This window comes from Pseudorca crassidens, chromosome 1 (assembly GCF_039906515.1).
Source record: "Pseudorca crassidens isolate mPseCra1 chromosome 1, mPseCra1.hap1, whole genome shotgun sequence".
NCBI classification, from domain to species: domain Eukaryota; kingdom Metazoa; phylum Chordata; class Mammalia; order Artiodactyla; family Delphinidae; genus Pseudorca; species Pseudorca crassidens.
Genome location: NC_090296.1, coordinates 34,798,357 through 35,058,842, shown reverse-complemented (window position 1 = coordinate 35,058,842; position 260,486 = coordinate 34,798,357). Strand labels below are relative to the sequence as shown.

General features: G+C 46.0%; 7 protein-coding genes and 1 long non-coding RNA gene across 23 annotated transcripts; 4 read left to right on the top strand and 4 right to left on the bottom strand.

The window, feature by feature from the left end:
* Window positions 1-25,808: 25,808 nt before the first annotated feature.
* Window positions 25,809-65,901, bottom strand: TMEM229B (transmembrane protein 229B). Of its 3 annotated transcripts, XM_067732800.1 has the most exons (4): window positions 65,680-65,901; window positions 62,927-63,064; window positions 40,585-40,766; window positions 25,809-29,454 (listed from the first exon to the last, which is right to left on the bottom strand). In XM_067732800.1, the coding sequence occupies exons 3-4, from the start codon at window positions 40,709-40,711 to the stop codon at window positions 28,937-28,939; spliced, it is 645 nt and encodes a 214-aa protein (XP_067588901.1). In that variant the 5' UTR covers window positions 40,712-40,766; window positions 62,927-63,064; window positions 65,680-65,901; the 3' UTR covers window positions 25,809-28,936. The 3 variants fall into 3 exon arrangements, with proteins under 3 accessions (XP_067588901.1, XP_067588898.1, XP_067588899.1); XM_067732797.1 differs by lacking the exons at window positions 62,927-63,064; window positions 65,680-65,901 and having other exon boundaries at window positions 25,809-29,458; window positions 40,585-40,723; XM_067732798.1 differs by lacking the exons at window positions 62,927-63,064; window positions 65,680-65,901 and having other exon boundaries at window positions 25,809-29,458; window positions 40,581-40,712.
* Window positions 65,902-65,997: 96 nt separating this feature from the next.
* Window positions 65,998-73,443, top strand: LOC137222076 (uncharacterized). 2 transcript variants are annotated; one of them, XR_010942297.1, is made up of 4 exons: window positions 66,002-66,731; window positions 70,635-70,772; window positions 71,593-72,444; window positions 72,537-73,443. It is a non-coding gene; the product is annotated as an uncharacterized lncRNA (long non-coding RNA). The 2 variants fall into 2 exon arrangements; XR_010942288.1 differs by having other exon boundaries at window positions 65,998-66,731; window positions 71,593-73,443.
* Window positions 73,444-83,485: 10,042 nt separating this feature from the next.
* Window positions 83,486-135,356, top strand: PLEKHH1 (pleckstrin homology, MyTH4 and FERM domain containing H1). Its single transcript, XM_067732634.1, has 29 exons — window positions 83,486-83,890; window positions 92,166-92,324; window positions 104,115-104,177; window positions 105,141-105,290; window positions 109,227-109,310; window positions 111,755-111,836; window positions 111,960-112,681; window positions 114,764-114,842; window positions 115,499-115,590; window positions 117,979-118,129; window positions 118,287-118,429; window positions 119,389-119,499; window positions 120,413-120,499; window positions 120,853-121,014; window positions 121,989-122,069; window positions 122,402-122,584; window positions 122,978-123,086; window positions 123,895-124,007; window positions 124,632-124,808; window positions 125,173-125,270; window positions 125,765-125,942; window positions 126,485-126,640; window positions 127,703-127,803; window positions 128,805-128,946; window positions 130,087-130,229; window positions 130,347-130,476; window positions 132,016-132,102; window positions 132,402-132,548; window positions 133,477-135,356. The coding sequence occupies exons 2-29, from the start codon at window positions 92,199-92,201 to the stop codon at window positions 133,636-133,638; spliced, it is 4,059 nt and encodes a 1,352-aa protein (XP_067588735.1). The 5' UTR covers window positions 83,486-83,890; window positions 92,166-92,198; the 3' UTR covers window positions 133,639-135,356.
* Window positions 130,797-143,603, bottom strand: PIGH (phosphatidylinositol glycan anchor biosynthesis class H). Of its 8 annotated transcripts, none has more exons than XM_067732763.1 (6): window positions 143,319-143,603; window positions 139,095-139,187; window positions 138,556-138,636; window positions 136,276-136,364; window positions 134,667-134,753; window positions 130,797-131,052 (listed from the first exon to the last, which is right to left on the bottom strand). In XM_067732763.1, the coding sequence occupies exons 1-6, from the start codon at window positions 143,496-143,498 to the stop codon at window positions 130,980-130,982; spliced, it is 603 nt and encodes a 200-aa protein (XP_067588864.1). In that variant the 5' UTR covers window positions 143,499-143,603; the 3' UTR covers window positions 130,797-130,979. The 8 variants fall into 8 exon arrangements, with proteins under 8 accessions (XP_067588864.1, XP_067588855.1, XP_067588835.1 ...); XM_067732754.1 differs by having other exon boundaries at window positions 138,556-138,639; window positions 143,319-143,595; XM_067732734.1 differs by having other exon boundaries at window positions 139,095-139,304; window positions 143,319-143,591.
* A 61-nt stretch (window positions 143,604-143,664) lies between these two features.
* Window positions 143,665-186,998, top strand: ARG2 (arginase 2). 4 transcript variants are annotated; one of them, XM_067732667.1, is made up of 10 exons: window positions 143,669-143,802; window positions 159,733-159,800; window positions 160,719-160,791; window positions 168,177-168,288; window positions 179,045-179,222; window positions 181,654-181,813; window positions 182,679-182,773; window positions 182,950-183,054; window positions 184,024-184,160; window positions 186,516-186,998. In XM_067732667.1, the coding sequence occupies exons 4-10, from the start codon at window positions 168,261-168,263 to the stop codon at window positions 186,719-186,721; spliced, it is 909 nt and encodes a 302-aa protein (XP_067588768.1). In that variant the 5' UTR covers window positions 143,669-143,802; window positions 159,733-159,800; window positions 160,719-160,791; window positions 168,177-168,260; the 3' UTR covers window positions 186,722-186,998. The 4 variants fall into 4 exon arrangements, with proteins under 4 accessions (XP_067588776.1, XP_067588768.1, XP_067588749.1 ...); XM_067732675.1 differs by lacking the exons at window positions 159,733-159,800; window positions 168,177-168,288 and having other exon boundaries at window positions 143,665-143,802; XM_067732648.1 differs by lacking the exons at window positions 143,669-143,802; window positions 168,177-168,288 and having other exon boundaries at window positions 159,566-159,800.
* VTI1B (vesicle transport through interaction with t-SNAREs 1B) lies at window positions 186,979-209,835 on the bottom strand. Its single transcript, XM_067732796.1, has 6 exons — window positions 209,576-209,835; window positions 195,227-195,285; window positions 192,880-193,071; window positions 190,504-190,677; window positions 188,865-188,926; window positions 186,979-187,282 (listed from the first exon to the last, which is right to left on the bottom strand). The coding sequence occupies exons 1-6, from the start codon at window positions 209,688-209,690 to the stop codon at window positions 187,186-187,188; spliced, it is 699 nt and encodes a 232-aa protein (XP_067588897.1). The 5' UTR covers window positions 209,691-209,835; the 3' UTR covers window positions 186,979-187,185.
* Window positions 209,836-212,493: 2,658 nt separating this feature from the next.
* On the bottom strand, window positions 212,494-236,274 carry RDH11 (retinol dehydrogenase 11). Of its 3 annotated transcripts, none has more exons than XM_067732699.1 (7): window positions 236,113-236,274; window positions 233,392-233,510; window positions 231,956-232,111; window positions 230,678-230,782; window positions 229,888-230,097; window positions 226,367-226,556; window positions 212,494-213,315 (listed from the first exon to the last, which is right to left on the bottom strand). In XM_067732699.1, exons 1-7 carry the CDS (start codon window positions 236,178-236,180, stop codon window positions 213,246-213,248), a joined length of 918 nt encoding a protein of 305 aa, XP_067588800.1. In that variant the 5' UTR covers window positions 236,181-236,274; the 3' UTR covers window positions 212,494-213,245. The 3 variants fall into 3 exon arrangements, with proteins under 3 accessions (XP_067588800.1, XP_067588809.1, XP_067588790.1); XM_067732708.1 differs by having other exon boundaries at window positions 212,494-213,295; window positions 229,978-230,097; XM_067732689.1 differs by having other exon boundaries at window positions 212,494-213,295; window positions 236,113-236,273.
* Window positions 236,275-238,401: 2,127 nt separating this feature from the next.
* RDH12 (retinol dehydrogenase 12) lies at window positions 238,402-260,082 on the top strand. The gene is made up of 9 exons (XM_067732620.1): window positions 238,402-238,673; window positions 248,310-248,355; window positions 249,996-250,291; window positions 251,730-251,848; window positions 252,327-252,482; window positions 253,522-253,626; window positions 254,460-254,669; window positions 256,332-256,521; window positions 259,271-260,082. The coding sequence occupies exons 3-9, from the start codon at window positions 250,224-250,226 to the stop codon at window positions 259,371-259,373; spliced, it is 951 nt and encodes a 316-aa protein (XP_067588721.1). The 5' UTR covers window positions 238,402-238,673; window positions 248,310-248,355; window positions 249,996-250,223; the 3' UTR covers window positions 259,374-260,082.
* Window positions 260,083-260,486: the final 404 nt, after the last annotated feature.

Below are 260,486 nucleotides of genomic sequence, written 5' to 3'. Positions count from 1 at the left end.
TTCGTTGCGGTGCATGAGCTTCTCACTGTGGTGGCTTCTCTTGTTGTGGAGCACAGGCTCTAGGCACACGGGCTCAGGAGCTGTGACTCGGGGGCTCTAGAGCGCAGGCTCAGTAGTTGTGGCGCATGGGCTTAGTTGCTCCACTGCATGTGGGATCTTCCCGGACCAGGGCTTGAACCCGTGTCCCTTGCATTAGCAGGCAGATTCTTAACCACTGCACCACCAGGGAAGCCCCTCAATGATATTTTTTCAAAGAAAATTTTAAAGTGGGAAGAGTAAAGGAAAACATGAATGAATGAAGAACTCTCCTCTTGATTATAAAGTCTAAATAAAGTTAAGATTACAAAAGAATATAACTTAAAAACACAATGAGATGGATCACAAGATTTAACAAATAAATTCTAAAACTCAGCTGGAATATGAATGGGCAAAATGTCAAAAAATGTTTTGGGGGAACTTAAAATAACCAGCCAGCCATTACTGTATTTTCTTGGAGTAAAGACAAGAGAATCTGCCCAGGGGAATAGAATAGACTCGACAGAAAGAGACTGAAGTTATTTAAGGACTTGATGTAAGATGAATGAGCATCAACACAAGGCTATAAGAAAGAGTCACTATTTAACAAATTTCATCTAAGTCGTGGTACATCATGGGGACTTCCCTGGTGGTCCAGTGGTTAAGACTCCATGCTTCCACTGCAGGGGGCACAGTTTCAATCCCTGGTCGGGGAACTAAGATCCCACGTGCCACACAGCGCGGCCAAGAAAGAAAATAAATTAATAAATAAATAAATTTTCAAAAAAATCATGGGACATCAGCATGGATCAGAATTAGCTTATATCCATATTTTTTCCCACCGTGCACTACAATACATTTCAAATGGGTCATAAAAAGCCAGAGAAGGAAATGGAAAAGCAAATGCGTTTCAACTGTGATGAGAAAACATTTTGACTACTGCTGAAAGAGATATCAGAGACAGGCCGGATGGACCCAAATGTGTTGTTAAAAGCCTTTTGTGCCACAGAATGTAATAAAGCCAATCCGAAAATGAAAGCCACAGAAGGGGGAGAAATATATGTGGCAAATAAAGCTTTCTATCCAAAATAGCTAAGGAATTGATACAACTATAAAAGGCCAGGATCCTGCTCCTTTTTTGAGAAGTAATCAGAGGAAATGAGCCGATAGTTCACACACAAAGCTTTATATAGAAAAATGACCAGCCCTATTATAAATGTTGAACTTGCAATATGGACAACTTTTATACTGTTATAAAAATCAATTTAAATGCTAAAACTTAATGTTCAATTATTCAAATTCCCTTGAGACTACTTTGGCAAACGCTACGAAACAATTCCAATCCTTTGATTCCGTAATCTTTATTTTAAGAAAATGTCTAAAGAAAATAAGGTAAAAGAAAAAATATCATGTCTACAACGTCTTCATGGCAGTATTATTTAAATAGAAAAAAATTGGAAAGCAATCAGTTGCACAGTGATTTCTTAGTACTTCTCAAAGTGGGGTCTTAGGATCCCCTACATCAGAGTCACCTGCGATGCTTGTAGAAATGCAGATTCTGGGGCCACACTTCTGACATAGTCAATGAGAATCTCTGAAGGGTGCCTGGGAATATTCATTTTATCAAGCAGGTCAGCTGACCCATAACAACACTGAAGTTTAAGAACCACTAACCTCTAAGCAAACTGCAGACCATGGGAACATTTAGAGGACTAGACAGCGTTTCAGGTGACAGACCCTGTGCCTGCATAGAACTGGACAGAAGGAATAGTGATGACTGCAGAGAACGCCAAAGCCCATGGGCAGCCCATGCCCCATGTGAGATGCCCACAGAGCAGTGGCCACAGCAGGGTAGAATCACTTAAGTCCTTGGAGCTTGTTATGTTGTATTTTGCTCTAGAGACTGTTTTAAAAATTCCTCATGGTCATACAAGTTTTCACTGATTTGTCAGAATCCCAGGAAGGGCACTTGAAAAGTTGACAGAACACTTACAAATAATCTCCAGGATCCCTGCCTCGAGCCAAACCTGCCTGGATGTCACCCCCTCCCCTTTCCCTCCATTGGACCCCCAGTCTCTAGGCGGTAACAGGCCCTTTCTGCCTTGGATTTGATCCAAGCCCTCGCATCCCTTTACGTGTCACCCCACCGCGTCCTTGGCCGTGTCTAGCGTTGGCGCCACTGTGTGGGATGTAGTCCTCTCATTAGGAGAGTTTACTGCCCACACATTTTTGCAATAAACTGGGGAGCAGGGAGAGCTTAGCAGGCAGCTTTCTGGAGACTGCTGAATATTTCCTTTTCAGGATGAGAAGGGGAGACAGGTCTGATAGGGTGTGTTGCTAACGCAGTTCTGAGCTTCTGTGGCTCCCAGAGGGCTTACTTCCTTGCGAGCCGATCCCTGAGGTACAGAAATGTCACCATAGCTCTGCTTCCCACAGAAGCCTCTTTCCTGGAACGTACAGATCCATTCTTGCCCAGAGCCTTGGGGCTGCTTGCCAGGATCTAGGGATGTCACAAGAAACTACTGTCCTGTCAAGGTTGGCCAACCTCCCTTAAGAAGGTTGGGCAAATGCCCAGGACTCCAGGTGCCTGTGTGGGATGGGAGAGCCCACCCGCTCTCTACATGGAGCAGCGGGGGGTTAGTGGGGGAGCCAGACCTTGCCCAGCGACATACCCAAGGTTTGAATCTTGATGTTCTGCAGCCCTGAGGGAGAGTACAAATGCTTCCTTTCAAACTACCACATCTGTTTCCTGGCCCTGAAATACCAGATCTCACCCACTCCTGGCTGTTTCACAGCTGCTCCCTCTAGGGGGTACCCAGTCTTCGGCATCCTTGTGTGGTCCAGCAGAGGGGCTTCTTTTCCACGAGGGAGACCAGGCTGGGGAAAGAATCTCCTCAGGACACCAGAGTGGGCGATTGGGAGTTATCACTCTGCTTCCAGCCCCCATCAACACCCTAGAACCTCACTGCCGCTTTCAGCCCTTTTGCAGGTTTTTCCCACGGGGTCAGAAACCAGCCCAGAGAGCAGATTCCTCACTTTCCCAGCCTCCTGTGCAGCGGGTCACCCCCTTGAGGAAGAGAGCAGAGGAGTAGAAGCAGGAGGGGCAGGTGAGACACTGGGCTGAGATCCTATTGTGACTTTTGGAATGGACTTTTAATCTTTCATCCAAAAGTATGTGAGTGCCAGTGCTGTGCTAGGGAGCTACGACCGTAAACAGACAGATCCCTGCCTTCAGGGAAATTACAGTCTGATGGAGGAGGCCAAAAATAAACAAGTAAGCAAAGCCATGAAATGACATGTTTATATTGTAGTGAGTGCTCAGAAGGAAATAAACGGGTACTGTGCTAGGATATAAGGTAGAATTCTGCTTCAGAAAAGATGGTCAGGGACGACCTCTCTGAGCTGAGCCTGGGTGATAGGAAGCTGTTGACCGGGAACAGCATTCGGCTGAGGGACCAGAAGGTGCCAAAGCCCTTTGGAGGAAGATGGATTCTAGGAACTGCAGGTTCATCGGGATTGGGGTTCACTGAGTGAGGGTGAGACCTGTGGCCTAAAACGGTTGGATGGGTGGGGGCCAGACCAGTCAGACCAATTCTAGGGATTTTGATTTGTGTCTGTGTAGAATGGGAGATCATCGAAGGCTTTTAAGCAAGTGACATGATCTGGTTTAAATTTTCATGCATCACTGTGGCTGTAGGTCTGGGAATAGGCTTTAGGGGAGGAGTGGGGGAAAGGAGAGCATTCAGGAACCCCTGCAGTGTCCAGGTGAGAGAGGACGCTGCTTGGACTCGGTGGTGGAGTGGAGGGGAAGGGGTGGAGCTTGAGACATATTTGGGAGGTTGGACCTGGAGGTTTGCTGATGGGCTGGAGTGAGAGACAGGGAGGAATCGAGGCTGAATCTCAGACTTGCAGCTTGAGAAGCCTGATGACGGACGGTGCCAGTTACCAAGGTGGGGAGGACTGGTGAGACAGAGGGGGACAGGGAGTGGGGGACGGGAGCAGAACAAGGTCTTCAGGCTTGTCCTCACTCCAAAATCAAGGAAGTCATTATCTCATGTTCCTTCCCAGCCTCTTGAGTAAGCCTTGTGAACCCCATTTTCCAGGCTGAGAAAACTAGGTTGAGCCCAGCAGGTCAAGAGACGGGGCTGAGAGATGACACCAGGGAACCAGTTTGCCATTTGGGAACTTCTGCACCCAGCCTGGTGCCCTCTTTCCCAGCCCAGCTATGAAACCCCCTCCCAAATACCTCGCCAAGGCCGCTTTGAGCCATGTTGGCAAGAGCTCCAAGGACAGCATGCTCTGGCCCCAAGATATTTTGTCCTGTCCCTAATCTCCCCTCGAGTCTCCTTCCTTTTCTAAAAATGCCTGTCCAGTGCCCTCTCCTGGTCAGCGTCTAGAAGGTGGGGTGCTCGTGGGCTTGGACAGGAACCTAGGAAGCATGGAGATTTAGGCCTGATGCTGGTTTCAGCTCCAACCTGGTCTGGGACCATTACTTCCCTTCTCTGAGCAGTTTATATTTCTAACTGCAAAATGGGACATAGTCTCCCCCTTTCTTTACAGGGTTAGGAATAGGGGCTTTAGAGTCAGGAAGACCTCAGTTCGAATCCCAGCCAGCTGTGTGACCTTGGCAGGTCGCCTCTGTAAGCTGCAGTTATGTCACCTTCAAAAGAGAAACAATAAACCCCTTTCCTATGGGAGTCTTGTGAGGATAAAGCGAGATCATGGAGGCCAAGGACCTCATCCAGAGCATGAAGGTAGCTGCAGTGATTGTGTTGTTGTTGAACCCTGACTGAAGGAGACCATCCAGACAGGGACAGGGACAGGGACAGGTACCAGTTTCTCTCTGGCAGGTGGGAAATTATAGGATCCGGGACAATGAGCTTTGGTCTACATGTCCCAAGGCTTACACACACACATACGTTTAATCTGACCTCTGCAGAGTCAGGAGAGTCCAAGGTCAACTGAATATTATTTTGTGACGTCATTATTTTGTCTGTGCCTTAATGTCCTTATCTGCAAAATGCAAATAATAATCATTTCTACCTCATGGGGTTGTTGTGAAACTTGAGTTCGCTTTTTAAACTCTGAATATGTACGGTGCTTATAACAGTGTCAGGAACAGGCTGTTGTTCGTATTTTAGTAGCTGTAGTAGCAGTAATGGTATTCATAGCAGTAATGGTAGTAATAGCAGCAGTAGTAACAGCAGTAGTAATAGCAGTAGCAGCAGTAGCAGTAATGGTAGTAGCCGTAGCAGTAGTAAGAGCAGTAGCAATAGCAGTAGCAGGGGCAGTAGCAGTAGTAATGGTAGGAGCAGTAGGTTTTCATCGGCATGGTTTGGGGGAAATGTCTCTTTACCATCGTAGATGTTTCCATTCTCTCATCTGCAGAAGGAGGAAAGGGCAGCTAAGGGCTGGGCTACTGACCGTTCACAGACTGATAATTCTGGACAAAGGTGCAGAACTGAAAGATTCATCCTACCACATTACAGCTTGAAGATGGACCTGGGAGTATGTGAAGTTTAATAGTCACGAAACTCCAGGCACCAGAGCAGTACATCTATGGTGCTCTTTTCTCCTGTCTAGGGCAATATTGGGGAAAAATACAAGCTAGTGGATTTTTCTTAAATCTAAATTTACCCCATTTTTCAACTTTGAGATTTTGTCCTTTGTACCTTGGGGGTTAAAATAGTCTTTCTTCCATAAAATGTTGGTGATCGTTGCTGGTGATGTGGCTACTTATGATGATTTAAACTGGTCCATGAAACCCAAAATCTGAAAACCACTGGTCTTTTGACAAATGGGGAAACTGAGAGCAGGGGAAGGAGTGACTTACCCAAGGTCACAGCCTGGTTTGTGACAGAGCCAGTGCTGGAACCTGGGTCTCCTGACTTTCAGTCCAGTGCTCTTTTTACTGGACTCTTCTATTGTTCACTTAGGGATCTTTCCACTGGCTTAAGCAAAAAGGAAATTCAAGAAGAATTTCAACTAGAAAAAAGGAGAAATAGATTCTTGGCAGGAAAAAAACTTCGAGTGCCCATGAAACCCCTGGAAATAGACCCCCATCTCTGGTTCAAAACCCATAACTAGACTTCCCCAGTCTCTCCCTCATCCTCCACCAGACCCTTTCCAACACACACACAGACACCCCATACACAAACACACACGCAACACATTCATTTCCCCCCAACACACGCACACACCGTACATACATACACATTCTCCTCATTCTGAGCAGCGGCTGAGGACCCATCCTTTGACTCACTCACCCTGACTCAAGCCTTCTCTCAGGATGCACAGGCCAGGAGTGTCTAATCCACCCCACATCCAACACATCTCATTTCTTCCTCAGGGACAGAGCTACCTCCCCAGCAAAGGTCATCAGAACACACTGTCCCCAGGAGCCTTTCATCCAGGATTTATTAGCTGGGTAATTATGGGAAGCATTTTTCTTTTCTGCATTTTCTTTACTGCGTTGGTGACGATCTGCACACGTCCAGAGAACTAAAAATAAATAGCAGGAGGTCTGACTTGTTTGAAGCTGGGTCAGTGTTTATTTCCTTAAAGATCAAACCTCCTTGATATGGAGGTAAAGCAACATGAAATGGGCCTTAGGTGCATAGACTGCGGTCTATGATTTGAATATGCAGGTGGGGAGGATTTGCCCTGAAAATCTTAGCTGTGAACTCTCTGTCTCTCTCGCCTTGCCCCTGCTCCTTGGTCAGGCCTGGGGCATGGGAGACACGCTCCATGGATCTCCCAGTTTGCCCTGGTGTTGCCATGATTCTATTTCACCACCTGCCTTGACACCCTGAGCAAATGGGTACTCTTCTCTAGGCCTTCTCTAGGCCATCCAGCTAATGGGCCAATGGAAGAGACGGCAGGGAATGATGGCAGAATATTGATCTTAACTGTTGTAGCGTCCTAAGGATAGAGATGGTTTGTGACGAAGGAAACATGAAAACCAGTCATCCGAGGCCTTGGCCCTCTTTCTTTCCCATTCCTCCCAACTAGAGATTAAAATGCCTGGGTCCCAGTCCGCAGGCCCAAGACCCTTGGCAGTGAGCCCAGGTAACCACTGTGTGCAAGAGCCATCTCTTCTGTGGGTCCCATTGACAAAGTGGTAACTCCAAGGAAAGGGCCACACTTAACCTACTCCCTGACGCTCAGGGCCAACTTCTCCAGGAGGCCCAGCAGACGAGGCGCCTGAGGTCCTGGCTTGGTTAATTTTCTGTGTCAGCTTGACTGGGCCATAAGATACCTAGAAATCCGGTTAAATATTACCCTGGGTGTGTTTGTGTCACATGAGAGTGACATTTGAATTGCTGGACCCGTAGGGCAGGTTGCCCTGCCCAGTGTGGGCGGGCCTCGTCCAATCTGTCAGAGGCCTAAATAGAACAAAAAAAGACAGAGCAAGGAAGCATTCAAGCTTTTGCCTGGCTGTCTTCAAGCTGGGACATTGATCTTCTGCCTTCAGACTCAGACAAGAACTTACACCATTGGCTTTCCTGGGTCTTCAGATTGTCAACTGCAGCCTGTGGGACTCCTTGGCCTCTGACGCCACATATGCCAATTCCTTACAGTAAATCTCTCTATATTTATATAACTATGTATCTATATCTATGTATCTCCTACTGGTTCTCTTTCTCTGGAGAGCCCAGTCTAATACAGGCCCACGATACTTGTAGGGGCCCATGAAAGTGTTTTAATTTTTAAAAATCAGAAGTAGAAGATGAATATAATAAAATATAATATAATAAAAATGAATATATAAAAAATGAGTCAAGGCTGAATTATATTTGTCTTTATGACAATGTAGTCATAAAGTATAACCTAAAATATATGTTTTTAGAGGAATGGGCTATGAGGGCACAAGTGCCTAAGGCCCATGAAATGCATAAGGTGGTCCCACTCCCCCTCCACAGTGCCCCATCCTTGAGGGTTGGGGGTCTTTTTATCTGAGAACCAGTGTCCACCTATTGGTTCAGCGGGTTGACCAGGATGGTGTTTCTATGGCCTCGCACTGACCTTGAAGAAGAGGTTATTTCTGAAGCTGCTGTCTTGAGTTGTATCTATTAATAGAAGCGTGTGTGTCTAGTGGGGGTGGATCTAGCAGTGCAGAAGGCAGAGTAAACCAGAACCAGACATTCAAGAGCAATAGCTTCTCCTTCCGAAGAGGATAGCTGTCAGGGAGCGCCCTCCCTACCCACACCACCAGTTTTCCTCTGTGTCCTGTCCTGGATCTTGTCTAATTAGGTTACCCTCTCTCTCCTATAGACCCGGACTCAGTATTTAGTGAGCCTTCATGATGTGTCAGATACTGCTCAGGGCAGAGATCAACGACCTGATGCTCACAGCCTTTGCAGGCAAACAGCCTGTTAACAATCTAATGGAGCAGAGTACAAAGTGCTATGGGAAGACCTGTTTTAATTCTGCCTGGATGAACCACGAAGGCTTCGTACGGGAGGGAGTGCTTGAACAGGGCTTGGGAGGATGGCTGTGATTTTGACCACAAATGTAGCCTCAGGGAAAAGGGGGGTGTGGGCGTGTGCCCTTGCATCTGCCCACAGGGAAGAATTTGTGATGATCGGAAATGTGATAGAACCAACAGCAGTGACGTGAAATGAGTGCTGTCAGTTGTGAGCCCCAAATTACATCTCTGTTCTGTGACAGTGTAAAATGATTTCTTCTAGCCAAAAAAACAAACGTACATTAAAAGTACCCTGTCATAGAAGACCTACCAACATCACAAAGCATTCTGTGCCCTACATTTTTGATCACCTGCAATCTGACAGGAAAAGAAGGGAAAGAAGTTCATTCCAAGCAGACGACATGGCACAGGCAAAGGGGAGGAGGGCCAGTGTCCTGGGAATGGCAGGAAGTCCTGTCCACTCAGAACTGGGGGCATAAGAATGACATGGCCCCAGTCGATCCCCTTACCCCAAATAGGGAAACAGGTACAAAGAAAGGGAGCATCGTTTTCTTTCATGGGAGGAGGGTGGCCTCTTAATGATGAGCATGATAAAGTGCATGTCCAGAGTGTGTTTTTAGGGCTCTAGCTATAAACATCCTAGCTGATTTAGGAACTCCATAGTATAGTGTAGTATAACAACAACAACAAAATTGGTCTTTGTCCTAGGTTCCTGGCACAGAGCTTCCTTGGAAATTCCTGATAGGAGTGTCTTTTGCTATTCATAGCAGGCCCTTTTGAACACATCAGAGTTTATGCTAATGAGGTGACTCAGGATGCGACCCCTAGAGATAGCTTCAGGATGGGAGCTGGTCACCCGAAAGACCAAACGTGGTAAGAGGGTGGGAATTTTCAGCCCCACCTCCCAACCTCTGAGGAGGGGAGGGGGGCTGGAGATTGAGTTATAAAAACTCTGGAACAGCAAGATTTGGAGAACGTCCGGGCTGGTGAACACATCGAGGTGCTTGGTGGGTGGTGTGCCCTGAGAGGGCATGGAAGCTTCACCCCTGCATACTTGGCCCTGTGTATCTCCTCCATTCAGCTCTTCCTGAGTTGTATCTTTTACAATAACGTGGTCATGTAAGTAGAGCACTTTCCTGAGTTCTGAGTCATTGCAGTGAATTATAGAACTTGAGGGGAATTGTGGAAACCCCCAGATTTGTGGTTGGTCAGGTAGAAGTGAGGGTCATCTGGGGATTCTACTTGCAGCTAGCATCTAAAGTGGGGGAAATCTTGTGGGACTGAGTTCTTTAACTGGTGGGATCTGATACTAACTCTAGGTAGGTAGTATCAGAATTGAATTGAATTATTGGAAACCTAGTTGGTGATAGGGAATTGGAGAATTGATATGGAAAAACAACATGTATTTGGTGTTGGAAATACGTGGAATATACGGAAAAAAACCCATGTGGCGTCAGAAAAATAACCCATGCGTACAGAAATGGTCATTCACAAGGAAACATCATCAATCTTGTTTAAAGGAGACAATTTGCAAAGCCGCTCATGCAGTTCACAGTTTGCTTATAGCTAACGCAAATTCCTTTTGGCTTTAGAGCCAAGCTTGTGAGAGACGTTCACAAAAAACAGGGCTTCTCAGGGAAAAACTAGATATTCTGTTCAATTTAATGGCAAAGTGGGAGGCCCAGATAGAAGAACTGCAATGCACAAGTTCCCGGGTCCGTGTCCTCTCTGTCACTGGACTGGTACAAGAGGAGGGCTGCTGGGCCTTCATGACCTGGAAGCTCACCTGAGGCAGTTCCTTCTGGAAGGATATGGAAAGAAGCAGAGGGACCTAGGGTTCCAGTCTGGCTCTTCCACAGATGCCCTGCATGCCTTGGGCAAGTTGCTCCCATCTCGGGCTTCAGATTTTTCATCCGTAAAATGAGGGATACTGGGCTTGATGAATGCCTAGGTTTATCCAGCCTGAAGAGTGGGATTCCAGGGAGGGTGCCCCAGAGATTGCTGGAGGACACAGCAAAAGAGCGGGCATGGGGGTTTATCACATTGAATAACAATGAGTGTTGAGTAAAGGAATTTTTCAGAGAAGCGAACAGCCTCCAGATGACTCCTGGCCCGTCCCTGAGCCAGAAAATCAGAGAAACAGAGAGAGACTGGGTGCCGGTCAGCAGAGGCTGTGTGATTAGAAGGCCGTCCGGTTAATCACCCTACCCTCGGCGGTCCTGACTTCTCCCTCGTGTGTCCTTTCCCAGGATGGGCAGCACGGCACCACCTACTGCATTTTCAAGGGCCTGCTGCTCTGATGAACCATGAAGACCCCGAAAGCTCATTCAATATGCACGTGACATAGAGCAGGGAGGGAGAGCTGCTGTGCTGGAAGGTAGAAACAGGATTTAAAACTATGCCCCCGGGGCTTCCCTGGTGGCGCAGTGGTTGAGAGTCCGCCTGCCGATGCAGGGGACGCGGATTCGTGTCCCGGTCCGGGAGGATCCCACATGCCGCGGAACGGCTGGGCCCGTGAGCCATGGCCGCTGAGCCTGCGCGCCCGGAGCCTGTGCTCCGCAACGGGAGACACCACAACAGTGAGAGGCCCGCGTACCGCAAAAAAAAAAAAAAAAAAAAAAAAAAAAAAAAACTATGCCCCTGGACTTGAAAGATGGGTTGAAGCTAATGAGATTATGTTTAATAAGGAGAAATGAGAAGACCAGGCTCGGATCCAAAAAAACCAAATAGATCAAGGGTTGGCAAACTACAGCCTGTGTGTGAAGTCCAGCCTGCAGCAGTTTTTGTAAAATTAGGTTGTATTGGAGCACAGTCACATTCATTTGTTCACATGCTTTCACACTACAATGGCAGAGTTGAGGAGTTGCTCCGGGATCTTATGGTCCACAAAGTCTAAACCATTTGCTATCTATCTGTCTGACTCCTGAACTAGACAAGAAAGTTGAGAGGGGGAGATTCGAATTTATAGCAGCTCAAATGAAAAAGAGAAAGAGAGAGAGAAAATTAGTGTGTGATTATTTAGTCTGCATTAATAGTGTTGTAATGTTAAGACAAGGAACGTATTAGACAGATAGGTCTCCTTTAGCTGTAAGCGACCAAAAGTAATACAAAATTAGCTCAGCACAGGAGGACTGTATTGGAGGGAAGCTGTCAGAGGACCCTGACAGGTCTGAGCTATCAACTTGGCCCTGGGCCTCTATGTCAAGGAGGCTGGGTTGGGTCCAGTTGCCCCTTTCCCTGGTTTCAGGTGTGTATGAGCCTGTCAGCCATTGCACCAACGGAGCCCCTGATGGATGGACCAGGAGAGCAGGGAGGGGCAGCACCAGGGAAAACATCCTGGCATCCAAGTGAGATGGGGCATCTGCCAGAGGCTCCAAGCCCTGCATGGGATGTTGCACAGGGACCACGCAGGTGTCCGGGATGCTGACTAGTTGAGTCCTTAACCACCTTCTCCTAGATTGAGCTGTTGCCTTCCTGCCCATCAGGGATGTATAAATAGATTTTACTTTTTCCCCCAAAAGTTGCTTATGGATTTAGCTGCTCCTAATTTCGTGCCAGGTCGAGATGGTGTTCCTGTCTCTGTAGTGGTGGGTTAGAGGCTCAGAGCTGGGATGGGAAACTGCGGAGTAGAGAAGGTGCTGCTGAGTCAGATACGTACACGGGGCACTGCATCTGCCAGGCCTTGGCTGGGGCTCCCACGCTGCAGAGGGAGTGGCCTACGACCCAGGTTAAGAGATCAGTTGAGAGCATCAGGGGGACATGGGAGACAGCAAGAGTGGCTGTAATCATAGATCCTGGCTCTGCCACTTACCAGCTGACTGGCCTTCTGCAAATTAACCTCTCTGAGCCTCAGTTTTCTGATCTGCAAAATGGGGAAGAATCATACCTCCCTCTCAGGAGGATCTTTAAAAAGATTCCAGGGCTTCCCTGGTGGTGCAGTTGTTGAGAATCCGCCTGCCAGTGCAGGGGACGTGGGTTTGATCCCTGGTCCGGGAAGATCCTGCATGCCGCAGAGCAACTGAGCCCGCGAGCCACAGCTACTGAGCCCACGTGCCACAACTACTGAAGCCCGTGGGCCTAGAGCCCGTGCTCTGCAACAAGAGAAGCCACCACGATGAGAAGCCCGCACACTGCAACGAAGAGTAGCCCCCGCTCGCCGCAACCAGAGAAAAGCCCGCGTGCAGCAAGGAAGACCCAATGCAGCCAGAAACAATAAATAAATAAAACAAAATAATAGAATAAATAAATTTATTTTTTTTTAAAAAGCCAATTCCTCAGTTATACCAGCAAAGAGCAAGGGTTGGCTTGAGGGCAGCACGGGGTGGGGATAAGAGCCTGGCTTCTGGGCCAGAGTGCTTGCGTTCAGAGCCTGGCTGCTTGGCCCTGAGAGATGTATTTAACATCTCTGCTCTTCAGGTACCGAATCTGTAAAATAGACCTAGTCACAGTTAAATGCTTCATGCAATTGTTATGAGGATTTAAATGTTAAATACCTGCAAAGAACTTAGAACAGTGCTTGGCACGTAATACATGAGAGTCTGCTAAATACCCAGCGGCCGTTCTTGCTCATCCGTTTAAACCCATGCAACTTTACCTGGCGAAATTCCTTTCGCATCTCATAAGAAAATCCTCCTTGACACTGTCATCCCTCCTTCCTTTTAAGGATGGCACTGTATATCCTTTTTTCCTTCATGTGGTACTAACTGCACAGTTATCTTCTGACCTTTCTTTTTTCCAGCCTTCTGGCTCCCTTCCCCTCCAGCACTCAGCAGAGACACCCCCATCCACACTCTTCTGTTAGCAACACAGGGCTTAGCTGGGGCTTCCTGAGTGTATAGAAATCCAAACACCTGTCCAGCACCACCATGACCTGAGGGCCCTCCATCCATTCATTTATCAAACGCTAAGGGGTCATCTATCACGTCCCTGGCTCTGTACTAGGCACTGGTGGCACAGGATGAATAGCCAAGGTCTCTGCCCTCAAGGACCTCACAAATCGAGAGGCCAAAAATAAGAAAACAGATCATTAAAGTAGACTTTTGTAAGTTAAATGATGAGAGGAAGCCCTGGCCTCTTGGGAGCACAAAGGAGGGGACTAACCTAGGCTGGCAGGTCAGGACCAGTGTCCTGGAGGAGGTGATGTCTCCTACAAAGGGCACCTGCCCTGGCCCAGGGCCCCTATTGAGCACATCTGGATGCTGCTGGCCATCTGCTCTGCTCAGGCCTCGCCAGGGGGGTGACCCAGTTTCATCCTGACCTCCTCACTCCCTGGCTGTCCTCAGTTTCTCCTTCTTGCATGCTCCCACCCACCCCCAGCCCTTTCACGCGGCCTCCACTCTTCCTGTATATCCTTCTGTCCCCACTCTGACTCCCAGTCAGTGACTTTCTTCTTTTAGCTCTTGGCTTCTATGCACCTTCCTCCAGCAATCTTCCCCTGACCTCCCCGACTAGGTTAAATCCCCCACCCCTGGCCCATCATAGATGCTTGTAGAAGTTGGTACCCGTATTTTGTACCCCGAAATACACGTTGTGTGACTGGATAATTCCAATCTCTCCTACAGATCAAATATTGGGTTGGCCAAAAAGTTCGTTCAGGTTTTTGCAAGCTGGTATGAACACCCGAACGAACTTTTTGGCCAAGCCAATATAAGGTTGAATGAATTAATGAATTAATTAAAATGAATAAGGCAGGACAATGTGTATGTTAATTTTGAGAGACTGAAAGTTACTACTTCCTTTAAAGTAATTTATTTTTTATTTTATTTACTTATTTATTTATTTATTTTTTGTGGTACGCGGGCCTCTCACTGTTGTGGCCTCTCCGGTTGTGGAGCACAGGCTCTGGACGTGCAGGCTCAACGGCCATGGCTCACGGGCCCAGCCGCTCCGCGGCATGTGGGATCTTCCCTGACCGGGGCACGAACCCGTGTCCCCTGCATCGGCAGGCGGACTCTCAACAACTGCACCACCAGGGAAGCCCTATTTTTTATTTTTTTTATTTTTGGCTGTGTTGGGTCTTGGTTGCTGTGCGCGGGCTTTCTCTAGTTGTGGCGAGCAGGGGCTACTCTTCGTTGCAGTGTGCAGGCTTCTCATTGTCATGGCTTCTCTTTTTGCATGCAGGCTTCAGTAGTTGTGGCACGTGGGCTCAGTAGTTGTGGCTCACAGGCTTAGTTGCTCCGCGACATGTGGGACCTTCCTGGACCAGGGCTCGAACCCCTGTCCCTTGCATTGGCAGGCAGATTCTCAACCACTGCGCCACCAGAGAAGCCCTAAAGTAATTTATAATAATTACTTATTTATACTAGTTATCACTTATCACATATAACAGACATTGCAAAAGAGTTCATTTGTTTGTTCATTCATTCATTCACAAATATTAATTCAGCACCTGCTTTGGGTCAGGCACGGTTCTCACACTGGGACGAGAAAGCAGTGAAAGGGTTAAACATGCGCCCTACCCTCTGGACCCTACATTTGGATGGAGAAGACAGAGAATAAAGAGACAAACACACAAAGAAACCAGACTTCGGAAAGTGACTGGTTGTCACAACCCCACAGCTGCAGACCTTCACAGCTTGTCCTGTCCTTGAGGATATCACAATGAGAAAGATGACATTGACTCAAGAAATACAGGAAACCTTGGGAAGGTCAACCAGTTGTCCAGACTCGAGCCTCTTTGAACTCCTTAGCACAGGCCAGCCAGGAGTTGTGGGTACCAAATGCCCCAGGAGCAGCAGGCGGGCTGGGCTAGGAGATGATGGAACACCTGAGGCCCTGGCTGGTGGTGCATCAGGCATGGCTGCTCTCTGGTGGTGTCCTTCTCAGCTGGCCAGAGAGCCACTGTTGGCTGCTGACTCCTGTGGCCCAACATTCCCTTGCCTCAGCAGACAGGAGCGGGAAATGAGGGCGAAGCTGGCCAGTCCCTTGTGACAGAGTGCTGCAGCCTGAAACCCGAGGAGATGGGCTGAGGTCAGTGCTGGCCTCTGCTCCCCAACCACAGGTGAACTTAAGGCTTTGAATCTTTGCTGCCCTGAATGAGGGACTCCTTATAGTGGATACAGGGTGACAGAATCAGGATGGGAACTGCTCTGGGGAGGATGGATGTGGGGTTGAAGGTGGAGTGGCGTGAGTCTCCTCCACAGGCTCAGAGTTGATGGAATGACGTGCGGTTCTCTGCCCTTTATGGACTCATGATTACACCTGCCAATTCCCTCATTCACTCAACAAATGTTTATTGAGCTCCTACTATGTTCCAGACCCACACTGTATAGGTGCTTGGGATGCGGCAGTGAGCGAGATGTGGTCCCCAGCCTCCCCCAGATCATTTGGGCAACATTTTGCTCTTTTTGACACATTTGTCAGGATCTCAAGTTGTCCTCGTTACAATCCTGAGTCCCATGAGAACATTATTGTCATTCCCATTTGATGGATGGGCAAACAGAGGCAGAGAGAGGTTAAGTAATTTGCTTAAGGAGAAGCTAGATAGAACCAGCAACCAGATCTTGCTTAATCCTTTTGCTGACCCCCCACCAAGGGGATTCAGGGAGGTGGTACTTTCGATTGATTTTTAATGATTTGTCCTGACCGTTAGAGTCTGAAAGTAAAACCTGGTAAATTAGGGAAGGTTTCATGGAATACCTGACCTTGTTTTCCTCATTCACTGTTTCATTTTTAGCACCTTCCTCTTGAATGGAACCAAAGCCCTTGACAGGCAAGGGAATACATCAGAGACCTATTTAAAGTTCTTGCTTTCATCACTCACATCACACCCTGGTGCCCATCTTTACCAGGCCTGCTTAGAAGGCCTCACTGGCTGGACTCAAACCCATCTCGGTTTGAAGTTGAAAGGCCTCCTGGGTTACACATCAGCCTCTTAAGGGTCAGAGACACAGCTTATGCTTCTGTGCCCCCTCCCAGCACCAAAGAGCTCCCTGTTCCCCATGTAGGCGTTCAATAAACCCTAATTGATTAGTTGATTGGGAACAACAAATATATGGTGGAAGTGCCTGGAAATACAATCTCCCAAAGGCTACCAGCCAGCCAGGGGCTCAAGGCACAGGTGTTTTCAGATCAATGTGCTTGCTCATCCCCAAGGCAAAGTTTAAAGTGAGTGACTGAGCATTATTTTAGAACAGTGCAAAACTGGAAACATGCAAATACCCTGTTATAGGGGAATAGCTAAGCTAACTGAGTTATATTAAGATTCTGGAAGACTGTATAGTTTTTAACAATGACACTACAACACAATACCATACAGAGAAATGTGTACCAAGCACCAAAATGGGAAAAGCGGAATATGTGAAGAGTGTAGAAATATACACACATCCACTTAGAAAGACGAGAAGAAAACTTGACTATTTAGTAGCTGCTTTTTTTTAAAGTTCACTAAGCAAAGGGGATGATTGTAGCAGGGTGGTGTCTCTCACAGTGTGTGGTGTGATGGGAAGAGTCCCTGAGCCAGGTGACCAGATGACCCAGGGATCCTGGTGCTGCCAATTATAGACTACGTGCTCTTGCACAGCCCACTATCCTGAACCTTAGTTTGTAATCTGTCAAGTGAGAATGTTAATACTTGCCCTGCCTGTCTCACAAGGTAAGAATTTATTTACCCCACTTAGTATGATATTCATAGGTTTCCTATAGAAATAATAATGTGTTTGACTATGGGGTGCTGACCCATACCTGGTTCAGGAGTCACAAAATATACATCATATAAATGTTATTTTCTGAAATCCAGAAAGTCTTGCAAAATCCCATGGGTTTGGGGTAAGGAATCATGGACCTGTACTAAGCATCTAGACATGTAATTTTATTTAACTTAACCTTCACAATAATCCTATAGAGTAGGTTTGATCATTCTCGCTTTACAAATGAGAAAACTAGTGTGTACAGAGGTTAATTTGCTTTCCTATTGATAATAAGTGGCCCAGTTCAGATTGGGAGCATTCAAAGCCCATGATTTTGGCCACCATGACCACATCAGCAGGAGTCCAGAGATGCTTGCTGGAGTGACATCTGCTTGCATTTTGACTTATGAGAGTAACAAAGGAGAATATTTCTCCTAATACCTGATATTGATTGCATGCCAAGCACTTGACAAGCATTGTCTCATCTGATCTCCTCAACTCTGGGAGGTGTGGACTAATATTAACCCCGTGTCCAGATGGGAGACTGAAGCTTAGACAGTTTCCATAACACGCCCAAGTGAGTCAGGGACCTGGGATTCAAACTCAAGTCTAATGACTCCAAAGCCTGGAATGTTGCATCTTCTGTTGAACAATCAAGAATTTGCCAGGGGAACACAGAGTGTAGATGGCCACATTCTGGAAAGACTGAGAAAGGGGCTGGTTACAAATAGCGTTATAAATGTGGAACAATCTGGTCCTTCCATTTCCTGGTTCTATGCCTTCACTTCCCCCTCCCTTACCCTCATCCTGCCTCCTCGTGTACAACAAGGTTAGCTGGCATCTCAAGGACGTGAAATATAAGCTAGAATTGGGTCCCGAGTGCCTTTAGCAGACTCACAGAAAGGAAAATATATGGATAACTAGAAGGAATGCACGGATATGTCAGTCAGAAGGAGAAGGTGAGTCGTTTCTTAGGATGTTCAAGGCCTACACACAGGCCAAAATGATGAGATATTCCCGCAAAAGGTGCCACCTGGTCCTGCTGGTCAGCAGGCCTGAGGCCCTGGGGGAACAGATAGAGTGAAAGTCAGCAAAATAACACCTAACATCATTTTGTTCTCATTTCTAAAGTGATTCAAGGAAGACACTTGTTCTTTGGTGTTGAAGAGGTCTAGACAAGGTTCTGCCTCCTGCTTTGACCCTTGGCTTTGGTTCAGCAGGACAGGTTGTCCCAGGGAGCAGCCCGTGGGCAAGCCAGGTAGGCAGTGGGCATTAGCTGTCCTTCACTGTCCACCCAGAGGTGGTTAGCAGACTGCCTGCTTCTAAAGGATTTAGAGAGCTTCAGTTTCCCCATCTGAAAATGGAGCTAATATTTGTTCAGAGTTCTATAGTTTTCCTGGAGACCCTACTGCAGAAAAGGACAGCTCCTAAATCAGATTACTTGGGAACTTCCCTGGTGACACAGTGGTTAAGGATCTGCCTGCCAATGAAGGGTACATGGGTTCGATCCCTGGTCCGGGAAGATCCCACATGCCACGGAGCAACTAAGCCAGTGCACCACAACTACTGAGGCAGTGCTCTAGAGCCCATGTGCTGCAACTACTGAGCCAGTGCTCTAGAGTTCGTGCGCCACAACTACTGGGCCAGTGATCTAGTGCCCGTGTGCTGCAACTACTGAGCCCACATGCTGCAACTACTGAAGCCCACGTGCCTAGAGCCCATGCTCCGCAATAAGAAAAGCCACTGCAATGAGAAGCCCACGCACCGCAATGAAGAGTAGCCCCCGCCTGCCACAACTAGAGAAAGCCCGCACACAGCAAGGAAGACCAAATGCAGCACACACACACACACACAAAAAATCAGATTACTCCCAATTGGATCAGGTCTGAATCCTGGAATATACACAAATTTTTTTAAAATAGTACCACATACACATTTACATATGCATGCATTTAAAAAAAAAATATTTATGGGCTTCCCTGGTGGCACAGTGGCTGAGAGTTCGCCTGCCGATGCAGGGGATGCGTGTTTGTGCCCCGATCTGGGAAGATCCCACATGCTGCGGAGCGGCTGGGCCTGTGAGCCGTGGCCGCTGGGCCTGCGCGTCCGGAGCCTGTGCTCCGCAGCAGGAGAGGCCACAGCAGTGAGAGGCCTGCGAACTGCAAAAAAAAAAACAAAAAAAAAACTTGCCAATCTTAAAATGTCACACAATTTTCCTTTACCATAAGAAACGTTCCAAAATTGTTGGTTTTCTGTGATGACAAGTGGTTATTGGCAAAGAAAAAAAAAATGTACTTATTTATTTGGCTGTGCCAGGTCTTAGTTACACCATGAGAGATCTTTTAGTTGTGGCCTGCATGCGGGATCTAGTTCCCTGATGAGGGATCAAACCCAGGCCCCCTGCATTGGGAGCACGGAGTCTTAACCACTGGACCACCAGGGAAGTCCCTATACACAAATTTTGAAAGGTCATGATTCGCACTTCTGGGTGCTTTACAGTTTATAAAGGAAGGGCCTAGTTTGGGGCATTCCCATGTTGGAGCTTCCTCAGCTTTCAACAGTCAACCTAAGGCTCCGCACAGGTGCAGGTGTGGCAAGCATAGACTGTAATGGGTGAGGTCTCCTAGAGGTGGGGTGCAGACTGGGTAGAGGGTATTAGCTCAAGGCATGAGCAACATCTCATGAATTAGGAAGGAGGAGCATGAGGGCTAAAGATACGATCACAAGTGATGGCTGGATGCTTAAAAGAAGTCAGATATGTAGCAGGGATCTGGAGTGTCAACACACAGAAGTGAAAACACTGCTGCGCGGAGAGTGGGAGAAGGGTCGGTTAGGTTACAAGCAACGGAATCAACTGACTAACACAAACTAAGAAGGAATTCATCGGAAAATTGTGAGGGGCACCTCAGGGTGTCTAAGGAAAGGCCAAAGAACACTCTGAGAAAACAACAGGAACCCAAAGTCCTGTGGGGATCCACGTGGCAGGAATGATTTATTGGACAGTCCCTTTCGGCTTCGTTTTGATACTCAAATGAAAGAAAAAAGGGTTGATTGTCCTTCCTTGTCCTTCCTTTGTCCTGGGAGAGGAGGACCCGCCAAGATCATGTCGAGGGGGAGAGGGGTCATTCTGCAAAGCAGGAACTGCATTGTATTGTATTTGGTAAGGATACTGTAAACGCCCACCAGCTAGGGTCACCAGTTTGCTCTGGTTTGCTAAGACTTTTCCCGTTTTGGCACAGTCCCTGAGTCCCAGGCAAGCTGGGAGGGCTGGTCTCCCTACAACCGGTGATGGGCCAGAGCTGGCCAGTTAAAACTCCCTGAGGGCAAGGCCCACAGACTTTTAATAATAGGGGTGGCAAATAGTCCACTGTAAGATGTTTGCTGTGCTGAACTGGACTGTAATGCCCCCTCTGGTTGCTCCAGACCTTCAGCGTGGTTACTTTTACACTCAGCTTTGCCAGGAAGGCTAGGATATGCTCCCAGTGAATCAAACTAAACTAAGTGTGAACTAAATCCACTGAGCTAAATCTCAAAGGGGCTCAGTGTCTTATCAGAAGTCATACAGAGAGTAAGTGGCAGAGCCAGAGTTAGGCCTAAAGTCTGTCTGATTCAGTACTTATGCTGTTCCCCACCCTTGCCCTGCTCTGGGCTGCCCCAATCTGCCAGGGCCCTGAGACCCCAAAGGTCTGTGGGTGGGATGGGGGTTGGCTCACAGGTAGCTTCAGGACAGCTCTGCAGGCCCATCTCATAAAGGTTGAAGCGTAAGAGGTGGGGTGAGATGAGGTGAGATGGGTTGGATGTGTGGTGGAGTAGACACCCCTGGCCTGTGCATCCTGAGAGAAGGCTTGAGTCAGGGTGAGTGAGTCAAAGGATGGGTCCTCAGAGGCTGCTCAGAACGAGGAGAATGTGTGTGTTGTGTATGTGGTGTGTGTGTGTGTGTGTGTGTGTGAGAGAGAGAGAGAGAAGTTTAGTTTGTTAAGCCCTGCTGGACCCAGCCTGGAATAATCTACCCCAGGGCAGGAGTGCTTATATAACAGGTAGAGAGAAGGGTTTGCAGAAACCAAACACACCCACGTCTCAGTTATGCTGACCCCAATCCATGACCCCACGTCTAGGAGGGCAGGACAGATGCTAGGGCATGCGGGACCCCAGGCTCTACCTGCAGTCTCCCCTGCCGGGCCCCACCCCCAGAAAGGGATCCCTGGCCGGGGTTGGGCCAGGCCCCATGAGTCTCCTTCCTTGAGATCTCTCGCCTCCGTTTCTCTTCCCCCCGACCCAGGCCTCCAGAGCCCCACACACTGTGACGCTCGCCTGCCTCTCTCACCTCCACACTGTCCTCCTCACCCCCTTTCTCAGCAAGCTCCAGCTGCACCAGCCTTTCATCTGTTCCTCAAGCTATCCAAACTCATTCTCACTTTTTGGCCTTTGCACCAGCTGTTTCTTCTGCTTGAAATACTCTTTCCCCATCTTCGCGTGGCTGGTCCTCCTCATTATCCGGATTCAACCTAAATATCACCTCTTCCCAAAGGCCTTTTAGGGCCACCCGATCTAAAGGTGCTCCCTATTCATTTGCACACCACTCTGTTAATGTATTACAGCCTGTTGTTTTCTTGTTTGTTTATATCTGTCTCTCCCTGACTTGGTTTACAAGACATTTCCTGATCTAGCCTGCCTTCCTGTGGACTCCATCCTTCACCCTGGGAGCTACTGCAGAACCACAGGGGCCCCTGCTCTTTCTCTGAGTTCCCAGTCTCTGCGTGTGCTGTCTTTTCTACCTGGAGTCCAGCACTTCACCCCCTCCTGGCTATCTGACACAGACATATTTCCTGACCCCTAAGTCTAGTTAATTCCTTTTCCCTAAATCAGCCCATCAGCGTTCTCTGCACCCCACAATTCAGGTGAAGCCATCAGGCAGGGAGGGCAAAGAGGAGTCTGCCTTGTTCACTGCTGTACACAGGCCCAGCACAGGACCTGGCGCTTAGTAGGATGAATGAACGAACGAAGGTCGGCTGCATGGACAGCACTGGAAGAACTTAGCTACTGCTGCTGGAAGCTGTCACGCTGAGAGTTTCCAGGGAGACAGCTTCCATCCTGAGTTTGCCTGAACTAAATCGAGAGCTGGGTCCAGAGAGAGCTCGAAGTAAACAGAGACCAACGATGCTGGCTATAATTGAGCTCATCCGTCTCTAGTTGGGCTAAGAGAAGGAGTAAGAGTGTTTCAGGAAGAGGAAAGGCCCAGAGGCAGTGAGCAGGGAGCTGCCAGGGAAACCACAAGTCATTCTCCCTGGATTGTGCAGGACTGAGGGGGAGGTGAAAAATGAAGCCAAACCACAAAGGGCTGTGTAAAGCCTTGCCGAGGTGGTGAACTTGATCTTAAAGTTGGTGGGAAATCACTAAAGAGTCTGGAGTAGGGAGTGAAGGAATCAGATCTGCATCTAAACAGAGAAACCATTGCAGCTACAGGACGTGTCTTGGGATGGAGAGCTCCAACCCCGACCTAAATCCTTGAGTTCTCTCCCAGGTTACCCCACACTGTACTTCTAGCTCTCGCTCTTAATGGAATCCCTAAATGGGTATAGGATGCAGGGCTTCAGAAGACATCTCCCTCCTTAACACCTGAGCGGCTCCCCAAAAGAGACAGCCACATCCAAATCCCTGGAACATGTGAATGTGACCTTATTTGGAAAAAGGGTCTTTGTAGATGTAATTAAGTCAAGGATCTTGAGATGAGATCAGCCTGGATTATCTAGATGGGCCCTAAATCCAATGATAAATGTCCTTAGATGAGGCAAAAGAGGAGAAGACACAGACAGAAGGGGAAGAGGCCACGTGACCATCGAGGCAAAAACTGGAGTGATGCCACCACAGGCCTAGGAAGCCAAGACATGCCAACAGCCACCAGAATCTGGAAGAAGCGAAGAATGATTGTCCCCTAGAACCGCCAGAAGAAAGCCCTGCTGTCACCTTGATTTCAGACTTATGACTTCCAGCACCGTGAGAGAATAAATTTCTGTTGTCTTAAGCCAGCTAGCTTGTGGTAATTTGTTACAGCAGCCACAGGAAACTAATACATCCCCATGCTGTAACTAGGAAGATTCAGCCTCAGGACCCTTCACCATCAGTGGACCCTTATGAACCAGAACCTTCCTTTCTGTTTAGAAGGTGTGACTGTAACAGAGGCAAGAAGCCAGGCTAGACCATCAGTGGATCCTTCTTCTTTGTACCGCTTGGCGTTGAAAGGACACCTTTGCCCACACCTAGAAAGCATATCACCAGAATGAAGCATTGGACAAATCAATGGAGCTGGGTCTTTGGCCAAGGTCCAAGGACTCTGAGAGTGAAGCTAGAATGCTGCCAGGGCTGTGTGGGGACTAATGGTTTGGGAAGAGCAGGGAGGGCGGTGAGTTGTTCTATGGTGGTGGGCACAGATATGGCAGGGAGGATTGTTGTTCAAACAGGATTCCTAACTCCAGTTTCCCAAAGGGGACTGTGGTGCTCTGGAACATTCAGCTTGGCTTTTAGGGTGGGCTTACTAGGGCTGACATACTGTGAGACTTCATTCACCAAGAGTTCCTTAAAGTACCCACTGTATGCTGGCTTTGTTCTGCACTCTACCCATCTAGGTATCTCCCAGAGCACAGTCAATGTCTACATTTCCAGACAGTGAGAAGCCAGCCCACCCCTGAAAGCATCAGTACTTGACCTTCAGGTTTGCACTACGTGTCTCTTCCCTGGGGAAGCCTTACGTATATCTGTGGATGAGTCAGTTTCCTCTGTTAGACTGAGGCTTCTCTTTTGGAGGCCTGATCAACATTGTACTGTACTGATATAACTATCTTCATGAAAGAACAGTCCACGCCTTTCTCCTGACTAGCTGTGAGCACCGCAGTAACCAGCCTGGTCCCTGGCTCACTGTAGGTGTCCAATAAGTAGTTGAAGAACTAACCAGATCAATTCTCAGGCCCATCTGAGTTTTCAAAAGGAGAACGATTTCACCTGGTAGTTTCAAACCCTCTGAGAGCACCAACAGCTAGGGGCCCAGGCTTAATCTCAAGAGAAGGAAATAGGATCAAAGGTGAAAGGCCCGGGGAATAAATAAAGCTGCATGTGGGAGGTAGAGAAGATATCACCTCCAAACCCAGGGTTGTCAGAGGCCAAAATTTCACAACCCTCCCTCCGTGAGGAGGGATCCTTGTGCCAACTGGTTTAAGTCTTGGCCAAGATGGCATCCCATACTTCCTTTTTTATAACCCCGTCTCTCCTCCCAAAAACCTCCCCCTCCTGAACATTAATTTCACGTTGTGAATAGCATTTGGAGGGACTGGACTCTAACAACATCCAGAGTCTCATCAAAGTACAAAAGGACACGTGACTCATCACAAGTTCTCCCCAAAGGGTCTTTGGCTTACGTTTTAACAAAAGAGTGACATGGTAAATCGGGACTGTAGACTGGTTGCCACCAGACCTCCTCTGTAAAATAGGGAAATAACGGTGCTCACCACGGATGGGAGAAAAGTTGCGAATGAGGGCGAGCAATCAGTGCAGTGCCTGGCCGCAGTCGCAGGACCAGCAGCAGCAGGGACCACAGTTGTTCTTCTAACCTGTGGTGTGATGAGTCAGAAGGTCTCTTTGAATCGGGTGAGGGTGGGGCAGAGGAGGGGAGGAAGGAAAGTATCAAGAAAGAAAGGCACCCATTTAGTAGAGTACAGAAGGAGCTGGCCAGTGAAGAAGGGTCTCAAGTCCCCTCGGCCTCCTTGTTCTGGGTCCTACCTCTCGCCTCTTGTCTGAAGCTCCATCAGGTAGACCCTGTTCCATTATGCGTGCCTCTTTCTTTTTATAAACACCTGCTCTAATGGACTAGCCTTATAGATTTGTTTATACTAACATGTAAATGACTGTTGGGGCTTTGCTCATTTGCATAAGGGGAAGGGCTTTCAGTTGAAATGAACACCGTCGAGTGAGTGGGGGAGGCAGAGGGCCTTCTCAATGATTCAGAAAGCACAATGCCTATTCCACCTGGAAAACCAGCAGGCATTCTACAGTCTGGCTGTGCCGGGGGGCCAGGCCATTTTGGTTTTGGTTAAACTGGCTGAGCAAATTCTGAACCCTCCCTCCTCTTCCTGGAAGTAGGAAAGTAGGCAGGACCATGGTGGGGGGAGAGGCGGACAAGGGATGCTAGACAGAACAGAGGTACACAGAGCAGGAAGGGATGACTCCCTCCAAATGTGCTTCTCGGGGAAAGCAGCACTGCCAGGGGGAGAGCAGAACTCTAAAAAGCATGACTTTCAAGGTAATGACAAGTAAGGGGTTCTAGCCTTCCAGCTCTTTGGGGTACCCTCAGACCCCTTCCATGGGCCCTCCCGCCCCACGAGACATTGCAGGTCATGGCTGGCATTTTCAAGAGAAGCCCATATCATGGGAAGATGCAGTAACCCACAGTCAACCTGGATACTGCCTGGGCCTCCCCATCTGCCCTGCAGCCTGGTCCCAAAGTTAGGACTGGACCAGATTATGATGGGGAGTCGGGGGTCGGCTGGAGAATTCAGGTTACCAGAGGTGGTCAGCACAGAGATCGTGGAAAGGACTAGTGGAGAATGCCACCTGCCCTCCCCACAGCATGGCCCCATCCAGCATGCTTCAGGACAGTGTGATGCCAGAGTGTGAAGGGCCTGGCCTCCAGCAGCTCCTAGGAAAGGGGCTCCAAAACAGAAGAAACAGAGATGGGTCAGAGCCAGTCCTGGAACACAAACACCGGTATATTTTGTGTGCATGAACGTGAAAAGAAAGAGACAAAGAGACCGATGGAGACAGAGCAGGCAGTGGGTGCACAAACCAGGCATGTATCCTTCCGAAGAGGTGTCATAGCTGGGAGACAGTCCCACCCGCCTCAAAGCCCCTTTTGTAGAGCAGGGACCTGCCGCTCCTCCAGGCCTGGGGTGGCCTCAGAGTGGAAGGTGCTTTCCCTGCCTTAGCCGTAAGCCCTCCAGGCCTGAGCCTCCCAATTTTCTGCATCCCCTGTGGTGGTGTCTGCATAGCCCAGAGCTCTATAAATACAGGTTCTCCTAACTGACCCACTCAGTGGCTGCCTCCCCAGGAGACCCATGCAGAAAGTGAGGGACCAGGACAAAAGGACTTCATGGGCACTCCCTAGGTATTATTGCTGTGAATAAGCATAGACCATTGTGACTCACTGGCATGGTGGGGGGGGGGGGGACACGGCACAAGGGACAGGATGCCTAGCAGATGTCAGAAGCGATTCAACCATGCAGGGCAGCACATGGCGATCTGTGACTCAGAGATGCTGCCATGTCCTGTGGAGAGAGGCCCAGGACACCAGAGGTTCATAAAAAGTGAGCAGATTCTCTGCTTTGCAGGGCTGGGATTACTCCAAACTTTGAGTCCTTGGGCACTATGGGATTGGGGCCCTGAAGACACACGGATCCTGTGGTCAAGCTCCAGGTCATCACCTCCCTTTGCTAGGGGCTCTGTCCCCTACGAGGGAGAATAGGAGCCTCAGGGCACCTGGATGAAGCAGAAGTACAGTGCTCTGCACGTTGCCAGGCAGGCAGGTTTACTCGGGGACCTCTCGCACTTGGGAGTTTTTGTAGGGCCCAGAGAGATAGTGCCAGGGAATAGACAGGGCAACCTCTGGAGCGGCCAGACCCAGTGGGCCACCCAAGGGCTTGCCCTGGCAGAGAATCATGGAGGCCTTGGGCTGGGAGACATCAACAAGCTGACCACCAGATTCTGTCGTGGAGGGGAGAGCAAAGGTGAGTAGTGTGGTCTAAGGGGCTTAGAGGGGTAGTGGGGTCCAGGAGACCGAGATAATGTGGATCAAGGGGAAAAGACCGAGGAAACAATTACTGACAGAACCGGGAACCAGACACTATTCTTCCTCTGGAATCCCCTCCACCTGTAGATGGAAAGCAATTGACCCCCACTGGAAGGCTGAACCCCTAGAAGCCCCAAAGCCCTGGAATTGGGGCCACAGTAAAATCAAAGGTAGGGTTAACCCCTGCAGAATGTAGGTTGTGCCTAGACTGGAGGAGCCTGCCCAGGACGTAGAGGCTGGGATCGCCCTTCAAACTGTCCTGGACAGGGTCACTGCAGAACACAACCCTGCCAAAGGCAGAGTCTCCCAGCCTTTCTCCCAATCCAGGACACCACCCCTGCCCACCCCCGCCCCCCGCATCCCCACCCTGGCCTGTGCCCTAGCTGGTGCTGTCTGCACAGTCTAGGTGGAGCAGTACAGCAAGAAGAGGAGATTCTCTCCACAGGTGGTATTATCACTTTTAATGTTCTATAAAAAGGGAAAGGCTGATTTCTACCTAAGAGTCATAGTGTGGTCAAGAAGAGACCATGTACCGTGGGAAAGGCTGTGTTCTGATGGACCCCTCCACTCAGGGAGGGGGCAGAGCTGGAAGTGGGCTGGAGTTAGGATTTCACCTGTCTACTGCCAGCAATGGACCTGTCACTGAGGAAGGCGGGGCAACCGAGATGACAATGCCCATGAGCACGGCAGGGTTAATACTGTTTAAGGAGCAAGCTCAGTGGGTCAGCCTTTCTGGGAGGGCTGAGGACGGGGTAGCCCTGAGGAGGTTTTGCTGCAGGGCTGGGGCTATGGCAGAACCAGTACTGACCCATTCCCACTAAGGATGCTTCGAAGACCCTCCCAAAGCTGAAAGGCTCTCTCTTTCTCCCTCCCTCAGTCTCCATGACTCTCCACCACTGCATACATGCTCCTCTACCACCTAGAAAGCTAGACTGCCCCGGCTGGTTTGAAAATAAACCAGTCAGGTACGTTTACTGCCCAACTTCCCCCCTTCACACTGATTTGTCTCTAGGTCCCCACTGTGGATCCATGGGGCCCATGATGGCCTGACTCTGCGTTGGGGGTATCATTCGTTTTTAGCCACTGCAAGGAGGTGAGCACCAGGGGCCCTGCCACAATCCCCCAGACTGGGGCAGGTGGGGAGGCATAAGGGGGGACTTCTCAGGAATCGGGCCATTGACAATAGTGGAGGGAAGGCTGCAAGAGGGTGGGAGGGGTCTGCTCAGGGCTCTATCTCTGGCAGCTGCTGTGTTGCCTAGGGAGTTGTGGGTGGGGCAGGTGGGGTGCTTACATGGATAAAGGGGCTGCTAGTGGTAAAGGCTTTGAAAATAAGAGAAAAGGGGGAAATGCTGCCGAACACACAGGGATTGAAACCTCCAAAAGCCCAAGGTTGGTGGGAATCCAGCACCAGGGGGGGAGCCCCCGAAGGCCAAGGGATCAGCGTGGGACCCTGGGGGAGGGGAAAGGAGCCAAGGGAAGACCTCCCAGCCCTTGCAGACCAGCACTCCTGCCCAGCAGCCTCCTGGCTGCCCAGTCTCTTCTTAGGCTGCAGCTCAGCAGGCCCCTGGGGGAGGTATTGGTTGCAAGCAAGCACCTGAATATTGCCTAATGGAACCAGCTGAAGCCCAACTAAACCAGGTGAGAGGGAGGCAGGTGGCCCCCGCAACAGCCCAAAGCCTCCTCAGGCTTTGCCTCCCACCTTCTGCTCCACTCTGTGTCCCTTAGTCAGGACAGGGCCTGCTGCTTCCAAAGTCACCCATGTAGTCCCGTCCCTGTGTAGCCACAGGCCTCCCACCCCTGAGCTGGGCTGAGATCCACAGACCCTACCCGAAGTGCCCCTGCCGCCTCCACACCCCGCCCCCAACGCCTGACCACGCCCCCAACGCCCGCCCACGGTGGCGGGGGGTGGGGCACGGGGGCTCCGTGTGCCCTACGGGGCAGGGCTTGTGCTGTACAGAGGGGGCAACCCTACCAGCTTGGTACCCTTGTCCACAGGATCCATGAGAGCCTCCCAGCCCACCCCCCTCCCCCAGCTCAGTCAGTCTTGACGTGGCCGTTGGCCAGGGCCAGGGGGCCGCTGGGCTCCCCGGGCTCGGCGTTCTTGTCAAAGCGGAGGCGGAGGGTGTTGCGGATGATGAACTGCTCCATGATGAGGGCCCCGCAGAACCAGGGCACGGCGTACTCCAGGGTGATGAGGCCCATGAAGTCAAAGTCGAACTGGGAGTAGTCCCAGGGGCAGGCGTTGAACTGGCGCAGGATGAAGCCGGTGGTGAACTCCCACAGGTAGGTCCAGAGCGTGTAGATGAGGCAGCGCACCAGCAGCGGGCAGCGGCCGCGCAGGCGCAGGTACATGCGCTCCACGATGAGGATGGACGTGCCGTAGATGAAGAGCGCCCACACGCTCGTGACCCCCGGGAACTTCCAGTTAAAGTTCACCACGAATTCCCAGGCCGCCGTGAACATCACCTCGCAGAAGTAGCCATGGATGGCGTACAGGTACCAGCGGGACAGCGCCGTCAGGGGCTCGGCGGAAGCCATGGCGCTGACTGGGGCTGGCTGTTAGGGAGGCAAAGGAGGCACAAGTGAGGGAGGAGGCCCACAGACTTGCCCGCCCCAAGTCTCTGGAGTGACCAGGCCGGAGGGGATGTCAAACCTGCCTGTACCTTTCTCTTTTAGTTACTCATCATACTCCTAACCCTATTCCATGTTCATTACTTTATTTCATATTCCTTACCTGAGCCAGGGAGGCATGAGAAATAAAAGGAGGAAAACAAACAGCCCCACTGGCTTCCTCTGAGAAACGCTGCTCAAGTGCTACTTGGAGAGAGGTGTCTACTACCCTCCCTATAATAACTTCTTAGGATGATTGGTAGTCAGTGGAAGAGTACCCCCATTTCCAGGCTACTTGCTAATTTTTCACTAGGCCCATCCACTGGGGTCCCCATCTCTTCCCCCACTTCTTCTCAAACTCAGGTGAGTTCCACATCACTCATGCTTCAAGTGAGCTCTTTCTAAGCAGCCCGTCACATGTGTCTTTTATGTGTGTGTATGTGAACCTATACATAACGTAAAAGTTACCATTTTAACTGTTTTAAAGTATACACTGAAGTGATATTAAGTACATTCTCATTGTTGTGCCGCCATCACCACCATCCATCTCCAAAATGTCTTCATCATCCCAAACTGAAACTCCGAACTCATGAAACACTGTCTATCTCCCCATCCCCTCTCCAGCCCGCGGCAACCACTATTCTACTTTGTCTCTATGAATTTGACAACTCTAGGTATCTCGTTTAAGTGGAGTCATGCAGTATTTGTCCTGTTGTGACCGGCTTATGTCACTGAGCCTAACGTCTGCATGGTTCATCCATGTTGTAGCATGTGTCAGAACTTTCTTCCCTTTTTAAGGCTAAATAATACTCTGTTGTGATCTACCTAGATATATTTTGTGTGTCAATTCATCCATTAATGGGTGTTTCCACCTTTTGGCTATTATGAATAATGCTGCTCTGAACATGGGTGTACAAATATCTGTTCGAGTCCCTGCTTTCAGTTCTTTTGGGTATTTACCCAGAAGTGGAATTGCTGGATCATATGGTAATTCTGTTTTTATTCTCTGAGGAGTGGCCTTGCTGTTTTCTACAGCAGCTGTACCATATTACATTCGCACCAGCAATGCACAAGGGTTCCAATTTCTCCATATCCTTGCCAGCACTTATTTTCTGGTTTCGTGACGATGGCCATTCTAATGGGTGTGAAGTGGTTGCGTATTGTGGTCGCATTTGTTTTTAACTGCTCCATTAAGTGGGGTTTTGGTGTTTAGTTTCGATACTGAGAGGAAACCAGTGGGCTGACAGAGGAGAGAGTCCTCTCCTTTACTTCTCATTCCCTTCCGATCCTCTCTTTTAAACACCACTGGCCTTCAAGGCCCCATCATGCTTCTCCGAAGACTGGCCTGGCCCTCCACCAGCGACTGTGTGGACCACTCATTTGACCCTTTACTCAATGCCACCCCTAGTTCCTATCCAACCAGCCTGTGTACTCCTTGATGGCAGCAGCTGTCTCCCGGTCCTCTGTTCTGTGGCCTTGGTACAGTCCTCCCCTGAGCAGGTGTTCTCTAAATGACACGTCATTTATGTGGAGGGTGGGATGGGAGAGTTCAGGGTTATATCAAGAACGGGCAGGCAGAGCAGGAGAACATGAACCCCAGCGGCCAGTGGACTCCAGGCTGACACCTCTGGCAGTCCTCTCTCCGAGGTGGTAGAAGGGACAGAGGTTAACAAGATGACATTTGCAGTCTGCCCACCTGTCTGGGAATCCCAGCCTTACGTTTCAGCTAAAGCAGACCTAGTCACAATAATGCCTACCCATGCACATTGCTTGCTGGTCTTCCAATCACGTTCATTCACATTTTGTCATTGGTTCTTACTAAATTAAGACTCGTGTGAAGGGCAGGTAGTTTGACTTCCATTTTTTAAGAGAGGTAGTTGAAGCTCAGAGAGAAGTCATTTGCCCCATATCCCAGGGCCACTGAATGGAAGACGTGAGACTAGAATCCGTATCTTTTGATTTCGACTTGAAAACTCATCATACTTCAGCCATCTCCTAGACATGCGTGCCTAATGTCACTCCCCTGCTCAAAAACATTCAATGGTTCCCCATTTGCTAGTGAAACACTGCAGTGTCGTTGGCCTGGCATTCAAGACTCTCCCTGATCTCACTCCAATCTACTTTTTCAGCCTAATTCTCACAGTCCAGCTCTCCGCATCTTACCATCATCCCATCTAATGTGTTTTATGTGCCTTTCTCCTCTTGCCTCCACAAGTACAGGCCCAGCTTACAGGTTACCTTCAGAACAAAATCTTTTTCATCCTCCCAACCACAAATCCTTTCTTCCTCCCCTGAATATCCACAGCATGTACTCTGTCTCCCTTTGGTACAGATGATTTTGTTTCACTGTTGATGACTTTCAGTCCCCAGCCAAACCGCTTTCCTGTGTTCTACACCTATTTACCCCACTCCTTCCCGAACACCTCCACCTAAGTGTCACATAGGCACCTCATATTCCTTTCCCAAATCAAACTCATTATCTTCCCTCCCAATATCTCCTATGACCCCCATTATTTGTTTTCTTTTTCTTTTGGAAATTAGAACACTTTGTGCAATGTTTTGGTCCACTCTTAGCTTCTTTTTTTCTTTTTACATTATGCAATTAAAGGAGCACACAGCACACAACTCAACACAGAGAGTGTGGGAGGACCGGCCAGTGATAGGAGCCCAGGCCTCTGGCCTCAGGCTCGAGCTCCCCTCGCTGCTCCGGCCATGGCACCAAACAGCAGCCCCTCAGGGCCCGGGAGGGTGAAGGGGGAAGGCAGTTCCAGCCCCAGCAGCTTTCCCGTCCCTACTGGTGCCCAACTGTCAGCGTGTCTTGTCCCACACCTGTGGCCGGGAGGGGACCGCTTGTCCTCTGTCCAGCAGAAGGGGTGGTCACCTTCCCTTGCTGCGAAGCGAGTACGGAGGGCCTCCCACCAGAGGTGCCGCCTCAGGCCAGGTCACCCAGGTCCACCTCAGGGATCGTATGACCCCCATCTTTTTTTTTTTTTTTTTTTAATGTTGCCTTCACAAAGGAGGTAAAGCCTGGGCTGTGTTTTGTTTTGTTTTTTAAAGAAGATGTTGGAGGTAGGAGCTTATTAATTAATTTATTTATTTTTGCTGTGTTGGGTCTTCGTTTCTGTGCAAGGGCTTTCTCTAGTTGTGGCAACTGGGGGCCACTCTTCATCGTGGTGCACGGGCCTCTCACTATCGCGTCCTCTCTTGTTGTGGAGCACAGGCTCCAGACGTGCAGGCTCAGTAGTTGTGGCTCACGGGCCTAGTTGCTCCGCAGCATGTGGGATCCTCCCAGACCAGGGCTCGAACCCGTGTCCCCTGCATTAGCAGGCAGATTCTCAACCACTGCACCACCAGGGAAGCCCTGACCCCCATCTTGATTAATGGTACCACCATGCACCCAGTTAGCAGAGAGAGGTCATTCTTGCTTCCTCTGCCACTTCCCCCCTTTAATCTGAACTCCCTGACAGTAAGGACTTTGATTCAGCACTGCATCCCCAGGTGCCTAGAATAGTGCCTCGCACACAGTAAGCATTCAGTTCAAGAGTGAAGACATTCTTGGGACTTCCCTGGTGGTCCAGTGGTTGAGTCAGTCTTACTGTGCAGGGGACACTGGTTCGATCCCTGGTCGGGCAACTAAGCCCATACGCGCAATGAAGAGCCCGTGCACTGCAACGAAAGATGCTGTGCGTGTCACAACTGAGACCTGACGCAGCCAATAAATAAATATATACATTAAAAAAAAAAAGAATGAAGACATTCCTATCACTCAGCAATTGCTACATAACAAATCATCCCCAAACTCAATGGCTTAAATAAACTCTCATTTATTATTACAACTCACGTGCCTATGGGTTGGCAGATCTTGGCTGGCCTCAGTCACAAGGCTGTGAGTCATCTGGGGGCTCTGTCCTATGCTTGGCTGGGATGGCTCTGCTCCACTTGCCTCTTGTCCTTCTTCTGGGCCTAGTGGACTAGCCCTGGCAAGGTCTTCTCATGGCAAGGGCGGAGGCCCAAGAGCGAGCAACCCCACTGCACCGGTGCTTTTCAATACTAGTTAAGTTGTTAAGTCACACCCACTAACATCTTGTTGGCCCAAGCAAGTCACATGGCAAAGCCACCAAGTCAGCCATTAACGCCTATCCTTTCTACCTCTTAAACATCTTTGAAATCCATCTCCTCCTCGTCATTCCTGTTTCTCATTCCTGCTCTAGTTCAAGCCCCATCATCTCTCACCTGGATGACTCCAATGGTCTCTTACTTAGCCAGTCTCCCAGCCTTGCATTGCTCCTTTCAATTTACTCATCACTACTGTGAAAGCGTGTATAGAAACAGCAGTCTTTCTAAAATGCACATCCAGTGTTTCTCCCCACTTAAAGCCCATTAGTGGATCTCTAACATCTACAGAGTAAGGCTCAACCCCTAGGCATGACTGGCAAAGCCCATCGTGATCCACTTCTGCTTCGGAGCCTGTCCTCCCGATCTCTCCATTGCTGTTTTTGCTACTTGGGGTGCCCTTCCCCCAACCATGGCCTGCGAAGCCATAATCCTTCTTCAAGATCCAGCTCTTCTGTGAAGACTTTCCTAAACACCTGCAACCCTGGAGCTGTCCACTGCCCTGTCCACCTCTGCACCCCGTTCACTTCTGTGATAACAGTTAGCGTTCAGCTTTGCCATGATTCTTCTGGAGGCCAGCACCAGTAGCCACCTGATGAATGTTTAATACAACATTAAGAGAAAAAAGCAGGATTCAGAGTGGAATGCTGAGTATGATTTTGAGTTTGCAAAGGCATACACACATGTAAATATACAAAAAATTTAGCCACAATCATCTCTAGATGGTGACATCATAAGTGATTTTTATTTCCATCTTTATACTTTTCTGTAGACTCTAAAATTTTTTTCTAACTAGTATGTATAACTTTTATAAAAATAATGGTATCTTAAAAACATTTGTTTTTTTTGTTTGTTTGTTTTATTTTCTTTTTTTGGCCATGCAGCATGTGGGATCTTAGTTCCCCAACCAGGGATCGAACCCGCACCCCCTGCAGTGGAAGCACGGGGTCTCAACCACTGGACCACCAGGGAGGTCCCTTAAAACTATTTGTTGAATGACTATATATCAATCATCTTAGCACCTTGTATATAGAAGATGCTCAGTAAATTTGCCAGACAAATGAACTTAAGGAAACCTGAAATTGTGTAAAATTAACACCCATTCTTCCCTCCTGAGCCATGCCCAACAACAAACCATGACTCACAGGTGTGAATGGTGTGTAGGGTTAAGTGCAGGGGCTCCAGATGCTAACTGCCTGGGTTTGTGTTGTGGACGATAATACCCCCCACCTGTGGGATCTAGGGCACATTACCTGACCTCTCTGTCTCAGATTCCTTATAAGTGAAGTGAGAATAAGAGTAACCACCTCTGAGGGTTACAGTGAGGATGAACGAGCCAGGAGATATCCACTACTAGGGATACAGCAAATGCTCAAGAAAAGATGGCTTTCATTTCTGGCACAGAGCCAGGATTCCTGGTCAGCTTCTCCCTCCCACCTGTGGCAGGGTCCTTCTGCCCCTGTCCTCACTAGCAGCCGGGCAGCCTTCTGTGCCAAGCAAGTCAGGTCTTCACCTCCACCCAGAGCACTAACCCGGCAGCCAAGCTACCCGTGAAAACAGTAATCACACATACAGCCCATGGAACAAAAACTCAGCTGAGGAGAATCGAAGTGAGCTTCCAGCTCCCGTGTGGCTGAGGAGGTGTGATGAAAGGGGAGGGGTCTCAGAACCAGCCCTGTGAGGGCCTGGCTTTAAAAGACGCATGAGTGAAAGGGCCAGCATTCCTGGCACAGTTTCTCAAGCTCTAGTTTTATGCTGAACTCCCAACAGGTTGCTAAGCTCTGCCCAGAACAGAGCTTGGGCTCCAGGGAAACACAGAGCAGCGAGGAGGGGTCCGCAGTCCGAGGTGGGTGGACAGTGGTGGCCTGGAGACCCCTCTGCCTCCTGCCCGACTCAGGGTCCTCTGAACGCAGGTCTGTCCACCTGACAGGCACACGTAGCCCTGGCCCCTCTGTCCCCCAGGATCCGGAGAAGGGACTTCTTCAGATGTGCACGTCAGCAGGCTCATGTAACTGGTGGAGTCATCACTCTGGTCAGTCCCCTCCTTGATGCTGATTTTAAAACCCTACTCTCCTTGCCTCTTGGTCTGATCTTTTGGGGGAGGCCAAGAATGGTTTCCCAGTAGGTTACAGATCAGAGGCTCCAGCCACGCCCACACCCCCGGAGCAGGTGACTTGGAAGAGTTGGACGCCCAAACCCTATGGAGCAGAAGCAAGATTAAAGGAGTGGCTGTCAAAGGGAGAGAGGGCAAGTGCCGAACAGAAGAGAGGGTGTGGGGAGAGAGAACAGGGCGAGCCTGAGGCCTGGATTCTGGTTTTAGAATCTCTGTGCCTGGAAGAACACGGGTAGGTGGAGGGGAAGCATACCTAGGTGAGGTCAGGTCGTGTCTGAGGAGACCTGGACTGGTCCACAGAAGATGAATGGGGAAGAGCTGGCGGGAGCCAGGAGGCGGGGGTGAGGACAGGGGCGGGGACGTGAGACAGTGTCGTCAGGTGGGATGGCAGCTCACACTGTGATGGGACAGATGCTAAAATTAAAGGCAGGCATTGGCCTGGGTGGATTTTCAGAACTCCACTCCCCAAACCCACTTCTAATAGTCACCGGAGCTGTGCCTGAACTTTGAGCTAGGACAGGCTCCCCTCCCTCTGCTGGGCCCAACAGCCTCCATCCCTGCCTGGCCTCCCCCAACCTGAGCCCGTTGCCCCAGACCCTTCCAGTACCTCCTTGTTCAGCCCTGGGATCGGAGCCCCGGGTCTACCTGCATCAAGGGGAACCAGCAGTTCACGGGATGTTGCTTCTTTCTCCTGGTGACAGACATAACCATCCTGAGGACCATGACACAAAGATGGGACAGCCCAGGAATGAAAACTCAGGGTGGAGTAGAGAGGAGAGCGTGGGCAAGACTGAAGGCAGAGAAAAGAATCTGCAGAGCAGTGGATGGCTTCTCAAGCGGGATTTTAGGGAACAACACTCAAGTACAAGAGCCCTCATGTGTGATGACAGAGCCAGGCACACGGAGTCCCAGCAAAGGGCCAGAGCCCAAGGCGAGTCATCAGGACACGGCACTGCCCCTCCAAGGAGACAGGTGGGGCAGGGGGAGGGCTGGCTTTCAGAGCCCTGCTCCCTAGGAGTAGCTCACCTGCTGCTCTTGGAACCCGCTGGGCTATTCCTTAGGGTGACAGAGAGCAGAGTGAGCAGTTGAGAGGAGCGAAGAGAATGCCCTCAAAGTCCAAGACAGGCTGGAGGCAAAACCGGATGGGATGATTGCTCTTGGTTTTGCCAAAACCCCCCATCTTGTAGCATCTTAACTTCCTGGAACAACACGACAACCCTGGGAATTTTTGTCCAGAGGAGCGTCTTGCTAGAAAATCAGGATTCCCCTTCCATGCAGACAGGCTGGGCAAGCCTTCCTCTTTCACCTCATTTACTTCCCAAATTTCACTTCCCATCCCCAGGCACCAAAACCATTACAGTTAATTAATACCACTGCACTGGGGAGATGCACAGGCCTTCCAGGGGTCTCTGAGGACAAGGCATTGGGGACACAGCTTGAGCAACCCGGAGTGCAGTCTCTTGGTGGGGTAGTGGAATTAATGAGGGGTGGGCGGTCGCCCTTACCTCTGGGTGCCAGATGCAAGTTCTGAAACAGTCCTGAGCCTCCCCTGTGGTCATCAGGTTGAGGGGGAGGAAAACATGGGCTTGCTTCAGGGCCAGAAGGGAAGCAAGTGGGAGAAGATACCGGTGGTCACTGGCTTGTCCAAATGCCATAGAGTTCCACCCTCTCTTGCTATGGGCGTCCCCCCAGGAAAGCTCCCTGGGCTGGTCCTCCTGCCACTTCCCAAGTCACAGTAATAATCAGGCACTCTTCTCAGTACTTCCCACGTACTAACGCAGATAATCTTCAAGCCCATTTCACAGATGGGGAATTCGAGGCAGAGAAAGGCTAGAAAATTAGCCTAAGTTCTTACAGCTCCACGAGGCAGAACTGGGATTCGAACCCAGCTCCAGAGCCTTCACTCCCAGTCAGCACATCGCACTGTTCTTGAGGCTGACTACAGGCTCCTTTGAGGGCACTACCGTTTTCTGAGTTTCTGCTTGTGGAAGGCTGAGATGGTATATGGGGAGACAACAGGAAGCAAGAAGGATGTGAGCTTCTCGGTAGGTCATCAGCGAAGCCCAGAACCGGTGTCAGAGCTCCTGAAGGCTCTCAGTCTATTCTGAGAGGCCAAGTTCTGTTCTGAAGCCACGTTCTGGCAGCGTCCACACGAAGATCCTCCAGGGTCACGGCTGACCCTCACAGGACAATGGCAGCAGCCACCCCTTTGGACCTTAAGGCACGTGCCATTCAAAGACCTCTCACCAGGACACACGTTACCCAGAGTCTCCCCTATGGCCAGCCTGCCCCAAAGCTGCCGGGAATCTCAGACGCCCCAGCCCTGCCACGGAAATGCCAGCCAAGAGCAGCGGCCAGCGTGCAGCCTGCCCAGAGAAGCCCTGTGCCTGCAGCAGCGACAGCAGCCGGAGTAGCAGAACCGTGCAGGGCAGCCGGCCGGGGAGGATTTCAGACAGCCTCAGATGCTGAGCAAATCCCAGCTGGCAGGTGCAGCGGGGGCAAGTGGGCTTGGGGAACGGAGTCAGCCTGGCACCGAGGCTCACCGGGGCTCAGGCAGCAAAGGGCAGCCTGCGGGTGGGGACTGCAGGACCCTTCCCAGACTTTACACGGCTGCCTCTCTGTTGTCATTCAGATCTCAGCTCAACCAACACCCCTCAGAGGAATCGCTGATCCAAAATAGCCTCCCCGTCACCCACATCATCCCATTTTAGTCTTAGCGCTTTCACTTTCCGATATTTCGCTACTTGTTCATTGTCTGTCTCCCCCAATTAGAGTGAAAGTTCCACAAGGGCAGGGCTCTGCCTTGTTCACTGCTGGGTAAACTAGTGCTTAGAACAGTGCCTGGCAGTAAGACCCACTGATACCTGTGAATGAATGGATTGATGAATGAATGAATGAATGGGCCCAAACAGGCGCAGGCCCTTAAACACTGATGAGAGCAGGTATAAAGAGTTAAAGAGCTCAGCCTTTCTCTTCTCCTCTTTCTTAGGAAATATAGCCTTTAAAATTTTTTTATATCTAGCATTTTAAAATGTCTTTCTTTTTCCTGATTACAAAAGTGACATTTGCTCACAGTTGAAATTTAAACACTGCAGAAAGGAATGATATAGAAAGCAAGTCCCCCATCATCCCACATCTTAGAGAAAATCACTTTTAGTGGTATGTGGTGTACTCATTGAGATTTAATTTAGTTTTAAAAGAAACAAATCCATGCATCATAGAAAGAAAAGGCATTCATAATTCCAGCAAACTAGCAGCCATTATCATTTCCCCTTTGCGATCTTTTCTCATGTGTTTATTTTACAAGTTACCATAATGTATTTATCCTGTAACCTGACACTTTCACTCATTACATCATAATCAATTTTTCCAAGTTGTCATATAGCCTATGTTCTCCTTATTATAATGGCTGTGTAATATTCCACCAAGTGGAAATCTATAATTTACTTAACCTAGGTGTTCAACAAAGGGAGAACAACTGTTTCCCATTTCTACTCTGACAATGACACCACAAGAACATCTTTCTTATGCCTGTAACAAGAGAATTCAGCGCTTTTCTTTGCTGGCACTATTTCCTAAAGAAAGATTTCTTAATGAACAATTCTACAAGTGGTATCACTGAACAAAAGGGTACAACTGTTTTAAGGCTGACGATGTAGGTTGTTCTGGGGAATTCTGTGTAATGCAGGGAATAGGTCTCCGTCTGAGTCACCGCGTTCCCACAGTGGCCTCCACGACCATCTCTCTACCCCCCACCCCACTCCCACAGTCCAGGCTCTCTCACACCACCCCGGCTATAAATCAACTCGGTAACACGCTTCCTGAAAGACCCTCCAATCACAAACTGATTTTGCAAGCCTCGGTTGACTGAAAAATAGATTCTAGCCTTGAGTTTTAAACTCTCAACTAGCAGTGGAGTCAAGATCTATCTAAAGCTGAGAAGTACCCGGTTACCCTTTCCCTCTCTGCAAACTCCTACATAGAAGCTAAGGGCTCTGGGCTCCCATGGACCAGGCCAACAGCTCCTAAAACTTGTCCGAGTACAAACCCACCAGCGCTCCCTGCCCTGGTTTCCAGGGGAGCTCTCTGCCTGCCGGCCCCCGGTCCCACAGTGGGACTGTCTGTCCTCTTCAGACAGAACAGCCTTTAGGCCGGACAGCCTCTGGGGCTTGGGAGAGCAGCCAACTGTCATTTTTTTAAAGCATCATCAAGGAAAAGCCAGAGGCCGAGGCTGGAAAGAAAGGCTGTGTGAGGACAGGTGAGACTCCCCAGCCAGGGGGCCCCTCGCCCTACATGCCGCTCCTCTGGACTGAGGAGGAGATATGGCTGAAACATGGCAGAAGCAGCAGAGAACTTGCTCCTCTTGACCCCCTGGTGGCCACGCTTATGGCAGCTAAGGCACCACAAAGCCTTCACCATCCAGTGCCCTGGATGCTCTACCCAAGGCCACACAAACCACTCATGGCTTCTGGGCAGAGTCTGGAAGCCTAGGTGAGATCTAGTTCCCACTGCACAGAGGTGAAGCCCAGGGCCCAAAGCACCCATGAGCATACAGATAAGAAAGAGAATTGGGGAAGATGCCATCTCCTAAGTGCTGGGTGTCTCACATCACTCATGTCAGCCCACCTGGGTCTGACCCAGTTCTTAGAGGCCATGTGGCTATACAATGGCTCTAGCATGTGACACGGCCTGAAACTGCTGGAAAACCCCCTCCCATTCCAGGACCATAGCCCTGTGACAGGCCCTTGGACCGGAAGCAGGCTCAGGACTGGAACCTTCAGGCCTGTGCCCATGCTGCTGAGGCAGGAAGGGCCAGGGATCCCCTGGGAGCCAGTAACGTACTCACTTATCACACCCTTGAGTGCGCGGCTCCGACCAGACATCAGGATCACTGTCCAGGAGTGTCCCGGGTTAACCTTTGTCCCGGTGCCTGGCTGGGCCTCGGTGCCATTCTCAACAGTGTGGGCAAGCATCAGCCCCAGGGCTCAGCTGATCCTCGGCTAGTGGATGGGTGGCTTCCATTTGTCCCTGGAATTAAAGAGGAGGAGTTCATTAGCTTAAACTATCCCCAGCTCCGAGCCACCAGGCCAGCCAGAGAGGCGGCCTCGAGGCGAACACCACAGCTCCGGGCTCCAGGCTCAGCGCCTGACACTCATCACACCCAGGCCATGGGGCCTCTCCTGGAGCCTGCCACCTCCTCTCTGCCATCCCGCTTGCCCAGGTCTGGTTAATCCGGAGATGAGAGCCTGGAATGGATCCCAGGCAGTTCACATGGGGGCTAGGACTCGGTGCTTCTTGTGCCATGAGTGAAGTGTGTGCACACTTGTAAATCTGAGCAGGGATATAATTTTAGAATCCAGCTCCATTCTCAATTTAGCTTCAAATTACACTCTCACCTTCCCCCTGTAGTGGGTACATCTGTTCTCAAGGGCGGTCAAGAACCTCACGGAAGACAGACGATGTAGAGCATTTGTTTGCATTTGGGGAGCCAAGCACAACTACACGTGCAAAAACAAGCACACCAACAAAACGTGTGCTAAAACCCTCTACCCGCAATCCCACTGCCCTCCTATTTATTTCATTTTATTATTTTATTATTGTTGTCGAGACCCTTCCTATTAACATCGGTAATTGACTATAAGCTGATATAAATCTGACTTTATAATGCCCCTTGCCACATACATATTTTTAATAGAGCCCTAAGACTTGACCATCTGATAGAGACTTCGACATTGTTTTTGCTTTAATATGAAGGTGCTGAAGCTTCCCTGAAAATCCCTTGGATAAACTGTACCTTCTGCACGAGCCCAGGGACAGAGATCAGATCCAGCCCAGCCCTACAGAGGGATGGACCGGCTGCTCAGAAGCTGAGAATAGTGTGTGACCGGCGGAGGGAATTGCCCGCATCCCCCAGTGGACGACCAAGCAGGGTGGGCCACAGAGGCACCACCCTGCGCTGATGCCCATGGCCACCCTCCTCCCTCCCCCAACCCCCCAGGCTCTCTGAGCAGGGGTGACTCGGGCCTTTGCTCCCGAAGGTGACAACTTGCGAGGCAGCAGGGGAGCCAAGAGAAGTGAAAGTGCAGGGCTTGGGGACCTGAAATTCACTGTGTGCACCTGTGCTTGCAGGCAGGGAGGGCATGCACCCCCGGGTCTCTCCCCTGGGCCTCTGCACTGAGAGAAGTGAAGGACAGAGTGGGTGAAGTGCTGCGGGCTGCTGTGCTCTCCTGGCCTCTGTCCCTCCCCAGCTCCTCCACAAACAGGAGCCCCCAACCCTGCCCCACCTGTCCCCACCCCTCCCTTCTCCCAGCCTGCCGGGCCATGGGCAGGGATCACCCTGGAACATACCTATCAGGGGCATGTCCAGCGCGCCCTCCATCTCCAGCACCACCGTGACCCTGTGCCTGGGGAGTTCGATCCCCCCACGGGCACTTCCCCTTCTCTGGGCCCTAAGCAGGCCGCATTAACAGCACTAGTCAAAACCCAACAGAAACAGAAACCAAAGCCCACATCCTGGCAGCACAGCCTGCTGGTCGCCACGGTTAGCCCTGGGAGCCCGAGGCTGGTTAGGCTGCCGCCCTGGCAGATGAAGCGTGGCAGTCAGAACAGGCTCCCTCCTGGGGCCAGCCTCATGCTGGACACCTCCTGCTTCCTGGTCTGCAGGCTCTTCCCCCAGGGGAAGAGCTGGACGAGGAGGTGATGGGGTCCCACCTCTGCCTCCAAGTGCACAAGCTGTCCCCAGACCCCTCTGACACCCTCGGGCCCCTTAGACCGGGTCCCACGGTGTAGAGGGCATGAGGCTCCCTTGAGGACAGCATGACCTGAACCAGAAGTTTTTGGAGTAGAGGAATGTGTGAAGAGCCCTTATACAACTAACATGTGGTAGTACTTGTACTTTTTCAAGTATATGACCTCTCATAATTCTCCCCAGACTCCTGCAGGGAAGGCAGGAATTATCCTACCTCCCCACCCCCACCCTGTCCCCAGCCCTGCTGCATTTTAAAGATGAAAACACTGAGCCTCAGGATATTAAGAGATTAGGCTAAATCCATACATTTGATTCAAGCCCTGGTCCTCGGGCTCCAGAGTCGCCCCTCTTGCCATATAGCATACCTTCAAAGTGCTTTCCATCCCAATCTCATTCTCAAGGCACACATCTGCATGCACTCATCCTTCATTCGGTGTAATCTACTTAGTCCATCCTGTAAGCAGCTTATTTGTAAACGTACAGCCAAGTCCGTCCAGCTTCTCCTTCAACATGTCCCAATGCCCCAGAAGCTTGAAGGGGCAGAGACTACCGTGCAATTTCAAGACCTCTCTAACTGCCCTCCTCTGCAGCCCACCATACCCACTCCTCCTTTGAGACCCTGCCCCCTCTTCATTCCTTTGTGATGCCATCCTCCCACAGCCCCCCAGGTGAATCACTGATGTTCCCACAGGACTCTGAACAGCCTCCTATTGAAACATATTGCCCCATCTTAAAATGATTATGTGTCTGTTTCCCCCTCCACATGATGAATTCCTTGAGACCATGAAACTTCTGTTGGATGGAGGGACAAGCAAGGTAGAGAAGGATCCAACTAAATTACTGGGTGATTGCAACATCCAGTGTTATTAACCAAACATAATGATGTCTGGTGTTCTCTAATTTTTAGGCCACCATCATGGAAGGGTTCTCTCCCACAAAGCACCATAAATGTTGGTTTACAATGGGCAGGGCTGTCTCCGGAGACCAGGGAAGAAAGGAGGGTCCTCGCTATCCTTTCTCCCACCTCCAAGAGCCATCACCCAGGCTGAGAGGTGAGGATAGATGGGGTGAGTGCCTTGGGTCTGGACAGTACAGAAGACATGTCACATGAGGAGGGATGGGGCAGGAACAGAGCGTCCAAGGCATCCCGGGAGACACCGCAGGCTTTCATATGGGCAAGGAGCCAAGCTCAGGCTCAGGTCAGAGAATAACAGTGCCTATTCTGTTATTTCTACAATGTGCTGGCACTCTCCAAAGAAGCGTCCAGTTTCCATATATGTAGGATTCATTTCCCAAAGAGGTTTAACCAGCAGCTGCTGGCAGGAAATTCCCTCTGCATCATTCTCTCTCCTCCCCTATAACTATTTAAGGTAAGCTGGGCTTGCAGGATTGCATCTCTGCTTCTCTGACCGGAACCTCAAAATCAAATCTACCCCCATCCACCACCCTTCTCCATGGCCTGGAACCTAAGAGTGAAGCCAGGAAGTGGCAGGCAAACACTATCCCTTTTTCTCTCCTATTCTCCTCTTCCCCAAATCACCCCACCCAGGTGCCCATAGAGTAAAGAGAAGATGCCCCAGAGACCCACTGGGGAGCCCTCTGGTTTTTCAAATCCTCCCCAGTTCCTCCCTTTTGACCCAGAACAACTGCTTTTACTTGTCCTGTAGTAAGACCAGCCCTGAACACAAGTGGATTGGCAACTTCCCAAACCAAGGAGTGACCGTGCTCAGCTACAGATGCAATTGGAATGCCAACCCCCCCCCCCCGACCAGGGGAAAGGCTGTATCTGGTCAGCTCCCCCTTGGGAGCAAGGAGACCCAGGCCCTGGGGCCTGGCTGGCATGCGGAAGAAAGGGTGTAGATAGGGGATGGACCCCCCCCTCCCCTCCACTTGGCCATGTCCTTCCATTCCATGCCCCTCACTCTGGGCTTGGAATCTGGGTTACCCTGCCTGCTGGACATCTCATCACCCTCTCTTCTGTCTCACCTGTAGGCTACCCTGTCCTGACAACCTCCTCTTCTTCCTTCCTCCTCCCCATGCAGCCCACTCCACCTGACACACCCCTCCCAATGTCCCCCCCGGAACCAACCCCGACCACCCACCCCCTACGCCTTAGAGGGTGGCCTCTGGCCCTGTGCTCCTTTCCTTTCCCTCCCATCCCACCCCCTGGCACTGTGTAGCTGCTGCTCACTGCCTGAAAGGCTGGACAGATGCTGGGCTCTCTAATTAGCTGCCTGGCTGCCATCCCAGAGCAAGGCATGTGTTACTGTAAAGAGCTGCCTCACCTCGCCTTCATCAATAATCCCCTGTGCAGATCCCATCAGGCGGCAGCTGAGGGGCCCTGGAATCCTCATCACGTGAGACCAGCAAGGCTCCTTCTGTCAGCTGGACAGGAACAGGCAGCGGACTCACAGCCTCACCCGCAAAGTGACCGGGAATTTATCTGCTTTCTCCCTATGACGGCCCACATCCTTCGGGTGTCCCACAGGTGAATCCACCGCACCTGCCCCTTCATTGCCTCCCCGGTGGAGGCAGAAAGAAGCCCAGTTGGTCTTTCGGAGGACAAATCTGGAGCATCTCAACAGCGCGACTCCCAATGCCCTACTTTTCACAGCTTGCTACAGCCAAGCCACCCCCAGAGATTTCTAAACAGCCAGGGGACCCGGTCCCAGAAGTCCTGTGGAGGCTGGTTTGTTTATACGAGGGGTTGTATTCCAGCAAAGATTGACTACCTGGTGAAGGCCAGGCACTGTACCCCGTGTGAACAAGACAAGGTTCCTGCCCCCTTGGTGCTCACAGTTCTGTGGGGAGACAGACCATAAGTAAGCCAGCCAGCACATACTGTAATGTCTGGTATCAGGCCACGAAGGAGGGCAAAGGCCTGGAAGGGGACAGAAAGAAATTAGATGCAGGAGGGCGAGTCTTAAACTTCTCTAAGGATCTAGCATCAGGGCCTACATCAGAAAGACACAAAGAAGCTTAGCAAAGAGCTTTGGGAAAAGCATTCCAGGCAGGGGGAACAGTAAGTGAAACAAGCTAAACAAGTTTGAGAAACAGCCAGGCCAGAGAAGCTAAAGTTTGTGTAATTAGGGGTCAGACATTCTCTGCCCCTTATCGCAAGGGTCATCTGGTGATCCCTACAGGGCCAACTAGGTCAGGGCAAAGTGCCCAACTGCCAAATAAATGTAGCTAGTCAACTGAAGACTCTTCTTGCAGGCAGGGGCTGGAAACCGTGAATTCCTCATCAGCTGTTGCTTGGCAATTTTATTAACACATGAAGGGAAGGTGAAATCCTTTAACTCATGGTCTGGAATTTCCATCTGTTTCTGATCAAAAGAATTTAAGTAACTTCACCAGGTCCTCTCTAGCCTGGGTGTTTCACCTTAACAAGAAGGTAAATATTCCTTTTTACTCCAGGTAGTTTGTTGGATTTTCTGTCACTTACAATCAAGAAAATTCTAACTAGCACAGATGGTTTCTCCTCACCTGGAACACACCTAGCTGGCACGAGAGTCACGTATCTGAGCACCACCTACCCATCTCTGCTGCTGTGAAAGCCAGTGGCTCTGCCCTTTGCAGACAGTAAGGGGCAGAATCTCAAATAAGAAAGTCGGATGCCTGGCGTGGTGGGTGAATCTCAGCGGGATGGCTATAGCTCTGGGGGCTCCAAATCACCCTCCTGGTCACTGATTTTGTCAGTTCCCCTTGACTTACCTGGTCCTTGCCAGCAACTAGCACACCTTGACTTCTGAAAACAGGACATGAGAAAACTAGTAGCCTAGAGATGAGGCCCAAGCCAAGATCAAGAAGTGCACAGAGAGATATTTTTCTGAAAACTGCAGAACTGCACTACCCAGTTTGAGAGCCACTAGCTACATGGGACTCTTTCAAATTTAACTTTAAAAATGAATAAGATAAAAAAAGTCAGTTCCTTCGTCTCACTAGCCACATTTAAAGTGCTCAATAGCTACATGTGGCAAGTGTCTACCATATTGGACAGTGCAGATGTAGAACATTTCCATCATCACAGAAAGTTCCACTGGACATTGCTCTAGAACTTACCAAGGGTGACGAGAAGGCTGCCAAACACGCAGACCTAAAGCTGAGCTGAGCTGAGCTTCCTTGCTCTTGGAAATCCTCTTTCTTTTCTGAACAGACACCACTGCCCTCATTCTCTCCCTCAAGCCTAGTTAACCAAGGCTGCCATTGTGAGATGGGGGAGGATGAACCCTTGTTCCAAGAAAGTCACTGTCTACTGTCTGAAGAGTGACTTTTATCCAAGAGGCCAGGAGAGGGCTCTGGCCATGGGTAAAATGAGGCCAGCCTCTGAGTCTCTGGCTATAACTCAGTGTAGGGGGTGCTGCTTGGACTATTTAAAAAACTCCAAACCATTTATTGAGTACCCTCTATGTGCCAGGCAGGTGTCACACAGGTCATCTCATGAGTCCCCTCCATGAGCCCATGAAGCAGGCATTAACTCTGATTGACAGGAGGCAAGGGAAGCTCAGAGGTTAACTGACAGCTAGAAAATGGGAGGGCCAAGGGTTTCATCAGCACTTTCCCCCTGCTACACCATTCATGGGAGGTGCAGATGTGCAGACAGGAATTAGGGGACTTAATTTACCTATGGCAGTGGGCCACCTAGAGCTGCCCTTTTTTCTCAGGGCAGACAATCTCATGTAAGCTGTCCCTTCCAGCCTACTCAAGCCCACCCAGGGGCTTGGGAGAGCTGCCTTCCAAGGGTCTACCCATGAAGTCCTGGTTATTGAAAGACACCACATCAGAACAAAAGGAAGGCCACCAAAGGAAGTACAGAAGATAAACCCTGGAAGGGGGCAGGGGTCAGACATGTAGCATTTCTCCTGGCCAAAGAGGAGAAGGGCATGATCAAATTTTTTGTTTTAGAAAGCCATCTGGACCACGAGTTCCTTACCTTTGCATCCTCATGTCCTGGATAAAATTTGACATACGGTAGGGACTCAAAATCCAAGTGTTGAATGGAGGGAAAGGCACGGGGGCAGGTCCTGCAAGAGCGAGGGGCCTGGCCAAGAGGAGCTTGAAGGGCAGGTGGGTTGGGGGGGAAGACCGAGAAATGAGTTGTTCTGGGGGTGCCGTGATGGGTGCTGTTTGCTCCATACATGACCCAATCTGACTGTCCCTTTTCTTTAAGTAATGGCCCAGAGGAAAGGCCAGCATACACCGGGCTGGGCACTGACTGCAGCAGGCCCCTCCACCGTGGGCCTTAAGCCCAGCAACCCTGGCCCCTCACTCAGCCTCTCGCCAGACAGCTGCATCTACTGTGGAAGTACCGAGCCCTGCAACACTCTCAAATATGGCTCCAAACGGCACTTAGGCAAGAGTAATTAAAGGGAATGTTATCTCAGTCAGGCTCTCATTAGGCACGTAATTAGACTGCTGAAAATAATTAACATTCCTTTTGACAAAGGAAGCAGAGGACCCATTACATTCACTAGGACGCCTCAGACCAGCCTGAGGAAGGCCGAGAAGAGAACTCATCACCTCCCAGGCCTGCACAGGACAGAGTCAGCATCCAGGAACCCAGACCAGGTGGCGAGTCCTGCCCTGGGCCAGGCTCCTGGGTGAGTGGACACAGATGGAAGCGGACGCCTTCATGTATGTATTACAGATAACAATAACACACTCATACAGGCTCACAGAGAAAGAACTTGAAGGAAATGTATGACTATATCAAGATGGCAGGCCAGGGGCAAATGCCTAAATCCCCCAAGTCCTAGAAAATGACAGAAAAGACATTTTCTAAGAAGAATAAATCCATTACAGCACCAGAAAGCGAGGGAATTATATGGGCTCCCTGAAGATGGAAGCAAATGAGAATAAACAGATACAGAAACCACAACCCCCAAAATAAAATCATGGAATAATAATAATAATGACACTCATACAGGACATATATGTGCCAGACGCTGTTCTAAGCACATATTATCTCATCTAACCTTCACAAAAATCCTTTGAAATACAGACTATTATTTTCCCTGCTTTACAGATAAGACCCAGAGTTACACAGCTTTCCCAAGGTCATAGTGCTAGTAAGTGCCAGGGCTAGGATTTGAACCCCAGCAGTGCGGCTGAGGATTCCACACTCAGTCAGAGGAGTGGCTCTGCAGGGTCCAAGTTTGGAGAGATTAGGGGCCCAGGAGACGCCCTGAGTGGTTGGTCATAGGATTTGGAGGAGCCAGGCAAGCGGGCTCCTGCCCCACCTCTCCACCCAGGCTCCTGCCGGGACGTTAGGGTAGGGAGGCAAGGGGACACGTAGACGGCTCCTGCATCCCCAGCAGGCACATCCCACCCTCCTGTCCACAACCAGGGGCAGCTGGCTCTAGAGCGCGGAATCAGGTTTCACACAGAGGTGACTAAAAAACCTGAAAATACAAAGGGAGAAGAAACACAACCAAGACTTAGCAAACATTTGACAAAAACCAAAGCAACCAAAGAAGCACCGAATTAGAGAACAGAAGTTCCAGCTGGAAAACAAAATCAATAAAGTCACCAGAACGAAATGTTTTCCAAAGTATGATTAATATCCTCTGAGGGATAACAGGGGCTACTGAGTCTATGAACCCAAACGAAGCTGTTGCCAGAAGGATGATGAAGATCTCAGAAATGACGGAAATACACCATGGTTAACCACTTATCTCTGGATGAAAGAATAGAGCGACTTCATTAAAGTGTTTCTTTATATAGAAAAACTAGTTTTCTAAACTTCCTATATCAAACATGTGTTACTTTCAGAATCGGGAAAGTTATTTTTTAAAATGCCTGGTGCGAGGTAGGTGCTCAGTGAGGGGGTAGATCCTGCCCCCTACACCAACCCTTGGCCCCATCCAGACTGGTACATAACTTGCTGTCCCCCAGTTTCTCCATCCATGCTCCTGTCTCCGGGTCTCTGTGCACACTGTTCCCCTCCTGGAATGCCCTTATCTATCGCTATTTACCCAGATTTGCCTGTCCTTTAAGGCCCAAAGATTACCCTTGTTAATGAAATGTCCCTTCATCGTACCTAACCCACTCTGATCCCTCCTCCCCCAAACTCCTAAGGGCACTTAATTCTCCAGGGTCATAGGACAGCTCTCACTGAGCTGTCCTGTGGGGTCACAGTACTGACAACTTACATGTCCTTTACCTTTCAGTGACCAAGTCTTGTCTCCCCAACTCAATGGTAGGCTCCTTAAAGACACCGAGAGGGAACTAGCTTTCGTCCCATACCCCAATGTGCCCAAATAAAGCTGAGAAACTTTCGTAAGAACATTCTTATGTGTCAGTTGAATGAACGATGAATTAGCTTCCGATCCTGGTGGGAGTAGAAAGAGGAAAACTATTGTGGAAATGTGGTTTCTCAGCAGGGCTGGGCACAGCACAGCAAGGTCCTCCCATGTGGGTGATGCCCTCGAAAGTGGGTCACCTGGTCGCAGATAACTTGACCTCCCATGCCTTGCCTGGGATCCAGAAATACCTGCAAACCCAGGGTGGATGACTGGTAAATCTCGGGGCAAAATGTGGATAAGGAGTAAGACATTTATATGGTCTTAGGTTGTCTCCCCACAGATTGCTTATTAGTAGCGAGGAAAAATCAGTAAATGCACAGTGAAGAGATCGGACACCTTGACGAAGTGATCCAACTTAACATCACACGTAAGGGGCGAATGGACATCCGGTGCCTCTGGATGTAATACAATGAAAAAGATACAACATCACTCATGTGTATGCTAGCCAGGAGGGTATAACTCAGTCTAAATGTGAGGCAACAGCAGAGAAATCCAAAAGGAAGAACATTCTATTTTTTTTAAAGGGGGAGGAGGAGGCGGCTATATTCTTAAAAATGTCAATGTCATGAAAGACAAAGAAAGGCTGAGGAACTGTTCTAGATGAAAAGACTAAAGAGACATAACAACTAAATGCAGTGCTGGATCCTGGACTGGAGAGGAAATAAATGCTGTAAAGGACGTTATTAAGTCAATCAACAAAACTGTAAGATAACCAGCAGATTAGATAAAAGTATCATATCAAAGTTCAATTTACTGAAGGTTCTGTGAAACAATATCCTTATTCTTAGTAATCCACACTGAAATATCCAGAGAGAAAGGGCCATGATGTAGGCAACTTACTCTAAAAAGGTTCAGGAAAGGACCTCCCTGGTGGTGCAGTGCTTGAGAATCCACCTGCCAGTGCAGGGGACATGGGTTCGAGCCCTGGTCCGGAAAGATCCCACATGCCATGGAGCAGCTAAGCCCGAGAGCCACAACTACTGAGCCTGCGCTCTAGAGTCCGAGAGCCACACTACTGAGCCTGAGTGCCACAACTACTGAGCCCACATGCCTAGAGCCCGTGCTCCACAACAAGAGAAGCCACCTCAATGAGAAGCCTGCGCTCCACAACGAAGAGTAGCCCCCACTCGCCGCAACTAGAGAAAGCCCATGCGCAGCAACGAAGACCCAACGCAGTCAAAAATAAATAAATTTAAAAAAAAAAAAGGTTCAGGAAAAAGAGGGTGAAAGAGGGAGAGAGAGAAAACATAAATGATAAAGCAAATGAGGCAAAATGTTAAAAAATACTGGATCTGGATAAAGAGTATATGCGTGTTCTGTACTATTCTGGCAACTTTTCTGTAAGTTTGAAATTACTTCCAAATAAAAAGTTTGGAGAGGGACTTCCCTGGCGGTCCAGTGGTTGGGACTTTTTGTCTTCCAATGCAGTGGGTGTGGTTTGATCCCTGGTTGGGGAGCTAAGATCTCACATGCCTCGTGGCCAAAAAAACAAAACATAAAACAGAAGTAATATTGTAACAAATTCAATAAGGACTTAAAACAAAAAGTTTGGAGAAAAAAACAACAACAAAGGGGTCCCTTCCATTAGACAGGGTGGGGTGGGGCGGAGCAGACATGGAGGGTGAATCCAGGGAGGACATTTGTCCTCACGTGTCTACACCAGCCCCCAAATTCCAGCCCTGTCACAATGTCCCTCACAGACACATTTCCTCTCCAATGGGGCCCTCCCCTTTTCTTACTTCTCCACCTATTTACTCCTTCCTCTACCCAAGATCAGCAATCTTCCAGGAGGCCGCCCTATCAGTACCACAGGACAGAACTGGTTAACCTTTTGGATCTATTCTTATATGTAGTTAATATTTTCTGGAGATGTTCTGACACCTGTTTTGTCCACAAGCCCATACTAACGAGTCAGGTTATATTTTTTAAGCCACAGCCTTCAAGGTGTTTCATGGTATTTCATTCCCCCCCGCCCCCCCCCGCAAATGTGTGGTCAGTCCTATTCATTCTGTCTGACTTTAGGCCTTTAGACCACGTTCATCCCTTCTGAGATCTCATGCAGGCTTTCTAGGGTAGATGCTCTGTTTCCCACACCCCACCACCATCACCACCACCTAACTCCAGAGTAAACCCCCTGCCCTCCCCTCCCCTCCCCTCCCCACACACAAGCACAGCCTCCCTCCCCAGGTACTATGAGGAGGGGTAGCCACTTTAAATAATGCACCTCTTTAAACAAGAGGCAGCTGATGGAGTCTCTTTAAGCAGCCTCACTGCAGGAAAGGGAATCGAGCAAACCATCTCATTGCACAACTTCATTTATTTATTAATTCAGAAATCCTTATATGCATCTTTTATGTACAGACTACTCAATGCTAAGTGGGTTGGAGTATGAAAGCTGAAGCACGACAGTGGAAATTCTACTGTAGCGTCAAATAGCAGAAGCCTACAAATAATAATAGCCTCCATTCTGACAGTGCCTTTTACTTAAATGAACCTACTTCAAGTTTATCTCATTATTCATGCATTCCTTCACACGCTCCTTAAACAATTACCCAGGATCTATGTCATGCCACCAGGTACACGCAAAGACCGAAGAGGCCAAGGGCCAAGCTCGGGCCACAGGTGGCTGACTTTCTAAGTGATCCTGGATTGGCCCACTAGCCACACACTGAGGGCACCAGCCACGACGGGACACCAGAGGAAGTTATTCTAAAGAAGAGAAAATGAGTGAGAATCAGAAAGAAGCTACTGTGGCTTCAGCGCACAAATAAATGTTGTTTCTAAGTACATGATTTTATATTATAATTTAGAATTATATTAACTTATTTTTAATTACCTAGGGGACCCTAAGCCTGTCAGCGCTGAGAGCCTCTGAAGATCTTAATCCAGACAAACAGTAAGTAGAGGTCGCAATCCTAAATGCCAACAAGGGTCAAGCAGCCACCGCGAATTAGCGAAGACTCCAGAGCTATTAAGAAAGCAGGACTGGGCTTCCCTGGTGGTGCAGTGGTTGAGAGTCCGCCTGCCGATGCAGGGGACGCGGGTTCGTGCCCCGGTCCGGGAAGATCCCACATGCCACGGAGCGGCTGGGCCCGTGAGCCATGGCCGCTGAGCCCGCGCGTCCGGAGCCTGTGCTCCGCAACGGGAGAGGCCACAACAGTGAGAGGCCCGTGTACCGCAAAAAAAAAAAAAAAAAAGAAAAGCAGGACTGACAGGAGAGATTTATTGTGGGTGGGGGAGGAGAGGGAGAGAGAGAGAGGGAGTAGGGGAGAGAGAGGGGGAGAGACAGAGAGAGAATGGCATCCATACTTCTGACTTGGGCAATAGCAGGCTCATTCCCTGAGAGAAGAGGATGCCGGCAAAGATGTGCATCGGAGGTGACCCACAATGAACTGCATTTCAGATGCTCTAAGTGTGAGATGCCCACAGGACTCTAGGCTGGAGGCAGGTCTGGGACCCCCGCTGGATGGAGCAGCAGAGGGGAGGACCCTCTGGGGAGAAGGTGCAAGGGGTGACATCTGGGGCCGGCAGAGGAGGAGGTACTGTGAAGGGGCCTGTGGAAAGGCCAGGGAGGGAGGAGGACACCAGGAAGGGGCCCCGCCAGGGAAGTGGGGGCAGGAGAGTGTCAGGGGTCACAGTCAACGGCAGAGGCAAGCCAGACAGGGACCGAGGAGGTTTAGCAGAAAGAGCTCCCTGGGGACCATTTAAGAAGGAGGTGTGACTGCAGAGGGAGGTGACTGAGACAGTGTGGACAGATGACTCTTTTGAGAAATTTACTCGTGAAGGAAAGGAGAGAGAAAATCTGCTGGAGATGTAGAGATGGGGGCAGGGGGAGGCATCCCTTCTCCCTTTCTCCTTCCTTCTTTCCCAGGTAAGAGAGACCTAAGGATGTTTCAAGGCCAAGAAAAAAATAAAAGACACACACAGCGACGGAGAGCTTGTGGCTGGGACATACATTGTGGGGCACACATGGCTGCTCTGGGCTGTCCTGAGGTCATGGGGAGAGCACAGCAAGCCACAATCCCAAAGGCCAAGGACACGTGTGTCATTATAATCCCTTTACAGGGGCTTCCCTGGTGGCGCAGTGGTTGAGAGTCCGCCTGCCGATGCAGGGGACGCGGGTTTGTGCCCCGGTCCGGGAGAATCCCACATGCCACGGAGCGGCTGGGCCCGTGAGCCATGGCCGCTGAGCCTGCGCGTCCGGAGCCTGTGCTCCTCAATGGGAGAGGCCACAACAGTGAGAGGCCCGCATACCGCAAATAAATAAATAAATAAATAAACAAAATAATAATAATAATCCCTTTACAGAGAGGAGACCCAGGTAGCCAGAGTTAAGGTCATACAAGTACTAAGGTGCTGTGGCCCAGACCCAGAACACAGATCTCCCAGTTCCTGGTCCTGGTCCTTCTTCCAGACCAGTTGTTCTCAATGGGGTCACCCCTGGGATGGCGGGGGTAAGGGCCTTCTGTCAGCACCATGGTGGGTGGGGAGTACCACAGGTACTTATCAGTGGGGACCTGGAATGCCAGACACCCTGCAGTTCCCACAACAACCCACAAAAGAACCCCCCCACACAGATAACTTTAGAACATTCCACTAGGCATTCACAGAGGTGAAAAGCCCATTCATAATTATCGGCATCTAGAACAAAACTCCCTTTCTGAAATAAACAGAGGATTTTTGCATGGTTTTAACATATACTGACTTGTCCAGGAATGCCACCGGAGTACAAGTCGAGGGGATACTGTACTGTGTGTTTGGAACTTTACCAAGAGTGGTCCACCAGCTGGGAAAAAGCCTCAGCGTCACCTCTCCTGGTATTTGAGTCACCCACACAACACACCTGTATCTTGTGGGCATTTGCAGCTGTTACATTCTCAGTGATTCTATGTACAGGTTCAAGCATCTGACTCCTTCCTTCTGTTTTCTGTTGTCGTGCCCAAACAATTACATACTGGAATATGTGATATTGTATTATAATTAACTTTTCCTTTATTTCTCTTAATACAGTTTAGGCATATGGATTTTTTTTTAATTTACGTATACAGGTATGTCATATTATCTATGAATTTTATTCGGGGTAATTAGGAGGCATTACAAATAATTGTTCTAATAAAAAGGGGCACCATCCCAGATTGTGGGATGCAAGGGAAACTGCAGTGCTGAGGGCAATGGAGGGGTGAGTAGAATCAGGGTGGCTTCACACGATCAATCCCACAGAGTAAATTCAATGATCTTTCACAGATATGGACATGAAGTTCCTGAACGATGGGTACACGACGTGGTCAACCCATGGGGCTTAAGACAACTATTCAGTTGGGGACCTTTGGGAAATTTCATCTCCACGATTAATTTAAATTATACTATACCTCAGCATTTTCCAGCACGTAATGACAATAGGTAGAAGACCACACGTCATCTGCAGGGCCCAGGGAAATGACAAATGCTTGACTATCTGGAGGCAGTGATGTGTTTAGAAGAAGTCAGAGAACTAGGTGCCAGGCTTGGTCTGGGGAATCTCTTCTTAATGCATGAGAAGATGAGTAAACAGTATGTAATAGGTTAAAAAGGCAGGCCAGAAATACTTAGGGCTCCGAATCTGAGAGGGGCTGGTTATTTAATGGGAGGGGAAAGGTGGCCTAAATTCCCATAGGCATGCCCGTCACTGCCAAATAGGGATGAAAGGTTAAAAAAAAACGTGTCCTTCAATCAAGATGGGATAGCTAACTGATTCATGTGTCCTCCCCATCTGAGGACACCTGGGGACTGGGAAAAAAGGAACAGCACAGCCTGCTGGCTTGGATGCTAATGGGAGACCTGGAAACAGGGCTTTCTGAGCCTGGCTCTTCCACTAACCCTCACAACTCTATTACCTCTCCTCTTGGTTTCCTCATCAAAAAAAAATGAAGAAAACACAATAGAACACTTTAGATTCCACCACTGTACATTCTTCTGTTGTTCTCATGTTCTTCCAGGAACACTTGTATGTGTGTGTGTGTGTGTGTGTGTGTCTTTTTTTTTTTCTGTTTTTAATTTTAAAATGTCAGGTTGAAGCAGCCGTAGGGATTAACAAGCAGATTGACTCTCAAATGAGTTACTGCATCCCTTCCCAGAAGGAAGTAGAGGAACCTGGCTCACTTGGGCTCTGAAGAAACACCCAGATGTAGGACATGCATCTAGGAACGAGTTTACAAGTCCCTCTGCAGAGCTGACTCAGCCAGGGGGCCAACAGGGCCCTTCCCCCCACCCCCAATCCCAGGATTAAAGTGACCGTACATACACCCAGCAGTCACTCCCACCCTGAGGACACATCAGTTCATCCCTGAGATGCCACAGCAGCAACAGGGAAGCCTTCTTGCTTTAGGAGTCAAGCAGGGCTGGGACTAGGGTGAGGGAGAAGTCACACTTGCCTCAGCACAAAACTTAAGGAGGTGCCAAGAAGACTTACTAATCAAGATAAATTATATCATAATGCAATATTTTAAAAAAACAGATTGGAAAACCAAGGCGTGGGCTATCATACTGGAACCAGGGCCAAGATTAGAGCAAGGCCAAGGAGGCGAGGTCACGTGAGGGTCTGTGATGTTAGCACAGTCCCGCATTCCAAGGACCTATCCACCACTTACTGCCAATAGCATCTCTGAAGAAATACCGCACAGAACCACAATCTCTGGTCCCAAACCCTTGGCATTCAGAATTGTTTAGATTTTTTTTTTTAAGGTAATGTAGAGCACATCCAGTAGATTACATAATCCCCACAGCAGGGTCTGGGGGCAGCACCCCCAAACACATGCACATTTCTGCAGCCAGATCTATGAATATTCACACTCTGCCTAGTAAAGAGACTGCCGGTGGCCTCATGTTCGTCCAGGTCAGGATTTGTCATCACACGAGTTAAAGAAAAGCCTTTTGGTTTTAGAATGTTTTGAATTTTGAAACTGCAGATAAAAAAGTGTGGGCCTGAATAGCATTACATTACGTCTCTTAAAGAAAAAAGGCGGCAGATTGGACCCAAAACTTTTGTTATAAACTTGTACAGAAAAGAGAGCTGCAACGGTCCTCAGCAGTGATCACCCAGAGGAAGGCGATTTCTAAAAGTCAGTCAAGCCCAGAGCAAACGTAAAGCATTTCCCACCAGCCAACCAACCAACCGACATTGTTAAATACTGTGTGTGTGTAAAAGCCTGTACAGAGTCCTGGGCTGTACTGAGACATACTAGACACGGGTCCAGCCCTCAAGAGCTGAAAGGTTAGAGGAGACTGGAAGGTGACCAAAAAGCATTGAATATTGGAATCTGAAAAGGGCTAATCCACACCCACACTTTAAAAATGATGAAACCGAAGTTCAGAGAGGGTGAAGGCCTTGCACGAGTTAGAAACAGGAAGTGAGTGGCACAGAGAGATCAGACTCAGGTGTGCTAAAACTGCTCTTCACTGCTCTCTGCATAAAAGCACATCATAATTGCCAGTTTAGTGAGGAAATGAAAAGAGTTGTAAAAGGTCCCAGCGGAAGTGGTTTTGGTCAAACACACCTTTGCAGCAAAGATGGGTTCCGACTTCTACAAGGACTGTAATTTGGGGAGGCAGCAAAGCAGGGGAGGGACCTCCTGGCAGGGAAATAATGAGGTATGGGGCGGGGCGGGCGGCTGCATGGCGGGTGAGTTGGGCATGTGGGTTAGGCTCTGGTGAAGGGCACAGAACGAGCAGTTAGAAAAGCAGGTAAAGAGCAGGTAAAGGTAGAGAGCTTAAATGCCAGAGTGAAGAACTTACAATTATGTCCTAAGGCCACATTTCCCAATCATTTGGGTTCTGCCTTCATGATTTATGGCTGCCCACAACCCTCTAGGAAGAGGCAGAGCATGGCTATTTAAATGAGCCCACTCTGGGGTCAGATTCTTTCCATCTGAATCCGGGCTCTGATGCCAACTGTGTGACCTTGGACAAGCTGCTTAATCTCTCTTTGCCTCAGTTTACTCATTTGTAAAACAGAAATAAAGAAGTACCTCCCTTGTAAGAGTTACATGAAAGAGTGTTTACTGTCCTGAAAACAGTACCTGGCATTCATTTTAAGTATTCAATAAATGTTAGTTGTTGTTAATTTAAGTTAAATTTGTAGTTATATAGGTACTGTAGCCTTATCCTAAGCTATAATATCCATGAAATCCTGGGCTTCTTGTGACAGCTGTGGTTTTGATGATACGTAACAAGAGGGTCCATCAAAAGTGTTAACTAAGGCAGTGAATACAACAGGTAGGACGCTCCCAAGCTGGTAAGAGGGCCTCCAAAAGAACCACCCAGGAAATCTGATATCTGACCTTGCAACTGAAAGGACAGGGTGGACTGGCATCTGACTATACCTGAGACACACAAGGTGTGAGACAAAAGCTGGCCATCTGCTGTGGGCGGAGCCAAGGGAGCCGGCTGAGCTGGGGGATGGGCCTGCATTCCCAGGTTCACTGCGCCAGAGGATGTGTGATTGTCTCCTTGGGCTAAAGTGGGCCACAAGCAAGTGAGGGCTGGCAAGAGATCAGAGCAGGTCTTGTCCAGGAGGGCCACTTGGACAGACAGAAGGACCTTAGCCGGAAGAGGCTGGAGGTGAATCGCGGATTTTAGGGGCTGAGGAGAGAACAGTGATCTAGAATAGTGGATAATTTGCTCTTTTCAAGACAACCAGGAGTAAATGGTCCCAGCAAATGTGGGGGAAGAGTGTCTGAGAAACCCATGAACGTGGCCACAAGAAGAGACTCAGCATTAAGTACCTGCCAAGCCCAGGAAGCTGGGAGCTGGCAGACAACAGTGCTGGCCAAGTAAGCCCTTTCCTGTCCCTCTCAGGCCAGTGACAAAGGACTGGATGTATTAAGTACTGAATTGAGACCGTTTGTGACTTAAAGTGACCACAGGACCTCCTACCGCCTAAGAATGACCCAGAAAGTGATGGGGCCTGATTGAGTTTTCCTCCCACGGCAGGGAAACAACTAATCCCACTGAATCAACATAAAGGTCCAGCAGGAGACACAATTAAGTCGTGTTAGTGAGTTAAGTCATCCCAATGAGTCATGTTTCTTTACATTCATTAGAAACATAGCTATTGAAATGAAATGTTTGTCCCTTTACCAACTAAAATCATCTCTCAATATTCCCAGTGGTATGGTAACCACCATTAGAAATCACTGCTATAGGGCAATAAGGAACTCAGGAATAAAGCAAGGCAGGTAGGGACAGAAAAGATGGGTTTGGTGGGTTCAATGGGAACTCATTTTCTCCCCAACCTTGAATACGATGAAATTAAAACAGAAGACGTACCGATGGAGAACAGAATCCTTGGACAAATGGCTTGCGCAAAGGGAAATCAAGGCGGCCCAATTTCACGAGTTCCTAGGCTGAGCTCATAGTATGATCTTGCTCTTTTAAGTGGAGCTAGGGCAGCAGGGGGAGATACGTTCTCATTGACTCTGAGTCAGTCGGAAGGCATCAGTCAAAGTCCTCCGGTCCCGGAGCCCTGGAGGATCCTGGACTGAACCAGGCCCTGGCATCAGCCACATGTAAGTGCAGACTCTAAGACATACACCAGGCACAACTTCCCTGCTGCCTTCACTTGGGGAAAGCGGAAGGACGGGGGCGGGGTAAAGTTGAAGTTTTAAGACAAGATACAAGGGGTGTACCTCATCATTTAGGAGATGGCGTGTATAAGGGTGAACAGACGCCACCTCTCGGCTGCCCCCTTTAAACAAACGAGGAATGATCCAACCTAGTCCCCCTTCCCAAGAAGGGACTTGCTCCAACTGTATCTTAGTCCCCTCACTTCCAATTTGGCTTCTTTCTCCTTCAACCCCACCTCTGCTCTCCCAGCTGTGACTTCCTCCAACTCCAGACCAGCTGAGTTATCGTTTGAGAAAAAACCAAATTATCCAGATTCTACTAGATGACCCAAGCATGATGGCTGCAGGAGGTGTTAGAGAATATCTCTTCCAACATTCTCATTCTACAGACAAGGAAACGAACTCATGTCACATGAGCTGAGACAAGAACCAAACAAAGTCCCCAGACCCCAGCACAACGCTCCATTATACACCGTCATGGTAACTCTCAAAGGAGGTCAGCTCCCCTCCCGCAGCCCACCACCTCAATCTTCATTCCTCTTCCACAAACACGTCACAGTGGTAGGAAAGCCCCAGAGTTAACTTGCCTAGAACAAACAAGGATAAAAGAGTTGAGGACCATCCCGATGAACTGGCCGGTCACCTTTGAATGGAGTAATCAGCGGCCACAAGTACTTCCTCAGAAGAACAGGATGGTCCAATGCTTACCGTACTTTGCAGAGTATACCTGGGACCAGGAGTCATAATCAGGGTCTCCACAGCTGGACCATAATGACGGGCAGGGGAAGGAAGGCCCAGAAACTAGGTTGGAGGACGAGGCCTGGAGTCAAGAATCTGCTAAGATGAACTACTATGACTAGTGGAAGGAGGGTGACAGAAGGCAAAATGCTGCCCAGACAGCCTATCAAGCAAGAGAAAAATCTGGCATCCAGATGAAATGGGGTTTATGAGACATATCCCTATGCCAAGCAGAAGTCTGGTCCTCTTACAGCAAATCCCAGGCCATCTGGTCTGCTTCCCCAGTGCAGGGTACCGACCCCTCTCTTCCCAAACATTCGTCAGGATATTGTTTTTCAAAGAAGAATCTCAATTTTCATCTCCTTTTAAGTAGCTGTGTTTAATCCACACCAGCTCTCCTTCCTATACTTTAACTAACACCACCTCCACTTTACTTCCTCCCCAGCGTTTGTTCCACCATGCTATCCAAGGCTACTGAACACAGTAGCATCAGACAGATCTCAGTTTAAATCCCAATTTGGACTCTTGCTAGCTGTGTGACATGGGCAGTGACTTTATTCTTTATCGAGTGCTTAGCCCAGTGCCTGGCATATAGTAAGTATTCAATAAACAGTGGCTGTCGTCATTATTATTGCTATGTTCACTGAAGCCAGCTGAAGTTCCTTGTGTGGAATTAAATCCCAGAGGGCTGACATGGGCTGTCCAAGGTCACACGAGTGAGTCAGGGAGGGATCCCGGATTTCCTAATTCTGGAAGCCTTCGCCAACCATCAGCTCCTGCACAAACAACAGCATTGCCCAACAGCCTAGAAATCTGGGTCTCTGATCATATCCAAGTACCACAGCTGATGATGTAATAGGTACTCGCCATGTGCTGGAAACTGGGCAGGCTATATGAAAGCTTTAAGGCATCTACAGATCAGCATAGGAAGGTCATCTCCTTGTTTGTGGCAGGCAAAAACACAATTACAAAATGAAAGTCTGGAGCCGTTGCTTCTGTTTCCCACTGGTGACAATATTTCTCGTCCATATTTGCTTTCAGAAGGTAGATGAAAGTAAGACCACCGACCTGGCTGCCTTATTCCTGGCTTTAGAAAGGCTTTTCTGATCGGGAATGAGGCGGGGTGTGGGTCCTAGGGACTGAAGACTAAATGGAGTCTGGCCAAGGATAGCTATGGAAAAGAAGATGGGGGCTGGCAGTGGTCCCCAACGTTGCTCCAAAGAACTCCAGAACTCCAGAAAAGAATCCTCTCTTTGTGGCCCTTTAATCTCCTTCTTGGCTGGCATCCCTAGCTCGGGGCTGGTGTCAAGGCCTTAGGAAAACTCAGGGTAAGTGACCTTTCTGATGAAAACGGACCATTCCAGAAACTCACGTGACAGGAGTGCCTCTTAAAAACTGAAAGGAGGGCTTCCCTGGTGGCGCAGTGGCTGAGAGTCCGCCTGCTGATGCAGGGGACACGGGTTCGTGCCCTGGTCCGGGAAGATCCCACATGCCGCGGAGTGGCTGGGCCCGTGAGCCATGGCCGCTGAGCCTACGTGTCCGGAGCCTGTGCTCCGCAATGGGAGAGGCCACAGCAGTGAGAGGCCCGCGTACCGCAAAAAAAAAAAAAAAAAAAATTGAAAGGAAACAACAAATGAATGAACCAGCTAGAAGGCCTTCGTCATTCAAGTCCAACTACGAAAGCAGTCAGAAATGGCTAATCCAGTGTGTCCTGAATGCAGGGCTTCTGACGTGGAAAGGAATGGCAGAAAGAGCCCTCTCCAATTACGCCCCCGATTTATTAGATCTCCCTATGGTAAGTTAGGATTTAACAATGCAGGTCTTACTTTGTTTTAACTGCCATGCTTCCAGAGTGAGCAGCAAAAAGGAGCGATCTGAGGACCCAAGTCCTGCCCATGTAGACTGTCTGCCCTAATTCCAAGGATGCTGTCCCTCTATAATACCAGCCACACTGAGAGCCAAGAGCCCTCAAAGGGTATCAAACTCCCTGTTGGGGAGCAAGCAGAGTAAAGAACAATGGGGAGCTGGATGTTCAGAAACAGGAATTGGCAATGACTTTGGTTACTCCTCGAGTTGCCAGACTTGATGGTGACCGACCCCAAAGGCAGAAGCACCAACATCCGGGGAGGGTGGAAAGTTACCTTTCAGAACCATCCTCTAAGGGACCAGGGGGCCAATGGCACTCACTCTGTGACCTCGACCCCACCAGATCTATACATAAAGGAACTGATGTTAAAATGAACATTGAGGATAGCCTTAGGGCGAAGCAGAGTGGGAGTTCACACCTGCAGGATGGATGTGAGCAAAGGGAAGGGAGCAGATTCTCTTTTTCATCTGGGAATGGGACAGAGAATGGGATAGATTCCTTATTCAGCCTCAGTTCTATCTATGGCTGTGAGTTGCAGGGGTGAAAACCCCTTCCTTTTCCTTGAATCACAGCAGCATGACACATCCCACAGCTCAAAGTCTGAGGCAAATGTACATTTGAAATCAAACACATAGGTACCTAAATTCTATCAGTGCATCTTTATCTCATGATGGAAAAGTGTAACCAGTGGATCTCCTCCGGTACTTAATGGTAAACATTCTTAAATCCCAGGAAAGGAAAACTTCCCCAACACAGACATTCACACACACCACAGCCAGTGTGCTAACTCTTAGTGTGACTCAGTTTCCCTCCATGGAAGCCACAGTCAAAAGTACCACCTCCCAGCCCTTCCCCAGAAATCAGCTTAGACTTTACTTTTCAAATACAAAGCCTCTGACTTCTGAGAGGTGGTGGTGGAGGAAGCAGAACACCTGGTCAGTAAGGCTGAGTTTCTTCTTGCTCAGAGCATCAGTATCCCTTCCGACATTCCCTCCTTAGCCAGGTGTTGCCACAAAGGGAGCTGAGAGTTTGACAAGTCAGAAATTATCCACACCTTAAAAGGAATGTTCCTGGAACAAAAAGTAAAAATAAAAAAATAACCCAAACCACCTTGTCTGTAAATTGGGGGTGGGGGAGGAATGCGGAGGAAAGTAAAGAGATACAAATTTGAAAACAGTCAGGCTGTGCCAGGGTTAGATTTCCCTTCCCTCAAGGACAGCCAGATCTGATACGGCTGCTGATAAGGTCAAGCGGCTTCACTTTACTGCCCTTACCCAGGTCTCAATTTATAACATCAGCGTCCCCAACATCATCAGAGACCCTTCTGAGAGCTTGGAGGGTGACTGTCACCGACATCCAGGCTGGACACCATCTACCAGAAAAAACCCTACTAGGAAGTAACCTGAAGGTATCCAGAGAGCAGAGGCAGACAGAAAAGCACTTGCTGCCCGCAAGCGCCTTTCTGATTAAAAACTTACACTTTTAAAACCAACACTGAGCTTTCCCTATCACAAATGCTGTAATGTAGCCCTTTCCTGCAAAATGACAGCTTTCCCTTTAGAAACAGTATGTGAATCTGATACAAGTGAAATTAAACACAGTATAAGGCTCCCTAACTCATTTAACATCTTTCATTCAAGAACCCAGGGCACTTAAGTCACTTTATAAATGTAAAAACTCATGCTTCATCACTTTAAAAGGGGGAGTCGGAGGGAGTATCATTTTCCCATCTATGGTCAGTACATTTGAGTAACAGTCCATGGAAAAGCCCCTCTCTCACCACTGGAGGTGGGGAGGTCAGGCCTCTATACCATTATCCTCAGCTCAGAATAGCTTGGGGATTAACCCAAAGGGGAACTGAGCCATAATCAACCCTGCCCATTTAGAGGGGAAAGGGCCCTAGAAGTGGGGCGGGTGGTGCTCTCCGGTCTAGCACCTGCATCTGACTTCAGCCACAAGGTCCAGGGCCATATAGAGCTATAGCTCAGGGGACTTCATTTTTTCCTGCTATCCTTTACTGCTCCCTCCCTCCTGTACCTTTAAGTGACCAAAGTCAACACTAAATCAGCTTGTAATTTCCCTCCAAGGATGAGATAAATAAGTTGGCCCACTCTCTACTGTCTCCCCAGTTACTCAACTCTGTCCCCAAATATAAAGCCTAGGGGAGAAAGGCCAAGCCTCATCTCAGCCCACCCCTCCATTCCTCTAGGGTGTCCTGGGAGGCCCACCTCTGGCCCAACCACTCACAGCATTAGTTCAGTCACAGGAGCAGACAGGAGAGTCACCCAGCAGTTCAAACCCCCCCCCCCACACACACAATCCAGTGCCTTCTGTCTCCACAGGCAAGCAGATGTAGCACTGCCTTGCAACCAGGGGGAAAATCCGACTCTCAGAGGGCTGTCTTTTCTAAGAGGAAGAAAGGCAATGGGCAGTCCTGCCACAGGATGGAAGCCGGTGGTCACATGCAAGCCAGATCAGAGCTGGAGGCACCTTGTTCTTGGAGACACAAGGTCGGGGACTGGGGACCTGGAAACTGGCCCATTTGTTTTCTAGAGAGAAAGACACTGTATCCCCCATCCCTGCCCCGGGAAGGCTCTTCAGCCCTCCCCTTGACCCCTCTTCCTGGTTACAGCAAAGAGAAAAACCCAGGCCCCCTGATGACCCAAGTCTGAAGGCCAGAATAACAGCTCCTTTGCTACTGGGTGCTGAGAACGCAGGAGAATTGGTGAGCTGAGCCCCCAAGGTTATGCTGGCACAGCTCCCCAGGGTCCTGCTCTTTTCCTCCTGGGAGGGCTCGAAGTGGCGTCAGAACAACCTGCCACCCTAAGCTCTGTACCTGAGGCAAACAAACAAACATACCCCCCAAGGAAACTGTGGAGAAAGAGGGAGACATAGTCCAGGGCAGGAAGGGAAGGGGATCAGTTTCTGACTGGGCACAGGAAGAGGGAAAGGAAGACACCTGGGAAAGAGGCCAGTATCGCCTTCCCCTTGCTGTAATGGTCCCCATCCCAGCCCCGCATCTCCCACAGAGGACCGGAATCAGGGTGGGCAGATGGAGAGCTGGCAGCCAGGGGGCTGGGAAGGGGAGGACGCCTAGGTGTGCAGTCCACCATCACCTAGTTTTTCTATGCACCCTGGAGAGAGGGTTCATCTTGGCACGGTTCCCTCCCCTTCAGAAAAGTCCTCAGCCTCAAACTCAGGAGGGTCCGTGGTTCCCACTCCCAAGCCTCTCTAGCTTCCACCCAGCCTGACGCCCCCTCCGCTCCCCTGAGGCGGCCTAGGGGATGCTCTCCGCCCGGAGGAAGAGGGGATGTCAACCTTCCGCTGCCGGAGATCCCCGGCTGACCCCTTCCCCTCGCATCTCCCCAAGCCCCCTTTGTTTCAGGCGGTGAAAGTTGCCAGCGTGCACCCCCTTCCCCAACACGCCCCCCTGTGCGCCCATCCCCCTCAGGGAATCCAAGCCTGGGCGCACCATCTAATTAGCGGCTCGCTCTCGAGCCGGGGCACCGCTTCGAAACCGAAAGCAAAGAGGAAGCGGGATCCGGCAGCGCCCCCAGCCCGGTCGCCTGGTCTTCCCCATCACCGCACCATCGCCCGCGCCCCCCCGCACTCGGCGCTGCCCGCCCCGCGCGGCCACCTCTCCCGGCGGCGGAAAGGCCTCTCTGCGGGCATCGGGGGCACCTACCGGTGCGGGGCCGGGGCCGGGGCCGCGAGCAGGGGCAGGGCAGGGCCGGCCGCCTGCCGGGCGCAGGTGCGGCCGGGAGCGCTGTCTCCCCTGCTCGCTCCCGCTCCTCCTCCCGCGCCGGTGCTCGGGGCGCTCTCCTGCGCCGCCTGCTCCCCGCCCCCAAGCCCGGCGCTCGGGCTCCCCCCGCGCCGAGTTGCCGGCCCTGCCTCCCCCACGCCGCCGGTCCTCCCGCGCGGCGCCTAGTCCCGCATTGTGTGTCGGCCGCCGCCGCGGCGGTGCGGAGGTCGGGGGGCTGTTGTCGCCGCTGCCCGGGCAGAACGGAGCCGCCGGCAGCGGCGGCGGCGGCGGCGGCGGCGGCGGCGGCGGCACTCACCCATAGTACGGATGCGGTGCAAACTGCACATGCTCGCGTCTGACAAGCGCTCTGCCTCCGGCCCCGCTTAACTCCTTGCTCGCCCGCTCCCCCGCTCCCCCGCCGGGTCCGCTGCCCGGCCGACCGCACCGCCTCGCGCCGCCGTGAGTCGGCGGCGCCCCGGGCTCCTGGAAGCGCGCCCTCGGTCCGGGCCGCGGCGCAGGTGGCTGCAGTGCAGAGCTCCTCGGCCCTCCCAGCTTCTGCCACCGCGCCTGCGTTTGAGGTGTCTGCAGGAGCCCCGAGGAGAGGACCAGCCGGGACCCCTCAGCTCCCAGCTTGTAGGAGTTGTGTGGACTGCGTGTACAATGTCCACTGTGGGTATCCTGTAGGTCCCAGCTACCTGAGGGCCACGGTCAACATGGTATTGCAGACCCACTATATGCCAGCATAATGTTCCGTGCCGTCCATTCATTGAAACGGGCCTGCAAGATGAGTTTTATTATCCCCATTTTCAAGATGGAAGAACTGAGCCCTGTGGAAGTTACGGAATCTACCTAAGGCAGAGCCTGAACGTCCAAGGCCCACAGTTTGGTTTATACCACAAAGATTAAACATAAGATTTTCCTTCTGAAGTCAATCTCGATTCTTCTATTGGAAGGTGGAAAATAATGGATGTCATCTAAAAAACCTGGAGATTTTGGTATGTGGAACTGTGGGAAATCAGTGGCAGAGGGCCCTGCCTTAAGACAGGCCCCTCAGGCGGGTCCTGGGTCCTGCAGAAAGGCTGCGCAGGGAGTAGGAAGGCAATGCAACCCCAATCCCTACACCAAGCCTGGGTTTGGCCCTGGGCTCTGCAGCCCAGAGGGAAGGACATTTTTACAACTTCTAATGCCCCCTGAAGGTATCTTTTTGTAAATAATCCGTCCAGGGGGGTGCTCTTTTCTAATTCTCACACAGACCATATGTGTGCCAAGGCCTGATCTGTGAGGTCTGATGGCTGCTTCCCTCCTAGCCCTCACCCCCTTTTTGTCACATGCCACAGTGACAGAGAGCTCTCAGAGGTCCAAGGCAGCACAGAGTCTTCTAAGAAAAGGAACCTGAGGTTCATCCAGCTGGCCTTGCCCCACTCTGGATGAGAAGCTGAGCTGCTGTCCTCCAGTCCGAACCTAATCTGATCCTAAGTCTTGGGTTTCTCAAACCCACAGAGGAAGTGCACAGCCATGCGGTGCCAGTGACAAGAGCTCTTGGCTTCTCTGAGTTAGTTTCCTCCTCTAAGATGGAGATAATCTCGCCTATTTCATAAGTATATTGTGATGACCCAATAGCAATGTATGTAGAGTCCTCAGTACAGTAGGCCTTCAATAACAGGAAAGTGTTTTCTGCTGGGGGTAAAGCAGGGATGGGGAGAAGCGACCAGAGCTACAGTGAAGCATGTGGGCTGTCCTAGAACACTGTCAGAGAGGCAGGAGACAGCCCCCTCCCAGAAACACCTTGGCAAGAAGAGGCTTCAGTAAGTCTGGCAGCAAAGCCCACCTGCTGCAGAGGGACCTCCCTGGCGCCCCCTTGCCTCGGAGGACCAGTTCTGCTCTGGTTCTCAATCTGTGGCTGGCCGCTGATCCTACTCCCTTCTGGCTGGGGGAGGCAGCATTGCTCAGAGGAAAGCACAGCGGTCTGTTAAGGCAGAAGATCTGAATTTGGGATGACTTATCCATTAGGTACTTTGCAGTGCCTAGCACCCACAATATTTTGGGGGCCAGCAAAAATGTTTGAATTTCTTTTGAAATCAGAGGCAAAAAATAAACTTTGAGGTCAAAGAAAATGTTTTCCTCTATAATTTTAGTATAGAAGCCATAGTATATAGAAGCCAAGGTGCCAGTTACAGAATCTGAAGAAGGAAGAGTTGGGAACTAAGGCACAAGAGTTGGCATCAGTCACTCTCTCCTGTAACCAGCTCTCCTATGGACTTAACTCCATCATCTGGGTCTTCCTCATTCCCAAATTAGGAATCATTTCTTCCTAATAAAAATTTATATAATGCCTTACAATGGACATATCTTCTCTCTTTGGGTAAGGCAGCTGTTTTTAATCCCCATTCTATAAACGAGGAAATCAAGGCTCAGAGAGATTATATATGGTCAAGGTTATATTGCTAGTAAAGGCAGAATGCAGTTCAAACTTAGGTCTTCTGGCACCCCATCCAAGGTCCTTTCCATCTGCACCTAGAAGATTTCAAATAAGATCAGGTGTGTACAGGACAGAGCTGTCTGTTGCAGAAGCAGACCTAAAAATAGCATCTGTAGCAGCAAGTGAGTCCCCTGGCTTTTCACCCAAAGAATGCTGAGACAAGCATGCGGTGTTCTGGGAATGGGTTGGGGCGGGGTGGCCCTGGGTGAAGGTAGGCACCATGATAGTGGTTCCAGTGATTCAAGTATAGATTCAAGGTGGAGGGCCATGGGGCAAAGCAAGCCCCACCGCACTAACACGCGCCAAAGGATGCCAGCCCTTTGACTTCTTGTCTTATCAGAGCAACTTGCATCTGAGTTCAGACCCCACATCCCAGCCAGATGTCTTAAGGCCGTTTATTTAAGCTTTCTGAGCCTATTTCCTCATCTGCAAAATGGAAATGGCGATAAAACTCAACCCCATGGCGGTTGCAAGCACAAACGAGATGATGCGTGTTAGGACCATAGCACAGTGCCAGGAACACACACGTAGTTTGAATTCCCTGCCACCACAGGCAACTAATGGTCTTTCTCTTCACCATCTTCTTTCTGTTCTACCACTAGGCAGGGAAAAAGACAGTCTTTCAAGTGTCTTTGTGTTTCTAAAGTGCCTTGAATATGTTAGGTTCTTAACCATATTTTCTGAAAGACAGGCAGAACTTTTCTGCCCTTCTACAAAGCAAACCTTCCATAAAAGCCGTAGCTCTTGTCCACCATAAGTAGTTTTCTCAATGACTTTCAAGGGGCACCAGAAAAACACTTCTGTATGCTCATTAGAGAGGACTGGTTCTTTGGGGGTTGCCCTCTGACTACAAGTCAGGAGAGATGTTGCTCCAGAGGGTGATTTCAGTGGAGGGACTGGGCCAGCAGCCAGAGCAGGAAGGACCAGGAAGGAGGGAGCTGGAGCATGGAAGTTGGAGGCCGAGAGAGAACTATGTATAGTCTGTCCCAGATGCTGTGATAAGAAAGAGAGGAGTGAGGTAGGGGCCGAGGAAGCATTGAAGTCAAAGGCGATCTTGAGCTTGGAATTATTTGGACTGGCTTATCAGGAAAATAAGTTGGGTGAGAAAGAACTGGGGGAACCCCCAGGGAACCAGTCCTCCAGAAGAGGCATACAGAAATATTTCTGTTCCCTTTGAAACAGAAAGAAAAGAAACTTTCCCTTGAAAGTCATCATGAAAATTACTTATGGTGGACAAGTGCTTCTGCTTTCTAGATGGTGTGCTTAGTGGAAGGGCAGAAAAGTTCTTGTCTTCCAGAAGATATGGTCTTGGCAGTAAGAGAGGAGGTCAAGGTAATCTGCTGGAGTTTGAAAATGGGTGGGTGTGGGGGGAAGGAATCTCTTTGTAAAAGCCTTTTCTTGAAATAGGAAGGAAAGAGGCATCAAGAGGCTGAGGAGTATGAACCTGCACCATTTAGGATTCTTTGGCTGCAAGCAACAGAAACTGACTTTAGCTATCTTAAGTCTAAAAGGAATTTATTGCCAGGCTATGACCAGGTGGCTCACAGATTTGGAGGGAATGCGGGCAGAACAGACTTGAAAAGGCTAGGACCAGGACAGCTTTGGGAGTCCAGGGAATGGGAAGTAACTGAGAGCCTCCTCAGGGCCTTGCTGCCGGAACAAAGGGACTTCAATCTTTTTATCACTTCTGCTCAAGTGTAAGAATCAAATTTGCCTAAGTTCAGTCATGCATCCACGTCTTGGCCAGGGAAGGGCCAGCAGGATACCCGGATGTAAGCTCTATCAGCACCCCACATCACAACTGAGAGGTAAGACAGAGAAATCAAAGTGCTGTTACCGTTACCCAAAGGAAAGGAGAGGTTGCTAGGCATCCCCGGAAAAGGGAATGTCCATGGTATGGGGGAAGCAAGGAGCACAGGAAATGTACACCTGACTCGGGGCCCCGTAAAGTTCTCAGCCATGAGAAAAGGTGAAGGGGGAAGCACAGAAGCCTTCAGAAAGTAACAGGAAGCTCTGAAAAGTACTGGGACAGGAAGGCCTAGACTGTTGACAAAAATCACTGCTCGTGCTGGGGTGAGTATAGAGCTAGAGACAGGCCAACGTTTTAGGGACTTTGCACAGCTGCGAGCTGTGCTCAGGGATGGATGAACCAGTGATAGGGAAGCAGGTGCAATAGGTTATTAAGGATGTCCTTGAATGTTTATTAAATGCCTCTGAGGAGTGGAAAGTGGTACCAGTGGAGGGGGAAGAGGCATCAGGCCCCAGGGAAATGGTCAAGTTGACTGCAGTTTTATCAGAAGGTTTGCTACCCAACATGTCCATGTGGGAAAGGGGTGCGTACTTGTCACAGAGCTCTCAAAATAATGTCTGTTCCTACTTTAGGGATATTTAAAAGTCATGTCCTCTCTCTTTTTTTCAGTCATCAAAAAGAAAATGCAGTGGATAAGAACTATGCAGTATTCATGAACGCCTCGAGCCTGAAAATGAGGAACTCACCATTCTGTGATAATATGAATTCACCCATAAAGCATTACGACATTAACATGTGTGCAGTAAGGTAGCCTGGAAAATGAGTGCAGGTTCATGAGACTAGCAGTAAATTAAGGGGGGGGGGGGAGGCCAATGCTAAAAGAAATCAAAGTGAAAATATGAACATACATTGGAACTACACTACTTCACAGCTGTAAGTGTGAGTTTAACTGTGAAGGTTGTAAATTTGGGGAGGGCTAGAGTTGATTATGAAACTTGGGAATCATGGGGAGAGCCAGCCCCATCCGCAGCTGCTCTCATTTCCCACTCAGCAGTCAGCCCAGGTGCTGGGCAAATTTGAAAGAATTTCTGCCCTGGAGATTAGAAACCAAACTCCAAGATAGTCACCTCCCCTCCGTGCCTCCCTTTGCCAGGATACAAGGAGCTTAGTCGTCTGAGGGGGGACAAAGGAGTATTGTTAAGGCGAGCCTGGTTATGAGAAGGCTTTGCAACTAAAAGCTTTTATGCTGCTATCTAAGCCCTTCTGCCTGGGGGACACTGGGTGCCTGTCCCAACTTCACTATATCAGTTCAAAGAGAAATTTCAGCCTGACGCAGTGATTGCAGAAGGATATCTTAGGACTCAGCAACATTAATAGGTTAAGAAATTCTATCACAACATCTCATCCAAGACCCAATTCCTGGCCCCACTAGGTCCTGAGCTGGGTTAGAGTGGGAGAATCTTGCTTTTTGTAGATCTGAGACAAAAGAGTTGTCCCATAGGAGCTGGCTGAGAAGCAGCCCAGCTTGGGAGGGGGGAATGGGGGTAGGTGGGGCGGTGGTATTGGGATTGTATCACCGAGGGTAGGATAAAATCTGTTTCAATTCTTTTTACCCCCTTTGTCCTAGCCCTTCTAGGAGAACTCTGCCACCTTTGGGAAAGGTTGTGTAAGCCTGAGGGGTTGATGATGTCAGGGACTCCATCTTGTCTGGGGAATTAGTTCAGGTGAGGTGTCCTATTAGTCTTAGATGCTAACTGATTAAGAAGTTATATATTTAATGTCTTCTCTTCTCTAGTCCTGTGCTGTTGTGAGGACTGGAATCCTGACTTCAAGGAAATTGTTATTCAATTTAACAACCTTAATGTACCATGCAGCATGCTAAGGATTAGGGTCATAGTGGTGAAAAGATTGAGACCTAAGCATATGGATATGGGAACAATACACAACAGTCTCTAACTCAATATTACCCGATGCTCCTAGTGACTTCAATTTTGTACCTCCCGTGGAAGGGCATGTGATTATTTGTGTTCTCAGATGGAGCTGTTTCCATGCCAAGCTTTATCTCTACCACACTTGATTTGTAAAGTAAACTCTCAGGCACTGGCTCAAAATTGACTAGTATTTACAAATTTATACACTTCTTTCTGTCAAGAGACTCTTTACCCTTCTTTCTTGTCCACGGCTTAGGTCAAGGGTTTGCTTTCTCTTGTGCCCTTCAGCAAGTACAGACTTGGGAAGGGGTATTGCCATCTTTAGTGGATTTTTCCATATCTGTGAGCAGTAATGTCAGGTATAGAGCTGTGATCTCCCCGGGGAATACAGCAGAGGAGTACAGAGACAGAGAAGGAACAATAGTGGGGTTCCCAACGGAAAAAGGAAGACCACAGAGGGGATAAGTGCTTTGTTCTGGACCTGCATGTCTGTTCAGAGTGCACAGGCTAAGAAGGGAACTGGTTGCTCGAGGCCTCATCTTGACCTGGTAAGTGCCCTTGTGGGCAGTTGTATGATGGGAGATTAACACTACACCATATCCTGGAGCTTTAACTATTTAAGTCCAAATTCATGTTGTAGGAAAACATTGGACCCGGTGGGTCCCACCCCCGTCCTAACTGAATGGAGCTGGATGATGGCCTGAAACTCTAAGAATGTCAAAGGAAGGTTCACGAGGGTCTCTGGTGCTGCAGTCCAGGATAAACGTGGTTGAGTGTGGAGGAGTGAGAAGGGGTACAGGGAAGGAACAGGGGCTCCAGACTTGCTCCCTAAAATCATCCGCCATGCTGCTCCCGCCCAGAATCTCACAAAGTCAAGCCTCTGGACTATACCCAGCTAGCTTCACATTCCTTCTTTCCTCAAGTGGAGACCACGGCTGAATACGACATTTCCCTTGCAAGATGTAAAAGGGGCTTGGATTAGAACTAGGCCTAACTTAACTCTGTCCCCAGACTTGTGTCTGTTCCTTCAAGACCTGGACAACTTCCAGACCACAAGAACATGGTGTATAATAGGAATCCAGTTGCTGTCGTGGTCATAGCTTAATTGCTGTGAAGAGGTAACAGGACCCAGGCAATATCAAAAGCGTGTGAGTCCCCTCTGATCTCGGCATTGGTCCTCAGCTCGCCCCCTTGCCAAATCCCTGCCCAGGATCTTCACCAGCTGGAGACCGTGAGTTGGCATTAAACTTGAAAGATGGGAAGTTATGAGGGCAAATTCTGGTTCTCCGAGTGGCAGATTGTGGCTTTATTGAGTTAGTTGTCAACTTCTCTGAATCTCAGTTTTCTACTTTACTGATGAGATCAATATTTTTAAAACATTTTAATAGCTTTATTAGAAAAATGATTCATATTCCTTATAAAACATTCACATAACATAAAAAGAACAAAGCAAAAACTAAAAACGTTACACCAAATTTCTACACCCAAAGATAATCATTGTTAATATTTGGCAGAAAAAGTCTTCTACCCATATTTACATATATATAGTTTTATACATATAGTTTTACATAAAGTCAATTATATTATACTTTTCTAGAAATTGTTTCACTTGACATTAAGTAATGAATATTTTTCCATGTCAATAAAAATAATTCTTCAACGTAAATTTTAATGGCTGCATAGTATTTTATTTTCTAGATGAATTTTAATAACTTATTTACTAGGTTCCAACTGATGGACATTTAGGTTATATCTTTTTGTCTTTACTTTGTTATTATTGCTGCTATAAATATTTGGGGCGACACGGTCTTTTCAAGCATCCTTCTCCTAACAAGAAAAATATTGAATGATGTAGCTCAAGGAACGACACAAGAATCATAAACCTCTGCCAGTGAGCACAGGAATTTGGAGGTCCTAGAAAATTTTTAGTGATCTTTACCTCCATAAATGGTTTCCAATCTTATGTACATTACTACATATGTACATTACTATTCCACTGGCTTGAGTGGCAAGTATATTTAGGGAAATTTCTCATTCCGGATATTCCAATGGATTTATTTCTTTTTCTAAAATTTAATTAATTAATTTGGTTGCACCGGGTCTTAGTTGCGGCAGACGGGCTCCTTAGTTGGGGCATGTGAACTCTTAGTTGCGGCATGCGCGTGGGATCTAGTTCCCTGACCAGGGATCGAACCTGGGCCCTCTGCACTGGGAGCACAGAGTCTCAACAACTGCACCACCAGGGAAGTCCCCACCAATGAATTTATTTCAACACTAAGATTTTGCTTCCCAAAAGAATCATTTTCTTCCCAAGAGTGTCTTTGTTCCAGAGATCCTGGGTCCACGTAGGCACAACCCCCTGTGCCCTGCAGGGAAATTCCTGCTTGCAGGTTCAGGCAATTCCAGATGCCATCTGAATGTTTATCCAGTGGCCAATGGGACAATGCATAGTGCTTGGAAGGAGCAGCAGTCACGTCTCACTCCCAGAGCAATGCCTGTTGGTTTCCCATCCTAGGAATCGGCGTGTTCTGCTCCATCGCTTACCTCCCTTTTTTTGTTTTTTTTTTGCGGTACGCGGGCCTCTCACTGTTGTGGCCTCTTCCGTTGCGGAGCACAGGCTCCGGATGCGCAGGCTCAGCGGCCATGGCTCACGGACCCAGCCGCTCCGCGGCATGTGGGATCTTCCCGGACCGGGGCACGAACCCGTGTCCCCTGCATCGGCAGGCAGATTCTCAACCACTGCACCACCAGGGAAGCCCACCTCCCTTCTTATGTACAAGACCTGTCTGTAGGCTCTACCTGATTCCTTTGGGTGGACCCAACTCTGTAAGAAGAAAAGGACTAGTGTTCCCTCTTCTGGACCTGAACCAGGAAATTGAGAACCTAGAAATGTGGATATTCCTTTTTGGAAAGGTGCACTGTCCACAGGACCTCTCTGAAAACTCCAAAGCTCACTTTTACATGAGGAAAGCTCCCAATAGGTGGATTCCCTCAGTGCTCTGAGTCAAGCAGTCTGGTTCTAGCTCCGTGTCCCATCACTTTATTTGTGGCGGAGTAAAGATGATTCTAAACGCTCAGCTTGGACTTTGTGCAGAAGAGACTCTTCCTGTGTCCTCCTCTTATGGTACAGTTGGGTGAGAGAGACCTGGAAAAAGTGCCAAGCTGATGATCTGTGCATGCTGGATCCAGGCAGCTGGGAAAAAGGAGAATGTTCTTTCCATCTATCCCTACTTCACCTTAGTCTTTTAATACCACTAAATTCTCCTATCCCCTTCCCTGAAACTATGTAAAATTGAACAAGGACAAAGTATACAGAGTTTAAAGTCTCCACTTTAGGCAGAGCTTAAAGCTTCGTTAATCACCACTTTTCAAAGTGACCAAAGCCTGCAGCGGTCCGAGGAGAAGGGAGCAGATCTAGCCCTAGGTGTGGCTGGGAGCAAGAACGCTGGGGCTCAGGGTCCTTTAGGAAAATAAGCCATGCCGACCACTAGATGGCGCTGAGCAATAGCCTCCGACGTCCTGGCGGGTCCTGGGTCACACCCAGGACTCTGAGACGGAAGACACGTTTGTCATCTGGACTAAACCCCTTCACAAAAAGGAGTTGGCAACAACAGCTTCCAGTAGGATATGAGCCCTGACGCTTCTGGTAAAAACCCCGAGCCTGAGCACAACGATCAGAAGCACAGGAAGCAAAGGTCTGATTGATCAAAGGAGACCTACTCTTTTCATCCCAAACCACCCAGGTGTGGGGCAAGGGCTGCAACGGCTATGCCTTCTCATTCATTCAGGTATTTCACATCTTCCCTTCTCTGTGAATGCTGGGGTGTTTGCTGGCCCAGTATTACAGCCACCCTGGAAGGCGCCCTGCAGGAGAGCGTGGTATCCCTGAAGCAGAGGGAACTCCAAGCCCTGCCCCACCCCGGTTCATAGGCCTCTTCCAGTCAGGAGAAGCAGCTGCTTAGAGGGGAAGCCAAGGGGCTCCCCAGGCTGCTATAGCACCTGCCACCTACTTGGAGCTGGTCTCTGCCCAGCCCGTCCTGCCCCCTGATGTGAGCTGCCATTGTTGTCATCTGTGATGAAAGCTAATGGAGAAATAAGACAGCTGGTTTCAAACCATGATGTTGCAAGTTCTAAAATGATCTAGAATCCCAGTTAGATGACTGGATTTACCAGGTTCTCATTCCCTGAGCTCCATCAGCTCCCAACTCAGCTTCCCTTTCTCCCTCCCTGCCATCTCCTTTCCCCCCTCTCGGCCCCTATCCTACCCAGCCCCCATCCGCCTGGCTCTCTCTTGCTTGGGGAGCCCACAGCTGCACTGGACAGATCATTTTGCACTGATATATGTTGTCATTACATCAGCTCTACCCTGTGTTCCCCTCTGGGGCTGTTGCTGCTCTCTGAGAAGATCACTGGAGTGTTGGAATATGATGTATGACAAACCAGTCAATACCAGGCACCCTACGGGTCCTAAGGAGCCGGGAAATACAGAGCCCTGAGTCTGAATGCATGTTTTTTTTGTTTTGTTTTTTTTGCGGTACACGGGCCTCTCACTGCTGTGGCCTCGTCCGTTGCGGAGCACAGGCTCCGGACATGCAGGCTCAGCGGCCATGGCTCACGGGCCCAGCCGCTTCACAGCATGTGGGATCTTCCCGGACCGGGGCACGAACCCGCATCCCCTGCATCGGCAGGAGGACTCTCAACCACTGCGCCATCAGGGAAGCCCTGAATGCATGTTTTTAATAAGTGTCCCCAGGATTTCGTGATGGGGAATCACCGCCTACCTTCTCACTGGAATCCTTCTCCTTCAGGCCCTCCTTCCACCTAATCCTCTTAGTAGTTAGTTTCCAGGTCCCTAGTCTTTGCACATCTTCCTAGTCTTTTACCCCTTTATACCTTCACATTCCCTCCTCATTGAACAACACTTACTAGGTGCCTATCATATGCCATGCACAGGGGCAGACCTTTATCTCCACCCCTCAGGGCAGATAAGAATCCTGCTCTCTGTTTTCCAAACGCAGAACCCCTCCACCCGCTTCCTCCGCCTGGCTCTCTTTGGCTCCAGAGCCCACAGCTGCACTGGACGGATCATTTGTGGGGATACAGATGGTAATTGCATCGGTTCTTCCCTGTGTTCCCCACTGGGAAGAGCCTGGATTCAATGGCAGGTATGTCTGCTTCTGAAGCCTGTGCCCTGCGTTCGTCCGTCACACTTGCCACAGTCTGTTTCCTCGCACAGTGCCTGGAAGATAGGAAATGCTCCATAAATACTTGTTAGTGAGTAGCTGGATGAATAAATGAAAGAGGGATCCACACTCAACGTTAGGATACACCCACCCAATACACACACACACACACACACACACACACACACACACACACACACAGAATTCTGCCTCTGGGCCTTCTCGTTTCCTTCCTACCCTGCACCTCTCTGCAAGTCCCATCACTGTCCTCCCAGCCTCACTTGGATGATAACTGAGCCTCTGTGACCCAGCCCATGGTTGCTCTGGCTGGTCCCACAGATTCAGCAGTAGAAATAGCCTCCCGAAAGCTACCAAGCTCTGCCCCTGCTCCTGAGGCATAAGGCTGGACCAGGACTGGCTCTAGGGCTCCTGAGAATCTGAGGCCCCTACCCCCTCTCCTCTTTGCTCTCCTTCTTTCCCTTTGCTCTCCTTCCAACAGCAACTGAGAACCAGGCCCTGAAGGCAGAAGAAGGGTTGCTTTGATTTGGGAGGGTTTCCATGAGGCAGGATGGATCTCTGGAGCCCAGAGCCCTGCTCAGAGAAAACAAGTGGGGTTAGGAAGTGAGGTCTCTAGAAGGCCCAGGACATGGGAAGGATGAACCGTCAAACATTTCACCAGCTCTCCTAGAGTTATTGCTGTCTCTCAAGCTATCTTGCTTAACTATTGCAATCCTGCAACAAAGAGAATTCTCTGGGAGCAGATACCACCTCTGGACCTAGTAGAGGAGATACCGAGAGAGGGACGTAGGAGAGTATCTGGTAAACATTAGACTTCCAGCAAATATCTGTTCAAAGAATGCATAAGAAAAGCTACCATTTATACAGCACTTGCTAAGTGTCAGACACGTACTATCTCACTGAACCCTCTCAACAAGCCTAAGATGCGAGAATTATTATCACCATTTTACAAACAAAAATTAACTCAGAAAGCTTAAGCAACCATCCCAAGTTTACATCAGCACATATGTGGGAAAGCTGGGACTTGAACTGTGGCCTGGCCAGTTCCAAGGTCCCCATTCCTTCCCACAGTGCTGTCCGGGGAACCAGGCACAGACTAGGATGCTGTGATATTGACTCTGGAGGAATTTCTTTTTTAACTATTTCAGTCTAAACGGTATGGTGTATGGATATAAATGGACTCTCCTCTCACTCCTAGAGTGGTTAGTTAGCCCCTGAAGTGCTCTAATCAGGAATCTGCACTCTAGAGGGTGGTTACATAAACACTTCAAACGCCATCAAAATGTACACTAGCGGGCTGGATGTGCTTGAAGGATGCTAGAAATAATCTTTCACTGGTGAAATGAGTGGCTTTCAAAATATGGAAGTAGCCAGAAAGATGATGATGAATGATGTGTGAGAACCAGACCAGGCCAACTCCCCAACTCCCTGGAAGCGGGTTGTGGGACTTTTGGGGCCGGGATGCTGATAAATGTTTGTACATTTGGCAGACTTTGGCCTTGGCCATGTTTAATGCCCCACCTGTAGGAGGTAATGGAAAGGGGACAAGAGGCCTCCACTCACCTCTCATTGCTAGTGGCTGGAAATATAAGAACCGACAATTGCCAAAGGGCCAAAGGAGTTCGGATCTGTTCACAACAGGTGCCTATCCAGGCCTGATGCTCTTCTCGGAAGAGTAAGAGGAGGCCCTCGGCTTCCGTGGCCCAACTGAGCCTTCGACTCCAGGCACATGATGACTTTCTCCCCTTCTCGGTGCTGTCAGCCCACTTGTAATAATAAGCTAACATCAGATAGAAACGAGCTTCAGGTGTTGTGGGTACCATCTCTCCGTGAATCCTTAGAGGGGTCTGGAGGCTCAGAGCCTTCCTCTCAGCTCCCACCCAGCCCTGCCTGCTCCCCTCCCTCTCCCACTACAGCACCCATCCAACATGGCTTTTTTTTTCTTTACCTCAGTTTTGCAAAGTTCCCCCTTTGCTGTGGTGACTCCCTCATAATCCTGCCTTTTCCTCCAACTCTCAGATATTATGACCTGAAGGGTAGCTGTGCCGAGGAAATAATTTCCCCACTTTACAACAGGACAAACTGAGGCAGGAAGCAAGGAGATGGTGTGTCCAAGCTTATAGTTGGGCAGCTAATAGAATCCCTGGAACAACTTGAAAGTCAGCTACCATGAATGAATGAATGAATGAATGAAATGGTGGGAGGGAGGGAAGAAGAGAGGGATATTGGCATCAGCAGATACTATCATCTGATTCGGCAGCGGCCATGGTTTGACTCTGTCTCAGTCCATGGAGGGCTGCATAGAAAGTGCTTTAAGGACTTCCCTTGTGGCGCAGTGGTTAAGAATCTGCCTGCCAATGCAGGGGACACGGGTTCGAGTCCTGGTGCAGGAAGATCCCACATGCCGTGGAGTAACTAAGCCCGTGCGCCACAACAATTAAGCCTGCGCTCTAGAGCCCGCGAGCCACAACTACTGAAGCCCATGTGCCTAGAGCCCGTGCTCCGCAACAAGAGAAGCCACCGCACCGCAACGAAGAGTAGCCCCCACTCGCCACAACTAGAGAAAGCCCGCGTGCGGCAACGAAGACCCAGCACAGCCAAAAATAAAAATAAATAAATAAATAAAATTTTAAAAACAAAGAAAGTGCTTTAAGACAAAAAGATTGTGGGGAAAAGACAGTGTCTCAGACATTCCAACCCTTGATCCCAGAGTTAAGTTAGGGGTAGGTCACCCTGAAGGTCCAAAAGAATTCATCCTGGGGGAGGCGTGGCATGGGAGCTGTGGTTGAGGGCACTGCTGGGGAGCCAGGCCTCACTGGAGCCTGAACAGCTGCCCCTGATGATTGGGGACCAATGAGAGGGCAGGTGGAGGAGACAGCAGAAACCCAACCAGAGCTCGGGGGAGGCAGGCAGGACCTTTCTGGGCTGCTAGCACTGGGTGGCTGGGGCAGGCAGAGGAGGCAACTGTAGCAAGGAAGGCTGGTGGGACAATCCCTAGCATTCGATGGGAAACTGCTCTGCCTGTGTGCATCCTTGCCAGCCTGCTTATTGATTACCTACAGCCCCCAAAGGATGCCAGGGTCTAGGGCTGTGGGAGTCACTTTCTCCCTGGAGTGGAGGAGGGGGCAGGCCCATCCTCCTCCAGGCATCCATTCTCCCTGGGGAGTACTAGGTAGGGACTTATAACAGTAAATAGGAGAGCTATAAAACTGAGCTCTAAAGGGCATTATTGGGACAACTGGGGAAATGTAACTATCGCCTGTACAGTCAGTGATAGTATTGTGTTAATGATAAATTTTGTAAGTGTGATGATATTAGGAAAACATGCTTGTTCTTAGGAGGAACATGCTGAAGTATCCATAGGCAAAAGGTCATGATGTGTACAACTAAGTCACAAATGGAAAAAATATATATATATATTCACACACACACACACACACACACACACACACACACATATACACATGGAGAGAAAAAAAGAATCAGGGAGAGAAAGTAAACGTAACAATGTGTTAACAATTGGTAAATCTAGGTGAAGAGTATATGGGTGTTTAATGCACAGTTTTTTGCAACTTCTATAGGTTTGAAAATTTCAAAATAAAAAGTTGGGGGGAGATTTGAGGGAAGAAGAATAGCTATCACTTATTGAACAATGATCAGGTCCCAATATTTATGTAACCCTATTATCTGATTTAATCCTGAAACCAGCTCCAGAGGGAGATATTGTGATTCTCCCATTAAAGATATGGAAACCGAGTACCAGAGATGCTAACGAACTCGCCCAAGTTTACAGAGCAGGGATTGAAACAGAGCCCAAAGCAAGGGGAGGGTCATGCAGAGGAGTGTCGGCTAACACTTTATTGAGACTTTCTGTGTGCCGGCAGTGTTTTAAAATCGTCCGTGTGTTTAACTCATTTCATCCTCCCTCTCTAAAAGCTTTGTGCTTTGTGATAAATCACTTCATCGTCGCCGCTGGGAGGGAACAAAGGGGTACTCAAACACACGGACAGAAGTGTAGGTTGGTGCAGTCTCCTTTGAGGGCAGCTGGGCAGCATCTAATGAAATTTAAAATTCACATTGTGTTTACACCCAACAATTCCACTTGTAAGTGTTAAACCATAAAGATAGTCATATATGTGGACCAAGAAGTATGTAAAGAGATACTCATTGCAGCAAGGTATACAATAGCCAAGGACTGGAAGCATCCTAAATATCCATCATTAGGAATGCTAGGTAACCATTTAAAAAAGTAAAGCAAATGAACAAACATAACAAGACAGAAACAGAGTTATAGGTACAGAGAACAAACAGGTGGTTGCCAGAGGGGAGGAGGGTGGGGGAAGGAAAGAAATAGGTGAGGAAGATTAAGAGGTACGAATTTCCAGTTGCAAAATAAATGACTCACGAGTATGAAATACACAGTGTGGGGAATATAGTCAATAACTATGGAATACCTTTTATGGTGATTTATCATAACTAGACTTATTATAGCGATCATTTTGAAACATATAGAAATATCGAATCACTATGTTGTATAACAGGAACTCACACAGTATTGTAGGTCAATTATACCTCAAACACAAAGTAATTCATAAACAAACTCCTAGAAAAAGAGGTCAGATTTGTGGTTATCAGAGGCAGGGTGGGGCGAGGGGGGGGGATTGGATGAAGGTGGTCAAAAGGTACAAACTCCCAGTTATAAGATAAATAAGTACTAGGGGTGTAATGGACAACATGATAAATACAATGAACGCTGCTGTGTGTTACTCATGAAAGTTGTTAAGAGAGTAACCCCTAAGAGTTCTCATCACAAGGAAAAAAATTTTATTTCTATTTCTTTAATTTTGTATCTGTATGAGATGAGGGATGTTCACTAAACTATTTGAGATGAAGGATGTTCACTAAACTTATTTCATGATGTACGTAAGTCAAGTAATGCTGCACACCTTAAACTTATACGGTGCCATATATCAATCGTATCTCAATAAAACTGGGGGAAAAAAGTAAGGCATCTCTAAGTGTGCTGACGTGTCACACTTAGAGCCCAGGAATGGTAAAGACAAGAGAAAAAAGCCTTCCTCAGTATTGAAAGGGATATATAAAAATATATATATGAATACACATGCATTTATGAAGACAGGAATACTTATGTATGTTTTATATCTTGAAGGAATACACACAAAAATTTACAACAGTAGCTGCTTTTGAGGGGGAGTGATCTAGGGGACAAGAGACAGGGCAGGAGGAAGGCTTACTATTCATTGTTAGCCCTTCTGTATTATTTGAAATTTATACTATGTGCATGATTACCTGTTCAAAATCAGTGAGTGCATGCATGCACGCATGCATGAATGAATGAATGAATGAACAAACGAGCCTCCCTTACAAACTCCACAGGACTTGCTTTGGGGCTTCCTTAGGCAACCACTTCCAGTGTTGAAGGGGACAGCAGAAGTTAGTGTCCCACAGTCTGGGGCTGTTCTCTTCCAATCCTCAGGAGCTATGAATCCATTTGCAAGCTCAGCCCCTGAAGTCCCACTGACCCAGTTGAATTTTCACCCTTGGCCTCCTGAACTACTGGGGTCAGCATTCCATAGAGTCTGGGCTCTCAAAATTGTGCATGAGAATTACCTGGAGAGTTTATTAGCTGGGCAAATTCCCAGCCTCATCTCCAGAGACTCAGATTCAAACCTGGGGTGCAGCCAGGGACTGCCTGTACCACTGCCAGGAGTGAGACTTCTAACGCCCCTTTGGAGAAACGGACCCTGGTGATGTCCGCCCCTGTTCAGGCTTATAATGAGAGCCCGCAGGATTGGGGAAGAAAGCTCTGTTTTGAAATGCGGATTCTTCCCTGCAATATTCTCCATATTCATCTTCTTTACCCCATATCCACCTAACCAAAAATTGAGTGTTCCACTCTCCTTTGGGTGTAGGATTATACCGGTGAACTGAGGGACTGCAAGGGTGCACAGCGAGCTGCCCGCAGGCGGTGGCCTGTTGGCCTTTCTGGCTCCTAGGCCGGCTCCTTTAAAATAAATGAGTGCATGCATATATACAGTCGGACAGACGCAAGCAAATTACCCTTTAGGCTGTGGCGAGTTTTGTTTTGTTTCAAATTACAAATCAGAAATTTGGTCTGCCAGTGGGACAGACTTCTGCTCCAAATATCCGGGCGTGACGGTTCCTGCAAGTCGCCCGACAAATGCTGGAACCTCCTTTTGGGGGGAGGGTCTGGTCTTGTGCCGCGTCCCGCGAGGGTCCCAGTTTGGTTGGGAGCTGAGCAGATGCCGGGGCTACCCGGCCGCCCCGGGCGGCAGCCGATTCGACCTCCACAGAGAGCTCGGGGCCGCAGTCCGGGAGACACGCCCCTCCTCCCCGCGGCCCACGGGACCCCGCCGCCGTCCCCGCCGCTCCAGGGACGAGCCCAGCGGTGCGGAGAGGTGGGAGGCTGGAGCCTGCTGAGGTCATTTCCTGTGCCTCTCCGCGAGCCGCCCCGGGAGCCGAGGCCGGCGCTCTGCCTTTAAGGAGCGGGCGGGGAGCGGACGAGGAGGGGGCGCGGCGGAGCGTTGAATGGGGCGCTGCGAGGTCGCCTCGGCTTTGTGCGGCCAGCCGGCGGGCACCCCTCCCGGGCCAGCCCGGCCCGCCCCGCCCACCCCGACCCCTGCTGCCGGGGAGCGGAGACCCGGCGGCCGCTGCGGACTCGGACGAGATCGACGCAAGGTCAGCGGCGGACGCGCGCGGGGGAGGACCGGGTGCCTGGTGCGCGGCAGGGACGCCAGCGAGCGGGCTGGAGGTGAGCGGCCCCGCGGGCAGAGGTGGGGTTGGTGCAGGGGGGTGGGTGGAGGGTTGGTTCGCGGGCCCGGGAGGGTGTTTGGTTGGGCGGAGAGGATCGGCTCCCTCTGGCCGGAGGGCGATTCCGGAGCAGGTGCCTCCCTACCTGGAAACGAGCTCCCAGCAGCCAGGAGCGCTGGGAGCGGCGGGTTAGGCTCTGGGAGCCCGCACTGAGAGGCGAGGAGTAGCCTTCCTGGAGAGGATCCGGAATTTGGGACCGGCTCGATCCAGTTGCTCCGGGAAGGGCCCTCGGAGCGAACTTGCAGGCTTTCCACCGCGTTGCCTGAGCTCTCGCTAGCTCTCACTCCTCCCGCTTTCCTTGAAGTCTCATCTCGGGTTGTCTCTTCTGTGATTTCTGCGTGGTTCTCTTAGGGGTCCTAGGCTAGACTCCTAGAGGCAGGTCAGCCAAACAGAAAAGAAACCCAGTTGGGTGCCGAATGACACCAGGAGCTCTGCGTCCTTAGGAGCTTTAGAGAGGAATCGATTACCGGGGCGCAGGGGGACCTTAATCGAGGTAGCAGACGCCATGAAGACCCTCATCTGGGAGTAGATCCGCTCTCTGTTGGATCTGGCCCTGCCAGGGGACGTCTTCTCCATAAGCTTTTACTATGAGTACACCTCATAAAACTCTTCCGGACAGAGCCTTAGTTCCAGCTGTAACTTCTGCTTGAAAGATCATTTTAATAGCAATTTCAATGGAAAAGACATTCGTTCCTTCATTAAACTTTTTGGGCTGTCTTCTATGCCGCAGACACTGTGTATGGTAACATCACTTAACACTTTATAGAACATGGGGCTTCCCTGGTGGCGCAGTGGTTGAGAGTCCGCCTGCCAATGCAGGGGACACGGGTTCGTGCCCCAGTCCGGGAAGATCCCAGATGCCGCGGAGCGGCTAGGCCCGTGAGCCATGGCCTCTGAGCCTGCGCGTCCGGAGCCTGTGCTCCGCGACGGGAGAGGCCGCAACAGTGAGAGGCCCGCGTACTGCAAAAACAAAAAACAAAAAACACTTTATAGAACATAACTTCTAGTCTTTCTGCTTGTTATCCCCATTTGATAAAGGAGGAAACTAGGACTCAGAAAAATTATGGTTTGCCCAAGGTCATATAGCAGAAAAGTGGAAGAGGCAAGACTCAAACGGATGCCTCCTAAAGTCCAAATGTGGGGTTTGCTTCACTGTCCACCCCCCTCCCTCTCCCATAGGCCTCTGAGGGGGTCTGCTCAGAGCTGGGTTATGGTGGGGTACACCCGGTGGTCCCAAACTCACTGAAACTAACAAGTAAGCTGAGAAAATGTGACTCCCCTTCACCAGTTACAGGCAAGGGGTGTTGTTCTTCCCACTGTGCTCCTGGGGGAGTGCTCTTTACTGTTCCCTCCTTCTCTCTGGGAGGCTGTGTAACTGTGTGGCTCTCTGTGCTCCCTATGGGTTGAAGAGTGCTTTCTACATGCTGACGCTGAGGTGTCAGGATTCCCTCACTCCCGGTCCAAGTGACTTCATGGCAGGCTGGCCGCTGAGCCACCATCCTGCATTCTCTGGCCAGCCCACCTGAACCGTCTCTCCCTTCTGTCAAAAACGAACTCAAAACTGATCAGCTCTGTGGGGAAACTGGCCCTTGTTGCTGGCTGGAGTATGAATTAGAATAACCTCAGGGGAGGGCAATTTGGACTATTTCGCCATTTAAAAATGTATATTACTTCATCCTACAATTCCATTTCTGGAACTTTATCCTTCAGATAAACTCTGATGTGTATGAAATGATGTCTATTCATTGAACATTCATTGCAGCATTGTTTATTTTAGCAAAAGGTTTAAAACAACCCAAATGCCTGTCAATTAGGGACTCAAATGAGATCATGTAATAGCCATACAGTAGAATACAATAAAGCCGTTAAAAAGCATGAAGGGAGGCTTCCCTGGTGGCGCAGTGGTTAAGAATTCGCCTGCCAGTGCAGGGGACACGGGTTCGAGCCCTGGTCGGGGAAGATCCCACATGCCGCGGAGCACCTAAGCCTGTGCGCCACAACTACTGAGCCTGCGCTCCAGAGCCCGTGAGCCACAACTGCTGAGCCCGCGTGCCACAACTACTGAAGCCCGCGCACCTAGAGCCCGTGCTCCGCAACAAGAGAAGCCACAGCAATAAGCCCATGCACCGCAACAAAGTGTAGCCCCCGCTCGCTGCAACTAGAGAAAGTCCGTGCACAGCAATGAAGACCCAACGCAGCCAAAAATAAAATAAATAATTTTAAAAAAAAAGCATGAAGGGAGAATGGGATAGATAGATGTAGGAAACTGAGTTATATCCACCATTTGTGTGTGTATATGTGTGTGCATCGTATATAAGAACACTCGTATATGCACTGAACAGCTTGTATTTGCACTGAAAGACACAAATCCCCATGACAGTAGTTGCCTCTGGGGAGAACTATGGCTGGAGTACAGGGGTGGGAAGAAGGCTTACTTTTCACCATATACTCTTTTGCCTAATATTCAAAAATAAAGAGATAAAATAATTTTTTAAAATCCCCTGACCTCCCCTCTGATCTGGTGGTGAGCACATCTGTGGGCTGCATCTCCTACTGTGCCCAGGGCACTGTGGGTTGGCCTTTTGTTTGTTGATAGTAACTGTCATTTATTGAATGCTTCCTGCGTGCCAGGCTTTTGTAATACCTCCTTCAATTCTCAAAAAAATCCGACACAGTGTGGTCTATGAAATTGCCATTTTCGAAGGTCAAAAAATGGTTAAATGTTGACAGTTTCATATGGTTCCACCTAATATTATGGGTCTCCTTTACAAATATTATTGCCCTCAATTTCAGATAGGCTCAGAGAAGTTAAGCAAATGGTCGAAGGTCACAGGATTAATTCGTGCTTGAGTCAGTATTCAAACCCAGGTCTTTTTGCTGCCAGAACTCAGGATCTTACGTACTACACTCTGCCGTTTCTCTTTACTGGTTTTGTCTTTGTGGTTCTCTTAGCCCCTTTTCGTATTCAGATCCCAGAAGGCTTGAACATGCTCACCTTTTCCTGTCTCTCCCAACATTGTGAAATGCGGTGCTTAGTACCCAAAAGAGGTTAAATGCATGTTGTTGGCTTGATCACCTGACAGTGAGAGATGGAGGGAGTTGTGCCCCTGTGTCCACTCACCCTCCCCCCCGGCTCCAACCCCAGAAAGGGGGCGCAGAGCTCTTACTTGCCCACCATTGGGCACGTGGTTAGCCTCATCTGCGGAGCCCTTTCCAAGTGGGAATGACAAAAGGTGCTCGCGCTCAGAGAGTGAGCCACAGTGAGGTGACAGAGGAGAGCCTAGTGGAAACTGTACCCAGAACAGAGTCCCTGTTACCTTCTGATGCCTCCTGCAGCGACCTCTGACCTCTTTCTTTTAGGCACTTGTGCTGATTGGCCCTCTTTGCAGGAAAGTCCCAGGATATTCAGACGGGAGACCTGAGCCCCACAAGCCACAGGATCTTTGCTCATCTTTATGTGCCCAACCTCACACGTAGGAATCACTTAACAAAAGGCGGTTAAATTAAATTAAATTTTAGCATTTTGTGGATTTCTGGTCAAATCCCTAAACTTGCCAGAGCTATCCCAGTTCAAGTTTGCGTTTTCTCTGAGACAGGCTAGAGTCTGAAGCTACCTAACAACGTCCTGTGCCCTCTCCTCACCACAGTCCTACACGCAGCCCCTGCCTCTTGAAGCATATCTCTGCTGACTTCTGTGGTGTGTCAGTCCAGGGCGCTGGAGGGCTTAGGGAGTTCCGAAGTAGGTGCCAAGGCCATGGCAACCGTTTGACTCTTGCCTGCCAAGCAGTTTAGCACGCTGGGCACTAGTGGGGATCAAGAGAACTGGCTTTCACGAGAGTGGCTGTGAGCTGGTGATCATTAGCTGGCTGGAGGGCACAGGGGCATTTATTGTACTGTTCTCCCTACGTATGTATGTTTGAAGTTTTCCAGAATAAAACGTGAAACAAACCATTGAGCTGGGGTTTGTCCCCAGTTCACATCCCGTATATCATTTCCTCATCTAACACAACACATTAATGCTATATGTGCATTAGGCTAGCCTGGTAGCATAAGACTGTACCACCACTACGGAAGCATCTTCATGGAAGGGGGACCGTTTTAGATGTTGGGAGTTCAGGTTGCTTGGCCCAGCTCTGATACTCCTTGGCTGTGTGTCTCTAAGCAAGCCACAGATGTGATGAGTTTTCTCATCTGTTTAGTGTGAATTATATCACTTGTCCTCCATCTCAGGGATATCCAGAGGGTAAGGAGAGAAATAACACCTGATAAAGCAATGCTTTGAAGAGTCAAGGACCATTCTGCAAGTTCTTTCTGCTTATCCTTGCACATCTTTATGGGAGGCACAAGTGCAAGGTGACTTAGCGGTTGAGGTTCATCTTACTGGTACCTTCCCTTAACATCCTGTGTTATATAGCCGCAGCTCTGGCCACCTGCTTCTGTCGGAAGAGCCTCTGGGCCTTGGCTTGGCAGCAGGCACCTTGCTCCAGATCCATTTAGAAACCTTTTAGCTCCCTTCACATGCCGAGACAAGCCTAACAAGAGTGCCGTCTCGCTTGCCAGCATCCGCATGGCAGGGAGAGGATTAAGCAGAGCACTTGATGGGTTCAAAACCTTGATGTCATGAGGATGCTGGATTGGGGAAAGTGCTCCCTACAGACTAGGTAGAATCTCAGGTGTCACAGCGAGGCAGAGACCAATGACATATCTTATTTCCAAAGTCCCTGGAGATTTTGATAATTTGGGTTTCCGCTCTCCCAGTGGAATCTGAGCTGCAGTTTTAACAATCAATAAGAGGGAATTAACATTCACCAAACTTTTTTTTAACAACACAAAAGGATTGAGTTTCCCCTGCCCTTCGGGTTTTACTTGGGTGCTTTTTCTGCTAATTCTTAGCCCAGGGCTAGGTTGCAAGACTCCAAGGTCCTACCTTGGGATCTGCCACTTTTTTTTTTTTTTTAATTATGCAGGGAAAGTAAAATCCCCTTAAAGGACAAAGAAAACCAAACATGAAGCCTCCAGGCCTTCTGTGGAGGCCCCACAAGGTTCTGTTGTGTCTTTTCAGCTGTGATCTTAGCTCAGAGAAGGTCATGTTTTGTTTTCATCTTTTGTCTTCCTGCCCGTTCCAGTTGGTCCCAGTCTTTTGAGGTGGGGATTGCTGGGAGGTCACAATGTCGGATTGTTTGGGATGACAGTTCCGGGAGAGCAGGGCTGACTGAGGTCATGTGTCCAGTGTTCTGAGCAGCCCAGAACCGAAAGACTCCATCACCTGACCCGTCAGTGGTTTAATTGTTGGGCCTTTCTCTACGGGTCTACTGACCCTGTTTTCTAAACAAAAAGTCAGGACACATGATAAATGTCTGTGCTTATGGAGGTTAAAGCGTCAGAATATTTGAGACCAGGGTACCCTGGGAAATCTGGGGTGTAGGTTCGCCTTAGTGCCAAGGATCCTGAGAGACCCTATAAAATATTTCATTCTTAACAGTCTACCCGACTCATTGTGAAATCAACATTGTTTGCAGTTTCTGGATGGGTAAGGAGCACAGTAGCTAAAAACAGGCATTTTGGAATGAGAATCCCAGCCCTACTACTTACCAGCTACAGAACTCTCTGTCCCTCTGTGTCCTCACCTGAGAGTATGGACTAGTGCCCACTCCTTGTCTCGTGGGTTCTCTTGAAAATTAAAGAGGCCACACGTGCCTGGCAATATAGTAAGGACTCAATAAATAATAGCTGTTTGTTGCGTATAATGGGAGAATGATATTGTAAAAGTCAGATGTGGGGTGAGAAGCAATATTGGTGGTTAACCTATCAAGGACAGGCTCACTGATGCTCCAGGGTAATTTCAGTGACATACAGGAGGTGGCTGGGTTTTCTGAAGCCATGTGGCTCCTGAAGAAGGGAAAGGAGATTTTTTTAAAATGACAATTTTTTTAACCTTTTTTTTTTTTATTTAAGTATAGTTGATTTACAGTGTTGTGCTGATTTCTTCTGTACAGCAAAGTGATTTAGTTATACATACATATACATTCTTTTTTTTTACATTCTTTTCCATTATGGTTTATCCCAGGATATTGGATATAGTTCCCTGTGCTATACAGGAGGACCTTGTTGTTTATCCATTGTAAATGTAATAGTTTGCCTCTACTAACCCTAAACTCCCAGTCCATCCCTCCCTCCCTCCCTCCCCACTGGCAGCCACAAGTCTGTTCTCTAATGACAAATTTTTATTATGGGAAACTCTAGGCATATACTCAAGTAGAGAGACCAGTACACACATCACTCAGCTTCAAAAATTATCAACATTTTCACAAATCTTACTGCATGTATCTCCCTCCACTCCAGCTCCTCGCCCCTACGGTGAAGTGTTTTAAAGCAAACCAGAGGCATTATATCATTTCACCTGTAAGCCATATGTATCTCTAACAGATGACATTAAAAAATACTATCAAGACTCCCTGCTTCCACTGCAGGGGGCACGGGTTTGATCCCTGGTCGGGAAACTAAGATCCCACATGCTGCACGGAGCAGCCAAAAAAATAAAAACTAAAAAAATTAAAAATAATAGGGCTTCCCTGGTGGTGCAGTGGTTGAGAATCTGCCTGCCAATGCCGGGGACACGGGTTCGAGCCCCGGTCCGGGAAGATCCCACATGCTGCGGAGCAACTAGGCCCGTGTGTCACAACTACTGAGCCTGCGTGTCTGGAGCCTGTGCTCCGCAACAAGAGAGGCCGCGACAGTGAGGCAGGCCCGCGCACCACGATGAAGAGTGGACCCCGCTCACCGCAACTAGAGAAAGCCCTCGCACAGAAACGAAGACCCAACACAGCCAAAAATAAATACATAAATTAATTTTTTAAAATACATAAATAAATAATAGGGACTTCCCTGGCAGTCCAGTGGTTAAGACTCTATGCTCCCAATGCAGGGGGCATGGGTTCGATCCCTGGTCAGGGAATTAAGATTCTGTATGCCCCATGGCGTGGGCAAAAAAAAATTTTTTAATAAATTATAAATAAATAAATAAATAAATAAATAATATATTATCAATCTAGAAAATTAACAATTATTCTTTAAAATCACCTGATAGTAGGGAGACCATATGTCATGGTTTGGGACAGACCAAATTTATGCTTGTTGCCAAACATAATTATTAATAGCACCCTGGCAGGGGGATTTAAAAAGTCCTGGTGGTGGATGTGTCTTCCGGCCCTTCTCTGCTTTGTGCCCCCTCTGCACCTTTGTCTCTCTTCTCATACACACTCATACATCCTTCATTTTCTCATCCCCGACCCAGGTTTTTTTCTCTGAAACATGTTCAGGAGACATCTGGGTAAATTCCCCTGCCTGGAAATATTATAGGTGTCTCCTTGGCTTGTTCTGAATTTGTCTAAAGTGTTTTCTAAAGACTTGTGGTTTTCTCCAGAGGCTACAGCAAAATATCTACCAATTTTCTGATTTGCATTTTATAACTTAAAGGAAAGAGTGAGAATCCGTTCCAAAACAGGATGATTTGATGACAATATATGAAATCCCAACTAAATAGAAAGTTGTCAAGGAAATTTGAAGCATTACATTTTCGTTCCATTTTTTCCCATCTAAAATCTGTATAGTTGTAAAGAATCAGTACTCACCTGGGAACCAGGGTTCCGCCTCCAGTTAGCCACGTGATCATGGATGAATCTGTTACCCACTTTAAGCCTTCCCTAAACACCCTCCCCCCAGCATAGTCCACTCCATATCTCTGCTTCCATTTATCTGCATATTGATTAGCAATTGCGACTACATTGTAATTTTGCAATTAGACTTTACTAAGAGTTCTTCAAAAAGACAAGGGGACCTCTCTCATTTCCCTTTGCATCTCCAGTGCCTAGAACAGTGTCTGGCACATAGATGTTTGTTGAATGAATAAATTTTTGTTAAATGGATAGTTGAATGAAAAACAAATGAGCCTTACTTTTCACTTCTGTAACAATGAGACTAGGTTCTCCTTGCGGTTTCTTGGGTTTTGTGATTTCCTGAGGTTGCGCAGCTACCTTCTGATGGAACGGGACATGCTGAGCTCAGAGAGCTGGCCATGGGACAGAGGGAGAGCCAGGCTCACTTACCTTCCCCCGCCCTGTTTCCTCTGTCCTCCTTTGGTCTCCTCCTCCTTTCCGCAGAGAACTCTTTCTCACACACTTACTTATCTTTTCCCCTCTCTGTGTGCTGGCCCTCAGGGCTCCCTGGAATCTCCAGAAGTTGCTTCCATCATGGCAGAACTCAAGGTGGAGACCAGGACCAGTGTGGACTGGCAGAAGCGCTGCCTGGCCCTGGAAAGCCAGCTATTCCGGTTCCGCCTGCAGGCCAGCAAGATAAGGGAGCTGTTGGCCGACAAGGTGAGTCCTGGAGAGCAGGCAGCCTCTAATGTCTCTGCAGAGGTCACTGTCAGAGAGGGAGAGTTGGGGAAAGCCAACTTTCTTTTTTCCTTTTTTTCCTGATTGGTTGATAGATTGAAATATATTTGACATATAACATTGTGTTTGATTGGTTGATAGATTGAAATATATTTGACATATAACATTGTGTAATTCAAGGTGAACATGTTAATTTGACCCATTTATATATTTTAATATGATTGCCATTGTAGCAGTAATTAGAACGTCTATCATATTCCATAATAATCATTTCTTTTTAGTGGTTGGAATAATTAAGTTCCAGTCTCTTAGCGAGTTTGATGACTATAGTACAATATTGTTGTCTGTATTCACTATACTGTGCATTAGATCTCCAGGGCTTATTTATTCTCTGTTGCAGGAAGGTGAACTTTTAATAAGGTGCTTTCCATTCTTGTAAAATGAAACCCAAGGTAGTTTGTTTTTTCAAAGACCAAATTCTAAGCAGTTGACTAATCTGTCATCTTGCATCCTTTCCTGCTCTGCTTCTCCACGTGACACACCAAAGAAACGATACAGGTCTTCACGGTCGTGCATCATCTCTTGAGTCACGTGTATGTACAGTGGAGGTTCTATTATTCCCCTAACATTTCTTCCTCAATGTGGGGAAGGACGATATTTTAGGAGAGAAGAATGGATATCCCCACCCTGCTGCTCACCCTCTATTAAGATTATGAGCTGTGGAAGGCAGGCTGGTTTCTGGTGACAATGATACAGACTTTGGAGCCAGACCTGCCTGGCTCTGCCACTTCCTAGCTACGTGACCGTGGGCAAGTCCCTTCACTTCTCAGGCAGGGACACACATGTCTGCCTTTCGGAATTATTTTGAGAATTGTATCAGATGACATATATAAAGGTTCTGGCATAGAATCGGTTTTAAATGGGAACAGTTATTATCTTTACAGGTTTGGGTGGGCTGGGCTGGGAAACTGACCATTATTCATAATGTTTCCATGGGAAGATACATTCTAAAGGGCTGTTTTCAGAGGCATTTTGGAGCATAACCCATCTAGAAAGTGGCAACCTACACTACATTATATATATCTTAATTGAATCAACCATTCTGTCTATAGTTTTGTTTACAGTAGCCATCTGCTAGTAAACCCTTCTTTCCTAGTACAAAAGTAAAATTCAGTCCACCTCTAAGTAATGCCAAAGTCTTGATGAATAAAGCCTGCATAAATGACCTGTTTTCTTGACAACCCCACAACCTGGAGTCCAAGAAGACCAGTCATTGACATCACCTCTGCCCTTCCACTGCTGAGGGGAGTGGCCCTAGACTAGCTTGGACTAGAATTCATGAACCTTGGGTGTGCTGGCATTGCTGTCTCCTAGTTCAGGCTTTGCAGACTGGAGACTGGCAGGGTTCCTTTGGGTGTGGTTCAGGTACTGCTAGTAGAATTCAGCCACCTCGGGGAAAGGGAAATAAACCTTAGACACTGGTGTGGTCCTGGGTCCCCCTATGCCAGAAAGCTAGAGTGCTGGTTAACCATGTATGTTCCTGGGCCCCACCCCAGTCCTCCTGATGCAAGTCTCGTGCTGCTAATTATCTGTATGTTTCAGAAGCGCCCAGAAGTTGGTCTTGTACGCTATCAAATTTGAGAACTTTGTCTTGTGTATGGAATTGGAGGTGTGCGAAGGGCAATAAGAAGGGATTGATTCAGCCAGCTGGTCTAAAGCACATCTCAGAGCCAGGAGACTTCTGTTTCTAGTAATAACCTAAAAATGACCACCATGAGACACCTACTCATACTAGATTAAATATTTAAAATATCCTTCTAAGTGCAGAGCTGTGTACTAAAAAATGAGAGGAATCCTCAGGGGGCAAAATGAAGAGGAAAAACCAGAGTGGAACTCAACACTGGCAGCTGAGTTGGGACGGGTGAGTGTGACCTCCCTTTAGTAACGCAACTGTCAAGGTTGAGTTTTAACATCTGCGGAGACAGAGATGAGGCCTGGCCAGTTGGAGGCTGGAGCTGAAACTGAAACTTCTCAGGTAAAGTCAGGACTATCAAAAGATTTTACACGAAATAAAAAGGTGCACAAGGAGAAGAAAATCACCCACCAGCACAGGGAGACGACAGAACAGCTTCTCATACTTAGCCAAGGCTCTGGGCAGAAAAAAGAAAAATAAAGAAAATGAAAATTGTTCCCCGAGAGCCTGATGACGTTAGTGGTTTAACATGAGAATTTATACTATCTGTGTGGATTAGGAACATGAAGTTCTGGGCCAGTGATAACCCCAGAGACCTTGTAGAAGCAGACACAGAACCTCTTCTGGAGGAACAAGACCTCAGCCCTGATTACACAGGATCCCCACAGAGAAAAATAACGTCCTTAGTGAAGATGAATATATGATCCACGATGACTAAATACTTGGGAGAATAACCCACAGTGAGTGAGAGTCCACGTATGCAACAAACAACTGGACTCGATCACCACAAGAATTTCTAATAATAGAACCGTTGGCAACACACTAAATCAATGCGTTCAGAACTATTGAAAGGAATTCCCTGGCGATCCAGCGGTTAGGACTCTGTGCTTTCACTGCCGAAGGCCTGGGTTCAATCCCTGTCGGGGAACTAAGATCCTGCAAGCTGCGTGGTATGCCCCACCCCACCAAAAAAAAACTATTGAAGACATAATAAAGTAATTGAAAATATAAGACAAGAACAAGACACCATCCAAAAAGGTGAGAAAAAGAACCAAATAGAACTGCCAGAAATGAAAAACGTTTGCAATGAAATTAATGTTCAGTGGATAAATTAGTGTTCAGTGGATAGATTAATGTCAGGTTAGGCACCACGTGAGACAGACTTCACGAACAGAAAGATAGACCTGAGGACAGCATAGAGAGATGAAGACACAGGCTGAGATGTGGTTGCCAGAATGACAGGATCCTTATAGAGATTCCAGAAGTGGAGAAGAAAGTGAAAGAGAGGCATGATTCAAGGAGATAATGGCTTTAAAGTTTCCAAACTGGGTGAAAGACTTAAAGCCTCAGACTTAGGAAGCAGGATAAGACCAAGCAGTATATATGTTTAAAAAATCCATTCCTTTTCATGTAACATTCCAGACATAAGCAATCTAGCTCTGGGGGGAGGTCTGCGACATGTTTGAAGGTGGTTCACCCTCATGTCCACATTCCAACTCCTTCCCTTTGATAGCACGGGCCAAAGGTTGCCTTCATTCCTTCTACTCACATCCCATTGGCCACTTATTCATGTGGTTATACCAGGCTGCAGGAAAGATTGGAAAGTGTAGTCTTTGTTCTGGATAACGATATGCTCTGTTAAAAGTCAGAGTTCGTATGAAAGAGCAGTGGAGAACAGAACGTGGGGAACAAATAGCAGTCTTTAAGTCTAGATTTTAAGTCTAGAATAATAGAGATAACAAATAGAAATAGAGCATATAACTTTCAAATCAGGAGAGCAGCTACCGGAAATGGAATAAAGTCTGTTAAATCCAGGTGAGGAAGAGAGAAAGGAGTATAGGAAAAAAGTAGGAAATACAAAGCACAAAATGCAACGGTAGCAATAAATCCAAACACAACATTTTAAACCAGCTATACTGCAATTTAAACAAAGCAAGAATCCAAATATATTGGTCATAAATAGACCTATACAAGAATGTCCTTTGCAGCAATGATGCATGAAAAATTGGAAATACTCTAAATGTCTATCAACGGGGGATGGATAACCATGTTGAGTGTATTTGTACGATGGAATAGTACATTGCAGTTAAAAATGAGTCAAGTAAAGCTACATGTATAAGGTCAATAAATCTCAAAAACCAACATTGAACAAAAGAGATCAGAAGGATATATATAGAGAACAATACAGTTTATATAAAGTTTTAAAACCTGCACAAAACAGTACTCTCTGTTGTTTAGGGGTGTATACAAATGAGGCAAAAATGTAAACACAGCCAAGCATAGGCTAAGTACACTTGGAAGGAGAGGGGTAACATTGGAGAGAGGTACACTGGAGGCTTCACATGTCTGTTGTGGTCCATTTCTTAGGAACAGCAGAAGCAGAGATGACAAAAATTAAGATTTGACCAAGATGAATGGTGGATACATGTTTTAAAAAAATATTCTCTGCATGTTTCTGTTGGCCTGAAATATTTCATGATAGAAAAATATTTTTAAATGCCTTCCTCCTCTATTCCCCAGGGGCCTCAAACACATTATAAACAAACACCCTCTTCTTCCACAGCCCCTTGGGTCTAGGTAGGTTGAACTTCTATAATATCAGCCCCTTCGTCTCTTCCAGACTGTATTTGCTCACCAGCAAAGTAACCAGAATGCCCTCCCATAACAATGTTGGGGGCTCAGAGCGTGACTTGGGTAAAGAAAGGAGAAGTGTATAGACACAGGGCAGAAGAGCCTGGCGGTGTGGGAGGGGAGAGAAAGAAATCTTGACTAGGAATCATGGGCTGGGAGACTTAAGTAGGGAAGAGGGCTGGGACATTAGCCTGACACTGGACCTCTTGGCAGGAAACCTTAAGGCCGTAAACACCATGTTGCTCAATGTGAGGGCTGTGCCTATCACCTGCTGTCATCCCCAAACCAGTAGGCCGGGTTCAACAATTCATTAGAGGTTTTCCCCAATACGTCAAGGTAACTTTCAGGTCAGAGGAAGAGATGACCCAGGTTTCTCAGGAGAGCTCCTGCCGGGCCTGGGCCCTGGTCCCCGTCTCTGTTGCTGCTCCCAGAACTTACTAGTTAGTCATCGTCAGCACCCACCTGCACCCAGGTGAGCCAGGTCAGCTGGGTCCCTCTGACCAGCCCCCGCCCTCGCCTGTCCCCTCCACCTCTGCCGTTCCGCACAGCCCGCCCAGCCGCCCGTGGAGATTGCATTGCCTGGATGACGGATGGCCACTCACTCGCTGCAGGCGGTCGTATAGGGCAGGCCAAGCCTGTGTGTTTCCCAGGGGCCCGGCCCTGCCTGGGATCAGATACTGCGCACTGGCCACTACGGCTTGGAAGCAAGCCCTCCTCCTTCCCCACCGCACAGTCTGCTCGTACCTGACTCCCTCTTGCAGAATTGCCATTCGAGACAGGATAATCCCTCACCTAAGGGTGAGGAAGGATGAGGAGAAGAGGCAGCCCTAGACCTTGCTTCCGCTGGGACACCTGTCACCGTCTGATGTGCCCTTGCCCGGGCCACCCTTTCCGAAGCCAGGTGAGCTGTGGGTCACTTTCCATCCAGCACAGAAGTTGAGGGAGTGGCTCATGTCTTAGAGCTCACATCTTGTCTGCTCTTGGGAACCGTTTCCCCAGCGCTCTTCTTGGTTGAAGAAGTCACAGAGGTAGTCAGATCAATCTAAAAACTGATGCTCTTCTACGAGCTGGATATTAAAAGTCCCTTGGACTTTGTTCATTCTTGCTAAACTTGTGCCTCAGTTTTCTCATCAGAAAAGTGGGAGTATACTGTCTGTACTCAAAAGAGCTTTGTATCATGATGAATACATGGCATCAATATTAGGACTAAAACAAGTTTAAAATTTTTGATTTATTTACTCCCTCTCTGCTTCCAAAAGGGATTTGAGTGCATCTATTAAAGAGAAGACATTACGTAATAAAACATCCGTCATTTTTGAGCTTGAATAGTTTTCACTGAGGCACCTCTTCCCGAAGCCTGTTCCGGTGGGACTGTGTGCACTTCCTCTTTTTCTAGAATCCCTTACTAGTTTCTCCAACCAATGTTTTGAAATACAGTAACTCAGTTTTGTATTTATATACCAAAAATTTGTGCTTCAGGACTTTTCTTTGAGTGTATAAATGGTTCAGTTCAGTCCCTTAAACAAAGGAACAATGACTATTGCTTCTCCCCGCTCTGACCACGGATTATACAGAGGCGGTGATTCAGTTTAGACACCAGCTTCACAACGTGCTGATAGAACACAAGGCCCAGAAAAAGATATCCTTAATACCTCAGAATTTGTGAAAAGGCCAGGTACTATAAAAGGAGGATACTAGGGCTGTCATGACTAGTTGGAAATAAAATCTGCATAAAGTCATCACAGAATCAGCCTTAGAAGATCTCCTTGCTGATGGATCCGATTTGCTTTGGGAGTAGATGCCTTCTAGAACTTTTATTCGCTGTGTATCAGTGCATACGTGCGTGCGTGTAGAGAAATTTTTTTATTCTCCTAACCCCCATTTTAAATAAGGCCCACTATAGTATTTCTCAGGAACCATAGTCTTGCTAGAGCTTTGTACTCCTATAAAGCCATTCGAGAAGGATCCTGTGCCAATAGGGGCTCTGCCCTGGGGTGCTTGCTTTGTGTTCAGCGGCCAATCTAGTGTTTTTCAGAGTGTGGTCTGTAGACCACCTGCATCAGGATCACCTGGGATATTCTTTTCAAGCACATTCCTGGGCCATGCCTCAGACCTGCTAAATAAAAACCTCTATAGTCAAGGCCCAGGAGTCTGTAACAAGCTCCATGTGAATCCTTACGCCCCTGAGGGTGCAGAACTCCTGCCCTGGCCATGTCCCTGGGCTCATTCACCTGTCCTTCTAGTGGACGCCTTGAGCCCTTTGAGCCTCAGAGGGGGTTCTGGGTGGGGGGGTGGGGAGCAGTGGACCCACAGACAAGACTTGGAGTCCTTTCTTTCCTGCCTCTTCTGCACTCAGACAGCAGGGCGGCCCCCCAGTTTTATCTTGGGAATGAGCATATGATTTCAGTTGAACAAAAGATTTGGTACTAAAAAAACAAAAAGTTGAGAATCATTGTCTTTGATTACAACAGAGTTAGAACCATTTAACGGCTAAAACTGTGGGTTGCAGTCTCAAAGGCCTGCAGGTAACTAAACTTACATGAGTGAGGATTCGGGGCAGTGTGCTACCGCTTGAGGAGGAAGCCAGGTATTGCCATGAGAAAAGGTAATCCTAGTGTGTGCAGATCTCCTGAGTTTTCAGGAGAAGCTGGAAATCGGGGATTGCATGTGGAGTCTGGGTTTTTACGGGACGTGAGATTTGGATGTGAGGGGCACGGTGGCTAAGAGTATAATAGACTCCGGAGCCAGTCCTCCTGAGTTTGAATCCCGGCTCTGCCTCCTAGCTGTGTGACGTTAGGCAAGTTACCTAACCCCTCTGCGTCAGTTTCCTTATCTGTACAACAGGGATAATAATAGGACCTGCCTTCTAGGATTGGGTTGAAGATTAAATGAGTTGATACACCTAAAGTGCTTTAACCAGTGCTGGACACATAGCAAGTGGCCTTGTTTAGTTATATCTGTGTCGCCACAATGCCCGCAGCACTGTAGGTCTTACGTGATGCTCTGTAGGCTAATAGTTGGCAACCTCTGACTTAAAGCCATTCTTTCTGCAGATGGATCATAAGTAGGATGGCCGGGTAATTTATCATCTAAACCGGGACGCTTTGGAGAGAGAAAAGAAGGCTCTATGACTATTTATTCTGGATGACAGGTGACCACTGGACTGTCCCGGCAAGCTGACCCTGATCCTAAGTGCCACCTTTGTATATGAAAATCCAACAAGTGGCTTATAGCTGCGAACTGCTCAGTAAGTGCCAGGTTGAGCACGTGAGCTCGACATGAGGCATCTCCTGTGATCTTCACAGCAGTCCTAGGAGGTGGATACTAGGAGGTGGTGAGGAAACTGAGGCAAAGAGAGGTTAAGAATTTATCTAAAGCCACACTGGGGTGGAGCCAGGCGGGCTCCAGAGCCTTAGGCTTACCTGTACCATTCTCTCCAGCCGGTGCAAAGCAGTGGTAAGAATGTTGAACCCTTTGCAGAGGGATAGCTGAGACCCAGCCTGGCGTGGCTTTGGGCTCAACCACCACTCAGCACGCAGGTCTGTGCTGGGTGCGCAAGAGGGTGCCTGCTGCCTTTGGGGCCAGTATTTCACAGCGTCACCGCGTGTAACAAGGAGCTGTGGACATGGGGATTAAATACCAGGCTGGTGCCCAGTGCATTTCATCAGGTCGCTGCAGCCTGTTCTAGGGTGGCTTACGAGTCTCAGGTTAAGTTGCGGCTGGTGAAAGTCGATCCTGCCTAAAAGTCAGCTGCCCAAACCTGACACCGCCTTGGCTGGTGTGTCAGCCAGACCCACAAACTAAAAGGATAGCTGAGGACACGGTCCCAGGGAACCCTCTGAAAGGAGAAACAGAACCCAAATGAGGGGGGCCTGCGAGTAGCTCAGCTTTTCAGAGGGCCGGGTGTGGCCCTCTAAGTGAGCATAAGGAATGATCTGCCGTCATGAGAAGTGTTGATGCTGGGGTTAAAAGAAGAGTTTGAAAACCCCAAACATGATATTCCGGCATAGACACCCCTGGGAGTGTTCCAGTGGCAATGAAGAAAACGTGTTTTCATAAAAACAGAGGGAAACATGATGTTAAAGATATTCTCTTCAAACAAGGGTGGCAGGATGTTGGTAATTGTTGGAGCACAGTGATGGATACATAGATGGTCACTGTACTCTTCTCTTTTAAAAAACTTCCAGATGTTCCAAATAGTTTTAATGTTCAGAAATTCACTTTAGAGAAAAGAGAATACTCTAGCATAAAGGTGAATACAGAACGCTTTGAATCTCGAGTGTCCTTGCCCGGAAGATAAGAATGGCTGGAGGGTCGGCAGCAAGGAGGACCAGGTGTCTGTGGGCCAAGACTGGGAGGAGACCCTAGGCTCCGAGGGGCGCTTTCCTTTCCATCTGCTTCGCTGATAGCATACCTTAAAATATGTCTAATATTAAGATCTTGGGGGCATAAAATACTCACCATGTTGTCAGTGACAGAGTGATTTCTGCCTCTGACCAGTGTTATTGATCACTCTTGACACAAATGGAAATGCCCAAGTGGGAGGTAGGACTCAAATACATTCTATTCATCCCTCTACCTTGGTTTCTCCATCTGTAAAGTCACGAATATGAATGATCGTTTCCTATGGAAATCATATGTGTTCTCAGCTACAGAGCAGATGTCAGATCTAAATGAAGGTTAATCTCTAACAAGGACCTACTGTAGAGCACAAGGAACTCTGCACAATGTTATGTGGCAGCCTGGATGGGAGGGGAGTTTGGGGGAGAATGGATACCTGTGTATGTACGGCTGAGTTGCTTTGCTGTGCACCCGAAACTATCACAACATTGTTAATCAGCTATACCCCAATATAAAATAAAGAGTTAAAAATAAGTAAATTAATGAAGGTTAATCTAGGAAACTTGTCAAGAATCCAAAGCCTTCCCATTCAGTATTTCATTGTATTCTTAAAAATTAAATGCTCCCAGTAATTGTATTAGTTAGGGGTGTTTCTGATGAGGGCAGAGACACCAGCTCTGGCCAGCTTAAGCAAACAGGGAATTTATTAGGAGGAGCCTGGGACATCTCAGAGAACTGAAGAACCTATCTAATAATCAGGACTTGGTAAAGTTTGTGCACGTTCTCTGGTACAGCCCCCTGGCTCTCATCTCTGGCCTCTTTTTTTTTTTTTTTTTTTCTTTTGCGGTACACGGGCCTCTCACTGTTGTGGCCTCTCCCGTTGTGGAGCACAGGCTCCGGACGCGCAGGCTCAGCGGCCATGGCTCACGGGCCCAGCCGTTCCACGGCATGTGGGATCTTCCCGGACCGGGACACGAACGCGTGTCCCCTGCATCGGCAGGCGGACTCTCAACCACTGCACCACCAGGGAAGCCCTATCTCTGGCCTCTTAATCCCACATTTCAGATTCCTGGGGAGAGAGAACCTGATTCGCTCCGGGGGGAGAGAGTCGAGTCTGGTGCCCAAGGGGGAAGGGTTATATAGTACTAACCTGGTCATGGGTTATGTGTCAACCACTCCCCCCAACCCCGCCACCAAGTAGAATTTTTTTGTGTGCTAGGAAGCCACCCCTATAACCATAATATTGGTTTATTCTATGCTGTTACCTCCCCCATAGCTACAAAGGGCCAAGGACTGTGTGATCTTGGAAAGGCCATCTGGCTGTAATTGACGCCTGAGTCTGGCCAGAACCAACCCACTCTCTCAGGCTTGAGTCAAGAGGTTCCATCATAGGGCTTCCCTGGTGGCTCAGTAGTTGAGAGTCCGCCTGCCAATGCAGGGGACACGGGTTCGTGCCCCGGTCCGGGAAGATCCCACATGCCGCAGAACGGCTGGGCCCGTGAGCCATGGCCGCTGAGCCTGCGCGTCCGGAGCCTGTGCTCCGCAACGGGAGAGGCCACAACAGTGAGAGGCCCGTGTACCGCAAAAAAGCCTGAGTACAGGAATGCCTGTCAAAGATGGTCCTGTCTATTGGGAGCCCAGGGGGCATTTTTGTCACATGGGTTGTAAATCTTGAGTTTTATTTGGGATCCTCAGTCCTTTCAGAGGGACTGTGTACTGAAAACATCTGTCTCTCCCCAACCCCAAGGAGGAAAAAAACGGATGAGGGAAGGCAGCCCTGAGAACAGAGTTTCCCCAGGTTCTCAAACATGAACTGCTCCCAGGTAACCCTCCTTTCACTGTCCAGCACCAGGCTGGAGGGCTCCTTCTCTTTCATCTTTTAATCAAGGAGGGAAAGCAGCATTTCAGCTGAGCAGATGAGAGGTTGGGAAAGAGAAAAAATTAATTGCTCAGTTCACTGGTAAATATCAAGCCAGGGTCCGGGCCAAAGGGAGAGGTTGAGTAGCCAGAGAAAAGGCCAAATCTGCAGAGATAAGGTGGGCGAGGGCTGGACTGGAGCTTGGGAAGCAAGGCCTGTACAGCCTCACGGAGGACAAGGCTGGGAGGTTATGCCTCTAGTGTATTTTTCCTGCATACCTGTTGCCCTGGGGCAAGGCAGGGCGGGGAAGGAAGCAGTTGCCTGACTAGGCTGTGGCCCATGGCATTTGGTAGGAGAGTGGAATGTATGACTTTGCTCTGCTTCCGCAGGACTTTTGTGTGATGGTGTAAGGTTTTGGCAGTGCACTCTGAGCCCTGACCAGGGGGAGGGTAGGAGCTGAAATCCAGCTCACACTTCACTCAACGGGCTGTGAGCTCACGAAGCTGCAGAGATGCCGTGTGGGCCGTGGGCTGGTGAGCTGCTCCTTAGGCTTCACCTTAGATCTGGTCCCTGATGAGGCTCTGTGTATGAGAACATTGGTCCCTTTTCTTGGGCCAGTTGGCATGGCCAGTTGGCATGCGATTCCAGGCTGGTAGCTAGATAGAATTTTTTTTTAATGTGCTTAAGATTAAAGAAGTCAAATAAGGTGATACTTGTGAATGCCATTTGCAGTCAGAGGCATCCTTGAAAGAAGGGGAGGAAGTATTTGTCCCCAGCCAGGGAGCCATTCTGGAGGAGGAAGGAATATCCGACATGATGGGGGCTCACATGGGAGCACGTTCCATGCCAGGCACGTGGCAGGGCACTGCCTGCAGCCCAGTGCTGAGAGGAGAGGGAGATCTGGGAGAGGAGCCTGAAAACAACAGTGAGGGTGAGGATGCCTCAGGAAGAATGATGGTGGTACTGCCCCGGCTCCCCGGGTGCCCTACACAGGGAGAAAGACCTAGGCTTTTCCTCACTCAGCAGAGAGGACAGCAGCTCTAGGCTCTTCACCTGCCCAAGAAATTCAGGATAAGGGAGCCGAGGGCTGCCATGGCAATCTTTACCCTGACATCCTTGAGCCCCTCGAGATGGGCAGTTTGAGCCTGGCCTGCGTGTAGCATCTGCACAATTCACATGCATTGCCTTGATGCCATGTTCACAGTAGGGACACTGCACCTAGATCTCCCCTTCCTCTCTGGTTGAGCAGATGCAGGAGCTGGAGCAGAGGCTGCTGGAGGCAGAGCAGAGAGCAGAGGACGCGGAGACCCAGGTAACCGGGGAGGGGATAGCAGGAGTGTGCAGCGGAAATGACCATTGGCCTTTCCTGACCCTTTCCATGGTCACACATGGACACGTCACACCGATAAGCCTCTTACAGGGACGAGGAAAACCAGCAGTCATGCGTTAGACCTTCTGAACAAATGAAGGTGCCTGGGGCTTTCTGTGGGCATGAAGGAATCTTTGGGTAAGGGTCAGTGCAGTGAGCAGGTGAGTGGCTTCGTCCAAATAGGCTAGGTTATGCTGAGTAACCAATGAAGTCTGACGTGTCTGCAGTTGATCACATTTAGTTCTCACTCATGGTACCTCTCCATTGAGGGTAAGCCAGGGATTCTGCTTCGCACGGTGATTCAGGGGTCCAAGGTAATGGAGCTGCCCATCTTCCAGCGGAACCAGCTAGAACATGCAGCCTCCTTGGTTGCCGTGGCAGGGAAAGAGAGCTGGGTCCTTGTGCGCCAGCTCTTAAATACTTCAGCCCAGAAATGACTGCGTCATTCCACTCAGGCCCATTGGCTGCAGTGAATTCCATGGCCATCTAACTCCAAGAGGGCTGGAAAGTATCGGGAAGTTCACGGACATTCAGTGGGCAGCATATGTCTCTGCCACAGTGAAGCTAGAGCATCTCCTCTCCAGGGCTGTTTGACCTGCCCAGCTTGTCCCTACTGGGGCCCCCAGAGTTAGATGGCCCTACACCCTGCTATTCCTTCCTTGTCAATTCCTTCTTTTGCCCAGATGAGGCTTAATAAGTGGTCATTGAATTAATTGGCCCCAACTGCCCTGGGTATGGGCTCTGCCTGAGAGTCACAGATGGGGGCATCAGGAAGCATCCCATCCCATCCCATCCCATCCCATCCCATCCCATCCCATCCCATCCCATCCCATCCCATCCCATCCCATGCTGGAGGCCATTTCACACACCGTACCCCAACCCTATGAGACAATTGGTACTTTTCAGGTGGGTGTGATGGAAGAGAAGGTGAAATTGTCCAATCTGAAGAATGTGGACTCAGCAGGCAGCCTGCACCGGAAGTACCAAGAATTGCTGAACGCCATGCAGGGCAAAGACGAACTCATCGGCCGGCTGGAGGCACAGTTGGAGAAGCAGGTAAGTGCCAGTGCCCCCCTGCAGCACCTGCACCAGCTGCCCACGGCTCCTTGAGCAGAGCCCCTCTGCTTGGGCCGCCGGTGGTGGGGACTCTCTCCCTCACGAGACTGTTCTTTCTCGTGGAGATGTATTGGAAGGTGCGTGAAGAGCCAGGCATGGGGATATGGTGGGAAAGGGACCTTGGAGGCTGACTCATCTGGGTTGAACACCCCTTTAGCACCAGTGAGCAAATTACTTAAGTCGCTGATTCTCGTTTTACGCATCTGTAAAATGGGGGTTGTAGTACGTCATAGGGCTGTTGGCAGAATGAACTCAGGGAACCTGGGTACAGTATCAGACCTGAGGTCGGTGTTTGGTAAGGAGAGCTTTTCCTTTTCCACCCTGGTCTTGTGCCCTGCCAACCTGTGGGACACATAGTAGCAGAGCAGCACAGAGCTGGACCATCAGCCTTGGCCAACTGCCCAGCCAAAGTTTCTCAATGAACCTGAGTAGACAGAGACCAAAGTTGCCACCTCCTCTGAAAAGCGCATAGGAGCCCAGGAGAGGCCACTGCCCAGTATTCCAGCCACAGTCAGCATCTTTGTTCTGGAGAGGACATCTGGAACACCCCCCTGCCAGTCCCCTAGGCCCAGCTTCCCCTTCACAATCCCATTAACTTCATCCTAATTCTGTCCCTTCCCTCTGCCATTGGTCTTACCTACCCAGCTTTTCCCTGGTGCCAGAGCTCCATTGTTTCCAACAGAAAACCTCACAGCATGGCCAACTTGCAATTTTCCACATGTGTACTCTCCATGGAGGTCCCAGCTAATCCTGCTGGTGCCTTCCCACTATCATAGGCACATTCGTAATCATTCATCAACAGTCACTGAACATTTCCTTTGTGGGACGTACCTCCCACAATGTGTGGGGCACCATGTGTTCCTGAAAAATCATGGGAAAATATCAATAGAGTGTTGACACATGGAATCTCTCATCAATTTCCTATTGATTTTATTTTATTTTTAATTAATTTATTTTTAGTTTTGGCTGCATTGGGTCTTCGTTGCTGCACGTGGGCTTCCTCTAGTTGCAGCAAGTGGGGGCTACCCTTCGTTGTGGTGCGTGGGCTTCTCATTGCAGTGGCTTCTCTTGTTGCAGAGCAGGGGCTCTAGGCCTGCAGGCTCAGTCGCTGTGGCTCGCAGACTCTAGAGCACAGCCTCAGCCGTTGTGGTGCACGGGCTTAGTTGCTCCATGGCACGTGGGATCTTCCTGGACCAGGGCTCAAACCCGTGTCGCCTGCATTGGCAGGCGGATTCTTAACCACTGCGCCACCAGGGAAGCCCTCCCATTGATATTAGATACCTATCTTCTCTGTTGAGTGGTTCATAGTTAGAAGTGGCAGCACCTGGGAATTGGTGGGCAAAATGATTCCTGCTAAAGCTTACTTAGGTCAGGAAAAAAAATCATTTTACAATAGTAATAGGTCCAGATCAGAAGAGAGAGAATGCTGTTTTGCAAGTCAGTAGACCTGGTTTTAGCCCCAGCCGTGGCACAAACTGACAGAGGCAAGTCATTTCGCCCTCTGGGCTTCAGTTTCCACAGCCACATAAATATCAGGGTATCAAACTAGGTCAGGGGTCAGCAGACTGTTTTTGCGAAGGTCCAGGTAGTAAATATTTTTGGCTTTGCAGGCCACGTGGTCTCTGTTGCAGCTAGCCAACTCTGCTGCTGTAGCCTGGAAGTGGCCTTAGACAATACAGAAATGAATGGGCAGGGCTGTTCAGGGAGGGACCAGGTGGAAGGCGGGATTTGGCCTGTGGCCCGTCTGCAAACCCCTAGATAACCTTACCGGTTCGCCAGCTCTCAAATACTGAGTCAGACATTTCCATATGCCCATCTCATTTCCACAGACTCCCTTGTTGGGAGCTCATGTCCATCATCTTACAACTTCGAGGCAGTTTTTCCCTAGAAGTGTAACCAAAGTCGTTACTGCTGGTCTCTAAACAACTGAGAGTACACCAGTTGTCTCCATGCTTTTTACTTATTTATTTTTGAACAAATTTATTTATTTATTTATGGCTGCCTTGGGTCTTTGTTGCTGCGGGCGGGCTTTCTCTAGTTGCAGCGAGCGGGGGCTACTCTTTGTTGCGGTGCACAGGCTTCTCATTGTGGTGGCCTCTCCTGTTGCGGAGCACGGGCTCTAGGCGCACAGGCTTCAGTAGTTGTGGCATGCGGCCTCAATAGTTGTGGCTTGCAGGCTCTAGAGCACAGGCTCAGTAGTTGCGGTGCACGGGCATAGTTGCTCCACGGCATGTGGGAATCTTCCTGGACCAGGTCTGGAACCCATGTCCCCTGCATTGGCAGGCGGATTCTTAACCACTCTGCCACCAGCAAAGTCCCTCCATGCCTTTTAGAGCAGGGAACTAGTACTCGTTCTAGAACTTGTTGATTACCTGTGCCTCAGGCACTGTGCGGTGCACTTTCTGTCCCTTCATCCTCAAGATGGTCCAGAGGGGACATGTATCTTCGCCCATTTTAGAGATGCCATCACCAGAGGCTGATGTGGCCTTCCCAGTGCCCCACAGCAAATAAGCCTCAGAGGCAGAGCCAAATCCCCAAAGCCTGTATTTTGTTTTCTCCTAGGCTGCTATTCTTTAGATACAAACCTCGCTTTTGAGTCATTTTACAGCGGTCGCTCGGTATCCACAGGGGATTGGTTCCAGGACACCCCACAGATACCGAGATCCGTGGATGCTCAGGTCCATTATATAAAAGGGCATAGGACAGTCAGCCCTCCATATCCGCAGAATTAGGTCCGCGGTTGGTGGAATCTGCAGATGCCGAACCCACCAATAGGGAGGGCCGACTGTGCTTCACCCCGTTATATCAATATAATGAACTTGAGCATCTGCAGATCTTGGTATCTGCTGGGCGTCCTGAAACCAATATCCCTGTAGATACCGAGGGATCACTGTATACTGTTGATTGTTTTGAGGGAGTTGTACTCATGTGCTAATTTACCTTTATTTTTTAACTGTAAAGGTAATACATGCTTATAGTAAAAAATACAAAAAGACCAAAAGGGTATAAAATGACATTTTTCCTCCATCCCCATCCTTCATTTTCATTCCTCACCACTAACCACTGTTCATTGTGACCATTTCCTGTATATCAGAGCAGTGTTCCATTTTCATTTTGTTTATTTAGCCAAGCCCTTATTTGTGGACTCTTAGGTTATTTCCAGTTTTGAGTTTTTTTGTTTTTGTTGCTTTATCAAATAATAATGCAATCAACGATTCCTAAGCAGTGGGTTTGTTAGCTCAGTGGTATGGACATTTAAAATGTTGACAAATATTATCAAGTTTTTCCCCAAAAAGGCTTTGCCAATTTGTATGAGGTGGGCTGTTTTCCAACACCCTTGACAATTTAGGGTTATATCAAACTTTTAAATTGTGTTAGTCTGGTAGAGGAAAATGATGTGTCACTTTTATTTGCATTTTAAAAATAATAATAAAGATTGCACAGCTTTTCATGGGTTTCTTTCCCTTTATTTGCTGTTGATTTCCTATTTATATCTTTTGCACATATTTATTGGTTTGTTCACGTCAAATTATCCCTTTTGTATGTAAGTCATTTGTGTTGCAAATCATCTCCCAATTGGTCTTTTCATTTTGTTTAAGGGCATCTTTTTTTTTTTTTTTTGGTCATCTAGTAATTTATAGAGATGATATAGATTTATTAGTCTTTTCTTTCATGGCTATTTGGGATTTGTATTATGCTTAGGAAGGCCTTTCCCACTTTAAGAATATATTCTAAGAATTCATAAATGAATGTATTTTTTCCTATCGGCCAACCTCCATCCAGTCCCTTAATATTACTTCTCAGGGCCTCCCACCTCCAATTATTCACTAAAACGGTGACCACCGTGACGAACTAAAGGCCCTCTCTCTCTTGCAGAAGAAGATGAGAACTGAGGAAGCAAAAATCGTTCAAGAAAAAGCTGCAAAGATCAAGGAATGGGTGACCCTGAAGTTAGCAGAGGTGAGTGAGAGCTTATCTTGGGAAGCCTGCGAGGACCTGCGTGGGGTTGCGCCTGTCCCTCTGCGTTTTTCTGCCTCTATCTGTTTCTGGGGCCTTGCCTGCTTTTCATTTTGTTAACCGCTTGTCTCTCATTCAGCTTAAACACTGAGACACTTCACTTCACTTTTCCCTTCCTGTTGTCAGAGCTGGGTTTCCCTAGAGCTCCTGGTTTGCTTTGTGTCTGGGGAGAAGGAATGAGTCTCACTTCTGAGGAGTCCCATCAGTTTCCTTCTGAGAAGCACACACAGTCCTTACCATCCACCCTCTGTCCTCTCCATTCTTTTTAACTTTTTTTTTTTTTTGGTGCTCAAATATACATAAAATATACCATTTGAGCTGTTTTTGAAGTGTACAATGCAGTGGCATTAAGTACATTCACAGTGTTGTGTACCCATCACCACTACCTCCAAAACTTTTCCCACCCCAAACAAACTCCATCCCCACTGAACACTAACTCCCCATTGTCTCTCCCCCCAGTCCCTGGTAACCTCTATTCTCCTTTCCACCTCTGTCCATCCGTTTTCGTAGCTCATCACTTGCTGCAGCTTTATTTAGGAAACTCAGGACTAGAAGCTACAGCGCTGCTAGCAAAAAACCAAAAAACAACCTCTTTCTAAACAGAAGGAAGGGGAATTGAAGTTTGGAGAAGGGTGAACACTCACTCCTGACACAAGTGGCTCACACCTGCAGGGGGTAGCGGCTCATTTTGCCTCCTGTCCTTTCTGTGGACACACATCTCAGGTCACCTGCTAGACTACAAGCCCTTGGGGACAGAGCTGATGCCTATAACCTGCATCTTCCACAGCCCTGATCTCTTGCTGAAAGCTCAATGAAAGTGTGTTGGCTTTCCAATGAGAATGGGTACTAGACAGCCTATTAACAGGACCTGGCATATCGGCTGGAGACAATGGAAGAACAGGTTTTTTTTGTTTGTTTGTTTTTGTTTGTTTGTTTGTTTTGCGGTACACGGGCCTCTCACTGTTGTGGCCTCTCCCGTTGCGGAGCACAAGCTCCGGATGCGCAGGCTCAGCGGCCATGGCTCACAGACCCAGCCGCTTCGCGGCATGTGGGATCTTCCTGGACCGGGGCACGAACCCATGTCCCCTGCATCGGCAGGCGGACTCTCAACCACTGCGCCACCAGGAAAGCCCTTTTTTATTTTATTTAATTTATTTTTTATTTTTATTTTTTTTTTAAGAACAGTTATTTTTTGCTCCTAGGTGAATAAGAGGTCAAAGTTACTTTTATCAGGTTGAAACAAGAAAAAAAAGTATGTTTTGTCAGGGAAGATAACGAGGAATTAAGAGCCTGTGGATTATGACATAGTGAAATGATATGGTGAGAATAAAACATCAAACAATGAAAAATCTGGGTCCTAGAGCTCAGGATAAAAATCATTAGAGTAATTGGAAAAGAAGAATGTAATTAACCAATATTTGTTAAACGCTTGCAATGCATCGAGTTCTAAGGCAGGCATTTTAAACATAGATACTGATTTACTCTCAATGACAACTTTGTGGAATGATTACTGCCATCTTCAATTTACCAATTAGTAAACTGAGACAAAAAAAAATACAAGCAAGTTGCTACTGTGATAAAAGTAATTTTTATAGGTTGTATATTGTTCCCGACTCCTTTCCAGTAGAAGGGTAATATATCCCTGCCCCTTGCCATAAGATACGCTATGCCTCCCTGAGGAAGGAATATGCTTCTGCAGATCATGGACATCATGCTTGTTTATATGACTTGCTCTAGACATATATGTAAACTATATTCAATTAGAAACTTCAAGAACAATCACACGGGGACTTCCCTGGTGGCACCGTAGTTAAGAACCCACCTCCCAATGCAGGGGACACGGGTTCGAGCCCTGATCCGGGAAGATCGCACGTGCCGCGGAGCAACTAAGCCCGTGCACCACAACTACTGAGGCTGCACTCTAGAGCCCGCGAGCCACAACTACTGAGCCCACATGCCACAACTACTGAAGCCTGCGTGTCTAGAGCCCATGCTCCACAACAAGAGAAGCCACTGCAATGAGAAGCCCATGCACCGCAACAAAGAGTAGCCCCTGCTCGCCACAACTAGAGAAAGCCCGCGAACAGCAACGAAGACCCAATGTAGCCAAAAATAAATAAATAAAATTTATTAAAATAAACCCTCAAAAACCTAGAAAAGAAAGCACAGGGGCCGCCAAATGGAATTCTTTCCCATCTACAACCAGGTAGCGCAGAGAGAAGGAGGAGATCAGGGCTCCCAGGAGAGTCGGCAGTGGACTGGGGGGCACCACGGGTTCTTTTGTGTAGATATGATCGTTAAGAAGGATTTTAATCTTATTTTGAATTATATGTCTGAATGTGTGGGCTGAGTATTTATTCTCAATCTTCATTTTTCTTTTTGTCTAGCTTGAGATGGAGAATCAGCACCTGAAAAGCTGTAATCAGCACCTGGTGGAGCAGGTGGGAGCCCTTCAACGTGCACTAGAAGGTAAGCGGGCCAGCATGTGCGGGAGTCGGGGGAGTGGGGTGTGTGTGTGTGTGTGCGCGTGCGCACGTGCATGGGGCTGAATTGAAGGAGCTCTTAACATGCCTATTTTTGTCCCAACCACAGCTCTTCAGATGGCACCTTCGGGGAAGCTGCTGGTGGCCCCCCAGGGAACCACAGAGCAGGATTGTGTCCCTGCAGGACCAGGAGCCCAGCCAGTGGGGCAGGACGGTGGTGCTCAGGCCCAGGGTGCCCTGAAGGCAGCTATGCCCGTACCTTCTCCAGGTGCTCTGCAGAGCAAGGACTCTGTTCCTAAAGCAGGAAGCCCCTTGGAGGATTCTAGTTCCAGTATGGTCCACCCTGGAGAAATATCAGAGGCCGAGACCCTTCCACTTCATCTGGGAGGACAGGGCTCTCCTGGCCAGCTGTGCCTGAAGCCTTGCACCCCCAGGCATGGTTTGGCTTCCTGGGGTGAAGGCCTGGTCACTGCTCAGGGAGGGACGCTCCCCAGGACGAAGACCTCTGCCAGGGAAGGCGGCCCCGGCTGCAGCCTGACTCTGCCGAAGGTGCGGGCTCCCAGCACCCACCGGGACAGCATCCAGCTGGCCAAGCGGCACCACAGCCAGCCCCAGGCGGGCCCTGCGCACTTCGACCACGTGGTGAGCATTGAGATTGGGACACTCTCAGCCCTCCACTCCTCCAGCCTTCCCAAGGTGGAGGCTGGCCCTGAGCTCCGGGAGGAACCGGAGAAGATGGAGATGGACGAGCAATCCCCAGCGGGGAAGATGGAGGAAGTGGATTTGGGGAACAAACCACCTACACCCCCCCTGCACCGGTTTCCATCCTGGGTAAGAGGCCCCCTGGGGACAGGACAGAGGGGCCGGGCTGATGGTGCGAACGCTGTGGGGCACAGCCATGTGCTGAGCGTGGGACGAGGCTGTCACCCTCACCTCCTCTGGGCGGTGGGTACCCCGGGGCCTGTCCAGACTACTCCGCCCATAAGGGGTGAAGCCAGGATTTCCGATTGGACGGCGGCCGGCTGTTTCCTGAGCAGGCGCTCACCACGGGCCACAGCCAAGCTGGGGGCTCGGTGCCCATTTTCTCGTGTAGTCTTCCTGACTCTCCGTGGAGGTACAGTGTGGTGGCTAAGAGCACGGGTCCCAGGGTCAAACCAGGAGGTCCCAAGATCAAACTGTGTGAGCCAGGGCAAGCTGCTAAACCCCTGTGCCTCAATTTCCCTCTCTGTAAAATGGGGATAATAGTACCTGCTTTAGAGGGTTGCCCTGAGGATTAAGTGTGTTAATACGTATTTGGTGAGTAGTTGCAGCAGTGGTTCACAATACGTGGAGAGGCTGTTGGAAACGACAAGGGCCAGGCCAGGGTGGAACACTTTCAGAATCATCCCTCCTCTTGTTCCTTGTTGTCTTGTAAATCCAGGTGTGCTGAAATCCTAAAGCAGAGACAGGCAGTGAGGGAGCATTCGGCAAGGGATGTGGCAAGAGGGCTCAGGTCCTTCCGGTCCCCGAGACAGGATCGCTCTTGTTACCTTAGGGAACCACAGTGGCCCGAGAACCCAACCTCTCTTCTTAGGTGGGACCAGCTGGGCAGTAGCCATGTGGGGAAGATCAAGACTGAGAATTGGGAGAAGGACATTTCTCAGTCTGAGGGAGTCAGATGGACTTACTTGCTGAGTTAGAGTTCCTTTGTTGATCCTCAAAACAACCGTGTGAGTTAGGCATTAGATAAGCTTTTGTAAAACACTCCTGCATTTGTTGAACCTAAACCCCTCAAGCTTCACACTTCTCATTCTCTCTGTGAAGTTAGAGGCCTGTCCATGGTGGAATTCCACTACCACTACTGGCAGGAATAATCGTTTTTATGGCTAATTTTACCACATGGACCCAATTTATCTGCCCTACATAAGCACGGAATTCCCTGCCCCAGCCCAGTGCCTGCCCCTCCCCCCAAATTCCTCCTTGCTGCCTCCCATCTCTTCCCTTCCCTTGCCTCCAGTCACCTCTGCCTCTCATCCCAGCCCTCGCCAGCCCCTCCCTCTCTCCCCCAGGTGCCCCAGCACTGCTGCTCCCTTCTGGGGTGACCCGGATAGCATCCACCTTCCTTCCTGCCCCAGCCTAGCCCAGCTACCTCCTCGAGCTGGGCAGGCCTTCCCCCGTCCTTGTGACTCACCTCTCACCTGAAGAGGCCTTTGTTTTCCCTTTACCCTGAGTGAAAAAGAGATATGGAGGAGGATAGGTGGGGCCTCTGGGTTGTTTGGGAGTGATCCAAACCTAAGAAAAGCTTCCCAGGCCTGTGGGCCTGCTTCAGACCCAGGGGACCCCGAGGGGCGAGGGAAGAGTTGAGGGTGGGAGTTCGCATTGATGTGTCGTCTACGGCGGGGTTCAGAGGTCTGGGTGAGCCAGGACTTTGAGCCTGAAGCCTAACCATGATGTGACATTGTTACTGTAGGAAAAAAATGTGTCCCAGTTTCCAAACAACTGGCTTCCAAACAAAAGGGCACGCACATCCTTGCCATGGGGCTCGGACGTCCTCGTTACCAACCCCCCAACTTCAAGGGCTGTAAGATGGGGAAGATTCAGAGAAAACATCCCAGTTCCCTCTTCTCCTGAACTTCCTTGCCCCAAGGGAGGGGTGGCAGCAAGAGAGGGAATAAATATCGCCTGCAGGGCACTGACCGTGCTCTCAGTGTTAGCTGTTTATGTTAATAATTTCATTTGATTGTCACAACAGCCTGAAAGGTGAGTATTATTACCCCCATCTTAGGTCCAGAAATGATGTTAACTTGTCCCAGATCCCCCCGCCGGTCACTGGCTAAGTGTGGATGTGGACCCAGGTCTGCCCGCCTCCAAAGCCAGAGGCCGGTGTGGACACGGGGGTGGTGAACCCTGACCCCTTGTGACCTCCCGTTCCAGGAGAGCCGGATCTACGCTGTGGCCACGTCAGGCATGCGGCTGTCCGAAGTGTCTGCTAGAAGTAATGCCACCTGCTGCGGTGAGTCCCAAGTGAACTGCCCGTGGTGGGCAGGGTGGGCGTGCGGGGAGGAGAAGACTCGGAGAAACACCCAGGGCCAGGTCACCTGCAGCCCATTCCCTCCCACAGCAGGTGAGGTTCAGGTGAAAGCACGTGGCCCCGGCTCCCTTGGAGAGAGAGGGAAGCTGCACAGGTTCAGCTCATCACCTGCCTGTGGGTGGGAGTGGGCGGGAACAGAGCTGTAGCCAATTACAGAGCTGGAAGGGACTTTGGAGGCAGGGCGCTCCAGCCTGGCTGCCCACCTGCACCAGCTTCCCTTCTGCAGTGCAAGGGCTATGGCCGAGGAGCCCCCGGTGCCTTGATTTAGATAACCCCCTGAAGGAGCCGCATCCCCACCTGAGTGCGGCTCCTGAGTCGCCGGCCGCCCAGTCCCCACAGTGACGCGAGTGCCCCATAGTCACACGGCTTGTAACTCACCTTGGCAAGAGTGGGGCTGCAGAAGACCTTGGCCCTCGTCCTGAGATCTGTCCCCGGTCTGTCTCCGGAGTGCTGTTTCAGGGAATGCTGTCTGCACAGATCTCTCTCCTCCTCGCTCTGCTCAGGTCTCTGCCTCCCCCACCCCGCTTCCTGGTTTTTGCCACCTGAGTGAGTCTCATCCCTCTTTCCTGCCCCTCCAGCCTCAAGCCCTCCAGCCCTTGCATCCCCTGGGCCTTTCTCTGGCCTGGTCTGCAAGAACATCACCGTGCCGGTCTACACAGCCTTGAAGGGGGTAAGAAGCTGCTGTCCGAGGACGGGGTGTCCCCGCCCAGCACCCACTGCCCCACCACCGTGTCGGCAGGCAGTGGCTGGCGTGGGTCTCCAGGGGCAGGCGTCTGCGCACACGTAACTCTGGGCAGGGTGCTCAGCCCCCCATATATCTATTTATTTTGTTCATCTTTATTAGGTTTTTTAAAAAACTCTTTATTTTTTTCTTCCCATTTTATTGAGATATAATTCACATACAGCACTGCATAAGTTTAAGGTGTGCAGTATAATGATTTGACTTACATACATCATGAAACGATTACCACAATAAGTTTAGTGAACATCCAGCATCTCATATAGATAGAAAATTCAAGAAATAGAAAAAAACCTTTTCCTTGTGATGAGAACTCTTAGGATTTACTCGTAACAACTTTCATGTATTAACATGCAGCAGCGTTAGTTAGATTTATCATATTCTGCATCACATACCTAGGACTTATTGATCTTATAACTAGAAGCTTGTACCTTTTGACCACCTTTATCCAATTCCCCCTCTTCCCCCACCTCAGTAACCACAAATCTGATCTCTTTTTCTCTGAGTCTGTTTCTTTGTTTTTGAAGTATAATTGACCTACAACACTATGTTAGTTCCTGGTGCACAACACAGTGATTCAATATCTTTATTAGGTTTTCATTAGAAAAATTCTGCATTTACAAAAATGTGAATCAGTATGATTATGGGCAAAGTAAAAAGTTAAAGGTTAAACCAATGCCTGCTCTGCGTCTCCTCCTCATCTTGTCACATATCTATCCCGGAGGCCAGTGGGGCTTCTTCCAGAACTTTTCATGTATTATGTCATATATTCCCATATGTATTCCCATAACATCTCTACATATTTTTTAACAAAAATCAGATATAGCTGCAACATGATGTTTTCGTATACTTTTTGGTCTGCTTTTTTTTTTTTTTCCTACTGAAACCTTTTATTCTGAATTTGTTGGTGCTTAAGGAAAACAGCTTTGCCCATAATTCACTGTGTCCTGGACTTACGACACCAACTTGTATTTAGCCAATTAGGAACGAGACCAAACTGCATTCTTCTTATGTCTGTTCAGTTGATAAATGGCACTTAACTGATTTCTTTCATATAGTCTTTAACAAGAACTCATAAGTCGCATTAATTATGCCCCAAGAGATGAGGGACCGATGGTAACTCAGATGGGCACCTCTGAAAAGATTTGTCAGTTTCCTGTCCTGTTCTAGCCAGATTTTTTGGAAAACTTTAGGGAAAGACTGAAATTCCCCACCAATCTGAGATTGCCTGCGAGTTCTTACAACATTAACTGGAAAAGAAAAGATTCCCAGCATGTTTTTTGAGATCGTAACAGTAATATTTTGTAAAACTTTTTGTAGAAGGATAAAAAGCCAAAAGTGAAATTTCCTCTTACATTGCTTTTCCCTAATTCCTAACCCCAGAGGCAGCTCTCACTGATGGTTTGGTGTTTATTCTGTAATGCCCTCTGATGCATTTACAAATGCATCTACAAATTTACTCTCTCTTACGCACACGCACACGCACACGCACACGCAAAGAGGATGATGTCATACATGTCAGTCTACCCCTTGCTTGTCCACCCAGCCATGTGTCAGGTCTTCCTGCCCCACCTCCACGCACAGCACAGCTCTGCCTCCCCTTTTAGGACTTCCCAGTACCCCTTGGTATAGATGCCCCATAACTACCTTAACTTGTCCTCCCCTGATTCACAATGTAGGTCATGTCTCTATTTTTCTGTAAAATCAGTGTTGCAATGAACATCACCATGCAAATACATCTCTGTGCACTTATATATGCATATTTCTGTAGGACAGAGTTCTAGAAGTGGAATTTAGGGGCAGATAATATGCATGTTTTAAATTTTGACAGGTAGTGCCAAATTACCTTCTAAAAAGATTTTATATAAATCTTTTATATAAAATAGAGTACCCTTTTCCACACAGTTTCCCCAATATTGAAGTGATCGGTCTTTTTAAATTTTTGCCATGATCTCTCGATTTGTCATCCCCACCCACTTTTAAAGCTCCTGTCTCACACTGGGCCCCGTGGCATGGTTTTCTGGCCCCCTAGTGGCAGGGAGCAAGGTGTTCAGCCCTGGTGGGGCAGCTTCACTGGGGACCACAGAGGATGATGGTGTGTGAGGGAGAGAGAAGCATGGAGGTGAGGACACAGGGGTAAGGTTGTCAAGTCGGGAAGGGACAGTTGTCTTTTGGGTGCCCCAGCTGGGTGATGGCTTCCCGTGCTCTAGACAGGCTGTGATGGCCACGCCCCAGGCACTTGGAGCGGGAGTGAAAGTGCAGATGGGATGGGGCTTGTCTTGCAGCCTTAGCTGCAGTGGGGAGGGTCCTGTCTTGCAGAAAGCCATGCAGATCAGCACGGTGCCCTTTGTGGACGAGTCCTCTGGGTCCGATGATGACTGCAGCTCCCAGGCGAGCTTCCGAACTTCAGTGCCCTGCTCTGAGTCCAGGAAGACCAGTGGACTGGGCAGCCCCCGGGCCATAAAGAGAGGTATGGAGAAGGGTGGTGGGAGGGGTGCAGAACAATGAGGGCCCTTCATCTCCTCCCATGGGCAGTCCCACGTGCGTGTGGAAGACCCTGCAGCTCCCAGGCTGTGTGAGCCAGGAGGCTGTGGACCTGGGCCTTGATTCCTCCTCCCTTTGGACAGGCGTCTCCATGTCCTCGCTGAGCTCTGAGGGCGACTATGCCATCCCCCCGGACGCCTGCTCCCTGGACAGCGACTACTCAGAGCCTGAGCACAAACTACAGCGCACCTCATCCTACTCCACCGACGGGCTGGGCCCAGGGGGGGTGAGCTGGGAGCTTGGCCTCCGCCCTGATGGGGCCAAGGCAGGGCCGGGTGGGAGTGGACCTCCAGCATGAGACCCAGGCAGCAGCTGCATGAGGGTCCCTGGGATTGGCGAAGGGAGGGCGGGAGTCTGGGGGCTGCCACCGATGATGTGAGGCCAAGGGGAGTGGGCTGGGGGTGTGCGGTTGGGGGCCAGGCACACACAGACCCCATCACTATGGCCCACGGGGCCCAGGAGGAGTTTACACGTTACCTCGTTTTAGCTCCACACTGACCCTGGGATGCCGAGAGCTAACAATACGTTTATTGAGTTTTTTTGTGTGCCGGGCACCGTGCCCATGGCTTTGTATGCACTGTCTCATTTGTCCTCACAAATGAGGCTTATTACCCCATCTCATGGATGGGAAGCCTGAGGCTCAGAGGCATGCTGTTATGCGCCAGAGCCAGTGGTAAATGCAGATGGCTCGTTCCCCAGCCCTCGCTCCATAGCACTGTGCTGCCCCGTCTTCATCTCCGCCTCCACGAACCCTCCATCCCAGTTTGCCTGATGTTCCCCAAACCTCTCTTGCCCTTTCCTGCTGCCTGGAATGGCCTTCTTCCTCCTCTGGGCTCGTCTTCAAGGGAAAGGCTGATTTCCTTCCAAGGTCAGTTCAGGTCTGGCTCTTGCCAGAAGCCTTCCCTGGCCAGCCTCTCGCTTGTGCAGCCCCTGATCTACCACCTCCTCAGGGTCAGGTGTTCTCTCCCCCTGCCAGCAGGACCACCCATGCTTTATAAGTCCTCTCTGCACCCTTAGCAGGGCAGTGCCCTGAAAACACACATAGTAGATACTCAGTAATTTTTTTTAATTGATGACAAAGCAGTGACTCAGCTGGGCCATTTTGGCCTGTGTGATGTCCAGGAACCCCAGTGATTTCCCTCTTCTGTCCATCCCTCATCCCCCTACACCCTTCCACTCTTGCAGGAGTCACTGGAGAAGTCAGGCTACCTGCTGAAAATGGGGAGCCGGGTGAAGACGTGGAAGAGGCGCTGGTTTGTCCTGAGACAGGGACAGATCATGTACTACAAGTCTCCGGTGAGACCCTCCTTCCCCAGGACAGTAGGCAAAAGGACCCCACCCCAGCCCCAGAACCGCATGAGAGGGGCTGGAAGCAGGGCAGAGGTGAAGGTCTGGCAGGCAGGGAGAGGCAGCCTGGGCAGGCACCTGAGGCTTTGAGCCCCACACGGGACCATGAGGCTGGTCACTGGTTCTCACAGTGAAATCAGGCACTGAGCAGTCAGGGGCACTTCTAGATGAATGGGCTTGGTGATTCCTTCTTCCTTCAGAAGCTGAGCCCTGTAAATGAACCATTGCTAGGCTTCCCTCACATCATCAGGACTGTTCTAATAGGCGAGCTTGTCACCTCCTCCATCTCCTTCCTACACTGTTTGGAATTAGGGAGCCTTAGGATGTTGGGACCTAGTTTGACAGGCCCTCTCTAGAGAACCAATGTTAACGTTTTAAAGAAGGCAAAGAGGCCTGACTCTTGTGCAACTCCAGTTGATTGTTAGTGGCTACCTTGAGCATCATGTGAAGGATTCAGGTCCCGTATCACTCAATGAGTAGGCATGCTCTGATTGATTAGTTATGTCTGCAGTGGCACAGGAGAAGGTAATGGTGATATATATAGGCCACCTGTTTGCAACACTATAAAATATGTAGTAGAAAGAATTTAAGGGCTTTGTAGCTCAGGAATAACCTGGTGGTTTCTCATCCAGTTTTTAAAGGCTCAATCTATACTTTTTGAGGCCTGGATCAGGAGGACCCATGTCTCTAATCATTGCTCCATTTAGTTAGAACCAGGATCCAGAACAAGTTATCCATCATACCACAGCCCAGGAAAGCTTAGGAATCACTTTCCCCATTGTGACCTAGAATAAGGTCTGAGGGGAAATGATGTGCTCTGGGAAGGCTCCAACCTCCTTCCTCTCCATCCCTTTCTTTACAGAGTGACGTCATCCGGAAACCTCAAGGCCAAGTGGAACTGAACTCCCGTTGCCAAATTGTTCGAGGGGAGGGTGCACAGACATTCCAGGTGAGCATGCTCCTGGCGGCCAGTGCTTTAGGTAGAAGAGGTGCTGGGTTTGGATATGGCTCGGATGGAAACAAAGATGGGGCAGAATGAGCATGTGTGAAAGCCATTACCTCGACGTTTGCATTGATCCTCATTTATGGGTTTGAGGAAGGAAGAGGAGGCAGAATGTGAGAGATGGAGTGAAGGTAGGAGAGACACGGAGGCAAAGATGACGAGGAGGAGAAGGGAGGGAGGGAGTACCAGGGCAGGAGGAAGGAAGAGCCGGTGGCTCGGAGATCTGCACCACCGCAGAGCCAGGCCCCTGTTCTCCCGTCGTCCTGTCTCCCCATCCCCAACCCCTCACTTCTCCACAGCTCATCTCTGAGAAGAAGACCTATTACCTGACAGCGGACTCGCCCAGCCTGCTGGAGGAGTGGATCCGTGTCCTGCAGACCCTGCTGAAGGTCCAGGCCATTGGGCCTCCGGCCCTGACTCAGGGCGGCGCCAAGCCCGCTGTGAAGGGCTGGCTGACTAAGGTACGGGTGGGGTTGGTGGGGGAGGAGCGTGGTGGGCTCCTCATGAGAGTCAGGGGAGCCAGGAGTGAGTGCTGGGCTGGTGGGTCACCTCCTGACACACAGCTCCTTTCTCCAGGAGGCCCCTCACACTGACTACCTGTGGGCTGAACCACACAAGGTGACGGTGAATGAGTGTCTGGAAAAATAGGGGTCAGTGTTGTTACAACAGCAGCTATTCTCGAGACAGGGGGAAAAGGAATGTATCGGACCCATTTTGAGGTCATTAGGAGTTGCCCTCACCCCTGCCTGTACCCACCACAGCTCAGTGTGAATAGTGGGAAGCTGTGACCTCGGCGAGACAGGTGTGGCCAAAGACTTATAATATCTCAGGCTGCCCTAAAGACGTTTTAATTAGGGCTCTTCCGGTTGCAGGGAGCTGAGAAGCACTTGTTAATCCCAAGAAAGGGGAAGTTAACAAGGAAGCACGTTAACTAGGCCAGGATGCCGTCAGGAATGATGGTGTGCGCAAGTTCAGTGCTTGGGGCTCTGCCTGTGCCGCTGCTTCCCCGTTCAGTATGTGTTCACAGCCATCTCCTCTGCCCACGTGCAGTGCTTTTTACACTTCACGATTACACTTGCCCAAGGGCTTCAGCCCACCGTGGCCCTTCCCTTCCGACTCTAGCCTCTGCAGATTAGCACGTTCTTCTCGTGATCATATTCCTGGGACAGGATATCTGGTTGGCCTGGTCGATCTTTTAATGGCAGGTCATACGAGGATGGGGTGTCGCGTGGTACCATGGACGCTCACTGTGAAAGGGCTGGTTCCGTTAGTAGAGAATCTGGGTGGCATCTGAGTTTGACCTGGGATTGACCAAAGGATCTGAGTTGGACCAGGGGTTTTGAGATCTGTCTCCCTTTGGCTTCTCTTTGCCAGTCCCGGGTCTTCTTCTGGGGTCTTCTGGTTCTAATAATGCTGGTTCATTTCTGGCCTACAGGTCAAGCATGGCCATTCCAAACTGGTCTGGTGTGCTCTTGTTGGGAGAACCTTCTACTACTATCGAAGCCACGAGGACAAGGTACTTCCTGGCCTCCCGAAAGCTTCCCCCAAACCACATTCCTGTGGCTCTGTGTCCTTATGGAAGGCCCAGCTTTACCCTCTACCCCACCCAACCCCACAACAAGTACAGAGCTGGCTGGCCAGATCCCTCTAGAGTGTGTGACCAGTGTGCATGGTCTGTAGATCCTGCCTGTGTGGTCTGTCTGTGCTTCTCCAAGCCCGCCTCAGCCAGGGAGCTGTAGTCTCCCCCTCGTCCTTGATTCCCAGCCCTACAAGGCCTGAGGGTTCAGAGAGAGGAGACTCCTCTGTTCCCCGCTGGCCCTCCCATTCACGGAAGGCTCGTGTCCACAGCGCCCCCTGGGCCGTCTGCCTGTGCAGGACGCACGCATAGAGGAAGTAGATCGATCCTGTGACTCAGACGAGGACTATGAGGCTGGAGGGACCCGGCGGTTGCTTTCCTCCCACTGCACCCTTGTGATCCACCCCCCAGAGCACAGCCCCACCTACCTCCTCATTGGCACCAAGCACGAAAAGGTAAGGGAGGGGGCTGGGCCTCCATGGCAAAGCTTGCACCTTTGATTCTCACCTTCCTTCTCTCTTCTGAGCTTCCCCAGATTCGAATCTATTTCCCTCCTGGACATTTTGGCAACTAGTATTTCCTGAATATTCCTTGTATTGAATCCATTCCCAGTGACCAACATCTCTTCACTGGGGCCATGAGATGGAGGGAACCACAAGCTTAGGAACTTGGGTTCACATTCAGCCGATCCCAAGTCTTTCCCCTTAGGGACCGGTGGCCTTGACTTGTGCCAACCAGACAGGCTGACCCTTACCCTGGGCTTGGCCCCTTCAGGGAGGCTCCCTTGGAGCTCTTGCCTCCATTCTTCCCAGCCCAGCCCCATCAGGTGGCTTTCCATCCTTTTCCAGGATACATGGCTTTACCACCTCACAGTGGCTGCAGGTGGCAGCAGTGCCAAGGTGGGCACTGCCTATGAGCAGCTCATTGGAAAGCTGATGGATGGTGAGGGAGACCCAGGTAAGGCGAGGGTGGCCATCACTGCTGGGTTGGAGGGTGGTGGCTGGGTAACTGTGGGTCAGGAGCCCAAAGAAAGCACTACTGTACCCTGAAGCTGTTTGGAGACCTTCTGAGCCACAGAAGGGCATTCCCGTCCCAAGCTCCGGGACCCCTGTTTCTGGTGAGGCTACTGAGGAGACCACTCAGTATCTGGGGCAGTTGTCTGGGGAGCAGACTTTCCGGCCACTTGGTCAATGTTTTACTTTGTTCACTGCAACTTTGCTGGCTGGGCAGAGGGTTGAGGAAAGAAGGTGGCTGGTTAATCTATAGTTAGAGTTTGTTAATGAATGAAGCCTAAGTTAGGATCAGGCTAACTAAGCCTGGGGCCTCTTGGGGTCTTTATTTTGCTACTGATTCTCAGGACCCTGAGGACCCAAGGGCACCCAGAACACACACTGCTTTACTGCTGCTCCGAGGCGTGTTTGTTCCGGGCTGATATACGCTCCTCTATCCAGACCTAGCGCTGCAGGGAGAGGCCCTCCCCTGCACACGCACGCTTGTACTCCGATGTCCACGCCTTGCGTTGGACGTTCACCCCTATTGCAGCCCCACGAGCAAAGCAGTAGCCGCCTTCCTGTAAGCCATGCTCGTGAGTGTGCTGAATAAATGCAGTCACAGCCCACACTCTGTGGGTATAAATCCAGCACAGCCCACGTGTCCCGACTGTGAAAGCACCGTCTTCCCCAGAGATCAGGGTCGGGGTGCGGGGGAGGCGAGTTCCCTCCTCAGCGGTAACGGCTGCTGCTCTCTGGTGCTGTGCTCCGGGCAGATTCCCCCCTCTGGAGGCACCCCATGCTGTGCTACAGCAAAGACGGGCTGTACACCTCCCTCACCACCCTGCCCTCCGAGGCCCTGCAGACGGAGGCCGTCAAGCTCTTCAAGGTAAAGTGGGAGCTGAGCCCAGGCCCATGGACTGGTGGCGGCGCCCTTGCCCTGTGCCCAGGCTCTGCCCAGAGCAGTTCTTCCCACCACGGTGATGCCGGGGTGGAGAAGACCTGTGCAGTTTAGGGGGGGAGCTCCCGGAGGGATCTGAAGAGGAAGGGAAAGAAAGTCCCTCAGGGCTCCCATCATGTCCTTTAGGGCAGGGAGGCTGGAAGCTCTGGGACTTCATTCATGGGCCCTTGGGGAGCACTAGCGAAACGAAGAGCTGCCCTCCTGTAGTGAACAGCGGGAGAGGGCAGGTTTACGTTGCTTCTGGACCTGAGAGATTCTGGCCTATTTTAGAATATTCTTTGTTCCCCGCTGAATATTCTGTCTTTTAAAAAAATGAATATGTCTTGCTTATGTAATGGAAACATGTAAAGGAAAGATCCTATCCCAAAGTAGCCTTCTCGGTAAGCATAGACGTTCTCGAGCAGTCACGATGCTCCCTCCTAGAAAGGGCTGTCTGCCGTGAACCAGAGCCTTCCTCGAGCCCTGGGCGGGGGGACGGCCCAGTCTGTCCCCTGTCACAGAGGACGATAGGGGGCTGTCAGTCTACCTGTGCCCACTGTCATTTCCCTGCAGTCGTGCCAACTCTTCATCAGCGTGCCCGTGGAAGCGGCCTCGGTGGACTACCACGTGTCCCTGGCCCAGACCGCGCTGCAGGTCTGCCTCGTTCACCCCGAGCTGCAGAGCGAGCTGTACTGCCAACTCATGAAGCAGACCAGCTGCCGCCCGCCGCAGAAGTGCTCCCTCATGCAGGTGGGCGTCCCTGGGGCGGAACGGCCGACGGGAGCCGTCGGCCAGGGCTGCCCAGGACGTGGGAAAGGTGGAAGGAGGTGACCGGGCAGGTATCCTCCGAGCCTGGCAGCCAGCAGGCGGCTTCCGTACTCAAGGCTGCCCGGGTCCTGCTGCCCTCTCTGTGCCCCTTCTGGACGTCTGCACACGGTCAGGTTGTGTGATTGCGGCTCTGCACAAAGCCCGACCAGGCTGGCCATCCTGGTGCCCGCAGAAGGCTGGGGGCTGCGGTTCGGAGAGGGTGGTGAAGGCTCTGCAGCTCAGGACTGCGATGGTGGTGGCACGGCGGACCCAGCGCTCAGCCCACATTTCTTGTTTCCCCCGGCAGTGCTGGCAGCTCCTGGCTCTGTGTGCCCCACTTTTCCTGCCTCAGCACCACTTCCTCTGGTACGTCAAACAGCAGCTCCAGCGCCACGCAGATCCCCGGTGAGTGCACGTCGTTTCCTCTGCCGCTCTGGCACTACCGACTGGCATGATCTGAGGGACGCAGGGGAGACTAGGATGGATGAGATTGCCCCGCCCTCTGGGGTTTGCACAGTGGCCATGTAGACTTTGCCCATCACCATGTACGCAGATGGGCACGTGGAGATCTGGGCACCCTCTACACACCAATCCACGTGTGTGTGGGTATTTAGTGGGGGCCCTCATGTGGAGCTACCGTGCCCCCAGATCATCCCCAGATTTGCATTCTCTGTTGCCATGTTTTCTGGCTTCTGCAGAAAATATCCGTGCCAGCAACCAGCAGTAGATAGGCCCCGAACGACCAATTAACACCCCAGACCAGTCTTTGGGGCTCGTGTCACAGCCTTCCAGCTGCAGGTTTGGTCCTATAGGTTACATGTAGGTAGGGAACCAGGGTGTCAAGTGGTAGGGATGAGTGGATTCCCGGTTTTCCTTTCTTCCTTCGCCTGTCTTTTTAGAAATGAGACGGGCCAGTACGCCACGTACTGCCAGCGGGCAGTGGAGCGGACGCTGCAGACTGGGGAGCGGGAGGCCAGGCCCTCGCGCATGGAGGTGGTGTCTATCCTGCTGCGGAACCCCTTCCACCACTCCTCGCCCTTCAGCATCCCCGTGCACTTCGCCAACGGGACTTACCAGGTGACGAGCGACCTACCAGGTGACAAGGCTGCCGCGCTCCCTGTGCTGAGTCTTCTCATATTGCCATCCCAGAGGAGAACACCTTGGGGCCAGTGGGTGCTAAGCCTCCTTAGGCCCAGCAGATCTTAACAGGCAGACCAGCCAAAGGATGGGCCTGGGGTGCAGGGGCGAGTGGGGCCATTTGTGCCACTGTGGAGGGAGTACAGAGCTTGAATCACAAAAGTACTTCACTCTTTGGGGCCTGGGAAGAGGACCTTTTGAACCCACTACGTGAACAGGGAAGCTAACACACTGACCAAGAAAGTGGCAGGGGAAGGGCCTCCCAAAGAGTGACAGCAAAGGAGGAACGGAGCTTATGTGGGACTTCAGTTTATGGTGGGCGGGCTCCTCCCTTAAGCACTCGCCCTCTGCATGTGGAAACCAGCTTTCTTTGGCCTCTGTTGTCGCCCTCGCTCCTTTCAGCCATGCCTTTCCACCTCCCGGCCTCTGACCCCTCCACTAGCCCCCGTGGGCCCCTCTCAGGAGGTCCCCTCTCCCGGCAGGTGGTGGGTTTTGACGGCTCCTCCACAGTGGACGAGTTCCTCCAGCGGCTGAACCAGGAGATGGGCATGAGGAAGTCCTCCCATTCTGGCTTTGCCCTCTTCACGGACGACCCTTCTGGCAGGGACCTGGAACACTGCCTGCAGGGGAGCGTCAAGGTGATGGTCCCCCGTAAGCCAACTGAGCCACCTTGGTCTTCAGGATTTTGTGTTCCCAGCCGGTTTGGGGCTGAGCCCGAGGCCAGCATTTCTGTGCCATCTTAAAATGTGCCCATATAGGCAGAGAAAAGTCATTTGTGCCCTTGTCTCTGGAGAGAAGATCTCCACATCCCTCCCTCCCTCCCTCCCTCCCTCCCTTGAGAGGCTGTTCAGCTTCCAGAAGAAAAGCCGCTTCCCAGCTCAGGGTAGGAAGGACAGGGAGGCACTTCTCAGCAGCAGCCCCACCTGGGCGGAGCCCGCTGCCAGTTTCGTACACACATGCGTAGACGGACAACTGTACGCCTGGACCCAGCAGATGTGTTGTACGCTGGCAGCTCACTCTTACCCAGTCTGCCAGGGCCCGTGCTCTGCTTACAGGTCCCACCAACTTTAAAGAGGTAGATCCTTGTGGTACTACTGTGCGTAAAGGCCCTTGAGTGGGATTCGAACCCTATGTTGCATTAGGGTCTGGGGTTAGAGCCGCGGGGCATGCTGGGTGTTTGTGGGATGTGCTGGAGCACTTGATGAGGATGAGGGTTTTGGCTGCAGTCTCTGCTTTCTTTATGGTGACAGGACAAAGGCTCCTGTAGTCTTTTACCATTGCCTGGAAAAACTATGCCCGGGCATCTGTGAATGCCCAGGCATCTGTAAGGCTCTGTTACACAGTAGGCCTCCGGTTATATTTGTTGAAGAGAATGGCGGTTGGTGGGAGGGAAGTGGAGCCGGTGATGAGGGGCCATGGTTTTGAACTGGGGCCTGCCTAGCCTCTGGGGGGCCCCCTCAGATGTCCAGGCAATGGCGGCAGCATTCCATGGTTTGCTGCCCACGCCATGCTCAGAGCTACACCTCTGTCTGTGAGAAAGCCGCAGGCACCCTGGGTCCTGGGAGCATGAGGCCCCGCGGGTCAGCCTCCTGATGGACAGTCCCTCAACTCTGCCCCGCGGCTCTGCCCGAGTCCAGCCCTGACTGGACCTGTTCCCTTCATCAGGGGCTTTTCTGACTTTCCTCTTTTGCCTCATGCAGATCTGCGATGCCATCTCCAGGTGGGAACAAGCCCTGAAGGAGCTGCACTCCGGAAAGTCTGAGGGTGGCACACGTGTCGTGAAGCTGATGTACAAGAACAGGTCCTGGGCACCGCCAAGGGGGACCAAGCATGAGGGCTGCTGCTGGGGTGCAGCTCATCACTCCCCCAGCTGGAGGCCTGTCCTGCACAGGCAGGGCAAGAGATATAACACTGCCTGCTGGTCAGTAGCTGGAGGCCCAGGCTGGCTCTGCTGGCCTCTGTGAGACCCTGGACAGCTCAGGCTCTCCGTCCCTGTACTGTGTCTGCACACTCACACATGCATGCACACACACACACACACACACCCCTGCCCCCCAAACAGACCAACTTCCTCAGGTGGCTGCATGTGTTACATCAGGAGAGGAAGATTTTGTCTGAGCACTAGATATTTAAGACTAAAGAATAAATTGCTCCTGGGAGCTTCCCTGGTGGCGCAGTGGTTGAGAGTATGCCTGCCGATGCAGGGGACACGGGTTTGTGCCCCGGTCCGGGAGGATCCCACATGCCGCGGAGCGGCTGGGCCCGTGAGCCATGGCCGCTGAGCCTGCGCGTCCGGAGCCTGTGCTCCGCAACGGGAGAGGCCACAGCAGTGAGAGGCCCGCGTACCAAAAAAAAAAAAAAAAAGAATAAATTGCTCCTATATACCAGTTCCAGGAAATACAGAAGGAGAAATCCTGACTTATACCAATTTGACTAAGAAAATTCCATCCCAGTATGTCTCCAGGCAGATGATTTCCATTAGTCTCTTGGAATCTTAACTCATTTAGTTTCCTAATAAGCTATGATTCCAGGTACCAGATTCCCCTCACCAAATCCAGTAAGTCTTAACGGTGAATTCAGAACCGACCACATGCTACTGTTGCTATGGGACCTGATGGCCCTCTATCTGCTCTGTGTCATGCTTGGTTAAGTTTTTCTGGAGGCAGTGGAAAATAGGCTCACAGATGGTATAAAAAGAGTAGTTTCTTTTTTTCTTTGTAAATCAAGATAAACAGATGCAGAGACAGCTTCATCCGTTTGGGATCCCAGCTGAGCCCTGGCTTCTCACTCTCTCCCCTGTAGGCTGTACTTTCGGAGTCAAGTCAAAGGGGAGACAGAGCGAGAGCGCCTGCTGCTTGCCTCCCAAACTAACGGAGAGATAGTGGCAGGGAGGTTTCCTGTCAACAAGGAGCTGGCTCTGGAGATGGCGGCACTGATGGCCCAGGTAAGGTTCTGTCCAGGAGTCAGGAGGGTCAGGAGACGTCTTGGACTCATAGGTGGAGTGCACCACACAGGCTGAAACAGGAGATTCTGCGGGTCCTGAGGTGCCAGAGAGGGCGGCCTTGCTGACTCCTACCCAGCAGAGTGCCTCGCTGCAGATCCAGGCTACATGCAGAACTCTGGGCGTGGAAACCAGGGGCCTGGGTTTGAATCCTAGCCACCTTCCCGCTATGAGATCTTGGCCAAGTCACTTCACTTGTCTGTGCTGTAGTTCCCTTTTTCATATCCCGAAAACAAAAATACCTCCCTACCTGCCCCGACAGGGTTGTACTAAGTGTAATTCCTAGATGATGTATGTCATATAATGTATGTGGTTAAGTGTGTATTACAGCTGTCAAACATTGTAATGAGAAGTAGGAAAAGGAACACACATTCAGACTTTGACTCTTCTATTACCTTTAGGAGGCTGTCTTGCCAAAGGAATCTGGGATCCTTCGTGGTTCCCGTAAGAAAGAGTCTGGATCTACATGCTGGAGAGGATGGGGAAATAATAACAGTGCACCTTTAATACAGTAAACACGTATTGAGTATGCTGTAGAGGGCCCTGTGCGAAACATTTTATATGTAGTACCCTATTTAGTTCTCACCCCCGCTTTATAGATGAGTAAACTGAAGCTCACAGAGTTTAACTTGATCATGGTTTCAGAGCTGGTAAATGGCAGAGCTGGGATTTGAGCCAAGCATCTGACTCTAATGGCCACATTTGGAACAGTCAGCTCTACTGAAGGATCTGTAGCATCTTCAATCCTGTATCCCATATTTTTGGATTAGGAGCCAGAATTTCTATAGTGTTTCCCTTGTCTGCCACTAATTAACTGTGTCTTTGGATAAGGCACTTAACCTCAGCTGCAAAAGGAAAGGTGATCTAGACAATCTCTAATATTCTAGGACCCTAAGGTTGTTTCTCTAGTGTCTGTGAAACTTGAGATAAAGGGTCTGTCTGTACACAAGAAGTGTTTTTTCACATCCATTCACACCTCACCAATAAAGGGATGAAATAATGGTTTATTTCACCTCTCAGCAGGCCCCCAACCCCATTCACGTCCAAATTCCTGATTTGTCCCTCCATGTGCTTCTACCACAGGTAGAGTATGGGGACTTGGAGAAGCCCATCCTGCCAGGACCTGGGGGCACACCCCCTGCCAAGGCTCTGCATCACCTCCAGCAGGTCCTAGACAGGTTCTACCCAAGGCGCTACAGACACGGGGCCCCCCTGGAACAGCTGAGGTAGGCTGCAAGGTCTTGCAGGGAGTCACCGTAGGGAGGCATGGGCTGCAGAGTTGGGAAAAACCTCAGAGCTGCAACAGAAACATGGCACCATCTCTCTCCATCCGTCTAAACCAGGCACCTGGCAGATCAGCTGACCACAAAGTGGGCAGCACTGCAAGGCTGCTCCTCTCCTGAGTGCATCCGCATCTACCTGACAGTGGCCCGGAAATGGCCCCTCTTTGGTGCTAAGCTCTTTGCTGCTCAGGTAAGTGTGGGTGGTTTCCAGCCAAAGGAGTGGTTACCACACCCTCAGGAACTCCCTAAGTTTCTCCTGGATTCGGTCATGTTTTGAGCCAGTTCAGTCTGCAGCGCCCACCCGCAACCACTAGGGGTCACTATCTTTCCACCCATTTCTTGCCTACTCCAGCTTTCCCTGGTCCAGAGCAGTTGTGACTCATTGCTTCCGGGCCAGGGTTATTTCTGGGCGATCCTTAACTTTCCTTTATTGACTTCTTTCCCAATCCTACCTTTTAAAAAAAAGATAGGGTCAACTAATCCACAACAGAGTTCAGACTTGATATGATGTTCCTCTTGAGAATGTTTTTATTTTAAAAAAAGTTTGAAAGAACAACGTGTAACCTAAACAAATACATCTCTGCTGACCTGGTGCAGCCACAGAGGGATCTGACTACTCAGGCACCAGTTAATTTCTCCTGCTGGAAGGCCAGGTGGCTAAAAGTAATTTCAGATGGAACTTTTCTTCACTGGCTATCTGGTGTGCACGAAACTTTGTACGTAATCACAGTGTCCTATCCTCGAAGCTGGATCATGATCCTGTTCACTGAGGATACAGATTAGACAACAGACATTCACTCATTCATTCAACAAAGAATTGTTGAGCTCCTACTATATCTGAGGCATTGTGCTAGTTGTCTGAGGTGACAAGAGGTGAGCAAATCAGACACGTCCTCGCCTTCATGGAGCTTCCCATCTAGTGGGGGACGTACACACTAATCAAATACTCACACATACACTCTCTCTTTCTAAATATATATATATATAAAACACACATAATTTTTTTAGAAGCTGTCACAAGTGCCATGAAGGAAAAGTACAGGGGTGTTATAAAGGCATATAACATGGGGACCCACTTAGTCTGGAAGGTTGGGAGAAGCTCCTGAAAAAAGGGACATGTCCATCTCTCTCCCCAGCCTCCCCAGGGTAGGAGAGACAGGAAATCTAGATTGCCCTACTGCAGCCCTGGCAGTGAAAATTAGTCATTCTAGGACTTATCCACCAAATAGGCAGTTTTCTCCCTGGCAGGGCCTAAAGCCCTTGCATTACTGTCTTCCTAATTATTTTATAGTCCCTAGGAAATGGTTGAAGCAAGATGCAGCTTGCACTTAGGAGGGCCTGTGGGTGGAATGCTGTCAGTTTCTGAGAGCCAGGAAAAAACAGCCTGTTCTCCATGCCTGTAACAGAACAGCCAGGGCTGGCCTCTGTTCTGGAACAGGAACAAAGTGTACTGTGTTCTGTACCATGGCAGGATGGGCTATAGGTACTACAAGAAAGTGATACTCGGGGTTGTTAGTAGGTGGCCAGAGCCCCAAGCCAGGTGCCTCCTGCCACGAGCAGCCTGTTTACTCCCGCATGCTATACAAATACCATCTTCTATGTTTTCCAAAAGAAAAAAGTTGGAAATCACTGCCTAGCAGATCCCTAGATGTGCCTTCTTCCTCAGAAAGCTCTAGTGGTTCAGAATCCCTAGCTGTGGATGTCTGATGGGATTTTCCTGTTCCCCCAGCCTGCACAGCCGTCTTCCAAGGAGAACACTCTGGTGTGGATTGCGGTGAATGAGGATGGTGTCAGCATCCTGGACCACAACACCATGGTACGGGAGGATGAGGGCTGGCTTCCTGACCCCTCCTTCTCCTGACAGTATCTTTTCTTCTTCTCTCTGGACTCAAAGGGCTGAGCTAAGTGACCATGGTTTTCCTTCCCCCACCCCCTGCCCAAGTACTGCTGTCCTCTAGTCTAGACACAGCTTGTAGACATTCAAAATGTAGATCTCCAAAGTGTGACCACTTCGGACTTCTCCCTTCCTGGTCTGGAAGAGACTGGGCATGCTGGCTCCTAGCTCAGGAGGCAGGTGGAAAGTTTTTCCAGAACTAACTGGATCTTTCCCCACAGCAAGTGCACGTCACTTATCCCTACTCTTCAGTGATGACCTTTGGTGGCTGCCGGGATGACTTCATGCTTGTGATTAGATCCACTTCAGACCAGAGCTCTGGAAAAGGCCACATTGAGAAGCTGATCTTCCGGATGGCTGCTCCCAAGGTGGGTCTGAAAGCTGCTAAAACATTTTACCCTGCTGTAGTCTGATGAGATGGGCTCGGAGCTTAGAAAGGAAACTGGGGTTATGACAGTACTCTAGAAGGGCCCTGCCCCAAATGAAACTATCATCAGTACCCCAGAGGGTTCAGGTGGCGTCTCTACGGTCACTGCTGAGCTGGCAGGTAGGGGGGCTGGCAAGAGAGGGAACTCACTCTGGTCCAGCTACTCTGCACTCCTCACGTTACCTTCCTCTGTTCTGTCAGCCACAGCACTGGACAGGCTTGAATGGGGGCCCTCTTGCTGCTGTCGTCCTTGCTGCAGGCCCGGTGTTCTCACCTTGCCTTGGGCTCTGCTGTCCCGGCACTAGTCACAAGTGGGACACTCTGAACATGCTCCCCCTTCCCTGGGGTCCTAGGAACTGTTCACTTTAAGGGCCTTGTTCCTACTCAGTACAGGAAATGTTGATGCAAAAAATAACAATTGCAGAGACTCTGGAACCAAAGTTCTGATTTATAGTTCCTGGCTCCCTTCTGAGCAACTGGAAACCCTGTTGTTTTAACCCTAAAGCTGGAGTTCGCCAAACCACCTCCTCCTTTCAATACTGTCCCTGCCAAAGGAGAGGATATACAGAGCCCTTCCTCCAGGGAGGCTGCCTTGCCTTGTCTTGGAGACAGCCAGGGCGGAATGTTGGTCCTCCTGTCCTCAGGAGGTACTGGGCACCTCAGGACCTCCAGACGCCTATTTCACTAGGCCTCTGAGCCTCACAGGAACGATCCCCTTTGGACATTTCCTCCCAGGTGGGTATTTTAACTTAAGGGACAAACTGAAGCCCAGGAAGCTTATATAACCAGTGCAACAGCTAGTGAGTGAGAGAGCCAGGATTCAAGCCAAAGCCAGTGTTCAATTCCTTTGTTTCTCTTTCTCTCCTTAGATTGCAGAGGTGACCTTCATCATGGCCAGCTACATGAACCACTGCTCCACAACCGTGGACCCACCCCCCAACCCGCCTGCTGCCTGCCAGCCATGGGAACTGGATGGACGACAGTTCTTTGCTTCTGTTCCATGTGCTGCCAAGGGGCCAACGTTGCTGTGAATATTCCTCCTACCCCTTTCCCCACCACCACCTGGTGCCTCTGGGATTAGAGAGATGTATCCTCGGGTGCGATACTACTGTGATGGGTCTAACAGCCCCCTGCAGCCTGCCCCAGTTGTTCTGTGAAATGTGTATTTCAGTGTCCATGAAGCCTTTACTCTCTAGGTGCCTTATAATGTTTCAGGGCCAACCTTTAAAAATCCAGACCCAGTATAAAAACCACTTTGTTTTCATAAGAATACTGAGCTCTGGATGCTGCCCAGTTCTAGACACAGATAGGGATGGCCCACTGTTACTGGTTACTGAGGGCATCAGTGCTGTAAGTCAGAATTTCCTGCACTGCTACTCTCAGGGAGACTAATATGTTTATGTTGTGTATGGTCCTCACGCAGGGGTTTATACTTGAAGTTTTCCCGACATCCCTGAACAGGGAAGGACTAGAATTTCCAATTCACCTGAACTCCAACAAAAGCTTAGAACTCACTAAGACTGGACTTCCTTTCCCATATGGGAAAGGTGTTGGCAGGGCTGGAGAAAAAGGAGGAGACTCACCTTTCCCCTTCCCCTGGTGCGAACGAGGAGGCATTGGCGGTGCCCTTCTGGGGCAGCGGCACCTGTCTCTGCAGGACAAGGCGCTATTCGCCTGAGACTGAAGCTGTTCTCCCTCACACTGGACCGTCAGCCCAACTGGGTACAGGCAAGGGCAGGGGCTAGGTCCAACCTGACCTCTCCCTGTCTCATTTTAACAACTGGACAGGGCTCAGTGAAGGCTGTGCTTACTACTGTAGGAGAAGGTGGTCGTCGCTTGTCCCCCTGCTCTTTGAAAAACCAAGCAAATGCATTCTGCGTTTTGCTGCTCTGTGAGGCCACCAAAGATGAGTCAGAAACAGAAGACACCCCTGCAGGCCCATGGGCCTGGATTTGCTCCTTAAGACTTCTGGCGAACTTGCGCTGGGAATGTTTGAGGGCAGACGCACATATGCGTTATCTGTCCTAGCCTGAGAGCATCAGTTGAAAGTATCTTTCACCTTTTGTCTTCCTGACGATGCCAATATGCCCCCATCCCCGAGTGAGACCTTCTGTTGGATGCAGAGATGATCTTGTCTCCACCCTCCCTTAACAGGAAAAAAAAAAAAAAAAGACGAAAGAGTTCATTTATACCCTGATTTTCCAACATTGAGGAAACTGAGTTTTATTTCATAGCTCTAAGGCAGTCTTATCATTTTTCGATAAAGTGCCAAACAAACTATATGGGTTTAGCAATAGCATCCAAGAACCAAGCCTTTAACCCCAGCAAAGTGTGTGTGTGTTGCACACTGTGAAAACTGCAAGGCTGGAACTAGTTTATCTGAACACCTCAGCTGCTGTAAGCTTCCCCTCTCTCACCCATTAAACTGACAAGCATGATGAAAAAAGCAGCGCATCAGAGTGTCTACCTTTTTTAAACGAACTTGACCTTGCCAGGCTGGCAATTTCATAGCTGCCTCCCATTTCTGTTCCTGCCTTTCCCCCAGCATTTGGGATTTAGCTGAGACATTTCTACCTCGACCAAGTCACATGTCACATGTCCCACAGGCTCCTGAATAACCCCTCCAGGGCTGGTATAAAAGGCAGAAGTTACAGCTCTGGTTTTGTAATATCTTGAGTGTGTCTAAGGCAAATAAGGAATTATCATCTGGCCAGGAGTTTTTAAAAAAAAAAAAAATCCCAAAGAAAAAGTAAGCAAGAATGGAGCTGTGTTCATATTGAATTTGGGGGTCAAGCTATTTCCCCCGCCCTGTCTTCTTCCCAACCCTTCAGGAATCCTCCCTTAGTTTATTAATTTTATATAAAAGAAACTGCCTTATAAACAAAGGCTTCTACAGTATGTATGTTTATCCTTCTTTAACATGTCTGGAAACCAAAGTCAAATTTCTGTCTGGCCTTTTATCTCACCCCTCTTGGCAAAACAAGTTTTTGAAACCATAGACAATGCTGAGTAACAAGAGTATTAATGTGCTAGACACCCGTGACTGAAATGCCATGATCGTGTTTGTCAATAAAAAGCAGCTGTCTGAACCAAGCAATTGTGTATGTTTTGGAAGGAGATCTGTTTATTAAGAGAATCACCATAAATTAACCCTGTACAGAACACAGGAGCTAGGTGGACAGAGACTAGTCTTTTGTAGGACATTTCTTCCTACTGACCAGCCCCTGAAGGGCTTGCTTTTTCTCTTAGCTTTTATACAGGGGTACTGTGCAGTTGAAAATTATCTTTCTCAAGAGATCTGATGTCAGTTTCCCATTGTCTTGCTCTACAAATTTCAACAAAAAGTAAACTTGAACGTGCTTAGGAATATCACAAAGTGCTCTTCGTCAACATTACTCCTAACATACTGTTTCGAGGTCTCCCCTCAGGTGGTAAACGAAATCTTACAAGGGGAACACTAAAATACACATAAGTACTTTGCTCAACACCACACAGTAAGTTAGGCTTCCAGGCACCTGCTCTACGGCTCTGAGATCCACCGCATCCATACTGGTTCCTAGGACTGTGCCCACTTGATGGTTTAAAATACAGAAAATAAACCAGCCACTGTGGCTTAGGAGTCATCTCCTCTGGAAGACAATACTGGCCTTCTAAACGCTGGGACTCACGGGCTCGTTGATGTGGCTTTCTGGTGTGCCAGGATGTCCTGGCAGCTTCTGTACACTTCAATCAAGCAGTCCAGCCGGGGCTTGGCACTCTGAATTCCAAAGGGGAGAAATGCAGAAACAAGATGAATGTAAAGTGCTTAGTGGTATTGTGTCCATGTGCAACCTCAATCTCTCACCCACGACCAGGGAGTCTAAATGGTACAGGTGTGGGCTTCAGAGAGGCAGAAGTTCAGGCCTCACAGCATTTTCCTAGGAGGAATCCCTAACCAGGCCCACATCCCAGCCTGTGAACTGTGGAAGCAGGAGCTCGAAAGACAGTTTTTAATCTAAATTTCATGACCTCCACCTAAGACAAAGCAAGAAGAGTAACAAGGACAGACCCTCTTGGGAAGTATCACAAGCTGCGAAACAGTTCCCAGAGACAGGAAGGGCAGTTTAATATGTAAATATTGAAAATTATTTTGTATAATGAAATATAATACAACCAAATGAAAAGAAAAGCCACAGAATGGGAAAAATATATGGGGAAAGCATATTTCATAACAGTTTGCTACCCAAAATATATAAATTGTTACAATGCATAATCACTATCTAGTATCTACTTGACTAATAGAGGAGATGGATAGTTTAAAACAGAAAATACTGATAGGTAGCACTTACAAGGAAATATGAAAAGTCTCTTTGTCATTTAAAGAGACACAAATTTAATAACTCTAAATTCCTTTCCCTACATACTAAACTAAAAAATAGCTAAACCCACTGTTAGCCAAGACTACAGGAAAACAAGTACAAATTCACAAAAGTATGGTAAGGTTGTCCAATCTCTGGAGCCAAATCTCAAACATGATTAAAATCTATGAAACTATTCATAAGCTTTAATAAAATAATTTTGAACTATAATGCAAAAGAATTTTAGCTTAGCTTCCTTAAATCCTTTGAAAAAGGAAGGGCAGTGAGGCAGACTTAACTGCATACGTAAATACTTTACATACCTATAAAATAATTGATTATAATCATGTTTGTATAAGTTTTGTGTTTTTTAAAAATTTTTTAACATCTTTATTGGAGTATAATTGCTGTACAATGGTGTGTTAGTTTCTGCTTTATAACAAAGTGAATCAGTTATACATGTACATATGTCCCCATATCTCTTCCCTCTTGTGTCTCCCTCCCTCCCACCCTCCCTATCCCACCCCTCTAGGTGGTCACAAAGCACTGAGCTGATCTCCCTGTGCTATGCGGCTGCTTCCCTCTAGCTCTCTATTTTACATTTGGTAGTGTATATATGTCCATGCCACTCTCTCACTTTGTCCCAGCTTACACTTCCCCCTCCCCGTATCCTCAAGTCCATTCTCTAGTAGGTCTGCGTCTTTGTATAAGTGTTTTTTTGTAAGAAAAAAACAAAAAATAATCTGAACATGATTTCAAAAGCTAGTAAATGAGGTAGCTAAATAAACTGATATTTGACATGATATAATTATTTTAAATAATAAGTATAATGGCCTTTGTAAATGCATGAAAATATGTATATTAAAAAAGCAAGGGGGCTTCCCTGGTGGCGCAGTGGTTGAGAATCTGCCTGCCAACGCAAGGGACACGGGTTTGAGCCCTGGCCCGGGAAGATCCCACATGCCGCGGAGCAACTAAGCCCATGTGCCACAGCTACTGAGCCTGAGCTCTAGAGCCTGCAAGCCACAACTACTGAGCCCACGTGCCACAACTACTGAAGCCTGCGCGCCTAGAGCCCGTGCTCCGCAACAAGAGAAGCCACGACAATGAGAAGCCGACGCACCACAATGAAGAGTAGCCCCCGCTCACCGCAACTAGAGAAAGCCCGCGCACAGCAACAAAGACCCAACTCAGCCATAAATAAATAAATAGATAGATAGATAAATAAATGTATATATATAAAAAAACAAGACACAAAATAGTGTATAAAAGTCTGTATAGATCAGTAATATCTATGTAAAATCGCGTATTGGCAGACTGACGGAGTCAAAGCAGATGAATGATGACCTACAGGCAGAAGTTGCTATATATGTTTTTATCTCTAAAATTTGTATAAATTCATAATATTTCTGAAAGCCTTATTTGCCTCAGAAAGGAATTTCTGAAATAACTAAAATCCTAATTCTCAGTAAAAATACCCCTCAGGTATCCTCAAATACTCTTGACAACAGAAGTTCACATTCCTACTGAACATAAGAAGCCGTGGATATGCAGAGAGGAGGGGAAAGGTAGAGGATTTCTTTGCAGAAGAAACAAGTATTCTATGCTCACCTGGAAGAGAGGTACTACTTGGGATATCCCATGTGGTTCCATTGGATCCTTCAATAAAATGCAGAGGTAGTAAATCACCTTCTGCTGTAAGAAAGTAAACCAAATAGCAGAGATCTCAGTAAAATTCAGTTTTCTTTCTCAAGGGAAGGCTTAAAACTTTTTCATACACTTGAAAAAGAATGCATTTGAAGTGAGGGAGAAGTATATTCTCATTCTTTAGATTAAAAAAGACAAAACAACAACAAGCAGAGATGACTTTGAAGCAGGGCTAGAAAATAAAGATGAAATGCTGACTCCCTATCCGTAAAAACCTATAGTATCTCTTTAAAAATAAAGGACATATGTTTTCAATACAAGTTTCACTTTTATGGCTTAAGGACATGTCAGCCAAAAAGAAAACACTACAGGTACTGGAACAGAGAGCCCTCAAGTTTAATTCTGTGACATCAGTTACTTTACGCATTAAGACTCAGCTTAGATCCAGGCATACCCCATGCGCTGCCTCATCCAGAGAGGCCTGTAATGACTTAAGTACTTACCATGTAAATAGCCTCATTAATGACAACATCGTTCACCTGGCCCATCTCAATGAAGGTGGTGCTTTCTTTGCCTGAGGCGTAGGATGAGGTCATCTGGATGCCAAGGGAATCAATGATTAACAGGGTCTCGTGATCAATCTTCACAAAATGGAGGTAACCAAGCAGGCCTAAGAGAGTGATGAAGATGGCAGCAGAGAGGATCATGCTGTTCTGAAGAGAGCCAGACACAGGCGGTAAGGTTACCAAGTGGTCCTCCACATATAGCTCTGCTATTTAATACGTCAACTCCAGGCACTGTGGAAAAAAGCCTTTGTTCTGTTGTGAGGTGAACAGATGGGAAGAACATGCACGGAGGAAGAGGAAACTACTTTTACTTGGGCTCTGTAGTGCTACGAAAGCATATGATAAAATACATCCAGACAACAAATGGATAGGTCTCGGGAGGTGAACCTCCATCAGCAAAATACGCATCACACCGCTTTCAGAGATTTTTCTTCCAAAATTGCAACTTAAGGACTCAGATCTTTTCTTCTCATGCTCCATCAGTAAGATATGTAGGAAAATCGCAGACTGGAGAGTAATAAAATGCTTAGCACAGTGTAGCAGATAATACTCAACAGCCGCTCCTCCTTCCTAATAGAAGTTGGAGGGAATCATGATTGGTTCCCACTCCTGCCAATGATTGGTTCAGAAATGGACCTATGACACAATTCTAGCCAATGAGATGTGAGGGGAAGTCGGCTGGAGGGGTTTCTGGAAAACTAAGTCCATCTCAAAAAAGAGATCTAAGGAAGAGAAGGCCCCTTCATCCTGAGGTTTTGATGCCTGAAAACCAACTACGTGGCCTCTGCCAAACCATGTGGAAAGCTAGGCTGAGGACAGGTAGAGTACATCAAGGGTGGAAGAGCAGTAAGATGAAAAAAGTAAAATCAACAGAGCCTCTTAAGCCCTCTAGAGCCCTCCTTCGTCCTGACTTCTTGTTTTGTTAAATAATAAAGATCTTACTATTTAGGGCTCTTTTAGTTGTTTTGGGTTGTGACTGACTAATGTGTTAAGGTTGACTGACTAGATGAAATGACTGATGTGTTAAGGGCCCCCAAAATGGTATTTACTTCTTTGATTCTAAGACACATCTACAATCTTTTAACATTTCTGAAGTTGAAGTGTGTCTTTCCATCAAGGTATGTTGCTTTCATGTGGCACTGTTTTCCCTTTTTTTTCCAAAAAGCTATTTAGAAGGATTACACAGAAAAAAAATCATCGATGATCTAGAATCAAGAGACTCACTAATTTATGACTGTCATTCCTTGAGCATAGGAAGTGTTTTATTAATTTTTGTTACTAACAAGATACTCTCTTTGACCTAACTCTAGTCAAGCTCTTCTAAGTGCTGGACCTTGGTGTCCATTCTTGTTGGGCCTGCATTGTTCAACAAGTTGTAGCAAGAATCTTGCTGAGTTTAAAGAAGACCCTCACCCTTGGCATCTAATCACCGTGGCCTGCCTTCAGCCAGAATCCTGTCAAATCAATTTACCCAGAATCCCCCTTTACCCCTGATGTTTCTTTTTAGTAATTTTCCATCCACTGACCCCTGACCCTGCTCCTTAGCTATACATTTCCACTGGTCCCTGCTATATTTAGAATTGAGCCCAATTCAATACTTAAGTCTCTTTTCTCCCATTGCAATAGTTTCTGAATAAAATCTGTGTTTACTGCTTTAACTACTGACCAGCTCTGGTTTTCCTTGAAGGTACCTTTCGACTTCTTTCTACATAACACATAGTTAACCGTTAGATCAGGAGTCTGAAAACTATTTGGGCCTGTGATATGTGTTTGTCTGGTCCACCTTAAGCTAAGAATGTTTTTTACATTTTTTAAAGGGTTGATAAAAAGAGAGAAAAAGAAACAGAAGAATCTGAGACGGAGACCTGAAAGCCTAAAATATTTACTATTCGACCTTTTAAAAAGAAGTTTGCTGACCTCTGTGCTAGGAAATTATTTGTTGATTAACAAATGAAGGATGGAGAAATCTATGTGCTGGGTCTCTGATGACCCAGAAATATCTACTTTGAGCTAATTAAATGTCTAGTATCTAGTACAGTGTCTTGTACATCGTGTGAACTGAATAAGCATTATGGAAGAATAGAGAGATAAAATTCAGTTCTGGCCCTTACAGATTTATTAGAGGCAAGATTAACATATATAAAATCCTTTTGGAGAATACTATGATTCTGACTAGAAGTGACTAAGACAGGATTAAAAGGGAGAGAGAGAAAGCCAGAAAGAGAGACATTAAAGCACACAGGAATATCCTAAGAAGACTTCCAAGGAAGCAGGATTTAACTGGTGCAGAGGAGGTGGTGGTTATTGACAAATATACTTAGCTGAGAAAAGGAAGGGGGAAGGATATTCCAGGTTGGAATAAGTAAGGTAAAAACCTAGAATTCTAATAGAACTGTGAATTCAAAAACTGGGAGGAAAGAAGGGATGAAGAACAGTATATACTTAGGGGATTTGATCCATATCAGCTTTTCTATAAAGTAATCCCTGCCCCAAACTTCATTACCCCTGCATTTTCTATACTTCATTTTTCTTTCTGAAATTCTATCTGACAGTTCAATATTCGTTTTGGGTTGAAGTTTAGCCACATGTTTTAATGAATTCCTTCATCAGATTTCTTCTCATCCTAGCTGAGATTCAGTAATTAGTAGTTTTGAATAGGAGGAAAGATAAGAAATTTTGGTACACAGAGCCCTTAAGAAGTGTTGCAGTGGAGTTTAAAGGAAGATAAGGTTACCGAGCCCTGGACATTTGTTGAGGGTAAGTGGGATATACCAGGATGAGAGAGGTGAGTACAAAAGGGAGCTGGCGTAAACACAAACCTCTATTTAAAAATTTTGCCTAAGCAAGCCCCCTGCAATGAGGAGACATCATGGTATAGTGGGAAAAAAATGGTTTCAGAGTCAGACAGCCCTGGGTTTGAAGCCCCCGTACGCCATTTACTAGCTTTATCACTTCGGATAAGTTATTACTCTTTCTGAGTCTTGGTTTTCTTCTAAGGTTGAGATGAGGCATTCAGTAAAGCAGTTGGCACTCAGTGGGCATTTAATAAATACCTGTTCCCTCCTCCTCACATGACTACCTGACCAGAGCTCAGGCTAGTATTGATATTCAACTATTTTATATATGAAATCTTTCTGGGGGGAGGAGGAAGGACTGTCTTGGCAACTTAACCATTTTGACTGACTTATGAACAAACTTTTAGATACAATTTGGTACAAATTAGGGCATATATTTTGCATATATCTACACTACTAAATTACCATGCTCTGAAATATGCTCTGATGGCAAAAAAAAGCAACTGGATGCAGTATCGAAAACAATACCCAAATTACAGAAATAAATAGCCTTGCTGTATTTCAGCTCTGGTCAGACCACTCCTGAAATAATATAGTCCACACAGGACACTAAATATGAAACTAAATTCATCCTGAAAAGGGCAATTAGGATGATTCCTTTTATTTTAGGTCTGTCACAATGCTACTACATGTGACCCTCACAATGCTGTGAAGTTGGTGTGGCAGATATTAATTCCATTTTAGAGATGTGAAAACTGAGGCTCAGAAAATAGGAATGAGTCTGGAAATTGAGCACAGAAACCACTCCTCTCCGTAATTTCACAATTCTTTAGAAAATACTTGAAGTTGGGGAAGGGATTTGGGGGGGGGTTAGATTGCCTTGAAAAAGAGAGATTAGGAAGAACTATCAAACAATTAACTTGCACACAATTCTTGTGATTTATGGTGGCAAAGACAGTTTCTAGAAGACTGTAAAAGGTATTGTTAGCAGTGATTCCTCTGAGGGGTGAAAGTTATGGATGAGGACCTTGGAACTGAATTACTATGAGCATGTACTACGGAGAGTACATGGAAGTTAAAGTTTTAGGCTGTCCTGCAAGGACTGGATGTATGCTGGGTGGAACCACGGAGCAGAGCAGCGACCCAGGAGGGGGATAAAGTACAGGAGCACAAACTTCACTAAACGTAAGGAAGAGAGCTGTCCAGCAGCGGAATGGCGTCCCCAGAACCAGCGAGTTTCCGCCCTCCAGGCCCTACGATCGCAGGAGGGTCCGGCGAGAGGTCTGGGCTCGACCCTAAGGCCCCAACGACCCTTCCAAACCCGAGACCCCGACTCAGATCGCGGGAAGAGGCCGGCAGGCCTTACCTCGCAGAGTGTGAAGAGTCCGTAGGCCGCTAGCCACACGCTGCAGGTGACAGCGGTGAGCGAACGCAAGGTGATCCGAGGGCAGCTGAGGCAGAACTCCAGGCAGGAAGGGGAGTAGAAGCGGCGCTGCAGGGCCAGGCGGCCGCCACAAATATCTGAGAAGCTCTGCTCGTCCTCCATGGCCGGCTCGCCCACACCAGGCCGGGCCGCGCCGCTCTAGCGCGCCCTCCAGCGTCCTCTCGCCGGCTCTGGACTCACTTCCCCGCATCGGCGTTGGCCACGCCCCGCCCCAGGCTGCGCGCAGCCGCAGTTTCGCGCCGACAGCCCCCAAGGCTCTCTGGGTTTTCCACGCCCGGACCTCCAGAGATTTGTGGGGGGGGCCAACGTCTGAGCGGACAGGTTAAAACCGCTATTAACGTGCTTTCGCTCTACAAACTGAGTTTGATTTCCAAGCCAGAGTACGCCCCAAGGAGGCAGTCCGCAGGTATTCGTTCATTTCACTCATTCATTCATTCATTCTTTGATTCCGGTGCCAGCTAGTTTTAAGTGCAGGGGCTGCTTGGGGACTTTCAATGGGCAAGTAAGGAAAGTCTCTGGGGAAAGACATCAGAGCCCCAAGGATAAGGAGCCAAGACTGGTCTCGGGATGCTCTGGAGGAGGAAATTGCCGGGAAGGAGGACCAGGAAAGACAAAGCCCCCGAGGCTGGAACAAGTTTGGCTTATTGGAGGAATCAAAAGGTCAGAGAGGCCGACGCATGGGGAATGCAGTTGGAAGTTGGGGAGGTAGGTAGGGGCCAGATCCATGAGGGTCTTGTAGGGCCCGTAGGGAGTTTGGATTTCACTGTCTAGTTTTCTCTCCCAGACCACTGTGCAGAGCATTGAGAAGGCAGACAAGTCCTGGCTGGGAGGGTTAGCAAGAGGGGAAGATGCAGAAGGTATGGATGGATAATAAAATTACTAAACTCATGACTACTAGTGACCTGTGGGTTCCCCTTTTTCTTTTTACTTGGGATGTGGCCCAAGAGTGCCTGTGTGGCCCGTTAAAAGAGTTATGGTGCTTCAGCCCTGAGGCAGCATCGTGTATGAAAGAATTTGTGTATAAAGATAAATGGCATAAAGGCCTCACCAACTTTGTGTTCCGATGAAAGTCAGGTTCAGCTTCTCCATCTTCATCCAGGATTTTGTTTTCCTTTTTTTACTTTTCCTAAAGGATTTTCTTCAAGCATTGTTGTTTTTCCAATTTTATTTTTATACCCTGAATCTTACCAAGCAATACACCCCTTTTTGTTTTTGTAAATATCATGCAAAAGTGATGTTTGCTTATTGTGGAAAATTTGAAAAATACAGAAAAGAAGAAAATGTTTAAACCATCTGTATTTCCACTACTCCGAGATAAACAGGGTTGATGTTTTGGGGAAACCACCAGGCCTGGAGTTCTTAACTTGCACTTCACAGATAAAATCAGAGTTTCATCTTTAGTTTCATTAACTTATAATTGAAATTTAACATTTCTTTTGATTATGAATTAGGCAACAAACCAGTTAGTATTAGCAATACTTGTGATTTTTGTCACCGATAGAAACCACAGATATCTTTATCTCACAATAATTATCTCAAAATGTCATTTCCACTCATCACTACTTCAAAATTGCAGAAATTATTCGACCAACTACTAGATCTTCTAATTTAATGTGTCAATAGAGACACCTATTACCGTAAGACATTTTTTAAATATTTTGATAACAGTATTTTAATTCAGTTGGTTTTCTTTGAAATCCTATGTACTTTATTCATTTAAAAACATTATTGTGATAAGGGGTCCATTAGGTTTACCGGACTTACAGGGGATCTGTGGCACCAAAAAAAGTTAAGAACCTGTGCAGGCTCAGAAGTTTCACAACTCTAGAGTCATAGAAAGAAAAAAAGACACCTAAATATATTTAAAGTACTTAATTTTTTGAATATTAAATTATTATATTAAATACCACATTCTAGGGATAGATAGTGTGGTAATAGAATTCTGAAGTCTTTATAATCACTTTGCTCTGTCAGATCACAGTGTCATGGTAACTCGATTACGCAGTTTGGCATCCCAGTAGAAATGGAAATCTATGTATTTGCTATTTACTTAGATGCCGCCTGGGATATGAAGCAACAAGTTCTCATGCCCATGACCCTGTAAACACAGCAAGGAGTGATTCTTTCGTCTCTCAATGCTGGACTTCAGAGTATTCACAAGCCTCAAAAATTCGGTGGAAAATAACAGCAAGGAAGGGCAGGCTGAAGAAAAGAACTTAGACTTAGCAATTGGCAAGATTCTCCGAGGAGGTGTAATATCTTTTTGCAGGGTCATTAAAGGAGTCTCACAGCTAATTCCCTCATGAATTCAGTTGTGGAGAAGCAGAGATAGGAAGCATGAGAAACATGTACTCTGTATTTGTCAAGGCAGGCTAACTGCTACTAAAAAAATGTCAGTGGCATAACACAATAAATGTTTGTTTATTGTCTGTCTACAGTTCCACTTAGGTGCTTGTGGTCAGATGACCCATCATTTCTGCCAAGTTGTGATTCAGAGACCCAGGCTCCTTCCATTTAGTGGCTTCACAATCCCCTGGGGCCTCCTCAGGGTCCCCTCCATTGGATCCTCTACATCTGGCTAACAGATGAGGGGCAAGCATGGAGGATCATGCATGGGAGGGTTTTAAGGCCAAGTCTTCAACCCGCATTCCACTGGCCAGAACTCATAAACATGGCTGTACCTAACTTCAAAGGAGGCCAGGAAGCATGGTCTATCAGTATGCCCAGTGGGGAAAGAAAAATGATTGGTGAACAACTGGGCATACACTTTCCAAAGAGTTGTGACTACAGAACTAGGAAATATATTTGAATGCATTGAGCATTGTGGTGGCAATATACAGGATTAATCTGACCTACTTTTGATAAAATGGGTACTTATTTCAACTGCTGAAGTTTTTCTTGGAAGCTGAATGTCTATGAATAGTAAGAAAAAAAATCAAGCCAAAGAATTCAGTTAACTTTTTATTTTTATGGCCCGTGCTGGATTCTTAAAACCCTTCTATAGAGCTTTCTTTTAGTACTTACACTTACAGATTGAGTAGTTTTTCTAAAAATACTGTCTTACACTGTAGTTTTTATTCCATTTACTTTTTTTATGATATAGCATTACTGATTATTGCTACTGTGTTAACTGAGAGTAGGTCTTCTTTAGGACCACTTACTTGTAAAAGTAAAGGCCCATCTAAGTGAAAAGAAATTCCAAATAAATAGCCTTTTAAAAAGATAAATATTGCCAATTATACTTCAGTTTTTAAAAAGCCAACAAAAAGAACTAAAAAGCTTGTTGCAAGTTTGTGAAACTGATCAAGAAATAATTTACTTTGCATAAAAAAGGTAAATATTACACATTTCATCTTGGTTAGAGTTCCATTTTGGCTTATCTATGTAGTGTGGATATACCTCTTTATGTAGCTTTTTTAGTGGTGGCTCTAGGTATTACATTATATATATGAAACTGTTTTTAAAAAAACTCAGTCTTCTCCTGTGTTTCTCCTTTATTCTCATCCTGCTACCACACTTATAACACGTCTGACACCAAATGTTGGCGGGAGGTGGGGGGTGGTGCGGGTCGCACACCAAGGACAATTATTCTCTGTGACACCAGCTTGGTATCCTACAATTTAACTCAATTCTGACACGGTCTACCTGGAGACAGTGTCAGATCCCACAAGTTAAGGGCTCAGTTCCATGAGACTGCTCCCCTCTTGGCTACAAGTCAGAGGTTCCCATGACCTCCTCTCCCTTGGATTCAATTATTTGCTAGAACAGCTCACAAAACTCAGGGAAACACGTTTACCAGTTTATTATCTAATAAAGGATATGATAAATGATACAGATGAATAGCCAGATGAAGAGATATAGAGGGCAAGGTCTGGGAGGGTCCTGAGTGCAGGAGTTTCTGTCCCCGTAGAGTAGGCATGCATCAACCTCCCGATATGTGGAGGATTCACCAATCTGGACACTCTCCAAACCCCGTACTTTTGGAATTTTTATAGAGGCTTCATCATGTAGGCATGATCAATCATTATGTCCATTTCCAGCCAGTCTTCCCTCTCTGGAGAATGGGATGGGGGGATAGGAGGTGAAAATCCCAAGCTTCTAATCATGTCTTGGTCTTTCTGGTGGTCAGCTGCCATCCAGGATCCCACCAAGAGTCACCTCATTAGAACAGAAGACACTGCGGTCAACCAGGAAATCCCAAAGTGTTTAGGAACTTTGTGTCAGGAGCCAAGTCAAAGACCAAATATTAGAACAAAAGATGCTCTTCATGCTCTTATCACTTAGGAAATTACAAGGATTTTAGGAGCTCTGTGCCAGGAACCAGGGGCAGAGACCAATATATAAATATATATATATATATTTTTTTTCTATTACCTCACAACCACTATCACAGTCTACTGATATCAACATTTTACCAGTTCAAGTGAAGTGTAGAAAGCATTCCTCCCTCTACTCTTCCATATTTATAATTGTCTTAATATTTCCTCTACATTCATTGAGACCCACATCAGACAGTACCATAATTTTCACTTCAACCATCACATGTAACTTAGAAAACTTAAGAGGAGAAAGAAAGTCTGTGTGTTTACTCATATTTTTGCTCTTTCCATTGTTCTTCCTTCTTGATGTTCTAAGATTCCTTCTTTCAGCATTTTCTTTTTGCTCAGAGAACTTCCTTTACCCATTCTCTTAAGGTAGGTCAGCTGGTAACAGATTCTTTTAGTTTTCCTTCATCTGAAAATTTCTTGATTTCCCCTTCATTCCTGGAGAATGTTTTCACTGGATATACAATTCTGGGTTGACAGTTTTCTTTCAGCACTTGGAAAATTGTGCCACTTCCTTCCAGCCTCCATGGTTTCTGATGGGAAATCTCTGTCACGTGAGTTATTTTTCCCCTTTAAGTAAGGTATTGTTTCTCCACCACTGCTTTCAAGATTTTTTGTCTTTAGTTTTCAGAAATTTGACTATGATATATCTTGGCACGAATTTCTTTGGGTTAATCGTATTTTGTGTTTACTCACCTTCTTGCATATGTAAGTTTATGTCTTGCCAAATTTGGGAAACTTTCAGCCATTATTTCTTCACCTTTTTTTTTTTTTTTTCCAGCCTCACCTTCTTTCTCCTCTCTTTCTGATCAAATGAAACGATTATTAGATTTTTTTGTTATAGTCCCAAGGTCCCTAAAGCTCTGTTCATTTTTTTTTCCAGTCTGTTTTCTCTCTGTTGGTCATATTGAGTGACTGCTATCTTCAAGTTCACTGATTCTTTCCTGTGTCCTTCCATTTTGTTGTTGAGTCCATACATTGAGTTTTTAATTTTAGTTATTATATTTTTCAGTTCTAAAATTTCCATGTGGTGATTTTTGATATCTTCTATTCTTTACTGAGACCCAATTTTTTCAACTGTTTTAAATGTGTTTGTAATTGCTTGTTGAAGCATTTTTATTATGGCTACTTAAAATCCTGGTCAGATAATTCTAACAACTATGTCATCTTGGTATTGGCATCTGTTGATTGTCTATTGTCTTTCAAGTGGAGATTTTTCTGATGAATGACTTTAGCTAGAAACCTGAGCACTTTTAATATTATGAGATTTTGTATCTTATTTAAATCTTCTGTTATAGCAGGTCTCCACTTGAGATGGGCTGGGATCTGGGACCTGGGACCATTTACTGGAGTGCTTGAACCTGGACAAATGTCCCCTCAAGCAACAGAATACAAAGCAACTATAAGGGACTAAAAATAACTGCATGCATGGGCAGTTGGGGCAATTATGAACAATAAGATACAGAAAAAACTCAAACCAACTGCCACTTCTAAGGTTCCAGGAGCAAAAGCTGGGTACTGTTTATGATCCCTTCACACAGCACCACCAAGAGTGTGGGCAGACCACCTAATCTACACCTCCTGCCCAACGCACGTATGTGCCCATTCTTACCCCTTTTAAGGACCCAAGCAGCTCCTCTTGTGGAACGAGCATGGGCACCTGACTTGTTTTCACTCCCTCCTGCTGCAGCATGAGCCCCAATAAAGCCTTGCCTGGAATTCTTGTCTGGTCTCTTCTCAATATCTATTGATTAAAGAGTCCAGCGGCCCAGGTTGCTAACACACTGATGCTGCTCCAGCAGAGGTAGAAGGGCACCACCACATCACTAGGTAGGGGCAGCGTCCAGGTTCCCCACTTGGCCTCCATTGACACCTGGTGGGGAGGCGTTCCTTGTAACTTCTGGGTGGCTGTGGAAGTCCAGGCTTCCCACACGTTCTCCACTGACACCACAGGGTGGCACTAGCAGAAGCTATTACCACTCAGCCTTCTCTGATGTCGCCCCAGCAGCAGGGTGGGGCTCCTCTTTACAGCCTAGCGAAGGTGAAAGTCTAGATTACCCCCCTCGGCCTTTGTGGCAGGGATGATGATGGGGCTGCAGTTTTTTCTGTAGTGTTGTGCTGGAGTAAAGTAGTTATTGTCTAAAAGTTTTCTGTGTTGCTAGGCTGCTCTTTATTTTGTCTTTTGGCTAAAGAGAACAGGTTTCTGTAGCGCATTTCTTCAATTCCCTACAGAGGTTTCTGTAGGCCATCTTCTCCAGCATGCAGTCTGGGACATACGAGGGAAAAAGAAAACCCAGGGAACTCACCACTGTGTCCTTCTAGGGTCCCTAGTCAGCCTCCTTCTCTCCATCTTTCAGAGTCTTCTTTTGTTTGTTTCATATAAAATGTCCAAGGATTTTAGTTGTTCTTTTTTTTTTTTTTTTTTTTTTTGCGGTACGCGAGCCTCTCACTGTTGTGGCCTCTCCCGTTGCGGAGCACAGGCTCCGGACGCGCAGGCTCAGCGGCCATGGCTCACGGGCCCAGCCGCTCCGCGGCATGTAGGATCTTCCCGGACCGGGGCACGAACCCGTGTCCCCTGCATCGGCAGGTGGACTCTCAACCACTGCGCCACCAGGTAAGCCCTTTAGCTGTTCTTAATGGGAAGGATAGGGAAAGGTATGTCTGCCTTGTGGACAAAGAATGTCACTTGCCATTTCAGTAAACAAAGGATGTTGAGGCCATCAAGACATCAGTCACTGGGCTTCCCTGGTGGCGCAGTGGTTGAGAATCCATCTGCCAATGCAGGGGACACAGGTTTGAGCCCTGGTCCGGGAAGATCCCACATGCCATGGAGCAACTAAGCCCGTGAGTCACAACTACTGAGCCTGCATGCCACAACTACTGAAGCCCTCGTGCCTAGAGCCCGTGCTCTGCAACAAGATAAGCCACCGCAATGAGAAGCCTACGCACCACAACGAAGAGTAGCCCCTGCTCACCACAACTAGAGGAAGCCCACGCACAGCAACGAAGTCTTAATGCAGCCAAAAATAAATAAATTAAGTAAATTAATTTTTTAAGAAAAGACATCAGTCACTGCAGCTATGCCCCTAGTGGTGCACAGAGGGGAACTCAGGATGGAGGAAAAACTAGGGTACTGGCCCTAGGTAGTTAAGGTGCATATCAAAGGAATAATTTCATTAAGCCCAGACTCTTGCATCTTCCCATACTTAGAAAAGTGCTAAATTCATTAACTTGAGATGCCTGGTTTTTCCTTAATTAGCAGTAATCTTTTTGTGTTCTGACTACTTGGGTTTTTTTTTTTTTTTTTTTTTTTTTTTTTGCGTTACGCGGGCCTCTCACTGTTGTGGCCTCTCCCGTTGCGGAGCACAGGCTCCGGACACGCAGGCCCAGCCGCCATAGCTCACGGGCCTATCTGCTCCGCGGCACGCGGGATCCTCCCAGACCGGGACACGAACCCGCGTCCCCCGCATCGGCAGGCGGACTCCCAACCACCGCGCCACCAGGGAAGCCCCTACTTGGGTTTTTTTGTTTTTGTTTGTTTGTTGCAAAAACTCCTATATATCCTGGCTCCTCCCTTACCTCTTTGGAGCAGTCCCTCAGAGCTTCTGAGAGGCTGTCTCCCAGGCTGAAGTCTTTAGTAAGCCAGCAAATAAAACATAATTCTCAACTTTTGGGTTGTGCATTTTTTTTCAGTAGACAACCCCATCTTTCAGAAGCAGAGTTTTCTTTATCTGTCCATATAAAACAATTTTTTTATTGAGGGGTTATCATCCATGCAGTAAAATATAGTCTATGCCTTACTTTTTCATATTCTTAAATGGTGTCTTTTGATGAACAGAGGTTTTAATTGTAATAAAGTCTAAGTTAGCAATATTTTCCTTTATGGTTAGTGCTGTTGTATGTTTTGTTTAAGAAACTTTGCCTGCCTCAAGTTCATGAAAATATTCGATTCCTTTTTTTTTCTAGAAGCTTTATTGTTTTATCTTTCATATTTATGCCTATGATCCATTTTTAATACTTTGTTTAATATGAGATAAGGGTCAAGGCTCTTTTTTTTTCCCCTACAACATTTGTCAAAAAGAACATCTTTTCTCCACTGATGGCAGTGGTGCCTTTATTGTAAACTAGGTGACGACCTCTGCAGCGGTCTGTTTCCAGACTCTGTTATGTTCTGTTGCTCTCTTTTGTCTTTCCTTGTGCCAACATCAACCTGTCTTTATAGTAGGTTTTGATTTCTCATTGTGTTAAGTCTTCCAGCTTTGATATTTTACTTCAAGACTGTGTTGGCTGTTCTAGATTCTTTGTATTTTCACCAGAAATCCTGCTTGGGTTGCATTGAGTCTGTCAATCAATTTAGGGAGAATTGACTTTTTTTTTTTAAACTGAGGTATAGTTGATTTACAATATGTAAGTTTCAGGTGTACAACTTAGTGATTCATGGTATTTCAAGATTATACTCCATTATAGTTATTATAAAGTATTGCCTATATTCCCTGTGCTGTACAACATATCCTTGTAGCTTATTTATTTTTAACATCTTATTTATGTTGTCTTCTAGCCCATGACCTGGTATATGTCTCCATTTATTTAGGTCTTCTCTAGTTTCTCTCAGCAATCTCCTTGTGCATTTCATTACACTTATTTCTAGGTATTTGGTGTTTTTTTTATACTCTTATAAATAATGTATATTTTTAAAATTTTATTACTTGTCCATTTTTAATAAGATATGTTTATTATTTTCCCAACATCAAACTGAAATTTTATGAAAGAAAATACACCCATAATTGTGTCACCTAAACAAATCTTCATTTCCCAAGCATTTAAGTCCTTTCGTTTTAATGTTTTTAATTGTTGAGAAGATGATGCAATACAGAAAATTTGTGGGGACTTCCCTGGTGGTCCAGTGGTTAAGAATCTTCCTTCCAATGCAGGGGACACAGGTTCGATCCCTTCTTGGGGAACTAAGATCCCACATGCAGTGGGGCAACCAAGCCCGTGTGCCACAACTACTGAGCCTGTACGCTCTGGAGCCCACGCACCACAACTAGAGAGCCTGTGCACTGCAACTACTGAGCCTGCGTGCTCTGGAGCCCATACGTCAAAACTAGAGAAGCCTGCGTGCCACAACGAAGAGCCCACGTGCTGCAACTAAGACCCAATGCGGCCAAATAAATAAATAAATATTTTTTTAAAAAAGAAAAGAAAATGTGAATGAGAGAAAAAAATTACACAAGTCCTAAAGACCGTTCAGTTTTACATATTACTTTTCCATCATTTTCTTAGTTTCTGCACTTTTAAAAATTATTGTAGTGATAGTATATAAACCATTTTGTAATGTTAAAATATAAACTGAGGCATTTAAAAAATGTTAAGAGTTTATTTGAGAAAAAAATCAATTCAAATTGGGCAGCACCAAACCAGAAGTGGGTAAGAACTCTCATTCCACTGACAGGAGCTAGGGGAAAGACTTGTATAGAGAAAAGGTAGAAGCAAAGCAAGGAAATCATCTGATTAGCTTTAGCATAAGGTTGTAGTATTTGGAATGCCTGATTGGCCATTTGTGATTGGTTGCCCTTAAGTTTAGATTTCTTAACTTTGAGGCATTTATAGGTTTTGGTTTGCTTATGTAGGCAGCAAAGGTATTAGGATCACCTCAGTGTAATTAATTTAACAAAAATTAATGTTTTGGCAGACATTTTCCATATTTCTATAGATTTTATAAATACATTTGAAATAGCTACATAGTGTATATTTATAGCTGATTCACTTTGTTATAGAGCAGAAACTAACACACCATTGTAAAGCAATTATACTCCAATAAAGATGTTAAAAAGAGAAAGGAAAATAAAATAAAATAGCTACATAGTGTTCCAGCCTGTTAATCTACCATAATTTACTTCATACCACCCTCTTGTTTTCCCACCCAGTGAAAATGGCTAGTAACTATTTCATATAAGGAAGAATGACAGTGGAAAAAATAAACAACTAGAGAAGGAAGGAAAAATAGACACGTAGAAATAGAAGGAAACCTACAGAAACAGATACAGCACAGAAAGCAGAGGGTTTTTTTCTTGGAGTCATATCCCCATCTTGTGCCATTTTAGGATAGTAAAGCTTAATGTTTTCAATTTAAATCAACGAACCACCTGGCTTTTTTGTGGGAGGTTTCTCTGCCCTTGAAATATCAAGAGACTTTATATCCTTGTACACTAAAGTTTTTCTTAATGGAATAAACCAAACGTGGGAAAGTTTAGTTAAAATGATGGATCTAGTTTGACGGACATAGGCTTGAGAAACAGGTTCAGTTAGATCATTATATTCTCAGCTCAGTTTCAAGTGATGGGTAGCAACGACTTCTTTAAGTGATTTTGATGAAGCCACAACTGTGTAGCCTAGGAAGTTAAGTTACTTTCATGTGAATATGATTCTGAAGATTTAAAATGAAAAGTGAAAGAAGGCTGGTGAAAGACTTACCATTCAAAGTGTGGTAGGTAGACCAGCAGCATGGGCATCACCTAGGAGCTTGTGAGAAATGCAGATTCTTGGGTCTCACAGCAGACCTACTGAGCTTAACAAGAGTCTCAGATGATTTGTTTGCACATTAAAGTCTGAGAAGCTCTGAAAGATCTAACTCTTCATACTGCATTCTCTACCCTGACTGCATATTAGAGCCACCTGGGGAGGTTTTAAACTGTTGCCTGGGTCCATCCCTGATAAATAATGGGTGGTAGGGGAGGGAGGATATGGACTTGAGTGTTTCTTAGAAAGGTCCGTAGGTTCTTTTTAACAGCTGCCAGGGTTGAAAACTGTTGGAAGGAAACCTTTTCCTCTGTCATTTCAGGTTCAAGTGAGTGGGGGCTTGCGAATTAACTGACAATAGATTAACAGGAGAAAAGAAAGTTGCTCAGTGATGAGTAACTCGCTGAATAGCCAAAGTAAAGCTATATACACCAGCTTAACAAAAGGAGAGGGGGTTAGGGCTTCATACTTCAAAGTATGGAAAGTTCTGTTGGGCTTTTTGACGCTAATAGGCAGCTGGTTCCCTTTTTGGTGTTAAAAGTCAGTCATTTCCCAATCAGGAAAATCCCTCAGTGGGGTGGGCTGGTGGGAGTCAATGGCAGCTGTATTTTCAGGAGGCTCTGATTAAGTTTCTTTTTTTTTTTAATGTTCTTTTATGGCTGATAATCAGGTATTATTAGTTTAAAGTAATTTTCATACTACCTTGGTGGGCTATTCATCTTTTCAGAACTATTACTCTAGTACCACTATTCTACTACTCTATATTATATGTATCAATATTACTCTAGTACCACCATGTTCCTCCTCGCCCAGGCTTAAAATCTCTCCTCTGTTTCCCTCCCTAATCTGTAGCTAAGTACCATCTATTCCAGTTGTGCAGTACTTTTAACATCTGTCCCTCATCTCCCTGACTGCACTAGTTAAAGTTCTCCCCCATACATACTCTCTACCACATTACCTTATTTTTCACACGTATTTAATTTATCATGCATATCAGTACCTACAATTCTCTGTCTCAAGGAGAGCTTGGATTCTAACACTGTACTCCCAGATCCTAAAACACTATCTGACAAACAGTGGGCGCCCAAATATTTATTGACTCTCTCCCTCCACTTCCATCACTCAAGTTCATGCCTCTTAGCTGAAATCACTATTCTCACCATTCCCCAGACACCCTACAGATTCCTCCTGGAAAATCCTTAAGGCTCGGCTTGAACGCCAATTGCATGAAATCTTCCCTGTCCCATATAAGAGTGGTAATTCCATCCTCAGAACTTTTCAGAGCATAAAGAGACATGACTTCTTTTCAAAGACAGTTAAGATAAACAAGGTCCTCCTGGATAGCATAGGGAACTGTATTCACTATCTTGTAATAACCTATAATGGAAAAGAATACATATATATAACTGAATCACTTTGCTGTACACCAGAAACTAACACAATATTGTAAATTAATTATACTTCAATTTTAAAAGACACATGTCATTTAATATCTATTTATTCAATACAAATTTATTGAACACCCTTCATGTAGCACTGTGTTAAATGATAGTAAGATACCATTCAGGCTCTCAAACAAGCTGCTCTCCAGGAGAAAGAAATAATCCTCTAAATAGGCAATTGTAAATCAGAGGATTAAGTGAACCATGGGAGGGGTAATTAATACCCTTGTTCTGACTTGGTTTTGGATTCTGCTTTTGACTCCTTACTCTGTGACCTTGAGCCAATGACTTAGCCTTACCAGGTCTTGGTTACCATATCGTAAATGGAGATAATACCAGTGCCTACCTCACTGCCTTGCGATGAGAATTTAATTAACACTTGCAAAGTGTTGAGCAGGTATCTAGTATATAGTAATCATTCAGTAATGTTAGCAAGTACTATTATGACTAACTCAGCTTTGGAAGGTCTGGAGAGGCTTCTCTGAAGAAGTAACTTCAAAATGAAAACCTGAAGAATGAGAAGAAATTAAGGAAGGGAAGGGAGGGAGGGAGAAGACGTAAGGTTCCCAATAGAAAGAACAGTAAAGTGCAAAGGGCCCGAAGCTCGTTTTCAGTTTGGAACCTGAACAAAGGACAAAGTGTTCCGTGTCTTCGGCAGCCCCAGCCTCTGCTGGCACTAAAAGAGATTTCACACCTAAATTTCATTTGGCCCTTGATAGCAGCCATTGGTCTGCTTTCACTCCTCCATCACTGATCAGGGCCCCAGATAAAAACCCCTCTGTGTTGTGGTGGTGGTGGTAGGGGAGGGGGAGGGGAAGTGATGAGTATGTGAGGGGCTCAGGCACCTGCCTCCACACAGGGCTGCTGGTTGGGCAGGCAATGAAACCAGTCACTTACTCTTATGCCCCCTCCTCTAGTCCCTTCACTCCCGCCTCTCTACTGAACCCAGGAATCTCCATTGCATGGTAAACAGACTCCTAAGTTTTACCCTCCGTAGAACTCATCCTTTGCTTCCTTACTTTAACCGTATTCTAGGGTTGTTATGTTAATTCTCTCAGCTCCAGGATGGAAACGTGAGAAAGAAGGGACCACATTTTCCCAACTCCCTAATGCAGACTCAGGACCATTAACCCTTTGTGTAAAAAAGTCTTCTGAAGTTTATGCTCTTCAACGCTACCCCTGAGACCTGACCCCCCACCTACCAGTCTGACCCAAGTCACCGTGCTTCCTCTGCTCTGCACGTTTGGGCTATACGGGCATTCTTGTTCTTTCTCTGACCCACAAGCAGGTTTCAACTTCGGGGTTTTTGATCTTGCTGTTCCCGTAAGCCTGGAAGGCTCTTTCCCTAGAACTTGTTATGGCAGCTCCTTCTCGTCATTCAGGTCTTTGGCTCAAATGTCAGTTTGGAGAGGCCTTTCTCGACACCCCTCTCTAAAACATCATGTCCTGTCCCATTACCCTGCATAATTTTCTCCATAGAATTTACTGCCATCTGAAATTATGTATCTACTTGACTGTTTTCCCCACTAGAAGGTAAGTACTGGGAGTGATGAGATATTATCTGTCTTCATCTTTATCAGCAGCACATAGAACAATGTTTTGCACGTTAAATATTGACAATAAATGAATGAATGAATATCTTAAATTAAGAGGCTCTAAATTTTGTCAAAAGGTGTGGTCAATGAGCTCAGCCCTTTAGTATGTAAAAGCAGAAGTCCCAAAAGAAATCTTTGGGAATTTCCACTTACCATATCAGAGCCATAGACCAAGGACCATGAGTAAGGGTTTCATAAGAATCTGGAAGATTTGTTTATTATTTACCAAGCTCCTGCTATGTGCCAAGCACTGTACTCAGGAAAGGACCAAACGATGAACAGAAAAAGTCATGGTTCCTGCCTTTGAGAATTTGCAATTTAGTCCTTTCTGAGTTCCCTTGGATTTGCAGTAAACAGTGTTGTGCTGGAACCTGCTTTTAGCCACCTGCAAAACCCTACTGTTAAATTTTCAGGAATTTTGCAAGCCAGTTGTTAAACACTGCCATCATTAAAAGTCAAATTATATAAACTTACAAGTAAATTATGTTAAAAACAAAGATAATATACACTCAAAACTTTATGCCTAATTATTTTACTGTGTCTTACTATTTTTTATACTCTTGAGGTTATTTATGTTGATTGTATATGTATGGTGGAAACATTATATAGTGAGCACCGTTTCCCAGCTCCATGTTCAGTGACATCACTATGGTAGCTTGAAATGGTAGCTGTGGGGGAGTATTTACCCCAGGGAACTCGCCCAACACCATAATCAGGTCTTATCTACTCACCACCCTCACCCCCAACACACACTCCCAGCAACCTATCAAGGGATAGAGTATGTGTTGGCAGCCACTGAATTAAAGAGGCAGAATCTCTAGGTCATCCTATAAAGGAAGAAGAAAAACAGAATCAGCTGGTTTGGACCTGAGGAAGGGTCCTAAAACTATGCTATAATAAGAGTACTACAAGTTTTAAAGTAAATTTCTAAAAATTCATTCTTTTATGTAATTTCAGAATATTATCTTTAATAACTTAAGAAAATAAATTTATTTATTTTAGTTTTGGCTGCGTTGGGTCTTCGTTGCTGCGGGCGGGCTTTCTCTAGTTGTGGTGAGCGGGAGCTATTCTTAGCGGTGCGCGGGCTTCTCATTGCGGTGGCTTCTCTTGTTGCGGAGCACGGGCTTCAGTAGTTGCGGCACGCGGACTCAGTAGCTGTGGCTCGCGGGTTCTAGAGCACAGGCTCAGTAGTTGTGGCGCACGGTCTTAGCTGCTCCGCGACACGTGGGATCTTCCCGGACCAGGGCTCGAACCCGTGTCTCCTGCATTGGCAGGCAGATTCTTAACCGCTGCGCCACCAGGGAAGCACCTAAAAATTTATTTTTGGTAGGACTAACGTCCAGATTCCTGCAAGCCATTCCTGCAAGACACTAGTCATGGATAAGAACTTGGAATCTAGAGTCACATAGCTCTACCAACTTACAAGCTACCTGACTTTGGAAAAGTAAATTATCTTCTCTGATCCTGTAATCTCGTCTTTAAAATAGTCCCTACTTTATGGAATTGTTAGAGGGCTAAAAGTTCTTAGAACTTTAGTTGGTTATTGTTATTAAAATATTATTATTATTAAAACTTTAAGCAGTTACTTTCAGCTCTTTAGCCTCGCTGAAATTTAGAAGTAGTCCAGATATGTTGCTATGTTTGGTTTTTAATAACCAGTGCTCCAGTTATTCAGGTAAAGAATTTAAAACTCCTGGAAGGTACTTTGTAAATCCTAACCTTCCCATCTAAAATAGGTGGGTTACTATTAACACGCCCGGCTGGGAGAGCTCTAATCTAAGTTTGATCTCCTAGCCTTCGACGCCCAAAGGTGGGATAAGTACGTTTCCTGGACTTTGAGCTCTGACACGAAACGGAGCCAAGGGACGCCAGTTTGGTCTCCGCAAGGCACTCACGTGGGGTTGGGCCAAGCCCAGCCCAGCCAACGGTTCCGTAAAATAGGCATCTGCCCGGCGTGCCTCTGTGTGAAGACAGCCACCATCCGCTAGCCTACGTGTGCGTTCGCTTGTTCCGCTGAGTTCGCGAATTTTGCAGGAGCCGACCGCTTCCCGCCCAGGGACACACCTGTCCGTGACCGCACTCTTATTGGCCGGGCCCCGATCTTGGCCCTGTGGCGTCAGCGGCAGGGGCTTGTCCTTGGCCGGAGAGCCTGGGCCAGAGCCGAGTGACATCAGCGAGGGCGTTCGGGGCACTGAGCAGCAGTGGGCGGGGCTTGCCGGAAGGTGTGCCGGGGGCTGGTTGGGGGCGAGGCGGCGGGGCCTGGGCGGGGCGAGGCGGCGGTGACGTCATGGGGCGGCGCGGCGGGGCGCGGCTCGCGCGCCGGTAGGTAACCACTGCAGGCTGCGGTGCTCACCCCAGGCGGCGAGCCGCACGTAGCAGCCTCTCGCTCGTCTACGTCCTGCGCTGCCTATCATGTCCCTGAGGTGCAGCCTCTCGCTTCTTCTCCGTACGCAAGCGCTCTCAGTCCCGAAGAAGTCCGTCCACTCCGTGGCTGTCATTGGAGCCCCATTTTCACGGGGACAGGTGAGAACTGGGACCTGGCACCTTGGTGCAGGATTCCCGCCCCCTCACCCCCCAACCCCCTCACCCAAGCCTGGAGAAATCGGGACCGGTGGGAAGAACGGGGAGGCGAGGAGAGGATGGGGAGAAACGAAGAGGGGACGAGGAGGTGGATTCCCGTGATTGGGCACCGGGGGAGCACGTGGGATTTTCCTCGGTAGAAGGAGGGAGGGGATGAGGGCACCCGGTTTGCCACGTGGGCAGGGGGCAGCGGGCTGGTGGGTTTCTTCGGCCTTACCCCCGAGGAGCGAGAAAGTGGTGGGTTCCGCTTGGGGTGGTGGAGGAGAGGAAAGGAGGGAGAGGATTTCATGGAGGGGCTGGAAGAGGAGAAACCGACCAGAATCCCCGGTGGAAAATTGAGGGAGGAGAGGTTAAAGAGAGGGACCGAGGATTTAAGGCTCCAGGGTCCATTCTCAGAAAGAGAATTAACTGGAAAGGAAATTGGTGCTTGCCTCTCTAGCGGCAGGAAGACGGAAGGGGCTGTTGTGTTCTCTCTTCAATGAAAGAAACCTGCAGTCGTGGAGAGGTCACTGGTGGAGAAGCCGGGGCTCGGCCCTGGCCTGCGACACTTACACCCAACAGCCAGATTCTGGCTTGGCTCAGCCCCTTCCTCTATCTTGCCTCCACTTGCCCTTCCCACAACGAGGGGCTTGGAAGGTTGATCTGAATCCAGTGATTGTTGTTTCTCCTCCTTCCCTGCAAGTGTTTGAAATGACCAGACCTCAGGTGAAAAGAATAAAAGGAAGGGCTGATGCTGTCACAGGTTTTCAGAGGGATCTGCTGGGAACTAAGTATAGCATTGCAGACTTCTGTATTTTTGTGAGCTAAAGTGGTCTTATTTTCTAGTCATCTTCCCTCATATCTGTGTAATTTATCTTACAGAAAAGAAAAGGAGTGGAATATGGTCCCACTGCTGTAAGAGAAGCTGGTTTGATGAAAAGGCTCTCCGATTTGGGTAAGTGGCTGGATTTTAGAAGTCTGAGGGCTGGTAACACGCCAGTTCAGAGTCTTATTCCCTCATGTCCAGGAACTGCACAGCGTCAGCTGTGTATCTGGAAAGCATTTCCCATCCTCCCTTGGATTCCACATGCAGCTTAAGATCTATGGAGGAGTCTCCAGGCAAAGTCTTCTTGCAATAAAGAGCCTGTGTGGAAGGCAAGGAGGCGGAGTGAGGCAGGGCCTGGAACAAGCTGCTAGTGACTGCGAAGTGCTGAGCATGCTGGCTCTCACGCCCACTGTGCAGTCAACCTTTCCCCAAAATTCCAGCTTTCCTAACTCAGTCAGAGGTGCTTATGATTCATCCGTCTAACCAGCTTCCTCTCTTCAAGTCATTCATTTCCTCCTTAGGTTTAAGAACTTTCTATTACTGTAAGCAGAGCCTTAGGTCCGTTTTCTCCAAACTTCCCTGATTATGAAAATCACTTGGTTTACTTGTGAGAAAGAGAGACTGCTAGGCTTCTCAGCGAATGAGTCTGGTTTATTGGCTCTGACGTAGGACCCAGACACGTGCATTTTCACAGGCACCCCAGGTAATCAAAAGTAACGTTGCAGTCTTGTAATCTGGACAGTACTCTAAACGTACAGAACCAGAGGTAAATCCAACCCAGAGATAAATGCCATTTATATAGTAAAGGAAAACCTTTTTAGTAACAGGGTACCAAATTCCAACACCCTTATGGTAGGAAGGTTCTTATATCTAACCCAAATGTTCCTAGCTGCTGTTCAAGTCCATTTCCTCTATTTTATTAGGGCCATTCATATATCTCTTCTGGAGCTATAAAGTGCAAAAGGCATGGCAGTAGGGAACTATAGGTCCTGGAGATACTAATACAGAATCTAGGTGAACTACAAATCCCCTACCCGTGCTTGCTTTGAAACCTCCTCTGCTGATCATTGAGCCCATTCCAGGGGTGGGTTATCTCCCTCTAAAACAGGAATAATGAAGTCACCGTGTGTCTTCCGTACACCTCTGGTTACATATGGATGTGGTGTCTTGATTTGGATACTCAAACCTTTTCTGTTAAATAATAAAGAGACCCTACTGAAGAAGGAATAATTAATCACTTTAATAATTCTCCAAGTTTACCACCAAAGATGAGAGATAAGATTTACACTTAATGTGTCGCAGGTCACCTAATGGGAGGAAGTTGTCCCCCCTCCCCCCGCTTATAAATGAAGATACTGTCCCTTTAAATCAGCTGTACACATTGTTTTTAAAAGCATAATTTTACACTGAGGGAAAGCAATTTCTGCTAATCACTATTTTTTAATACCTGGTAATCCTGCAGCTCATCTGATAAACTGAGCCTGGCTTTGCTCAAATTGCCTGCTCATTGTTCTATTCTGTCTGAAGAGACTTCTGACTAGATTCAATTGTAGCCTCTTACACAGGGGACATTAATAGTATCCAGCCGAGGCTGCTGAATGAGGGGGAAGGGAACATTTATAAGCAGCTTCTCTTACTCATGCTTTGTACACCTCCTTTCCTGCCACAGCTCCTGGTATTTTTCCACTCCAACCTGGGGAAGCCATTCTCCCTAAAATTCCACTCCCTCAAATACTTCCTGTGTAAATCTCCGACCTAAAGTGATGATGAAGCTTCAGTTTATTTGGTCTCCCCTTTAATTTTTTTCAAATAGTTTTCGTTTTACAATTTATATCCTTACCCTGTAGCCGATTGGCAGTCCGGTATCACCAGCAGTCTGAAACAGAATCTCATTGCATGTTAATAAGATTGTGGCACTCAGCAGGTTTCCAGCATGTGGTTTCGGCTAATCTCCAGACATACGTTGGAGAAAAATACCAAGAGAAGTTTCAGTTGCTCTATTCTGAAACAGCATAAGTGGCATGGGTCAAATTTCAAGGGAGAGAAGACCCATGGAAAGGTAGCTCATAAATCCCTTTGTTCCTTGCCTTCTGCTCTGATGTCACAGGCTGCTGGTGTTGCCATGGCATCAGTTATACTTCCTGTTCTCTTGAATGAATATATTTGCCTTTGTCTGGGTTTTTCTTTTCCCCCCCTGGGCTTAGTAAGGACACTCAATGGTTCCTCTCTCAGGTAACCACTTACTTTAGTATACAAAGAGAGCCTGAGAAAAATGAAGAAGTAATTGCTCTGGCAAGGCTTAGGTGCAGTGCCTCTGCTCATGATTCTGGTTAGCTCTTATAGCCACGGTAATTTGCCTTTTTTTTTTTTTTTTTTTCCGGTACGCGAGCCTCTCACTGCTGTGGCCTCTCCCGTTGCGGAGCACAGGCTCCGGACGCACAGGCTCAGCGGCCATGGCTCACGGGCCCAGCCGCTCCGCGGCATGTGGGGTCTTCCCGGACCGGGGCATGAACCTGTATCCGCTGCATCGACAGGCGGACTCTCAACCACTGCGCCATCAGGGAAGACCAATTTGCCCTTTTTTCTTCACAAGTAGGATGAGTGTTCTGTGGGTAACATAAACAGTTTGTCGTGTCTGTCATTGTAATTATGGTAATTTGACCCAGCTGTGGTACTGAAGCGGTGACGGCCTAAATGAACTGTATTCCCGTGACCAGCCAAGGGTCCTGGAGTTCAGGAAGACATATGGGAGCTATTCTGGCTCCCCTCAACTAGGCTAGGGACATTTATTCTTCTGCTCCATTTGGTGCTCCATGAGAGAGCAGAGCAGGCAACTCTGGTTGAGACCCAAGAATCTGAGCTGCTTCAGCAAGAACCAACAGAAAGCCTGAGATAGTTTAAACATAAAGGCATGAGAGCTGTTCATTTGGAACAGATTGATATGTGAGTGCAGGGGTCTGGATGTGCTTTCGGTGTTTGGTAGAGAACAGCAGCCGTCACAGATTTAGTTTTATGATAGTGATGCTTTTCAGCCTGGCTCCCATCCTACCATCACACTGAAACTACTCTGATCAAGCTCACTGATTGGTCAGCCTCTATTTTGCTGGACCTCTCTACTGCACAACTGACCACTTTATTCCTGAAATATTCCGTTAGTCAGGACACTACTCTCTCCTGAGCCTCCTCTCCCTTGCCTGGTCCTTCCTGGACTCCTTTTGGGGATCCTCCTCTTCTTTCCAGCCCTCAAATGCTCATGTCCCCAGTGTTCCACCAGCTTTGTTCTAAGTAGCCTCATCTCACTGTCACAGATGTCTCAAACTCTACAGGTTCGAAACAAAATTCATTATCTTCTCCGTCAAATCTGCTTGTCTTGCTGTCTTCCCATTATCTGTTTCACACTATCACTCGTTATCTAGTTACTCAAGTCAAACTCCAAGACCATCAGAATTCTTTTGTCGTCCCTTTTGTTCCTTACTTCTGATCACAAAGTCTTGTTGACTTCTTTTCCTCCTTCTAAATGATTAGAGTCCTTTCCCTTAATGGCCCTGCTCTAGTTCTGTCCTTCTCACACACAGATCTAATTTTCCAATAATGACTCTTGTCCCATTTTGCCTACCTCAGTTCATTCTTTACCGCCACCAGACTGATCTTTTTAGGACTATTTTTCTCCTTTGCTTAGTCTTTCCATGGCTTTTTACATGCAGCCATGCTTCTCAGTCTTGTCATTCATATACCATCTTTGCTGACTTGCCATATTATTTATTTTGGTGTTGTTCTCTAAATTGGCTTTAAAGCTTTATACTTTTAAAATGTAGCCTGCCCCTACAGTAAACAATGAAATCTCAGGCTTGTGCTAGATGCATTTTTCTAATAAATTTTCATTTTAGTAGTTTTACATTTTGGTATTTGACCCTCAACCACTGGTGGTATGTGTTCCATGCTTGACAACCAGTAAGACAGATCCTCTACAATTTGACCCTCTTTTACCTCTTTAGACTTCTCTCCATCCACATTCCACCTCATTTGTGTTGTAACTGGGGTTGTGGGCTCTTGACCTAGGCTCCACCAACAGAAACACCCACCCTAAACCTTGTCTTGACATTTTGGAAGAAGGGGCAATAAAGAATTCATTCTGTGATGGGCAGTTGTGGCGGCAGTTCCAGCAGTAGCTTCTGTCCAGTGTCAGTGGGGTCAGCCATGCAAGCTGCAGTACTCCTTTTCCTAGTAGTGGAGGTGACAGCAGCAGTGGTATCTTCACTGGAGCAATCTGCAGTGTGACTTTTGGGGCCATTATTCCTGGCAATGTGACCTTTAAACCACATTTTGGTCCTCTTAAGATGATTCTGGGAGTTACCCAAATTGAAAAAACTGCTTTTCTTTAAATTAGCTAGAAAGGTTTCTGTTGCTTGCAGCTTAAACTTCCTGACCGATAAATCAGTTTACAAATTCCAGTGAGAAATTACCATGTGGATTGAATATGCAAAGCCCTCTCTCCCCAGGCCCTTGATAATAAATTCTTATTCTTTTGTTGGCTTTTTTCCCCTAGTACTGACACAATCTTCTTGTATGTTAACACAGCTCATTAGGTTATGCTTTCTTTGGTCTTTAATCTAGGAGTATGTTTTAGTCCCTTTGGATTTTAGCAACTCCTTGTTCTCTTGGTGTTCTGATTTTTGAACTATCATGTTCCTTAATACAAATTCTGAAATAACAGCCTAAAACCTTTTTTTTTAAATTTTTTGGCCGCACCACATGGCACGTGGGATCTTTGTTCACTGACGAGGGATCAAACCCGCGCCCCCTACATTGGAAGCGCGGAGTCTTAACCACTGGATCGCCAGGGCAGTCCCAAGCCTAAAGCTTTAATTTAAAACATCTTCAAGTTCTAGGCATGCCTGACTATAGTAAACAGACCTACCTTAATGTGTTACTGTGACTTAATTTCACTTTCAATGTTCTATATCTTAAGCATGGTGGAGGTTACAGGACTACATATAACTGCCAAAACTCATTGCACTTAAAGTGTCAATATAAAGTATGCATTAAAGCTGTTTAAACATTTTCAGGTTTATTTTTTCTTAGCAGCTTTCAGTCACTAAAAACTATAACAAGTTCGTTGTTTGTATATATTCAAAAAATTTGAGCACTACTAAGCTTTAGGTACTAGGAATATAATAGTGAACAAAACAGAAATACCTGTTATGGAATTCTCATTCTAATGAGGGGTGGTTGGAAGCAGATATAAGTAAAACATACAGTATGTCAGATGTAATGAGCGCTATAGAATAAATGAAAGCAAGGGATGGAGGGATAGGGTAAGCATTGCAGATGTAGGTAGGAGGCCTCACTGAGGAAGGGGTCATGTGAGCACACCCTTGGGAGGTAAGGAAAGGAACCATGTGCATATTTGGGAGAAAAGCATTTCAGGAAGAGGGTAAGTAAAGTGCAAAGACCCTGAGATAGAAAAGTGCCTGGAATGTTCAGGGAACAAAAAGCTGTTCCTGAGGTCTTGCCAGTGGTTGTCATGTGGGAAGGGAAGGGCCTTTCTACACTCTTATCTCCAGTTTTTCAAGAAAAGCCAGAAATCTGGGTTTTTACGGGAGATTTAAGAAAAATGTGATATTCATAAAATGGAGTATTGAGCCATAAAAAGGAATAAATTGCTAGTTCATGCTACAAAATGGATAAACTTTGAAAGCATTATACTGAGTGAAAGAAGGCAGAAGACCACATATTGTATGAATCCATTTATATGAAATGTCCAGAAAAGGCAAATCCATATAGAAAGTGATCAGTGGTTCCCAGGGGCTGGGGGGAGAGGGAATGGGGAGTGACCGCTAATGGGCACTGGTTTCTTTCCGGAGTGTGATAAAGCTTTTCTGGAATTAGTAATTTGCTAATGCCTTGGCAAAAGCATACATCACTGATGAACCTCAATATAGGTAAATCTATTATAGATGTTTTTGGGATTTGGCAAATTTCAATGTAACCATATCTTTCCTGCTTAGAAGAAGGCAGCAAAGAATTTAACTTACATCTTATATTTCAAAGTTGTTTGATATCTAACATTTACTATGTTCTAGGCACTATGCTAGGTTCTTGCTACTATCTGATTTTTTTTTAAACAAAGTTTGGGATTATCCATGCATTTTATTATTATTTTTTAAATATTTGCTTATTTATTTGGTTGCACCGGGTCTTAGTTGCAGCAGGTGGGCTCCTAAGTTGCGGCTCAAGCGCTCCTTAGTTGGGGCTCACCGGCTCCTTAGTTGTGGCATGCAAACTCTTAGTTGTGGCATGCATGCGGGACCTAGTTCCCTGACCAGGGATTGAACCCTGGCCCCCTGCATTGGGAGCGTGGAGTCTTATCCACTGCACCACCAGGGAAGTCCCTATTATGTGATTCTTAATCTTAAGAGCAAATTATGATACCCATTAGGATGGCTAGCATGAATAAAACCCCAAAATAACAAGTGTTGGTGAGGATATGGAGATATTGGAACCCTTGTGCACTGTTGGTGGGAACATAAAATCATACAGGTACTGTGGAAAACAGTGTGGAGTTTTCTCAAAGTTAAAAATAGTTAGTAGATGATCTACAAATTCTACTCTGGGCGTATATCCAAAAGAATTGAAAAATAGGGTTTCGAAGAGATATCTGTACACCCATATTCACAGCAGCATTATTCACAATAGCCAAAAGGCGTAAGCAACCCAAGCGTCCACTGATGGATGAATGGATAAGCAAAATGTGGTACAAACATACAATAGAATATCAGCCTTAAAAAGGAAAATGACATATGCTGTAACATTGTGACCCTTGAGAACATTATGTTAAGGGATATAAGCCAGTTGCAAAAAGACATACTGTATGATTCCACTTATGAGGTACCTAGATTAGTCAAATTCATAGGGACAAAGTAGAATGGTGGTTCAGGGACTGGGGGAAGAGGAATGGAGAGAGATGGTTTAACGGGTAGAGAATTTCAGTTTTGCAAGAAAGTGTTCTGGAGATGGATGGTGGTGATGGTTATGCAACAATGTGAATGTACTTAATACCACCTCATGGTTAAGATGGTTATTTTTATGTGTATTTTACCACAATTTAAAATTAAAAAGGAAACACTTAAAAATAAGTTAGAATAGAATATTCTAAGAACAAGGAAGTTCACTTGAGGTTGTAACTTCTTAGGGACATAATGCTGTAGGCTTGAAAATTTTTTTCAGCTTGTTATTTAGCACATTGTTCTATAAAAGCTGAGAATGGAAAAAAGTAAAGTATGGCCTGAAGTTCATACAGTCAGCAGTAGAAGTAGTTGAGAACCTCATTTCTTACCATATACAATCTAGCCCCTCAATTGGTGCAGTCAGCTGCCTTCTCAGCTCTTACCATGGTTGAAGAAACTGAGTGGCACCATCATAAAGGTACGGTCTCCAACTTCTTCCAAAAATCCTGTTTATCATGATGGCTATTTCAAATCTGTACCCATAATCATTCTGTTTTTCCAACTCAGGTATGAACTCCCTAACTTCTAGCTCTTCTCCCCATCATCCCCCAATGAGTTGTATCGACAAAGATACTATTACACTGTCAGAGGATGAGGTATCCAGTCCTTCCTGTATTAGGTAGGTACAATTGCACGTGATAAGAGCCCCAGATAAGCGGTTTAAGAAAAATAGTTCACTCTCTAGGAAATAGTCTAGAGAGAAGTCCAGAACTGGTTTGGAGGCTCAGTTCATTGAAGTTCAGTTCCTAGATTCTTATCTTGCTGCACTACCAGCAAGGCCTCTATCTAATGGCCCCAGATGGCTGTGGCCTCATTTCTGGCAGCAGGATGGGAAAATAAATCGACAAGCGGGCTAAGGGAGAACTTGTGCTTTCCCTTAAGGAAAGTTCCCAGGACACTGCTGCAGGATACCTCTGCTTATCCTTTTGGCTTCTGTGGGTCACATGGCCACAGCTAGTTGGAAGGGAAGATGGTGAATTTAGTCTCTTCTAAGGGGTCGTGCCCCAGCTAAAATCCTCTGTGGAGGAAGGGAAGAGCAGATATCGGACAAGTGGCTGTCAGCCACACCATCTCCCTGTGCTCTAGATCCCATCCCTTCCTGGCTCCCGAGGGTTCTTGTTCCAGCACTGAGCCCTTCTCTCCCCTTGTTTCTCAGCGTCTCTCTACTAACCTGTCCCTTCAGTAAGTAAGTGCAAATCTTGCCCACCTCCCATCCCCCTCTGCCGTATGTAGCCTTCTAGCTCTTGTCCAGTTATTTTGTTTCTCTTCAGAAACAAAATAACTGGCTTCCCCACTGCCTTTTCACAGGTCAACTTGCTATAATCAGGGGTCCTGGCCCATCATTGCAATGAAACTGGTTTTGCTGAGGTCTCTGACCTCCTACTTTTTAATATGGTGGACTCTGCAACATTCACTTTCGATACTATTAACCATCTTATCTTATTGAAACTGCCACCACTCTCTTCTGATTTTAACTCTTCGGGTTCCTTTGCTAGACCCTCTGCTGCCTACCCCTTACATTTTAGTATTCCTCAGGGTTCTGTCCTTGACCCTCTACTTTATGCTGCCTCAGTTGGCCATTTGTCCATTTCCACGGCCTTCCTGTGACCTGTGTGCTGATGCCTCCAGAGCTTTATCTCCAGCACTTATTCCCCCTCCCTCCCAGCTCCAAACCTGTATACCAGCTGGCTTCCATGTATCTTCTTAACTTTTTATTACAGGAGTGTTCAAACATAAGAAAAGTAGAGATGGTAACATAATGAACTTGATAGCTATCACCGAGCATCAATTATCTATACCTGGCAAGGTTTCTCACCCCACCTCCATACCTTTTGAAGCAAATCACAGACATCATTTTGTTTCATCTGCAGATATTTCATTATATGTCTTCAAAATACAAGAATGCTTTAAAACTTAACTACAATACCATTATCACACCTAAAATAAATTAATATCAAATACCAGTATTGGGAAATATAATTTTAAAAAAATCTCCCATCTGAGAACCTATCCACAAAGGTGGTAGAGAAGGAAAAACAGTTTATTATTGAATAAGCATTAAATTGGGTGATCTGATAAAAGACTGCAAAGACAAATCTTACTCTTTTCTATAGCCAAGCAGGTGCAACGCAATCCATGTTTTCAAGATTAATAACTAGTCCTCCAGTTAGAGGACTTTGATAGTTGACCTTTTGTCACATGTAGCTCATCCTAACTTTATCATGGAAATTGGAGTGATTACCGGTTAGCTGACTGGCTTTATCTGGAGCGGAAACAAACTTCTCCTATCTTAAAGCGGGGAGGTAGTTTTTTGGCAAATTGAAGCAAGGGGCCAACCACTCATACCCATAGAACTGGGAGGTTGGGGACCTAGATGTTTGTATTTCAAAAAGTGGTTCCCAAGTCCTTGAGGAAACATTCCTGGGTTGTGAGGCCTATTTAGTCATTATAAAGATTACGTACATGTGAAAAGGACAGAGAAAGAAATTCTGAAACACAAGGGAGGAGAGAAGTTTTTACCCTTATTTTCAACAGAGATAATTAAGTCTATTTTCAACTTGTATCTGCCCTTACACCAGTTAATGTTCACATTGCCCGACTGATTTACACTTTTTGTGTTTATTTTTTTACACTTTTTGTGTTTATTTTTATTTTTGAGTTTGGATCGAAATAAGGTCTGTATTGTTATCTCGTAAGTCCTTTATAAGTCCTTCCTGTTTTCTTCCTTCTTCCTTGTAGTTGATCTGTAGCGGAAACTAGGTCATTTGTCTGTAGAATCTCTCAGCTTGTATTTTGCAGATCACATCCCTGTGGCATCCTGTGACATATTCTTTGTCCTCTGTATTTCCTTTCTACTGGTTATTGGATCTAGATCCTTGGTCAGATTCAGGTCCAGTTTTTTTTTTCTGGCAGTTCTGCTTCATAGGTGGTGGTGTACACTTCCATCAGAAGTGATGTCATCAGCCATTGAACACTGCCTAGATCTGAGCCATTAACTTGTTTCGACGTATTATCAACAGGATAGTCTCTAACGCCCCAATATCAGAGTATCCAAAACTGAACTTACCATCATCTCCACTCCCTTCTCCTGTGGTTTCTCATCTCTGATGGTAGCAGAGCCAGAAAGCTGGAGGGCAAACATTTTCTCTCTCCTCCACACCCCTCTAAGTATTGCTGGAATCTTGTCAGTTCTGTCTGTCTTGTCTTTACAGCCCCTCTGGGAGCTGCTCTTCTGCAGGCCAGGCCATTTTCCAGAGGCCACCAGATCACTAGATTAACAGTGCAGATTCTTTTTTTTTTTTTTCAGATTTTTTTTTTTTTTTTTGGCTGTGTTGGGTCTTCATTGCTTCGCACGGGCTTTTCTCTACTTGCGGCGAGTGGGGTCTTCTCTTCGTTGTGGTGCGCAGGCTACTTATTGCAGTGGGTTCTTGTTTCGGAGCATGGGTTCTAGGTGCGCGGGCTTCAGTAGTTGCAGCACGCTGGCTCAGTAGTTGTGGCACGCAGGATAGTGCAGATTTGATTTGTTACCTCCTGACTTGAACCTTAGTAGCTCCCTGCTGCATTTAGGACCTGGGCCCTGCCCCTTCCTCCTTCCTTATCTCTCTGCAGTCCTCCCGGATGGACCCTGGGCATTGTTCTGTAGGGCTGAAGGTATTATGTGCTTCTGCTTGGCAAGGCTTTCCCCTTTCATTCCTGGCTAAAACCTTCAGGATTCAGGTACTGATGCTTCTGAGAAGTCCCCTTGGCTCATCCTGGGTCTGAGTCAGCACCTTCCCGTTCCCATCACACCCTGTGCACAGTTGCATCTTCGCAGTTTGCACCGGCCTATGCTTTCCCTGCCTGTCTTCTGACGAGGCTGTGAGCTTCCTGAAGGCTGCAACCAGGTGCACAGTCAGCACACAGTTAGCTTTTGTTGAAGGACGAAATGGGGCAAAGCATCCAGGCTTTCTCCTGGAACTTCATTCACATCGTGATCCGTGGGATTTTCCCGGATCACTATTTCCTTACTCTCAAAATGGTTTGTTCCTCAGAAGCCCCCTGGTTTCCCAGATTTTAAAAATGTTTAAATTGAATAACTGTCATATATCAAATTTTAAACTCTTACAAGGTATTGGGCTACCAGTTGATGAATTTAGTCAAGCTAAATGTTGGTAAGTGGCAATGGCTAGTTTTTGCCTCCTTTTTTGAAACATACTTATTCCAGGACCTAAGTAGCTAATGATGACTGCTTCAAGCCTCTAGTTGCTTTAGAAAGTAGTGGCGTTACTCCTTTAATATCCAAAATAGCACATTCAGAGGCCTAGAACCTAAGGGGATTACTGTGGTTGGTTTAAATAATTTAATCCTTGAATAAACTTACTTGTCCCTATTAATGACCAAGCTCTCTCTTTTTTTAAAAATAAGTTTATTTATTTATTTATATTTTTGGCTACATTGGGTCTTCGTTGCTGTGCGTGGGCTTTCTCTAGCTGAAGTGAGCGGGGGCTACTCTTCGTTGTGGTGCGGGGGCTTCTCTTGTTGCGGAGCACAGGCTCTAGGCTCGCGGGCTTCAGTAGTTGTGGCATGTGGGCTCAGTAGTTGTGGCTCACGGGCTCTAGAGCGCAGGCTCAGTACTTGTGGTGCACGGGCTTAGTTGCTCCGTGGCATGTGGGATCTTCCTGGACCAGGGCTCGAACCCGTGTCCCCTGCATTGGCAGGCAGGTTCTTAACCACTGTGCCACCAGGGAAGTCCCCCAAGCTCTCTTAATAATGAAGGTGTATTCCTATAATAGGTGTGGTAATGCTAGTATCTGAAGAGAAGAAAGCATCTTTTTGGCCCCCTCCTCTACCCCAGGAAGCCAGAACCACAGAATAGGAAAAGAAGTAGAAAATACCTTCCTGTGTGACCTGAGAACTGAGTCACAGCAGGGTGTGGCATTGTGGTTAGGGCTTTCAGAGAACTGGTGTTCCAGTGAAATTGGCCATGCCTTTATATTTTTTTACAGGGAAGGTAGAAAATTTGAACTGTGTGTGACAGCTGGGCTCCTTAGGAGCTCTTTCGATGAGAAATCAGTGGGCCTGTGTACGTTTGCTACTTCTCACCAAAAACTCTTGTTCTTATCCAAATGACATAGTCGTATTGCAAACAAGTTTTGGGAAGTCTTAGATTACACCATCTATTGCAAAGAAAAGGGTAGGGTGGGGAGAAAAACCACAAAGATGCCTCATCTAGTTGAACTAATAATGTAACCCCTAGCATGTGTAGGCTTTTCCTTGTTATCTCATTTCAATCCTTGTTAACGGCTGTGTGAGGTGGGACAAACTTCGAGACTGAACTTCATTGGTGATCTTGACTCTTCTGGGAAGTTAGGGGCCAAAGGACAGGATTCTTTCCTTCGTGTCTGTTGTGGCCACTTGACCCACTGTGGCCACCTCATCTCCTGTGCGCTCTGCTTTCAGCCTGGAGTAGCGTGGAATGTGGTCTGTCTGGTTTGTTGAGGTCCCTTGTGAAACTCACCAGGATGCTAGCCCAGGTATGGGGCAGGGAGCTACACATGTGGACTGGTTAACTGGCAGAGCTGTAGTCACTAGCCCTTTAAATCCTTTCTGGAACAAGTTGGAGCATCAAGAATTTAAAGAAGAAAGATCCCATATTCTAAAAAGCAGTACTTTAGCCCCAGGGATTGTTGCTGTCTCTTCCCGTGGTTAGATACTGGAGTAGCTTGAAGTTCTGTCAGCATGTTAACAACAGATTTTTTTCTCAGAGAAGCTTAACAGTCTTGTTCTGCACGAGGGAAAGTGGTTCTGTCGCAGTGACCCGTGAAGCCAGAGGAACCCTCCTCTTACCTCTGCCCCTGCTTGTGCTGGAACCAGGCTGTCAGGGTGCCGTCAGCTAACAGTCTGCCCAAGAAAGCCTGAGTTGGCTCACCATGTTCTTGGAGGTGCTTGGAGGGTTGACATGGGTTGGGTCCAGAGGGGCATACATTACTAAGCCCATCCTCAGCAAGTGGTACACTGTTCTTCTTCGACAAGTTAAGATGTGGCTGGAGAACCAATTAGCAGGAAACATAACTGGTGTTGCAAGTCATCTCAGTTACATGTCTTGAGCCAAACTTTTGGGTTTGTTTTGTATTGGGATTTTTTACTCAAGGATCACATTCACGCAAAGGCATCTATTAACATCACATCTGTATCAGCTGATCTTGAGGTAAACTCCGACAGATGTTAGATGGCCATGTCTGAAGTGACTGGCCTGGATGCCCGGGGTCACCTTCCATCCTTGAGCCCCTAGTGCCACTGTCCTTGGTCTTCCTCATCCATGGTCTTCACTGCCTCTGAGAACACCTCCTGTTGAACAGGAGAACAGAGTGGGGAGGAAGCGAGTGTCGAGAGGGTTGGTTGGAGCAGTCTTATGAGGGGCTTTGAAGAAGTGAACTAGAACAAATAGGTATACTTGTGTGATATGATTTCTTTCCCTAAAGCACCAAACTTATTTTGGAGGCTGGGTCTAAGGAAGCAAAGAGCTGATTCTTAGATACCCCAGGACACATGGTTCTTGAGGTTGTACAGCCTCTGGGAGTTAAATACACTAAACAGAATTCAGACCCCTGCATTTTATTGGTGGTAGCCAAATGAGTTTACCTTATATAACAGTCTCTTCAAAGGTTATTACCCAAATCACATTTTAGGGATAAGAGAAATTCTGCCTACTTCAAATGACCTGAATTAACTGGCATTCCTTTCCTAGTTTACAGTAACACTGCAACTGTTTTCAGTAGGCTGGTCTTCCAGGTACAACTTTGAGGTTCTAAGAGTTAGCAGATGCCATCCTTTAAAATACGGGGAACTCCCTTTCTGTGGGATGAAATCTGCTGTGTACAATATTTGAGTCTATAACTTTAATAGCCACCAGTGTTCTCTCAGCACCAAATGAGAACTCAGAGTCTTTGTTTTTCTGCATGTTTCACTGACTTGTTATTCCTGACAAATCATAAACATTCATCCTATTCAAGGACAGTTCGAAAAACTGTACACTAATAGACTCTTAGATTTTCTCCAAGTCTAATATTCTGCCAGTGAGCTACCTGTGGCTTGGCAGACACGCCCGTGTGTCAGCCCACCTCAAAACCCACCTCTCTTGACTTGCTGGGAGGCTTGGGAGCAGCTGGAGCTACCTGTAAGTTGAAGTCAGAGCAGCAGAGAGAATGCGCTACCCTTATGCTATCAAAATGCCTGCTCACTCATTCTTTCGTGAGTCTCTAACCAAAGGAGGATTCAGGCTTGCTCTAAACAGTTGGAGCTATTTAACTTTGCTGTTTCTTCCTCCAAAGTATGTGGATAATCATACCAGCAGAGGAAGTAAGGATTAGTAGCTATTGTAAAGCATCCAGCTAGCACTGTGTGGTGTGTGGAGAAAGACAGTTTTGTTCCTTTTCCTTCTTTCCTGTCACTGACTTCTTTCAAGGATTCACTGGTGATGAGGGCCCTGAAACAGAAGTGCTGTCCACAGACACTGCTAACGTCAGATAGGGCTGTTTGGATTTCTTCCGGTTGCATCATTCTGTGGATGCACTTGTGTTCTTGTTCCACTCCAGTGGAACCTGAGAGGTTTATCAAGGCCAAAAGTAACAACCGGGCCTAAAAGATCAGAGTAGTAGTCAGTGTATTTTTATTACCAGCACTGGGGAGAGAAGCAGTGAGGTGGTACCAGTGTATACAGAGCTTGACTTTTTCCCACTGCAAATGAAAAATGAGAGCCCTTTCCAGTCGGTTCCAAATGTGTTTGATATGAGAGCTTCCTTGGAAGTTTCAGGTTTATTTCATCCTACAATGCCTTCTAAAAGAGGAAAGAGCAGCAATGAAATATTATGTCTCATCTGATTTAGACTTGCAGATGAGTTGACCTGAGCACAAAAAGTTTGAGAAAGGGACAGCTCTCTCCAGTATGATAGATATTCCATATTATAATATTTGCTTTTTTCACTATTATTCCAAGATTCTTTAAAATTAGTGAGACCATTTACCTTTTGAACTAGAAGAACTTGCCATTGTACTCTGCTAAGGTAATTGCTTTATCATTACTCAGTTCATCCTTAACAAAAAATTAACCTCCCATCAGCCTCTCTACTCCTCAAACACTGGCCTACGGGTCATAATTCATGTTCCCTATAACCTCCTTTCACTCCTTTAGCACTCACTCATTGTCCCTAGTCCTTACCAGGAATTTAATGTGGAAATCAAGAGCAGAGTTGGGAGTCATATAAGGTGGGCCACTCAGGGCCTCTCAAGGTATTGATCCCTTCAGGGGGTCTGGCCCTCAGCTCTGTGGGTCCAGGAACAGAAGTCTTGAAGTGTGCAGAGTTTATCAGGCTTTCAGACCCAGAGACTCGTGCTAACCATGATGTATAAGCCCAAATGCCCGTGCGTAGTTTCAGTGAGCAAGAGACCTTCTGGCATCCACTGTCAGGAAGCCCTCTTGCTGGTATGAGGGCAACTGAGAAACTAAGTGAATAAGCAGAAGGCTGTTTGGTGAGCAAGGAGTTGGAACCCACCATCCAGGCTGTGAATTAAGCTGGTGATTCACTCCACAGAGTTATATGTTTAATGACCAAAATACCTTTATGAAATTCAGTCTCTCTTCCATGGCGAGTGTTGCTGTAAGACTATCAAATTCTCTTAAGTTCCCTTTTTAAGCTTTCTGCAGCTTTATTCTGATAAGTAAATAATAGCCCAGTTTGTACTGTTTTCTGTCATACTTATCTAAGTCTACATCCTAGATTCCATGACTGGACTTAGTGTTCCCCAAGTTCTACCACTTAACCACCAGGATGATCACTTTAATTCGCATGTATTTCTTATTGGTCATGGAAGGATTAAATGAGTTAGTCTTCAAAAATTAATATTAACATTATTATTCAATTAGATTATAAACCTTTTCTAATTATACACCTAATATAAAACGCCAGTCAAGCCATGGCATCTTGCACCTAGAGATGCTGAGATAAACATGGATATGGAAGTTAAGACATCAAGTACAGGCACTGCCATTCAAATCTGTCCAGCTCAAGACTGTGTCGCAACAATGGCAAGACCTGGTATTGACTTGAAAGTTAAAGCTTCATTTTTCTTAAATCTAAAATGTCCTTCCATATTTCGAGATTTAGTAAAATACATTGTGATGTTACTCGTGGCTTTTTTTCTTTTTAAAAGATTTTAAGAAGATTTTTATAGATGTTTTATTTATTTTTTCTCTTGGTTCTCAATGTCTTTGGCCTGTTTTCATATTCTTCTACCTTCAGCACCTTTCCTTCTTATTTAGTCATCCAGATCTTGGTGGTGATCCCTCGGTTGGGTTTATGTTCCAGGCCATTGCTTCTCAAATCTCTACATTCTCTCATAAGTTTGGCTTTGGATTGAGTTTGGGTTCAAGAGGTAAAGCTCAAACTGTACAATTTATATTCAAGATTGGTCTGTGCTAGTCTTAATACAAGTCTCTGCAAACATTCAGATGTCTATACTGTGACCACTTGCCCCTCCCCTCAACATACCTGGATTGTAGTTTGAGAAACAGGCCCGTAAGAATACAATCCATGCTAACGTTCTGTTTGCGCAAATCCTTTGGTAGTGTTGGATTACTTAGTCCTCACCCTAAATCCAACCAATTTATTGATATAAGTGGTTAAGATTGAAAGACTGGTACTTACACTGAAGATTAACATGTAGTGACTAATGTCATAATTTGCTGGAATATGTGAACCCCGGGTGGGAAAATATTACAGCTTACTGTCAGAATATACCACTAGTTCATTCTGTTTGTTTGTTTCAAAGAGAAGTCTGTGCCTTTACTGGCCGAACAGGCTACTCAAGGAGGATGAAGCAGGAGGAGTGGGTGGCTCTGTGCTTCATAGGCTTGTAGGTGATAGAGAACTCGCCCAGGTAGTGGCCAATAATCTTGGGCTTGGTTTCCACCTGGGTGAAGGTCTTGCACGCCCACCATCTGGGCAGGATGATCTTCAGCACCTACAGCTTCTCTGTGGGCCGTGCCCCCAGGCTGGCCCTGCCCAGGTGCTTCTGCCACAGCCGCAGGGCACTGTGCAGCTGTGTCACTGTGTCAACAGGTCCAGTGCCTGGTCTAGGTGCTCACCAAAGTGGATGAACTTGCAGAAGGTCCACTGCTGCTTCTGCTCCACTTCTGCCACCTTGTTGGCTCCTTGGAGAGGACTCTTTTTTTTTTTTTTTTAATTTTATTTATTTAGGCTGCACCAGGTCTTAGTTGCAGCACGCGGGATTATTGCTGTGGCACATGGACTCCTTATTTGCGGCATGCATGCAGAATCTAGTTCCCCCACCAGGGATCGAACCCGGGCCCTCTGCATTGGGAGTGCGGAGTCTTACCCACTGGACCACCAGGGAAGTACCTTGGAGAGGACTCTTTAGTTCTTAAAACTGTCAGAATCAAGAGAGAATCGTTGAGATACAAACTGCAGAGTCAAGAATACACACTTTGTGGCAGACAGCCTGAATTTGGATCCTGATTCTGGCACCTAGCAACTGTGTGACCTTGGGACCTTGCTTCAGTTCCCTCAGCTACAGAATGGCATACTGTAGCTGCCTAATAGGATTGTTGTGAGTCTTAAGAATTTCTGTTGAGCAGTTGGAACAGTGTTTGGGATCTTGTAAGTAATAACTGTTAAAGCATCCTAAAATTAAGAAATATTTAGGTCCTCAGATTGGCCTTTTATTTTTTTTTTTGTTTTTGGTTTTGTTTTGCGGTACGCGGGCCTCACTATTGTGGCCTCTCCCGTCGCGGAGCACAGGCTCCGGACGCGCAGGCTCAGCGGCCATGGCTCACGGGCCCAGCCGCTCCGCGGCATGTGGGATCCTCCTGGACCGGGGCACGAACCTGTGTCCCCTGCATTGGCAGGCGGACCCTCAACCACTGCGCCACCAGGGAAGCCCTGGCCTTTTATTTAAAAAAAAAAAGTTTGTAATGTGAAAATTCCTAAGTATGTTTCTTTGTCCTAAATTAACAATACTTAAGTTTCTTAAAATCCTGCCAGTTCCTCTCGGTATTTTATTTTCACTCTGTAACTCAGGGATATCTGAGGTCTTACAAATCGCTACCAGTTTTGTGATTGTTAGGTTAAGTTAGTGAACATTTCTGGGCTTTACTTTCTAAAACCCAGCTTCTTTATCTGCAAAATGGTGTTCCTAACAGGATCTACCCCACAGGATTGCTGGGAGGACTGGGAGGATCCTGCCACTGTCATGTGACGTTTTGAGTTACCATGGCAATAAGTATGATGTGTACTTTGTCACAGTTATTATTTGTGGCCCAGGCCAGTAAGAGCTGTAATAACATATATTATAATTAATCTTGTCATCCCTGTTTCTAGGCTGCCACCTTAAAGACTTCGGAGACTTGAGTTTTACCCCAGTTCCCAAAGATGATCTCTATAATAACTTGATAGTGAATCCTCGCTCAGTGGGCCTTGCCAACCAGGAACTAGCAGAGGTGGTTAGTAGAGCAGTGTCAGGTGGCTACAGCTGTGTCACCGTGGGAGGAGACCACAGGTAAGCTGGGAGCCAGGGGTGGTGGAGGGGCTGGATTGCATCAGCCCATCAATTAGCTTCTTTGTCTCACTTTCCTCATTTAGAGTAAAATACCCTTTCGAATTTTTAGGGTATAACGTGCATAGTATTTTCATGTCTAAGATCATGAACCACTGGAGAAAATATCACGTAGTATAAGTTCAGAGTTAAACTAAGCAAAGTTTTTAGACAGTATGTTTCATGCTTATTTCTTGGAAAGCTTTCTTAAAACTGTCTCATGACTTTCATTTTGGTTATTTAGGAGAATTGGAGGGATCTATTGATAGGCTGAATTGGGGCTTTTTTTTTTTAAAGCATTTCTGCTAATAGGTTTGTTAGAAATGCCCCACTTGGCATGTGAATACATTCTCTACCCTGCACAGTATTGTATTAGCCTCCCTAGGTGGCTAATACATTAGATCCTTCCTCTCAGTGAAATCAGCATGCACTTTATCTATCGAGCACTGTTCTGATGAGTTCTCAAGCAGTGCTAAGGATTATGGGAAACTTGTGATCTATTAGGATTAAATGAAATAAATACACATGGAATGAAAAAAATATTGAATCCTACATCTCAGAAGGAAGAGATCAGTCTAGGCTAGAGTAGTCAGATTTCACAGCTAAGTGTGATTTGAGCTAAGTTATGAAGATTTTTTTGGTAGAAAGAAAAATGGCATTGAAACACTAGGAATATCAAGCACTTCATACATATTCTCAGTTAATCCTCAAAATAATGCAATGAGGCAGATACAATTTTATCTAATTCACTGCTGGGTACACTGAGGGACAGAGGTTAGATAACTTACCCAAGGTCTTAGGGCCAGGAAGTAGCAGAGCTGGGATTCAAGTCCATTGTGACCTCTATGGGCAATTAAATTTTCTTTTGAGATCTAATCTAGCAACTTCCCCTGAGGTACTCAGAGAGCTTCTCAGATCACTTAATGGAACTGCAAATGCAGGAAGATTCCTCATCAAGAATAAAATTTTAAGTAGAATAAGTCAGTCACAGGTTCTCTACTGAAACTGATTAAATAACCCAAGGGTGGATCTCTTGTCTCTTAGCTCAGTGCTCAAAGTTCATTCATTGGCTCTCTTCTGGTCAGCATACTATTTGGGGACTGCTTATTACTGTAATTATCATAATCCTTGCTTTTCCTTTTGTTTCTGTCTAGATTGCAGCTCTATCACTGCTCCCTGTTTCCTGTTCAGTGCTAAAACCTAGGCTGTCTGGAAGATACTAGAAAGGAAGGGATGTGTGAATAACCTGAACAGCTGTTGAATATTTTAAAGGAAGAGGCATTTTTAGGTCACTCAGCTCCCTTTAATAGTACAACATTCACTACTGCTTTAATCGTCAAACCAACTCTGACTTAAACAGGCTAAGATTATTATCCCTATCTTCTAGAAAGGGAAACTGCAGTCTAGATAGATAGTCTTGCCCTATTTCACACATTTCTTCCTAGAAAGACCCCCAATATTCGGACTTAATCCAGTGCTTTTAGCGCCAGACCATGCTATCTCTCGAAAAGGTCCTATGTGGGACATGGAGCTTAAAATGCTACCTCAGGCTGTACTGATCAAGAAAGATGACTGTAGTTAGTTCCTAAGATGCTTAAGCTGCATTTCTCATCTATGTCAAATTCTTTGCTTCCTAGGAAGCTTGGGCAGCTTTCCAAGCACAATTTCAAAAGCTATATTCCTACAGGTCAGACAAGGACAGTTGGCTAATGCAAGCGGAGATCAAGGACAAAGCAAAAACCAGAAACACTTAATGATATTTGCATGCCATGCTAATGTATATAAGATAACATGGAAATAAACTTCTACTTTATTCAGTCATCTAATGAGGTCTTTAATTGGGTTGCCCTGTTAACTTTGATGTCTTTAAAAACTTTGACTTCTTGTTTTAGGAAATATCACATAATCTTTCTAAACAGCTGTAATACTAATTTTTATCCTTAACAAGTTAATATAACTGATTCTTTAAAAGTAATTAGATCTCCCTGGTCTCTCAAAAGGTATTAAGTAGTATTAGTGAGTTGTTACATACAGCCCATAGCATTTAACAGGATTTCATCTGTTGAACAAATATTTTGGGTCCTTTTCTGGGCCAAGGCTAATGGATCCAATTAAAGGGATTTGGGGGCAGCAATGACACCTGTCACACTACAAGGATAACCAGCTGTCAGCTTTGAATCTTTAGAGCCTTCCATTTCTCCCTGTCTCTCTCTCTCTCTCTCAAGTCTCATCTTTGGGAACACAGTCCCAGGGACTCTCTCTCATCCAAATCCAGCCTCAATCTAGGGCCTTGACTTTGCCCTGAGGACAAAGTGTGAGCTGTGCTGGCTGAAGATATTTGTTAGTGATGCTTGCCAAGCGGAAGGCCTTTAATATTACTGTTTGTTCTTTGCAGCCTGGCAATCGGTACCATTAGTGGGCACGCCCGGCACTCCCCAGACCTTTGTGTGATCTGGGTTGATGCCCATGCTGACATCAATACACCCCTCACCACTTCATCTGGAAATCTCCACGGACAGCCAGTTTCATTTCTCCTCAAAGAACTACAGGACAAGGTTAGTGGGCTGAAATGAAGAGAACGTTGAACAGCTTGCAAGGGTAATCGTGGGGTTTTGAGAGTCTAGTTCAGTAACATTTCTGTGAAGGATGGGTTTATGGTGGCTGTAGTAATGCTTACCACTCCTTCATTTGTTCATCAAACATTATTTTGGACCAGACAGTCTAGATGCTGGAGGCATAAAGATGACTAGGACATGGTCCCTGCTCTTAGGGGGGATCATAATCTCATAATAAAGGAATGTGGTGAGTGGGTAGTAACTCTAGTGGTCTGATACACTTACAGCCGGAAGACTTCTTGGTAAGAACCTCCTAGGCCTCATTCTCAGACCCACTGGTCTAGAAGACAAGTAAAACCATGATTACGTCTAGGTAATCTTTTCCCAGGCTGTTCAGAAGACATGGGAGACCATGCTATGCATAGACTAGAATCTGTGTATCCCTCCCCTCAGTGAGGGACCAAGTTAAACCAGGACAGTACAAAGGTTATTCACTAGGCAGAATTCACGTTTTGGTTGTTGGGGACTTGAAACATAACCCAGTTGCCATCTCAAGAACCAATCTGTAAACAATTCAGTAGTGTGCAAAGAGATGGAAAGGCCTAATCGGCGGTATTCCTGCTATTTAGGTAAGTTAATGAGAAACCAAGGCCACCTTAGGAGTAGGTATTTTATTCTTCAGCTGTGTTCTTCAGCTGCCCTTCTGAATCACTTCCACTTCTATCAGTTCCTTCCCAGATCAAGTGTGTCTGCTGCTTTACCCATATACTGTGGGTAAGAGGAGAAAGCACACTGGGAAGCACACGGGGACTATCTTGATGAGATCAAGAATCCTTGATGAATCCTGTTCATTCCTCCTTCATAGGTCCCACAACTCCCAGGATTTTCCTGGATCAAACCTTGTATCTCTTCTCCAAGTATTGTATACATTGGACTAAGAGATGTGGATCCTCCTGAACAGTAAGTTGATACATTAGAGTTGAGCTTTGGGCCTGTCCTGGCCACTAATGTTCCACTTGATGGGTTGTTTCTTGCGTTAACCTGTTGTAAGTCACTATGAAGACAACCCCCCGCCCCCCCACATTTGATTAAAAATGCTCTTTAAACTAAGGCTTCCTTCCTTTATATGTCACCAGTTTTATTTTAAAGAATTATGATATCCAGTACTTTTCCATGAGAGACATAGATCGACTTGGTATCCAGAAGGTCATGGAACAGACATTCGATCTGCTGATTGGCAAGTAAGTAACTACAATGGATATCTACTTCTAGGTCCCAAAGGGAACAGGACAGATTCTCAGTGGGCAGTACACTTTAGCCTGTCTCTTGAGGATAATGACCTTTCTTTTAAAATAAAAGTAAAACATGTACATATAAAAAAATTCAGAAAGGGAAAATATGAAATATAGGTCATATTTTTCTTCTGGGGTTGGGAGGGAAAACAGCTCTTATGAATTTCTCTTTCCATTTTTAATGCTTACCTTTTGAGAGGAGAAGCATTCAACTGTCCTCTTCTTCCCAGCCTCACAATTGCTTCATCTGAAAGTTTTATATTAAGCAAATCTTGGTAGTGTAGAAAGATGGGAGATGAATACTAATCAAATGCTAGTTAAGAGCATTTTCCCAGTGCCGAGTCTTCATTTCTGGGTGATTAACTGTCACCTTGGTAGTATGCCATTTCTTAAGCTGTTAAGAAGTGCAAATAATTTACTGTATAGGTGTTTGCTGTATGTTAGCTTCAGCCACTGGACACCTGGGCTAAACAAGTTAGAAGTAGGAGATGGTAAGATTGCAAACATAAACTCAGAGTTAAGTTCAGAGCTGCTGTTATTCTCTCAGAGTATAACAGCAACTGCAACTGTAACCTAGAGCAATCCAACTTAAACTACAATCTGTCAGAACCCATGTCCTATGGAAGTGAGGAATTCCCTCTGTTGATAGTTCTTAATGTAAGAGCTCTGATGCCCAGGGTAAATCAGAAATACAAATTGGAGTTAGTCTGTCTGAGGCACACAGAGCAAAGGGCAAAATTATGAAGTGGTGCATAGGCATCTAACATACTCAACAGCTTCCAGAATAGGAAATCTGGAAATGTGCTATATTAACAAAGTACTAGGATTAACAGCAACAAAATCAAGGAGTTGCAACTGTAGGAAGGACGAATGTCCAAGTACAGCCCAAATGACTATTCTTATTCTACTCCTTTCAAGAAGACAAAGGCCAATCCATCTGAGTTTCGATATTGATGCATTTGACCCTACGCTGGCTCCAGCCACAGGAACCCCTGTTGTAGGGGGACTGACCTATCGAGAAGGCATGTATATTACTGAGGAAGTACACAATACAGGTAAGCAGTGATCAACCTGCTAACTACATAATATGCTTAAGCCTCTTGCCTGCCAGGGGATCTTTTCTACTATTACGTCACTGCCGACACTGTTTTTGCTTAAACGTCTATAGCTATAAGTCATGTGGTCAGGCTAATAAGGGACAGTCATTTAGAGGCATGTTTGGACCTGGCTTTATAACAAAATATGCCAAGGTAACACTGAATAAAAAATTGTCTGTCTCCTTAAACGTGTAATAAATACAAGAATAAACTGCCAAACTGATGCAGTTCTTTGCATCTGAATTGTATAAAGGCAGATTAAGATTGAAAGCCGAGGCCAAATAGCTATAATTTTAAGCCTGACACTAAGAGGTTGGTTCACTGGGAGTTAAGAATGTCAAGTCAAAGCTTCTCTTGAAGATGTTTCAAAGCTGGACAATACCTTGGGTCCTTTCATGTAAGTCTTATACTAGGGCTTGTTTGATAGGACCTGTAATAGGGGGATACTGGAAGATGAATGGCTGACAGGAAGATGAGTAAACTGAATGCAAGATCATCGAGAGTAGCTACAAGAGGCTACTATCCCACAACTCATACTCATTTGCAAACAGTTTCCATTTCTGTCAGAAAGCTTTTGGTTTTAAGGCTACTTTAAATGACCTCTCATTGCAAAATTTAAGCAACTACCACATGGTACTTCAATACTACCTTGTGAAATTAGGGTCAAGATAGCATAGAGACCTCACACTGAAAGGTTCAGGACCATAGAAAACCCTTGACTAGTTGGGATAGATACGGAAATTGAGAAATGGTCTCCCTGGCTCTGGAGCCTACCAGAGCCTTAGGCACTAAAGAAAGGGGAAGAATGCTTGTCTATCAGATCTGACAGGGGCAAGATAGCCTTATTCTCAGACCCACAACTGTAGATGTTGTCAATTGTCCTTGGCCAGTGAACCTGGAAGTTCAATTCTCCATTCTGGTTCCCAGTAACACAACTTAGAGCACAGGCTGGTAACCTCTAGCACTTAGATGGGGCAGTGGTCATGCCATGTCCCTCCCTCCCCTGCTGCAATGTTATTCTAAAAGGCTGTCTGTCCTGACACTGTCAACTAGATAGATAAAGCAGTTTGCTTAAATTAATTTACAAGGTGGCAACAGTCTAGAAACATGGGTAATATATATTTTTAATAGCTTGTGCCCTCTTGATTTACTTCTGGGCTATGAAAAGGTCCACGTTTAGTCAGTGGAAATCAGACACACAAGCCATCAGACACAGATGAACGTGCAGGCAGGGATTGGTGGAAACGCTATAGTAACATACCTGCTCATTGTAGTTTTGCACAGCGCACTGAACTCTGCATTGCTAATAAGGGACGGCACACTGAGCGGACGTAACAGCACTGAACATAACATGTATCGGTACTATAATGTAATATTGGTAAACCAATAGGTATATTCACCCCTGCTTCCAGGCTTTATGGCCGCCCTAAATATTCAGATACTTATATTCTCCAGTGCTAGTTTCTTCAGATGACTCTTGCAGGAGGTAGATTAACTTCATCCAGAATAACCAACTATATATACCTAGAAGTATATATATATGTATGTACGTACGTACGTATGTACTGGGGTGGTGGTAGAGGGCAGGTCTGGATAGATTCTTTTCTGGTCTAATCTTCCCATCTCAAACCCTTTGGCACAAGTTCCCAAACTGTCACAGAAGGTAACTGGAGTTCAAATTAAAGTATGACCAAGTCTTCCCTTGACCAAGTGCAAGATGCTGGGTTAGTCTGATGGGAGACCTAAAAACTGTGTCCGAAGTGGAACCTGCCCTCAGAGCTCAGGGGTGAGAGTGAGATATGCAGTAATAACTATACTTTAGGGCACATCGTGCCTTAAGAGATACAGATGCAGCAAAAGAGTTCAAAAGTGGGAACCGTGCTCTGGCTAGTGAGATGTGAGAGATCTGCTCTTCATGCAACTACAGGCAGGCATCTAGGAGGGCCCAGAAACACTGGAAATGACACATTTTCCCGACTAGGTTGGAAACTCTTGCTACCACCCCCCTACCCCCCACCCCAACCCAGCTCCTACGCGAACCGGAAAGCCTGTCAGCTATGCCTGTTACGTTCACTGAACAGGGATAATTGATTTTATTACCTTAAAGGTTTCTTTCAATCCTACTCTGGTATATGAGTGTTTTTAACTTAAATTCATGCCCAAGAGAATGAGGAATAAGGGGCTTCCTGACGGTGGATAATTTTATAGTAGAAAATAACTTGTTTTTTACCTTAGCTTGTTCTACCCAGGTGGGACGACTCTCACTGAAAGTAGCAGCTAGCAAGTTTTTTTGGTCATACTTTGTTCTTTCAGGGTTGCTCTCAGCACTGGATCTTGTGGAAGTCAATCCTCGGTTGGCTGCGTCGGAGGAAGAGGCCAAGGCTACAGCCAGCCTGGCAGTGGATGTGATTGCTTCAAGTTTTGGGCAGACAAGGGAGGGAGGGCACATTGTCTATGACCAACTTCCTACTCCTAGTTCACCAGATGAATCGGAAAGTGAAGAACGTGTAAGAATTTAGGAAATACTGTGTGCGACACGTGTCTGTCGCAATGGGCATTCCAGAGTTGGGAGGCATTTGTGGTGACAGATACTAAATGATCGTCTGGGTCAGTACTGCCTTAATGAGAACATTTGTGCATTCTCACAATTGTAAAGTTTCCTTCCCCTTCATTTTGGTGACCGATAATACTGCTGTAAATGTATTTGGTTTTTTGAAGCTCACAGGGTATTAATATGTTAGAGCACTATGTAAACTTAAAGAACTCATAAACAGCATTTACTACCTTGGTATATCATACTGGTCTTATTGCTGTTCCTTCACATTTAAGTGGTTTTCCATCTTCCTCCCTCCTCCCACAGTCTGGCTACACAGTGCCTTCTTGAACCGTTAGCTCACAGCAACAGTAAGATTTTTCCACGTCTCTAACAAACACCATTCACAGAGTCACAGTCCTGGTCCACAAACCGTTCCCTGTAGGAGGTTCAGTGCTTGCGAAAGAATCTGTAATAAACCAGGCCTCCCAGGATGGCTAGCTCCAGTAAGATGACAATGGAAAGTAGCAGCTTGTTGGTTGTCACTCTACAAGGAGAAGCAAAGTGGGATGTAGTCAGAAGTCTGGATAACCTATTTCTTTCCATTCTTAATACTTAGGGGTTTGACCTGGGGCCAAGGCCAGATACTGTGAGGCAGACTGAATTTTTGATCACGTAGCCACTTAGTATTACCAGCTAAAGAAACTTATAAATAATTACTATCTACCTCACAGAAATATTGAAAATTGGGGCAATAGATACCAAAGCATATAAATGTTTTTTCTACAATGTCTTCAAACGGTAGTTAGTACTTCACTTTAAAAATAGTTTTTCTATGAGCAGCTAGTTCGAAAAATATTAAATATACATATAAGAAGTACACCATTTCTGAAATCAGGTTGAATCATATTTCAAAACAGCAGAAATACAAACCCACTACCTAACCATCTAGAGCTGCACTGACTGATTACATAATACAGCTGTGAGCACACATTAGGAGAAGGGTTGGCGACAGACACTCCAGTGCTGAAGTCCAGCTCGGGTGGGGAGAGGGGTTCCTGCTTTAGGATAAGTAACTAACTAGAAGCTGAGTAGTGCCTTTCAATCTCTTATGAACTTCTTGCCCTTTTTACTTTCTTCCTCTATGGGTACCTTTATAAAGGCAGTAAATTTTTTGAAGCTCCTATACTCTTTTCTTAACACAAAAAATCTCATCACTCTAAATTGAACATATTCCCCTATTCCACAAGGAATTTGCCACCGTTTAGGAAAATCTCACGCTCCTGCTTGTTTCATGACTCGACTGTAGTTTGTTTCATGCATACCTACACCCACTTACCCCAAATTCAGCCTCAGTGGCAATACTTCCTTTCTGCCCCTGGTTTTGTTGCTGTCAGCACTTACCTCAACATTTTTTGTTTTTTTTTTTTTAAGTCAACTTCTACTAACAAGACAGAACTCCCAAATAAGGGGTTGACTCCCATGAAGGGCAAGCAGAGCCAAAAGCAAGTACGAAGCAGTAGCAGTGAAAAGTTTTCTAATTAAGTTTTTACAGATTTATTTCCAGGAATATGAAGCTCTATTCCCATGTGCTGTCTTCTCTAAGGAAAGTAAGCTGGGATTACAAGTCCTTCCAGGGACTTCCCTGGTGGTGCAGTGGTTAAGAATCTGTCTTCAATGCAGGGGATGCGGGTTCGATCTCTGGTCGGGGAACTAAGATCCCACATGCTGTGGGGCAACTAAGCCTGCGCGCTGAAACTACTGAGCCTGTGCACCACAACTAGAGAGAAGCCCACACACCGCAACTACTGAGCACGTGCACGGTAACGAAAAAAACATCCCGCATGCCGCAACAAAGAGCCTGCGTGCTGCAACTAAGACCCAAAGCAGCCAAATAAATAAATAAAATAAAAGTCCTTCCAATGGACAAAGTTTCCACTGCTCTAAATCAGAGCAGTATATATACTTTTAACAAAGGACTTTGTCCTGGGATATTTAACTATACGATATTTTTTATTTCTTCTGCTTTATTAGCACCTTTGCCAGTCACTGTTTAAAGCTTTGACATTCTTGGTTGAAAGATATTAGAATTAAGAGAAATTAATCTTGTGACTATTTTTAAAACTTACTTTCTGGACATTGAACGGAGAATCTTCCGACTTCTGCTCAAGTTTTCACCTGTGTTTACCAGCTGAGAAGAGAAAATAGCAATTATTTCCCCCTTCTTTCAAAAGTACACACTATAGAATTGAACATTCCTAAATTGACAGTGGGCATTAAGGGGTATATGTTGAAAAACTCCCAGAAATCAAATCAATTTAAATGATGGCCTCTGCATATAAGCAGAAGAAACTGGAAAGGATAATATACTTTAGTACTCATCAAGTAGGCCTAGGAATTATTATATCCCAAGGTTGCTGTGGGGAGACTTCTGGGACTGGGCTAATCTTTCACCTTGACTACTCAAAACAAAGTCTTCAAGTGTACCTGCCAGTAACTGACGTAACTGAGCAACTTAAGATTTGAATTTCATCAGCCAAACTCCAGAAGAGCCTCTTGAGTTAATGTTTGTTTTTGCAGGCTGGTGGACTACCATTTTTGGGATCTGGTTCTTTCTTTTTTCTTTATCCCTTTAAGAGACACACTGAATTGTGAAAGGAATTAAATATTTTTTGAAGCCTTTTTTATTCCCTTTTGGTTGCCTGTTACTAATCTATATAGCTGGAGGATATTTCAACAGATGCCACCTGCCATCTGTTCCTGTTCCCCAGCGACCTTGTTAAGTTGATCTCTCAGCTCATTTCTCAGCTTTTAAGTTCAACTAATCCACCTGGTTAAGTTCAGAAGTGAAAAAAACATACAACCTGTAAAACAAATTGCCTTCTCTACAGCTTAACTTGAATTCGGTACTTTATTGTGGATTTTCACTAAGGAGGGAAGGGGGCATCATTTTGACTTAATTTTAAGAATGGAGAATTACAGCTACTAAGCTGGAAAAATAACTCAGTGTGGGGATTTCAGATGATTTTCTCATATATCTAAGTCTTGCCCACAGTATCTGTTTTTCAGTTTGGATCTGCCTCACGCTCTTAAGAATACAGCATTCCATTGGCAAGTTGTACTATTTTCAAAATTCCTTTGCAGATGGTACAGAAAGGAAGGAATGAATTGTTTTCCAGAGCCTCTTAGAGTGTAGTAGATTAGACACCACAGTATAATCATCATTTGGCCTGAGTATTTGTTTTCTTCTCACAATGATCTCCCTTACCTTAGGTAACAGTAAAGAGTTAGAGCCCAGAATTGAACCTCTCTAAATTGTCAGTAGTACTATTTTATGACATGTGGAAAATAGCCTTGGCTCTAAATGACATGAAAGCATCATCTACTTAAAGAGATCTTAGCTTTCCTAAGAATAGCAGATGTTCTACTAGACATATGAGAAATGAAAATCTGATTCATAATACAGGACCTAGTAAAAGGATGGAGTGGCTACAATCTTATTTGACAATCTTCAATAAATGCAGAAATTGGATTTCTGCAGCCCACCCCCTACCCGCCCCCCATGACTTCTAAATCTTAGAAGTAAAATTACTTCCAAGGGATATCTTTCAGCCAAGCAAACTACAGACAGAGAAAAGAGTAAGAACCTAAAAGGTCATACCCTGAATTTGGAACTGTGGTAGCTTCTGGCACTAGCAAGGCATCGGGGTGTAACGGGCCCACCTACTTTCCCCACTCTTGCCCCTCTCCCCATCCACTCAGACTTACTCTACTCTTGGTACGTTCCAACTGTTCACGTTGCTCCCCCAGTTCTTCTATGATTTCTGAGCCAATCTGGTCAGTCTCTGCAGCAATCCGATGAGAACGCTCAATACTCTGGGTGGCCCGGTTCAGGCTGTCAGTGCCTTGCAGAAGCAATGCCCTTTGAGGCTGTAGCCGATTCTGACAACAGTATGGAAGGGAAATGTTATACTTCTTCCATTATAAATGAAGTTATAAGAAGGAATATCGTGTGCAATAATTTTCATTACTTTTAAGGCAACCAAAGATGCTAACAAATCAAACTAAAAGAGAACCTGGGATTCAATCTAGGATCATAATACCTCCCAATTCACTGCTTCTTACACTTAAGTGAGGCAAGAAAAGGATTAAACACATCAGAGCATTTTCCCTGTGCTCCTGATGAATTTGAACTGGTTCATGTGCTTTCTGGACTAGCAACTTCTGAGAGGCAATGGCCCTGATGTGGGGTACAGTAGCTTCCCCAAAATGCATACAGCCTGTAATTTTGAGAGAGCAAACCAACTAAACTCTACCGCCCTAGAAATAGTTTAGTTCACTGAAAATGCCCACTGATTGGTATTGAGGATTGAGGGACCATGAATAAGCTATTTGTTTTCAGCACATATAGAACTCATTTAAAAGTGTGAGACACTACCACATTCTGGGAAAAAAGTGGCTACACTCTTGGTAAGCCTCCAAAAGAATTTCACCTTAGGCCAAACACAGAAAACAAAAACTGAAGTTGTTGCACTGGTGATTTGCTCTCAGGGAAGGTAATATCTGGAGCCAAAAAAGCTGCCCTAATTTCCCAAGCACCCTATTTCTAAATCTCCACCCAAGTTTTATTCCACCTATAATCCTAAGCACAGAAGGCAAAAGGACAGAAGTAGCCTTTGTCAGGCCAGAAATAACCACTGACAGAAATGGATGCAGCTCTAAGTTCTCAGCTATTCAAAGCACGCATGTGAACACACTCAAAAAGGGGCTGGCTCACAAGGCCTATTACTGAGCAGGTGACTATTAGCACTAGACCCCACCACCAAGAAGGCAAAAGATGCATCCCCAGATCAGAAGCAACAAGAAGGCTTTTCAGTTCATATATGGCATATGAACAAGTGGATGAGGAAACCACTGAATGAGGCTGAAATAAATCCCAGTTACATTGGCTTATAAAGCAGCAGGAAAAAGGGGGTTTAAAAATAAAAGATGGGGATTTTCAACTGATTAGGCTTAAGAAAGAGCAGGAAGAGACAGTAAGGTCACACAGATCAACCCCAGATTCGGAACAATAATTCTACTGCAGGTGGTTTGTATATCTAAATAGTTTCTGAAACTAATAATTTTAAAGCAAAATTATTATTTGGAATTATCTCCCCCCTTTTTGTTTTCAGGGTTTTTTGGTCACAAATGACCAAAGTCACTATACACCTTTCACCTCACTTTAACAAGCTCTACTTGCCAGCCTTTTCTCACCCTCCTTTCACAAGTGAATTTTGAAAATTTAACATTCTCAAATACTCTAGTTTTGACATCAGGAATGTCAGGCTAGTATCATTTGAATATCTCTTAAACTATATTCAGGATGTATCATGAAATAGGATTTGTTTAAAATTGTGCCATTAGCCTTTCTACATCCGTGCAGTCTGCACTGGTGGGCCCTGTTCACTTCTCTCCCACATTACTGGTCAGGCCATTTCTACTTTGTGGTGTGGAATATAATCCCAAATGTAACACATAAAATTTAATCTTTGTGAAGTTTTATTCCTTTAACCGTGTTCTCTAGACAGTTTGAGAATACAGGTTTTCGGCTTAGACAGTCTAATTTTATAAATGAGAATACTGGAGGCTAGAGAGTCAGTCTGGCGCACTTTCTATCACAACAAAGTAAGGTGTTAGCCCGCTTTTTAAGAAGCAGCCTGCTTTCTCTACTGTATCTGGGCTGTTGGGCCATCCTGATATAAATGTAAGGGAAAGCATGGGTTAATTTTGTAAGAATACTCTGATAAATTAAAAGCCTAACTGAACTTTGGGGGCATATGTGAGAAAGAAACTGGATCAATGAGTCAGACTACAGAGTCCAGATGTAATATGAATAGGTAACACTTGTGTATCACCACTACACACCAAGCACTGTTTTATACATAAAGGATACAAAGAAATCTAAACAAGCAAATTGTTTGGAATGATCTGCATTAAATTCAGTAGAGGTGGGCACCCAAGGGGAAAAGGGGAATTGGATGCAAGAAAGAGGATAAGGTGGAAAAAAAGTCAAGTATGCACTGATGACATGAACTGTATACTCTACAATATGGTTAATCATTGTACCACAGACCAGTAAAGGAAAAGACAGCTGAAGCTTACCATGTGCTCATTCTCTACAGCATATGTACCATATTTCATGTCTCCTCGACCCCCAGGAGTGGCTGTCAAAGGTGTGCTTCTCACTTCCCGATGGAGTTTGGCAAGGTCCTTCCGGTAGGTTCGAAGCTTAGACATCATAGGGTTACGAAAAGATAGGGGGGCATAACGTAGTTCCTCTTCCATCTCTGCCAGCTAGGAAGGCAGAAAGTAGTGAGTAGATGGTCTGCTTCTGTTCTCTCTCATATGGGTAATACGTCTAGTTTGGACTAATCAAACCACAGATCACCGTCAATAAATACTCAACCATGTGGTCCAGGAGGGCAGGAACCACATGTGACACGTTCACTTCATTACTCTTAGTGCCTGGCACAGTGCCTAGCAGGCATAGAACAGGCCTTCAAAAAGTATGTGATGAATGAGTGAGAAAACTAACAAGTACCTTATAGCTTATTAAACATTTTTTACATGCATTCTCTCATTTATTCCTCACAACAGATCAATAAGGTAGGAAATACTACTTCTACTTCATATATAAGACTTGATGAAACCTGCTCAAGATTACATAACAAGAGAAGTCAGGATTCAAAAATCTTCAAATTCTCTTTTCAGTATACCAAGTTCTTACTTGTTATGGTTCAAGTGCTTTCATGAAGCACTCTGAGATCTACTGTACTAAAAATGCTACGGGTATGGCATCAAGGTTCTTCCCTTCCTCCTCCTTCTGAAAATCAACTGTTTGTCTCCATGTCAGAATAACCAGGGGTCCAAATCATTCCCATTTTTCTGGGATAAGTAAACTGTAACACCTAGACCCAATTTACAAGAAGCCGTCTGTCTGGGATGGCCAGAGTAGGACTGGTTAATTTTTTTAAGTTCAGGGAAAGAAAGTATCTAAGCACCAAACAAATAAATTGGTATTAATTAAAAGGTTTTTGAAATGCTACCAAGATGTTAAGTGAAAAAGAAGACTGGCTCTGTAACAGGTATCATGGATATGCCCAGCTGTACACAGGTATTAGAAAAGTTTCTGGTACTCCCATTATGAAGGAGATAGTTTCCACAGTCTGGTAGGCTGATCCTTCTTAAAATAGATGCAGAATAGAGAAAAGGATGCAGATAAGCTTAACTTCTCAGAACTGCATTGAGATAAGGAAGTTGTTCTTCAACAAGCAATAAAGAAGTTCTCTGGCTTAAAAAGAATTTTTCAGTCTACTCTGGAGTAGCAAATACTAGGGGCAACTATTTCTTTGGAGTACTACCAGGGACCTGGATTTTAGCTCCAGCCTCCTAAAAGGTTTTGCTGAAGCCAGAGCACAATGATATGGAGAACAGAGGACGCTTACTTCGAAAAGGTGAGAGCAAAACTTGCTTTTTGTTTCTTTGTTTGTTTTTTGTTGTTGTTAAAGAAAAGGCACAGATTAAGAGAGAAGCAGTTCTTAAACTGCTCAGCAACCTGGACCAACATCTGACAAGCTTTGGGTCCTGACTGGGAACTCATCCTGTCCATGCATGCCTTGCCGAAGGTACCAAATCCTCCTGTCTTTTAAAACAGAAGGGAACAGGGACTTCCCTGGTGGTCCAGTGTGGTAAAGAATCCGTCTTCCAATGCAGGAGACGCAGGTTCGATCCCTGGTCAGGGAACTAAGATCCCACGTGCTGCTGGGCAACTAGGCCCACGAATTACAACTACTGAGCTCGCACGCCTCAACTAGAGAGCCCACGTGCTGCAAACTACAGAGCCCACGTGCCACAACTACAGAGCCCATTACTAGAGAGAGAAAAAAAACCCGCACGCCACAACTAGAGAGAAGCCTGCCCACCACAACGAAAGATCCTGCGTGCTGAAACTAAGACCCGGAGCAGCCCCCAAAATAAATAAATAAATAAATAATAAAATAAAAACTACACTGGCATATATGCAAAATTCAACACTCTCCAAAACAAACAAACAAACAAAAAAAACCCCCAAAACCAGAAGGGAACATGGCTAGAACCACCTCTGAGCTCCATTTTGTGTGACAGTAAGTTTAACAAAGGAGAATAACTGATCTCAATGGCCAGCTTTTAAAATGAGATTTTAAAAGACCACCCAGGCAGAAGTATGAGAATGTCCTTATTACAGCAGCAATGTATTATCAAAGACTCATTTCAGGAGAGTCTCCAAGCTTTACCCATTTGTGTTTGCCCCTCAACACCCAGCCCCATCAACTGGCCTCATTTGGTAAGAAATAATCAAAAGCAAGATCAATGGACAGGAACAGTTAATCTGTGATCAGGTCACAAGCATTACTTCTGGAAAAGACCAACAAACAGGAAGAAGATATAAGGACTTGTTCCTTGTTCTCACCGTTTCATTTGCTTCCTGTTGCTTTTCATCAAAATCTCTGATCAACTTCTTCTTCTCTTCTGGAAAAGACAGACAAGTTTTCAATGCTCAGTCCTGCTTCCAAACATTCCTAGAGGCTATATCCCCTGCTTAGAATAAACTCCACATTCCTTTCCTGAGGGTACTACTACAGTACTTAATCACCCCTAAAAGACATTTAGAAACATAGGGGAACTAGTTATCACAGTAACTGGGGGGAAGGGAGAGGGACGGTATTACCATTGGCATTAAGTGTCCAGGGAACAAGAGTATGACAGTCCTGCATAACAATGATCTGGCCCCAAAGACCAACAGCATCCCTACTAGGAAAGACAACAGGTCTAAATCAATCATTGTCAGTCATTTTTCACCCATCCTAACAGGAACCAGGCACACTTTCATCAATAAGAATGTTTAACAATACTAGTTCTCTGAAATCTTTGTCCCCATTTTCACTCCCACTGTAAATCACATCTCTATATTAACCCTTATCCACTGCTGTTCTCCAAACAAATTCAAAACCCACCTACTCTGCTCACTGGAGAGACTGCATGGTATACAGCACAAGTTTCTTAGCCACACCCACGGGCAGTGGTATGGGAAATGACGTAAAATACCACTGACTCACACAGGGAAAGTCACTCCTTGTTCAGTACTTTGCATCATATCATTTTAGTGCTAGTATGTCTTTAACAACTAAAAATTACTAATCTCCCCTTTTAACAAAAACAGAACAGGCTTTAGCTTCAAAGCAATAACATCTAACTAAAACAGCACTGTTTTGCCTTCACTGTATTTTTTCTGATCATTTAGATAGGTTCTATAGATTTTCCATTTAAGGTAGTGATATAAAATTTCCTTTTAAAGTAACTTTATGTATTAAATAAATGCATTTTACATGAAATACTCATATAAATAAAATGATTAATTATAGTAAAATGGTGCTTGGACACAGCAAAAATGTTGAAGGGAGTACTGGCATGCTGTCACCTGGTAAACATCTGTATGGGGGAAGTGCTGGTGAGTAAAGGGGCTTAGGTTCTGGTTCTAGCTTTGGGTCTGACTCAACATGTAAGCTTGGATAATTCTCTTCATCTCTTTGGGACCTAACCTCCTTCCTTGGCTATAAAATGAGGAGGTAGATCATACCTAACAGGCATAGTTTTTTTTTTTTTTTTTTAATTTTTTTTTGGCTGCATTGGGTCTTCATTGCAGCATGCGGGCTTTTCTCTAGTTGCAGCGAGCGGGGGCTACTCTTCGGTGCGCGGGTCTTCTCTTGTTGCGGAGCACGGGCTCTAGGCATGCGGGCTCAGTAGTTGTGGCTCACAGGCTCTAGAGCACAGTCTCAGTAGTTGTGGCACACAGGCTTAGTTGCTCCATGGCATGTGGGATCTTCCCAGACCAGGGCTCAAACCCGTGTCCTCTACATTGGCAGGCGGATTCTTTACCACTGCGCCACCAGGGAAGCCCTTATTAGGGCTTATTAGCATATCTAACAAGCAAAAATTAGTCCTATTTATGAGTTTTTTTTTTAATGTATACATCCAAATGAATGTTCTCCCTGGAAATCTATACATAATCTACTTATTACCACAAAGTTGTCATTGCTTACAATATTTTTTGAACTCATCTTTTGGAATTATGTTCACAATCTGGGGATATAGTTTTCTTTAATTGTGGTAAAATATATACATAACATAAAATTTACCATTTTGACTGTTTTTAAGTATACAGTTAAAGGGCATTAAGTACATCCACAATGTCGTGCAACCATCACCATTATCCACCTCTAGAACCTTTCCATCATCCCAAACTGAAACTCCATACCCATTAAACACTAACTCCCCATTTCCCCTCTCCCTGGACTCTGGTAACCACCATTCTACTTTCTGTGTCTATGAATCTGACTACTCTAGGCACCTCATATAAGAGGAATCTTACAATTTCACTTACCATAATGTCTTCAAGGTTCATCCATACTGTAGCATGTATAAGGACACGGTCTTTTTTTTTTTTTTTTCGGTACGCGGGCCCCTCACTGTTCTGGCCTCTCCTGTTGCGGAGCACAGGCTCCAGACGCACAGGCTCAGCGGCCATGGCTCACGGGCCCAGCTGCTCCGCGGCATGTGGGGTCTTCCCACACTGGGGTACGAACCCGTGTCCCCTGCACCGGCAGGCGGACTCTCAACCACTGCGCCACCAGGGAAGCCCAGGACACGGTCTTTTAAAAAGCTCAATGTGATTTCTAAATACAAGCCAGCACTTCCATCAACTGAAGAAAGAGCAATCTTTTCCAATGCCAAGAAAACAGCTGAGTTGCGCTTACAAAGGGATGGCAATTGGGTACTCGACATGCTGTCCTAAGATTTTCTTGGATAATTCTGTTTACCCTGATTTTCATCTCACACCTTGACTTTAAAGCCAAATACCATGTAAGATGTAACACCACTGTAATGCTTTATATGCATTTACATTTTGTTAATCACAACAGCATCTAGCATGTCAGCTGTCCACTGCTTTTCAAATGATCATAAATCATTTTGCTTGTGTATATTCTATATTCTCAACTTGAGATCAAGCTCCTTCTGAGTAGAGAAATTTACTTTTTCTTTTATACATCCCATAGCTTCTAGAACTCTAAACCTGGTAGGGTACTCCTTAGACACTGCTATTGCCTACAAGAGCAAACGACAATGCACCCTTTACTAAGCTGCCTTTGTTGTCATGTGACATTCCCTAAATAGGTACTCCAGGTAAACTATTTCTCACTACACACCACTCACAAAACCCAGGGTTTTTGTTTTGTTTTGTTTTGTTTTGTTTTGTTTTTGCGGTAAGCAGGCCTCTCACTGCTGCGGCCCCTCCCCTTGTGGAGCACAGGCTTCGGATGCACAGGCTCAGTGGCCATGGCTCACGGGCCCAGCCGCTCCGCGGCACATGGGATCTTCCCGGACCGGGGCACGAACCCGTGTCCCCTGCATTGGCAGGCGGACCCTCAACCACTGCGCCACCAGGGAAGCCCAAAACCCAGGGTTTTTTGTTTAAAAAAAAAAAAAAATAGGAGAAAGTTCAGCCCTGGCAAAGGGCCTACTTCTTGACTAACCATGATGTAACTGAAATAAGTGCCAAAGCAGCTGTTATTATCCTTGAGTAGTCTGCGTTTTCAGCTATCAGCAGTGACATAATATCTGCAGTCAAGAATGGCCACTTCCATGGAGAGCTATCATATTATTTTGTAACAAGCATTCACTAAAGTGTTGAGTGTCGTCACTCCTCTGAATAGGCACATCTCCAAACTCAAGCACACTCACTTCTGATCCAAGATGACAGTATTCTCTAAGTGCATTCCCGTCCTAGATTTTTCTACATCTCTATTAGTCATAAATTTTCCTCCTTTATTCTTTCTTTGTTAAAAGACATGAAAATCTGCATTCCTAAGAATGACTCAAAGAAAGTAGCTACATAAATAAGAGTGTGGGGGTGGGGGGGAAGGAGGCAGCACACAGAATCTTGATCCTTTCACTAACTTCCCTGCATGATTCTGCTATTCTCAGTCTTTTTGGAATACTCTGCTCTCTATCTAATTTCATAAGGCATGCATTCTACTAGGAGTGCTCTACAACTTATACACTTTTAAAGGTTCAAGAGGTTAAACCCCTACCCAACTGAGAGGTATTAATAGCTGTTCCTTTATGCTTTAGACTCAGAATTGTGAAATCAATGAATATAAGAGCTGAGATGGACCTCAGAGATCATCTAGTCTAACCTTCTCATTTAGCAGTTGAGGAAATTAGAGCCTGCAGAAACTGTCTTCCCCAAGGCCACAGAAGGAGTAGATGTGTAGCAACACTAGTTCCAGAATGCAAGTCTCCTGACTCCCAACCCAGTGCTTCTGTACACTATAGTGTTGAGGGGCATTTTCGTGCTCCCAGGTATACAGGTATAATATGTTCAAACCTCTTAACCTCTTAATTTTTTATGGAGTTAGAATTAACACTACAATCAACTACAAAACAACAGGACTGATACTGGGTAGAACAGACACCAGAAACAAGAGTGAGCTACTCCAAATAACACTATCCCCTACCTCACATGCCTTCCCAAACCCTTCACCTGTGACTGACTCACTCTGAAGCTGAATGTTTGGTAAACTGGGTGGATGGCCGCACAATGCCCCGGACATGGAATAAAATGGAAACACCCAGCTCTGAAAGTGCTAGAGGAAACCTACCTCATGTTCGACCAAGGTGGCAGCCTCTCTTTCTTATAGGCTATTTGAATTGCCAGCCCAAGAATGACTAACCTTGGTCCATCAGAACTGTGGAAATAACTTCAGTTTCACCAGGATCTTTAAAATCTGTGATTAATGTTTTTGGCGCCCCATTGTGGCATTTCTAGGACCTACATCCTCTTTGTAGACCACATGGTTACCTGATCCTCTCTAAGCCTGTTTCCTCAACTATAAATAAATATAACGGTACTGACCTCATACAGTTGTCTGAAAGAGTTAAAAGAGACAATACACATAACAAACACATAACAAATGCCAAGCATATTAAGGGTTCAATAAATAGTAACTACCACTGTTTTTTAAAAGTAAATTCCTAGGTAGGAAAAACTAAGCAAAAACAAAATTCACCAAAGAATATGAAGAGTGTTGGAAAAATTAAAATTCTGCAGTTAGTGAGTAATTGTGTTTACCAACCTGCTACATATGGTCCTTCATAGTTATTATTTTTTCTGGTTTCTAAAATAATGGAGTCTCACGTATAGATACTGAAATTTAAGTGAATTAAAATGAAAAACTTTCAATAATTTTATAATGTTCATTAATAATGTGCCTTCAAAAAAAATAATGTGCCTTCAGGTGCTACAAAACTAAAACTAAAAGTCATGACTATAGGTACTTACTCTATTAATTGGATAAGAATTTATAGCAGTCTGAGGTATTTGGAGAGACATCTTCATATGCTGCAAAGCTAAGACTAGAAATTATGGTTGTAGGTACTTAATGTAATATTATATGGATTAATAATTATCACATATGCTAATGGATTGTCACTGTCATACAAAATTCCTAAAGTAGGACACATTGTGTCTGTTATCCTATCCCTTTTTTAAATAGGTATATAGATAGATAGATAGATTTTAAAAGTGGTGAAACTGTGGAAAACATGGCAGAATAGAAATAAAATCACACTGAGTTTTTATAACCAATCATATATTATTACTATTTTCTTCCCAACAATTCACAGTATTTATACAATCATTCAACAAATATTTATAGAGCACCCAGTATGTACTAGGCACTGCTCTAGGTGCTTAGGATACATAATTAACCAAACAGACAAAATATAGAGCTTATGATAGAAGAGGGAACACTTCCAAAGTTTTTTAAGAGGCCAGCACTACACTGATACCAAAACCAGCGAAGAACACCACAAAAAAAATATAGGCCAATATCCCTGGTGAACACAGATGCAAAAATCCTCAACAAAATAATAGCAAACTGAATGGCATTTTCTATAGAAATAGAACAAACAATCCAAAAATTTTTAGGTAACCACAAAAGACCCCAATTAGCCAAAGCAATCTTGAAAAAGAACAACAAAGCTGGAGGCATCATGCTTTCTGATTTCAAACTACAGCTGACCCTTGAACAACAAGGGTTTGAACTGAGCGGGTCCACTTATACACAGATTTTTTTTCAATAGTAAATACTACAGTACCACATAACCTGTGGTTGGCTGAATCTGCAGATAGTGAGGAAACTTGGATAGGAGGGCCAACAAGTTACACTCAGATTTTCAGCTGCGCAGAGGGTTGGCACCCAGGGTCAACTGTATATTACAAAGCTATAATAATGAAAACAGTATGGTACTGGCATAAAAACAGATTCAAAGCTCAATGGAATGGAAAAGAGAGCCCAGAAGTAAGTCCACACATATATGGTCAATTCACTTACAACAAAGGAGCCCAGAATATACAATGGGGAAATGTATTAGGAAAAACCCAGTCTTTCTCCCTCCTATCTTTCTCTCCTGTATAGGAAAAAACTTAGTCCTTCCTCCTGTTGTTTGTTTCCCGTGTGTCTCCTTTACTACTCACAAAGAACACTTCACTTTTGGTCTCCGAATGTATGGGTTTTTTCCCCACAGCAGCAATTCTCTGAGACACCAGCTGGGTGTCCTGCAATTCGACTCAATTCTGACGCTATCTACCCAGAGACAGTATCAGATTCCAGAGGTTCAGGGCTCAGTCCCACAAGACTGGCCCCACCACCACCTCAGATGCCAATTGCAAGTAGTAGGTCCTCAGGTTACCCACAACTTCTGTCCAATTTGGTTACAAACTGGAGGTTCCCATGACCCCCTCCTCAGATTCAATTAATATGGTAGAAAGGCTCACAAAACTCAGAGAAACACTTACTTAGGTTTACCAGTTTATTAAAGGACATGATAAAGGATACAGATGAAAAGCCAGATGAAGAGAGACATAGGGCAAGGTCTTGGAGGGTCTCTTTCCCCTCCTGTTCTGTCCCGCAGGACCTTCTGTCCCCGCAGAGTTGAGGTGCACCACCCTCCCAGTGTGGATATGTTCAACCACCTGGAAGCTCTCTGAGCCCCATACTACTGAAATTTTATGGAGGCTCCCTCACATAGACATGGTTAATTATTAATTCCATTTGAAGCCCCTTTCCCGTCTCCAGAGAAGTGTGGAGCAGGACTGAAAATCCAAGCTTCTAATCATGGGTTGGTCTTTCTGGTAACCAGCTCCCATCCAGAAGCCACCTAGGAGCCCACCCAGAGCAGCCTCACTGAATAAAAGATGCTCCCAGAAATTACAAGGGTTTTAGAAGCTCTGTGCCAGGAGAGAGAGAAATATTTGTTTCCTGTTCCCTCACGGAAAAGGACAGTCTCTTCAATAAATGGTGTTGGGAAACATTTGACAGTCACATGCAAAAGAATGAAACTGGGCCACTATCTTTACACTATATACAAAAATTAACTCAAAAAGGATTAAAGACGTGAATGTTGACAATGATATTTTGGATTTGGCACCAAAAGTAAAAGCAACAAAAGCAAAAATAAACTAGCAGGGCTACATCAAACTAAAAGCTTCTGAGAGATCCTAGGCAAAACATGCTCTGGCATAAATTATACCAATGTTTTCTTAGGTCAGTCTCCCAAGGCAATAGAAATAAAAACAAAAATAAACAAATGGAACCTAATCAAACTTACAAACTTTTGCACAACAAAGGGAACCATAAACAAAACGAAAAGACAACCCACAGAATGGGAGAAAATATTTGCAAACGATGCAACCAACAAAGGCTTAATTTCCAAAATATGCAAACAGTTCATACAATTCAACGACAAAAAAACAAACAACCCAGGGCAGGGTTTCCCTGGTGGCGCAGTGGTTGGGAGTCTGCCTGCCAATGCAGGGGATGTGGGTTCGTGTCCCGGTCCGGGAAGATCCCACACGCCGCGGAGTGGCTGGGCCCGTGAGCCATGGCCGCTGAGCCTGCGTGTCCGGAGCCTGCGCTCCGCAACGGGAGAGGCCACAACAGTGAGAGGCCCGTGTACCGCAAAAAAAAAAAAAAAAACCCAAAAAAGAAAAAGAAAAAACAAAAAACCCCCAAACAACCCAATAAAAAATGGGCAGAAGACCTAAATAAACATTTCTCCAAAGAAGACATACACAGATGGCCAGTAGGCACATGAAAAGATGCTCAACATCACTAATTATTAGAGAAATGCAAATCAAAGCTACAATAAGGTAACACCTCACACCAGTCAGAATGGCCATCATTAAACAGTCTACAAATAACAAATGCTAGAGAGGGTTTGGAGAAAAGGGAACCCTCTTACACTGTTGGTGGGAATGTAAATTGGTGCAGCCACTATGGAAAACTGTATGGAAAAGAGTTGCCATATGATACAGCAATCCTACTCCTGGGCATATACCCAGACAAAACTATAATTCAAAAAGATACACGCACCCCTATGCTCACAGCAGCACTATTCACAACAGCCAAGACATGGAAACAACCTAAATGTCCATGAACACATGAATGGATAAAGAAGATGTGGGATGTGGGGTGTGTGTGTGTGTGTGTGTGTGTGTATAAATAAATATATATAAAACATTGGAATATTACTCAGCCATTAAAAAGAATGAAATGCCATTTGCAGCAACATGGATGGACCTAGAGATTATCATACTAAATGAAGTAAGTCAGAAAGAGAAAGAGAAATACCATATGATATCACTTATATGTGGAATCTAAAATACGATACAAATAAACATATCTACAAAACAAAAACAGGGGGACTTCCCTGGGGGTGCAGTGGTTAAGAATCCTCCTGCTAATGCAGGGGACACTGGTTCGAGCCCTGGTCCAGGAAGATCCCACATGCCACAGAGCAACTAAGCTCATGCTCCACAAAACTACTGAGCCTGTGCTCTAGAGCCTGCGAGCCACAGCTACTGAAGCCCATGTGCCTAGAGCCCGTGCTCCACAACAAGAGAAGCCACTGCAATGAGAAGCCCGCGCACCGCAATGAAGAGTAGACCTAGCTCGCTGCAACTAGAGAAAGCCTGTGCACAGCAATGAAGACCCAATGCAGCCAAAAATAAATCAACTAAAAAACAAACAAAACAAAACAGGGACTTCCCTGGTGGTCCAATGGTTAAGATTCTGTGCTTCCACTGCAGGGAGCAAGGGTTAAGATCCTATATGCCACGTGGTGCAGCCAAAAAAAAACCCAAAACAAAACCAAAACCAAAACCAAACAAAAACAGACTCACAGATATCGAGAACAGACTTGTGGTTGCCAAGGGAGAGAGGGGGTAGGGGAGAGAAGGAATGGAAGTTTGGGATTAGCAGAGGTAAACCGTTATATATAGGATGGATAAACAACAAGGTCCTACTGTATAGCACAGGGAACTATATTCAGTATCCTGTGACAAACCATAATGGAAAAGAATAGGAAAAAGAATATATATATGTATAGCTGAGTCACTTTGCTGTACAGAAGAAATTAACACAACATTGTAAATCAACTACATTAAAAAAAAAAAGGCAAAAAACACACACCAGAAAATACATTGCTTGAAAAAAAAAAAAAAAAGCTTCTGGATAGCAAAAGGAAACTATCAACAAAATGAAAAAAATTTATTTACTGGGAGAATATATTTGTAAATCATATATCCGATAAGGGGCTAGTATCCACAATATATAAAGAACTCATACAAATGAATAGCAAAAACCCAAACAATCCAATTATAAAATGAGCAGAGGATGTGAATAAACATTTTTCCAAAGAAGACATACAATGGACAACAGGTACATGAAAAGATACTCAACTTGACTAATCATCAGGGAGATGCAAATCAAAGACACAATGAGATATCCCCTCACACCTGTTAGAATGGCTATTATCAAAAAGACAAGAAATAACATGTGCTATAGAAATTCAAAGAGATATCAGTATGGCTGATAGCAGTTTTAAATGCCTTCATGAAAAGGATCAAATTAAGCAGTTTAAACATTTAAACTTCTTCTTGTTACTTAAGTAACAAGAAATAAAGAAGAATGCCAATACATGCTGGCTGTGTGATCCTTTTAATATCATATGAGAAGGCATCTATAAGAGTGAACTGATTATCCATTTAACTAACTTCTTCAGGGGTCATTTTTAGAATTAGATTTGCTTATGCTTCCCATTAACAAAAGAATGATTCTCATGTAAATGTTAAAATTTTAAGCAGTGTTTTATGGACTGAGGCCAACATTTTCTTCTGGAGAAAGTAGTCTCTACAATTGGAATGTAATTAATAGAAAACCATGATTTGATTTTCAAATCATTAGTTTCGTACATAAGCATTCATTCAATGAGTACCTGTTGAACATACCTACAGAAGATTAAATTGGCAGGTCAGATTTCACCTGCAGATTTGCTCTGTTTGGTCCATAAAGCATTTGAAAAATATCTGAGTTGGGGGCTTCCCTGGTGGCACAGTGGTTGAGAGTCCGCCTGCCGATGCAGGGGACAAGGGTTCGTGTCCCGGTCCGGGAAGATCCCACATGCCGTGGAGCGGCTGGGCCCGTGAGCCATGGCCGCTGAGCCTGTGCGTCCGGAGCCTGTGCGTCCGGAGCCTGTGCTCCGCAACTGCAACGGGAGAGGCCAGCAACAGGAGAGGCCACAACAGTGAGAGGCCCACGTACCGCAAAAAAACCCATAAAAAAACATAAACAAAACAAACAAACAAAAAATATCTGAGTTGGTGGCTCACAAATAAAAATCAAGAGGCTTCATGTATTTAAAAAAAAAGAAAGAAAGAAACAACATGTGTTGATGAGCTTATGTCCTAGATCAGTGGCCTTCAAACTTGACAGGCATCAGAAATCCCCCAGAGGGCTGTTAAAATAGACTGTTAAAACAGTTAATGATTCAATAAGTCTTGGGTGGGAACCAAGAATGTGCATTTCTAACAAGTTTCCAGGTGATGCTGATGCTGTTGGTTCAGGGATCATACTTTGAAAACCACTGTTCTACTGAAAGGAAGACAAATAATATACTATAAATATCATAAATATGTAAAGTGTCTGGGCTTCCCTGGTGGCGCAGTGGTTAAGAATCCGCCTGCCAATGCAGGGGGCATGGGTTCCAGTCCTGGTCCGGGAAGATCCCACATGCTGTGGAGGAACAAAGCCCGCGCGCCACAACTACTGAGCCTGTGTGCCACAACTACTGAAGCCCGCGTGCCTAGAGCCCATGCTCTGCAACAAGAGAAACCACCGCAATGAGAAGCCCGCGCACCGCAACAGAGTAGCCCCCACGCACCGCAACTAGAGAAAAGCCTGCACGCAGCAACGAAGACCCAACACAGCCATAAATTAATTAATTAATTAATTTAAAAAACTATGTGAAGTGTCTAGTGTGTTAGAAGATACGTGCTCTAGAAAATAAGGAAAAGTAGTGCAAGGTAAGGGTAGTTGTATACAGAGCTGGTATTCTTATGTTTTATTTAAATAAAATATCCAATTTCCCATATAATAGGAATAATGGCTAATCGCTGTTACTACTGTTAGGCAGTATTTTAAGGGCTTTACATATATTAGCTCGCTTGATCCTCAAAAAATCCCTATGAAGTAAATATAATGACTGATTCCCATTTTGCAAGGGAAACTAATTATGTTAAAGTAAGTTGTTCAAGGTCACCAAGCTATTAAGAGGTGGACCCAGGATATGAACTCAGGCAGTCTGGCTCTAGAATCCTTGCTGTTAAATATTACAATACCCTGCCTTTCAATTCATGTATCTTCTTCATAAATGTTATTTTTAATGGTAGGAGAAGAAATATCTGTCAGGCTAGAATGGACATACGTTCTCTATTCTATGTAATCACTCTTGATGTTCTCATCCACAACCCAAACAAGCCTGCTTCTACTCTTACATTTCTTAAAATTATCATTCACTCAACTGACCAAGTGAGAAAATGCAGACATTCTTGAATCTGTCTCCCTCACTCCTCATGTCCAATCAGTATGGTTAATTTCTGTCCAGAATCACCTCTTGGATTTGGGACTCTCTAGAGTCCCATGTTACCTAGATGACTGCCATAAAGGCTCCTAACATGGTCCCTGGTATACAGATTCTTGTGCCTCTCTTTCATCCTCTACTCAGCCACCAGCATTCTCCTTCTAAAATTAAATCTAACCATATTAGTCAGCTATTTGAAGTCCTTTACTGATTCTCCATATCAAGTCTCGATGTCTTAATGTGACACTCAGGTCCCTTAACTGTCCGGCTGTGTCTTACTTTCCTCATCTGTTACTATTCTCCCACACATACCTTTTTTTTTTTTAATGAAAGTGGCAGCCACTCTTTATTAAGAATCTTTTTTTTTACATCTTTATTGGAGTATAATTGCTTTACAATGTTGTGTTAGTTTCTGCTGTATAACAAAGTGAATCAGCTATATGTATACATGTATCCCCATATCCCCTCCCTCTTGCATCTCCCTCGCACCCTCCCTATCCCACCCCTCTAGGTCCCACACATATCTTAAGCTCCAGTAATAGTTGTGAATATTTGATTTTTTTCTTCCTTTGTTGCCTCTTCCCATTTCCCCTCTCAGGCAGACTCCTGTTCAACCCGTGACACTCAGAAGTTCCCCTTTCTGTGAAGCTTCCCTCTTGCTCCCCCACGCCCATGTTAGGTTTTTCTGTCATGGTCTCAAAACTATCTTAGGACTCATCACACACTTTGTTGTAAATTTGCTCCCATTTAAGGCAAGAACTCTTGGAACTTCTCGGGGCTCAGGACACTAACTGATACGTAATTCTTGAAAAAACTGAATTCAGTTACAGAGCATAAGCTAAATGCAAGGGATGTGTTATGTACATTATTCAGTGCTTCATAATTCATGGTGGAAAATAAAGCTTCATTGGTGGAAAGCCTATGAAGTAGTCTCAGGCCTAGAAAAAAGAGGAATCAGAGATGAGGCCTGGTGTGTTTGCTTAATTAAATTCAACTTATTTGACAAATATTTATTGAGAAGTATGAATAAAGTAGTGAATAAGAAGACTAAAAGTTGTTGAAATTCTTATAACCTGTGGATATCTGTATATTCTATTTACTTACTCATTGAACAAAGCATTACCAGCAACTCGTGTTAGAGTATTTTGCACTTGGGTAGAAATTCACACCTTTTTGAGTGTCCTCTTTGCAGGAATTAGAAGTTTAGGTAGATGACAAAAGTAAATATAACTAACTCAGTTTTCTATTTTTCAAAACAGAATGTCCTTTGGCATTATTTAGCCTTACAGAAATAGACATTGCAAAATTTAACTCAACACAAGGCTGAAAAGAAGGTCTATTTTTCAACCATGTAAATCAGATCCCATCACTCTCCTGTTCTATATCCTTTAACTGCAAGCCACTACATTTAGAAAAAGATGCAAATCTTTCATCCTGGTGTACAAGGGCCCATATGCAATCTGACCCTGCCTACCTCTTTAAAGCCTCATCTACTACCACTAACTATCTCCCCTGCTCATTCCACCCCAAACACACTGCCTTCTTGTTCTTCCTAGAACATACCAAGCTCATTTCTGCTTAAGGACATTTGCAGTACTATTCTGTCCTGACACTCATTTCTCCCAGATTTTTGCGTGGCTTACTCCCTTACTTCAAGTCTCTGCTCAAATGCCACCTCCTCAAAGAGGCCTTTCACAGCCACCCAACTTAAAATTAGAGCCCCCCCCCCATTCCTTGGCCCTGCTTTATTTTCCTGTATTGCCCTTAACACCACCTCTTAATATTTATATACTATCATCGACCCATCAGAACAGAGATTTGTAAGTCTTTTCACTGTAATGTGCAATATTACCAGCATCTAGGGACAGTGCCTGGCACGCAGCAGCCTCTCCCAGTAAATGTTAAACAAAGGTATGAATTTCATTCTCACCAGAGTCATTCAATTCATATGACCTTGGGTAACACACAGAGCAAACACTCAAGCTTTGACACTTAAGTAAAAGCAATAAAAGTCTCATCTGCTTTGCCATCAAGATCTATTTTTCTTAAGGCAAAGAGCTATAGGAGACCTTCCTATACAGATTCAACTGGAAAACTCTTAGCTCCTCCAAGCAAAGCTTGCAGCACTCTGAATTTTGAAACCAAGGGGCAAGAGACAGTCTAAGCAGAGAGTTCATAAGGGGACCACACCTAAAGACCACAATCCTGATTTTAAAGACCAATCCCCCTCACGACTGGTTATTTACCAACCCCAAAAGTTATGATTCCCTTGGGTTCTTAACCCTTTTTGTGCTACAAATCCTCTGCCAATCTGGTGAAAACTACGGACCTCTTTTGAGAATAACACTGTTAAACGTATAAAACAAAATACACAGCAGAAACTAACACAACAATGTAAAGCAATTATACTCCAATAAAGATATTTAAAAAAAAAAACTAAAAAAAAAAAAGAGAGCTACAAAAGAAAACCCAATTCTACTCAAATACCGGATCGCAGGCTTAGGTCCCCTACACTCTTCTTGCCATAGTGAAAATGAAACGAGAAAAATCTGAAGGCTACAGGAGGATCAAGAGGAAGATGACACTCCGAGGTGCATCCCTGAGCACGCTAAGTGGCGGCAGGGAGATCCTGGGCGCCGGGACCCAGCCAGCCCTAGGGGGCGTGTCTGAGAATGAGAAACGGAGAGAAGGGAGGGAGGGTCTGGGAAGGGGGTGGGAGCTCTTCTTCCCAGAGCTGGCGGAGCTGGGTGCTCCTGGGCTCAGCCTGACTCCGCCTCACCTGTCCCAGCCGTCCCCAGGAGCCGCTCCGGCACCCCTCGTAGGTCTTCATGGAGACCGCGGAAGATCTCATGCAGTTTCTCGAAATGCTCTGAGGAGGCGGCTGAGTTGGCCATGGCGCAGGCCGCTCTCTAGCAGCGGCAGCCGAGATTCCGGGCACGGGGCCCGTTCCTACTCCGCCGTCAGCCGCCCAGCCGCGCAGGCATCCCGGCGACCGCCACCACAGCAGCTCAGGACGAGGCGCTTCCGGGGCCGCGGCGGGGTCCTCCCGAGCCGGAACGCCCACCCCCTGCATGCCGTCACTGACGGCGCGCCGGGCGCCAAAGCCTGACGGGAAGTCGGGCGGCTGCGCTGCCCGGGCTACTCCCGAGGGAGCGGTGGCGCTCGGGCGCGAGCGGCAGTCTCGGAACTCCGGAATTAGTCAGTCCGGGGTTGGGAAGAGCGCCACGGCGGAACGGACTGTGGGAACCCGCGGGCCCGGCGGCGCGGCCGCCTCTCTCCCAGGCCTCGCCTTCTGGCGAGGGGCGGACGCTGCAGTGCATGCCGGAGGCTGTAGTTCGGCACGGAAGACACTCAGACTCGGAAGTCAAGCATTGCTGGGGGCGGTAGTTCTGCCGTCGTCGCGGGCGTCAGCGTGACGCTGACGCGCAATGATTTGGTATCAGTAGGCGCCTGGTCGTTATCTTCTCAGTCGTCGCACTGTTTGGCCGCCCTTACTTTCTCAGTTCACATTCCGACTGTTAGCCTTCAGTTCTTGGAAGATAGCTGGGCCAGGTTCCTGCCTGCGCTTGAGCTTAAAGCACTTTTACTGGGGAGTCAAGTCACCAGAGTCACATTCTTTCAGAAGTGGTCCCCGGGCAGTGCGACCCCCAAAATATACGCTCAGCCTCTAGCGGCTGGGCACGCCGTGCATTCACTCAGCAGGTGTTTCAATTTAAGCGTAGCCTTTGTGCCTGGATCTGGGCATGTGTTGAATAAAAGATTCACTCTGACCTTGGGTAATTTATGTATTATTTATATATGTAATATATGTGTGTGTACATATGTATATATGTAATTTATATGTGTATTATTTATATGTAGTGAGCAAGGCGGACCTGGCTTCATCAGGTCTCTTTCTCAGTAAGTGTATGTAATGTGTTAACAATTACGAAGTCTTTTCCTGCACTCCGTGGGTTTTCATGGTTTAGTGGACGAAAATTCCTATTTTCACTGATGGTGTGCCTATGGAGCCCGTTCTGAAATGTTTGCTTGGCAGCCCAATACTTAAGACTGCCCACACGTATTAAAAGACATATGACTGTTCAGAGGGAAATGATTTGGTGATTTATATCTCCTGGACCCTTATTAGACTGAGTTCAAAGACCATTTATTCAACAAACTTTTGTTGATTTACTAATATTCATTGAGCATAGAGAGAGAGGGAAAAGTCAGGTTGTTAGTGGCAGTGTACTGTAGGTCCCATAGCATTGTGTTATAGAAGGGACAAGTACAAAAAGGAGAGGTAACAAATAGCCTGGGATGGAAAACATGATCTTTGAACAGCATCATAAAAGATTAGTAGAAAATGGGTGAATGAATAATCAAATTATCACACAACCCAAGTTAATGGAGTTTGAATTGAGACTGTACTGTGGCTAACTATGGGACAAATTATCCTCATGAACAAGAAATGATTGCATAACCGTAGTAATGAAAAGTGTTTTCTTCTTTTGACTCTAATTAAGGTTTCATTTAATTGTTTTCTTCTGTTGACTCAAATTAAATGTTTAATTGTTACAGTTTTTATTCTGGTAAATAAAAACATAAATAATCAAATTTTTTAATTTGTCATTGACAGTTAATATAAATTAAGTAAAATATTAACTCAGTTCTGCACTATTATCAAAAGTTTTCCAATTTTTCCATAAAATGACCATGTCTAAATATATATCCTAATGGTCAAAACAAGTGCAACAAAAGATTATTTACAAATATGAGAAGACTGTGGTCCTATAACTCTTTTCTCCACAAAAGTGAATATGTAAATTGTTAGTCCAAGAAAATCACAAACTCTATTAGAAGAATGTACTCCAAACAAGTGATGGAACAGTACCAATTTCTCAGCCTTCCTTTGGCAGCATTACTTTTGATAAACATTCTCCAAATAAACTGTAGATTTCTAGCAAATACAGTAGACATTTTAATCTTGTCAAGATAATGTAAGGAAATGCCCTGAAAGATTTTTAAATTGACTATAATTACCGATATCAGTCCTTAAGACAATTTTGCTGAATAAATAATTGGGGGTTTTTTGTTTGTTTTTTTTTTGTTTTTGTTTGTCTGGGTTTTTTTCTACCACATAGGTTGATTGGTGCTTAACATAGTGCCTTTCCCGTCTTACTTGAACTCAGGTGGTCACCCTCAATTCTCCTATTGCTGGATATTACTAACATATTTAGCTGTTGTGTGAGTGTGTGTGTGGTTTTTTTTAAAACCCTTTTCTAGTCCCTTCATTGCCTTTGCATGCATTACCTTCCAGGATTCTTCTCTTTTTTGGACTTCTTCCCTGCCACCCATGTGCTTCTTGGTGGGTAGTTATCAGCATATACAGAGTTCATTTTCCATTGTATCAAAGACTGAATGACACAGGTCTGCTCCGTCTCTGATTATTTACCTGCACAGGGGTCCAGTTTAATACTGTTCCTTTGTGGCTATTTTGAATACTCCCAGCTGCATAAATACACAAGAACACACACAAAGATATACTCAGGGACAATCACTAAATAGCCTTTCCCTTCTGGTTTTCTAAGAGAAATGAAGGCACAAAAAGGAGGCCTCCATGGATCTAGGGTCAGTAACTGAAGTCAGGTGGCCTATCTTCTCAAGCTGCTTCTTTCACTACCCTCTTGCTGATTTGAGAAACAGCAGGAAAATGAATGACAGTTTAAATTTGATTTTTATTTTTGCCTTTCCCCAAGTTTCTGCCATCCTGTAAACTCTACCAACTTCTTAGAAAAGGAAGCTCTTCTGTGGTCTAGGCATGTGAAAGTGTTTTAGCAGCAGTGGCTTTAGGTTGTCAGAGATAAAGCCATGCCACAATCCAGATTCAGTGAAGTTTCCTGAAAGAATCCAGACGTTGGTGCCATGATGGTTTTCTTAAGAGGTGAGGGACAAGCCCTGCTCTTGAGCCAAGCCACTGTGACTCCTGGAGTTTAGCTAAGGCTAAAGGATGGCCCCCTTGAAGGCTGTTTGGTTGGGAGGAACTACATTGTGGACAAAGAGGATAGAAACTAATCCAAAGTGCCAGAAATTAACCCCTGCCATAGCTTAGGTTCTCCTAGGTAGTAGGCTTCAGAAGGAAGATATGAGCTTGGAGGTCATATGAAGGTCTACTTATCCTATATTATCTCTAGTAACTCTGGCAGTAACAGGAGCAAAATAAATCTGGACAAATGCGAGGCGTTTAGATGAATCTGGCAGTGTACACGGGGCTGTTACCAGACATCAAGCAGGTGAGGCTGGAAGGTTTGCTTTCTTTGTGCTCAAGGTTTTGGCCATCCTGAAGGAGAATCATTTTGGCAGGGAGTACTTAGTAGTCTACTGCAGGCTTCTCTTGGGTCCAACTGCCATCACCTGTCAATCCACAGGGATGCCCAGCAGGTCACAGCTGACATCCCACAGCCGCCTTGCTACTGTCTCATTACGAGCCTGCGCAGAGACCCATGCCACACGGCAGTCACTGGAAAGGAAAGAGAAAGGCTGAAAGCACAGGGTTGAGAATGGAGTCTGCTCTCTGCCTGGGATAAGGAACACAACAGAAAAACAACCCAGGGATGACATGTGCTCTGGGCGCTTCACAGGACCAGTGTTTGCCCTAATTCTGCATCCTCCAATGTTTACCTCAGAGAAAATGTAATTACCATTTTAGGGCTCACTAGACCACACCGGCTCAGAATGCTTTGTTTGATATATAATGTGTACCATTTAGTCTTTATATTCCCCTGTGTGTGTGTGTGTGTGTGTGTGTGTGTGTGTGTGTGTGTATTTAACTGTAATATCAGTGCCTGCCTGACTCCTGTGTATGTCCATCTTGTTCAAACATGTCTCTAAGCTTCACTCTATAGGACCTTGTACAGTGTCATGTAGCTGAGATACTGCTATTTACATTGGTCATAGATGCTTGGAGTGGCTAAAAAAAAAACCTTCTTCCTTCTGATCTACCTGCAGTTATAACTGTTTTTAAACTCAAAGAACAAGCAAAGTCAGCTTCATAACCAACAAAAGAAGTAAAAGATGATAGCAGAAAAGAAATGGTAATAACAAGGTCCCAGGTGTTTCATATACCTTCTCTTCATTGTTGTAACTACAATTGTTTTAAGTCCCCATTAAATGCCGGAGGGGTGTCCCAACTTTTCACCACCCAGAAAAGTTTCGCAAGGATAATTCTTTTACTCATGTTTGTATTCTCTGCATCTAGTACACAGCAGGGATTCAATGGAGGGTTATTTTCTTTTTAAATGATTGAGTAAAAGGCTCACGATCTTTGACGTCATGTGAGAAACAATTTTTAAAACTATACCGTTTCAAGAAAACTGCTTCCTGGACCATCTAAGCAAACTCTGAAGGTAAAAAGGAGAGTTGATAAGTCTGAAACAACCATGTGAAGCAAACCCCTAACACTATGTCCATTAAAACCGTGTTACTCAAACTCTGGGCTGTGGACAAACAGCAGGATCTCTGAGAACTTGCTAGAAATGCCAATTCTTAGGCCCCACCCCAGACCTGCTGAATCAGAATCTCTAGGATTGAGGCCTAGTAATCTGTTTTCAACCAGTTCTCCAAATGTTTCTTAAATACATGAAAGGTTGAAAAAAAATACTTAAAGATAACTTTGCATTTAAAAAACAAGCCTTATAAGTGTAGTACTTCTGTTTAAGGGAACTCACCAATACCACCAGCAAAACCTGCCATTTCTGAGTGAAAAGACTATCACTGATGACCAAGAGGGTCTGGATGACTCTCTGGAAATGACTTGGCCTCTGTAGGCCTCTACAGCCTCCAATGCACTAAGCCTTAAATTCCTTCTAAGTTTATGGTGAACAGCAAATGATACAAAGGACATGAAAATCCCCTGTAAGCTAAGACATGCTGTAAAAATTATTCAAATACAAAATTCAAATATTACATACAATAAGAACTACTGAAGTATGGTTATGACATCAGCATGGTCATGATGCTGATATTTCCAGTGGGACTTTGGTAAGTATTAATCAGTATAGGTAAAAGATTGACCAATTTCAAAACTTACTATAAAGCTACTATAATCAAGATAGCATTATACTGGCATAGGGATACACATGTAAATGAATGGAATAGAATTAAAAGTGCAGAAGTAAACCCTCACATTTACAGTCAATTGATTTTTGGTAACACTACTGTTATAGACTGATTCATGTCCCCCCAAATCCATAGGTTGAAGCTCTAGCCCCCATGTGACTATAATGAAGATAGGGTCTTTAAGGAGGTAATTAATGTTAAATGAGGTCATAAGGGTGAGGCCTTAATCCAATAGAACTAGCATTCTTATTAAGAAGAGAAGGAGACACCAAGAATATATGCACACAGAGGAAAGGCCATGTGAGGACATAGCAAGAAGGTAACCATCTGCAATGCAGAAGAGAGGCCTCACCAGAGACTAGCCCTGCCAGCCTCTTAATCTTGAACTTCCAGCCTCCAGAACTGTGATAAAATAAATTAATGTCATTTAAGCCATCTAGTTTGTGGTATTCTGTTATGGCAGCCCGAGATGGACTAATACAGCTATCATGACAATTCAGCAAAGAGAAAATAATCTTTTCAACAAATGGTTCTGGGACAATTGGATATCCAAATGCAAAAGAATGAAGCTGGAACCCTACATCATACCATATACAAAAATTAACAAAAATGGATCATACGGAATTCCCTGGCAGTCCAGTGGTTAGGATTCTGCTCTCACTGCCAGGGGCCCAGGTTTGATCCCTGGTTGGGGAACTAATATCCCACATGCTGTGTGGCATGGCCAGAAAAAAAAGGAGAGAGGGCAAACAGCAGAAGCAAGAAGAACTACAATTCTGCAGCCTGTGGAAGAAAAACCACATTCACAGAAAGACAGGCAGAGGACTTTGTACCAGATGAAGGAACAAGATAAAACCCCAGAAAAACAACTAAATGAAGTGGAGATAGGCAACTTTCCAGAAAAAGAATTCAGAATAATGATAGTGAAGATGATCCAGGACCTCAGAAAAAGAATGGAGGCAGGGCTTCCCTGGTGGCACAGTGGTTAAGAATCCACCTGTCAATGCAGGGGACACAGGTTCGAGCCCTGGTCCGGGAAGATCCCACATGCCACGGAGCAACTAAGCCTGGGCACCACAACTACTGAGCCTGCACTCTAGAGCCCACAAGCCACAACTACTGTAGCCTGCGCACCTAGAGCCTATGCTCCACAACAAAAGAAGCCACCACAATGAGAAGCCTGTACACCTCAATGAAGAGTAGCCCCACTCACTGCAACTAGAGAAAGCCCGCATGCAGCAATGAAGACCCAACAGAGACAAAAATAAAAAAATAAAATAAATTAAAAAAAAAGAATGGAGGCAAAGTTCAAGAAGATGCAAGAAATGTTTAACAAAGACCTAGAAGAAATAAAGAACAAACACCTAGAAGAATTAAAGAACAAACAAACAGAGATGAACAATACAATAACTGAAATGAAAAATACACTAGAAGGAGTCAATAGCAGAATAACTGAAGCAGAAGAATAGATAAGTGACCTGGAAGACAGAATGGTGGAATTCACTGCCACGGAACAGAATAAAGAAAAAAGAATGAAAAGAAATGAAGACAGTCTAAGAGGCTTCTGGGACAACATTAAACACAACAACATTCACATTATAGGGGTCCCAGAAGGAGAAAAGAGAGAAAAGAACTGAGAAAATATTTGAAGAGATTATAGTCGAAAATTTCCCTAACATGGGAAAGGAAATAGCCACCCAAGTCCAGGAAGCGCAGAGAGCCCCAGGAAGGATAAACCCAAGGAGAAACACGCCGAGACATATAGTAAACAAATTGACAAAAATTAAAGACAAAGAAAAATTATTGAAAGCAACAAGGGAACAACAACAAATAACATACAAAGGAACTCCCATAAGGTTAACAGCTGATTTCTCAGCAGAAACTCTATAAGCCAGAAGGGAGTGGCACGATATATTTAAAGTGATGAAAGGGAAGAAACTGCAACCAAGATTACTTTACCCGGCAAGGATCTCATTCAGATTCCATGGAGAACTCAAAAGCTTTACAGACAAGCAAAAGCTAAGAGAATTCAGCACCACCAAACCAGCTCTACAACAAATGCTAAAGGGACTACTCTAAGTGGGAAACACAAGAGAAGAAAAGAACCTACAAAAACAAACCCAAAACAATTAAGAAAATGGTAATAGGAACATACATATTGATAATTACCTTAAACGTGAATGGATTAAATGCTCCAACCAAAAGACACAGGTTTGCTGAATGGATACAAACACAAGACCCATATATATGCTGTCTAGAAGAGACCCACTTCAGACCTAGGGCCACATACAGACTGAAAGTGAGGGGATGGAAAAAGATATTCCATGCAAATGGAAATCAAAGGAAAGATGGAGTAGCAATACTTATATCAGATAAAATAGACTTTAAAATAAAGAATGTTACAAGAGACAAGGAAGGACACTAGATGATGATGAAGGGATCAATCCAAGAAGAAGATATAACAACTATAAATATATATGCACCCAAGCTTTTGCACAGCAAAGGAAACCATAAACAAGACCAAAAGACAACCCTCAGAATGGGAGAAAATATTTGCAAATGAAGCAAGTGTCAAAGGATTAATTTCCAAAATTTACAAGCAGCTCATGCAGCTCAATAACAAAAAAACAAACAACCCAATCCAAAAATGGGCAGAAGACCTAAATAGATATTTCTCCAAAGAAGATATACAGACTGCCAACAAACACATGAAAGAATGCTCAACATCATTAATTATTAGAGGAATGCAAATCAAAACTACAATGAGATATCGTCTCACACCAGTCAGAATGGCCATCATCAAAAAATCTAGACACAATAAATGCTGGAGAGGGTGTGGAGAAAAGGGAACACTCTTGCACTGCTGGTGGGAATGTGAATTGGTTCAGCCACTATGGAGAACAGTATGGAGGTTCCTTAAAAAACTACAAATAGAACTACCATATGACCCAGCAATCCCACTACTGGGCATATACCCTGAGAAAACCAAAATTGAAAAAGAGTCAGGTACCAAAGTGTTCATTGCAGCTCTATTTACAATAGCCCAGAGATGGAAACAACCTAAGTGCCCATCATCAGATGAATAGATAAAGAAGATGTGGCACATATATACAATGGAATATTACTCAGCCATAAAAAGAAACGAAATTGAGCTGTTTGTAATGAGGTGGATAGACCTAGGGTCTGTCATACAGAGTGAAGTAAGTCAGAAAGAGAAAGACAAATACCGTATGCTAACACATATATACGGAATTTAAGGGAAAAAAAATGTCATGAAGAACCCAGGGGTAAGACAGGAATAAAGACACAGACCTACTGGAGAACGGACTTGAGGATATGGGGAGGGGGAAGGGTGAGCTATGACAGGGCGAGATAGAGGCATGGACATATATACACTAACAAACATAAGGTAGATAGCTAGTGGGAAGCAGCTGCATGGCACAGGAATATTGGCTCGGTGCTTTGTGACCACCTGGAGGGGTGGGATAGGGAGGGTGGGAGGGAGGGAGACGCAAGAGGGAAGAGATATGGGAACATATGTATATGTATAACTGATTCACTTTGTTATAAAGCAGAAACTAACACACTATTGTAAAGCAATTATACCCCAATAAAGATGTTAAAAATATATATATATATGCACCCAACATAGGATCACCTCAATACATAATGCAACTACTAACAGCTATAAAAGAGGAAATCGACAGTAACACAATAATAGTGGGGGACTTTGACACTTCACTTACACCAATGGACAGATCATCCAGACAGAAAATTAATAAAGAAACACAAGCTTTAAATGACACAATAGACCAGATAGATTTCATTGATATTTACAGGACATTCCATCCGAAAACAGCAGATTACACTTTCTTCTCAAGTGCACACAGAACATTCTCCAGGACAGATCACATCTTGGGTCACAAATCAACCCTCAGTAACTTTAAGAAAATTGAAATCATATCAAGCATCTTTTCTGACCACAATGCTATGAGATTAGAAATCAATTACAGGGGAAAAAAGGTAAAAAACACAAACACATGGAGGCTAAACAATACGTTACTAAATAACCAAGAGATCACTGAAGAAATCAGAGGAAACCAAAAAATACCTAGAGACAAATGACAATGAAAACACGACAATCCAAAACCTACGGGATGCAGCAAAAGCAGTTCTAAGAGGGAAGTTTATAGTAATACAATCCTACCTCAAGAAACAAGAAAAATCTCAAACAATCTACCTTTACACTAAAGGAACTAGAGAAAGAAGAACAAACAAAACCCAAGGTTAGTAGAAGGAAAGAAATCGTAAAGATCAGAGCAGAAATAAACGAAATAGAAACAAAGAAAACAATAGCAAAGACCAATAAAACTAAAAGCTGGTTCTTTGAGAAGATAAACAAAATTGATAAACCATTAGCCAGACTCATCAAGAAAAAGAGAGAGAGGACTCAAATCAATAGAAATTAGAAATGAAAACGGAGAAGTTACAACAGACACAGCAGAAATACAAAGCATCCTAAGAGACTACCACAAGCACCTCTATGCCAATAAAATGGACAACCTGGAAGAAATGGACAAATTCTTAGAAAGGTATAACCTTCCAAGACTGAACCAGGAAGAAATAGAAAATACAAACAGACCAATCACAAGTAATGAATTTGAAACTGTGATTAAAAATCTTCCAACAAACAAAAGTCCAGACCAGATGGCTTCACAGGTGAATTCTATCAAACATTTAGAGAAGAGCTAACACCCATCCTTCTCAAACTCTTCCAAAAAATTTGCAGAGGAAGGAACACTCCCAAACTCATTCTATGAGGCCACCATCACCTTGATACCAAAACCAGACAAAGATACTACAAAAAAAGAAAATTACAGACCAATATCACTGATGAATATAGATGCAAAAATCCTCAACCAAATACTAGCAAACAGAATCCAACAACACATTAAAAGGATCATACACCATGATCAAGAGGGATTTATCTCAGGGATGCAAGGATTCTTCAATATACGCAAATCAATCAATGTGATACACCATATTAACAAGTTGAAGAATAAAAACCATATGATCATCTCAGTAGATGCAGAAAAATCTTTTGACAAAATTCAACACCCATTTATGATAAAAACTCTCCAGAAAGTGGCCATAGAGGGAACCTACTTCAACAGAATAAAGGCCATATACGACAAACCCACAGCAAACATCATTCTCCATGGTGAAAAACTGAAAGCATTTCCTCTATGATCAGGAACAAGACAAGGATGTCCACTCTCGCCACTCTTATTCAACATAGTATTGGAAGTCCTAGCCACAGCAATCAGAGAAGAAAAAGAAATAAAAGGAATACAAATTGGAAAAGAAGAAGTAAAACTGTCACTCTTTGCAGATGACATGATACTATACTTAGACAGTCCTAAAGATGCCACCAGAAAACTACTAGAGCTAATCAATGAATTTGGTAAAGTTGCAGGATAAAAAAATTAATGCACAGAAATCTCTTGCAGTCCTATACACTAACAACGAAAGATCAGAAAGAGAAATTAAGGAAACAATCCCATTTACCATTGCAACAAAAATAATAAAATACCTAGGAATAAACCTGCCTAAGGAGGTAAAAGACCTGTACTCAGAAAACTATAAGACACTGATGAAAGAAATCAAAGATGACATAAACAGATGGAAACATATACCATGTTCTTGGATTGGAAGAATCAATATTGTGAAAATGACTATACTACCCAAAGCAATCTACAGATTCAATGCAATCCCTATCAAATTACCAGTGGCATTTTTTACAAAACAAGAACAAAAAAATCTTAAAATTCGTATGGAGATACAAAAGACCCCTAATAGCAAAAGCAGTCTTGAGGGAAAAAAACGGAGCTGGAGGAATCAGACTCCCTGACTTCAGACTATACTACAAAGCTACAGCAATCAAGACAGTATGGTACTGGCACAAAAACAGAAATAAAGATCAATGGTATAGTATAGAAAGCCCAGAGATAAACCCACACACCTATGGTCAACTAATCTACGACAAAGGAGGCAAGGGTATACAGTGGAGAAAAGACAGTCTCTTCAATAAGTGGTGCTGGGAAAACTGGACAGCTACATGTAAAAGAATGAAATTAGAACACTGCCTAACATCATACACAAAAATAAACTCAGAATGGATTAGAGACCTAAATGTAAGACTGGACACTCTAAAACTCTTAGAGGGAAACATATGAAGAACACTCTCTGACATAAATCACAGCAAGACCTTTTTTGATCCACCTCCTAGAGTAATGGAAATAAAAACAAAAATAAACAAATGGGACCTAATGAAACTTAAAAGCTTTTGCAAAGTAAAGGAAACTACAAACAAGACGGAAAGACAACCCTCAGAATGGGAGAAAATATTTGCAAACAAATCAACGGACAGGGCTTCCCTGGTGGTGCAGTGGTTGAGAGTCTACCTGCCAATGCAGGGGACGCGGGTTCGTGCCCCGGTCCGGGAAGATCCCACATGCCACGGAGCGGCTGAGCCTGCGTGTCCGGGAGAGGCCCCAACAGTGAGAGGCCCGCGTACCGCAAAAAAAAAAAAAAAAAAAAAAAAAAATCAACAGACAAAGGATTAATCTCCAAAATATATAAACAGCTCATGCAGCTTAATATTAAAAAAACAAACCACCCAATCAGGCCAGAAGACCTAAATAGACATTTCTCCAAAGAAGACATACAGACGCCCAGAAGCACACAAAAAGCTGCTCAACAGAGACTTCCCTGGTGGCGCAGAGGTTAAGAATCCGCCTGCCAATTCAGGGGACACGCATTCGAGCCCTGGTCCGGGAAGATTCCACAGGCTGTGGAGCAACGAAGCCTGTGCACCACAACTACTGAGCCTGCTCGCCTAGAGCCTGTGCTCCGCAACAAAAGAAGCCACTGCAATGAAAAGCCCACAAACCGCAACGAAGAGTAGCCCCCGCTCGCCACAAATAAAGCCCACGCACAGCAACAAAGTCCCAACACAGCCAAAAATAAACAATAAATAAATATTTTTAAAAAAGCTGCTCAACATCACTAATTATTAGAGAAATACAAATCAAAACTACAATGAGGTATCACCCACCTCACACCAGTTAGAATGGGCATGATCAGAAAATCTACAAACAACAAATGCTGGAGGGGGTGTGGAGAAAAGGGAACTCTCTTGCCCTGTTGGTGGGAATGTAAATTGATACAGCCACTACGGAGAACAGTATGGAGGTTCCTTAAAAAACTAAAAATAGCATTACCATATGACCCAGCAATCCCACTAGTGGGCATATACCCAGAGAAAAACATAATTCAAAAAGACACATGCACCCCAATGTTCACTGCAGCACTATTTACAATAGCCAGGTCACGGAAGCAACCTAAATGCCCATCGACAGACGAATAGATAAAGAAGATGTGGTACCTATATACAATGGAATATTACTCAGCCATAAAAAGGAACGAAATTGAGTCATTTGCAGAGATGTGGATGGATCTAGAGATTGCCATACAGAGTGAAGTAAGTCAGAAAGAGAAAAACAAATATCATATATTATCGCATGTATGTGGAACCTAGAAAAATGGTACAGATGAACCGGTTTACAGGGCGGAAAAAGAGACACAGATGTAGAGAACAAACGTATGGACACCAAGGGGGGAAAGTGGCGGGGGTGGGGGTGGGGGTGTGATGAATTGGGAGATTGGGATTGACGTGTATACTCTGATGTGTATAAAATGGATAACTAATAAGAACCTGCTGTATAACAGGGAGATCAGCTCGGTGCTTTGTGACCACCTAGAGGGGTGGGATAGGGAGAGTGGGAGGGAGGAAGACGCAAGAGGGAAGAGATATGGGGATATATGTGTATGTATAGCTGATTCACTTTGTTATAAAGCAGAAACTAACACACCATTGTAAAGCAATTATACTCCAATAAAGATGTTAAAAAAAAAAAAAAGAACCTGCTGTATAAAAAAATAAATAAAATAAAATTCAAAAAGAAAACCAAAAGGATCATAGACCTGAACTTAATGTTAAAACTATAAAACTGTTGGAAGAAAACAGTAATAAATCTTTGTGACCTGGGGCTAGGCAATAGTTTCTTAGATAAGACACCAAAAGCACAAGTGATAAAAGAAAAAATAGATAAATGAGACTTCATCAAAATTAAAAACTTCTGTTCTTCAAAGGACACCATGAAGAAACTGAAAAGACAAACCAACAGAATGGGAGAAAATATTTGCAAATCATATACCTGATAAAGGACTCATATCTAGATTATATAAAGAACTGTTACAACTAAACAACAAAAAGACAATCCAATTTAAAAATGGGCAAAGGATTTGAATAGACATTTCTCCAACAAAGATATAGAAACGGGCAATAAGCACATGAAAAGATGTTCAACATCATTAGCAGGAAAATGCAAATGAGAACCACAATAAGATACTACTCCATACCTACTCAGATAGCTAATATCAAAGGACAGACAGACAATAACAAGTGTTAACAAGGATGTGGAGAAATTGGAACCCTCATATACTGCTTGTGGCAATGTAAAATGGTGCAGCCACTTTGGAAAACAGGCTGGTAGTTTCTCAACAGCTAAAGTAGAGTTAAAATATAACCCATATTCCAGTGAGATTCCATTTCTGGGTTTATACCCAAGAGAAATATCCATACAAAATGTGTACATGAATGTTCATAGCAGCATTATCTTAATAACCCAGAAATGGGAAAAAAATCCAAATGCCCATCAACTGATGAATGGATAAATGAAGATGGTGTATCCATAAAATATTTGGCAATAAAAAGGAATGAAGTATTGATACACCCTCTAGCATGGATGAACCTTTAACATGTAATGCTAAGTGAAAGCCAGTCACAAAAGGCCATATATTATATAATTCCAACTGTATAGGCAAATCTATAAAGACAAAAAGTTGATTAGTAGTTTCAGGCAGAAAAGAACAACCAGTGCAAAGGTTCTAAAGCTTCAATCAAGACAGACTTCTATGTTCATGTCTTGCTAGTGGTCTACATGGCTGCTGTTGGATCTTCAAAATGCTTAAAATTAAGAATCCATTGTACTGGAAAGGCTCTTCAAAAGTCAATTCAATAATTATGGATTTGAAGCTGACTCTAAGACATTCAGTCAAAACCAAGATAGAGGGTTATTTCATTTTAAAAAATCTCCAGGGAAGAAGAATCCAGTCACTCTTGAAAAATCATTCCAGTGTACAAAACTAAATAATCTATCTTCTTGCACTTCAGACCTGCATTTCCAACTATCTGCTACACAGTTCTACTCACATATCTTATGGATAACACACTCAACATGTACAGAGCCGGGTTTGTTACGTAGTGGGCAGTTGTTACTCTTTGGTTGAACACCCATCCCACATTCTTTTGGCAATAGAAACCTGATTTCTTTCTATGGAATTACCTCTTCTTCTTGGATATAGTTTGAAGAGCCCATTAATCAAATGCCTGCCTGCCCTCCTGTAGCCAAGTGAGTGGGGGTGAGAGGATGGAGGCGATGATCGGGGCAGGAAGGAGACCCAATGCTTCCTCCCTGGAGAGTGGATGGTGAGCAACACAACAGACTGAAGACAGCTGGCGTTCACTCACTCCAGCAGCAGGGTCCTGGCCAGCTGACTGGCCATTCTGCCTGTTCGAAGCCTGACTCTTCAGTCTTCCCTTCGAACCTAGGAGTATCCCCATATTTTAATAAATTCTCTTCTTGCTTATGTTAGCCAGAGTCCATTTCCACTGGTTTGGAATCAAAGAACCCTAAGTTATACACATTATTTATCTACAACTTCTGTCTCAGTTAATGTCACAATTAATCTCCTAATAAGTCAGGCTTGAACCCAGGTCACCAAATCCTCCTCTACCCCCTCACTGGTTGGTCATCAAGTGGTAAAAATTCTGCCTCCTCAGGGTCTCTCACTTAAATCATTCTCCTCATTCCGGCTGTCATTACCCTACATCAGGAACTCATTCTCTCTCATTTGAGGTACTTCATTCATTCATCAAACGGAGTTACTAAGGATATTTTTCTAAACTGCAGACCAGATTGTGGCTCTCTCTGCTGAAACAACTTCTGTGGCTCCTCTCTAAGCCTGGCATTATAGACCTTTCATGATCTGACCGTCTACCTTTCATTTCAATCTGAATTTATTTACAGCCCTTTCTCTAAAATTTCAGATTATTTCCACAAAATCTTGAAGGTGGAGGTGAAACCGTGTTAAAATTTTGATCTTATGTGATATCTGGAACTTGCTTCAAAATAATATGGAATGAGAAAAATATGGGAAGGGGTAGTGGGTGGAGATGAGGCAGGATTGGCCATGGGTTAATGGTTGTTGAGGTTGATTACGGGTATATGGGGATTCAACATGCTATTTTGTCTACTCCTGTGTACATTCAAAATTCCCTACAATACAAAGTTTTAAAAGTCTTCACTTATTCAAGAAGGGAGTCCATTGATACTATTTTAGTCCTGAAGGCAATGGAGAAATACAGATTCAAATTCTTTTTAATGTGAAAAAATAGAACTAGGAGTCCAAAAAGGAACAAAGAAAACTAGATTGACATAAAAAATGTAGGAAGAAAAGAAACAACCAGAAAGCATAATCATCCATATAAAAGATGGCATGAATAAAATCAAACCTAGCAGTTACCACAAAAAAATATGAATGGGTCAAATTCCCCTATTAAAAGATAAAACATCAGCATCATTAGAAGCATCATTAACTACCCTCATCCCTAGAGTCAAGAGACAAAAGCCATATTGGACAATGTACTTTTTTAAAAAGGTAAGGTATACATATAGACAATGGAATATTACTCAGCCATAAAAAAGAATGAAATAATGCCATCTGCAGTAACATGGATGGACCTAGAGATTATCATACTAGGTGCTAGGTGAAGTAAGTCAGACAGAGAAAGACAAATATCATATGTCATCACTCATGTGTGGAATCTAATTTTTAAAAATAACACAAATGAACTTATTTACAAAACAGAAAGAAACAGACTTACAGATATCGAAAACAAACTTATGGATACCAAAGGGGAAACATGGTGGAGAGGGATAAATCAGGAGCCTGGGATTAATATACACACACTACTATATCTAAGATAGGTAACCAACAAGGACCTACTGTATAGCACAGGGAACTCTACTCAATATTCTATGATAACCTATATGAGAAAAGAACATGAAAAAGAATGAATATATGTATAACTGAATCACTTTGCTGTACACCTGAAACTAACACGACATTGTAAATCAACTATAGTCCAATATAAAATGAAAATTTAAATAAATAAATAAACACCCGCTCCCCCCCCAAAAATAAAAAGAGTATGGTATACCAGACAAATCCAAATTATTTCCTGTGGGCAATGAAATTCCATCTTCAAAAACAGATACATTCATACCTGAAATGGTTTCCACTTAGAACTTCAAGACCTTCTGTTAAGGCACAGTACAGGCTGGTCTGGGCTCCCTGCTGAGGGGTCTTGATGAAGAAGGAGAAAAGCCACCAAATCCATCTCATGAGGGATGAGTGCCGAACCAATTCAGAGTCGACTGTGCCAGGGTGTACAGAGTACGTTGTAACGCCACAGCCTGATGCGGGGATGCCATATAGACAGGGGAAGACAGGACTTTATGTTGCCAAGTGGCCAAAGAGAGCAGAAGACATGAATAAACATTTGCCCCATGTGGACTCCCTTCCCATGATGCAATCGTAAGCACTCCTCACAGTAATTTATACCTTCATTTCACGGATTACAATTAAGGCTCAGAGAGGTTATTAACTGCTCGGAAGCAGCAGAGCCAGGACCTCTCAGAAGCACTTGACATTGTTAACCACTCTCATCCTAAAGCTGCCTTTTCACTGGCTTCCATGATCCCACACCTCTTCTGGTTTTTTTAACCTTTCTGGATGCATCCTCTTGTTTCCTGGACCGGTTCATCATCTTCTACCCAAACTTTAAATGTTAAGAGTTCTCATGGCTCACTAAATTCCCTCTCTGTAACTTCACAGCACTCATTTTTATCTATGGTCCAAGTGGCTCCTTTTAACTCTTGGCTGACAATAAAAGGCAGTATAATCTGGTGGTTAAGGGTATGGACTTTGTAGTCAGAATGCCCAGTTTCAAATCCAAGCTTTACCACTCACTAGCTGTGTGACCTTCCTGATGTTGTGACTTAGTTTCCTCATCTGTAAAATAGGGATAATTATAATACCTACACCTCACAGAGCTGTTCTCAGGATTAAATGAGTTCATGTGTAAAAGAGCTTAGAATACTGTCTGGTGCATGATAAGTGCTAAATGACACTTATGCATGTGCTATTTCAGGTCCCCAATTCTCTTCTAGAAACCCTGGGGTCAGAAATGTTTCCAATTTTTAAAATTTTATTATATATATATAAAGTGTCTATTACCTACTCTCCCTAGTACAGGTGAGGTTTTGCTGCCAAATGAGTTTTGGTATCAAGCTTAGGAAAAAACTGAGTTTTCAGGCCTTTGTGGATTTCACAATTACAGAAAAAGGACTGTGGACCTGTATTATTTTCCACTTGACATCTACTCTAGATGACCCAGAGTAATGCAGACTCAGAGGTCCAAAACTGACTTCATATATTTAAGGCCAGACCTGGTTCTTGCAGTGTTCCCTACACTTTCAACCAGGCAGGCACACAGGGCCAGTCCTTAAGGATCCACCACCTCACCATACATCTCCAATCAACAGGCCCTGCGATTTTCACATTCTAAATATCTCTCAGGAGTGTCTATTCCCCTCCGTCTCCACCACCCTAGTCCAAGCTACCCTCACTTCTTACCTCAACCACAGAAATCACCTGCTGTATCCACTCTTGCCCTCGTTTTAAAAAAGGATTCCATTTTAACGGCTTTCCATTGCTCTTAGAATAAACACTAAAACCCTTACTGTGGCCTCTCTGGATCTCACCTTCACCAACCTTACCAGTCTCAGCTCAGACCTCTTGCTTTCTACATTCTAACTATGACTGCCTTTTCTCAGTTTCTCAAGCAGAGACCAGACCTTCATGCATTCTCTTCCTTCTACCTGGAATGTTCCTCAGCCCCCTCAGCTGCCTCACCCCACCCACACTGTAACCCATTTAATTTCTTCTTTTTTTTTTTTTTGCGGTACGTGGGCCTCTCACTGTTGTGGCCTCTCCCCTTGCGGAGCACAGGCTCCGGACGCGCAGGCTCAGCGGCCATGGCTCACGGGCCCAGCCGCTCCGCAGCATATGGGATCTTCCCGGACCGGGGCATGAACCCGTGTCCCCTGCATTGGCAGGCAGACTCTCAACCACTGCGCCACCAGGGAAGCCCTAACCCATTTAATTTCTAATCATCCTGCAAGGGCTCAGCTTGCAACTCACTCCCTCAGAAAAGTCCTTCCTGATCCTTCAGACTGAATAAGGTTCTCCCCACCACCCCCCTGCCAATCCATTATAGGTCCTCGTAATTCCCCTTTATAGCATTTATTACAATTATAATTAAATAACAACAACAAAAAGAAAACTGTCTAGACGTTGTTTAGGAAATGAATAAACTAAAGCACATCTATACTATGAAATACAATGTGGCCAACAAAAGTAATGGGGTAAATCTCTATCTAGTACATGGAAAGATCTCTAAGATGCTGTGTTGGAATTTCACTTCCTTATGTATGATATATACATATGTAAATGCACAAGAAAATAATTGGAATGGTGCACATCAAGTTGTTGACAGTGGTATCTTGAGGGTAGAAAAGCAGAAAGGGAAGAGAGGAGAATAACTCTATATACTTCCATCTTATTTGAACTTTTTACAATGAGAATTACTCATGCATTACTAGACTGATTTTACATGTGATTTTACATGTGACAGTTGTATAAATACTTGCTAATTATTTCTCTCTCCCATTGGATGTGAACCACTCCACCACTCCACTAATCCAGTGTGTAAAATAGCATGGACATTGGCATACGTGGTTGTTGAATGGCTGAATGAATGACTCTTCCGTCATGCCCAGGTTTCTTTCATTGCATCATAGCTATTTCCCACTTAGTCCTCATACCTATCAGGTTTTCTCACTCGTGTAGCCTCTGCTTTTATCTGATCCTCACAGCTGGGTCCATCTCTCCACTTCCAGGCCACCCTAGCTCCCTGACCAACCTTTGGGTAGTTTTCACCATCCAGTTACCCTGATCCATCCCAAGCTGATAAAGGATGTTATGCCCTGGGCACAGACACAACTCTCCATCTCACAGCTGTCCATGTGGTTTGAGGATCCTGTTCCAATGATGGAGCTAATATGTCTGATACCTTCAGCCTAAATTCTGCCTGCCTTAATCCTAAGCAACTCTAATTGTCCACCCTGGATTTCCCGTTCTATTTATTGGAAATCCATAGTAGAAAATTCCAAGGATCTCTGTTTATTTGTGACTGGAGACTGCCCTCCTCAAGCATACATTTCCCTCTTATATGACCCTTTGTTATTAGGGAGACCCCCTCCATAGTCCCAGCACCTGTTTTATCCCAATGGTTGTAGCCAGTGCCAGTTCTGGTCCCTCCCTTCTATCTAGTTTCATTACGAGTCAAAAAACTTGCTTTGTTCATGAGGCCTGAATTAATCATGACAATAACCCGTGAAGCAGTCCCATTTTACATATGAGGAAATAAGTCTTGAAAAGTTAAACAACTTGCTGCAGGTCATGCAGCTAATAACTGCCAAAGCCCAGCCTTCAGAATTTTCCCGTTACCTCCCAGTCACCTCTAACATTCACTTGTGGGCTGTTTACTGAAACTATACCCAGGTAGAGCCATGGAAGCAGGTCCTGTCCAGAGGATGGGCTCCAGAAAACAGTTCCTATTCCTGTGGCTTTTAGCTACTTCCCATTGACTCATGTCTCCACACTCATTTCTTCTAAGCCTACCTTTTAGCCTCCGGGCCAGTTCCTGGGTAAAGAGGATGTTGGCTAACTTGCTGTGACAGTAGGCCAGACCTGCATGGTAGAACTTCTCACCCTGCAGGTTATGGAAGTGGATCCTTCCCAGGTGATGTGCTAAGGAAGACACATTCACTACCCTTGATGGGGTTGATTCCTTCAACTTCTCTAGCAACAGGTGGGTCAGGAGGAAGTGACCTTTGAGAAAAAGTAGAATTAACAGAGTTCAGGGCCAATGGGAGGGTGAAGGGAGTAGTGGTGAGCCAGGCTCAGCTATGGAAGGCAGAGCATTCAAGAATAAGGCTTTTTGTCTCATTAATTCATTATCAACTACAGAATAAGTTCAGTGACGGTTTAGGGAAATAGGCACAGCCAAAGACATGAGACATCTTTCTATGAGGTAGGTCTGGATTATGTGAATACGAATATGAAGTCATGTCTTATTCCAACTTTGAATAACATCGCTGTTTAAGAGCAGGTGGCCTCTACTTGATGCTGGCCACAAGGGTCTCTACAAAGAAAGCAACACAGCCCCCAATCCAATTAGGTTGTTCAAAAATATCCTAAGGTAAATTGAATCTGAAGCACAGATTAAAAAGTGGGAGGAACCTCAAGCGAGCCTGAGCTTTCAGGCAGGACAACACTATTTATTATACATTTATAGTCTGTTATGGCCCAAAGGTCCAATCACACCGCAAAGAAGGCTCCATGTGACCCTAAGTTTTCCAAGGAGAACTTTAGTTTCCCTCTAGCTTTGTGATGAGGCACAATTTCTTACCTAAGTGGTTGACTCCCATGTGCATCTCAAAGCCGTCGGCTGTCTTGGAGTAGGGACACATCATCACTCCTGCGTTGTTGATCAAAATGTGGAGATGCTCTTCCTCTGCAGGGAAGAGGGGATGGAGTGTGGAAGTGGCCAGCCACAGCTGTTACATCTTTGAAATCTGCCCCATACCCATGCTTTGAAAATGAGGACGCACGGCTTCAATCTTTCCTCTATTTTCCCCTCATACTTATTTTGTATTGTTTTTTCATTTTAAGACTTCAGTTGAATCATACATACTCTTAATACAGGGCAAAATTCCACCTGACACTACCAAATGGCCTTTCCAATCTTTCCAGTTCAGGAGCTACTTACTCAGTGCTTTTGGGAAGTGTTCTGTCTATCTCTCCCAACAGAAAGACTTCCCAAGCTGAATGGGAAATTCCAAAACAAGAGGAAAAGGATACTCTCTATGCCTCCCTGCCGCTCGGATTCAGGCCCACAAAGAAACACTGGTTTCACCGCTTTGTTTCATCTGCCAACTCTCTCTTATGATTTATTTCCTCAAATGAGTTGTAATTTCTGACTAAAAGTATATATCAGTGGAAGTTGCTTCCCTTGGGAGGTCTAGATCCCTGGGTTATGAGGGAATAAGCCTTCAGGGTGCTCTTGGACTCAATTTTGATGTGATACTATGGGGTTTTACATTAAGTTCTCAGCTCAAGTTTCTTGCACCGGTTGGTGGTGTGAATGAATTCCCCACCACCCCATAAATGATGTCAGCTTGAAGTTCTAATTTCTTGCAGATTACGGTTTATCCATCCATGTTCTAAAGAGATGTTAAGCTTCTTTGTCACGTCCCTGAGCTGGTGGCCTGGGTTTTTTTTTAAGCTCCCTGTACCAAGGACCAGATGGCTTTCTGTGAATCCCAACCTTACGTGGAGCCTCAGATACAGACAGCAACCCAGCCCTCAACATCCTGAGGTCTCATCTCCTATCCCTGTGTGGATATTTGGACTCCAGACCTTAAAGCCCATTTTGAGTTCTGGTACACGTATGAGATTTCTGGCTTTAGTTCTTATGCACTGCTATGAACCTTTGAATTCACTTTTTGTTTCTGCCTCTTGAGTATTTCCCTTTGTTACTAATGAGTTCAGCTATGAATCATAAGTTTTTGGCTATATTTTGTCTAGCATTTCTATGTGTCAGAGAGGGAGAGGAGTCTTTTCCTTTTAGCTAAGTCTGCCATGTTGATTGCAAGACCCACAGCATAGTCTCCAGTTCCACACTTACCTGCTAAGAAGCCCTTAGCAAAGGCTCGAATAGATTTAGTATCAGCCAAGTCCAGTTTCCGCACCAACACCTGTTGGTTCCCTGTCATGATCTGGATCTCTCTGGCCACCAACTCCCCCTTTTGCACATCCCGGCAAGCTAAATATACACGGGCTCCTGTCAACCAACATATAAAAGAGACAAACTGTCGGCTCTGTTTCTGAGTGAGCATCAAAGACCTAATACTAATGTTAAATGTTATTTTCTACTGTTTTTTTAAAAAAGGAATTACCCCTACTTGACACAGAGGTATCTGATGAACAAATCAGAAAAGAAAAATAAATCAATAATATTCATTGTGTCCATTATATATAGAACATTGTACTAGTGTCAGACCAGCAAATCAGCGGGGCACTTGGAATGTTCTTGAATTCCAAGACTGGGAGGAAATAATGAGAACGGTCATCATTGCAAGGGATAAAAGAGCAGTAGCAAGAAGAAGACCTAAATAGACATTTCTCCAAAGAAGATCTACAGATGGCCAATAGGCACATGAAAAGATGTTTAACATCGCTAATTATTACAGAAATGCAAATCAAAACTACAATGAGATATCATCTAACACCAGTCAGAATGGCCATCATTAAAAGTCTACAAATAACAAATGCTAGAGAGGGTGTGGAGAAAAAGGAACGCTCCTACACTGTTGGTGGGAATATAAGTTGGTGCAACCACTATAGAAAACAGTATGGAGTCTCCTCAGAAAACTAAAAATAGAATTACCATATAACCTAGCAATCCACTCCTAGGCATATATCTGGACAAAACTATAATTCAAAAAGATACATGCACCCCTATGTTCATAGCAGCACTATTCACAATAGCCAAGATATGAAAACAGCCTAAATGTCCATTGACAGATGAATGGATAAAGAAGATGTGGTACATATATACAATGGAATACTACTCAGCCATAAAAAAGAATGAAATAATGCCATTTGCAGCAACATGGATGCAACTAGAGATTATCACACTAAGTGAAGTAAGTCAGAAGGAGAAAGACAAATATCATGATATCACTTATACATGGAATCTAAAATATGACACAGAAGAACCTATCTACAAAACAGAAACAGACTCACAGACATAGAGAACAAACTTGTGGTTGCCAAGATGGGGGTTGTGGGGGATGGATGGACTGGGAGTTAGGGATTGGCAGATGCAAGCTATTACATATAGAATGGATGGACAACAAGGTCCTACTGTATAGCGCAGGGAGCTATATTCAATATCCTATGATAAACCACAATGGAAAAGAATATATTAATAAAAGAATGTATATATATGTATAACTGAATCACTTTGCTGTACAGCAGAAATTAACATTGTGAATCAACTACACTTCAATTAAAAAAAAACAACAGTGGCAGGAGGGAATTACAAGCAGATGAATTTGCCTCTTTGAGCTAGCTCTTTGGCTGTCTCCTTCCCGATGCCTGTGTTGGCTCCAGTGACCACAGCGACCTTCCCAGGAAGCTGGATGGTTGATGTACACACCCCGCTGGACAGCATTTTCCTGCAGACAGAGGAGAGCTCATCAGTTCTTCATTCTCTTTGTCTCAGCCAGAGATTCCTGCAATGTTCTCGCGTCTACAGGTCCCAAGGCTGAGGGCTGTTTTGGTTCCTTCTACTGCTGGCTTTTTATAGATTAAAGGAAGGTTGGAGGAAAGAAAACAAAATTTTCTGCTCTTAAGATTTTCTTGCTTCGGCTTCCCTGGTGGCACGGTGGTTAAGAATCTGCCTGCCAATGCAGGGGACACGGGTTCGAGCCCTGGTCCAGGAAGATCCCACATGCCATGGAGCAACTAAGCCCACGTGCCACAACTACTGAGCCCGCGTGCCACAACTACTGAAGCCCACGCGGCTAGAGCCCGTGCTCCGCAACAAGAGAAGTCACCGCAATGAGAAGCCCGTGTGCAGCAACGAAGACCCAACACAGCCAAAAATAAAAATAAATAAATAAGTAAATAAATTTATTAAAAAGAAAAAGATTTGCTTGTCCAAATGTTTCTGCTCTTGCTTGAGGACAGAAATGATTCTATTATAAGGGCAAACCTTAGCACTGTTCCCTGCAGTTACAAGAACTGATGAATATCTGTTTAGCCAGGATCCTGGTGGAGCTCTTTCTTAGGCTTAGGAAATCACAAGACTCAGCCTAGAAAAAGAAAGAACTGGTCCACTGATGTTAATCTGTCCATAACTGTCACTTTATGGTCTTAATAAAACAGCTTACCCAACACAAAGTTAAAATTATGAAAGCTTGTCAACCTGGACAAAACGAACAGAAACACACACACACTTAAAAATAAGACAAAGAGGGACTTCCCTGGTGGCACAGTGGTTAAGAATCCGTCTGCCAATGCAGGGGACATGGGTTCGAGCCCTGGTCCGGGAAGATCCCTCATGCCACGGAGCAACTAAGCCCGTGTGCCACAACTACTGAGCCCGTGTGCCACAACTACTGAGCCCGCGTGCCACAACTACTGAAGCCTGTGTGCCTAGAGCCCGTGCTCCACAACAAGAGAAGCCACCGCAGTGAGAAGCCTGCGCTCAGCAACAAAGAGTAGCCCCTGCTTGCCGCAACTAGAGAAACCTTGCACACAGCAACGAAGACTCAATGCAGCCAAAAATAAATAAATACATTTAGAAAAAATAAATAAATAAGACAAAGAATAATGTTAATAAGTACAAAGGGGAGCTGAGATTCAAGTCCTGGTTTCACTAATTTGAGTCCTTCTTCCTTCATTCTGCTTCTCCAGAAGAATGAATGCACAAACAGATATTAGTAGGCCTCGGATTGTTTTTTTCTCTGCAAATCTTGGGGGCTCAATTTAAAACAATTTGTTGACTGGGAGATGCATTTTTAAGAGCATTTCAACCTTTTTCATTGAACTTAGAATTGCAAAGTGCACACTTCTAGCCACTCAAGTTCCTGCTTAGAACACACAGGCCACGAAGGAAGCAAACTAACTCAAGGTGACCACCAACGGATATCTTCCTCCTCAGAACAAGCCTCCCTGCTCTGTTTCCCACATTCCTTCAGCTTTAGCTCCAGGAGCCACAACATACCAGGGCCTCTACCCAGCTCTTCCTTCTGCTTAACCAGCAGGAAGAAAAGAGACAATCAACTATGAAAGTCCAGCTCTGGTCGAGCCCCACCGACCTAGCTCGGTGGTTTGGAACATCACCCTTGGAGTGCAACCTTCCTTAGAAAAATCTTGCTGAGGTATGAGCACTATTTTCAGTTCAGGTTCAACTCTTCAGTGAGATTCTATGGGGATAAGAGGATGTCGTGGCAGAAAGAGATAAAAAGCAGCGTTTCGCCCCAGTACCAACACCCATGTGTGCCTAGAGGTGGAAGGACTGCGTGTGCAGTGGGGAGGAAAAATACAACTGGAGGAGGGGCTCGAGGGAGGTGGGGAGAAAGGGAAGGGGTGAATGTGGTAAGAAACGGCAGAGGGTGATCTAGCGCGCCTTCCAGTTCCACTCAGACAGTGACCGCGTCCCCCTTCCCCCGCCCATCCAATCCCCACCGAGGGAAGGAGTGTGTGTCTTCAGTCACTGGTCCACCGTCACTACTGGTGATTTACTCAGCACCAATCAGCAGTGTGCAACTCGCTGCTGATTCTCCGGGGCACTCAGCCAGCCATTGGCTGATGTGTCACCTGGTCAAGAGACCACGACCCTCAACCTCTCCTCCCCACCCCCAAACCCCAGAGCAGGGCTCGGACCACCTCCCACCCCCAACTCCTGCTGCGAAGGCAGGTAGTAGGCAGGAGAATGTGATGAAACCCTTTCAATTCTCTCCTTTACTACATCTGTCCAGAGAAAAAGCAAATCTAACAGCAACAAGAGAGCAAGCAATGGAGCTGCAGATGTCACGATTCGCACTGAGGAAACAAAGCAGGGTGCTCCGGACTGCAGCCCCTTCCCACGGCCTGGGGTCTCCTGGTATCGCCCTCCTCACCCAGGACCTGCACCTCCTCCGACCAACCGAACTCCCCTACTTGGAGCCCCGCGGGGAGTCTTCCTTTCCTTCTTTTGAAGAACAGAGCTTCTATGGGGATGAATATTTCCCCCGAAGACTTCTCAAGAGAAGGCAATACATTTGCACAGACCTGATTTGGGGTGCAGCGATGTACAGGAGAAAGAGGAGGAGGAGGAGCACGAGCAGGACCCCAATCATCTCGCGGGGAGGCAGGTGCGGCTGCCGGAGGTGAGCGAGATGCCCCAGCGGTGCTCGCCGGCTGTGGCCTCTCTTCCAAGACACGCCCTAGTAAAGTGCGACAGCCCGGGGAGTAAAGCTGTCTGGGAAATGTAGTCCAAAGCTTGGCATGTGAGCACGCTGTTCCCAGACGCTGAGAGAAGCTGAATCTTGCACCAGATACGCAACGGGTCCCCAACCAGCTAGGATCTAGGGCCTTTGGGATCATCAAACCAGCTCTCCCATGGCCCTTCTGGCCACCATGAAATCTCCCCAGTCCTCTCTGTGCCGGTGCCTAAGTCCAGACCCTGGTTCAGTTTTCCCCAATTATCGTTAGGTGGCTACCGCATGTTTCTCCTGGAGGTCAAATATTGGCGTCTGGGAAATGTTCTAAGGCTGATTGCACAAAAGAGGAGCGGTTGGAGTCTGACAGTTTGGGGGGAGGGGGGAATCTTTCCTCCTTAGGGATTCCTTCACGCAAAGAAGCAGAAGCAATCGGTCCCTGAAGACACTAGCAGGAGAATCATTTTATTGTGTCTTTTTGGAATTATAATGAAATATAAAGTATAATCGTAATTTTCCTGGTGTTTGAGTGTGAATTGATGATAGAATATAGTTTTCTTGATGACTTGGGTTAGTTATATTAACTTCCAGGGTAGCAATGGATTTCTCAGATTAGCACAGTTGGTTTTGCCTACTCATGAAAGTATTTAATCCTGTCTTGAATTAAAGCCATGGGAATTCTCTGGGAACAAGGAGTTTCCCTGGTCAGTCACTCCTTTCGGTCTGCCATCTGAGGACTATGTCTCATTTCCTTGGGGGTGAAGGTGGGGAATGTTTTAAGTCATTATCTGTCTGTGGTCCCTGACTGCGCACAGTAATGTATTCTGGTTCTTCTTGATAATTCATTTCCATTTGATTGAAAGACACATACGCCAAGCTCAATTTGAACCAATATATTTTATAGCAATTGGAGAGGAGAGGGTTTCCTTCACACAATACAAATTTTTACTGATTTAACATGATATTATCTAAGTCATCAGATTTTGTCACACGCTCATTATTGGGTTACCTAATATTTGAATAGACTTTTACACCTGTATTAAAAGCTTTTCCCATGTTTTGTTCCTTATTCATTCACTCATTTACTTGACAAATGTTTATGGTATTCCTACAATGTGCTAGGCACTGTGCTGAGGTCCAGCAAGGAGCCTAGTACAAGGGAGAAATGACCTCTGCAACAAGTGATCACTGTGAATAAATTGTGATGAGGGTTATGAGGGAAAATAGAGAAAGCTTTGGAAGGTCATAGCAGGAGACCTCTCCTGGTCTGGAAATCAGGAAGGCTTCTTTGAGGAAATAACGTTTGAGCTGAGGCCTGAGGAAGGTCAGGAGTTAGTGGGCAAGCAACATATAGGCAAGAGTGCTCTGAGCAGAGGACTTGAGTGAGTGCACTTGATGGTGCAGAGTTCAAACAGGGGCCACTAGAACAATGGAAAACACTGGTCTAGTTGAGGCACAGGGGCTAGGGGCAGTGCCAGAAATGGCAATAACAGCCTGTGCTTATATAGTGCTTATTATGTGCCAGGCCCTGCCCCCAAGTGCTTTATATCTATTAACTACCTTGACTCTCATAACAACTCTGTGAGGTAGGTACTATGATTTTCCCTATTTCACAGACAAGGAAACTTGAAACAACAACAAGTTTAAATACGTTAGCCCAGGACATAGTGGCAGAGCTGGGATTCAAACTTAAGCAGGTTGTATCCATGGTCTGTGCCCTTAATGACTGGGCCGTGTTGCCAAAAGATGAGGCTGGAGAACTTCTTCTTATACATATGCACATTTGGGCATCTACACAAAATTTGCAGGCAATTTCATCCATAGAACCCAGATTAAAAACAATTAGTTAAACCTGTCAATGTTAATAATGTAATAGGGAGTTATTTACAAGCAAAAGTGAGTTTATTCAGAAATAGCCATAGAAACCCTCAATTCAAGATATGCAAATTATGGTGGCCCATGGGCAAATCCAGAGAACAAGGAAGGGGAGCTTGCTTTTATAGCAAAAGGGGGGTGGGAGGGGCTGTGATAATCAAAGAGTCCATCGGAGAAAGCTGGGAATCCATAGTATGGAGGCTTCTCATTGGTTGGGCTGCTAAAGTCTGATTGGCCGGACTGTAGGCAGTGGAGAGTTTTCTTCTTCCTGCTGGATAGTGATGTAGGCAACACTTTCCTGTGGGAGATGTAGGCAAACATCTCTTCCTGTTTGGAGTAATTGATGATGCATGGCTGGGCATGAGAGCTCCCCATATAGGCCTGTCCCACTCCAATTGTAGCTGAGGTTTCTTTAGTCAATTCCACAAAATTGATGACTGAAGATGGGTAAGCAGAAGAGTCACTTGGAGAGGAAGTTAGAGAAAGTGCAGAGGAGGATCTTGAGGAGCACTCAAATTATGGGATAAGTAGAGAAAGGTAAGACTGAAAATGGACTGTGAAAAGGGGACAGAGAGGTTGGAGATGTATTAGCCTGGGTCTGAGCAGGTTAGAGAAACCACACAGTAAATTTGAACAGGGAAATTTTAATATGAAGAATTATTAACCATAACAGGGGATTGGAATAATGAGGAACTGGCTTGTACAGGAGTGATTAAACTTTTATTATAAAGAAAAGTAAATATTTTAGGCTTTGGGGGCCATCTCTGTTGCAGCTACCAACTCTGCTACTGTAACATGAAAACAGCCATAGACAATATGTAAATGAATGAGCATGGCTGTGTTCCAATAAAACTTTATTTACACGAACAGGCAGTGGACTGAATTTGGCCTGTGGGTCACAGTTTGCCAACCCAAAGACCCCTTCTACTCCCAGACTGAAGCCCAGGGCTTGCTGGAGAGTATAGCACGCTGAATGGCAGAGAAGTCACTGTCTGCTGCACCACTGAAATTTGCTGGAAATCCACTGTGCTAGGGAAAGCTGTCCACAGGGAAGTGTCTCACTGGAGGCACTCTGCTACAAAACCACCTGAGGGGAGGGTTGCTGGGGGACGCTGCCGGCCACTGAATGCTGATGGAGCCAGGCACTTGATGGTGCAGAAGCTGCCTGGACCACAGGAGCCTGGCACTGCGGGAGACAAGCCTGCTGCAGAAGCCTGCAGAGCTAGCACAACAGAACCAGAAAGCAAGCCCCTTCCTTCCGCAGTGTCTCTCCAGTGCCATCTATTGACAAAGCTTAATATCGTGCCAGATGCCAAAGAAGAGAATATAGAAAATAGAAGGGTCATTTTCCACTCTCGTAAAGCAGGCAAAAAGGATGAATTGGAGCTGAAAGGCAACAAATTGATAACTGGCACCAGAGGGAACCCAGAGGATGTGGTGTAATAGAATGCATTATAAAGGCATTTAAAGAAGTGGGTACAACACCAAAAGCATGATCCATAGAAGAACAAATGAAGTTAGACTTCACCCAAATTAATAACTTCTGTTCTTTGAAAAATAAAGACTGGGAGAAAATATTTGCAAATCACATATTTGATAAAGGACTTGTAGTCAGAATATATATTTTAAAAACTCCCCAAACTCAAAATTAAGAAAACAACCCAATTTTTTCAATGGTCAAGTGATTTGAACAGATACTTCAACAAAGAAGATATATAGGGACTTCCCTAGTGGTCCAGTGGTTAAAAATCTGCCTTACAATGCAGGAGATGCGGGTTCCATCCCTGGTCGGGGAACTAGGATCCCACATGCTGAGGGGCAACTAAGCCCGCGGGCCACAACTAGAGAACCTGTGTGCCACAACTACTGAGCCCAAGCACTGCAACTACTGAGCCCACGTGCCGCAACTAGAGAGAGAAGCTCACGCACCACAATGAAGAGCTCGTGTGCCACAACGAAGATCCCATGTGCCGCAACTAAGACCAGACACAGCCAAAAATGAAAGAAAGGAAGAAAGAAAGAAAGAAGGAAAGAAAGAAAGAAGGAAAGAAAGGAAGGAAGGAAGAAAAGATATATAGATGGCAAATGAGTACATTTTTAAAGTGCTCAATATCACTAGTCCTTAGGGAAATACAAATTAAAACCACAATAAAAGGCTTCCCTGGTGGTGCAGTGGTTGAGAGTCCGCCTGCCGATGCAGGGGACACGGGTTCGTGCCCCGTTGCGCGTCCGGAGCCTGTGCTCCGCAACGGGAGAGGCCACAACAGTGAGAGGCCCGTGTACCGCAAAAAAAAAAAAAAAAAAAACCCACAATAAAATGCCACTACATACCTACTATAATGGGTAAAATAAAAAAGACTGACCATATCAAGTATTGATGAGAATGTGGAGCAACTGGAACTCTCATACACACCTTCTGAGAATGCAAAATGATACAACTACCTTGGAAAACAGTTGGGCAATTTCTCAAATAGTTAAATGGGAGTTAAGCATACATCTATCATATGACTCTTAGGTAATTTCCCAAGAGAAATGGAAGTTTATTCATTCAAAGACTTGTATGTGAATGATCATAGACTCTGTGTTATAATAAAAAAATAGGAAACAACCCGAGTGTCCATCAACAGGTGAATGGATAAACAAATTGTAATACATCCACACAATGAATACTACTCAGCAATAAGAAGGAATAGACTTTCAATGCACTCAGCAGCCTGAAGGAATCTCAAAGTAACTATGTTGAGTAAAAGGATGATTCCATTTATATAAAGTCCTAGAAAACGCTAACTGTAGGTTATAGACTGTGGTGATAGAAAGCAGACCAGTGGCTTCCCGGGGATGGGGGAAAGTGGAGAGGAATGGGAGGGTTTTACCAAGGGGAAGGAGGAAGCTTTTGGGGTGATGGACATGTTCATTGTCTTGACAGTGGTGATAGACTGTGTGATGAGTGTATGGTAATGTGAAAACTCATCAAATTGTATACTTTTAACGTGTGCATATAAATTATACCTCAATAAAACTGTGAAAAATAGAAGTAGGTATTGATCAAGTGTGCCATGCTACTGAGAAGTCAGGCAACAAAGAACTGAGACGTGTCCACTAGATTCAGCACTGTATCAGTCATTGGTGACTTTGGGGAGAACAGCTTCAGAGAAGTGGTGGGGTGGGAGCCTGATTGGAGGAGGCTGTGGGGTGAGCAGAAAGTTAGAAAATGTAGCCAACGTTTTCAGGCTGGGGAGGAGAAAAGAGTTTAGTATCAGGAAGAGGAGGTGGGAAGGTAGGAGCATTTTTATTTATTTAATTTTATTTTTTTGGCCACACCGCGCAGCTTGTGGGATTAGTTCCCTGACCAGGGATTGAACCCGGGCCCTCGGTAGTGAGAGTGTGGCATCCTAACCACTGGACCACCAGGGAATTCCCTGGTAGGAGCATTTTTAAAGAGCACAGAGGAAAAAGTTAAAGATAAAGGGGAGATAGGAAATAAATGATAGAGTAAGGTCTCTGAGAAAGCAGGAGATGATGGGCTAGAGACAAATTCACTTCAGGAGGAAAGGAAAATATGATGAGCATGAATTCAAGTAGACTTCTAAACTTGGTAGCAGAATATTCCTTCTGGTGGTCCCTATTTGTGTGTGTGTGTGTGTGTGTGTGTGTGTGTGTGTTAAGAGGTCAGGATACATGTTGAAATTGAGGCAAGGAGTTTAAGAGGGATAGTGAAGGTTTGAAATAATCTTTGTGGAGATTAGGTTGGTGGCAATTAGGGAAATTAAAAAAGATGGACAGTTTCATTGGAAGCCCTGGGTGATGTTGGTGGCTCTGTACTTATAATGGCATCAACATGCAAGGCGATGTGATTTGTCTCTAACAGCTCTCATCAGCCAGCTGCACAAAGAGGACCAATGCATGGGTTCATCCTGAGTTGGGGTTTTCAGGCTCTCAGGGCAGAAAGACAAGGGGGTCAGGGGGCTGAGGATATTGGCAAGGGAATTATTGAAGTGATGAGTATGAAATCTCAGTTGGATAAAAAAGGAAGTGATGACAGCAGGGCCTTATAGTGGTCTGGAGGTCCTCCTGGGGTTCAATAACTGTTATGTTGGGATTCGTGCCACAAGAGAGCTAGATGAATAGGAGGTGCTGTGGTGGGGTTGTCTGAATGCAGGATTTTAGAGGTGGATGGTTCCAGGTGTTGACAGGCTGAGGAGTGGAATGAGGTAGAGAAGGTTTCTGATGAGGAGGAGGTCAAGGGCCTGAAGGTCCAGGGAGTTGCTGGCACATCTATGAAGATAATTAAGTCACCTGGACGATGGCAGTGTTAGGATGAGAAGGCTGAGAACCAGGCACCAAAATCATCTGTGAAAAAAGAGACATGGGAGGGAAGTAAATCCAGGACAGGGTCAGAGAGGAGGAGCCTCATGACTTGAGGCTCAAAGGAGCAGGCGTTTCATGTCAGGATGGAGGAAGGGTCTGGAAGTGGGGGTGCCCCCGGGAAGCTGAGGCATGTGGGATACGGGAGAATAAACTGCCACTTCAGAAACTGCAGGCAAAGGGGTGTCCACAGGACACAGCCAGTTCTCAGTTGAGGCCGGGAATTGGGGGTACATTAGAGATACAAAGGCTGAAGATGTGAGGGTGTTTATTATTCATGAAAATGGAATTCCGGTGAGAAGTGTGGAGGGGAGAGGATTGTGGGCTTGGGTCAGGGAGAAGACCAATGAGTTCATGTTTGGGAATGTTCACTTAGCAACCCTGTGTGCAGTGTGGTATGTTTGTTCTTTCAACAACGAAGAAAACTGTCAGTGTGGATGCACTGTGATAAGGGCTGTTGTGCAAATAGCACAGGGCATTTGCAAGTAGTGAAGTGGAGTACTCCTAGGCGAAGGCAAACAAAACTCCAGCTGATGAAGGAAAGGGATAGTCGAGGGGCCAGGAGGAGGGGCAGTTGAGCCAAGTGAGCCAGTAGATGGGGAGGAGGGGTGATCAAAGCATACCAGCTATGTGTTTGAAAGCACATGGCGTGATGGAGCTCACAGTGTTCTAAGAACGTGAATGAGTCTATATCAAAGGGTGGGGATGGGTGAGGGATGGTAGATCAGGTCAGAGACAGGCAACGTTCAGATCATGAAGGGCCTGTGTGCCAAGCTAGAGTTCGAACTTTATCCTGAAATCAAGCCTGTGAAAGGTTTTAGGCAGAATGACATAATTGGATTTATGCCCAACTGCTGTCCTCCCAAACAAATTGTAATGCTCGATAAACCAATTTCTCCTGCCTACACTTCTCTGAGCTCCAGACCTATATTTCCAACCACCTGCCAGACCTCTGCCTTTGGCTTTCCTGGCCTCTCCCTGTGTGTGCCTTGAATCTAGTGAATGACGCCACCCTTCTTTATGCCTACATCCAATCTCGCGGGTGCTGTTAGAGAAAACCATGCTCCTGGGGAGGTCGGTGCCAGGACAAATCAATGGTTAACAGCAAAGTTGTCTAACATGCATATTCATTAATTTGCTCCATTATCATGCTCAATCAATGTTTGGAGGTGACCCAGTCAACATACTGGGTTCACGATAGAACTGATCTATGGCATATCATTTTCTTTGTCTCTTCCAAGCTTTCATTTAAAAGATAAATCCATACAGAGAAAGATTTCATTAGTAAGGCTATCTATTACTTTCTATTGCTTAAGGAAATTATTTTGCAAATACAGGCTTAGCAAGAATTCTCCAGGACAGTTCTCTTAAGTCTGTTTTTTCAGTTATCTACAGTTTTGCAACACACTATATACGTAACAATCCACCCACATATAAAGATTAAATAGAATTTATTTTATAATGTTCACGATCTGTGGGTCAGAAACTTAGGCAGGGTTCAGCTAGATGTTTCTTCCCCTGCATGTGGCGTTGACTGGAATTACTCCATGGGGTAATCCAGATGATGTCTGGGTTGGTCCAAGAAGGCTTCCCCTCACATGTCTCGAATCTCGGGAGGATAGCTAGAAGCTGAACTCAGATGGACCACTCTCCCTCTCCATATAGACTCAGGGCCTCTCCGTGGTCTTTCCAGTAGGCTTGTTCAACTTCTTCCAAAATGACAGAACTTGAGGAATGATATTTAAGAGATAGAAAAAGAAAAAAAAAAAGAGATAGAAAATTTCTTAACGTCTGGGCTTGGAAACTGGCACAACGTCACTTCCGTGTAGTCTATTGGTCAGAGAAGTCACACTACAGTCACACAGAGCTCACCAAGATTCAGAGAGAGGAGGGCCACATAGACCTACCTCTCCAATTGTCAAGAGACCAAGAGAATGTATGCCATCTTTATTTTTTTTCTTTTCCATTATGGTTTATTACAGGATATTGAATATAGTTCCCTATGCTACACATAGGGCCTTGTTGTTTATCCATTCTATATATAATAGTTTGCATCTGCTTGTTTCACAATTCCCAATCCAACCATCCCCACACACCGCCCCCCCTTCCCAGCAACCACAGTGTATGCCATCTTTAAACTGTGCTCTTGCTTGGAATCTAGAAGGATATTTTACAAGTGAAATTATTCTTTTGGTATTTCTGTAAAATTACTGAAATCGTTATCATTCAAAATATGTGTGAGGGCATTGTTTAAAAAATTTTAATATCAATTAATTAATTTGTATTGAGCTATAATTAACATACGACAATATTCATCCTTTTAAAGTATACAATTCAGTGGTTTTCATTATATTGACAAGGCTGTACAATCATTACCACTGTCTAATTTCATAACATTTTCATCATCCCCAAAAGAAACTTTATACCCTTTGCCAATCACTCCCTATTCCTTCCTCTCCTCAGCTACTGCCAGCAACTAATCTACTTTCTCTCTCTAAAGGGTCTGCCTTTAGAGATTTCATAAAAGTGGAATCATACAATATGTGGCTGTGTCTGGCTTCTTCACATAGCATAATGTTTTGAAGATTCTTCCACGTTGTAGTACGTATTAGTGCTTTATTCTTTTTTATGGCTGAGCAATAATTCATTGTATGGACATACCATATTTTCTTAATCCGTTCATCAGTTGATGCACAGTTTAGGTTATTTCCACTTTGGGGCCATTATGAATAATGCTACTATAAACACTTGTGAACAAGTCTCTGTGTAGATATATATTTTTATTTATTTTGTAGATGCACCTAGGAATGAAATTGCTAGATCATATATTAACACTATGTTTAATTGTTTGAGGAACTACCAGACTGTTTGCCAAAGAAGCTATTTTACATTCGTATCAGCAGTGTACGTTGCCAGTTTCTCTACATCCTTGCCAATACTTGTTATCATCTGTGTATTGATTTTAGTATCCAAGTGGGTACGAAGTAGTATCTCTTTGTGGTTTTGATTTGCATTCCTCTGGTGACTAATGATGCTGAACATCTTTCCATATACTTATTGGCCATTTTATTTTTAGGCACGTATCCTTGGAGAAATGTCCACTCTGATCCTTTGCCCATTTTCAGTTGGGTTATTTATCTTTTTATTGTTGAGAAAAGTCAGGATTTTGACCCAGGAAATCTGGCCCCGCAACCTGTGGGTCTAACTCTCATGCTCTCCTCCCTCTTGCTATGCATCATGGTTACAAAGTGGTACAAATTTTGTTTTATTAGTATTTACTCTAGGTAAGAAGTAGGATGAAAAGACATTTAAAAACTGGAAAATATAGCTTCTCTTGGAGGTGATAACTCTCTTGGTTTGGGAAAAAAACATTTATAACACCTTTAGGAAGGCAACAGGTACCCAATGGAGACAGTTTAATAAAGAAATAGCTAAACTGCCTCGCATGAGAAGATAAAGGAATTTGGGGGTTTGGGTGAATAGTCAAAAAGGAACAAAGATAAGACTCCCTAAAGAAGACAGTTAACAAATCGTCACATTGCATACTTTAAATATCTTACAATTTTCACACTACTATATATAAAATAGATAACCAACAAGGACCTACTGTATACACAGGGAACTATACTCAGTATTTTGTAATAACCTGTAAGGGAAAAGAATCTGAAAAAGAATATATATATACATATATATATACACAACACACATATGTGTGTGGGTTTGTATAACAATATCTGTGCTGTATACTTGAAACTAACACAACACTTTAAATCAACTATACTTCAATAAAATAAAAATTTAAAAATCTTACAATTTTGTTTGTCAGTTGTGCCTCAAGAAAACAAGGAGGAGGAGGAGGGGGAAGGGAGGGAGGGCGAAGGGGGGAGAGGGGAGGAAAAGAAGAAGAGGGGGAGGGGAGGAAGAAAAGAAGAGTAGTATTAGTAAGAAACATGTCAGGAACTAGAGTTCATAGATAAAAGTAACCAGTGAAAATTTTTCAGTGTCAGGGTAACCAAAGGACTTTAAGAAAGGGCTGTTTAAAGTTTAGTATTAAGTCAATTATGTTGCTGAATTATAAACCCCCTCCATTTTCCCAAATCTTGGAAAAATCACACAATGTGTGAATTCACAGAAATCTTCGGGAGATTGATTGTTGGTCTTCCCAATAGATATAGGAAAGGGATCTAAGCCAACTTTATGTAAAATCAAAAGATGGGATGATTTCACTAACATTTGATTACATCTTATCATTAAAATGTAACACAGTGATCAAGGATTGTTAAAATAAATGTGGCAGAGTGAATTGATGAGACCTTAAACTTATGTTTTGCTTTTCACTGCTCTGAAAAGAAATCTCCATGTTGATTGTTAGGGGTGGGTGTAGGGGAGCCAGATGTCATATCATAGTATGAATGTGGTCCGATGGTGCCCAGCACTGTAAGTATGTGGATAGGACACCAGTAATAAGATTTGAAATGTATGGAGCTAGAAGCTAATCAGTGGAAAATTCTTCCAATCATCAGAAGTGTAAAAGGTAAGTGGAATGTGGACTGTTTTGTTCTCATCAATGCCCAGTCAAAATGGAAATTATTCAATAATGCAGCACATACAATTACAAATGTACCATTTTTTCTTGTTTTTTTGGTGTGAATACATGAAAAATAATTGATCAGAATTTCCGTTTCTAGGGCGGCAATACTACAAACCACGAGTGTATGTGACTGTGTATGAAAGCGCATAATTTATGCAACTATCAATAATTCAAAACAAATTTGAATAAAACCTCAATCTAAGCATGAGAAAACATCAGACAACCCAAATTTAGAGGCATTCTACAAAATAACTGGCCAGTACTCTTCAAACGTGCCATTGTACCTAACAACTAAATGCAGTGTGGGGTCCTGAGTTAGATCCTGTTCAAGAAATGGAACATTAGTGGGAAAACTGGTGAAAATAGAATAAGTCCTTCAGTTTACTTACTATTATTATACAAATGTTAATTTTCTAGTTTTAATCATTGTACTAAAATTATTTAAGATGTTAACATTAGGGGAAGCTGTATGAAGGGTACATGGGATCTTTCAGTACTATTTTTGCAACTTCTCTGTAACCCTTAAAAATAAAATTTTTTTTAAACAAATTTGATCATCCATGATAGAGGTAAGCTGCACTATCTTTTAATTCTGTCTATGGAAAATGGTATTTAGAAAATCATTGTCACAGCAAGAGGCCATCAGAACTATGCAGCCAAAAAATAGAGAAAAAATATCATTAAGCATGTCAGGCAGTTAGTTAATAAAAATATAATTTTCTGGACTTTGTGATCTTTGTGGCAATTAGATTTTTTAAATTTTATTTTATTCAAGTACAGTTGATGTACAATGTTATATGTTACAGGTGTACAACATAGTGATTCACAATTTTTAAAAGTTATACTCCATTTATAGTTATAAAATATTGGCTATATTCACTGTGTTGTACAATATATCTTTTTTTAAATTTTAAATATTTAATTTATTTATTTGGTTGTGCTGGGTGAAATACAGTGAAATGCACAAATCTTAAGTGTGTATTCACTGAGTTTAAGGATGTCTGCCCAGCAGACATCCACTAGGAGGAAGGCATTGGGGAACACCAGCAGAAAGTTCCCCTGAGGGGCTTCAGGGACTCTGCAGTATTTGCAGCTGACATTGCTGCAGTGAACTGGACCCAGAGCAGGAAAAGCACGAAGAGATGGGAGAGGCAACCTGGGAGTCAAGAGGGATTCCCCTTGGGAATGATCTGACTACTCCTTGTTCTGTTCATCAGGTTCTTGGGATTTGCAAGGGGCAGGAATGGAACCAGGAGATGCTCAGTAAGTGTGTGTTAAATGGATGGATGAATCAATGAATGAAGGAGTGAGCACCTGCCTGCCACAAGAGTCTTCTTTCATCACTCGTGTCTTCTTGGAGCTTCCTCTAGCTTTGCAGGAAGGAGCAGATCTGGGGCATGACTCTTGGAGTCATGTCCAGGAGAGGAATACTGAGTGAGCAAAGGCTGTGAACCCTACGTATCCTCCTCCCATCCCCTCACACACCTCCAGAGGACACTGAGAGTTTCTGCTTGGTTTGTTTCTCGTCTTTCCCGTCATCTTTAATAGCATTCAACTGAAACATCACCTGCATTCATTACCTCTCCCTTTTCTACACTAAACCCTTGAATAAAGCAAGTAGGACAGAAATCAATACAGCTAATCATAACAGCCAACTCTCTGTCTATAATATATATATTTTTTGGCCTTGCTGCACAGCATGCGGGATCTTAGTTCCCAGACCAGGGATCTTAGTTCCCTGACCAGGGAAACCGTTCCTCCTGCAGTGGAGGTGCGGAATCTTAACCACTGGACCACCAGGGAAACTCAACTTTTTTCTTTTTTTTAAAAAAGTTATTTATGTTTTGGCTTCTTGGGGTCTTCGATGCTGTGTGCGGGCTTTAGTTGCGGCGAGTGGGGGCTACTCTTTGTTGTGGTGTGAGGGCTTCTCATTGCAGGGGCTTCTCTTGTTGTGGAGCATGGGCTCTAGGCGCCCGGGCCTCAGTAGTTGTGGCGTGTGGGCTTCAGTAGTTGTGGCTTGCGGGCTCTGGAGCGCAGGTTCAGTAGTTGTGGCACACAGGCTCAGCTGCTCCACGGCATGTGGGATCTTCCCAGACCAGGGCTTGAACAGGTGTCCCCTGCATTGGCAGGCAGATTCTTAACCACTGTGCCACCAGAGAAGTCCCTGAACAGCCAACTTTTATACAGTGTCTACAATGTGCTAGTCTCCGTCTCAAATTTCCTACCTATTTAATTAATTTAATACTTTAAAAGGTAGGTGTATATTTTATCATGCCATTATGCAAGTGAGGAAAGTGAGTTAACAGAGAGGTTTAGTAACTTGCCCAGGGCCACCCATCTGGTAAGCAGTTCAGCTGAGATTTGAACCAAGAAGTCCATGCTAAGAGCCCGTGCACTGAAACACTATACCTTTTCTTTGGCATGTATGATACATGTGTGTGTTAACTTCATTGAAACAGAACATAAAACACAGTCAAGTGCACACATCAAGTGTGTGACTCAGTGAATTTTCACAAAGTGAGCACACCTGTGTAATAGCAATCCCCCAAAGAACAGAACACTACCAGCCCCCCCCCCCAGGAGATCCCAACATACCCCACCCCAGTCTCTACCCCTTCCCCACCAAGGGAAACACTCTCCTGAATTCTCTCACCTCTCTCCTGGGGGTTTCTTCCTTGTCTGTCTATTTTAATCACACTGTATTTCAAGTATCATGGGGTCTGCTGCTAAAGTTAAAAATATTCTATTTTGCAGGAGTGGAAGTGAGGGTGGTGGAGGGAACACATTCTCTAGATAAGAGAAATGACTGAGGGTGGGAAAGTTAGGGGCAGTTCTCCATCTCCCCTCATTCTCTTTGCCGGTAAGTGTGAGGCTCTGCTCTTTTCTCCATCCTTCTCTCCCAGGACTACATCTCCCAGCAGGCTGTGCTCTGACAGCTCTCGGATTTAAATAGGATTCTGGGCTACGCTTAGAGCCAGGCTGTTGCTGAACACCCAGGAGCGAGAGGAGCTGGAGGAAAGAGAAGCAGCAAGAAGCAGCCAAGAGTTGGAGCCAGACCAGGTGGAGCCCGAGCCAGAGTTGGAGTCAAAGTTGCTCTTGGTAAAGCAGCAGCAACTAAAGAAGTTGAAAAGATGCTGGTTTTCTTGGGACTGCTCACCTCCTTCCTTTCTTTCCTGTATGTGACAGCTCCATCCATCAGGTTTGTCTTAATTCAGTAACTCATTCAATAGTTTACAAAGCCCTGAATTGGGAGCCACGGAGCTTGTAAGAAGATGAGTTCGTAGCTGCTGAAGGAAGAGAAAGGGATGGAGGCCAAGGGAGAGAAAGTCAGGCAGGAAAAGCAGGAAGGAAGGAGGTAGTTATGAATATTGTGGTGGGAAACGAGAAGGAAGCACCTGGGGCTGGGAGGAGGGGCGGGTTTGAATTCTGATGCTAGTGGAAGGCTGAGTGGATGACTCTGTTAAGTAGCTTGACAGACATCTTATGGGGGAGTCCTTGCTCTTTCACTCCATTCCCTTGGGTTCCTCTGAAGGTCTCCCTTTCTTCACCGTCCCTAGTCAAGGTGGCCCTGCTGCATTACGGTGGGTGGTCATTGCCGAGGGACTCAGTTGTTAAGTACCAGGCATCTGGGGAAGGGAACACACTCTCTTCCCTTTGAGACTATCCTCAACTAACGTTTTGGGTTGGCTCTTTTGCTGTGGAAGATTTCTGGAGATGTCAAAGAAATGTGTGTTATGAGTAGAGAACTTTTAAACTGTTGATGATAAAGAAGGTTAAATGGACATATCAGAGACAGAGTGTTGCTCTAGGTCCCGTCATAGAAAGCTGGGTTTGGGTTCCAGTTTTGCCACCATTAGCAAGTGACTTGAACTTCTCTGAGCCTCAGCTTTCTCCACTGTAATGTGGGGATAATAACAGAGTGGTTGAGAGAATTAAATTCCCTTGGAAAATGCCTAGCCTAGTGCTTGGCAGTTGGATGATGCTCAGGTGATGTTAGCTTTACTTCCTCCCGTCCTATTTTTGGGAACTTATCAAGTCAACTCTATGTAAAAGGATGCTCTCTGCACAGAGGTCTGAACAAGGGAGGTTTTCTCTCTGTGCATGGATGGCGAGTATGAAATCTCTAGTGGGATGGCAGAATATTCTGGCTCTCTAAAACTGGAGAGGCAGCCCAAGAGCCGTATTTCTATATGGGACCCTGGAGGTGCTGTTCATCAGTTATTCACCATTGATGCTTATTGAAGGTGAGGGGTCAGGACCACTGATTCCACTAATGCCCATCCCCCTCGTGTTTTAAGGGCAGGATAGAGAAGGAAGATGACCTCTGGGAACCTCTAGAGATAGGAGCGAGGTATCTTTGTTGTTTAACAAGGAACCATTGGCCCTGGCTCAAGAGAACTTATTCTATTTGCCCACATGATCATTTGTAGCTTCCGGGCACGTGACCTCCCAAGCTGAGCTGATAAGCAGGAGACTGCCTTGCCCACTGGGGAGACGCTGTCCCCTGAAGATTAGCTTCTTTAAGTCTCCTGACAGCAACAAAAAGAAATCCCTCTTTGAGGCTGGGTGGATTTTATGTATCTCAGTCTGGGATTGGAAAGGATGGTGCATAAATGTTTTGTTTCTCTTGCCTGTAGGAAGTTCTTTGCTGGTGGGGTCTGTGGAACAAACGTGCAGCTTCCCGGGAAGGTGGTGGTGATCACCGGTGCCAACACAGGCATCGGCAAGGAGACAGCCAGAGAGCTTGCTCGCAGAGGCAAGTCCTTCCTTTCCATTTCCACAGGGCAGCACCTCCTGTCTTTCTCACTAGGAACTCTACTCATGTTCCCTTATCTTTCCTCCTGGGCTTAGAAATTCTGGTCAGGAACTCAAGGAACCTGGGATTCAAGTCCAGCTGTGACACCAACTTACTCTGTGGCTTAAACTTTCCTTCCTTCCTGCTCCTTCCCTATTTATATAAAGTAAGGAAAACAATGATGTCCGTGTATAATATTGGTCAGGTCAGTTATTCTAAAAGGAGATCCTAAGCCATGTTAAATATCAGGGTGTAAAAACCAGGGTTCCCAGCCTGGGGTTAAGCTGATTGCAAGGAGAATCTGGAAGCGGCAATTTAGCCACTCACGGCTTTAGGGATGGTGCGGGGAATGCTCTGTCCACCAGTCCCAAACTCACTCACTAGACTCTTCTTCAGCCCAGGGTCTGAACACATTGCTGCCTGTTTGTTTTGGCCCCAGGAGCCCGAGTATACATTGCCTGCCGAGATGTACTGAAGGGGGAGTCTGCTGCCAGTGAAATCCGAGCTGATACAAAGAACTCCCAGGTGCTGGTACGGAAACTGGACCTAGCTGATACCAAATCCATCCGAGCCTTTGCTGAGGGCTTCCGGGCAGGTGAGGCCCTGGGGGTTAGAAAGGCAGGAAGCTGGATGTGGGAGTGGCTGCTCCACCCTGGACCAGCTCTGACCTTTACATCAGACCCATCATGGATTCCACTGCACAGGTTCTGCCACACGAACCAGCAGGGCAGGGAATTGGCACGGGGATGGCGGGTGGACAGGCTGGGCAGGATCCTTTTCACCTCCTTGCCTCAGCAGTGGGAATGGTGGAGGTGACAGCTCCCTGCCTGGGCTTGTACCTTGCCATCGAGGTGTGGCCCTGATGCCACTCTCTTCTTTCATCCTGAGAATCAAACTTCTGTGGCCATAGGCACAAGGGGAAGTTGTGCTGCTGCCAATATTCTTCTGTATCTTGGAAAATGACCATCTTCTATCAAGGACTATGAAATCCATGAGGGACAGGAACCATGTCTGTCTTATTTTACCACTGTATGCCCAGTGCCCAGCCCAGCTCAGAGTCAGTACTAAGTACACATTTGCTGAATGAATGGATGAATGAATGAATGGTGTCCAGGAAGATAACAGCAACTAAAATTAGAAACCCAGGACTTCCCTGGTGGCGCAGTGGTTAAGAATCCGCCTGCCAATGCGGGGGACACGGGTTCGAGCCCTGGTCCAGGAAGATCCCACGTGCCACGGAGCAACTAAGCCCGTGTGCCACAACTATTGAGCCTGTGCTCTAGAGCCCGCGAGCCACAGCTACTGAGCCCGCGTGCCACAACTACTGAAGCCTATGCACCTAGAGGCTGTGCTCCGCAACAAGAGAAGCCACCACAATGAGAAGCCCGCACACCGCAACGAAGAGTAGCCCCTGCTCGCCACAACTAGAGAAAGCCCATGTGCAGCAACAAAGACCCAACGTAGCCAAAAATAAATAAATAAATTTATATATATATATATATAAAATTAGAAACCCAATGACAGTGGCTACTGAATATCACTGAGATAGGTCCAAACGCAAGGAACAAACACTCAGGACTGGCAGCTAGCTGACTCCTTGCTAACCACATGGTCTCCTTGGTTGTGCTCTTTAGAGGAAAAGCAGCTTCATATTCTGATCAACAATGCAGGAGTGATGATGTGCCCATATTCCAAGACAGCTGATGGCTTTGAAACCCACCTGGGAGTCAACCACCTGGGTGAGTATCTTAGAGTGAGTGAAAAGCGAGACATACGCCATCATGTTCTCTGTAGGGAGATGACCCTGTACCAGTGCTGAGGATCTCCACTGGTCCTCATAGAGACCAAGATTCTGCTAGACTGGAGGTATTGGTTTTTCTTTCACTATCTCTCTCCTAACCAGTACAAAAAAGAGAGCTTATCCTACTCATACCGTTAAGAAACCCCAAACATAGGAGACACCAGGAAGAAGAAGGTCCTTCTTGGTTGGGACTGTGGTAATGCAAGACTTGCCAAGCAGGGTCAGGAGTGGGGGAGAAGTCCGTGTTTGGCTGGAGCGGGGGTCATATCTATAACTGAGGACCAAGCAAGCAAGGGTTGGTCCATCGTGGAGGCAGACCTTGAGGACTTGAGGTATGAGAGAGGCTAGTGTTCACAGCTCGAGGCAATGGCTCTAGTGAGGGGATCACAGAACAGGTTCTCTGATCCTCAGCAAAAGTTATTTTCCCTGACTATTCCAACCTTCCTTCTGTACATGCCCACAGTTGTGTGATCATAACCAGACGGGGGATGTCAGAAGCTAGCAGTTGCTCCTGACCGGGGCAAGGACAGAGGAATAAATAACAACAGATTACGTATATATTGCCTTACCTGGAGTCCAGCTCTGGCCCTTGCCTTGAGGACTCCACTAACTCAGACTGACTGACCATTAACACTGTTACTCATGGTATCAAAATGTTCACACCCAGAAGATAGTGAGCTAGTGATGAAGCCCTGTCATACATCAGCTCCCACACCCCGAGCCCGGGCTGCCGTTCCACTCTTCAATCTCCTCTGCTGGCTCTCCTCACAGGCCACTTCCTTCTCACCCACTTGCTCCTGGGGCAGCTGAAGGAGTCCGCTCCTGCACGGGTGGTGAACCTGTCATCAGTGGTCCACCATGCTGGCAAGATTCGCTTCCATGACCTCCAGGGTGAGAAGTCCTACAACCGGGGTTTTGCTTATTGCCACAGCAAGCTGGCCAATGTGCTCTTTACTCGTGAGCTGGCCAAGAGGCTCCAAGGTAAGTCTAGAGAAAGGGCCAGGGTTAAGAAGCAGGGGCTTCAGTCCAGATTAGAGGTTCACAGAAACTTCTGAAGTCAGGATGTCAAACGTGCACATTTCAGTGGCAGCTCTGTGCACTAAGGAGAATGAGGTTATAAAACTGAGTAAAAACAGAGTCCTTGCCCTTGGGAAGCTTAAAACTGGACAGAGGTCAGGAACCTATAAACCTTATGTGCTTTGTCACATCTTATTTCATATTTATCATCTCATCTGATTTTTCACAACAACCTCTTGCAACAGGCAGAGTAGGTATTGTTTTCACTATTTTATGGGTCCAAACTGAAGTCCAAGAAGCAGCCGGCCCAAGATTATATGGCAAGTGAAGGAGTGAGGACTGGAAAGTGGGGACTCTGCTTTAAACCAGGTGCTTCCTTTGCTGTGCCAGTTGCTGAGGTTTACAGGGTGAGCTGAGCTACAGAGCCGCCACTCACTGCCTGGAGTCAGGGTTTCAGATACTTGGGTCTAAGTTCTTGCTCTACCACATAGTAGCCACGTGTGTCTACAAACATGTCCCTTTGACCTCCCTTGATTTCTCCCCTCAGCTGTAAAATGAGGTGAGGCCATTCTTGATCCTATGATTCTGTGCTGCCCTGGAGTTTTTGCTGAGCTTCTGACACTGACATCTGTGAATCTGGAGGACCGTTTGCTACAGTGAATAAGCCAGAGTTTGGGGAAAATGGTATTTACTATCAGAATGCAGAAAGTAGAAGAATAGGGTAATCATTTAAATGAATACTAATAATGACAACAATAATTGAGAGTTTGTGTGTGCCGTATACTATCTGTGTCTCAACTCATTTAATATACTATGAGGTAGGTGCTATTATTTTTCCCCTCCCTACAAAAGAAGAGGTAGGCGCAGATATCTTGAGAAACTTGCCCGAGCAAGATATATTAATTCCGAGGCGAGCCAGGATTCAACTCCAGGCAATCTAGCTCAGAAGTCTACGCTCTTTACTCTACATCGAGGTTCAGACCTTGGCCCTGCAACCAGCCAGGTGTGACCTTGGGCAATTCACTTAACCTGTCTGTGATGAGAACTCGGTTTCCTCAGCTGTAAATGGGCTTCTTAATATTACCTACCTTATGAACCTCTTTGAGAGTCAAATGAGATAACACATAAAACATGTAGCACAGCCCTTGTACGTAATAAGTACTAAAAATAGTGGAGGCGGCAGGGGTGTCTTGGGGGCATGTTAATTCTGATCATTTCCATCAACACCCCTCAATCTACACCTCATAAAATGTGCTTGCCCGGCAAATGCAATTCACAACAAGGTCCTAGCTTCCTACCTTCTAACAGGATTGCTGCCCCTAAGACCCTCCAATAGAAATTCCAAAGATACCATTTAAGCCAAAGATTAAGATGACACTAAAATAGAAGGATGTTCAACCAAGCATTCCTTTTGGAGCATAGAAGGCTGAGAAGGCTATAGATCTTTCTGGATAAGATCAATTAATTACTCATGAGATTCTACCTGGCTAGAGGTGGTGTCTTCTGAACACTGGGGTTCTGTTTCCCAAGTCCTTTCTTCTCAATCGTGCATGTTGCTGCAGGAGATGAGCTGTTTCCACGGCCTCGGAGTGTGTCTCTGGTCTAACTGTGCCCTTTTTGCCCTAGGCACGGGGGTCACCACCTACGCAGTGCACCCAGGCATCGTCCGCTCCGAACTGGTCCGACACTCCTTCCTGCTGTGCCTGCTCTGGCAGCTCTTCTCCCCCTTCCTCAAGACGGCAAGGGAGGGGGCCCAGACCAGCCTGCACTGCGCCCTGGCTGAGGGCTTGGAGCCCCTGAGCGGCAAGTACTTCAGGTGCGCAGAGGCCGCATGCGTTCTCCCCATCACCTGTGTGTATGGTGAGGCAGGCATAAGACTCCCTGGGCTTTGCACCCCCAGTGGCCAAGTTTGTGCCTGATGGGGGAATCCAGGTTCACGTTGGGCCAGTAGACCAAATGCTGTTACTTTTCTAAGGAAACTTACATTTGAAACATGGCAAAAGCTGGTTTTATGGCTCTGTTTCAAACCTGTGTGCCACATTTCCAGGTAAGCCTTTGTAGAGCCTTTTTCTCTTCCTTGAAGCTTTTGGCTGACTTCCTTCATGAATTTTTAAATGACACATAGCGCGAAACTCCAGGGCAAAGTCACCTGTCCCTAGTGTGAACTCTAGGGACACTTCTCCCAAAGCTGCGAAGACTGGCACTATCTGTTGGAACATAAAAATAGACATTTTGATGTTGAGGTTTATCACAAACTCAATGGGCAATCAGAGTCTGGGAATATAGGGAAGCCCAGGATTACATTTCTTCCCATTCCATGACTTGATCCAGCCCAGTCTGCTTTTCTGTCCCACTTTGTTCAAGATGGTTCACTGGTACACCATTTATTAAGGGAAGCATTGGAAATAGCCTCAGTGTCCAACAATTGGGGAATGGATAAATGATCATAGCTAATGTTGCTTGAGCTCTTACAACATGTTTGGCACTCTTCTAAGTTTTACGTGTATTAATTCATATAATCATCACAACTCTGAAAGGTAGATCGTATTATTGTCCCCATTTTACAGATGAAGAAACTGAGGCACAGAAAAATTAGCTTGCTCAGGGTCATATAGTTTATAAGCGGTAGGCCTGGGATTTAAACCCAGGCAGCCTGGCTCTAGAGCCGTGCTGTTCAGTGTGGTTGCCACTAGCCATATATGGCTACCGAGCACTTGAGATATGGCTAGTCCAATCTGGGACGTACTGTGCGTGTGAAATGTACAGCAGATTTTGAAGACATAGTGTGAAAAACAGAAATGTAAACTATCTCATTAATTTTTATATTGATTACATGCTGAAATAATTTGGCTATGTTGGGTTAAATAAAATATACTACTAAAATTAATTTCACCTATTTCTTTTCACTTTTTAAGAAAATACTTTAAAATTTCTATTGGGAAATTTAAAGTTACACATGTGGTTCACATTTGTAGTTCGCATCATATTTCTACTAGACAATGCCACCCTGGAGTCTGGGTGTTTAACACCCCTCCTTAATCATGTGATAAAATATAATACAGTCACTATATAAAAGTATTTTTGAACAATATTCAATTAATGGGAAAATGTTAGTGATATAATATTATCAGAAAAAAATGAAATATAGAACTATATAATTATTCACTGTACATGCATAGAAAACAGTCTGAAAGGATACACAGCAAACTACTACACAGTAGTAGTTACTTCCAGGGAGTTTGAGGAAGAGTCGGGGGGTGGGGGGCAGTGTGAAGGAGGATTTTAACCTTTTACTCTAGGTATTCCTTTATTATTTAAAAATAAATTTTAAAGATTATATATTAATTCATTACTTGTAAAATTAAAATTGTACATTTTTAACAAGAGAAAGATATCCTCCCCAAACTAGGTACAGTATGATCCCAGTTTTTTTTTAATTAATTTTTAAATTTTTAAAATTTATTTTTGGCTGTGTTGGGTCTTCATTGCTGTGTGTGGGCTTTCTCTAGTTGCAGCGAGAGGGGGCTACTCTTCGTTGTGGCACACAGGCTTAATTGCGGTGGCTTCTCTTGTTGCAGAGCACAGGCTCTAGGTGTGTGAGCTTCAGTAGTTGTGGCTCGCAGGCTCTAGAGCACAAGCTCAGTAGTTGTGGTGCATGGGCTTAGTTGCTCCGCGGCATGTGGGATCTTCCCGGACCAGGGCTGGAACCCGTGTCGCCTGCATTGGCAGGAGGATTCTTAAGCACTGCGCCATCAGGGAAGTCCAAAACTTCTATTTAAAGAAAAACACCATGAACAGTGTGCTCTGCCCCAACCCTGCTCACCCCAAAACAAAACAGGGGTGCTTAGTCGGGTTCATGGGACACAAGGGGTCTGTGGATAGAATTTAAGGGATCTTCAAACCTGGATGGAAAGATAATTTCATCTTTAGTTTCACTAACCTCCATCTGAAATTTGCCATTTCCTTTGATTATGAATGTAGGAAGTGAACTGCAGTAGTAGTGATACTGGTGACTTTGTCCCCAAGAAAACTATAAATAATTTCATGTCACATTGCAATTGTTGCAGATACCTCAGGATGTCACTTCTCGCCAATACTTTGAAATCTGGTAGTGATTAGACCCAGTGCTAGCTCTTCTAATAGAACACATTACTATACCACACATTGTTTTTAAAATATTTTATACTTTATATAAGATAGATAACCCTCAAGGACTTACTGTATAGCATGGGGAACTCTACTCAGTATTCTGTGATAACCTATATGAGCAAAGAATCTAAAAAAGAATGAATATATGTATATGTATAACTGAATCACTTTGAGGTACACCTGAAACTAACACAACATTGAAAATCAACTACACTCCAATAAAATTAAAATTTTTTACAAGTCAGTACAAAAAAGAAAAGGAAATATTTTAAAACTGCATTTCAATACAGTTAGTTTCTTTTTATCTAATGTATTTTATTACACATTTAGAAATGTATTCTGAAGAAGAGGACATAAACTTTTCCAGACTGTCCATTTTCACTCCTGGATGTTCACCCCCTTTCTATGCCCTCCAGTGACTGCAAGAAGACTTGGGTGTCTCCAAGGGCCCGGAATAACAAAACGGCTGAGCGCTTGTGGAACGTCAGCTGTGAGCTGCTGGGAATCCAGTGGGAGTAGAGCTGGTGGAATAGGCACAGCTGTATGAGGCTCAGTCCATGCCATAAGGAAAGGGGACCGAGGAGAAGGCCCACCCTGCAGGATTGTCCTGGCTGGCTGCTGTTGCGAATCCTGCCCTGCCCTGATACTCCTGACCCTTCTAGAAATCTTCGCACACCCAACCCTCTCGTGAGGCTGGCTCATGGCACGAGACAGTCACACCTACAGAGTATTCTTCTCCAAGACTTGCAGAGTCGGCCACCCTCTCGGACCAGGAGGACTGGGCAGATGCCAGGCTGGGCACAGGGATGGCAGAAGAACCTGGGAAATTGGGTCAATTTCCTTACCAAGACCAGCTAGCACGCTCAGCTGAGGTGACAGGAGCATCAACGTCACTTCTTTCCAGGGACTATAGACTCAAAAACTCTTGATTGATCTCTTTCCTCTTTGAAACATTAATCTGGAGTCTGGACCAACTCAGGAAAATCTTGGCTCAACCTTGGCCAATTTTAGTTCCTTCCTCTGAGCATCCTGGAGCAACGATGTAAAGCTGGACCTTCCTGTTTTCTTTTTCCAGTACTTAAAAAAAATTAAAAACACATTTTTTCAGCTTTACTGAGATATAATTAACATATTGTGTAAGTTTGGACCGTCCCGTTTTCAATGTAGATGGTTTCTTTTTCTAAAGAGTTCCCTTTTACCTCAATTTTTAGAGAAAATAAAGACTGCACATTCACCTTATTGCCTTATTTATTCTCTCAGGGTAGCAAGGGAGAAATGAAACCAAGTTGTTGTTTTTGTTTTGTTTTGTTTTATTATTTATTTATTTATTTGGCTGCACCGGGTCTTTGTTGCTGCGTATGGGATCTTTGTTGTGGCGTGCAGGATCTTTAGTTGCAGCATGTGGGATCAAGTTCCCTCACTGGAGATCAAACCCGGGCCCCCTGCATTGGGGGCACAGAGTCTCAACCGCTGGACCACCAGGGAAGTCCCCAAACCAAGTTTAATGAGTACTATCTCACCCTACCCAGCCACCCATAACCTTCTTATAATATCTCCTCTGGGTGCAGAATAAGATGGTTCAGTTGAGTATTTTCTCCAGTTTCTTCCAGCTCTCACATTTGATTATCTAAG

Coding starts and splice junctions, on each gene's coding strand:
- PLEKHH1 (XM_067732634.1), top strand. CDS start 92,199: ATGGCAGAACTCAAGGTGGAGACCAGGACCAGTGTGGACTGGCAGAAG. Junction 120,500..120,852: donor AGGGTGCACAGACATTCCAG/GTGAGCATGCTC, acceptor ACTTCTCCACAG/CTCATCTCTGAGAAGAAGAC. Junction 132,103..132,401: donor TCCTGGACCACAACACCATG/GTACGGGAGGAT, acceptor CTTTCCCCACAG/CAAGTGCACGTCACTTATCC.
- PIGH (XM_067732724.1), bottom strand. CDS start 143,498: ATGGAGGACGAGCAGAGCTTCTCAGATATTTGTGGCGGCCGCCTGGCC. Junction 139,305..143,318: donor GACTCTTCACACTCTGCGAG/GTAAGGCCTGCC, acceptor GGCTCTCTTCAG/AACAGCATGATCCTCTCTGC. Junction 136,365..138,555: donor AAGTAGTACCTCTCTTCCAG/GTGAGCATAGAA, acceptor TTTGGAATTCAG/AGTGCCAAGCCCCGGCTGGA.
- RDH12 (XM_067732620.1), top strand. CDS start 250,224: ATGCTGGTTTTCTTGGGACTGCTCACCTCCTTCCTTTCTTTCCTGTAT. Junction 250,292..251,729: donor GTGACAGCTCCATCCATCAG/GTTTGTCTTAAT, acceptor TCTTGCCTGTAG/GAAGTTCTTTGCTGGTGGGG. Junction 256,522..259,270: donor CTGAGCGGCAAGTACTTCAG/GTGCGCAGAGGC, acceptor TATGCCCTCCAG/TGACTGCAAGAAGACTTGGG.
- RDH11 (XM_067732689.1), bottom strand. CDS start 236,180: ATGATTGGGGTCCTGCTCGTGCTCCTCCTCCTCCTCTTTCTCCTGTAC. Junction 233,511..236,112: donor ATCGCTGCACCCCAAATCAG/GTCTGTGCAAAT, acceptor CTCTGTCTGCAG/GAAAATGCTGTCCAGCGGGG. Junction 230,783..231,955: donor TGCTAAGGGCTTCTTAGCAG/GTAAGTGTGGAA, acceptor TCTTCCCTGCAG/AGGAAGAGCATCTCCACATT.
- VTI1B (XM_067732796.1), bottom strand. CDS start 209,690: ATGGCCAACTCAGCCGCCTCCTCAGAGCATTTCGAGAAACTGCATGAG. Junction 195,286..209,575: donor CCTGGGGACGGCTGGGACAG/GTGAGGCGGAGT, acceptor TGTCTTTTCCAG/AAGAGAAGAAGAAGTTGATC. Junction 187,283..188,864: donor CTCCGTTCAATGTCCAGAAA/GTAAGTTTTAAA, acceptor TTCTCCTTGTAG/AGTGACAACCAACAAGCTGC.
- TMEM229B (XM_067732800.1), bottom strand. CDS start 40,711: ATGCTTGCCCACACTGTTGAGAATGGCACCGAGGCCCAGCCAGGCACC. Junction 29,455..40,584: donor CGCACTCAAGGGTGTGATAA/GTGAGTACGTTA, acceptor CCTAACAGCCAG/CCCCAGTCAGCGCCATGGCT.
- ARG2 (XM_067732648.1), top strand. CDS start 159,690: ATGTCCCTGAGGTGCAGCCTCTCGCTTCTTCTCCGTACGCAAGCGCTC. Junction 182,774..182,949: donor GATGTGGATCCTCCTGAACA/GTAAGTTGATAC, acceptor ATATGTCACCAG/TTTTATTTTAAAGAATTATG. Junction 184,161..186,515: donor TGAGGAAGTACACAATACAG/GTAAGCAGTGAT, acceptor TTGTTCTTTCAG/GGTTGCTCTCAGCACTGGAT.